Genomic DNA, 251,835 nt, shown 5'->3' with positions numbered 1-251,835 from the left:
ACAAAATATATGCCCATCTGGGCTGCTAAAATCATGTAAAGACCACATAATTGAACCCTTGATGTCTATCATAAATCAGTCACTAACTCAAGGCAGCTTCCCCTGGCCACTCAAAGAGGTGCTTATCTGCTTGCTACTTTAAAAAAAATCCCTGGACATTTCTACAGGACTGCCTGTCTTGCAATGCTCTGCCATGGTAGCTTCTCTCATCTGAACCAGGGCCTTCTGCAGATGCCACCCTGGAAATGGGCAAAGTTATCCATACAAGCACAGTCTCTGTTGTGGCCCCCACCTTATGAAATGGCATGCCTGAAAAGGTTAGGAAAGCTCCCACTCTCAATGTGAGTGAGTGAATGAATGAATGAAGGTTCTTTGTTGCTGAGTTTACTTGTATGTGTTGAAGAAGAGCCAAAGCAGGTTGATTTAATCGGGTTGTAAGCAATGGACCCATTTGCAAAGAAACAGCTTTGGAGAATGACTGGCCTGTTGGTATATGCAGATGGTGTACACCAGGGCTTTTTTTCAGAGGGAACACAGGGGAACGGAGTTCCGGCACCTCTTGAAAATACTCGGCAATAGTGCTTGAAAATAATATGATGTCAAAGAATCCCATGTGTTTCTTCCTCATTTTCCTCTTGAGAGTTCTGCCACCTCTTTTCCCAGAAAAAATCCCCTGGTGTACACCATGCGCCTACATTCCCAAGCAAGTACATTGTATATGTCTGAAACTATCTCAAGGGACTGGATAAAAGAGTCCTGTGAACATCTGCTCCTGCAAAGTGGACAGTCAAGAGTCACTACAACAGAGTCACTACAACAGAATAGATTGAACAAGAAAGCAGAAAGCATACTCTTGAGTACCTTCTGTTAATGAAAACATTTTAGAGGTGGAAAGCAGGGGTTCGTGTTGATGCTGCTGTTCTCTATTAAACCATTAGAGGTGAAGAATGCATGTCTGCAATTTTGATTCAGCCACAATTTTGTGAGCCTCTGTGGGTAACCTCCATGGATTTCTGCTTGCTTCCTGTACACATTGCTAATACAAAATGAAAGACTGGAAGCTAATTTTGGCTATTGTTAATAGAATAACTGTCATCTTTCATATATTTTAGACTCTTAAGATCTAAATTAGAGACTATATGAACAATAATTGCTTATATTAAATTCATAGCTAGTCAGCTTCCAGTTGTTATTTGTGAGATCTCAGATCTAGGGATGGTCTTAGCCATGGGCCACCTGGGTCAGATGCTGGGTTCCAGGCTAGCCAAAGCCTGGAAAAAAACCAATGAACAGGCCACTCGGCTGCTCGCGAACATGCCGTTCATGAGGTGCCATTCCAGCCGAACAGGTGGTTGTCGCAAGCCTTGTTTGTTGCACTCAGCCGCCGTTCAGGAAGCTAGACACTCAGGCACCTTCAATCAGTTGCCTCGGCAATGGAGGGAGGGACTGCCTGAACTCTGCCTGCACTTCCTCTATCGCCCCAGACACCCCAATCAAAGCCCAACTTAGCTTGATGGGCAGATCTTCCTTCCAAGCGTGGAGCTGTAAATTTGGTTACAATTGGTAACATGGGAGCAGACACCAGGGAGGAGGGGGGTGTTCTGTGGCCATGGGAACTCCAATGTCATCTCTGCAAACCCTCATCCCTGCAAACCCTGTTAGTCTGCCAACCACAGACCTCCTGCATTTCTCCATAAGACCTCTGCTTATAAAAGGGCACTGCACTCCCAGTTCTGGGTTTCACTTTCAGGAAGCAGTGGAGGGGGACAGAGCCGTTGATAGCCTTTTGGGAGAGAGACAGGGAGAGTGCATTGGAGCTAGGCTTTTTTCTGTGTGTGGTGGGTGGGATAGGAAACTATCCCCTCTGGTTCCAGGGATGCTGCCAGGCCCTGGGGCCAAGCCCAGTGGGCACCTCGGCTGAGGGCTCACATTATTATTAGTGCCTGATCTTGTCAGGTGTCTGGGAGTGCTGGGCTAGGGCTCTACCCCCTCCCTCTGGTTCCAGGGCTGCTGCTAGGCTCTGAGGCCAAGCTCTGTGGGCACCTCAGCTGAGGGTTCACACTGATTATTAGTAGTATCAATATCAGTGCCTGATCTGGTGGTCAGGCTGGTGGGTGTGCTGGGCTAGGGCTCTAGCCTCAGTCTCCAGTTCCAGGGCTGCTGCCAGGCCCTGGGGCCAAGCCCAGTGGGCACCTCGGCTGAGGGCTCACATTATTATTAGTGCCTGATCTTGTCAGGTGTCTGGGAGTGCTGGGCTAGGGCTCTACCCCCTCCCTCTGGTTCCAGGGCTGCAGCCAGGCCCTGAGGCCAAGCTCAGTGGGCACCTTGGCTGAGGGCTCACCCTGACTTACTATTATTGGTATCATTGCCTGATCTGGTCAGGCTTGTGGGTGTGCTAGGCTAGGGCTCTAGCCCCAGCCTCTGGTTCCAGGGCTGCTGCTAGGCTCTGAGGCCAAGTTCTGTGGGCACCTCGGCTGAGGGTTCACACTGATTATTAGTAGTATCAATATCAGTGCCTGATCTGGTGGTCAGGCTGGTGGGTGTGCTGGGCTAGGGCTCTAGTCTCAGTCTCCAGTTCCAGGGCTGCTGCCAGGCCCTGGGGCCAAGCTCAGTGGGCACCTTGGCTGAGGGCTCACAGTGTTCGCTCCTTTTCTGTCTCCTCCTTAATTCTAGTTTGGTGGCATAGTGAGTCTTCATGTTGTGGTGGCCACCATGGGTGGCCGTGGGGTGAAGTGCAAAGGCAGTCCTCCTGGTTTACTTGTGGAAAGCAGTACTGGGTGTGGCTTGGGGGCAGCAAAGAGTACTCCCACTCCTGCAGATTCACCTGTGGGGGCTGTGGAGGAGGCCAAAGAGGTCTTTCCACTGGGGGGAAAGGAACTCTCTCAACATTTTGAGGACGGGGTGGGTGATGGATCCCTGGAGGAATGGTTTGTGTTTTATGAAACATCCCTCCCGTCCCCATCCCAAACTCTCGGTGGTGTTCCCACCTGCAGTCCACCCCTCACTCTGTCGTCCATGGCCAGCTCCGCAGTGCAGCCTGAACCGTTCGTCCTCCTTCCCCTGGGACCGTTAGTGGCCCATGTTTCAATGCCTCTGTATGGAGGCACTTTCAGGCCCTTCCAAATGACCCCCATGTGGTGTGGTGCCGTGCCTGTGATGTCCTGGTGCCCAGGGGCAAAAACCCGAAGCACCTGTCGTCGATGGCCCTGACTCGCCACCTGAAGATGCACCATCCGAGCCTGTGGTCTCCATCCTTGCCCTGCGAAACATCTGTTGGGGGGAGAAAGGGGGCGACCAGCTCTTCTGAGCAGGGATCAGTGGGAGGGTCACCGGAATCCACCCCAAGCAAGAATCCTTGCCCTGAGGTTGACGTTGATGGGAGCGGAGCGCTCAGGCAGGCTGCAGTCATGTAGGTTGTCCCTTCGGGGTCTTAGACAGCGCCGCTTAGAATGGCGAGGTTGAGGGCTCAGGAGGTGGGCCTGCACGTCTTGGTGGAGACGATTGTCCTACATGGCTTGCCCATATCCATCGTGGAGTGTGTGGGCTACTAAAGCATCTTGCCCCTTGGTTCTCCATGCCGTCGCCACGCACCCTTTCCCATCAAGTCCTGTGAGTATCTCGAATGAGAGCTGGCATGTTTGGGTCAGGTTTATTTAGGCCCACTCCTACTGCTAACAGGCTTCTGAGGCCTTGCTTGGCCTTCGTGGCACAGCCAGATCATCATGACATCTCCTTTCTGCGAAGGCAGGAAAGTGGGTGATGCTGGCGGCAGCCTCCTTTGGGCACTTGTGCAACAGCTCAGGAGCTGTTGCACATGTAGTTGAGCCACACGGTGGCCCTATCCATTACAAACACTGTTCCCTTTCAGCAGGGGGGAATGATTCCCTCGACTCATGTCCTTTCCGCAAAGGCAGGAAGGTGGCTGATGTCAGCTGCTGCTGATGCCCCTTTCTCTCTCTCTCTCTCTGGAACCACTCTGATCCATACAAGCAACCTCTCCTGTCCCGTCCATTCCCTCCTTTCTGCCAGGGCAGGAAGGCGGTTGGTGTCTGGCGGTGCCGCCCAAACTGTTATGAGTAGTGCCCGTACTGCCTGCACAAGTGAGGTGTCTCGGAGCAGTGTGGAACTGCTCTGGCCTCCCTCATTTCTTGGGACTGCTGGTCCCTCTTTCTACCTCTCCCTCAGCGGAACCACTCCAACCCTTACGAACGACCTCTCCTGTCCTGCCCATCCCCTTCTTTCCATGAAGGCAGGACGGTGGGTCATGTCAGCACCGCTTCACGAGGGACTATCATGTTACTGCTCCCTTCTTGGTTACAAGGGACAGCTCGGCTGCGATTGCACAGCGGATTGTACCGTATAGGGATACAGCACAGTTGCACAGTACAGTGGCTCCCCTGTCAACGGGACTGACTGGACCCTTTTGAGCCAGGTGGGAATGTGTCCCACAGCTCCCGTCCTTTCTGCAAAGGCAGGAAGGTGGGCGATGTTAGCTGTTGCCACTGCCCTATTTCTTCCTCTCCCTCTCTGGGACCACTCCAACACCTCCCAGCTACCTCTCGCTTGGGAGCTTTCCAGTTCATGGTCCGTACCGCTCCCTCCCAGGTACTGCCATGAGTCCCTTCCCAACGGCTTGCACTGTCCTGTCCCCTCCTTTCCGTGACAGTGGGGAGGTGGTTAATGCCAGCAGCCACTGATGGATTGGGGTCTTCCAGGCCCTGTCACAGGATCTTCCAGGTGCGGCTCGTCACCACGCCCAGAAACCCTTGGTCCCCCTCTCCCACCCTGACTACTTTGTGTTCCCTCTTTCCTCCTCTCCCTCTCAGGTACTGCCACAAGTCCCTTCCCCACCACTTGCACTGCCCCATCCCCTCCTTTCCGTGATGGCAGAGAGGTGGTTGATGCCAGCAGCCGCTGATTCAGGGCCTTCCCGTCCCCCTCACAGGATTTTCAAGGTGCAGCTCGTCGCCGTGCCCAGAACCACTTGGTCTCCCTTTCCCTGACCACCCAGCGGCTGCAGTCACCAACCACCTTGCTGTGTAAATGGAGACTTTGTCCGCCTCTAACCAGGAGATCCGGCAGGCGGGCACATGGGGGGTGCTGCCAGCAAGCGGCCAGATTCCCTGCCCCTGAGAGGGGAGGCAGCCTGCCACCGTCTCCCCGAGCCCGCCAGGCCCAGCGGCCACAGTCATCAACCACCTTGCTGCATTAGCGGATAAGTGTCCACCTCCTACCCGGCGGCCTAGCAGGCGGGCAGATAGGGGCTGCCGCCTGTGAGCAGCCAGACCCCCCACCCCCAAGAGGTGAGGCAGCCCGCTTTCAGCACCACTGCATGGGGCCCAAGTCAACTGAGGAGGGTGGCTCCATTTGTATTGAATGGGAGTTTCCTGGGGGCGTCGAATTTGGGAATGTATAACTCTGAGATCCATATTGCAATCTTGACCGAACTTGGATGATGGCTGGAGAAGAGCCTGCTTCACATTCCCTGTGAATATGGGCTCTCTAAGTGCTAAGAGGGCTGCTCTGGCGCCGACGAACAGCGGACACCAAACACTTTCGTTAACGGGGCATCGTTGTTTCCGTTCATCTGTTCGTGTTCGTTGTCAGGAACACACAATGAACAGCCTGTTCAAGGTTTTTTTCCTGTTCGTGCCCATGTCTACCCATGACCCCATTCCCCAATGGAGGGTGAAAGAACATAAAACAGTCATCCACAGCCATACACACACCTGCCCCATTGGCAGCTGGCTTAAGGGCCATCTTTGCTTAGGGCCTTGAGCAGCCGTAGTAATGGGGAATGACAAAGGGTGGTGGTAGGTGGGCTGAGGTGGGGAAGCAATTATTCTGGGACCCCATTCTGGATCTTTGCCCAGGACCCCCAGAATCACTAAGACCACCCCTGCTAAGATCCAGGTGTTTTTAAGAAGGCCTTGGAGACTCATTTGTTTATAACAGTCTTTGAGTTGGATCCAGCACAGTGCTTCTGCAGGTGCAAAAACTTCCGCCTGTAGAATGCAACTTTCTTGACTCCCCCTCCCGCAGCAGCCTGGGGACCCCCAGGAACAGGATTTCAGGGCCATTTCAGGCTGCCCCATGAGTGGGCAGCCAAGAAAGTTGCACTCCACAGGAAGAAGTTCTTGCACCTGCATTTAAAATAGTTCTGGCCAGCTTCATTTTTGAATAATGCAGTAGACCACATTTATTGTTCACTGTTGACTTTTGAAGCTGCTGCTAATTGCTCTCTTACAGAGCCTATTCCATGACTAGCAGCACCAATCTGAGCAGAGTTATGCGTTTCTAATAATAATAACACTCAATTTATATACCCCCCTTCCGGACAACTTAACACCCACTCAGAGTGGATTTCAAAGTATGTCACTATTATCCCTGCAACAAAACACCCTGTAAGGTGAGCAGAACTGAGAGAACTCTGAGAAGCTGTGACTGACCCAAGGTCACCCAGCTGGCTTCAAGTGGAGGAGTGGGGAATCAAACCCGATTCTCCAGATTAGATTCCCACGCTCTTAACCACTACACCAAACTAAGCCCACTGACTTCAGTGGACTTAGATGAGTATTACTTTGTTTAGGATGGCACTGTAAAATGTTTATGGGATTGGCAGGTTATGGGTGTGATTCTGCTCCAAGCAGTGTTCCCTGTACTCTATCCACTCAGAAGGCGACTTCTGTGATAAGGCAGGAGTATCTTTAACCTGTTTAGATTATGTTAACAATGTAATTAGGTGCTGTATTATACATTTTAGCATGCCATGACAGGGCCTGATTTGAATAAGGATTCAGCCTTGGAAATCTGTTTTCACTGCTGGTGCTTAAACCTAGAACATGTGAACTAATAGGAGAGCTGTAGAAATTTAATCTCCAGAGTGTAAGTACAGCCAGATGCTGTACAGCTAGGATTTAAGGTACTTTATTCTAGGATCAGGAGGCATGACTAATTTTTGGAATTATTTGCTGTGTTTGGTGCTTAATTTATTAGAACACTTATTATTTGCCTTGCACAAAAGTTCGTTTTCGGTATTCTGTGCAGTCCCGGAAGAGATTTTCTAGCTCTAGGTCTATAGAGGATGCTCCGACTAGACAGTGCACATGCATGGTCCTTTCCCACCAGATTGCACAGTAGGTAGGAGCACCCCTTTTCCTCAGTTCTTCTTTCACCACCTTAGAAAGAGGTTCTTCTTCGCTCTATTCTACTCACTGCTACTTTTCTGAGTTCTCCTTTCTTTCTACCTTTACTATCGATCTACCGTGTCCCAAAAAGCATTATTGAAAAAGTGCTCAAAGTGCAACATGAAGATGCCGCACTCCAATGAGCATTCCCTGTGTCTTCTCTGCCTTGGTGAGTCCTACAAAATCTCGACTTGCAACAAATGCCGAAAGCTTACCACGAAGACCCGAAGCGATCATACAGCTTGCCTCGAGGCTGCTACGTGGGAAATGGTGCTTTCTGGGTCTGGTAAGCAAATATTCTGTTGAGCAAGATCCTATTCCTCAACCAAACCCTTCTGCAGCCTCGGGATTGAGCCATTCTAAACTGCTGAAACTGCAGCATTCAGTTCCAATCCCCTTCTCAGATCCGTGTCCAACTAAAATACTGGGGGCTTCTGAGTGGTTGAGGAAACTCTCCCCGGAACTGGGATGCTTTGAACGGGCCTTTTCAGAACCACCCACCAAGAAATCCAAATCTAAACCTAAGCACCTCAAGAGACCAGCTTCAACCCCACTCCATCAGAAGCATCTATGTGGCATCTATGCCATCTTTGATTGTGGAGGACGAGATTATTCCAGCAGTCACACCTTCGCCTCTCCCAACTCCTTCCCTGCGTCATGAGGACCAGGGAAGTCACCCCAGTAGGTGACTTTGTCCTGATTCAAGTTTTTGCAGGCTCTCTACTCTGAGACCCCTGAGACGGTGGCCTTTCCAGCAGTGGAGGGTCTCCTCGACATCACCCACAGTATCTGGGACAGGACAGCATCTATACCAGCAACCTCTAAGAAGGTTGAGCACTATTATAAGTTGAAGCAGCAGGATTGTGCCTTCTTTTTCACTCACCCTCACCCTTCATCTTGTGGCAGAGGCAGTCCAATCCAAAGACAAATATGGATCCCATTCCTCCCCTGTAGACTGTGAGGGCAAGAAGCTGGACAGCATCAGCAGGAAGGTGTATTCTTCAGCCTCCCTGAACTTTCAGATTGCCAACTTTGAAGCTATCACAGGCTCATACAACCTCTTCCTTTAGGAAAGATTGTATATATCTCTGATCTCCCTGAGAATAGAAAGTCACTAGTCAGGGTACTTCAGGGCAAAGCTAGCAAAGCAACAAATGTCTGCCAGTAAGCATGCCACTGACTGCTCCGCACATGCTATGGCTTCTGCAGTAGTGCTACACTGCCATGCCTGGCTTCAGTCAACAGCCCTACCTTTTGAAAAGAGAAGTAAGATAGAAGATTTACCCTTTGAGAGAGCTTCCTTGTTCTCGGAAAAGACTGATGAATGCCTCACTCAAATGAAGCAGAATCACCAAACTGCTCGCTCTTTGGAGGTAATCATCCCACAGCAGCAACAACAACAACTTTTCCAGCAGGGCTCCAGATACTGTTACCAGAGGTGTCAACAATACCAGCAATGATACAATAAGTACCCTTACCAGTCTTATCAACCGAAGAAGAGCTACAACCCTTACCAACGTTCTAGTGGGAGAGGCACTGCCAAACCCAGGAATAAACATCCCCAGCCACAGTTCCCTTAGGTCAAGAGGTTGCTAGATTTACCCATACCTTGACGATTGGCTCTTAGTGTCTCAATCGAGAGAACTCCTTTTTGACCACATTTATCTGATGTTGCAAACGTTATCTACCCTTGGCCTTTTAATCAACTAGAAAAAAACCTTACTTAACTACCTCTCAAGACATACAATTCATAGGGGCCAGACTTAATTATGTGTATGGGAAGGCTTACTTACCCCTAGAAAGAGAGGCCTCCTTACAGTCTCAAGTCATTTCCAATCAATCAGGTCTTTTCAGAGGCTGCTAGGACTGATGGCCTCTACAACTTGTGTGGTTCCCTTTGCGAGGCTCTTTATGAGACCGCAGCAAAATTGGTTCGTCCAACATTCCAACCCTTTGTTGGATTCCCCAGACAGGCACCTGTCCATCCCAAGGACCATTATTCACTCCCGACACTGGTGGTCCACCCAAGACAACCTTCTCAGAGGGATACCATTTGGCATTCAACACTCAGAAATCTCAGTCACTACTGACATTTCCCTGTTAGGATAGAGGGCCCATTGCTGAGAATTCACACAGCATACTTGGTCCCCTTCAGAAATGGGTCTATATATTAATGTTGGAATTGAGAGCAATCTGTTATTCCCTTACTTCTTTTGCAGGGTTGTTATGCAACCCTGCATAACAGGGTTCAGGTACATACTGACAACACTACAGCACTTTACTACCTGAACAAACAGGGAGGAACGGTGTCACTGACACTGTGTGCCAAGGCGGCAAGAATTTGGACGTGGGCAATAGAAAACAACATACATCCCCAGCCAATTCATATAGCTGGCACTACAAACAACAGGGTGGATTCACTCAACTGCTTATTCCTCCCCCATCACGAGTGGTTGATCAACAACAGATATATACAACCCATTTTTCATCAGTGGAGGTATCCAGAGGTCAACCTCTTTGCCAACTCCAGTAGCACAAAGGTCTTTTGCTCCCTAGCGGAGTGGGATCCCAACTCCTTGGGAGATGCGTTCCACGTCTCTTGGGATCAGGGACTGTACAATGCCTTCCCCCTGATCCTACTCCCACAGGTCATATGCAGGAAAAGGTTCTTCAGAGCACAGTGTATCCTCATTAACCATTCTGGCCCTGATGGGAATGGTTCCCCACTCTTTGGGAATTGGCAAGGGGATAGGTCATTCAATTGCCTCTAGTACCAGATCTGCTATGGAGAGGTCAGGTATTCCACCACAATGTAGCCACTCTCAGGCTATCAGCATGGCTCCTGTTTCAGGACATCCCTTCTTCTCCAGAGAAGTGACTCAGATCCTTCTGAATGCCCACAGACCTTCTATGAGGACCTCTTATAGGCTAAAATGATATAAATTTGTTAAATGGGTTGCCAGTGAAGGACATCCTCCCCGCTAGCCTCCTGTCTGGGATGGGTATTGTGACCCCCTCCAAGCTTTCCATCAGACTGGTTGCTCTCTCCACTTCCCACTCCTTGAATGTTAATGGGTCAGGGCATATTTTGGGGGCCACTATCTGAGTTTTATTGTTGTATGAATTGAGTTTTATCATTGTATGAACTGTTTTATGTACGCTTTAAGGTGTTTTAACCTGGTTGTTACTCTGCTCTGAGCCCCCCATTGCCTCCATACAATTTCTGAAGGGAGCAGTTAACACCTTTCCCCTTAGGACAGCACCAGTACCTCAGTGGAATCTATCGCTAGTCTTAGCTCAACTGGCAAAATGCCTCATTGCCCTATTGTCATGGAAGGTAGCCTTTCTGATAGCCATCACGTCCCTTAGGAGGGTAGATGAATTGGGTGCCCTGACGGTGGATCCTCCATTCTTCCAATTTTTCCCACAGAAGGATGGTTGTTGTGGGTTTTCCGGGCTGTATTGCCGTGGTCTTGGCATTGTAGTTCCTTACGTTTCGCCAGCAGCTGTGGCTGGCATCTTCAGAGGTGTAGCACCAAAAGACAGAGATCTCTCAGTGCCACAGAAGGTTATTCTACATCCTAGCCTTCAATTCCTTCCCAAAGTAGTGTCAACGTCTCACCTTCAACAAAAGGTGACGCTACCAGTATTCTTTCCTAACCCCACTTTGGAGTCTGAAGACATTAGGAGGGCTTTGCTGTACTACTTACAAAGAATGAGACCTTTCAAAAAAATCACAGGCTCTCTTTATTTGTTATGCACAAGGGCCTACCTGTCTCTAACCAGTCTCTCTCCAGGGGGATAGTTGCAACCATCAAGCGGTGTTATCAATCAGCAGGAACCTCCTGCCCAGTGACTGCCAGGGCTCATTCCACCAGGACCATCATCTGCCACCTTCCTGCAAGGGACTCTGCTTCAAGACATCTGTCAGACTGCCACCTGGGTAGCAGTGGACACATTTATATGACACTACTTGGTTGACACGAACTCTAGAGCAGATTCTGCTGTCGGCACCGCAGTGCTGCATTCTCTGTTTGCTTGAGGTTCTTCTCACACTCACCACCATTGGTGAGTAACTTGTCACTCTCCAATGTGGGACTGCACAGAAGACCGAAAACAAAAATAGTATTGCACTTACCTGTAAAAATTGTTTGTTGAGTATCTTCTACGCTGGCACACGTTCCCTCCCTCCTGCCCCACTGTGAGCGTGGATTGGTTTTGTGCCCTGTGGTGGCTCAGGAGAACTGAAGAAAAAGGTGATGCTTCGACTTACAGTGTGATCTGGCAGGAAAGGACTGCACATGCTAGAAAATCCTAGAGCTAGAAAATCTCTTGCAAGGCTGGCCTGCGCGCATGCACAGTCCCATGTGTGCCTGCACAGAAGACACTCAACAAACATCAGTTACAAATAAGTGCAACACTGTTTTTCACAGTGATATACATAAAATCATTAATACATAAAACCAATTTCCACAATAAAAAAACAAGCACCTAAAACCAGAAACTCCAATAAACCTTTAAGGAGCTACCTCAGCTACAGGAACCTTTCTTTTTGATGTACTTTTAATTGCATTCAGAGAGGGTATTTTTTCATATACATATTAGGGGAACCATCAAAAATATGTGGATTTTTTTGCTGACTGAAGTAAATTGGAATGAAATTAGCCCTTCAGATTCTGCATAAAGTATAGAGTAGCCCTAAGAACTCTGCTATCTTTGCAAAGTGTTAAACCTGTCACAGCTGGAATTACTAATTAAGTTCAGGATTTGTCATTTAGGATGCACCTAACTGAATGAGAAGGTGTTACAGAACTGAAAAAGGAAGAGAGGGAAGTTTAATTAAGTTAACAAACCAGAGCATTCTACAGTAGGAAGTTAGTTAACACTGGGTCAATATTTTACTTAGTATTTGTCAAAGGAAACTGCCTTGAATGGCTGTAAAACATATAAACATCGCCCAGAACTAGGTTCCCACCCACATGATTCCAATAGAGATGCAGGTAATTATGGTATGAGCACCCTTTGGTACACAATCTTCAGTTTGAGTTTCACGTCACCCACTGTGAAATAGGGCAGGGATATAATTTTCCCATGGGCAAAGTGCAGGCAATGCATTGAAGCATATCTTCAAAATCAATCATATGGTATGAACAGTTAGGGCAGAATTACCATGCCTGACCCTGTGTTTGCTTCTTAACACTAGTGTGTGGGAGGGGAATATGTATACAAGAAAAACAGGATGTGAGCTTACAACTTCCCTGCATGCCAGTTTCTTCCCTGAAAATGCCCTCTTTGAGCTGTTTTTTACTGCCACCCCCCCCATTCTGGGTTCCAAGTTAGAATATCAATATTCCTAATTATCAGTGGATTCCCATCTGTGGATACTTAAATCTGGAGATTGGAGCCACAAATGGACAAGATAGGTCTTTCTACAAACCTAAGAAAAGTCCCAGGTTTGCAGAAAAATCTGAATTATCTATCGATTGATTGATTGATTGATTGATTGAGGGGGGGTCTAAAAAACAAAAATAATAAAAGTAGCACCTGTACCTTTAAGAAAGGTGATCTCAGTGGCTGCCAGGCAACCACAATAATATTGCCAGCCTTCAAACCTTGATTTCTGTCAGTAAGCAGCAGGTGAGAGGGGGCAAGGGGCAAGGTCCTTTCTAGGGCTATTTTGGCCTACTAGTACCTCCCAGCTACTCTCTCTCCTGCCCTCAAGGGAGAACTCATTAGGGTTAGGGTGAGCAGCAACCATTGGGCAACTTGCTTCCATGTAATTTGTGCAACTCGCCCAAGTGTGATGATAGCTATGACTTGATGCTACACAACTTGCTTGGGTCTAACAGCAGTCTCCAAACAACTTGCACAACTTGGCTAGTCCCAGCAGTAGCCACCACACAACTCACCTAAGCAACTTGATAGCACATGGCTTTTGCAACTTGGCCAAGCTTTTCCTAGGGAGAGGCCAGGAGGAGGGAAAGCTGAAAGCCAGTGTGGTGTAGTGGACCGCTAGAGTGTCAGCCTGGGATCTGGGAGACCCAGGTTCATATTCCCACTCTGCAGTAAAAACTTGCTGGGTGATCTTGGGGCCAGTCACTCTCTCAGCCTAATTTTCTTCGTAGCGGTTGTGAGGATAAAACTGAGGAAAGGAGAATGTTGTAAGCTGCTTTGGATCCTTATTGGGGAGAAGGGTGTGGTATAAATGCAGTAAATAACTAATAAAGCTGAAGATAGGAGGAGAACAGGTGGTGAGTGGGAAAAAGAAAACAGAGAAAGGGGGAGGGGATATGGGAGCCACCAGGAGGAGAAAGAGATGAAATAGTGTGGTGAAGGAAACACATGGAAATGAAGTGACCCACATGTCGAAGGGGGTCCCCACTTGTCAGTATATCTAATTCTCAACATGGCCCCATCTGTGTATATTTAAATCCAGAGATTGGAACCATAAACAGACAAGCTAGATCATTCTACAAACCTGAGAAAAGCCCCAGGTGTGCAGAAAAATCTGAAAATAATATGGGGGCCAGGGTTAAAACCCTACAAAATATTTTGTTTTATTAGCTTCTGTTATTTGTAGCTTTAACAAACTAATGCCCTCTCGACCCGATGGTCATTGTTAGGTAACCACAACAGTATTCCAGCTTTAGTTTCTGTCAGTAAAAGGCTAGAGGAAGGGGCATGGCTCTTTCCAGGACTGATCTGGCCTTTGAGGAAGCTGGCTACTACACAGCTTGAGTTAACCAGGCCCAACTGCTTGCAACTGTTTGACAGCAGCCATTTTATGAAAGCCAGTATAGTGTAGTGATTGCAGTTTCAGGGAGATCCAGATTCAAATTGCCATTCTGCTGTCGAAGCTTGCTGGGTCACACACACTCAGCCTAATCTACTTCACAGGATTGTTGTGAGGATAAAATAGAGACGAGAATGATGTAAACTGTTTTGGTTCCCATTGTGGAGAAAGGTGCGGCATAAATGAAGTAAATAGGATGATAAATATAGCTGGAGATGGAGGAGCAGATAAAAGGTAGGTTGCTTGGTGGGAAGGTGAGAATAAAACTAGGAGTAGAGAAAGAAGAAATAGTGTGGTGAGGGGGATACAGGAGAAAGTGAGGGGGCGCCAGGAGCAGGTGCCAGCTGCCAGAGCGTGCAGGCGGCAGCATGGGCAGCCTCGCAGCCCCCTGTGCTGCCTTTCGCCTGCTCCACGGGACAGGAGGTGGCCGGCTTGCCGCGCATCCCCTGTCCTGCAGGGCAGGCAAAGGGCAGCGCAGCCGCCCACGCCAGTCGCCGGCCCCACAGGCTGCCCCCGTCCTGCGGGGCAGGCGCATGGCGCAGGTGGCCTCACAGCCCCCCCGCGCTGCCTTTTGCCTGCCCTGCAGGGCAGGGGGTGCGCAGCAAGCTGACTGCCCCCTATCCCGTGGAGCAGGCAAAAGGCAGTGCAGGGGGCTACGAGACCACCCGTGCCATTCGCCTGCGGGGAGGCGAATGGCGCGGGCGGCTTCCCAGCCCCGCATGCTGCCTCCACCGCCCTGTGTGATGACATCATCAAAATGATGTCATCACGCCACACCTGGAGCGCGCGTGAGGTCAGACTAGGGTTGCCCCGGGCGCCAGCAACCCTAGATCCAGCCCTGATTAGCTGTGATATTCTTGTGCAGTTTTCAGCTCTTTCTCTCAGATCTTCTGTGACTTGGACTCTGGTTGTGGATTAGATCAGGTAGTAGTTGTGTCTACTACATTATCTGGTCCATCTTACCAATAGTTTTGGTTTGGTTATGAAGGCCACCACTTGTAGTCTTGATCCTTGTCCATCCTAGCTGGTAAAATTTTACTAGGAGGCTATGAGAGCTGATGTGTATCATTAACACCCCGTTGGTACATGCCCCCTGCCGTGGTCTTACATTGTCTCTTGATAATGAAACCTTTGGATAAAAAAAGATGTGGCTAATTATATCCTTGTCCCAAATCCATCCTTTCTGGGTAAGATGATTGAAAGAGCGGTGACAGAGCAATTCCAGACTTTTCTGGATGCCTCATCGGCCCTTGACCCATTTTAAATCAAGTTCAGTCCTCGTTATGGGATGGAAATTGTTTTAACAGCCTTGGTGCATGATCTCCATTTGTACACGAATAAGGGATGTGCTACTTTCTGTTAGTAGCCATTGATAAGCTGATCACACAATATTGTTAAATTGTTTAAAGTTTGGAGAAAGGATTAGAGGAAATGTGTTGGAGTGGTTTAAATCTTTTTTACTGACCATTGTTCAGAAGGTTGGTTTTGGGGACTCTGGTCTGTCAGTATGGGGTTTGCCCTGTTGAGTTTCATAAAGGTCTATGTTATCCCCAATACTTTTACATCTATGTAAAACCTTTAGGGGAATTCATCTGTAGTTTGGAGGTTGGATGTCCCTAATATGCGGATGTCAGCCAGCTCTGCATCTTTGTTTAAGTTACCAGAGGCTGCTGTCTGTAGTATAAACATTGTAGTACGAACAAAACATTATCTGTTATAATAAATTGGGTCTGAGTTCCTTGGATTTGACTGGCTTTCTCTGCAGCCACACAGCATTGGCAGGGAATTACTTTATAAAGTGTCGCAGGGGCCAAATTTAGCTCAGGACTGCAGCATGGTGCGGATGGGGGGCTCCTGCCCTCCCTCCATGCCATTTTCCTGGGCCAAAACAGCCCTGAGGGGAGTGATTTGCCTCATTTTTGGACCTCAAGCAGCTGTGGTGAAATGGAATCCAGACAAGACTAAGGTGAGGCTGATCAGGAAGGCTATGAATGAGTATCCAAGAGGGAGTTGTGCTTTCCACATTTGACAAAGAACAGCTGTCTCTGGTTGACAAGTTAGGAGTCTGGGAGTGCGCCACAAGTCCAAAGCATGAGACAGTGCTACTCCAATGTATGTTGTAGTACATACACTGTCCCCAATACACTGGAATGGTTTGGTGGTCTTTGTTGAGCCAGGAAGCAAGGAGAAGCACAATACGAAAGAGGTAGGCAAGAACAGACTCTCTGCTACAGCCAGGCCCACATCCACCTTTCCTTGCTGTAGTGAATCCCCCTCTCTTGCTCCTCCTGAGTATCCTGCAAGGTAGCCACTCATACCTCCAAAGACTGGGATGTGGAAAAAAACTTCTTTACTCCTTTTTGAGTGCTGCAACAGCTGGTGAAGCTGTGGGGGGGGCATCATTTAGTCAATGTCACCTTCTCTGGTGGTCCTATGTGTAGTAGTTGCTCTTTCTGCCACACTCAGTCTCTCTTAGCTGTTCCATTGTGGGAGGGGGGGACTAAACAAGAAACACTATGCTGAGTAATCCACAGGCTCTGTGTGTGTGTGTCTTCCCCCTCAGAGCCTCTGCATTTGTCTCCTGCTGTGCACAGCTGCCATGTGAGAAGGCTATAGGGAGGAGGCAGATCTGTCCAGTACAAAAACCTCTGTGAAATAGGATTGGCCCCAAGCCCAGGTTTCTGCAAAGTTGCTAGAGGCCACCGTGACCTGATCTCTACAGGACTCTTAGAACACATAGGAGGAGATCAGACAGGCAGGGAGCTGTAAATCTTCTTAAAGGAAAGATGTCTGTCTTTGCTGCCTTGCCTTTTTCTCATAGCTAATGTAATATGTAGCTTGGTTAGCCAGTGAGGAAAGTTGGAATTTTCTTTTCTAAACTTTGAAAGAGTTGGTTAGTCAAAGGGGACAGTTACATTTTTGGAACATTGTTTCTTCCATTTTTGTCCTGTTCTTTCACTAAGGTTAGTATATATGGCCTCCCCCCCCCCGTCACTATTTCACAACAACCTTGTAAAGTAGCTTAGGCCAAAAGAGGACATAGATCTTAACCTGCCCCATGTTTCAGGAGCCATTTGGGGGGGGGGGGGCAAATGCTCAGAGAAGCTGACGGTTAGCACCTGGTGGCCACCACTTTTGTTGTTTATTGCAACTGTATGGCTTGGGCTGCCTCTGATTTTATTTATAGTGCAGCCCTGGTATGATAAGGGAAGGAGGAGGAGAGTTGAGAGGTGCAGACCTTTGAGATTAAAGGCCCTCTGGACTGAAATAGGGTAGCCAGGACTTCCAGGGGCCCGTGAAGGGGGCTGGGGGTGGGAGACAGCAAGGTACATACCTCCTGTGTACACAATATGTGCATGCTCCCGCGCTCTCCCTCCACAGAGGAATCCCGGTGCATGCTGGAAGCAGTTTTCACTTTCAGCCTACATGCACCATGGCTCCTTCTTTTGTCCTGAAAATGAGTGTGAGAGAGGAGGGAGGAGTCACTCTCCCTCATCTATAGCGCTCATTTTCCAGCAGGACAAAGGAAGGCACCGCTATGTGTGCATTGAAAGTGAAAACTGCCTCCAAAGAGTTGGTTTTCACTCAACATGCACCAGGATTCCTCTGCATTGGGAGAGTGTGTGCATGTACTTCTTGCTTCCCCTGTGCTCCCCCTGCAGACCCAGTGAGAGGGGCCGGGGGCAGCAGGTGGGGGCAGGGGAATCCCCCACCCCAGGCAGGTGGAGGGTAAGCCTAGTAGGGTTGCCAGGTCAAACCTGGCAACTGGCAGGAGAACTGGCTGTGGGGACAACAAGGGGACCTATGTGTGACATTATCAACATCACTATGTCACTTCTGGCTACAGCCCCAAAGTAACAAACAGTAGTTCTAGAAATGGTTGGAAACTATGGTTGTATCCAGAAGTGACATACTAATGTTGCTGTTTTTTACATTTTTCTCCCACCACTGTTCTGAGCGACAAAGAACAAGGCTTCTTAGCAGGAGGCCTCCTGCTATAAGGGAAGGCCTGGCAGTCCTGCTTCCCGACCTCTGGTGTAACCTGATTTACCAGGCCAATCAGATACTTTTTTAAAGTGGAAAATTGGCTCATAAATTATTAAATAAAAAAATACAGTACAGGGGTAGAAATACTTTTCCCTTACAAATGTAAGAAATGTACAAAGCAATATTTTCCGTTTTAAGAGATCAAGTATATCTTATGTTGCTGCTGTGTCAAGCCACATCCCTTCTATGTGTATTTCTACCCTTTTCTTATCTCGGAAATTACATGCTTCTGATCTAAGGCTAGCTAAATCTAACTGCTCAAGTTTTACAAGATGCAGGAAGGCTGAAGGCCCGAGTTCATGAGAGACAGAATCAAAGCACTGCTATTTGCATTCTTAAAAATAGGATGGATAAATTTCTGCCTGGATGCTTTGGAGACTAATTCGTTCTACCTAACTGAGTGTAGAGAGATGTTAGGTGACTTTTCAAACTTTAAAAACATCTCACTTTTAAAACTTGGCATTTCGTTGTGTTTTTATCTAACAACAGAGTAAAACCAGATTGGTCAGATTACGATGGACACAGTTTGCACCCTAAAGCATAGCTAGCAAACAAGGAAAGTAGCTGCACTGTACATGATGCAAAGCATGAGATAGCTCTCTTTTTTCCCCTAATATTAAAAAAGCATAGGAGAGGTGAAGAATACAGTCTGGGAGATAATGGGCCTGATCACTAAAGTCTTGATCTCTAGTGAGGTGAGTAAATCCCTCGAGCAGTTTTCCAGTCTTTTGGTACTGGGCAGCTTTCCAGAATCAATAAGGTGCTAGCCAGGGGAACAGGTTTATTTGGTTGGCTGATAAAGGCCTCGTAATCCTGTAAGGGGTATGCAACAATCTCATCTCTGTTCAAAAGCAAATACAGTGCGACTTCCCTGTTTGAGGATGGAATTGAAGGGAACATTTTGAGGAAGGAAGAACACAGAGGCTGGTGGCTGACCTTTCCAAATCTCCCCCCCCCCCCCCCCGCTGCCTCAAAGGGCCATTCAGCTAAGTACTCTTGAGCGCAGCTCCTTCCTCGCTGAGCAGAGATTTCCTGAAGTGCATCCTGCTGAGCTCTAGACAACAGGTGTTCAGTATTTTGTGAAAGGCTGTTGGAAAAATTAAAATGCTCCTTCGTGGTGTGGCTATCACTTGACCAGCACTAGGTGAGGTTAGGAACATACTTCCTGGTTTTTCACCTGTATTATCTGGAGCAGTGTGCCAAATACAGGCTGGCCCAAGGAAAAATGGACACTAAACAAGAGGTAAAACAAATGGTACGTGCACACTCATGACCTGGTCACACAAACAAACTGGTACCTCCAAGATGAAGATACTTCTTAACATAATGAATGTCTTGCTATCTATCTTGAGGTTACATTTCTCAATAAATTTGTGAATTGCACCTATCATCTTTGATATGGCTTATATATGACACTGAAATAAAGGAATCTCTGGTTCATGCTGGAGCCTGTTGACTTCAGCCTCTGAATCTTTGAACACTGCAAAAAAATTAATAACTATTATCCATTGTCTTCTTTCCAAGAATTTCCAGTCTCCCATTCACACCTTTCCCCATCCCACTCCAGGGTGATGCTCATGGGTTACAATAGCTCTTGCCCCATAAAGTCTTTCGCTTTTCCACTGTAGTCATGTAAGCTGGGTCTACTCAGGCAGCAGAGTGAAGGCATAGAATGCTGCAGTTATAGAATGGGCTGTGCCAATGGCTCTAAGTTGGATCCAACAACGTTCAGGGACCCCTCGGAACCTATGTCAAGGGCTCCTTCCTCAACTCTGGTGTGGATAGATTCCAATTCATATCCACATCTAAGGGGATCAGGATCTCTGGAGGTTAGAGGGCTAGGTTTCAGTTCTTTGGAGCTCCCAGCTAAGAAAGTGAGATCAAAATCAAAACACTCCATCAAATAAAGTCTCATCTGAAACTTGCAGAACCTGAGGCAGATGACTTGGGAATCATCAAGATCCTTCACACTTCATCAGCATGCTCCAAGTCGCCATCCCTTTATACCACCCTTCAGGACAACTTAACACCCACTCAGCGGTTTACAAAGTATGTTATTATTATCCCCACAACAATCACCCTGTGAGGTAGGTGGGGCTGAGAGAGCTCTGGAAGAGCTGTGACTGACCAAAGGTCACCCTGCTGGCTTCAAGTGGCATAGTGGGAAAGCAAACCAGGTTCCCCAGATTAAAGTCCTGATACTCTTAACCACTACACCAAACTATGGGGGATAGGGAGCCTGCCTTCCCAACAGACAACTTCAGGATATACACTGAGCAAATGCTGCAAATGGCGAAGTCACTAGATATTGATGTATCTTCATCTGAACCCAAACTCAAGGACAAGTTTCTTCAGCACTTGTATTCCAGGAACTGATCAATGATTGCATTCCTCGTGTTCAAGGGGTTTGTTGATGTCAAACCCCTGTGAGAAGCTCACCTTGATTCCTCAGACTTTGAGAAAGGCAGAAGGGTTTTACAAAACCAAGGACGGCAACTGTGCTTCTCTGTTTAAACATCCTCCCCTGTTGTCTCTGATGGTGGAGGAGATGTGATCCAGGCATTACCAAGGGAGGTACTCAACTACCATTGACAAAGAGGGCAAGAAGGGTGGACACTGTAGGCAAACAGATTTGTACCTCTTTGGCACTCAACATAAAAACTGCAAATTATATAGCTATAATAGGAGTATCTCAGATATTCCTGTGTAATAAGATGGCAACATACAATGAGTTCTTGCTGTAAGAACAGAGGACATTGGCCAGAGTCATACAGGAGGAGGCACTCTGTCCGTTTGAGCAACAGATTAGCACTGGATGTCACATTGCAAAATGAGGGCACTGTGTCTTCAGTGGTCCTTAGAAAATATCCAACCAAAAACAGCCTTGCAACTTCTTAAAGACTAAGAAGTTTATTGAAACATAATTTTATGTGAGTTAGAGCCACTCAATAAATCTATTTTTAAGGAGCCACAAGCCTCTTTTTGAGTATTTATTTATTTATGTCATTCATAGTCCACCTTTCTCACTGAGACTCAAGGCAGATTACATAATGTGAAATTAGTACAATTGGTATCAAGGACATTTCCATACAATATCAAAGACATTTCCATACAATATCAAGGACATTTCCATACAGTGGCATAGGATTTTACAAAAACACAGCATTAGTAAGGATCCAATACAGAGCTGAAGAATGGCTAAAACAGAACATAATTCTAGGACTGACATTCGATAACATGAAGCACAGGTAGTATATAGGAGTACTTATTCAAAGACATATGCAAGGCAACAGAATAGTGAAGTCTATGGTCCCTAACTCATTAGCGAAGCATCTGAGACCCCCCTCCCTACAATACTTCGCTCCTATCTGAGTAAAAAGCCTTTTTGAATAATTTGGTTTTGCATCGTTTGCAGAAAGCCAGAAGAGTGGGGGCCCTCCGCCCTGACCTCCTCAGGCAGGCCATTCCACAGGGTAGGGGCCACCACAGAGAAATCCCATGTGTGGGCAGCTGTTGATTTCTCCCATGTGCAAGCTGGCACCTGCAAGAGACCCTGTTCAGATGAGTGAAGCTGCTGTGGAGGGACATAGGGAGGGAGGCGGTCCCATAGGTATGCTGGGCCAAGGCTGTGAAGAGCTTTGTATGTAACCAGTACCTTGAGTCGAGCACGGTAACTGATAGGTAGCCAATGGAGTGACTGTAGGATGAGAGTAATATTCATATGCTCCTGCTCGCTCCTGCTAACAGGTGAGGTGCAGCAGTTTTTCAACAACAGCAGCCCCATGTGAACTTCTGATCCATTAAAATAGGGTTCCCAATCTCCAGGTGGGTACTACAATTGCTATTCTCCAGCTGGGCCTAGGAGTTCTCCTATAATGGTATCCATATTAAAGCGCTCAGTTTCCCTGGAGGAATTGTCAGCGTCAGAAGTGAACATTATGGCATCACATCCCTCCTGAGCTCCCTCTCCAGATTCTGCCTTCCCCAGGGTTCACCCCCAAATCTCCAGGAGTTTCCCAAGCTGGAGTTGGAAACACTTCACTGAAAGGATGTTTCTTTCTAAGCTAGACCAAATCGAGATGTCTCTTATTTTGCAGAATTGCAGAAGCAACACTCGGCACAAATGGCACTGCCCTCCAAAAGCTGTTAATAAAGCCACAGTCTAAATAAATGCTATGATTTGCTGTAAGGCACATGAAAAAAAGCTTGTATGTTTTATTCATTTGTTCTTATAAATCACCAAGACTACTTTATCAGTTTGGCTGTGATCCAGCAGCAGTTATCTGAATTACTAGGGAAAGTCCAGCTCAAGTTTTTTCCTTGAAATGAATGACAAAATTTGCATTGCTAGGGTTCCTCCTGAGGGTTTTCCAGTTATGCTGGCTCAGAACCATTACAGGGTTTGAAGAGCACAAGGCACAAAGCTTTTTATCTTCTTGTGCTGATAATTTCGTAAAGTAACTGCCTTACAGTACCATCTTCAGCAGTGTTTCGTCCTTCTAAGTCTGTTGTGTTGCTGTCCCTCCCTCTGAATATGTCTTCTCAACTCCTTCTCTACTACGTTGGCATTGTGGTTTTAACACACGTTTGTGTGCAGCATGAAGTTAGATCACCATTGCTGTTACTTTTTGAGTCAAACCAGGCAAGAAAATAGGAAGATCCACTAACAGGTCTCCCAGTTTTTAAAGGCATAAAAGCAGCTGCGAGGGCGGGGGGAGGACTATACAGGGTGGAGCTGTGGTGCTGAGAGAATGGGGGATTTAAGCCCCTCATGCTGTTTTCCTGAAGCAAATAATCCCCCCACCCTGATGTCATATCTCCCTAAGAGAATGCATACAGGTATCCTACAGAGCCTGCAAGTTATCCTCAAGTAGATAACAGCTCCAGGGTGTGTGTGAGAGTGTTAGGAAAATGGTTGTGGTGGTGAGTTTAAGAAAACCTCCCATGGTGGTACACAGCCATCAATTTAAGAAGGAGGGCTATGATTACTTTTAAACTTTAAAAATTCTGTGAGATTTTCCCCCACAGATATCTTCATGCCTAATCTTGCCCTTTCTTTCTTGGGCAGTAATAATAGCATAGAATTCAAAGCACTTCAGAGAGTGAGCAGACATTTTTCCATACCCTATAAGATAGGCCACTCAATGAGTTCATGGCCAAGATGAGATTTGAAGCATTAGTTGTCCAGCTTTCAAAATCAGCCACTACATTGCAGCAGCTTTTGGACACTTACAATTTTCTCCTTCCTTCCTTCCCTTGTGCCCTAAGAATTTGCCAAAATGGACAGATTAAGTATCTTTCAAAAATAAAAAAAATTATTAAAATATGATTGTTTAAACTGAAGCTTTTTCTCAAAAGAAGATTGAAATAAAAATGTTTTTGTGGAGATTTTGGATGAAGTGAATGGAAAAGCCTGTTTTCTTTCTTGAGATGTTTATTCTTAGATATTGTAATTAGAAATATGGATGAACTACTGAGTGAGCTATTTAAATAAATGCCACATGTGGATGACATGAAAATACCTGTAATGGATATTTGGCCAAGTGCAAGTAGGGTTTCCAGTTCCAGGCAGGTAAATTCCTAGAGATTTGGGGGTAGAGTATGGGGAGAACAGGGTTTAAGGAGGGGAGGAACCTCAGCAGGTTCTAATACCATAGAGCCCACTCTCCAAAGCAGCCATTTTCTGCAGGCAAACATATCTCTTTAGCCTGGAGATCAGTTGTAATTCTTGGAAATCTCTAGATCACACCTGGAGGTTGGCAACTCTAAATGCAAGTTAAGTTTCCATATCTGGGGATTTGGATCTGGCAGTCCTTTTCCAGAGAGTGATGTAACCTCATATGCCCAAGGCTCTAGTGATTCATAGCAATGATTCCTAAATGATAGGGTGGGACATACATAAATGGTTGCCATGTGGCTAGCTTTTAAAAAACAGACTTTTAAAAATGCTTCTTTATTTTTGTCTCTTAGTCATTTGTTTAGCTTCACCTCAGACCATGCAAATTATGAGTAGGTGTGTGTTTCCTTGTCCTCCACTGCCTTGTGAGTGTCTCTGCAGTTCTTTTAATGAGATGTTAAGGGCCATCACAGGCATTTCAGTTCTAGGACGGGCACAAAAAATAGGTTGATATAGTAACCATCCTTTCATTGGTCACCTGAGATCGGTGTTTTTCTTAATGTGCATTTTCAATTCATGTTTAGGCTGACAAGAAATATCATATCTGGAACCCCGTCCTTATAATGGAGTGGTGTTGTACTAAAAACATTTGCTGGCCATGATGTTGGCATGAGTGCCTATTATTAGCCTGATGTTAACCAATTCTGCTGCATTTGGGTTGTAAATGCTTCTGTTACATATGTGCATACCTTATCTGCCCTATCATAGCATGTATACAAAACGCTCACTATGTATATGTGCTTATATATACATAGTGTATGCAAAAATGAAGCCCATCATTCATAGCTGAGTGACATTATTTCCTATTAGAACATTGAGAGTCCTATAAGGACAGCAATAACAGGACTACTCAAGAAGTGGGGAGAGGTCTGAAGAGCATGTTCCACTACCATCTTTTTTAGCATGCCACCACCAAGGGACAACTGAGGAACTACACTCCATGCCTACCTTCTGAGACACTCTTTGAGCCATATTTCCAGAGAAGGGGGACAGTTCACCATAGGCAATGATACCTTGTTCTTGCATTGCTTGAACCTACTCTTGACTGTCCTCTAAACACCAACTGATTTTCAGGAAGATTGGACCCCAAGGTCCAATTCTATGGGCCCCTGAAGAAGGTGCCCCCAGCCACTCTCCATTGTTTCCTATGGGGGAAACATTTCCAAACAGGCTGTCAGGCAGAAACACACAAGGGCAAGGCTGCCAATGGCCAAAAGTACACTTACAAATAAAAGAGGAAGCCCAATAGAACCAAAGGGAATCAAGGGGACCAACATCAAACTAGAGAATCATGTCAAAACAAGAAAATTCCACCCAAACCAACCTGAAGCAAGGGATACGATTGCAACTTAGCCCAACTGAACCAGTGTCACTCACAGAAGGCAGGAAGACAAGGAGAGCTTCAGCATGGATTGGCCACTCACTTCCCCCTCCCCCTCCCCTCTTGGAAAAAAAGCAGGAGAAGACAAGGAAGGAGCCAGCCAGAGGCTGTAGCCACATTTCCTACATTTACCCTGATTTATCTGCAAGAAGGGCGGGGTGTCTGGATCTGGCATCCCAGATGCTATTTTCTGGCAGTTCTGGTACAGAAGGCAGTCTTCCACTCATCTGCTTCCCAAATCTGGACTAGGTAGTAAACTGCTCAGAGATCTTGTTTGGTAAACTGGGTGTCCCTCTGGAGATGGTCAAACAGTTCTGAAATCAGTGATAATCAGTACCAATTGCAGATCATGGTCTTATTCAAGGCTCGATAGTCCACAGACAGAGCTCTGCAGATTTCTTTTCATGAACAGGACTGGGGCTATCACTGGAGAGTAGCCCCAATGTAGATGACTGGGGAAGGCAATGGCAAACCACCCCATAAAAAAAAAGTCTGCCAAGAAAACATCATGATGCGATGTCTCCCTATGGGTCAGTAATGACTCGGTGCTTGCACGGGGGACTATCTTTACCTTCACCACTGGAGAGACTGGTTGTCGAATGAACCCCTGTGCCAGAGTTTTGTCTAAGAAGTCCCTCAAGGCCTCCAGTTCCAAGAGCAAGTATAGCTGACCAGCAGGGACGGGTACCCCTGGAACCAAGTTGATGGCACAATCATAGGGCTTGTGGGGAGGGGGTCAACTTCCTTGGGGCTGAAGAAATCCTCATAATCATGATAGGCCAGTGGCGGATCAGTCAACAAGTGTGTCTCCATGTTCGATGTCTGTGTTGAGGAAGCCAGCTGTGTAGAAGGAGCAGTACATTGGCGTTGACAGTATGGTGACAGAGACACCACCTGTCGTGGACTACAGGAGATCACAGGATCATGCAATGCAAGCCAAGGCACCCCCAACGCTACTGCTTTAAGCCTCAGCAAGAAAGGTAGGCTATCAATAAAGTAAGTAAATAAATATAGGACAAAGAAATAAATATAAGGCAAGTCAGAAAGGATGTATGGCATCATTCTTGATATTGGTTCATTATCACTATATGATTTTAAGAAAGTGACATGGTCCTTTCCCCCACCAGCCTTTTCTGTCCTTTTGGCCAGTATTTATGTAGCCAGCTGCTACTTCTAATCATCCATCGCTGTGGTAAGCTGTGTATTTAGACAATACAGAACTCCTAGCATTAAAGATTGAAAATAAGGCCTGAGTTTTAGAGGTTTGGTACCCTCAGTAAATCTGGGAGTTCCCTATCACAACAGTATTGCAAAACTGACTATATCTTTCAATACTGAACTTTGGGTGGCTAATAGACTTTCAAATCTATATATAGGCATCTCACTCAGTACCCTCATTCTTCATAGCCCCGGAAAACACCCACCAATTTCCATTGACTTGATTAATGGCTTCTAGGTTTTGCTTTTGATTGATGAGCCAGGACTTAAGTTATCAGGCACCCCTTGAGCATTGGAATATTTTAGCATCTGACTTGTCCTTTTTAGAAAAAAAAAGTTCAAGTAGGATATATTTCCTGTTTAGAGAAAAAGGGAAGATAAGCTGGAAAGTACAGAAGACTTGGCCAGATCTAGACAGCTTGGACAGCAAGATTCAGCTGCCAGCGTTCAGGGACTTTTTGTCATAGTTTATATATACACCATTCTTTTAAGACTTTGCAATGAAAAGCAATTTTGAGTAATCATAGTAGAAACAAATTGGGTATCGAGGGTGGATGCAAAATAGGATTGTATGCTTGTTCTCAAGCAGCTATATGAAGGTAGCTCAAGCAGCCATTGGTACATGAATATATTATATTATATTATATTATATTATATTATATTATATTATATTATATTATATTATATTATATTATATTATATTATATTATATTATATTATATTATATTATATTATATATAATGTGGTCCTGGCAACTTGCTCCTACCAGGAGTTGGGATCAAGTGTTCTATATCAGCTTCAACGTCAGTCCACAAATGGCAGAGTCTAGAGCGTAGACCACAATGCTAGAGGTTACGGAACAATCACGACTCATTTCTTGTTTGTTCTGACTGATCTATTTGGGTTTTTTCATTTTATGAGTTTCAGCCCTTGCACATGTATTGGCTGCGCATGTGGAAACACACGCACTTCTATTCAAGGGGATGAGGCTCTGGGACAACTGTTTTTGCAAGCAATGGCACCAAAATTGCACAGAAGACATAGTCGTCCCTCTAAACCATCAAACCACTGAGAGTGGGAGCACTCAACAATATATCAGCAATATATCACTGGAGCACTGGGCAGAGGCTTGCGTGCTTGTGAGGAGACATTGCTGAAGGGTCAGATGGATGCTTGCTTGTGAGGAGATCTTTCTGAGGGCTGGATGGATGCCTGCAGGACATTCCTTTGATCTGCAGCTGCAGACTATTTGGCTGCAGGCCCCAGCTCCACCTCGCTTTCTCCTCTCTTTACACAGGTACTGCAGGCTAGGCTGACTATATCACTGAGGCACTGGGCAGGGAGACTTGCTTGCTTGTGCAGAGATGTTGCTGAAGGGCCAGATGGATGCTTGCTTGCAAGGAGACCTTTCTGAGGGCTGGATGGCTGCAGGCCCCAGCTCCACCCTGCATTCTCATCTCTTCACACAAGTACTGCATGCTAGGCTGGCTATATTACTGGGGCACTGGGCAGGGAAGTGCAAGCTGAAGGGTGAGAGCACAAGGGCTCTTGGCCCGTGCCGCGCAACTGGGGAGCAGTCATTAGCTACATGAGTTGGAGGACACAAGAGGATAGGAAGAAACTGCTTCTGAGATGGTTGCAACAACTGATCAACACTGCTTACGTAAATATATGTGATTGTAGCCCTAGACTGTTGTCTGAGTTGAGACCACCAGTATGTTTGATATTCTAATATGTAGTTGTAGGGTGCAATCCTGAGCTTCTTACTACTTACTTGGTAGAAAATGTCTGGCAAATTTACTATTCAAGTGCAGTTGCGAGCTGGTAGATATGGGAGCGGGACTTACAAAAGGCGCCCAGCATCAAGCAGTAATGTTAGCTGCTTATCCAACCTCTCTAGTATTCTACCTGCTGACAATGGGGCCGCTTCCACCCCCACCACTACACTAATCCTATGCAATGCAAGATCTGCTAGGAACAAGGTTGCATGCATTGCTGGGATGTTGCAGGAAGAGAAAATCGATGTGGCTTGCCTAGCAGAGACATGGCTGCAGAAAAATGACAAAGTGTGTCTGTCCCCCGGGGCTTGCAGTCCTACACCAACTCCCCCTGGCTATGTGGTCCTACACCAACCTCGCTATAATAGCTGAGGAGGAGGGTTTGCTATTATTCTCCATTAGTCCTTCAACTTCTGTAGATCTCCAATATAAGCTATGGCTGGTATTGACTGCATGTACCTGTCTCTGGGAATTAAAGATAGATAGGGTATCTTTCTTGTATATAGACCACCCAGCTCCCCTATAAGCACCCTTTCTGAGTTGGCACAGCTGCTAGCAGACATGGTGTTAGAGACACCTAGACTTATAGTTCTGGAAGACTTCAGCATCCATGCTGAGTGTTCAAAGTCAGGCCCAGCTCAGGAATTTATAGCTTCCCTGACAACCCTGGGCCTCTCTCAAATTGTGACAAACCCTACACATGAAAGAGGCCACACCTTAGACTCAATATTTTGTACTGAGCCTTTAAGAGAAAGCCTTGTTTCAACATTGGAGGTTTGGCCTGAACCATTTTGCTGAAGGCAAAAGTGAATATAGCCCCAGTAGAAATCTTAGATCACTGCCTGACAGCTGTGGTGAGATGGCTGAAAAACAACAAATTGAAATTGAACTGAGACAAGACTGAAGTGATGCTTGTTGGGAAGGCAGAGATCTTGAAGGACGTTGTACTCCCCACTTTCGATGGAATTTGTCTTGATCCTTGCAGACTCAGTTAAAAGCCATGGGGTTATACTGGCACCCCTGGCTCCAGGGTTTCTGGCGCCTGTGGCCACCCTCCTGTGCGTGCGCGCATAGCGCGCATGCGTGCCCCAGACTGCGTGATAATGTCATCGGCAGCAAAGCTGGGTCCATTGGCCGGCGAGTGGCTGGAGTGGCGCGAGGAGGCTGCCTGTGCTCCGCACGCTGCCCCGGCCACCTGCCGTGCCTGGCCCACGGCTGCTGCACCCGGCCAGGGGCGTGTGGTGGTCACAGTGGCGGTGGCGGTGTGGGGCTGGCTGGCTGCAGCAGCAGCTGCGGGCCAGGCATTCCAGCTCCATGGCACGTGCCTCCGCCCCTGGCACCCCCTCTGGTGCCCCCTCCGGCCCCACGGTACCTACGGCACCCGCCTCACCGCCTCAATGGTGGCACCAGCCCTATATACTGGATGCAGTGTTATTACTAGAAAAACAAGGCAGCGGCAAAAAATGCTTTCTACAACCTCACCCTAGCCTGAAGATGGATTCTTATCTCTACACGGCCAACTTGGCCACTTGGATCCATGCTATGGTAACATTAAGGCTTGACTATTGTAACGCTCTATACATAGGTCTCCCATCTAAGTTAACTAGGAGGCTCCAATTAGTGCAAAATGCTGCAGCTCAACTGTTATCAGGAGCAAGCAGAGGCATGAACATCACTCTCATCCTAGAGTTGCTCCATTGGCTACCCATCAGTTACCGTGCTCAGTACAAGGTATTGGTTATTACATATAAAGTTCTTCAACGCTTTGATCCAGCATACCTACGGGACCGCCTCCCTTCCTATGTTCCTCCATGACAGCTTTGTTCATCTGAACAGGGTGTCCTGCAAGTGCCAGGCTCACATGGGTGAAATCAACAGCAGCCCATACACAGGCTTTCTCTGTGGTGGCCCCTATCCTGTGGAATGACCTGCCTGAGAAGGTCAAGAGAGCCCCCACTCTCCTGTCTTTCTGCAAATACAAAACCAAATTATTCAAAAAGGCTTTTTACTCAAATGGGAGGGCTGTATTGTAGGGATGGGGTCGCAGATGCTTTGCTAAAGAGTTAGGGACCGTAGGCTTCATCACTATATTGCCTTACATATTATCTGTTGCTTTAAATATGTACTCCTATGTACCACCTGTGCTCCATGTTGTCTAATGTCAGTCCTAGAATTGATTATGTTCTGTTTCAGTATTTTTTCTACTCTGTATTGGATTCTTGCGAATGCTATGTCTTTTAAACTTGTATCTATTTACCCTATGGCTGGGGTGGGCAAATTGTGGCCCGCGGGCCACATGCGGCCCGCTACAGAGTTTTTTGTGGCCCGCCAAGACAGTAGAAAAGTGTGATAGGGTACATCTGTCTCATTAAACTGATTCTAAAATTAAATGTGCTTGCAGCTATAGATGATATGAAATTAGCACAATAAATAAATTGAATAAAACTACCACTATTTTATTTAATTTATATTTATTGATTTTTATGATACAATTTATACCTTTTCTGAAATGCAAAGTTAACTAATGAATGCAATCATTTTAAAAGGTGCGGCCCTCCGCTAAGCTCCGCTCCCACAAAGTGGCCCCTGAGCCAAAACAATTGCCCACCCCTGCCCTATGGCATTGTTTATGGAAATGTCCTTGATACTCTATTGAAATGTACTTGATACTAATTGTACCAATATCATACTGTGTAATCTGCCTTCATAAGAATCATAGAATCATAGAGTTGGAAGGGGCCATACAGACCATCTAGTCCAACCCCCTGCCCAGTGCTGGATCAGCCTAAAGCATCTCTGATAAGTATTCATCCAGCCTCTTCTTGAAAACTGCCAGTGAAGGGGAGCTCACCACCTCCCTAGGCAGCTGGTTCCATCATGAGAACATGATGTCAAATTTTAGCCAACTCATGGCAACCTCCACCATGGGGAGTTCAGCTCAAGAGAGGATCAACAGTCCACATTTCCTGGAACTTGATCTTGGTAACTCACTGCCCCTGTTCCACCCACGGAGGAGATTTTGGGAGTGCCTTTTTAAATGTTACTAAGGTGAGTGTAAACATACTAGAGTTGTCTTTAGGGCTGACCTAAAATCTCATAAGAGCCAGTGTGGCAAGCAAATCTTGGTCCTGTTCCTATTAGACTGTTCTTTGGATAAAACCTCTGACTTATGGGAGATATTTCTCAGCCATCCAAGAGAGATGACTCTTTTTGGTATTCTTTAGTTTCCCCCATTTTTCCTGGTGTCTCTGCAGACAGCCTTGAATCTCAGTGAGAAAGGTGGGCTATAAATGACATAAATAAATAAATTAAAACAATGGGTTCTGCGTTTATTGACCCCAAGGAATGCTGGGGGAAAGCGTGTGCCGAGGTAAGTGTGGGCAGCTGGCACGCGTGAACACATGCTGTTCTTTTTACATCGTCCCAAAAGCTGTTGATTCAATGAGTTTCTCCTAAAGCACATGAAAACTAATGGACCCCCCCCCCAAAAAAAGATGAGTGTTGTTGGTGCCCGGGTGCATACAATGATGCAGTTCCAGTGTTGTTGGTGGCTGGGTGCACACAAGTTCTAGTGTTGTTGGTGGCCGGGTGCATACAATGATGCAGTTCCAGTGTTGTTGGTGGCTGGGTGCACACAAGTTCCAGTGTTGTTGGTGGCCGGGTGCACACAAGAAGCAGTTCCAGCACAGTGCACCAGCAGGAGAGCGTTCCATTGCCAACTGGTCCTGCACAGCACAGCAATTTAAAAAAAAATTCCTGCTTTAGTGACAAAACCAATAAATTTTACCTTTTAAGTCCTGCTGTTATCCCATGTTTCCCTGTGCCTTCCAGTTTCATTTCCACAATGAGGGAAATGAAACTCATGCTGCAATCAATCACTTATCCTGCTTCTTCTGTAAAATGGGGCACAGAACTCATGTGGCAAACAAATTATATAAATAGAAGACCCATTAGAAAATTCCAAAAGAAATGGGAAAAATACTTTGCCTATTACAAATAAAGATGAGAAATAAAAGATAGGAATAAATAATGTAAACAATGTAAATTTGGATAGGAACTTAGATTGACAGAGGTTATTGAAATATTGTTTATTTTAAGTCCTAAATTTTCCAAAATGGAAATGTATTATTTAATTTGATTAATTTAGTATAGTTAGCATAGTTTAGTGTATTGTAGTATAGTACTGTCAGAACTGAAATGTACAGATCATGGTGTGTTTTGTGCTATTGACATGGAAGTAGGAGGGGTACAGCGGTAAATATTGTTAAATACTTTATAATAATAATTTTGGTGTTTGGTTGAATAGCGAGACAGAGAGAGAGAGGAATGTCTCTGAGAATGGTTGTTGTAGGCCTGAACATGACATTCAAATGATGTATGGTGATTTTGCTCTAGATAATCTGTGTAAAGGGTATCTTAATTTTCACTTAGTGTAATGGGTATTTCTGTATTTCCTTTTTTATTCCTGTATCCCTTTTGTTGTTTAGAAAATGAAAAATATATTTTAAAAATTAAGTAATTAATTGTAGAATTCACTGCTGGTGCATGTATCGACCACAGCACAAGGGGATTCTATAGATACAAGGAGAAAGTTCCATCTCTGGCTATTAGCCATAAGGATTAAAGGGAACCTCCCCCAGCCAGAGGCAGTAAACCTTTGAATACCAGTGCTAGGAGGCAACTTCGGGGGAAGGCCTTGACCGCTATGCCAGTCTGTTGGTCCACCAGGGCAACTGGTTGGCTGATGTGTGAAATAAGTTGCTGGACTAGATGGGCCACTGGTCTGATCCAGCAGGACTCTTTTTGATGGTTTTATGCTTCCTTTATGAATTCAGCAGAGGCTGCTTTTTGCAGCTTGTCAAAACTCTGGTTCCACTGTAATCTGTCGTGTATTTAATCATAGCCGACCTGAATACATGATCTCTCTGGGTTGGAAAAGCTCGCTTGTCTCAGTCTACCAAAGGCTGAGAGAATAACATCGCAAACCTATGCAGTTACTCTAGTTCAGGCCCATTGATTTCAATGGGATTAGACTGGAGTTACTTTACATAGGATTTCACTGTAAATCACCTTACTGGTTTCTCCCCTCCCCGCATATAAAGTGGCTGGGTAGCAAAATTACTTGGTGTGGTTACACCCACAGAGGATATAGTCTGTATAACTCTACTTAGTGTAAGAGAGCAGGATTCTGGTCTGGTAGCACCTTAAAGACCAACTAGATTTCCAGTATGGAAAGGAGCTTTGACTCTTGAAAGCTCATACGTTGGAAATCTAGTTGGTCTTTAAGGTGCTACTGGACCAGAATCTTGCCCTTCCACTACAGACCGACATAGATTCCCACCTGAAACTATCTACTTAATGGGTATCACATGCAATAGGTACTTTCACATTTATATTATGGGTGTTCAGGTTACCTTGAAGGAGCTATTAGCTATCCAGTGAGGGCTATCCGCCTGAGATGCAAAAGGTGCTACTTTGCCATACAGTTTACTATGACAGTTGAACAGTCCAGCCAGTGAGCATGTTATTAATGGTATCTGAGAACAATTTACCACAAAGGGAGCTGTGATAGTAACTCTGATGAATTTGGTGATAGCCAGGCATGTTAAGCTTTAGATAACAGGGTAAATCTATGAAAGTATCTAATCAGTAAGAGCAGCAGACACAGCAGTTATCCTTCTACTTCCTTGGCTTTTCAGGCAATGCAAGTTAGCATTGTATTAATCTAACTACCAGAACAGTACTTTCCACATATGTCTGCAGGAACCGGAACAAGCATGACTTTTTTGCTGATTGCTAAGAACTGAAAGCAGCCTGAATAGCCTAGATTAGCCCAGAGCTTGGAGGCTAAGCAGGGTTGGCCATGGTTGGTACTTGGATAGGAACACCAAGGAAGACGAGGGTTGCTATTGCAGAGAAAGGCAATGGCAAATCACCTCTGCTCATCTCTTACCTTGAAACCCACTTGAGGGATCACTGTAAGTTGATTGTGATTCCATTGCACAATTATTTATGCCCCCTGACCTGGATGGTCCAGGATAGCCCGATTTTATCAGATCTTGGAAGCTAAGCATAATAGGCCCTAGTTAGTGCTTGGATGGGAGACCACCAAGAATGTCCAGAGGCAACCAATGGCAAACCACCTCTATTCATCTCTTGCTTTGAAAGCCCTATGAGGTTGCCATAATTCATCTGCAACTTGACTGCACTTCACACAAGAGAGCTGCTGTAGCACAGTGGTTAATTGGTTTGGCTGCGAATCAGCACTCTACTGGTTTGAATCCCACTACTGCTATGAGCCTTGGGTAAGCCACTCCTCTCAGCCCCAGCTCCCCAACTGTATTGTGGGGATAATAATAACACTAACTTGTTCACCACTCTGGGTAGGGCACAAATCTGTCTAGAAGAGTGGTATATAAGTGCAGTTGTTGTTGTTATTCTGAAAGTCAACAGTGGGATACAACAGATGACTGAAAATTGGGGCCCAGTGTGTTTATTAATAGATGGCAGAGTATTTGTGCTGGTTGAGCTGGGAAGTCAGTGGCTATGATCCACAGTATAGTGGCAGAAGGTTGCATACAGTTGATTTCAATGGGGCTTGCATGTAAGTAACAGTCTATTAGGTTGGGCCCAGTAGACCTAAAACCAATGCCTCAAATATCTGCTACACTACTGTACAGAAACAGAATGGCTGGTTTTAATGTGCAATAAGAACTTCACTCATTATGGATATTTTTGCACAGGCAGGCAAAGCTAAAATAGCCTCTGTGTTCTTTGTAGAACCATCTTGTAACTGGTTTAGTAACCAGTTAAAAGCCAGACAATTAATCACCAACACCCCTTTAAGGCATGCATTCCAAACATTCTGATTTCTCTTCTGCTGCTGACTCTTTCACCTTTGTAAGGATGACCTCCTGTTAGTCTGCTGCAGGTGGGCACTTTTAGATTTGGCTCAGTGAAAAAGATGTGCTTTGTCTGGAATGTGTGGCACAATGAAAGCAGCGAACATTAACATTTGTCCAGCTACTTTCCTCCAACACTGAATAAATGACGTTTCCTGGCTAGAAACCTTTCCACATGAGTTTTAAATGCTATCGTTTTCAGAAATGTAAATAGAATCCAGCTCTTTGTCCTTGCAGAGTGAGCTGGAAAAGCATGGAGCTTCCACAGGAAACAGCCATAGCATTCTCCACCCTTTAGTTGTCTCCAAGAGCCATGCCAATGGATTTGTTCCCACTGGTTCAAGTGACTCTAAGTGCAGGTGTTCCATGTGATGTTCCCTATGCAGCATGGGTTCTGGTCTGCAAGAAACAGCTGCCCCTACGTGGAAAACAAGGCATCTCTTGTGCAATAGCTCCAGAATCAAGAGAAAACAAGCAAGGGATGAAATGCTGATCATAGTAGATGGACCAGCAATATTTAATGTTCGAAGAGTCCGACTGCATCTGGGTTCCAGTGGTTAAAATACAGGCCTAGTCATGAGCTGCTATAAATTGGCTTTGCTCCACAGAACTGTGTGCTTGTCTAATTGGAGAACAGATGTTTTCATCCCCTCATTCAACATTTGCGCCTTTGTAAGCATTTGTGCAAACACCAATTTGGTCACACAGATGTTTGGAGAATGTCCACACTCATGTATGGATGCCACAAACTCATGTAGCATGAAAAGCAGAGGGCTCTAAATTGCCCAGTGTGAAATTAATTTATACGCAATATTGCAGGAGCTGAAACAAGCTGCCCATTTAACACACACAAATGCCACTTGGGTGTCAGGAGACACAGACCTCAAACCTGTGAGGTCTTTGCAGCAGTTGCCCAGCCTACCCAACATCAGGCACAGAGACTAAGGCTGAACAGAGCCCTCTTCAGGCTGCAATGAACAGGAGACAACCAACAAAGCCCCCCCCCCCCCCTGCACAAGGCTTCTTTGTGTTCCCAGAAGAGTGCTGGAAGCTGCTGAACTGGCTGTTCCCTTTCAGATCTTTGGTGTATCTAGTGTTAAGCTCCCTGAAGGCAAACTCTGTCTTGGCAGAACTTGACCAGTATTAACTGAGCCAAATCTATTGAGTTGCATCATAAGTGATCTCTGTTTTAGTCCTTCCCTACTGGGGTGGGAGTTAAGACTGCAAGTCTAGGCACATTTACTCATAAGCAAGTCCAATTGAAATTAGTGGGAGTTTTACTTCCAATCAAAGATGCATAGGCTTTCCTAGTTGCAAGGGATTTCTTTGTTCCTCTTTGCATTGATGCCACAAAGGATGCATGGGTGGCCTATAAAGAAGAACAATCTTATTACCATTTAATGGGAGTTTCTGCCCTTTAAAAGCCTTCCCTCCCCCTTAAACCTTTAAGGAAAAAACCCCACCTGAGTATGTGAATCTCTGTAGGAAGGGATTATCGGCAGAATTACACCAAAACACTTTCTGGACTACAAGTAAGAAAGTGGTAAGCACGGAGAGGGTGCCCTGTTCGCTCAATGGGCCAGCCTTTCCTTCGGGCGAATCCTGACCATGTATGCTATTGTACTCAATACAAGACTGAATAAACAATTTCTATCAGTAAACTCATTTTTAAGGACTTTTAAAAAAATGCTTTGAATATTAACATTCCAGTATAGAAAATGTAGGCAGCAAATTTCTGTTGAACATCTTGCCTTGTATCTGTTCCTTCTGATAATGAACAGACCAGTCTGTACTGTGAATAATGTTACAGCTGGAAAGTAAAAAATGAGTTTCCAGATCTTGTTGGTGATGATGATTAAAAAGAAAATTGTGTTAATAGTGATAACACAATGACACAGAATATAAACCCTCAAATAGGTTAAGGCCACACTAGGGCATCATTAACGAACAATATTTTGCAACAACAGATCAGTCTCGCCCAGGTACCTCTAGAACCTTCCCTAAAAATGTTTTAATATACTGTATGTGATTTTTCACATTTTATTTGAATTTGTTAATAACATTGTATGACTGACATCATCTTTTCATTTCATGTTGCAGCAAAAACAAACAGGAGCCTTGTGGCATCTACAGGGCAATCCTAAGAGTCACACCCTTCTAAGCTCATTGATTTCAGTGGGTTTACAAAGGTATAACTAGAATTGCACTGCTAAAGATGAACAGTTTTAAAAATTCTGGCATAATATTTTAAGGAATATAGTCCCATCAGGTGCATGTAGAAATTTATTTATTATTTACTGTTTATTTTTTGTAATAAGTTTATAAAACTGAAATATCGCAAGAGAAAAAAGGACAGCCTCTGCAAAAGCATGTTGTGAGAGTTTCAAGTCATGCCTTTAGGTTCTCTGAATTCTCTTTCTAGCAGCTGTTAGGCTCCATAGGCACTTTATTGGCAATCTAGCCTATTCACCAGCCTGCTTTGAAAAGATTTTACACCAGAAACAATATGTAACTAGTTAAGTTAGTTTTCAGTTTAGTTTGATGGTCTAGTTATTTAGCAGCAGAGACCAAAATGTTAGCTGTAGCCTTTAAGGGAAAGGGACTCAGGAGGGAGTAAAATTGCTTGTGGTGCAACTCATTTTTATCTTTCCCTTCCAACACCTGAGAATCCAAAGGAGACAGATTTTAGGGACAAGCAAGTAATAACTTATGGATTGCTGTTCAAACATCAGATGCTTTTGGAACTAATAATTAAACAAAAAAAGTGGAAGTCTTCATCAACTAGCTTCAGGTAAGATGCACACTGAGTAAGTTTAAACTTTTAATTTCTTTAGATATTTATATCTTGTCCTATTTTAATCCTGAGTCTTAAAACAATATAAAACTATAAATTAAACAATAAAAAGAACAATTACTTCTGATAAATAAAATAAAAACAAGAATAACAACACAATTCAGATAAACTGTTACCATCCACTTTGAAAGTTGATTTTTTAAAAAAATCTCCCTCTGTACTGTGCACGCTTGATTTTTCTTTACATGCATATTGAGTAATTTTCAAGTTAAATTCAATGCAGATGAATATACAGACGAACATGTGATTGAAACCACACACACATTTATCTAGGTACTAGTCCTTGATTTCATTTGGAAAGTGAACACACATTGTTGCTTTTTTACAAACAGATGTATACACACAGATGAAGGATGTACATGCATTAACTGTAACATGTAAACTGGGCTTCTGAATGCAGCCTACAGAAAATATCATGTCCCTTGCTTAATATAATAACAACAACAACAACAACATTCGATTTATATACCGCTCTTCAGGACAATTTAATGTCCACTCAGAGCGGTTTACAAAGTATGTCATTATTATCCCCACAACAAAACAGTGAGAAGGAATAATAGTGAGAAGGAATCATCAATAATTCCTATTGACAAGACCTCAATAATGAGGCTCATAAGAAGAAAGGCAACCCTTCAGGTATGTGAACCCTGCCTGTGAAAGGCTTTAAAGGTCAACACTCTAGAATCTTGATTTTAATCTGAAAGCAAATTGGAAGGCAGTGCAGTTGCTCTAATGTTAATTCAATATGACCTCAGCATTCCACTCCAGTAAGAAGCCAGGCAGCTATATTCCATTCTAGCTGAAGCATCTTCGGGGCAGTCCCAAATATAGTTCATTTCAGTAGTCAAGCTTGAAGGTTACCGATGCATAGATTAGCACAGTAAGATCAACCCTATCCAAGGAGGGAGAGTCTTCTCATGAGATTGAGAAATGCCAGCATTTTAAACCCAGAGCAAGCCTAGGTCTAAAATGACTCCAGATGTATACCATTAATTTAAAAGGTGTTCAACCATTTGAGAAAATGAACAAAAATCAAACGGCAAACTTTTCATCTAGTAGTGTTTCTTTTATGGAAAATTGAAAATCAGAGAAATATCTCAAACTGGCCCATGTCTATAGGCACAAAACAAATCTTCAAACAAAAGTGAAGCCGCATGATGGTCAAATTCAAAATGAAGGATAAACAGTTTTTGAGTCAAATGATGACACTGGAATGAAGAGAAGCTCCAAAGCAACTAGTGGACCAAACTCAGCCACTTGCCGTGTCTGTCTGCTCTGAAATGGAGGGCACCGGTGCAAGGTTAAGTGTCAGTAGTTAACATCTCTCCAAGATAGGAGCAGGCTGGCTTGTCTGTCATGATTTCCTTGTCTTCATGCTGATCACCCTGCGGTATACCAATGTGATTAAATTTTAAAAACAAAACGGACAGGGAAGAGGTAGTGTTATATTCATGACGGGAGTTCCAGGCATCAGGGACCGCAAGAAAGAAAATAATAAACATATATGCCACAGTAGTGTGCTTTGGAAGGTTCTGGGAAATGATACGTGGTTAACAGCCCAATCTTACCCATGTTTACTTAGAACACAATCTCATCATGCTGGATGGGATTTCTTCCAAAGGACTGCAGCCTTAGGCTCTTCCCTTAACAAGGTTCCTGTAGAAACACCCACCCCACCCTGAATCATGTTAAATGTTCAGCCAACTAGTTCAAATGTTTTCTGTTTGTGATCATTCCCTTTACAAAAGCATGTAGGGCCTTCACATAGCTCCATTCCAAGGCAAAATAGTATGCTGAATTTTTTTTTTACATTTATAAATTCAAATACACCAACAAAGTGGTCTCTTTAAGAAGCACTTTTCTTTCGCCACTTAGTTCTTGCAAAGCTAATTTTGTCATACTTATGAGTAACACTGTAGGATATCTTGATTTTTCTTCTATTGAGCCAATATGGGTTTTAGCTGGGGATACTGGGCTTTATTAGGCAAGCGATGCTTAGATTCTTATCTGCCCATATGTGCTATTACTTCTGTTGAACAAGATAAGGGTTGTAAAATATTTTGTACTGCAAAAGAGCTCTAATAATACAAAGGTGTAGACCAGGGAAGAAAACAGTGAATTGTTCTTGTTTTGTCTTGCTTTTAGTCTAATTCATAATTAATACAAACTGAAATCCAGTGTGGCGTAGTGCTTAGAGTGTCTGACTAGGAGCTGGGAGACCAAGGTTTGAATTTCTGGTCTGCCATGAAAGCTTGCTGGGCGACCTTGGGCCAGTCACATGCTCAGACTAACCTACCTCACAGGGTTGTTGGAGGAATAAAGTAGAAGAGAGGAGATTGATAGAAGGCACTTTGGGTCCCCATTAGGGAGGAGGGGCATAAGTATATAAATATTTTTGATGGAGAACTTATATTCCTAAAAATTTCTCGCCCTGCGGCTGGTATTGACACAGTCTCATATATTTATACTTTGCTTATTTTTGTCTTGTTGTGTACTATACAACCTGCGTCTGTCCATCTTTACAGTCTCAAGAACAGACAATTAGCTGAGATGCTTTTGCAAAGATTTTTTTGCCAATAAAATAGCACAGATACGCTCTGATCTGGATGACAGTTCCAATATAGGAGAGGTGAAGGAAATATTTAACACACTATCTGGTTCTCATATGGACCACTTTAAACCAGTTACAATGATGGATATTGACAGAATGCTGGTGCCTGTGAATGCACTGGATCCTTGCCCATCTTGACTGTCAAAATCATGTAAGGACCCACATAAATGAGCCCTTGAGGTTTATTATAAATCCATCACCAATTCAACGTACCTTTGCTCAGCCACTCAAGCAAATAAATTGAAACTGAACCCAGATAAGATTGAAGTGAAGCTGGTTAGGAAGGCAGAGATCTTGAAGGACACTGTACTCCTCACTTTCAATGGAATTCATCTGACTCTTGCAGAGTCAGTAAAGAATCTACGAGTTACCCTGGATCCAGAGCTACTGCTAGAAAAGCAAGTTAAATTAGCTGCAAAAATACTTTTCACAAACTCAGTATAGCCTGGAAGATGGCCCCCTACCTCGACACTGCCGATCTGGCCACCTCAGTCCATGCCATGGTAACATTGAGACTTGATTACTATAATTCATTGTATATAGGTCTCCCCTCTAAGTTAACTTGGAGACTCCAGTTGGTGCAGAATGCTGCAGCTCAGCTATTATTGGGAGTTAGAAGGAGCATAAATATTACTTCCATTCTGCAGTCACTCCATTGGGTACTTATCAGTTACTAAGCTCAATTCAAGATACTGGCTACCACATCCAAAGCTGTTCAAGGCCTTGTTCTATCATATCTACGGGACCACTTCTCTCCCTTTGTTCCACCATGGCAACTTTGTTCATCTGAACAGGGGCTTCTGCAGGTGCCACCTTAGGCAAAATCAATAGCTGCCGCTACAGATGCATTCTCTCTGGTGGCGCCACTATATGGAACGGCTTACCTGAAGAGGTTAGGAAAGCTCCCACTCTCCTGACTTTCCATAAACTATGCAAAACTGAATTATTCAAGAAGGCTTTTTTACTCAGGAGGGCTGTAATGCAAGGAAGCAGTGTCAGCGAGATGCATTAGTAAAGGGATAGGAAGTGACAATAGATTGTACTACTATTTGCTGTAAGTATGATCCTACTGGGTAGTTCCTGTTGTTTAATATGTCAGTTGTATAATTGCTTTTGCTTTGTTTCAGCATTTCTTTATTATTATTATTATTATTAATTGCATTTCTCGACTGCCCTCCCCGTCAGATGAGCTCAGGGCGGTGTAACAACATACAATTTATAACATACAGTTTAAAAACAATAAACATAAACATTAAAACGCTATTCCACATATAATAAAATTTCTTGATTGGCGGAACAGGCAATAAAATTTCTCAATTGGCAGAGTAAATATTAAAATACAGCATTTTAGGCACAGGGCTTGGCTCTTAGATCATGCTCTGCACCACACTTACGAGCTCCTGCATGGGTGGTGGACAGTCTTCAGTGGTATGGCTGGCGAGAGGACAGCCTAACCCCCACCAAATGCCTGGCGGAACATCTCCGTCTTGCAGGCCTGGCGGAAAGATAACAAATCCCGCCAGGCCCTAGTTTCCTCAGACAGAGAGTTCCACCAGGTTGGAGCCAGGACCGAAAAGGCCCTGGCTCTGGTAGAGGCCAGATGGACCTCCATCAGCAACTGCTGATCGAAGCGACCTCCAGGGAACATACGGGGAGAGGCGGTCTCGAAGGTATGCTGGGCCCAGTCCGTATAGGGCTTTGTAGGTCAACACCAGAACCTTGAACTGGACCCAGTACTCAACTGGTAACCAGTGCAGCTGACGGAGGATGGGTGCTATATGTGCCATGGTTGGAGCTCTGGCAACCACTTGTGCAGCTGTATTCTGAACCAGCTGCAGTTTCCAGATCAAGCCCAAGGGAAGCCCTGCGTAGAGCAAGTTACAGTAGTCTAATCTGGAGGTGACCGTTGCCTGGGTCACTGTCATAAAGTCATGGGTCAAGTTGTTGAGCCTGTCTTAGGCAGAAAAATGAGGATCAAACAACTGCTGCGACCTGTGCCTCCATAGACTGGGAAGCATCCAGGACCACCCCCAGGCTCCTCACTCTCGACACCGGCGTCGGTGGCACTCCATTGAGAACGGGGCGCTGGAGTCCCGCACTCATGGATCTTAGACCCACATGCAGGACCTCCGTCTTCAAGGGCTTCAGTTTCAGCCGACTCTGCTTCAACCATCCAGTCACAGCTTCGAAGACACGTTCCAGGACATCTGAGGCAGAGTCAGGCTGGCCGTCCATCATCAGATACAATTGGGTGGCATCTGCATACTGATGGCACCCAAGTCTGAAACTCCATACCAGCTGGGCAAGGGGGCGCATATATATGTTAAATAGCATAGATATTGGATATCTGCTGTTTTTAAATCTTTGCAAATTTGCATGTATATATCTTATTACATAGGCGCCCCGTGGCGCAGTGTGGTAAGCTGCAGTAGTGCAGCCCAAGCTCTGTTCACGACCTGAGTTCGATTTTGGTGGAAGCTGGGTTCAGGTAGCTGGCTCAAGGTTGACTCAGCCTTCCATCCTGCCGAGGCCGGTAAAATGAGTACCCAGTTTCCTGGGAGTAAAGTGTAGATGCCTGGGGAAGGCAATGGCAAACCACCCCTTAAAAAGTCTGCCAAGAAAACTTTGTGATGTAATGTCCCCCCATGGGTCAGTAATGACTCGGTGCTTGCACAGGGGACTACCTTTACCTAAATCTCCAGTGGAACCCTAAGGCTGCAACTAGAATTACATGTGTAGCTTGATTCTGTATGTGTTTATTCAGGAACTCAGTACTGTTAATTTCCGTGAGGCTTCCCTCCCAAGTCATTGACCCATTCTACATAGTTGTACCGTGGGAGTTAGAATGTTAAGAATAGGAATTGGCCAGGATCTGATTTCGAACGCCCACTCCCCCATCTAGCTCTTTAAAGAAAACAGGATAAAAATGTCTCACAGATAAAATATTGAAATGTACACCTAAAAACGTTAAGTGTGGCTGCTCCAGCTCCGTGTATCATATACTCCTGCTCCTCAGGGAGCTGTCCCTATTGACAGTCTATGCAAGGTAATCAGCTGTGTGGCTGCAGTGAACTGGCTAGATACATTGGGTCTTACTTCCCACCGAGCTTGCCTAGGGTCCTGCTACACCGCCTACTTTTGAGGTGGGGCTGTCCGCATCTTCCTAAGCGCCCTTCCCTCGAGGACAACCCTGCTCCCAACGAGGAGGCGCACCTGGGAGCTGGGCCGCATCCCCCTACGGGCCGCTTTCCGCCCACTTCTCCAGGTCGAGATCGTCGCGGCTTCAGCCCATATCAGCTTCACTCCTCCCAGCGCGGCAAGCGACGCATGCGCTTAGGAAGCTGGTGATTTAAAAAGCGGCAGAGCGAGAGACGCTGGCTGGACTGACGGTCCTCAGAAGCGCGGTGGCTGAAGGGGCAAGAAGCGCAGCGGCGTCGCCTGGGCAAGAGACATGCAGGCTGCTGCGCCCTCTTTTCCAGGTACCTGGCCAGGGCGCGCCCGGCGCTCTTGCTTTTGCGCGAGATCCGCTTGCCGTAGGCGGTCAGAGGTGATATGCCTCTTTCGTTGCAACCCTCCCGCGGAATGGAAGCGGCGGAGGTGATTGCCCAAAGGAGCCACGCCTCCTCGGCAGCGCTTAGCTGCGCCCCTGCGCTCCCCTGGACCCGCGGGCTGCCTACGGGGGAGAGGCACGGGGCAGACAGGCACCGCGCGCGCCTCCGTTCAACCGCCCGCGTTGCCTGCAGGGGACAGCCTTGGGAGGCGGCGGGGATGGAAGGGGGCTTCGCTTCTTCAGCATCGCTGCTGGCTCTCTTCTCCCTCTCCCCCCCGCCGCCCACCCCCGGCGCCTCGTTTGGAAACTGTGCTGTTTTCCTCCTCGGGGTTTCGCCTCCAGAAAAGGGGGGGGGGGATGAGTCACGCGGTTAATCACCGGTGTTTATTTTGGTGGACTCGCGGCGAGCTTCACCGCTGCCCAACCTCGGAAAGGTTCCGCGCTTTGCTGCTCCCAATTTCCTGGCTGCCCCAACTTGGGGCATGTTGTGCTTCAGGGCACTTCGTTACAGCCGAGCGATGTCGCGGGTGAATGACTGCCTTTACTGTTGGCTTCTTAATAAGCGCCAGTTGACTGGTTGGGCAAAGGAAATAGCCTTGCTAGGCAAGAACCGAGCGCGCGTTCCGCCGCCCTTCCCACAGCTCTCTGCCTTGTGCAGATGGGCTGCTATTAAGCCCACTCAGCTAAACGAGGCTTCCGCAATAATTAGGAGACGCGGCTCTGCTGAAGCAGGTCAGTTGTTCTAAGCACGGTGTAAACCACATATTTGATGGAGACCAGTTGCAGGCGCTCCTCTATAATCCCAACGAACTCCAGGGCTTACTCCCTTCCCCTTTGGTAAAGGACCTCTTTCCCCATATGATACAATAAGGCAGTGCTGCTCTTAAGGCTTAGGGCAATTTGCTGGTGGGCCACAGAACAATAAAATAGACCATTCAGCCTGCGTGACTGAAGTAGAGTTTGGTTTATTTGGCTAAATTTGTGTGGAATTGCATCTTTCCATGCGGTGATGTGTATTTGAGAAAGGTAGAAGGGTTGCTCAAAGAGATAAAGGGGAGTTACGTTCAGTGACCAACCTATTACACAGAGGTAGAAAAAGCATGCCCTGGTGGTGGGAAAGTCATGTGGCCCTCATTTATAAGTGCTCAGCGCTGCGTCTCCTTTAAATACAACACTCCAGGGAGAGTTTCATGGTGTCCATAAGTAAGCTGTTAGAAAGACTGGTCAACTTGCTGTTCTAATCGATTTCTTTATCTGCATTCTTTTTCCTTTTCTCTTCTCTTCTTGCATAGACAATGGTTGATTACAGACTGCAAGAAATAGTTTACTTTTTGTAGTAGATTATTTTGGTATATGCAGGCTTTTGAGTTTTGCAGGATTCTTGATCAGCTCTGCCTGCCTGGGTAAAGCAATAGATCCGAAATTCCCATACTGGCAGAAATCAGTCCAAAAGCTGTTGCCTTAATATTCCCTCCACAGCTGCTGGCTTCTAGTAGCACTAACTTCCTAAGATAAGGTAGGCTATAGCCCAGTCTTTTAGTTTGGTTTATCTGTAATAAGGAGCACTTTCTAAGCCAAGCATATAGCAGTGGCTTAGTACAATGATAACAGAAGGTGCAAATATTTGAGAAAGGAGTAAACTGAATGCTTTCAAATACATCCAGCTGTGTAGTCAGTGTGCTGATGTTGTATTCAAGCTCCTTCATAAAATTCCTTTTTCTGCAGTTCTTTGGCATGTGTGCTTCTTCTTATGTACTAATGCACACTAGTATTAAATTCTTGGAAACCTCAACAATTTGCGTGATGACCACTTCCTCCATTCCTAATGCATTTCAAGAGATAAACATGCCAATTGCTACAATGAAAGGAAATGCAGGGGTGCCACATCAACATCCTTTTAAGTGCCTTGGTGATCTACATGTGTGGTTCTCCAGCACCACCCAGAAGACTTTTGTTTAGATCCCATGATTATTTGTGGAGTAGTTCTCCTATTTAGGGGCTGTTTATATAGAATGTGTGTGTCAGATTCTTCTTACTGAACCAGAGGAGTTAGCTGTGTTAGTCTGTAGTAGCAAAATCAAAAAGAGTCCAGTAGCACCTTTAAGACTAACCAATTTTATTGTAGCATAAGCTTTCGAGAATCAAGTTCTCTTCGTCAGATGCATGATGTTCGGATCATGCATTTGACGAAGAGAACTTGATTCTCGAAAGCTTATGCTACAATAAAATTGGTTAGTCTTAAAGGTGCTACTGGACTCTTTTTGATTTTTCTTACTGAACGTTATCGGGATGAATGCCTAACAAAACTGGGATCAAAACTATTGGAAGTCAAAATAAATGATTATTGGAGAGAAGGTGGATGCTCACTGGGACAGTCTCTGTAACAGATTGGGAAAGGTGTCTGCAAAGAAGCCTGACATATTTTGCCTGTCAACATGGCTGTATCTTGTGTTAGTGGTGATTTACAGACTGGCTTTGGAACTCAACCCTTAAACTGAGCCCCTCACCAGGGCAACTCTGAGATAAGTTGGCCGCATGGGGGCCAGAAATGGGTGGTGTCAGGGGAGGGGCTTAATAGCCTCAGTTCCCATGATGCCTGTGGAGCCAGCACAATGTTGCCCTGGCGAAAAACCCTGTTATAAGTATTTCCTCTGAACTCAGTGGGAGCAAAAGAATCCTCCTGCCTGCCACCCACCATACCTATAGGGTCATAGTGCAGCTGAGGATTCTGGCTAAGAGTGCAGCCCCTCACTGGAAGGGCAAACAAGGTCAAGCATATATAAACCCCAATCAGACCGGGCATCTCAGGTCTGTTAAGCTTGTGCCGTTTCACAGCACAGTGCCATTCCCCGTAGTCTTCCTGCTGTATATATGGCTGGCTTCAGTATTGGGGCCCAATGAGGATTCTGTGGTGGGGCTCTCCAGCCTTTTTGGGTCTGTGGGCACCATGGGAATTTTGAGAGGGTGTGGCGAGCACGACCCCAAAATGGCTTATGCAGGAGATAGGGCCAAACACAATACCTCTCTCCTTGCTTTGCAAAAGAATCACAGAAAGGGAATAAAAAGAAATGAAGGATGGCCCAAAGTAAGGGGGAGGAAGGGAGAAAGAGGGGAAAAAAAGCCCAAAGGAGGCACAGAACCAAAAGCCCAGTTTCTTTCCAGTCCTCCTGATCCTCCAGCAACTGCTATTGCAGATATGGAAAGCCCTTTCATTTGAATGAGGGCAGCCAGTAACAAGCCCTGGCTTACAAAGACACTGCCCACTTTCTGAAAAGCAAATCTGGTGGGCGCCGTGTTGGGGAACCATGCCCTATGGGTTGCCCATTTGGCTGTATAGTTAGAGCAAGAGTTTCCAGCCTTCTTGAGCTGGTGGGCACTTCTGGAGTTTTGGAAACAAGAAGTGAGCACCACCAAGAAATGTCTGGCACAAAGGGCATGGCTAGCAGCTACAGGGTTGCTGTGGGCCTGGGGCAAATCACAAAACATTGGAAGATTCCACATTAACAAGCAGTTTCCAAATTGAGTTTAGCGTGAGATGCTAGTTCTAGACCTGCGTCATCCTTGTATACTACTGTTTATTGGCTTAATGGTTGGTTTGAATGTGAGTCTTGCCTTATTCCTAACTTGTTGGGATTCAAGTTCCTTCCCCTTTCTTACTCAAATGCTTTCCTCAGTGATTTATGTGTATGTGAGTAGGGATCCCATTCCCCAGGTGGGGGTGGGGGGTTCCCTGCTCCCACCTCCCCCCCCCGTCACTGCTTACCTGGCTGGTGGAGGGAAAGGAGGGGAAAAGGCCTCCCAGGCATCCTCCTGGAGGCTGGTGCGACAATGACACACCAGCCTCCAGTGGGCGGTTTGGGCTCCAAACAGGTTGAATCGGGCCCATTTGAGGCCCAAATCAGCCTGCAGTGAAGTGCGTGCATGTTCCTCAGCCTTGGGCAATGATGTCAGTTCCTGGAAGTGATGTCATTGCACTGGTGCAGGGCTCTGTGCATGGACGAAGGAGCATCCTAGAACAGCAGGATGGTAAGTGCTGGATTCCCGCTCCTGCTGGGAGAGTTAGGGGACCTGGCAACCCTATGTGTGAGGAACATGGCTATCTAATATGACAAGGAGCATCTTCATTAGATCCTTGAAGGCTTTCGCTTTCACTTAACAGCAAGTACGCAGAAGCATGAGCAGACAAAGGGTTCTTTAACTTACCAAACAAGGGGGCAGTCGCGGTGCTGCTTGCAGTGGCTTAAGTTGAGGACTCTGTTCCTCTGTATGCCTCACAGATATCATTTCCCTTGTACTAGTTACTCCTGCAACCATTCCACTGCCTCTCATGACCACAGTTCCCTACATAGCAGTTGTCTAATTATGCAAGATCCTAAGTCTTGTACTAGGGTTACCATCCTGCTAATGGGATCTGGAATTACAACTGATCTCCAGACTGCAGAGATCAGTGCCCCTGGAGAAAATGGCATGTTTGGAAGTTGAATTTTATGGCAGTGCATCTCTGCTGAACTCCCTTCCCTCCTCTAACTGCTCTCCCCAGGCATTGCAAGGAATTTCCCAAACCAGAGTTGGCAGTCCTTCCTTGCACCCTGAATAAAATTATGAAGTTTGTACGGCTAAGTCATTTGCCCAGTTGACTTTTATTATGCAACGTGAAGTTTTCTGGTTGCTGCATTAAAGCTTTTATTTGGCACCCTAGACCCCCTAATTACAAGTGTTTACACAAGGCCTGCTTCTCATGGTGTCTTGATGTGTTTTGACACGTGAGGCTTAACTTGGTCTACAGTGTACCTAAAACATTAGCTGGGATGTGTATTTGATTTCTGTTTGCAATCAAAACATTCACAGGGCATAAATAGCACACAAGAGGCTATTTCAGAGTCATAGGAGTGGCAGAAGCCTCCTCTAGCATGGTTTGTGCGTTACCAGAACCCCTATATAAGCAAATGAATGGAAGCTAGTCCTCTTTTTTTTTTTTGCCTGTTACAGTGATTATGTTCACACTTTTATACAATGCCTGCCTTTTGACCAATACTTTTAGCAAAAAGCAGACTTGGAATCCCCATTATAAACTGCTCTGCAAAATGAAGAGAGAGCTAAAATGATCAAAAGGCTCATTTTACCTTATTGGATGGAATCTTCTTTCAACACTGGTAAAACTTGCTGCACAGAATTCAGTATTCTTCAGAGGGTTGCTGTTCATTCTAGTTGAATCCTGTTGTTTAATGGTCTTATCCAAAGGTTAGTTCAAACCCTTAAAGGTGAGCTTGGAGAACAGTTCTATACTTGTGAAAGTTGGTTTTAAAATGTGTCTCCCTGTAGTGCCCCACCTTAACTGTGATTCATTCTGGATTTCTCTGCATAGCATTTTTAATGACAACTTTGCCCACAAGGTTTCTCTTGCTGGACTGGCATAACGACTGGGTTTAGATCTCATAGGGCAAAGTAAACATTAATTTGTGCCAACCTTTTTTACTGGGGTATTAATATCTCTTATGACTGTTTCTGAGCTGATCCAGAAGTAGAACAGAATATGCCCTGTAAAGTAGTAGTGTAGGCAGCACAAATGAGAACATCTCTGCATTTAAGGAAGTAGTTTTGTAACTGCTGGCATTTAAACTGGAATAAGCGAGATCAAAGTGGACTCACACTTTAGTAGATGTAACATATTCTGTACAGGTTACAGTTCAGTGGGGTGTGTTTCTATTATGAGCTGCAGCATTTCCAATTTGAGACTGTGCGGGATGCCTAAGCTTCAGGGGCTGTGAAGCCTTGACCAGCTTGGTAAACTAGAGTCCAGGCCTCTGTGGAACTACATAAGAAATCTTTCTATTTTCTCTTCTAGGAGGTCCTTCGAACTTGTGGCACTTTCCCTCCCTATCCAAATATGTCAATTCCTGTTTGAAGTCTGAAAATATTTATTTTAACATTTTGCCAGTTGAAATGTGAGAGGAGGTAGGCCCCGGGAAAATAAGAAATTGACGAGAGGAACACAGCTCAACATTTTTTTCCGTTTGGGTTGGGGAGGTGAAGGGGAGATTGAAATACATTCTGAAGCAAGCAGGTGCTTGATGTGGATAGTACAAATAAAAAATCTTAAAAGCCCATGTTGTGGGTTGCATCTACTCATAAAAGACACCCCCTCATGTGTCTATTAGTAGGATTATGTATTTCTGGGGGGGGGGTACAATGTTGACATCCATCCTCTCGGAGCGGGGCCTTTTCAGTCATCATCACCCCAGTACTGTGGCACACCCTCCCCATCATTTCCCCCGTCATTTGTTTCCCTTCAGTTTGTTCATCCATGCTTTTAAAAAGGAGCCTTTATTTATTGAAATTGGCTTGTTTTTGATTGCTCTTGCTACAGTTAATACATTTTTATTTTGTTCACAAATGCTGCAGGTAACTTTGTAAATGAAACAATGTACACGTAGTATAAAATGCTGGAATTAAATCTGAAGAAAAAAGCTAAAGGTTGAGAAGCTGATTCTTCAGTGAAACAGGGCATTGACCTTCCCTCTCTGGGGAAAAAAAACCCTGTTGCAGCTGTTTAGTCAGAATCACCTGCTCTGGGCCTGACTTAAATAAACCATAGGGTGAACTGAATCATGCTGGCTTACTGAACCACAAGAGCTGTGCCGATTTCCTTAGTATGATGTAGTGACATAAAAGCTTGCCAAAAAGTTCTTTTTAATCTGTTATATAGAATGTTTGTTTTATTCTAGTGTTTTAAAAATCATTGTAACCCGCCGTCACTTCTCTTTAGGAGACAGGCAGGCTAAAAATGTCTCAAATAAGTCCCAACTAACATTGAAATCCTCAGTGGGCTTAGACTTGAGTAACTCTGCTTAGGATTTCACTGCAAATTGAGCCTGTAGTGCAGAATGCCACAATGGTGCACTGAAATGTTAAGGGACCAAAAGTTCACTCTCCTTCTGCATCTGAAATGTCATCAGAATACTTGGGGCTCATATTCTCTGCTTCTGCACTGTGGCAAAATCTTGGTATCACTAGCTCGTTAATGCAGACCATTGAACTTGTACCCCTTGAGGTTTCAACATTTTTTTCTTTTAAAAATGTAATCTTTTGAGTTAAAAATCTTGAACTCCAAATGCTGACTTGATTAAAGATCAGTGGGGGCTCTGAGTGTTGTGATGCTGATAACACCATTTGGCATACTATGAGGACTAGATGTATCATGTAGCAGTGCCCTTGAGTCTGAATTCTACTTATGTGCAGTCTTTGGGAACCAACATTAGCAAGACGATTCCTTTTTGTGGAAAGCTGGTCTCTTTATTTGAGGTAAACATGAACTTCCTTTCTCGGACAGCAATGTTCTTTGCAATGGTTGTTGAGTCTTGCCTGAGATAGCATCAGAATTCATTTCCACAGTAGTGCTGTTATTTGTGTGTGTGCTGTGGCTCAGCTGTCCGTTTTCTGGCAGCCAAACGCTGGCTCGCCCACAAAGATGCCAACATATTGCCTCGGGGAGGCCTTGCCAGCTAATAGTGCAATGGGAGTCAGCTGTATTTTCAGTTTTGAAATTATCTCTCTAAGCGCTGCTGGGTGGAGGGGCGACGGCTGCACCTGGTATTCAGAGAACATACAGGACTTGAGTTGCAGCTAGAGATGACTAAGAGAGAGGAACTCCTTTCTCCTCTATCAAATATAGGAACTACGTGATGGAAGCACCATATTTGATGGGACGTGTGCATAATAGTAATCAAGGTTGCAATGAGCCCAACAAGACTGGACAAAGCAACATGGGCTAGTTGTGCCCTCTGAGGGCAAGATGCAGCAGGCCCTTTCCCCATCTTTTGATTTCCATGAACAATGTTACTGTCCCTCCCGCTCAAAAGCTATTCATCCTTGTCCCCCTACTCTTCTGACATTATGTTACTAAAGAGAATGGGCTAGTGTTTAATTCCTATGTCTTGCACCTCTCTGTTAATTGAGTAGCTCCGGTGCTGGTTCCCATATGAGTCCTGCTCCTAAGCCACTTTGAGGCTCCTTTGCACATGCACATCCATCACTTAATTTCTCAGTGCTGAGTCACTGATTATTGAAGACTTGATGACTTACAGCTAAATGTTGATGTTTAGATCCCGCTTTTCTCTCCCATAGGGACCTATTGATTCCTATTGATTCCTATTCAATATTCCTATTGATTCAATATTCCTATTGATTGTATTAACATGATGTGTAATCTGCTTTCTGTCTCAGTGAAAAAGGCAGACTAGAAATGTAATAATAAATAAAAACAGCTTACAACGTCATTCACAACAATTTTGTGAGGTTAGGATGAGAATCCAAGGTGACCTAGTGAGTTTGAAATCCATTTGAACTAGGAGGGGGTTTAAACCAAGGTCTCCTAGATCCTAGTTCGACATATAGAATATTTTTAAATTTTAAATATATTTTCTAACCTTTAGTACACAATTTGTTCCCCTCTCCTTATATCAACCTTTTTTTAAAGGCTACAGTTTTACAGATGTTTAGGTGTTCTGCACACTTGATACTCCTGTGGTGATGAAGAACTTGGATAAGTACCATTGTCTGATTCTGAATTCGCAGTAGCCAAAGAATCTCCATGTCAGCCATAAACATGAATTAGGAAAAAAACACACACATTTCTGTCTTGACTTAGAACATTTTTATTTTAATATATTTTTAGTGTATTTCTAAGCCCACCTTTCAGCCAAAATCAGTTTCCCATCATGGCTTAAAACTATCAAAATGTACCATGAAGATACAATACAAAATGTTAGGACTATTTGGTTGCAGATATTTCTCACGAATTACTATTGGGATTCCTCTGAGCTTCTACTGCTGTGTGACATGGGAACAGCTTTTTGAAAAACACAAAGTACATTTCCTTGAGTTTTGGCTGTATGTAAATTTTTAAAAAATGAATAGTAGTTTCAGTGCAAAGAAAAAACTACCCAAAATTCTAAGAGAGATGGGAAAAGGGTGTGGTTGTTCACCTTAAATTTTCTATGTATAAATTTCTCCTTATGTTTCTCTGTCTTGCCCAGGATGGCTTGACCTACCTGCATGGTGCTCCAACTGCCCCCCCCTTCTAAGAAGTGTTTGGTTTTAACCCCTCAGTCCTCACCCCAACAATGGGAAGGTGCATGTGTTACTGCATTTACTCACATTCTTCTCTTGTTTTTGTCTCAGCTTTCCCTTCCTTCTCTCTGTTAAAAGTTAGGGTCAGAAACCATGGCTGGATCTGACTTTTTTAAAAGTGAAGAACAGCTCTCTCTCTCTCTCTCTCTGTGTGTGTGTGTGTGTGGGGGGGTACTTCTGAGTCAGGTTCCCATGCCATTGTCCTAACAGAAAGTGGCTCTCTGAGCTACTGTTTGCCCCACTAGGGCAGGAGAAGAGAAGCAAAATATGGGTACCTGCCTCCCCTTCTTTCCTATTGGGTTTAATAGCAACTTGAGTGATTATTGGGGATTTCTACTGAGAAAGTGGCATGGTAGATGACTCTAAACCATTCAATACTGTAGTTCTTTGTTCATGTATATCCTCTCTTTCATCCTGAGGGGGACCCAAAGCAGGTTACATCATTCTCCTCTCCTCCACTTTATTTTCACAAAACTCAATTAGGAAGGTTAGGTTGAGAGCACGTGAATGGCCCAAGATAGGGGGCTGCTAGGTCTCCCGGCGGGAGGGGGCCCTGGCACTTACCCTGGTTGATATCCTTCTGGCAGGCTCAATGACATCACTTCCAAAAGTGTCATCACACCCATTGGCAGGCATGCTCCTGTGCTTCACAAGGGCCAATTTGGGCCTCTCTGAAGCATGAGAGTACAGGCGCAATGATGTGATGTTGTCGCGGCTGGCCAGGAGTGCACCTGCTGCATGCTGGCCCAGGAGGTTTTTGCCTCCTGGGCCTTTTCCCCTTGCCTGTCAGGTGAGTGGGGGCTAGGGTTGCCAGATCCCCTTACCCTCTTGGGGAGAGGTGGGAACCAGCACTTACCCGAATCTTCTTCTTGTGCACATATAAAGCTTGCACACTTTTGGCAAGGCACTACGATGTAACTCGCATCAGTGATTTCATCATGCAGGCCCAGAAGTACTCTTGGGCTTCGTGCCGGCCCAATTTGGGCCTCCAAATGTTGTCACATCATGCTGGAAGCTTGCCCCAGAAGGCCCGTTCTCACGCCTTCTCCCCCGTACTGGCCAGGTGAGTAGTGGCAGAGGGAGGAGGTTGGGAGTGGGGGTGGGGGATCCCCCACCTCCACCAGGGAAACAGCAACCCTAATGGCGGCGGTGGTGGTCAGAGACTGTAAGTTGGGGATTCCCCATCCTCACCCAGTTCGGCTCACTGCGGAGCACAGGTGAGCTCCCAGGGCCGGCACATGGCCTGCATGATGATGTCACTTCCTGGAAGATGTGAGTGCCAGTTCTCCAACCTCTGACTGGAAGGGTAAGGGGACCTGACAACCCTACTCCCAGATCCTTACCTGACACTCTGTACCATGTTGACTCCATGAAGCCCTTTTTCAAGTAGCCTTTTTTCCTCATCTACTTCCACACACACAAAAAATCCAGTTGTGGATCTTCCATGCAATGTGAAGTTCAGTCCTTTGGACTCTTAAGCTCATTGGGGCATAGACCTGTTTCGTTGAGTTTCTTTATAATACTTTGTGAATTGATAGCACTATTTCACTGCATACTTCACTTAGGGTTGCCAGATCCCCTTATCCTTCCGGTGGGAGGTTGGAGACCTGGCACATACCTTTGTGGTGGAGCGGTGCGCGCGCGCGCTCCAGGCGTGCATGATGACATCACTTCCGGGAAGTGACATCATCACGCAGACCACGTGCTGGCCCTGCTGAAATCGGAATATGACATTCAAATTATATTCTGTGCCCTAAATTCTTATGCATGCTTCTAGGTACTGATAATGCATGGGTAATGTAGTCTAAAGAATAGCCTCATGTAAAGTGAACTTCAATGAAAAACATTTGATGCTTTGTAAATAATAAAGCTTGGGTGTATTCTTTTTAAAATTACTTTTCAGGCAGGTGTATCCTAAAGGGTGCCAGCAAGCTGGTGTGTGTGTGGATAATCAGTTACCCAGTTACTTTTCCGCTTCACCTGTGTTCTCTATGAACTTTGATTTGGTAAACATAGCCAGAGGTAGGCAAACATCTGAAGAAATTAAATGTAAGCGGCTGGTGGAAAGATTGGGAGTGCCCTTCATCTGCCACAGTCGGCCTGAAAAAGTCTTTTCCTGATTCCCATCCTGTCCATGTGGCACAGCAGCGAGGGAGAGAATGCACGACTGCAAGCCGCTTTCATGCTTCTTATAACCTCTCTGCTGTTTGTTCTTGTTAGCCGTGCTTTGTATTAACACAGGCAAGCAAGATCAACCAGCACAAAGACCTCTTCAACTGTTAGACACATCTTGGAGACCCCTGAGGTCCCTCATCATGATGAGCTCTGATCATTTGGCTTGTGTTGGTAACCATCTTAACTCTATGATGGGACTGAGCTAGTAGCTGTTCTTGAAATTCATATAGGATCTAGAGAAAATAAATTCCTTGCCATGGTAGTCCATATGATTGCTCAAGATGATGGCTAGCTATTCTTGACTTGACTGCTGATTTTTGGGAGGTGTGAAACGATAAAACACAGCCATGTTTCCTATATTTCCAAACTTATTTCCAGTCCCATTAGTAAATATTGATTTTTTGGAGATGTCATTCAATCCTATGCAGCATTATTTAGTCTAAAACTGCTGGTTTCAATGGATTCAGACCGGGTGACTCTACATAGGAGTGCATGGGTAGGGTCTATAAGATATTGGCAGTGAGCTTTCAGTTTCAGATAAAATGTGACAAGAGCTCTTTCATGTGATGTGGTTTCAAGTAATCTACAATTTGTCTTGGGGGAGCATTGAAATTGTGATGGCCGAAATGGCATTTAACTCCCTTGAGGCAGCTTCTCCAAATCTATTTAATTTGCCCTTCTGCTGAAAAGGCAAATCTTGATCCTTGTGCAGTTAACCTTTCTTCTTCCTGTTCCTTTTAATGGGATCACACTGAAATTGAACAAGTGCCAATCTCAGGTTTTTCCTTGTTCCTCAAAGGTTCTCAGTTTCCAAGCCACGCTCTCTTTCTCCCCTCCCTGCCCAGACGGAATAAGGAACCTGCCAGCAAAGGTCAAAGTGTGCATAGAGAGAGATGTTGGCTTTAAACTTCTCTGGCAGGGATATAAATAGCTGGAATTGTAGACCAGAAAACTGCCAGGGGTGGGGGGGGGAGTATTAGCTACCATGTGATTACAAAAAAACCCATTAGTGATGTGTGCGTCTGGGATTCAAAGTGCATCCTCCACTTCAGAGCACAAGGTCGTGCTCTTAACTTCAATCAGAGAAGGGTCATAAAACTCCAAGCCCTCTGTCATAATTGCTTCAAAGCTGGCTCTGGCTGTTACTTTAATGGAATGGCTCTTCTCCCATCCTTGCTTTACTAGTGTTGAGGCATCTCTGTTGGTATCCAAACCCAAAGTGTTTCATCAAATTCCTTTTTGTGCAGTGAATGCTAGCACTGAATTGATCAAAGGGCTGGTTGTGGTTTTCTCAGTGATGATGTTCTGTCTAGGCAGCATTTTCAAAGGCCCGAGCCCATGCCTGACTGGTAGTATTCATGTAGGCAATTGGTTTGGTGTGCAATGAGAAGATGCAAACTCAGCTTCTTGATAAGTCACAAATGAGCATTCAGACATTCCTAGAAATCCATGGAAAACTAAACGGAGTATAGTTTCCTTCAGCATGCAATGTTCAGTCTTAGACAAATGCACATCCTGATCTACTGATTTTAAGATTGTCTCTGAAACTTATTTCTGCTCCCCCTACACCAGCTTACCTCTATAAAAGAACTCTTAACGGTATGAGTTATGGAGGAAGCGGCAAGATCAGCAACCATGAATACTGGCATTTTCTGTAATTTTCCCGTTCATTAGCAGCATCTAGACATAAGTAAGTAGAAGAAAGATATATTTTGTGGTCAATTTGTTTAATGAAGTATTCCTGCTTGCCAAATCCGGCAAGAGGGGCCTTTCATTTCAGAAGCCTTCCCTGGATTTTCAGCCAGACACGTTGATGCAGAATGTAGCAATTTCTCTATAGCGCTCTCTCATTACATGTCTGGCCCTGAGGCTTATGCACTGCATGTAGACAACAAAATGGAAAACATCAGTGATTGTCTTTGACAGCGTGACCAAGCTTGGACCTAAGAAGGGAAATAGTCTGTGATGGTGCTGTCTTCAGCGTGACCTTCTTAGAGCTTGTTGCATTTTTCAGATTCTTGACACCATGGAGTGATGTTAAGCTGACTAAGTATCAGTCTCTGTCTAGAGATGGGGAGGGGTGGGAGGCAGAGCCTCAAATACTTCAGCGCATGTGCCCTTCAGTTTCTGATGTTTCCAGTTGTGGAATCTGGCAGCAAAGCAGACCTCTTTATCTATGACCTTGAAGACTTAAAATCATACCCTCTAACTTTGTTGCAAATTGGAAGCTTGGGCAGGGGGGATGCAAACAGCAAGGCAAGAATTGAGGCTGTCAGATGGAAGGACCCAAAGTCTTCTGAGGTATAAAAGATGAATGTTAAATTTCAATGTTTGCACTGCTGGACCTTTGTGGATAGGCTGCCTGGCTGGAAGTTCTAGATTGCGTGGGATGGACTGGGCACAGTGCTGCTGCTGCTGGAGCTCTTATTCCACATCAAGGGTTGAGTCGTGCAGGGTGAGACATGCCCCCCCCTCCAAATATTGTTTGGGCAAATGTGTGATGTGATTATTATCCTTCTCCCCAGTTGTGTCCTATAGTTGGTGATACTGACCCAATATTCTGAAAAAGCCACGTTTGCAATGCAAAAAGCAGTTGTGAGCAAAAAGCCATTGTTTTGTGAGCAAGAAGAGAAGGATCTGTGTAGTAAAGCAGCGATGTGATGAGGGAGAAAAGGTCCCACTGCTTGGTGGGTTTCTTCTGGCAAAGTCAGGACAGTCACTGAAACACTTTGTTGCCAAATGGTGACTACGTTCATGTGCTGGCATAGCTACAGGGTGAGAATCCAGAGATAGGAGAGATGTGCTTAAAGAGGTCTGGCATGGTAGGCAGCAGCTCAAGGCCAATATTGGATTAAAATGGGGGGGGGATTACTCCGCAACAGCTTCCATCTGCAGTGTGAAACGTGTGTTGGTTGTTCTGTGGCATGTATGAAATGTGTCACTGACCAGTGCGCTTGCCAAGGCATTGGGTCAAAGGAAGGTTGTCCCCTCCCTTCTTTCAGAAGAAGTCTTCTGTAATATAAACTTATGACAATATAGTTTGAAGAGCTTTGATCTTGCAATTGGGTCCAGATTTTTTAAGGAGAGGAAAAACTCTCTTGACTTGAAAGTGAGCATGTTGACAGGAAGGCTGCTTTCCCCACCCAAGTCCCCACTGGAACGAAATCAGCCAGCAGTGCTTGACAGGTTGTACTTTAACTCTGTACCTCCAGGCTTATTTGTGTATTTATTTTTTTTTAATTATGCTTCCTTTCCACCCAAGCAGGGCCCCCAAGGTGGCAGACATTAAAACATTTGAAACAACATTTAAAATGAGTAGTGTATATATAAAATATTTAAACAATTTAATAAAAATGTACCAACATACAAAGGCATATAACAACAAAACCTGGGTGGAGAGCCAGTAAAAGTTACTGGGGGTACACCAAACAAAGCAGTCGGAAGACAACGACAGAGGGAGATAGACACATCTGCGTGGGATGGAATTCTGAAGCTTTGGTGCCGTGGCTGAAAAGTCCCATTCTTGGGTTGCCACCCAACTCGTCTCAGGTGGAGGTGGCACCTGAAGCAGGGCCTCCAGAGATGATGGCTAAATTCCTATGGGAGGAGGTGATCTTTCAAGTATGTTGGCCCAAGCTGTAGAGGGCTTTTCACCTTGTGATCTGGAAATGTTGGTGCACTTAAAAGCTGCTAATTTGCTGGAATTTAAAAACAAAAAAGTTACACAGACAGGATTTGCTTCCTTAATCCCAAAATAAATATCTTCCCAGATCTCATGGGAATTTTGTAAATGAAACTTTGCAAAACAAATGTCGTTTCATGGTGTGCTGGCTCTTGTCATTTTATACTGTGCAATTTAAAAAGCTCTGTGTGTTCAAGAATGCTTTCTAATGAGAAGTATTTGAACTAGGAGGGCGAGGGGGTGAAGATAAATTAAAAGACTCTTAAAATATTAGTTTGAATATTTAAAGGAGCATCACCAAAGATGGTGGTGGTGGGGGGTTCCTTTCCTTGAAGTATGAGCACTTCCTGATGGTCAAATGCAGTGCAACTAGTGCTGTTTCAATTTCTGAGAGATACAAAGGCCCCGAAATTGGCAGAGCTAGAAGGGGCACAAAATGCCTTGGGCATTGCTACATAATACAAAACCTACTTTCTCAAACTTCCCCTAGATGAGGAAGGGGTGGGGAGGGTCAGTATGCATTGTTAGCCCCTTTTCCGTGCTGTTGTTTCTGTTACTGGATACAGAAAAGAATAGAGGGAGGGGTGCTGGGCCACCTGTTGGATTTCAACATATAGGGGAGCTCACTGCCCTTTTGAACAGTGTCTGTCTGTCCTCTTTTTTTCTTGCTTGTCTCCACCCCCCCCCCCCCGCCACCCTTCTTTTCCCTTCCAGTCTCTCAGTATTCAGTTTACAACCATCCCATTGTGGCTGTTGGGCTGGAAGCAGCTGGGTGGACTGTTTCAGGCTCAAGTGTAATTTCAGCTTCTTCAAAAGCCTTTAGAGGCTTTCTTTTTTCCTCTGAAGAGGACAGCAATGCCAACAAGGGGATAATTTGATGGATTACTCTGCAGGGCTGAGAGGCTCTTGGCTAATCCCTTTTGTGTATCTGCTGGACAAGACGCTCAGCAGAAGCCTCCAGCCTCTGACGGAGAAAAGGCCGCTCAGCAGGGTGGGTTTTTACACATTGACATATAAATACAAGTGCTCTGGTCATGTGGGGTGGGGTTTAATCCCTGCCCACTACCATGGCCTGGAGGTTAAGGGGGGCACCTGTTTGGGGCTGCTCTGTTTTTCCCACTTGATTTGATTTACATTTTTATTCTTCTGCTAATAATAACTTGTAGCTGGGGTGGGTGGGTGGAAGCAGGCAAGGGGACTGGAAGAGGGTGCCGCAGACCAGATGCTGGATCTATCAGAACACAGGTCAAGTCTAAGCCCAAGCCTGTCTTAACGTTAGTATGTCTGGAAACACTGCTCTTCTGAACAGGCTTATTTGACATAACTGAAATTGGTAGCAATTATTGTTCTTTGCTGCAGAGCATTGGTGCCAACATATTGGCAAATGTGGCTTGCACCCCCCACCCCCAGTCACTATGCTTGGAACGGATCATTCATATTCATAGTACTTTTATCACTCCTTTCCTCCCAGGAGCTCAGGGTGGCATGACATAGTTCTTGCCTCCTCTCTTTTAACCGCACAACAACCTAATGAAGTAAATTAGACTCAAGGATTAGGCTCTGCAAAAGTCACGGACCCAAAGCTATACAAGAGTTTCATGGCTGAGTGGAATATTTGAACCGAAGTCTCCACAGAGCAAATCTGATGCTCTAAGTATCATACCTCAGTGCTGCCACTCTGGAATATGGCTAGCTTGCTGCATATGGCAAACAGGATATGTGTCAACAGAAACGAACAGCTCAACGATGGTGTGTGTGTGTGCGCGTGCTTTCACTGCAGTCCCATTTCCATGTACCATCCGTGTTCTGCAAAAAAAAAAAAAAGGTTTGTTTGATCATACTTGCATTTTCTTCCCTTTTCTCCATGGAACTCAGGGGTGGCAAAAGGGCCATCCCATTTTATCCCCACAGAGATTAAAGGATGAGCTTTATGGCAGCAAAGAAATTTGAACCCAGGTATCCTGCGAACACATATTCTACCCAGCACCCCACAGTGACTCTCCAGTGGCCATTTTTTCATTGTTGCCATAATTCTGCCCTGTATTAATACCTTTTAATGACAGGAGTTTTTAGGTAAGGGGCCTGACCCCTTTACTTTACTGTGTCCCCTTACTTTTACTGTAATTGAAAATTTAATTTTGCCTCTGTTGTGCTGGCAGACCTTGCCTGTGTCCATCACCATCACACTACCAGACATGCTGGCCAGATGTTTGGTCTGCTCTTGCTGCAGACACCATTTTCTATTTCAGATTATTTTTTCCCCTCTCCTTCTTTCTGGTTAACACTGGCTGCTGAAAACTAAAACTGAACCAAACACTACAAATGATACTGATTCCAGAAAGTCATATACTGTGTGTATCTACAATTGCCAGCCTCAGTTTGGGAAATTTTTGGAGATTTGATGGTGGTACCTGGGGAGGGTGGAGTTTGTGGAAGGGGGGAGCTAAATGGGGATGTGAGGCCATAGAGTCTAGCCCTCCGAAGCTGCCCTTTCTTACTTGGGAACTGATCTCTGTAGTCTGGAGACCAGTTGTAATTCCTGGAGAAATCCAGGCCCCACCTTGAGATTGGGAACCCTGTATCTATCTGTATGTCTGTCTTCAGTATGGACTAGATAAGATGCTAGAATTAGTTAAAATGGTCATTCAAAAATACACTGATCCACACAGCAACTCCATGCTGAATCATAAATCTTCAAGAAGGGAGTGTGTTGAATTTCAGATTGTGGCCTTGTTTTTCTGGTTATACTTAGCTTTCCTAGGTCAAGGCAACATTTCAGCCATTCTGTTTGAATAATTGGAGATTTCCAGAAGCATGTTTATTAGTTTCACTCTGTACTGAAGGGACAGTTGTATAATAGCACTCATCAGAACCTGAGCTAATTCAGTGAGATTTATTTCATTTCGGGCATTGCTTCCACCCCTGCCTTCCCTATTACCGACACATACTTTTGTGGGGTCAGAAGAGGTTAGGTGTGTTTTCTATTCTGTCTGAAGCAAGGTTGCTAGAGCTGTTCTCTGTGCTGTGTTTCATATTCAATTGAAGTCACTACCTTTTGACTTCAGGCCTTTCTGGACAGTAGCCTTAAGAACTACCCCCCCCCACAGAACTCCACATCTATATTTATTTATTAACCCACAAATGGGCTCAGGGTGGCTCACAACATCCATAAAATACAATAAATTAATCATAAAACTATAAAATCAGTAACAATCTTAAAACAGTAATTAAAATAGTCCAGGGCTGTTTCCACATGACTTACCAGCCTCTGGAACGTTGCGCAAAACACGTGGAAGATAGCGTGTTCTCCTGCAAAATCATGCCAGGAAGACACGATGTCACACAAAACTCCCAGATGGTAGTGCCTTCCTGGCACGATTTCGTGTGAGAAGACGCCATCTTCCGCGTGATTTGCACAACGTTCCAGAGGCCGGTAAGTCGTGTGGAAATGGCCCAGGTGCCTTATCCATAGGCTACCTAAATAGTCGGGAGTCTGTATATAGGCATACATATGGGCATAGCACATGGCTGAAGGCAGTCCCAGAAAAAGTGGTGGTCTTAGGTGGAAGAGGGGGGGGCCCTGCTGGTCCTTAGCCAAAGGCCTGGTGGAATATCTCCATTTTACAGGCCCTGCAGAACTGTAATAGATCCCACAGGGCCTGGATCTCCAGTGGGAGAGCGTTACACCAGGCTGGGACCAGGGCAGAGAAAGCCCTGGCCCTGATTGAGGCCAGACAGATGTCCTTCGGGCTGGGGACCACCAGGAGTGGCTTGTCTGCAGAGCATAATGCCCTGCAGACGACCTAATGGGAGAGGCAGTCCTGCAGGTATGCAGGTCCCAGACCGTGAAGGGCTTAAACGCCAAGGTTAACACCTTGAACCGGATCTGGAACTCCACTGGGAGCCAGCGCTCAGATTGGCATTCCAGTAAGGATGCATGCCACTGCATTCTGGACCACCTGTAACTTCTGTGTCAGGCCCAAGGGCAACCCAGCGTAGAGTGAGTTGCAGTAGTCTAGCATGGAGGTGACTGTTGCATGGATTACTGTAGCCAGCTCCTGGGGAGAAAGATAGGACGCCAGTTATCTGGCCTGATGAAGATGAAAAAAGGCAGACTTGGCAACGGTTGCAACCTGGGCCTTCATTGAAAGTGTGGCATCCAAGGTCACGTCCAGGCTCCTCACCGTCGATGAAGGTTTCAGTTGTACCCCGTCGAAGGATGGGAGCTGGGTCCCCAGCTCGATTGCCCCACGACCCAGACACAGAACCTACGTCTTCAGGGAATTCAATTTCAGGCAACTCTGATAAAACTGTGTCATCACAGCCTCAAGACCCTTGACCAAGGAATCCGGAGCGAGATCAGACTGGCTTTCCATCAACAGATAGAGCTGGGTGTCATAGGTTTTAACAGTATTCCATGTAGGTACCATCGTAGCAGAAGTATTCCTCTGTATGTATGTGAGAATTCTCCCAAGGATGTTCCTGTCACCCGTTGCAGTATTGTAAGTTCCTCTATGAATAATTTTTAGCGGATAATAATTTTAATTTTTAGTGGATGCTATAGACCAGGGGTGGGGAACCTTTTTCCTGCCAAGGGGCAACTTTATGTTGTCCGGCATGGGGAGGGCCCTTTCTCCTATGCGCGTGATGTCGCTCCCGGAAATGAAATCATCACGCAGCGTGCATGATGATGTCACTTCTGGGAGCGGCGTCACACATGTGGGAGAAAGGGCGCTTGTGTCCTCTTTCTCCCTGCCACCACTGCTGTGGCCCTCTTGTGGCGGCAGCGGTAGCAACAGCAGCTCTGTTGCCAGTGCCCTCTGCTGTTGCCACCGCTGCTGCTGCTTGCTCTCGCCTTGGCAACACAGGCCACTTTCACCAGTGCTGAGGGTTGTTCTTGGCGGCAGCGGGCGGCACTGGCAACAGCAGGCGGTGGCAGCAGCAAAAGCGGCCTGCTTTCACCGCCGCCTGCTCTTGCGGTGTGGGAGTGTGCCCCTCGGTGAGGGGGCCCCCAGAGAGTGCGCCCCCTGTCAAATGGGTAAGTGGGAGCAGGAGGGAAGGGTGGGATCGGGGGGGATTCGCCCACAGCTCCGCCGCTCTCTGCGGGCCAGTCCAAAGGACTTCGCAGGCTATATACAGCCCACGGGCTGGACGTTCCCCACCCCTGCTATAGACAGTTGGAGAGAGTGGAGCTTGGGTTTGTGTGTGCGTGAGGGGGGGAGTAATTGACAAGCTACTGCAGTTCTGATCCATACAAAGCTCTGGGGTGAGGGACCATGGGGTGGGATAGAGACAGAGGAGGAAGAAATATTCTGTGTTGGGAACTTTCCCCCTGTCTAATCTTCTTTGCCCCTCCATTTCAAGCCATCTCTTTGATTCCACACTACCTGTCATCCACACTCAGTGGCTTCATGCCCTTTCTTTTTACATGGGGAGAAGAGATCCAGATTTGGTATCTAATTTTTAATAGCCACTAATTATTTTCAATAAAAACTGAAAAGGTGCCAAGTCATACAATTCCATCTACTATGTTGCATAAAATTTGAAATTAAACTTGTGTTTTTCTCTGATTATTTACCTGGAAATAACTGCAAAATATGTTTAAAAACTGCATTTAGTGCTGCTGCCCTGATAGGATTGTTTGTGCTATGTGGTAGTATGTCAATTTAAAAATTTTTCACTGATGTTCTGCCTTTAGGACATAAACAGGAATATTTTAATTCCTTCACCTAAGCATTGACCATTAAGGGAAACATGCACTTGTATGCTGCTATTGATAACAGATGCGTGTATGAAGTACTGTAAATTGGTACAATGTCAATTATAGCTATTGCAATAATAGTTCTCTTTAAAATAGAAGCAAATCACCGGAACAGTTTCTCCTGCAAGGCATCTGATCCACTTTCATTACTATAGTATGATGGTGGTTGGTGGTGTGAGGTGAAGTCTTCAAAATCTGAAACTTTAAGGCAGAAGTTTTACATTGCTGGAGCAGCAAGAGACTGAAGGAACAAGTGGCCCCTGGGCACTTGGGGAGCTTCAAAATAGGGAGTTTGAATCTGTGAATGTGGTTTGCCCTAATCCTAGTATGACTCTCTGTCTTCTATGTCTCTGTCTTCTATGTCACATCAGTTCTCAATTTGCTGTGTATGTGTGTAGTGCTGTCAAATCACAGCCAATTCATGGTGACCCCTGCTGGGGTTTTCAAGGCAAGAGACTGACAGAAGTGGTTTGCCATTGCCTGTCTTTGCATAGTGAACCTGGACTTCCTTGGTGGTCTCCTGTCCAAGTAGAGATGGGCACGGTCCAGAAAACAGACCTAAATTTGACATGGTCCAGCCTGGTTCATGGTTCGCGAACACACGGTTCATGGGACTCACCTTTTTCATGAACTTTGGTCCGTTTGGGCTGGTCCATCAGTCCGTGGTCCATGAGTCCAGATATTCTAGCTCCGATCTATCAATTCCCTAGGCAGTGGAAGGGACGTCCGCAGACCTTCTGCAGCCCTTAAAAACTTGATAGGATGGTCTGCCAGAGAACTCCCATTCTGCTCTATGCGAGCAAGGAAGAAGAATTAATTCCCTAGGCAACAGAGGGACGTTCTGCAGCCATAGGAACACCAGTCTTAGCCCTCAAAACCTTGATAGGCAGCTCTGCCTGCCATCCAGACAGCTCCCATTCTGCCCTATGTAAGCAAGGAGCAAGAATTAATTCCCTAGGCAACGGCTGGGAAGGTGTCTGTGTGGTGAGTGAGGGGGCTCTTCCCCCACCCTTTTGTTTGATTTTGCCTCATTGCAACTTTTTGGTGCTGCAAGCCAATGCAAGTCAATTGGCATTTCTGACTCCTAGTTAGGGATGTGCGTTTCGGCATTCAGAATGCCGAAAGAATGCCGAAACAAAAGTGTTTCGGCTTCTTTCAGGGAATGCCGAAACGTTTCGGGGAATCCCGAAACGTTTCGGGTAGCCGAAAGAAAAAAGCCGAAACGTTTCGGGATTCTTTCGTCTTTCATTCGGCTTTTCAATGGGAAAATGCCTCCGTCTTCCCGGACGTCTGGGGGAGGCATCTTCCCACCGAATAAGCCCAAAATTGGTGGGGACCTTCCTCTAACCCTTCTCTAACAACCACCCAAGTTTCAGACAGATTGGACTTTGGGGGGCCATGTTATGGCCCCCCAAAGCAGGTCCCCCCATCCTCCCATAAAGGAGCATCTTCTTCATTATTTCCTATGGGGAAAAAATGAAGAAGCAGGCTTCCTTTGCCAGGGGTGGCATTTTGCATGCAAAATGCCCCCTTACCCTCAGGGGCCCTTCTCCCACCCCTCCTCCCACCCCCCACCAAGGCTCAGCCTGCTCCCACTTGGGGGGGGCATTTCATGGCCTCCCCAAGTAGGTGCTCTAATCTCTACCACTGACAGCTGGGGGAGGCTTGTGTTGCCAGGGGTGGCATTTTGCATGCAAAATGCCCCCCAACCCTCTGGGGCCCTTCTCCCACCCCTCCTCCCACCCCCCACCAAGGCTCAGCCTGCTCCCACTTGGGGGGGCCATTTCATGGCCTCCCCAAGTAGGTGCTCTAATCTCTACCACTGACAGCTGGGGGAGGCTTGTGTTGCCAGGGGTGGCATTTTGCATGCAAAATGCCCCCCAGCCCTCTGGGGCCCTTCTCCCACCCTTCCTCCCACCCCACACCAAGGCTCAGACTGCTCCCACTTGGGGGGGCCATTTCATGGCCTCCCCAAGTAGGTCCTCTCAGCCCCTAAAGTCCACCCCTTACAGCTCCACACAAACCCAATTCCCCCCAGCTGCCACACACAGACCCAAATCCCCACATTAGCCCCTCACAGACCCAAATCCACCCCCACCTGCCCCACACCCATAACCCCAGGAACAGGCTGGCAAAGGCCAGCCCTCTCCCTTTGTTCCCTATGCTGGGAACTTCTAAACTCTCTTTCCCTGGGCAATTCTGCACAGCCCAGGGGTGCCACAATGGTGGGCACACTTCTGAGTGCCAGCTGGTCCCTGTGAAAGAGCACCTGAACCACAGACACCCTCCCTCAAATTCCCCCACCACCTACAGAGATGGCTGGCCAGCCAGCCCCATTGTTCCCTATGATGGGAACCAACTGCACAACAAAGAATAAAACAAGAACAACACAAAATAAAGTTTTTTAAAAATTATTTTCTCCCTTCCAAAGTACAAGTAGGCAAAGCATTATGACACATAACACCAGCAGTCCCCCACACAGAAAAATAACACAACTCACTTAACATCAGAGAATCACAAAGCACGATTCCTGTCAAAAACACTTTATTTCTTGAACAGCTTTAGGCTACACAGCAGGGGGGGAACACCAAAGGGCATGGCAGCAGTATCTTACACAAAAATAACACAACTCACTTAACATCAGAGAATCACAAAAACACAATTCCTGGCAAAAACACTTTATTTCTTGAACAGCTTTAGGCTACACAGCAGGGGGGGAACACCAAAGGGCATGGAAGCAGTATCTTACTCAAAAATAACACAACTCACTTAACATCAGAGAATCACAAAAACACAATTCCTGGCAAAAACACTTTATTTCTTGAACAGCTTTAGGTTACACAGTAGGAGGGCACAAAAGGGCATGATAGCAATGTACTACAAAAAATAATACAACCCACTTCACCGTTTTTGACAGCAATTGTGTTTGTGTGATTCTCTGATGTGAAGTGAGTTGTGTTATTTTTGTGTAGTACACTGCTTTCCTGCTCTGTGGTGCCTTCCTACTGTGTAACCTAAAGCAGTTACAGAAATAAAGTGCTTTTGACAGCAATTTTTTGGGGTGATTCTTTAATGTGAAGTGAGTTGTGTTATTTTTGTGTAAGATACTGCTTCCATGCCCTTTGGTGTCCCCCCCCCTGCTGTGTAGCCTAAAGCTGTTCAAGAAATAAAGTGTTTTTGACAGGAATTGTGCTTTTGTGATTCTCTGATGTTAAGTGAGTTGTGTTATTTTTGTGTAAGATACTGCTGCCAAGCCCTTTGGTGTTCCCCCCTGCTGTGTAACCTAAAGCTGTTCAAGAAATAAAGTGTTTTTGACAGGAATCGTGCTTTGTGATTCTCTGATGTTAAGTGAGTTGTGTTATTTTTCTGTGTGGGGGACTGCTGGTGTAATGTGTCATAATGCTTTGCCTACTTGTACTTTGGAAGGGAGAAAATAATTTTTTAAAAACTTTATTTTGTGTTGTTCTTGTTTTATTCTTTGTTGTGCAGTTGGTTCCCATCATAGGGAACAATGGGGCTGGCTGGCCAGCTATCTCTGTAGGTGGTGGGGGAATTTGAGGGAGGGTGTCTGTGGTTCAGGTGTTCTTTCACAGGGACCAGCTGGCACTCAGAAGTGTGCCCACCATTGTGGCACCCCTGGGCTGTGCAGAATTGCCCAGGGAAAGAGAGTTTAGAAGTTCCCAGCATAGGGAACAAAGGGAGAGGGCTGGCCTTTGCCAGCCTGTTCCTGGGGTTATGGGTGTGGGGTAGGTGGGGGTGGATTTGGGTCTGTGAGGGGCTAATGTGGGGATTTGGGTCTGTGTGCGGCAGCTGGGGGGGAATTGGGTTTGTGTGGGGCTGTAAGGGGTGGACTTTAGGGGCTGAGAGGACCTACTTGGGGAGGCCATGAAATGGCCCCCCCAAGTGGGAGCAGTCTGAGCCTTGGTGTGGGGTGGGAGGAAGGGTGGGAGAAGGGCCCCAGAGGGCTGGGGGGCATTTTGCATGCAAAATGCCACCCCTGGCAACACAAGCCTCCCCCAGCTGTCAGTGGTAGAGATTAGAGCACCTACTTGGGGAGGCCATGAAATGGCCCCCCCAAGTGGGAGCAGGCTGAGCCTTGGTGGGGGGTGGGAGGAGGGGTGGGAGAAGGGCCCCAGAGGGTTGGGGGGCATTTTGCATGCAAAATGCCACCCCTGGCAACACAAGCCTCCCCCAGCTGTCAGTGGTAGAGATTAGAGCACCTACTTGGGGAGGCCATGAAATGGCCCCCCCAAGTGGGAGCAGGCTGAGCCTTGGTGGGGGGTGGGAGGAGGGGTGGGAGAAGGGCCCCTGAGGGTAAGGGGGCATTTTGCATGCAAAATGCCACCCCTGGCAAAGGAAGCCTGCTTCTTCATTTTTTCCCCATAGGAAATAATGAAGAAGATGCTCCTTTATGGGAGGATGGGGGGACCTGCTTTGGGGGGCCATAACATGGCCCCCCAAAGTCCAATCTGTCTGAAACTTGGGTGGTTGTTAGAGAAGGGTTAGAGGAAGGTCCCCACCAATTTTGGGCTTATTCGGTGGGAAAATGCCTCCTCCAGGCGTCCTGGAAGACGGAGGCATTTTCCCATAGAAAAAAGCCGAAAGAATGCCGAAATAATGCCGAAAGAATCCCGAATCCCGAATCCCGAAAGAGATTCTTGTTTCGGCTTTCAGCTTTAACGATAGAGAATTTTCTTTCGGCTTTCTACTTTCGGCTATAGCCGAAAATTTTTGGCTTGCACACCCCTACTCCTAGTATCTACTGGAAGTTTTCTGGGGGTGGCCGCTTTGGAGGTCTTTAACTCAGACCTCTGAAATGCAATCTTGGCCAAACTTGGAGGGTGGCTGGAGGAGAGCCTGCTGAAGCTAAAGTGACTGACCACGGACCGATGAACTGGTCTGTGAATGGGCCAGTCCGTGAAAAGTTTGTGCTTCGTGACCCATGAAAATTGATGGACCATGGGCTGGCGGTCTGTGGCATTTTCTTGGTCCGTGCCCACCTCTACATCCAAGTATTAACCATGGCCGACCCTGCATAGCTTCCAAGATTTGATGAGATTGGGCTAGCCTGGATTTATATTCCCATATAATGTAGATATTGTCTCTTGATTCTGCCCCTTGCCAGAGTAACTGTATTGTACCTTGGCAGACATGGGCAACAGTGGTTTGTTGGTCCAACTCCTGAACTGACCTAGACTCTTCAGTTGCAGTTTGCACATCTTCAGAGTACTCAGGGGTATGTGATTGGCTAATGAATACGTGAATGGAAGAAAAAAATAATCGGATACCATGCAATAGAGGAAACAGCAGGCCACAGGAACGAGTTCTCCAGCTGCTCTGCCCACATGGAACAGTTGCAGTGCCTGAATTGTTGTTTGCATGCAGGAGACACTACCCAATGACATCTCTCTATTCAGAAAAGCCTTGAGTGTGTTAGCATTTGCTGGGAATTGGAACTCATGATGGATGTTATTGTATGGCTGTACAGTAGCACAGATAAGATTAGAATACATGTTAGTAGACGGGAGGGAACTCTGTTGGAACTCTTTCTGGTTTTTCAGCAGTTTGCCTTCCCAAGGATTTTAAAAAAAATCTTTTTAATTAGTGAAGGCTGAAGTAGAAAATTATTTGAGGAAAGTGTTTAATTTTAAATGCCCCTTTTCCTAGTTTGGCATTTTTGCATCTTCTGTTCTGTTTGAATTTAGTTACCTTGTTCAAGTTCACAAGATCCCGAGTGATTGTTCTTTTTAGTTCCTGGGCAGGCAGAGTGGAATAGGAGGAGGAGAGTTGTACTGAAGCTGCAGGAATGTTAAACATCCAGGCTTATTTGGGGTCAGCCCTCATCAAAACTGCTTTAAACTTTCTCTTTGTTTGATTCTTTCCCTTTAAATCATGTTGAAGCCCTGCCCACTTACCTGGTTTCTAGGTAAGGAAGTTTTATGTTGTTCTGTTGTTTCTTAGAAAAGCTGCTCTTCTTGGTTTGGTTGGTAGGGCTGAATGCTAATTTTCAGTCTGTTCCCCATTGGTAGCGGTGGTGGTGGATTATAACAGAACTGGCTCTTGACCCTGTGCCAGATAATGTCAGGCTATAGTTATGATATTACATTCATGGTAGGCAACTGTGTATTTCATACCTTTAAATGCATACTTCATCAGGAAGAGTGCAAAGAACAGATGACTTACAATTTAGCCACTCTTTCTGTTGAGCTTTCAATTATATTTAAAATTGAATCAATACAACAGATCAATGTTTTTTCATAAAAATCTTTGGAGAGGATGGGTACTGCTGGGAGGTGGGGGTAGGGATTGTTCTCAACATTAAGTGCGCATTGGCCCTGTACAGAGCCTGGCTCACACATGCAAGAAAATTGAGTGGTATCATGGACTGTATCGTTTCAGATTACAACTGGACAATTATGGAGGTCCACATTTTGGAATGCTCTCCTGTGTTAAAAGCTCCTTGCAGCTAGAAAAACAATACTGCAAGAAAAGAGAATGGATAGAATATTTCTCCCTGTAGTGCTGGTTTTCTACTTTGCATGGATTTTGTTTTTTAATATAAAGGAAGCCTCAGAGTAAGAATTCACCGTCTGCAATCTCAGCTGGTTCAGTCTACTTTTGCCCCCTCTTGCTTTTCTAAAGTTCAAAACTGGTAAAATTTTCTGAACCACCATTTGTCAAGTGGCTACCAGCACACCATAGAATTTCATAAATGACTTGTCGGAGGGATAATCTTGAGTAGACATGGGCATGAACAGAAAAACAAATGAACAGGGTGTTCGTTGTTCGTTGCCATCCACTGACAAACATGATCCTGTCGCGTGGGGCCAGCAGGCTCTCCTCCAGCCATCATCCAAGTCAAGATCCCTACTGCACCACTCCCAGAAACCTACCTGAGCAGGTAGCAGGAAAGGTACCAATAATAAATAATAGCTTGGCCCCAGAGCCTGGCAGCAGCCCTGGGACCTGAAGGGGTAGATCCCTATCCCACCACACACAAAGAAAATTCAAGCTCCAATGCACTCACTCTGTCTCTCTAACAGCAGCTGTCTCTCCCTGAAAGCCAAAGCTGGGAGCCCCCCTCTCCCCTGGTCTTTTCCTCTTGTAACAAATTTGGAGCTCCAGTCCACACTTGGAAGGAAGACCTGCCTATCAAGCTAAATTGGGATTAGATTGGGGTTTCCAGGGCAACAGCAGGAGTTCAGACAGAGTTCAGACAATCCCTGCCTGAGTTGCCATGGGAATTGATTGCAGATGCCAGACTCTCTGGCTTGATGAACAGCAACGAAGGAGGCTTGCAGCAACCACCTGTTCGTTTAGAATGGGGCCTCACAAACAGCTTGTTTGCGAACAGCTGAACAGGCTGTTTGTGGGCTTTTTTGCGTTCGTAATGCTGTTCATGCCCATCTCTAGTCTTGAGTCAGTTACCTATTCTCAGCCTAATCTGTCCTATATCCTGACCTGGATAGCCCAGGCAAGCTGAATCTCATCAGATCTTGGAAGCTAAGCAGGGTCAGCCTTGGTTTGTAATTGGATGGGAGACCTCCAATGAAGACCAGAGTTGCAGAGGCAGGCAGTGGCAAACCACCTCTGTCAGTCTCTTGCCTTGAAAACCCCAGGAGGGGTCACTATAAGTCAGCTATTATTTTTCAGCACTTTCCACTACCACCAATCTTCCTCACATATAGTTAAAAAAAATGTGATAACTGCCATGTATGCCACCCAAGACCCACAGAGGAAGCATGGGAGACAGATGTCCAAATAGTGATCATAATTATGGGCTGGCTCCCATGAAAAAGATCCCATGCTCAGGGGAATGTGATTTTGGTTTTATCCCCCCCTCCACGGTGGCAGCCCTTCAGCTTTCCCCTCATGCTGCTCCCAGGGGTCCCTGTCCCCTAGAAAGAGTGTTTCAGTCTGCAATGGGAGTGGGGAGGTAGGAAGTTGCTCTTCCATGCATGGAATTTAGACAGTATCCCACCCAAAGTGTGGTGCTTTGAACACTTGAAATTCATTACAGGCACCTGTACTATATCTAGAAACCATGAAAAGGGGACATTTCTACTATATTTCTTCTCATGCTGCCACAACATTCCTGGTATCACTTTGCACATTCTGCAGTTGAGCAAAGAATATATATATAAGCATTCAGCTTAATTTTGACTGTAGAATTTGGCATTTCCTTCAGACTTTTAAAATCTTGAAGTGATATGTGTGTGCACAAAGTGTGAACCAGGGCTGACTTCTTGGAGTGTCATGACTGTTGTATTATTTTCAGTGTGCTGGGTTACAAGTACCCCTAACTGGGCTGGGCCTCTTCCTCTATGTGCCAGGTGGATTCATTCTGCCAACAAACTTGTTGTAGTTTATAATATAAGCCTGGTCTCAACAGAGATTACTGTGTGTAGTCAAACTGGCACCCACAAAATAGAGAACACTTTATTGTTTTAAAGATCAATGAGTTTTTCTCCTTTCTGCCTTGATCAATACTTCCTCCAGATGATTGAGAAGTAACTTGCAACAGCCTGCAGCTCACTCTTTTGAATGCAGGCAGTGTCCTGGTAACAGCTGTCTTCAGGCATTATGTCCATGCAAACTGGGAGTCCAGTTTGGGAGCATACTGTATTGGGAGCATGCTGTTCTTGCCATGCACCCAGTACACGCAGTTGCTATCTCATGTGAATTGGGCAATGCATGGATCATCCATGTACATATGTGCAGTTGGTGGGTTTCCAGTCTGCATGTATATAACATGTAGAGTTGGCTACTGTCTTGCCCTCTTGTGTTTACACCCAGATCATCTGAAACTGCTGCAGGAAGAACATGTCAGAAAGGACCCTATGTTCATATTTGCCCAGGAATAAAATTCCCTATTGTGGCATGTCATCTCAGTATCTTCCATTTGGTGGGAGAATCAAAGCCCTTCTTGGCCTTGTGTAGGCCAAAACATCTCCTGTCCTGAATTGGCAAGCCCCATATACTGACATAGCACTGGACAAGCCATTTGTGGAGTATGCAAGAGCTTCTCCCCAACCTCTTTCATTCTGTGTGATTTCTCTGTGACTGGTCTTGTAGTCCTTCCAAGAGGACCACTTTAGTATAAATTCTTCTGTTCTGGAAACAAAACTATTTTGATGAATACTAACTTGTGCGTATGTTTTCATGGTAGGGTTGCCTAGTTATTTATTTATGGGGGATCCAAAAAGGCTTAGAACATTCGCCTCTTCTCCATTTTATCCTCTCAGCTGACAGTGTGTGACTGGCCCAAGATCACTCAGGAATTTTCCATCACAGGGTGGGGATTTGAACCTGGGTCTCCCAGAGACAACTCTGACACTCTAACTGCTACACCACACTGGCTCTCAGACTATTGTGTGTCTTTGTTCCTGGGAGGGCTCCTGTGCCCTTAACAACTGTGACAGCTGAATTCAGCATGAGAACTTTTCCTTGACTTGAGGAGCTATACCTGTTGTATTTGCCATGCTGCCACCACAGGCTGAGAGGGTCTTCTAACGGGAGCCATCCATTCTGTTCTGTGGAGCGCTGATATTTCAGAAAAAGGAGCATATGGCACATTGCAATGAAAGCCCTGGTACTTCATTGAACTGTCTCTATAAAACATACCAGAGTTTTGGAGTGACTAGTTTTTTGCTACTGGCATTGTTAAAAAAAAAAAGAACAGTAGGGAGGGCTCCCAAACCTAATAGGATAGGTGTGATGCATGTAGGCTGACTTGGGCCCCGCCTTCTCCTCCTTGCAAACTAATACGCTCCCTCTTACAATGAGTGGTGCACTCCCTGTGTCTAGGTCAGGCTCACTTTGTTAACGAAGCTTTGTCCAGGGGATGAATCCAGCGCGCCTGGAGTTCACCTGCTAGCTTCTGATTGATCACTGCAAAGAATAAGGTGAGCTGGTTCCTGGTACTGGGTATGAGTGATAAACTTTTATAAAGTTTTTGGGAAGGCTGGAGCAGCATTATCTTGCCGTCCTGCTAAGCTGTGTGCTTCCTTCTGTTTCAATCACAGAAGAATTCTGCTGCTGTCAGGATGACAAATGTTCCTTCTTGAGGAAGATTGCAAATATTTTGAGAGAAATGTCATTTCAGTTGAAAACGGTGGTTGTTCTATGACTCATTGTTGATGGAAATAGTGCAGCTAGAAATCCACTTGGGAATAGGTTTTGTAAATTGCAATAGGGAAGAAAATTTGTATGGATCTGGGTTCCTTTTTGCAAACAGATCTCTGTTTTCAGAGTGTCAAGAAAACTCACCTACAGCATGCGAATTGGATTTGTGGTAAAAGCATACTGGGATCCCCAGTTTCAACGTGCCCTGTGACTAGTACTGCTGCACACACTATGGCAAGTTGTCTCTAACGTAATGTGAATCTCCTAAAGTAATAATAGTGTGATACCACTGAACTAGGTTCTTTCCAAAGTAATCTGTACTTTTCAAAATCTAAAAAGTGTCTTTCATCTAGCATGGTACTTCTGGAAGGGTTAAAGTGCTCTTTGAGTTTCATAGCTTCAGGGAAAGTATATATCCCAAAGAGAGTTTCACATTGATGAGTTTTAAAACTGCCTGTCTAGTTCTTCTACCAGCCTCATGGCTGATTCTCAGTTAGCTCATCTTCCAGCAGTCAAGCTGCAATTTTTAAATACTGCATACATTCTAATGGAATTAATATGTACAGAAGATTGCCTCCCCCACTTCCACACAGGGAAATGGCAATTCTAAATCCGGACTGCTCATCTGGCTTCCTCTGGGGTTCTACAGAAATGGATAAGAGAAATGAACAGAACTGGTGCTACACCAAATTATCTTCCTCCACATTATGTTTTTGGTCCTTGGGTGAATCGTGTATTATTGATTCACATGAAACACTGTGATAGCATTGTGTTCATCACTAATAATTACGGTTGTTGTAAATGGCCACTGTGCTTATCTTGTGTGTTGTTCAACCTCCCTTTTTGTAATTTCCCCCCTCTACTGTGTATATTTTGGTTTTGTTTTGTATATACCCACTTATGCTTCAATGTAGTACTCAGTATTTAAGATGGCACAAAACTTGTGTGTCTGTGTTTGCTGTGCAGATTAACATTTATTTTATTTATGTTATTTGAAGTCTGCCTTTCTCACTGGGCCTCAAGATGGATTACACAGAGTAAGTCAATACAATCAACAAGATGGGACATCAATAAACAATGCAGTAGAATTTGTGTTGTAGAAATTTGGGACCAACCAGAAATCTGAAAACAGAACTGAAGCAAAGCATAAATATTAACACCATGTTACACAGTGCAAAAATTACATAGGAAGAGGCTACTTACAGCAACAGGCAGCATGAGCTGTACGCAGTAGTATAGACTACAGTCCCTAAACTTTTACCCAAGTAGCTTTCTAAACCATTCTGTACGGTACAATTCCTGTGACTTGGGTAAAAGAGTCTTCTGGAATAATTCAGTTTTGCATTGTTCTCAGAAAGCCAGGAGAGTGGGAGTGTTCCTGAACTCATCAGGCAGGCCTCTCCGTAAGGCAGGGGCCGCAATAGAGAAAGCATGTGTACAAGTCAGCAGATCCTGATCCTACCTTGAACAGTTGGGATGCTAAAAACTAGCTGATGCAGTAGTAGCAGAGAAGTAACATTTCTTTGCCACTGTCACCACCAGAAAACAGATGTGAGAAGTGCATCTTAGACTATAAAATACTCTTGACTGTAAAGCTGGAAAACTTGTTCTCGTCTGTTTTGTGTGGTACTGTCTCAGTCCTTGCACAGGCCAGCCTCTCCCCCTTCTTCCAGTATTTAGTCAGTTAAAATCATAGAGCCCACGGAAGATAATTGACCAGATGGCAGTCTACTTGTGAAAGATGAAGCATTGTCAATTTGGCCCGTCACCGAAGTGGCGTGAATTAACTTTCTACCTGCCTTTCTTTGTGGCTTTTACTAAATATGCAGAAGTAAAATAATCTTGCTGCTTGGTAGACTGGCTAAAGCTATGAAGATGGGTGATGGGCAAATGAGTTGTTGGGGGAGGAAAAGGCATGAGGCATGAAAATGTCTGTCTCTATCAGTTAAGTGTAGAATGATGATGAAGGCCCCATGAACTTCTCAACTCTGAGCAAAGAAAGAGGCCTTAATGTCTGTATTTGCTTCACTGGGGAGAAGCCGCTGCACCTCGAGAAGGCACAAGAGGCCACAGAGATTTTAGGCAGAGTTCATGAGAAATGGTCTCTTCTGGGTTTTCCTCTGAATGTTCTCAGGATGTTAGAGAGGTGTGGGCTGGATGAATTATTTGGACAACCAGAACATCAGTCAAAAGTTTGGATTGGGTTCTTGGAAAACACAGTGATGATTCTGTCATCACCTTCTTGGCTGAGGTAGGGAAAAAAATCTTGATACGGTAATATATCAGAACCTTCTGCAGGAATAACTCCTTGTCAATGGAAGCTGCCAGCACTGTTGTGGGAAAAATGTACTGGTGTGAATATTTAACACTTGCAATCTGCAATAATTTTTTCCAGAATGTCTTCAATTAGTTGTTTCCAAAAAAGGTCTGTACTTTCCCCCCTTTCTCTTTTTAGAAACGTGCCTTTTGTTTGTTAGCAAAAAAAAATAACAGTGCTTTGATCTGGGGGAAAAGTAGGTTTGGGGATTTTGAAAATCCACGGCTACACTCCCCTGGAAAGTTCTCCTGTGTGAGACCTATTTAGGCACATGTGGGTCTCTTAGTACAACTGTGTTCCTTGAAGGGGAGTGTATTGTTCAGAAAATTTCAGTTAGGTAACCAAAATCACTATATGTTTTCTTTAGGTGAGGGGTGAATTAGTAAAATAAACAGGGTGGGCATTGGCTATAATTATCTATGTTTAAGGTGCTTGTTTCAAGATTCCTGTCCATCTTTATGCAGCCCAGAGAGCCCAGTAAGGAAGCCGAAGAACAAATCTTAAGCGTTGGCAGGCACCCTTTGTTCATGGGATACATTATTTGGCTCAGTAAATTGATTGCTGTTTTTATGCTGCGATTAATTTTTTTGTTGTATTTTAATCAATGTTGTACCTTGCTCTGAGCCGGCTTGCGGAGAGGGCGGGTTAAAAATATAATAAATAAATAAATATACTGGATTTAGACAACATGGTTGTAGTTGGAGTGCAACTATTTATGTAACAGAAATAACAATTGGTTTGCCTGTCCAAACCAAGTATCTAGCCCTCCATATTCTCTAGGATATATGAATTGTATCCCTTTCTAGATGGCTACAAAGCCCTTTTGTCCCAACTACAGTGGAGTTTGAAACAGGAGAATAACAACTCTAAACGTCAGCCATCTTCGTCTGATGGTTAAAGAGCTGCAGGACAACAGTGTCCCAGTTCAGAGAGGAAGGTGGCTTTTGATGCAGTGCACTGCAAAGTAGATTTTGGCCTGGAAAGATGCTGTTTTTCAAAGAGGTCTGAGTACGTTGGTAACAGAAAATTGATATTTTGCTAGTTCCCTTATTAAGAGAGTGCCTTGCATTCTTCAAATTATGGGCCCTTAGGTTATGCCATCAGAGCTGCAGCAAAGAAAAGCACAGTGGCTTAAAGATAAGCTGGTTATTAAAGTAATGAATTATGATGGAATAGACTTTCAGCACCATAGTAACAGGGAGGACGTGGTCCTGGAGACAACTGTGCCACCTGCTGGATACTGTTGTTGTCTCTTAACCTATGGCTAACTCAAGCTGCATTGTGTCTGAGCCCCTCTGTCAAAAGCCCAAACCAGCTTAGTTTAGTGTATGTTTGAAAACTTCACTCTTTAAATGTATTCAACTTCAAAAAAATTTAGGCCACTTTTCTTAAAGTGTGCGCTCAAAAACGTTGTTCTTATTTGCTCATTTTCTTTTTTAATACTTGTGGCAGAGCAGTATCTTAATCATGAAGGATACATTTGAGAGCAAGGAAGTGATTAACTTGGTGACAGGAATTTAATTAATCTAACCCAGGCCATTTTCACATGAATCTGCATAGCACTAAACTCATGGAACAAGAGCACCTTCATGGCACAATTTCTGACATCATCGCGCCACGAAAATGGACTCGTGGTGCAATGATGTCCGAAATCACAACATGAAGATGCCCTCATTCTGTGAGTGTCGCGCTATGCCGAGACGTGTGAAAACGGCCCCAGTTTCTAGCAAGTTTATAGCTGTACCCATACATTATTGGATACTGCACTACCATTGTGCTATCATAATCCTTCACTGTCTGGGTTGTGTTCACCACGCAGGGAAATCCAGTTGCAAATTACTGCTACAGTGAAATATCCAAATGTAACATGGGGATAGCCTAGCTGTCATAGCACCCAGTCACAAGGTCTTCTGAAAATTTTAGTTCTGTGAAGCTACTAGAACCAGAGATCTCTAACAGAACATTCTTGTGATCTCTAGCTCCAGGGGTCTTTGGGAGAAACCAGGACAGCTGAACTTGTTTAAAAGCCATTTCAATGCCTGCATAGATGTGGGCAGCAAGAGATACTACAGGAGAAAGTTAGGCCTGGGCAAGAGGAACTATTTAATCAGATTCAGTAAAATTGTTCTTGAGTGAACTATGGATGAGAAAGATTTGTACTGAGTTGGCTTTCTATGGATGAGAAAGATTTGTACTGAGTTGGCTTTCTACTTTTATAACAGTCTAAACGTGTAGACTTGAGAAAAATTGATGTGCCCATATGTGTTGTGTTTAATTTTCTTTTCCTTATGTAGAATGTGAAACACAAGAAAAGGTCTGGAACATTCTTCTTGCTATATCGGTTGGATCAGTGTAACAGCAGTGGTGCTTCTAAGCTGTGGCTAACAGCACAAGTTCACTACTGGCTTTAAAAATGGCCACCAAGCGCTTGCCATTGCCCCTCAGAAGAAGACACAGGACTATGATATTTCACTTTGGATCATCTTGAAGAACATGTTATTGGCCTGGCACAATTCTCTGATGCTGAGGTGCAAGGGCGGCATGGCTCAGAAAGCGTGGGTCAGCAAGCTGTTTCAGAATCGTAAAGCCCAGCTACTGTTGGTCAACTCACTGACTTTTGGCCTGGAAGTCTGTCTAGCTGCAGGTGTCACCTATGTGCCACCACTCTTGTTGGAAGTTGGGGTGGAGGAGAAGTTCATGACCATGGTTCTGGGTAAGTGACTTTTATGAGATGAGTGAGTGAATGAATGGAGTAAGCTGAGTGAGTAAGGTGAGTGAGTGAGATGGCTGTTCTCCATGTCTGTACTGCCTAAGTTGCATGGACCCCATGAAGGTGCAATGAGAAGTCTATCATCCCCTGCAAAAGGGGGCTTTATCTGTGACTAGACACAACACCCATTGTGTGAAAAAATACAACAGGCTCTAGAAAACTGATTCAGCAGCCCCCCTACCAGCGGCAAGCGGGCACTTTGCAGCGGTCTGAAGGCCAGAGCGGGAGGTGCAGGGAGGAGTGCTTAGCCCATAAAGTCAGCGGTCCCCCTCCCGGCAGCAAGTAGGCACTTTGCAGTGGCCTCAAGGCCAGAGTCATTGGCAATGTGCCTGCACGAGGGTAAAAAGTGAGTCATTGCCAATACGGCTTGCCTGTTATATAGTAGAATAAGTTAGACACGCTAGACATTTTTGTACCTGAGGCAGTTCACAAGAAAATGAAATGGCTCAATGAAACAACCTAATCTATTAGCCAAAACCTAAAATAGCATAAGAACCATATAAACCGTTGCTTAGAAATGGTTAATTCTTCCTTAGTGACACACCTGATGAAGGGTTGCCCGCTCCAGGTTGGTACATTCCTGGAGATTTGGGAGTGGAAGCTGGAGAGGGCAGAGTTTGGAGAGGGGAGGGACCTTAACAGAGTATAATGCTTTAGAGCCCACCCTCTAAAGCAGCCAATTTATCCAGGGGAAGTGATCTCTGGGCCTGGAGATCAACTGTAATTCCAGGAGATCTCCAGCCATCACCTGGAGGTTGAGAAAAACTACGGGCAACCCTGGAACAACAGATGCAGAGGAAAAACAAGTACCACTTATACAAATATTGTATATTCTGTATACCATATGAAAGTGCAAAAGTGTGATAGTGCAAAGTGTCCAATTATATAATTAATAAATTCACAATACAAAAATACACAGTATAATCATATCCAGTACACATATCATTAGAGAGTCTTTGTAGTCCGTACAGTTCATTCCATTCATTTAAAGAGCAAAGTGTCTATTTTAATAAAAAGCCGGAGGTGGAGAGTCATGGAGAGGTGTTGTATCATTCACAGTCCAATAGTTTAAATTAATTCAAAAAACGCCGACGGGGATGTGCAGGCAAATGTCATTAACCCGTTTCGTGAGTGGGAAACTCACTTCGGCTTCTTCATAAGCCGTAGGAGAGCGCATCCGGAGTTTGTAACACACTTGTGTCTAGTCCGAATTTTATCATGCCCAAGATGAAGTGAGTTTCCCACTCACGAAACGGGTTAATGACATTTGCCTGCACATCCCCGTCGGCGTTTTTTGAATTAATTTAAACTATTGGACTGTGAATGATACTACACCTCTCCACGACTCTCCACCTCCGGCTTTTTATTAAAATAGACACTTTGCACTTTAAATGAATGGAATGAACTGTACGGACTACAAAGACTCTCTAATGATATGTGTACTGGATATGATTATACTGTGTATTTTTGTATTGTGAATTTATTAATTATATAATTGGACACTTTGCACTATCGCACTTTTGCACTTTCATATGGTATACAGAATATACAATATTTGTATAAGTGGTCCCCTGGTGTACTTGTTTTTCCTCATCACCTGGAGGTTGACAACCCTAACCTGATGTGATTTTTTTTTTGAAGCCTATGGTTCGATGGTGTAGTACTAGAGGGTGAATTTGGGTGTGCTTGGTTGAATTTCTGAAGTGACAGCCACTGTCCTTGTCATATCCCTCCCAGTCAAATAATGTATTTTGTCCCCCTCTCAATTCTAGGGATTGGGCCTGTTCTAGGTCTACTGTTCGTCTCTCTCATTGGCTCTGCCAGCGACCACTGGCGCAGTAGCTATGGCCGCCGTCGGCCTTTCATCTGGGTCCTGTGTTTGGGAGTTTTGCTGAGCCTTCTGATCATCCCTCATGCTCGCCACCTGGCTAGCCTTATTGCTTTGAACACCCGCTCCCTGGAGATAGCCTTTCTTATCATGGGCGTTGGCCTGCTTGACTTCTGTGGCCAAGTCTGCTTCACTCCCCTGGAGGCTCTTCTCTCTGATCTCTTCCAGGAGCCGGACAACTGTCGGCAGGCCTTCTCCATGTATTCTTTCATGATCAGCCTGGGCGGTTGCATTGGATACCTGCTGCCAGCAATCAACTGGGACAGTAGCTTCCTGGCTCCTTACTTGGGGGGGCAGGAAGAATGCCTGTTCAGCCTTCTCACCATCATCTTTCTCAGCTGTGTCCTGGCCACTGCCTTTGTGACCGAGGAAGTGGTAGCCCTGACTGAAGTGCTGACAAGCCCTGCTATGAAGGATTCTTCCGTGCCCCCTCTCCTTAGCTGCTGCTCGTGCTGGGTTCCAAAGAGCTTCTTGAGGATCCAACATGTGGTCCAGGCATTTCGGAATCTCTGCGCCTTGGCTCCACGCCTGCACGGATTGTGCTGCCATATCCCCAAGGTGATCCGGCAGCTTTTTGTGGCTGAGCTGTGCAGTTGGATGGCCCTCATGACATTCATGCTGTTCTACACGGACTTTGTTGGGGAAGGGCTGTACCAGGGAGTTCCCAGAGCTGAGCCAGGCACAGAAGCCAGACGAAACTATGATGAAGGTAAACTATGGGGGAAAGAAGTTTGTTGCTTATGCCTCTGCAATTGATATCTGCACCCAAACCCTTCACTGAGCGACACTGATAAATGATGCAAGCAAAGCCGAATTGCATGAAGTTATATTTTATTTTTGTTACAAGTTCTTGGTTCTTTCTGACCTTGGAAGGAAGTGAAGGGAAGAAAGAATGGAAGAGGGGAAGAAACCAGTTAGTGTCTGTGTTCCTGTGATGGTATTGGTTCTAGTCTAGAACTGGGAAATGCAAGTTTAAAAACTTCTTCAGGAATATGCTTTCTGAATAACCTTGGACCTAATTTCTTCACATTCCTGCTAGTAAGGAATAATGTTTATTTAAATCTGGTAAGCATTCAAATAAAGGATTTCCCCCCAAAAGGGAAATTCTAATACCTACTAAGGTCAGCTTTCCTATTAATGTGTTTTGTAAAGCAAACATGAAAACATATAGCATGCTAGCCACATGCTACTTATGAAATGCCTACCTGCAGTCCACTTTCTCTTGTCAGGCCCCTGAGAATCTCCTGAAAGCTAGGGAATGTAGCTTATCGTTAAAGTTTACACAAAATATATGATCTGCTTCCTCCAAAGTAAGACCAAGCCAGCAGTCCACCACTTCTGCTGCCCGTGTCTGTTACTCTAGAATCTTAGCAATCTTTTCTCATCCTGCTTCCAAGACTGTTTTTGTGATTGGGGGTGGGACAGCTGAACATGGTGCCTCGTAAATGTATTTGACTAATTAATTATTATTTTCTAGCCCATAATTTCCTTGTGGTGTCCCTTTCTGCTAAATACATTGTCCTTTTATTCAGACAGTACCTTGTCCTGTTCCTTTGCACATGTTGTGTGCAAAATGTAGCCTTTGTGTACCCCTGCCTGATCCAACACACATATCCTTGAAAGATGTACAGACTGCATTTCATATGCGATGTTGTAAAGGAACTAAAAGTGATTTCTGATCGATTCACTGTTTCCTTAAGCAGTCAGTGCCTTGGATTCAATAATAAATCAGGGAAGATGCTGTCTGGTCTGTGAACAAAAATCCTGCCAAGAAATGAACGGATGGCTTGGTTACTGCAAGATTCTCCTGATGCATGTCCTGTAGCTGGCATGTGCCATCCCACAAGTATGGATTCTCCTCTTGTTGCAAAGGCTTTGAAGATTGGATCAAGATTTAATCTTTCCTTTCTTAGCTCAAAAATTAGCTTTAGTGGTAGGATTTCTGGAATGCCTCCAGCTAAAGCTCTTTGGTCTTTTGTCTGCTTTTTTGTTCCAGTATAATTCATCTTAAGGTCAGTGTGACCCAGCTTGAATATAATTAAAAACAAACATTTCCCCCCATGTGATGCCTATGAGCCCTACCCACATTGGAGGCTCCATTGGGTACCAACAATGGCATTCAATGACTGCAGCAACGTGAGGCCATGGCTTGCATATCATTTCATTGGGAGATGCGTGGAGAGCCTCTATGGATGTCTTGAAGAAAGTTATGGATGAGAAACTCTAGTGGTTGGCAGCAGTCTAAACACCCTTGCCAGTTTTAATGCTTCAGTGGCCAAGACTTGTGGGCCTAGAGCTCATAAATTAGGGTTGTTCACAGGTTCACCTCTTAGCCACAGCTGAGTTCTTGAGGGCATATTTTGATAACTCATGTACATGTTTAAAACTGAGGCTATTAAGGGATATTTTGTTGTATGTCGTCCATCTGTAGTTCTGCAGAGAGAAGTCAAAGAGGAAAACTTTAATGCTATATACTTACCTTTGGTACCTTCAAGTTACCCCCGATACACATTCATTCATACTTTTGGACTTCATATCTGTTATTAATTATAAAATGGGTTGTTGCAATCCTGGAACAATTACTTTTTCCCTCAGATGACTGCATTATTAATGGAGACAGTTATGAGTTAAAGGTCTTAAAGGTGAACTAGTGGGCAAACCTCTGAGATGAATTGGCTTGGATTTATTAAACCCGTCTGTCTTGACTAGGCTGCCTACTGTTTCTTCTCCATCTCACCCACTGTATATGCATCTCTTCTCAGGTATTCGGATGGGTAGTTTGGGCCTCTTTCTCCAGTGTGTCATCTCCATCTTCTTCTCAACAATCATGGACCGGATGGTGAAGCAGTTTGGGACGCGAATGGTCTACCTCGCCAGTGTGGCCTTTTTCCCACTGACTGCCTTCATCATGTGCTTTTCACAGAGTGTCGTCATTGTCACTGTTTCTGCTGCTCTGACAGGTTTCCCCTACTCAGTGCTACAGATCCTACCTTATACACTGGCATCCCTTTATCATCATGAAAAACAGGTGGGGTTAACGTGTGCGTGTGTAATGTTAGTAGAAGGCTTCTTAAGATGTGTGAGGAGAAAAGAGGCAGGCAATGTGGGCAAAGCAGAGCCCACTTTGTTTAAACCCTCTGAGCAAAAGGCAAATCTTTATTAAACTATTGACTGTTTTAGCTTATAAGGGCAATATAAGCTGTCCTATACCAAGTAGCATTAGCTTCTTTATTGGTCTCAATAAAGGAAGCCACAGCCTCCAGTTTTTAAGGCCTGAGCAGGGCCATCAATTGAGTGGAAGTTTTGGAGAGAGTTAATTCAGAGGGTCACCGTAAGTTGGAAGCTTCTTGATGGCACATAACACACACCTGGGCCTCTTAATGGTGTGTTACCTTAACTGCCTTTGGGCAGAGAGACAATGTAGAAATAAAATTGTGGAGGAAAGCTCACAGTATGACAAACCAGAGAACTTAAGTTATCATTGTTTAGTCATTTTGCATTTCTCGGACAGATTTGGGGGCTGCTTCCTGCTTTGTTGCCTTGATTTGTATTCTCAAGACAAGTCCAAGGACGCAACATAGGATGGTTGAAAGTCCTTCTTGGGACTGCTTTATGCCCATTGCAAGGTGTGGTGGGCACACTACAGATACTGTAGTGAGACTGTATGGAAATATCCTATAAATTACATAAATGATACTTGCTTTTCCCTTTCCTTTGGGATAAAGTAGCTGGAGTGGTAGCATTTCCAAGCAGGAAAGTGCACCAAGGATCAGAACTCACTTTCCTTCCCCTTGTCTGCTTCTTAGGGCCAAATTGCATATCTTTAATTCCAGCCATAGAACTTCACCACAGGGCTGGTTTGATGCCCAAGTAGTTGTTTGGGGTGCTACATTGGTGGCAGAGGCACCCCTCTCTCCTGCGCGCGCGCGCGCGCGCGCGCGCGCACGCACGCACGCACGCACAGAGCCTGTTCCTGCTGCCTGGTTCTAAGGCCATTGCTTCTGGAGTTTGCCTTGGACCTAGCCATGGTGGTACAGGAAGAGGTACTTGGGGTGGCACAATACCTTCAGCCTCACCTGCTTTGGTATAACATAGTCTGGCCCTAAGCCTTGGAGCAACCTCACATCTGGCTTTTCACTAGCCAAGTTGGAAGTGTGTGCAAGTGTTCCCAGTACAAAAACAGACATTACATAATTTAACAGGGATGTTTAATCTGCCACTATAATTCATGGCCTTGTCCCCTCTCCTCTTACCTTAGCTAAATATACATCTTCTTGTACCCATCTCCCTCTTGGGCGTTTTACTGTTTTTAAAACCTTTTTTCCTCTGCCTCTTGTCAATCCTTTTTGTGTCTGCTTCTTGTGTTTTGATTTGTTTGCTTCTCCTCTCTTCTGAACTGAATCAACAAACAGTTACTCCATAACAGCTGCCAGTCCAGTGTTGTGAGAGCCTGCAAGACTAACCCTGTCTGAAGCTTCACACTCGCCAGCCGCGTAAGTCGGTTGCATTTCACGCATGCCCTTGAATCGTGCTGTGATACGCGCATCTGAGCATGAAGACTTTCACCTTTGGATAGGTTCTTAGACAGTCCTGGGTTGCATAGGGAACAGGAGGAAATGGCTATTCTTTTGAGGGTGATATTGCATGAATTATAGGTACCCAAGATGATGAATGGAATCAAAATTCCTTCAGTTCTGTTGTTCCATGAACTGGAACATCAACTTGTGAATTGGCTTAGGTCCATTTATATCTTTTCCCAGAAAACCTCCCTCTGTATTTTAAATGCATCCAGCAGTGGGAGTGGAGGTGGGGGCATAGGAGATCTGTCATTTCTTGTAAATTCAACAGAGTTACAGTCATTTCCTTACTCAGACCTTCACAGTACTCTTTCAAAGTGTTTTCCACTTCTTATTTTTTGGTTCTCAGAACTGGTATAAGTAGCTTCCTTTCGGCATGTTACAAGGTCACATTGGTCACTGTGTTACCAAAGTCAGTGGCAAAAATGGAACTTGAACACAAACCCATCTCGGTCTCTGTATAATTGAAAAAGATACATAATAAATATGTCCACTAAATATACAAGGTCCAAGAGAAGACCGAAGTTTATGTGATGACAAAGGTCCATCACACAAAAAAGGAAATATTTATACATTTGGACAATAAATAGATGGAATTAAATCCACTAGGTCTTCAGCCTTGTTAAGTGAGGCTTACAGCATGTAACTGGAGCTCTCAGGAAACAATGCAAAATACTATTTTGACAGAACCTCGGTTTCCTTGTAGACCTTTGAGGGCCAAAATAGATACACTAGAGGCAGCCATGTTTGTTTTTCTTATGGGTCTGCTCCACTCAAATCAAAGTTGGGTGTAGGAGTCTAGTTTTCATTTTTAAAAAAGATATGCACAAGTGAGGGGAGCTGAGTGCCTTCCACTTTGTTCTTCACTTATAGTGCCTTTGTCTCCAGCCTGAGTGAGAGAGAAGTACTGGAAGTAACTGGAGGAAGGGAAGTAAGATGGAGAGGGTCTGGCTTGCCAATCCCTAAGATGATATTGCCAGTAGCTTGGATCCTGGGTAGAATCATCCTTCCCTTCCGCTTCTCTCAGCAGTGCTTCTGGTGCTAGGACTTCTGCTGGTTTAAGAGTAGTGCCTACCTGGCTCCCCCTCTGTACTGCAGCCCCCAGGCCATGTGGCTTTCTTTTATGCACCTGGGTCCTACAACCTCCAGCATAAACTGTTTGGAGGCCTACTGAGGGAAAGGAGAGAGTGGGGATGAAGAACTGCCTTGTCTGGTCCGTCACACTTGTGCTCCTTGCAAGCCAATCCAGTTTTCTTTGGGGGGCAGTTTGGAGCAGAACCCCCAGATGTTTCAAGCTCTTTTCATGGAGTGTTTGTGCTGTTGGCACCTGATGTCCTGCTCTTCAGCTACTGCGGGCCAGTCTCAGTGTGGCACAAGGGACTGTCATTAGGTCTCCCACGTTTTTTCTTTTCTTTTTACTTCAAAGCTGTTGGGGCTGCTGAGTCGATTGGGGAAACAGAGGGGAGAAGCGGAGGGATTTGGTTGGGAAAGAAGGGGGATTTGAGCTCCATAAGAGAAACAAATACAGTGAGGTGCCTTTATTTCCCCCTAGTGTTATGGGAGAACAGTTTTAAATTGGGGGGGGGAGGGTGTATGGAGGGGACGGAATGTTGCACAGATGGTTTGAGTGCAAGGTCAGTTCCTGTGATATTAGTAGCACATGGCATTTATCATTTTAGACTCTTAGTGTGATTTACATGATTTTTCAGTAATCCCTGCAACATCCTGGTAAAATAGGTTAGCGTTATTTCTGTGTTGCAGTTGGGATGAGGCTGAAAGAGTCTGAATTTCTTGTGGACTTTGTGAGTTCATAGCTGTGTAGAGACTTGATCTGAGAGGTAACGGGTCAGTTTTAACAGTTTGCAGTACTACCCTTCATCCATATGTGATCCATTCTGATTGTCTTCTGACATGCTGGCATCTAGAGAACTGGCAGGTGAATTGCTGGATCACTGACATGGCAGTCCTCGGTTTCTACAAAGTGGTAGCTTGAAACAGTGCTGCTGAGAAACCATCTTATCGAACTGCAATTATTGGGATGATTTTTATTTAACTTTAGGCTACAGTATTGCTTTCTGGAAGTGCTTCGTCTTCCTGTCTCTTTAAAAGAAGAGCAGGATGCTTTTGTGGAAAGAACTTAATGACATCCATCATGGAACTGCAGGCCTTAATAGATTCATGGGTCAGACCTCCTGTGATTTTGGAATATCAAACACAAGGATACAGTTACAACTAGTTGAGAAAGGAATAGCTGATCACCAGGACCACATAACTATCGGCAGCTAAGCCATCTCTGTTTTCAGGCTTCCTGTGCCAGAATTTCTGCCTTCTTCTTGCACCTTTTATCTCTGATGCTAGCCAAATCCTATCCCTCACCTTCAGCTGTGACCCTTGCAATTCCTCCTGTGTGAAGGGTACAAACAGGAATTTGCATAAGGTGTCCAAATTCTGTAATGTGATTCTGCTTGTAAAACTTGGCTTTGTGGGTTGTGGCAGTGGGAATGTACTGGGGCAAGGAGAGAAAATTCACAGTTTGTGTGATGAGAAGACCAAGTGTGATAAATCCGTGAAAGGGTTTCAGCTTGACAGAGTATGAGAATTTCACGGGCACATATCAGCTGGTGAAACTAACCGACAAAGGCCATGCAAAACTCCATTCAAGATATGATTGATAGGGACTGCATTGCTATAAAACGTGGTGAAGGCTTCCAGCCTCGATTGGCTTTTCTGTTTTTTGTATCTTAATATGTGGTATTAAAAGTGTGCCCAAGTTCCCTTCCTTGTAGATTAAAATGAAGATTGGTATGGATTTGAAAGGAAATTCAAGTATGATGGGTATATCGAGGTTGATTAGGTGTACCATGGAACCATTATGACTAGAGTCACTGAAGTGGGGTAACAGAGAAATGGTGTGTATCTGTGTGCACTCTCTTTTTCTTCCCTTCCACCAGCAACCATCCCAAAAGGAAGATATGATCCCTAGCAAGGGATGTAACTAGAATGAGGGTTCATTTTAAGGCCATATTGCTGGCAGGTTTGACCAATCAATAAGTGGCTCATATTGTGGACAACATACTTTTGCAGCTGATACACTCACACAAAATGGGAACAAATCACTCAGTTCCCAGAATGCTGTGTGTTAATGAGCTGGAATATAGAATGCAAAACTCCCTTCTGAACTCTGGCCTTGAAGTGCTGTGATTTGCACCTTGGCTAGTTCCAGTAGCCACTTTGGTAGAAAACTTTAGGGTACAAGTGCTCCTCCCCCATGATACTGGTTCTTCCAGGAGAGTGTGCTATGCTTGAGCAGCAGAAACACATGAAGTCAAAAGAGAGACAGCAAAGTGCATCCATTTACAAAGCATTGCTCTGGACAAGCACCTCAAGAGAAGGCTACGACTAGAAGGCTAGGGCTACGACTAACCCTGACTTCCTGGCTTTTATAGACTTGGAACTGAAGCCAAGTCCATATCCTTTGGTTGAAGCTGCTCCATTGGCCAACTTCTTTCATTCTTTCAAGCAATAATTTTTTAATGACTTCACTGTGTTCTGATGCAGCATCTTATCCTTTTCTTTCCTTTCAGATATTTTTACCTAAATATAAAAGTAAAGAAGATACAGCTCAACTGGACATGAAGCCTGGCTTCCTCAAAAGTCACCTTTCTGGCTCAAAACTGACCTACCAGAATGGACACGGTGGGAGCCTCTTCTCTCCTGTGGCAGGCTCTGCCCTTTGTGTTAGCTCACCTTGCGAAGTCTCGCTCAGGACGATGGTGGGAGAATCAGAAGCAGCAGCTACCAGCCGAGGCATCTGTTCCGACCTGGCCATCTTGGACAGTGCCTTCCTCCTCTCTCAGGTCATCCCATCCCTCCTCATGGGCTCAGTTGTTCAGTTCACACAGTCGGTCACTGCTTATATGGCATCTGCTGCTGGCTTTGGGCTAGTGGCCATTTACTTTGCAACCAAAGTTGTATTTGACAAGAGTGACATGGCCAAGTATTCAGTGTAGGAAGGGAAAGGGAAAGAGACTGTGGGAAAAGAATCATGCACAGTATAATGGATAATGTAGAAGATAAATGTAGAAGAGTCAACAAGGCACATACCGCTTTCTTTCTCTCTTCCCGGTTGTGTTGCAATGAGACACATGCAAAAACTCTGATGGAAAAAAGAATGCTGGGCAGATCTCAGGGTGTGGACTGAAAGGGAGCCTGATACTGTGTCCTCTGTTTCTCTCTGATGCCTACATCAAAGTGCCTCTGCTCAAATAACCTACCAAAGAGGTTTGCAAGAAAAAGGGCCTGTCTTTTGGCAATGGGCTATTCCTGTGTTAGCTTTGTCCAGGAGTGTGGGAGAAAAAGTGACACTCTGCAGAAGGCACAAAGGATGGGTCAGAGTAGTTACTCTCCCTCATTACTGGCCTTTCCATCTTACTGTTGGTCTGTCTTCATTTTGGGTCCGAGCTGCAACCCACGCATCACACCTTTTTCTGTCTTCACGTAAACTAGAAAATACATGGGAAGGGGGCTCTCGCCGAAGGAATGAGCCATGCCTTTTTATCCATTGCAAGAAGTAGTGCAGGTCAAGAACAAGGTGGTATGAATAAACTGGGTAGAGCTCTGCAGGTTGCTTGTTTAGCAGAGAGTGCTAAATCTTGGTCCTCATCTGATAGGCTTTCCCTACACCATGCCCTGAACAGAGCTTGCAGTTAGTGCAAACAGAGAGGCTTGTGTAAATACAAGCTGTAGAACATGCCCCTCTGGAGTCTTGGCTTTAAGTGACTAACTGGTACAAACAAATGACAGAACCTTTCACTGTACGGGACTGAAAAGAATCTTTAGTGAGCCAACAAACCTCCTTTCCTGCTAAGGAAGTGATGTGGCCAGTTTGTCTGTACTAAAAGGATCTAAAGAGGGGCGGGGGGGGAGGAACCCCCCGTATTTCAGCATACTGCAAGGGCCGCCTCCAAGCTGTGTTTTCCAGTGTGTGATCCAGCATTTCTGCCACCCAGATAGAGCAGAGCTGCTCCCCCTGCCAGGCAAATGTTGCAAAGCATATTGCTCTTTTTAAGTCTTTTTGCTACAAAGCAGTTTTTAATGAGGCATATTATAGCTAGCAGCTATTCACTCGGCACCATGTGGAGCAGCTATTTCTAAGGCAGAGTGTAGAAACTGCACACCCAATACGGAAAAAGTTCATGGTGATGTAGGAATTGTAGGACTGGATGGACACCAGCAAACTGAGTCCAGCCCTCTTTCCCCAAGGCAAGAATCCTTTATTTGACTCCACAAATTATATTGTTCTCTGGTTGTAACAATGCATTCCTTCATGCTTTGAGTCTTGGGGTCATTACGTAGATGATTCCTTAGAGCTGGAGGACTGGGAATGCCCATTCAATCCAGCCCCCTTTGCTAGTGTGAAATATACAGTGCCCTGCAATCCTGACAGCCTATCTTGGTGCTGTAATAAAACACAGGCAACCCACATAAAAGCCAAGGGAGATCATACTATAGGGGAAATACTGTTATTCAGAGGGAAGTATGTGAGCCAGAATAGCATGCTTGAGGGGAAAATCCCAAGATTCCTGTTAAAGGTTCTCAGTCAGTTGGAGCTACAAAGAACTCTCTTTCGGAGACCCTGGAGGATTATCACTAAAGCCTGCAAGGGAGGGGGGGCGGGATGTTCAACTAGGCTTTCCCACTAGACAATTTTGATAGCTTTCAACCACAGGTTTTTAACACTAGTGCAATCCACAGTCTCTGACTATGTCCCCTGTTGAGGTTTCAGAGGGAGAAAAATCCAGTTTCTGATATGGAAGGAGAATAGTCTTCATTCCTAGAAGCTACAACTAAACTCTTGGGTTAAAATATCTTACTATATCTTTCAACTCCTAGGATAAGCCAGGGCTGCTTGTCTAAGAATCAGAAGAAAGTAATAGCATTGGAATGAATACTTGGGTGCAGCTCTCAAAAGCCTTTATATAGCAGTCTCTCAGAAATCAATTGCACGCTTCTGTTGGTTCTCTTGGAAGTGCTGCCTTTAACAGGCCTAGACATCAGTCAAGGTGTAAATGGAACAACTCCACAAATCTTTCCCACAATTGTGAATAAATGTAACATGTGAGTTTCCAACAGGCTTAAGGCACTTCCAACGCCAAACCCCCAGCCTGTTGCTGTGTCATGGCTCCATTCAATTCCTGTAAGAGGTGTGAAACAAGTGCAGCTAGTTTCTTGCAGCTAGACATGACATCATGGGTGGTGGCTGTATTTTATATTTGGAGAGATCCAAGCCAGTTGAAAGCCTGGGGCACTAACCTGCTCCTTCTCCAATCATTTCTCAGCTCCATGTCGTATTTAAATGGAATCAAGCACGGCTTGGCTATGAATTGCTGTAGCATAGGATTTTCTCCACACTTTCTCGTGTGCTGCTTTGGAAACTCTCTGCTACTGCTTAGAAGCACTGAATGGGAGAGATTTACTGATAGTGACATATTCTTATGAAAAAGATTTTTTCTGCTGACCTCAGTCTCCTGTAAATAAGTAGACATGTAAAAAGGTGCTTGGTACTGTGCATCTAGTCATTCCTATTTTATTTTACTTCTTGTCAAGACTTCCTTTTAAAAGGGAAAGTTCTGATTTTTTTAGGCCATGGTTAGGACTCTTCTCCCCCCAACCCACCAATCCCAGGCCAGTCATCTGTTTGAGAGTTTGCGGATATTTGTATGCATCCCATGGCTACATATGGAAATCCACTGGTATCTTTAAAAAAATTTTTAAGCATAATGGTCACCCCTTCATTCTTGCTTGGTACAAAGAGCCAAGTGGATGCTTTTGGCATTGCTCTGTAAGATTAGAACTGATCAGCTCCTCCTTCCTCCTGCAGTTCGCAGCATCCTAACTTGTGGGCTTTGTGAGAAGCAATAGAACACCCTCCCCTGCTTGTCTTGCAACAGCAATGGAGCGCTCCCAGCACTTGTGTCTTACCCATCCCACAACTGTTATGTGACCCTTGACAGGGATCCTGCTATGCTACTTGAGAACCCATGGCTGGCGCTCCTGGAGGTATGTGTTACGAAGTAGCAGAAGTGCCGATCAGTCTCAAGTCATAGGGTTGTGCAAAACTCACTTTCTGTGGCTGCCACATCCTTTCTCTTTGAAGGGAAACACTTTCTTCTGTCTGGCAAATGAGAATGACAGCAGTGTTTGAAACCCGCCATACTTTTGGCAATTATGCATTACAGGTGCGATCCAATTATGCAAATATACAGGTTAGCTTGTAGAAAAGGTGAGATGCTAATGATACTTGAAGAAACTGTCTGAAAGGCTTGGATGCCGAGGCCAGGCATAGCAGCTGAGCAGAAAGTGCAGAGCTCATTATTCCAAAGCTTCTCATGCAGCCTGCAGCTGCAAAGACAATCCCTTGAAAGCACCTGAACAAGCACTCCAGGCACAGTGAAGGGCGGGGGGGGCTTGGAAATGTACAGCCAGTTCTAGGTTTGAGCCTCTGCCCTTCTCTGTTTCCTGTAAGGAATGAATTTGCATTGGTTGTATTGCTGGGAAAGAATTAGCTGAAGCCTAAATCTAACTGAGCCACTTCCAGTCTGATTTTTGTTAAATCTAAATTGAAGTACGAAAAAGAATGGCTATTTCAGTTGCTCTTTGTAACTCTGCCCACTGTTCAATGCCAGGTGTTCATCAGAAGCCACAAGGACTCTTTCCCCAGCAGGCAACCTGCTCTGCACCCATTTTTTTCTTGTACCACAAATGAGCCAGTAGAGATTCTGATACTGGACATAATTGATGGATATGGAGTCCAATTAGCTCTGTTACAATGGCTGCCATGTAGGCTCTCTTCACTTTTAATAAAAGTTTTATTAGCTAGTGTCTTTCATCCTCTTCTATTCCATCCGCCTTTTCCCACGCAGCTTTATTTAAAGGGAAGTTACTGAACTTAGGGCCAGTGATTGGATGATGCCTTTACTTCTCTGCGAGAGATTATTTTGAATAATTTGTTCTAAGGGAAAGAGATCTCTGTGCGGTTTTTATTCGTTAAAAGCAAAACACTGTCTACAGTTGTGTGTTTTTATTTATTTAGGGAAGTAAATATTTTGTACATTTTATTGTGCAAGGAATATTAAAAGTCTATTAAGGAATGAAAAAAATTGACATTTGTCTCTCTTTTTTAACAATACAGGGAGAACTGTGGGTTTGGAATTGGGTGTCAAGTTTGAATTTTTTTTTATCCTGAACTAGAAGGAATAATGCACAAAACCAGCTATCTAGTTTACAATACAGTATATGCATATACATGAATACTCGTTTACTCTTTGGTGCACTGTGATTTGCTTGATCAGCCTTTTCTCACTTTGGATTTGGAGGACATTCACTCAAAAATATTAAAAGACGCATTATTCAAGAAACAAGTATTAAAAATGTTAGAAAATTATTCAAAGTCTACATTGTTCCAGAAGCAGAGCAGTTGCCTTTTCAGGAAAAGGATTCTTCGGTATTAGAGTTGGATCCTGTGATCTGTGGATGCAAGGATCACAGATCTTTCCCATATCCCCACTCCCCACCCTGCACACATTTTCTCCTGACCCTGGGAAAGTTTATTCCCAGGAGGACAGACCTGAATGGATGAGTAGCCACATGTGTTTGAAGGCTGCTGAGGAGAAAATTGGCTCTAGTATTTTGCAAGCAAGCCTCTGCTTGCAAAAATCCAAAGAAGTACGAGGTGAATTGAAATTTGACTAGGATGGAATAATCTATTATTTTCTCACTCAAGAAGGGAGCGCAAATGAAATTTCTTCAAAACACTTCTCAGATCCGATGGCAATAATACTCGAAATACTGAAAATAGAGGGGGAAAGTTTATCATCTGAGGTAAGCATATAACCATAGAGATAATAACATTAACATTTGATTTATATACTGCCCTTAAGGACAGCTTAACACCCACTCAGAGCTGTTTACAAAGTGTGGTGTTGTTGTTATCCACATGACAATTACCCGTGAGACGGATAGAGCTGAGAGAGCTCTGAGAAGCTGTGACTGACCCAAGGTCACCTAGCTGGCTTCAAGCGGAAGAGTGGGGAATCAAGCCCAATTTTCCAAATTAGAGTCCTGCTACTCTTAACCACTACACTAAACTGGATATTCATATTCAATAGCCCTGTTTTTTGAGATGTTGGAATTAACAAAAACGTTTTAGGTATAGTGCCACTTTTGACAGTACAGGGTTGGACCCAACCCTTTGAAGGCATTCTGCCTGCCCCTTCTCATTATAGTGTCCTGCAGTTGTTGAAGTGTGGGAGATAGTGGAGGAGGGGTTACACTGAGGAGGACAAGGAAATGGCAGAAATTCCTCACACACACATTTTCATCCATTTGCAGAGCTTGCTGTGCCTCACAAGAGTTTGGGGATGAATTCTGCTATTGCTTCATTCCCGTGTGTGCAACCCAAGTTCTTCAGGGTCCCTCAACGCACAGGAGCAGCTTTTGGGGTAGGAGTTGTGTAATTCCTGGAGGTTTAGGGATGGAGGCTGAGGAGACTGAGGTCTGGGGAGGGATGTCAGCAGGACACAGTGCCTTAGAGTTCACTCCACAGCAGCCATTTTCTCCAGGGAAATGGATCTCTGTAGTCTGGAAGTCTTCAGTCCTGTCTGGAGGCTGGCAACCCTATTTTGAGGAGAGGAGGGATCACAGGTAGCTTGGAAGGAACGAGAAATTTGCCAACTTATCTGTAATTCTTAAAAATAAATCTTTTATTGCAAACCTTGGTCTGCCATAAATTCCTTTAACTGTTGGGAAGGTGAGCAGGGGTCCTATTCTTCCCTCAGTGAACCAAAGCGAATGGAGAAAATACAGCCCTTCAGATAGGAGCACTCTCTAGTCCTTTACTGGTGTGGCTTCCTTGCTTTTCTTTTTAAGTGGCACTTCAAAGATTTTATATTCATTTGTTTATTTATTTATAGTCCTTTCTCACTAACCCTCAAGGTATATTACATAATATAAATCAAAGCAATCAACAGGATAATATCTAAGTAGAAACACAATGCATTTTTCTTGATCAGTGTGCTATGATGCAAGCCAGTTTCCTTTAACAAGTTTTTATATTCTTTAAGGTGCCACAAAAGATTCCTATTAGCTACAACAGTTTAAAGTGGCTTCCCTTCTTAAACTGCTGCTTTAAAAAAAATCGTCCATTATAGTTGTTTAAACCTTTTCCATCCAGTAGGTGGTGTTATTAGTTCTAGATTTAAGGAACACTGCTGTGTTAACTACTCGGTGCTTGGGATTGTACATGCACATATAGCTTAGATGTACTGTAGCTGGACGTTTGGGCATGAATCCCAGTCTAGTAGTCCCACAATTCTCTCTCTGGAACAAGCCTCTGGTAGGTTTTTTCACCCCTTTACTTTATTAACTGCAGTGCCCCTTAACCACAACAAGAGGAAGGGGGCCATGAAAGTCCTTGTAGCTGACCGCAACTCGGCCAGCTCCGACCACTGGAACCCAACGACCCTGGAGATCTGTCAGGCGTAGACTGCTGGGCTTGAGCGGCTGGTTCTTGCCCTTGGAGCACAAGCGGTTGTAGGTGTCCCTGGAGACAATTGAGAGCACTGACCCAGAGTCAACCTCCATGACGCACAGTGTTCCCTCAATACAAACCATGGTGTAGATCTTGTCTTTGTTGCCTGCTTGTGTGTGCATGATGACGGTTGTGGTGTGGCATTCATTCGGCTGGTGCTCTCTCCCTCCTGGCCTTTGGCGGCGCGGAGTGAGGCGAGGAGACTGCTGCGGAGAGCCTCCCTTCCTGACAGTTATGCAGGCCTGAGCGATGTGGCCCTTCTTTCTGCATGCCCGGCAGTTGGCATCTCAGAACCGGCATCTCCTTCTTTTGTGGTCTCCCCTACAACTAGAACAAGGGGAACCGTAGTATGGCTGCCTCTCAGAGTGCTGGGCTTGCGCTGCATGGAATCTGTGCACACCGTCTTCTTCCTCAGAGCCACTGTCAAAATCCCCATAGTGGACTGGCTCCTCGTTCAGGGGCAGCTCTGGACTCTGCCAACGTCGCACCTCCTGGGTGGACTGGTCTGCTGCTTCAGCTGCTAGTGCTTCTTTGAATGCTGTTTGGAAGTCGAGGCTCTTCTGTGTGAAGAGCCAGTGCTGTAGCTTCTCATCACGAAGGCCACACACCAGGCGATCACGTAGTGCCATCTCAAGGTCAGGGAAGTTGCATTGTCTGGCTGCCTGTCGGAGGGCTGTGACAAATGCCGCTATTGATTCACCTTGTGCCTGGTCTCGGCTGTAGAACGCGTGTCTGCAGGCTATCTCAGATGGCTGTGGTGAGAAATGCTCCTTGAGTCTGTCTTTTATTGTGTCAAATGCTGTAGCTTGAAGCAGGGCGCCACTAGTGCCCACACTATATTAAATGTGTAACGCCCACACACGCTGAAGAATGTCGCTCTTGCAAGATTTTTGTCCTCAATCTTGTTTGCTTTGAGGTAAAATTCAAACCGGGTAATGTATGATTCCCAGTCCTCGGCTGTTGAGTCAAACAGCTCCAAGTAGCCCTTAGTGGCCATGTCTGCCCTCTGGACGAAGCGAGCGTATGCCGGATGGGTGAGGTGACAATTCCTCACTGGCAAGTGATTTGCTCTGTTTCTCAGGGCTGCCTACCCAAGCTTAATATTTCAGCTCAGGTCTTGGGGCTGCATACCCAAGCACCCTGTTAGTGATTTTGCTCTGATATTGGGGCTGCATACCCAATCAGAGATCCCATCCTTGTCGCCAGTGTTAAATAGTGGGTTCAGACATGAGGTAATTCAACAGCTCTTTATTTAGCAGGAACACAACACACATTGACAGACTGAACAGAAGCCCTCAATATATATACAGCAGCTCCACCCCCAGAATAACTGATAGCCAATGAGAATACATACTTTACAATACCATCATTTGCATAAACTATATACAATGTTTGAAGTAGGCAGGCCACTGATTGGTCTTTATTATAGAGGACCGATTGGCTGCTGCCTTGAGAAAGTAACCTATGATATTGCAGGGATTAAGGACCAATGAGAATGCAGGCATTGGGAGCCTTGACTGAACCTTAAGCTCAACACAGTATAGTACATTGCAATCAATACAGTAAATACTTTAGAGGCCTTGCTCGGCCCAGTACACAACATTAACCAAGCTGGTCTTTACCCCTTGAGCATTTATGTAATATGATGTATGAGAACAGCTAAAGCTTCAATCACTTGAGGCACAAGACCCCATCTCGTAATGATTCTGGTTGGGCCAAGGCATCCCGCAGATTGTCTCTCTGTATGAAAAGAGTGTAAGACAGAATGAACTCGGCAAATTCTTAAACCTTTAAGTCTTAAACCTTTTATTGCAAAGATATGGAAAGAATCTTTGAGAAAGGTTGGGCCCTGTAAATGGCAGTGCTTCTGAGCTCATGTTAACTCCAAGACTACACGACTTCTATTAGGAAGATGTCTTAATTGCTGTAGAATACGGAGACATTCAACAGGTGTAGTTCGACACTGGAATCAGATACACCCCTGGGAATTTTTCCTATCATCCAAGCTGGTAGAGACCTAGGAGCTGTGCCCAGAATAAGAGATGGAAATGTCGCTCCTCAGAGTCCTGATACTTTAATCCCACCTCAGCTTCAATGCAGAGTGCAAGAAAGATCTTACCTTTTGGTGTAAAGACAAGTCCTTGCAACAATAGGCCTCAGGAATTCTTCTGACCCTCTATTCTTTTCCTAGCTTTTTGCTTGGAGTTCTTCAGGTATGGAGTTGATAGAAACCTACATGTTACCACAGAAGATGGAACTCAGACCAAGATGTGGACGGTGCAGATGAGAATGCCCACTCTGCCATGAAGTTCACTGCGTAACCATAGGCTTCTTTCTCAGCCTAAGATGATTCACAGGATTATTGTAAGGAGAAATGGGGTTAGGGGCATGTAGGCCATCATAAGCTCCTTGCTGGAAGGGTGGGATAAAAATGTACATTCTGAAATTGTCAAACTGCCCTATTTCCTTCTTTCAGTTAATCAAATTCCTATTTGCTGCATCTCCATTTTCCCTTAAAGTTACTGCTGTCCCATGTCAACTTAATGCAGTGATTTGAATGAACCTCGCCTGCTGCATTCTGCCATTTACTTTGGGTTACCAACTGCATGGCATGATCAACAGCTTTTGCTGTGTAGTTCAAGTTGCTGTTAAAAGTGCAGGCTCGGAGGCGATAAAATGAAATGGGCAACTCTGCATTTGCTACATCAAGATGACCCATTGAAAAAAGAGTTCTGATATGATGCAAACACAATACCCTACATGATTAAGTAATATTAAAGAGGGAGGATACCGTTAATATTCACAACTCAAAAAGCAAAGCAGGAGAAAAGTGTTAAATGGAAAATTGCCTATTCCCAACATTTTTCAAGATCTTTCTTAGGAAAATTTATTAAACCAGCTGGACACCTTACATCTTCTTGTGGTGAGAGAGACATACAAACTTTGTCTCTAACCACAGTCACGTCTGGAGAACTTCACCAACTTTGCATTTGCTTTGCTGTGTTGGATCACATGGTTAGTATAGAAAAGTTCGCTCACGTAAGGCAATGACATAAAAATGGAAGTAAAATAAGAATCTGGTCCAGGTTCTTTGCTCACATTAATGCACAGTAAAAAACCCCATTGATTTCAAGTAACAACCAAAGGGGCCCTGCCTGAAAGTAGAGCATCAGCATCAGAGCAGAAGAGTGCTCACACTTAAACCAGTTTAGTTCCATGGAAGTCAACAATGCAACTTTTCTGTCTCTCATGATTACTTGGAAAACAGATCAAAAGTTTCAGGCCATCACAGCTTATTGCTGTGCTCTATCTTCAGGGCACTGTCTGTTAAAACATGCAGTTTAACTGTGGCAGAAAAACTGGGCAATTCCCCAGGTAAATGAAAGAAAGAACAGGAATGCTGGCAGTGAGTGAAGATACCTTCTTCTTACCATTCCTAGTATGCTAATTAACCTGGCTACAAGTTAACACAGGTACCACAAGCCTCATGGGAGAAAACAGCAACAGTTACTGTCAGGCAGGATCATTCTCCCAAGAAATGGGAGGGCACAGCTGGCACAGCACAGGAATTTGGGGACTTGATGGGAGTGGCACCGGACACCAGGTAACAAAACAGTGCAAAGGTTTGGTATGCCTAGGCAAAGGGTTTCCAAGGGTAGTAATAACAATGCCCAAGGTATAAATACACTTTTTTGAGTGTTCAAAACAGATTAATGCACATTATCTTAATAATGCATACATGATGGTGGCAGTGTGCCCTCAAGTCATAGCTGACTTAGGGTGGCCTCTGATGGGATTTTCATAACAGAGCGGGGTGATCACCACCTCTGTTAGCACCACTAACAGAGGTGCTTTGCCATTGCCTGCCTCTGCAACCACGGTCTTCACTGGAGGTCTCCCATCCAATTATTATGCAGGGCTGACCCTGTTTAACTTCCTAGATTTGATGAGATTGGGCTCACCTGTTCTATCCAGGGCAGAGCACCTGTCTATGGTAGATTGGTATTATTATTCTCATATTGCAGGAGGGGGGCTAAGGCAGAAAGAAGAGGAGCTTGGCTGAGGCTGCCTATTGAGTTTATTTACTCAACTTATACCCTGTCATTTTCCCCAGTGTGGACCCAAGACACCTTACATTTTCTCCAGGCTTCCATTGTATCCTCACAACTACCCTGTAAGGCAGTTAAGACTGAGTGTGTGTGACTGGCCTGAGGTCACCTAGCAAGCTTCCAAGGCAGATTGGGGATTTATACATGGGTATCCCAGATCTTAGTCCAACACTCTAACCACTATACAACACTGTTCATTAGGAAGGACCTTTTGAACCAGGGACTTTTCACCTGTGTAGATTTTTTAAAAACCTCTTGTGTCTGTAGAGTCTAAGGCAAGTTGACTGTAATGCAACCTGGTTGTGCTTCATGTCTATAATAATTGCTGCCTGGAAATGGTTACTCTGAACATTCAAAAATGCTGCTATACTCATCTCCTTTGACTAGGAAGTCAAAGGATGGGAAGGGATGAGAGAGAAAACATTTACGATGTTATACCATGGGGAGAAAATGAAACTTTCTATGTGTTCAAGACCACTCTTTGTTAGATCACACATTCCAGACATAAACTCCAGTGAAGCTCATATAAAACGAAGTCCTCCTGTCCCCCATTTCCTCTCATCAAGAAACTCTGGGAAATGTAGACCCGAGACTTTCTGAACCCTTACTAACAGCTCATTGTTAGAACTGGCTTTCTTAGGTGTGTAGTGTAAAGTGATGGAAGAGAATGTAACAACAAATCATTTTCAAATTTAATCTGAGTTTGCTGGTCAAATAGTATAAAATTGATTTTGTGATTCAATTTAAAATCTGGTTTCCTATGCCAGCAAATCTGATGACCAGCATGTATACTGTGTACACATATATGGCTGGTTGACCTAATGCAATTTATGTATAATATATACATTTTTTATCCTGAGTATCAGTTCCTGCTGTGAACAAGCTCAGACAAATTCATGTGAAATGTGCAGAAGGCTTCGCACAATTCTGTAAGCACGGATTCCTCTGAACTCACACCCAAAGTATCAAAAGACGCTGACCCAAAGGCCTCTCCACAGGCTGCAAAATTAGTGCACATGCTTTCATGTACCATGAAGGAGAGTGCTACATATTGTTTTGAACTGTGTGAAGAAGAGACAGAGGGAAAGGAGCCGGTGATGATGGAGACAATATGTTGTAATGGTTTCGGTGCCTAACGGGGGAGGGGGCGCGCGTGCTGGGTCTAATTCCATACTGGGGCATGAAAAGTATTATGTGATGCAGACCAGCCATTCACTCAGACAATCTGTCTCAATCTGAACAATAGCAGCTGGTGTCGTGTAGTGGTCACAGTGTCACACGAGGATCCGGGAGAACCAGGTTCACGTCCCCGCTCTGCTATGCAACTTACTGGGTAACCTTGGATCAGTCACTCTTTCAGCCTGAACTATCGCACAGGGTTGTTGTGAGGATATATTGGATGAGGGGAGCTGCTTGGAGGAAGGGTAGGACAAAAGTTTGCCAATTAAATGCATGTACACTCCACTGTGCTCATAGAGGAAGAGTGAGATAAAAATGTGACTGTTCTCTATCTCTGTAACTAGGGTTGCCAACCTCCAAGTGGGGCATGGAGATATCCTGGAGAAAGGCAATATATACAGGTCATTTCCCTTGGAGAAAAGAGCTGCTAAGGAGGGTGGACTCTATGGCCTTGTACCCCGCTGAGGTCCCTCCAGAAGCTCCACTCCCAAATTTCCAGAACTTCTCAACCCAGAGTTGACAACTCTATCTGTAACCCCATTTCTTCCTTATAGTATATTATGCTCCAGAGGGTTTTTGTTGCTTTAGACAATTTTTTGTTTGCACTGTTCTCCGGTTCTGTAATCCTAGTCCTACTGCATTGTTCAGGAGGGGGGGGGGTCTTTGTTATCTGTTTGAATTGTTTTTCATATTTTGTATGAAATATACAGTCTCAGTGCAGAAGGCAGGCTAGGAATGAAGTTAGTAGTAGTAGTAGTAGTAGTAGTAGTAGTAGTAGTAGTAGTAGTAGTATAATTCTACATGCTCTCACAAGCTCTCTGCTGTTTTTTATTAAAAATAATATTCTGGGTTAATCCTGAGAGTAAAAGTATGTTCCAGGGCTATATCTTGGTTTAATTTAAGCCCTGGAAAAGCTGATAGTGACTTATTGAAGGACACTTAGAAAAAGCTTGGCACAGCAGGGAGTCAAACAGAGGGATTCTCCAGGGAAAGATAATCGCTTTCCATGCTAAACCTAAAATATGTAATTAACTATTATTTTTGCTGCTGTATTTGCTGCTTATAAATCAATAGCTGTTTGTGTAACTCAAATTAATAATTAAGATAATCATATCTTAAGTATTATCCTTAACGGCCAAGTTATAACATTGTCTTCTTTTCATCCTACCACTCTTGAAGAGCTTTGGCTGCTATCCTAAAAATACTTACCTAGAAACATTCCAGAAGCAGCAGACATCCTTTTATTAGGACCAGCCAACCAAACTATCGAAACCGTGAGTAAACTTTCAAGTTACCCGAACTCTTCAGGTGCGCTGCGATAATCGCCCAACTGGGGGGGGGGGATTTTTCAAGGCAGGATGAAGAAGCCCCTCCTGGCCTGCAGCTGGCTGGGTCTTCGCACGGAGGCCGGGATGTGTTGCAGATTTACAGGGATATCCTAAGAGCTCTCCGCGGGAGTTCCAGCCAGGGAAGCTGCCTAGGCCCGCGGCTTGAATTAACTTTGGTGGGGTTTACCTTGAACTAAGTCCCACTGCTTTTAACGGGGCTGACTTCTGGGGATCTCTCCCGTGCCTGCCAGTCCGTCTCCTCGGGTACAACCCAGGCGAAGGCCATGCCGCGCTGCGAGCCGAGCCAAGAGAAGGACCGGCCGAGCCCCTGGGAGCAGCTGTCCAATGGGACGGCCGGAAAGGGGCCGAGCCTCCGAGTGGGCGGAGCCTGGCTCGGCACCGTCTCCCCGGTCATGTGAGCAGAACGAGGGCGATCGAGGAAGACCGGGAAGGGCGCGCGTCTTTGGCTGCTGGGCGCTGGTAAGGGTGACCGGGGCAGCCCATCCGGGGTGGGCGCCAGTCGGACCCGGGGCGGACAAGGCTTGTGCGCGGAGGGGGCCGGGTCTCTGGGTGGCAAGAATCGGATCTTAGCAGGGAAGGTTGGAGTCTTGCCGTGCCCAAGTCGGAGAGGATCTCCCTGGGTGGGCGAGAGGTTCTCACGCCTGTCTAGAATGAGGGCGTCGCCAGGAGGGGGAACCGTGACCCAGGAGGCCTTAACCGTGAGCCATCCTTTTAACTCTGTTTCGCCCCGTGGAAAAGTCCTCTCCGTCGCGGCGCGCGGAGTTGGCGAAGTGACAGCGAAGCTCGCCTGACCGCCTAGCCGATGCGCGTGATCCGCGTTCTGACGGAGATCCGCGCGTTGCCAAAAGGCTCTTACATTCAGCAAGAGCCCCGCCTGCAGCCCGGGCTAGCCGAGCTGCGGTCCTGCGCACGCTGACTTGGGGGCGCGTCCAGACTCGGAACTCAGTGGGACTTGCTTCTGCCTGAGAAAGCGCGCGTCGGGCTGGGCTCCGTCCCCGCCTTTCGGAGGGCGCGTGGAGCAACTCAGCGCGCTCCTACCCTCAGTTCGCTAACGTCCTGCATCGACCTTCGGAGCAGCGGCGGGACGCTCGCCGTGTCTCAGGGGCCAACAGCGGCTGTTCAGCTGAGCGCCGCGATTCCTCCTTCGCATTGACAAGAGCGATCGAGGATCACGCGTTGGAATCCGGCCGAGCGGGCTCGGCGTCCAGGGCAGCGGCTTTGCAGTCGCGCGGAGTAGGAGCTGTTTCGTCCCGAGGCCCCGAACAACTCGAGCCGCTAGCCCCAACGCTGCCACACGGAGCTCCCTGGAGCGGCTGGAGATCAGGCCCGGCAGCGATCAGGCGGCGGGCGAGTGCGCCTGGGAGAGTCGCCCCAGACCGGGCGCAGGCCTGCCTGCCTGCCTGCCTGCCTTCCAGACGGGCGCCTCGACTTCTGCTAGTCGCCTTTCACGGCTTTCAGCCCCTGGCAGAGGGGACTCGGTGGTCTTCTGTCGCGCTGATGCTGCTTGGCCCTGGCCCTCCAATACTGGCGCAGGCTTTGCCCCGCCTCGCCAACGCAACGCTTTCCCGAAACCAAATGGAACCTACTCCGGCCACCTGCCTTCGTCCAATGTGCGCCTTCCCATGGTTTCATTTCCGGGCAGGCTCCCACTCCTCCTTTCGGCAGAGCGCACGGCCCTCTTCGGTGTCGACTCGAGCTCCCTGTGCAGCTCCCGGTAATTTGCCTCAGGTCTGTCTTAGGAGAAAAGTGGGCGAGAAGCGTCTTAAGTAAAGCCCCTGTAGTGGGCCGAGAGCCTCTTCCTGCTCTCCAGCCGCTCAATCTGTTCTGCCTGCTTCCATTCCTTAAGCAACCCGCGGTTCTCCTATAGCCTGGCCTTCCTCATATCTCTTGCCTCCCCTCTGATACTGCTGTCTATTATTATCTTCCCATCTGTCCATCACCTTGAGCTCCCAGCTGTCTAGCTTGGCCTTATCTGCAGACAGAAAGCAGCATACCAACTTCTCCTGGCCAGTGACTATTTCAACCTACGCTCTTCATACTCTTCTTGGCTAGGAAAAAAACCCACTTCTTCATGCCACCTTTTCTCATTTGCTCTGAGAAACCAAATGGAAATTGCATACAAATGTCAGTCCTTGCACTCTCTTTTTGTTGTTACTGGCCAAGGACACAGGGAGGAATGGAAGAACTCATTTAACCTTGGCACCAACTCTTAAAATGCTAAAATCCAAGATGTGGAGTGGCACTTTCTAGTTTGATGGCGTTTTGGAAGATTGCCAATACAATGCAACATTAGTATTAGGTAGACAGCCAAAATTGTTACCATTTCTTTGGAGAAAAGGCTACTATAAAATCATCTAAATAATGTAAATGCACCCAGGGTTGTGTGAGATGCTGTAGCAGAGTCAAAGCACTTCTGACACTTTGTGTTCTCAGCAGATTACAATTAGGCTGTGAAACACCCTTATATGTTTATATTGCTCAATCAGCACCTTCAGAACCTTTACCATAATTCAATTATTCTCTCTAAATTAGGGCAGATTTCATATACTCTTTGACAGACATGGGAACTGAAGCACAGAAAGGCTGAATGGCAGAAGTTGGGCCCAGGATCCTCAAAAGCCGAGGTGCTCAAGGGCAAAAGAAAACAAATAGACATAATTTTATACCTGAATCTGTGTTTTGTGTCTGTGTGTGCATCTGCAAGTATTAAAGCAGATATTGATCTTAAATGATGGTGTTCTTCTCATCTGTGGTTTCTTTTGGAACTGGTAGACAATCGCCCTTTTCACGTGGTCAGACAATGTACAATAAATGCATGCCAAGGGAAGTCAGGATTACAGCATATATAGCACCAACATTCATGTAAACTGGAATCACTGTTCATACCCTTGTATGGAACTATGCTCATCCACACAAGCACTGCTAGGCAGGTCCAAAGTGCTTTTAGTACAGTGTGTGAAAATACTGTTACTCACATTCATAGTTTGCAGGTTGGTTCAAATGTACCTGCTCATTGTGATTTCCCAATACTTGATGAGTGTCAGGTTTCAGTGAACGCTTGTTTCTGAGGTGATGTTTCTTTTGATGGTGATGTGTGAGCCTCTCTCTGTGCTACATGTGAAGGCACTTGTCTCTGATATTCTTCATGGTTTCTGCAAGAGGTCTATAGACATACCTAAAAATCATTAAGTATGGGGTCCTGTTAACACCCATAGGTGATTAAATGGTTTCAAAGCATGCAATTTTTTTAACTGCCTGCAGGAGTCCAAAAGTATCTGTGTAAGTTGTCTGTAGGAAAATGGAGCATGGGTCTATGCCACAGAGGTCTTGATTTTAGCTCTGTTATTTTGCTTCCTGTAGTGGAGGTAGTAGTTGCTAGTGAAGGTGGGCAGGGTTACACTCAGACAATGCATTACTGAGAATTGTTTCTGCGTGCACTTCATACTAGGCACCAGTTATCATTTATTTTGGGAGAATTCATATTCACATGCGTAATCGATGGGCAAGTGTGTATCAACTACGAAGGATGCAAGCACACATGGATTAGTTCTCGTGCTTTAATTTAAATTGTACATAAGAGGTTGCATTTGAACCTGAGAAAAGAAATCATGCATGGACCCTTCATATTTGCCTTGCTAAAAAACAAGTCAGTGTTGGTCTAACAGTGTTCATAATTTCTTTTTACTTGATAGAAAATATCTGTGCTCACAGCCCATCCATTTTCTAAATCTGAAGAAAAGGTTGGGATCATAAGAAACACAAGTGTGCGTGTGTAAGGCATAGGATTCAAAACTGTTTTAGTAATGAAAAACATTGTCTGAAAATTGTGAATAGTAAAAAAAATCTAATGAAATGAATCATAAGGTTTCTAACTCTGTGTCCCCTCCAGAATAGACTAGAGCGATGTATCCACAAACCAGAAGGAATATGGAATTCTCCATCATCAACATATCCTGTCCTTTATGTCAGCAGCCGTTGCCAAGAGGGGGGAGAAACAAGAATGAGATTGGCTCAGTGAAATCTCACCTCTTGCCTTACATATTCCCAGAGCAGATATTAAAGCAAGACATACAGTCCAAATGTTGTGAATGGCGTGACAATGTGCATTACGCAATGCCAGGCCTTTGCCCTGTGTTTTTCCATGGGCAGGTCATGAAATAACTTGAATGCTACCCTTTTATATGGTCTAGGTGTGTTACTCAGAAACATTTCTTTAGTTTGGCTTTCAGTAAATCTGCATAGGTTTGTACTGTTCATGTATCTGGTATGTTGCATCCATTCGAGATGAAAGCCACATTGTAGAAGTTGAAGCTTGAAACCTCACATGTCTAATGCTAAAATTTTACTTAATTTCAGATTTGTTCAAAATTTCATTTCTGCAACAGACAGGCGCACTGGATGCTCCAGATTCCCTGTATCTTATCTACTAATAGCCAAGTGGCCCTGATTTGTGGCTACTTAAATCTGGGGACTGGAGCCATGAATGGACAAGACACATCTTATACACCTGAAAAATGCTCCAGGTTTGCAGAAAAATCTGAAATCTTAAAATTGTTTTTTTTAACCCAAAAATGGGGGGGGGGGAACCCACCTGTAGCTTTAACCAGATACCCTAAATGGCTGTTGCTAGGCAACCAGTTTACTAACAATTTAGTTAGTATTCCAGGCTTAGTTACTGTCAGTAAAAAGCAGGGGAAAGGGGCAGGGCTCTTTCCAGAGCTGTTTTGGCCTTTGAGGGAGGACTTAATGGGCCAGCCACTTGCTTGATTCACCCAGGTATGGCTGCTTGTTACTGCAACAGCAGCCCCGCCCCTCACAAAAGCTAGTGTAGTGTAGTGGTTAGAATTTCAGAGTAGCATCTGGGAGACCCAGGTTTGAATCCTCACTCTGCTGTGGAAGCTCATTGGGAAACTTTGATCCAGTCACACACTCTCAGCCTAGCCTACCTCTCAGGGTTGTTGTGAGGATAATTGGAGGCAAGGAGAATGATGTAAGGTCCTTTGGCTCTCCATTGTGGAGAAAGGCAGTATGCATGAAGTAAATGAATAAATAAATAAATAAAAATAATAAGAACAACAACATTCGATTTATATTCTGCCCTTCAGGACAACTTAATGCCCACTCAGAGTAGTTTACAAAGTATGTCATTATTATCCCCACAACAAAACACCCTGTGAGGTGGGTGGGGCTGAGAGAGCTCTGGAGAGCTGTGACTGACCCAAGGTCACCCAGTTGGCTTCAAGTGGAAGAGTAGGGAATCAAACCCGGCTCTCCAGATTAGAGTCCCGCGCTCTTAACCACTATACCAAACTGGATGAAGATGGGGATTCAGATAAAAGGTAAGTTGTTTAGTGGGTTTGAAGAACAGAAGGAAATAGGGAGAGGAGGCTGCCTGGAGGAGATAATGAGGAAAATTGTGTGGGGAAGGGGGATACAGGGAAAAGTGAAGTGCCCCCTGCAACTCCTTGCAGGTCCCCCATTATGCAACTGGGCCTGGCTCAGCTGACACCACACAACTGGGTCTTAGGGGAGAGGCTGCCATGGAGGAGGGAGAAAGCAGAAGATGGGGCAGGCAAAGGTGGTGGGAAGGAGAGAAGGAAGCAGGAAAAGGAGGAGAGGCTATGGGGGTAGGGAAGAGAAAGAGGACATGATGTGGGGGGGAATGAGTTGCCCCCTGCAAGTTTACCACTTGTCAATGTATCTAATTCTCAACATAGTAAGGTCTGTGGATAATTAAATACCGAGACTGGAACCATGAACAGGCAAGACAGCATTGCCAGCCTTGAGGCCTTTTTCAAATGTTTTCTGTCAAAAATAAAAGGCTGGGGCGGGAAAGAGTGCCTTTTCCAGGGCTATTCTGGCCTTTGTGGGAGGACTCATCAGGGTTAGATACGGTTTCCAGGTCCCTATTCCCTTCCAGCAAGAGGGGGAGGGCCCAGCACATACCTTGGAGTCTTTCAGGAGTCTTTTCTGCACAAGTGCATACTCCTGGTGCTTGCACAATGATGTCACTTCTGGGAAGTGATGTCATCACGCTGGCCATGGGCGTGGTCCAACACTTTGTGCTGGGCAAATTCATCTCATTGGGGGCCAAAGTTGGCCCCAGTGAAGCATGGGAACATGTCCACAGCTGGCATGATGTCACTTCTGGAAGTGATGTTGTCATACCCTGCTGGGAGTGTGCCAAATATGCACTTTCCTGAGTTGTCTGCCCGTGGTGGGCAATTGCTGGAAGGTTTGCAACCTCTCACCAATCGCCAGCAATCAGCAGGCAATGGGGCAAACCCCCTGGAGATTGCCTGCCACTGGTGGGCAACTGGGAATCCTAGGGTCAGGTGCTGCTGCTTCATAAGTTGCGTGAATTATTCAGGCCTGACTACTTTCGACTTTTCAACAGCAGACATAGCACAAAAGCAAGTGTGTATAGTGGTTAGAGTTTCAGATTAGGTTCTGGGAGATCCATGTCCGAATTGCCACTCTGCAATGGAAGTTTGCTTGGTAACTTTAAGACAATCACACCCTCTCATCCTAACCTACTTCACAAGGTTGTTTTGAAGATAAAATAGAGGGGAGGAAAATGGTATGAGCTACCTTGGGTGCCCATTGGGGAGACCCAAATGAAGTTAATAAATAATAAGCCAGTTTGGTGTAGTGGTTAAGAGCAGCGGGAATCTATAATCTGGAGAACCGGGTTTGATTCCCCACTCCTCCACTTGAAGCCAGCTGGGTGACCTTGGGTCAGTCACAGCTCTCCAGAGCTCTCTCAGCCCCACCCACCTCACAGGGTGATTGTCGTGAGGATAATAATCACACACTTTGTAAACCACCCTTAGTGAGTGTTCAGTTGTCCTGAAGGGTGGTATATAAATTGAATGTTATTATATAAATATTGTATTCTACCAGCAGGTGAAGACTTTTTTGTTTCATTTAAAATGTTTTAATATTTGCCACCTTGAGGACCCTGAGTATGTATGTATGTATGAATAGATGGATTCATTTACTTATTTTGTTTTTACCACCACCCCCTTTCCTCCCAGTGAGGGCCCAAAGCAGCTTACTGTGTTCTCCATTTATTCATTTTACGCTCACAACCACCAAGTGAGGTACATTAGGCTGAGTGTGTATAACTGGCCCAAGATTAGCCAACAAACTTCCGTGGTAGAGTGGGGATTTGAACCTGGATCTCAGATCATCATCCTATGCTGTTATCACTACACCACATTGGCTCTGTGCCATTTTCCACTATAAAAATACGTTTCAATGCTAAATGTGGCTTAAAACCCCACCAATTCCTGGTTCATCTTTTGTTAGAATAGAGACCCTTGGTAGATATTCTTTGTTCCATGTGTTGATTTTTCTTAAATTAAGAATCTTCATTGTTGTTTTCTTGCAGGTGGATCTATAGCTTTCTAGGCTTTGAGATTTTCAGCCACTGACACATCTATTTATGTGTAAGAAGATCAACTAATGGTGTCAGTACATCACAGCAAACTGGTGTCTTCTTCAGGGCCATTCATTACCTCAGCTTCTGTTCGATTAGATAGCCCTGCAGATGCACTCGAGCCTGATATGCCACCATTAAACCTGCTGGAGGATTGTAATGGAGAACAAGCATCAGATCCAGCAATTCTTTCCAACCTTCCCTGCCCATTGGAGATGGATGTTGCACAATCTAAGGTAAAGAAGGAAGTGGAAAAACCCGAGAGCACCATCTATGAGGCCCATCTCAAGCTACCTGATTTTTACACAGAACTCTCGAGAGATTTCATCCCAACCCTGGAGGAGATTGAGGAGTTCCTGAATGAGAAGACAGCCCCTCTTAAGGATGAGCTGAATGACAAGCAGCAAGCAGGAGGACAGCTTGAGATAAAATCGGAGATCAATTTGAGCAGCCCTGAGAATCAGTATACCTCTAGAAGTCCTCTAGATGAAGACCTTTCAAGCTGTGCTGCAGCTGGTGTGGAAGCTGAGGGTACAAGCATTCCTGAAACAATGGGAAATATTCCTGTTGTTCTTCAGATCCAGCCATTTCATGCAAGTGAAAGTAGTTCATCAATTCAGGGCCCTACTGGGGATATCAAAGTGGCTCAACTGGTCATCAAAATGCAAGGCCAGAGTGTGACCATTCTTCCTCAGGTTATCCAGAGACCTAGGATAGGAAGAGACCAGAAGTATGTACGAATAGCCCCTTTGCCTGTGGCACTGAGGCCGGGGGTCATTGGAAGCACAAGGAACATGGAAGCCAAGATCCCCAAAACCTCTTCTTCAGTCATCCGAGTCCACAAGTGCACACATCCTGGCTGCACCAAGATGTACACCAAAAGCTCTCATCTGAAGGCGCACTTCCGACGCCACACTGGAGAAAAGCCATATACCTGTACGTGGCCTGACTGTGGCTGGCGGTAAGTGTGTGAAAATGAAAACAATCTTATTCCTAGGGTTATCTAGCAGTTTGATTATTTTAGCAGTTTTGTTTATAATGTTCCTTTTTCCTCAGTGGAGTTTCTGAATTGTTCAGTACCGTAATGTAGACAAATCATGTATTGTTTGACATACAATTTTTAACGTATTGCATCAAATATGTATACCAACTGGGTGCAATTCATCCAGAATTTCTTTGTAAGTCCCATTGAAATGGATTGGAATTCTGTGTCAGAGCATGGGTGAACAGCATCTTAATGTACCATTTTTCCTGTTTTCAAGAGATGACTCCAATTTTTGAAATATACATATTTAATCAGCAATTAATTACTCGGATAATGTCATTTAACTGGCAATCAAAGTAATTATTTCATTTCTGGTTAGAGACTGAGTGAATCTCTTTTATGGCAGGCTTTCAGTGATTTTAATGATTGCATGAGATCTTACAGTTGACAGTTTTCTTAGCAGTAATGGGAAAACTTGAACTGATAAGGATCAAGGTCATAGTAGCAAAGGGGACTAATTTCAGAAACTTTCCATCTGCATACATACCCAGTGAATGTTTTCTCCTAAATATGATTGATTGCCCTTGCTGGAGGAGGAGAAAATCACTCGATGGGGTTGAGCCTCTACTCGTCAGAAGCAGTGGTTCTCAAACTATTTGAACTGGGACCCATTTCTAGGCTTACTGGATTTTTTGTAAAGTAACTCCATGCTGTTTTCCCTCTCCCCTATGAAAACACAGGAAACTCACATCATTTAATGCTTTATTTTTCATGTGCATATATATTAAAAAATAGGAAGCATTATTGACCACAGGCTATATTGCATGGCCGTTTTAACCACTATGTAAGAGCCAATCTCAAATTTGTCATTGAGTCTCTTAGAGCTGCCTCATCACGCTAGCCTCCTCATCTCTCCTGGCCTTGCAAACCACCTTGCACAAGAGCCATGAGCCACTTTGGAGTCCCAACCCGCTGTAAGAGAACCACTGACTTCTAAGGTCCTTCTAAAGAAAGGATGTTAAACTAGTGGAACTGTGCATTCACCCGCCATCTTTGAAGGTACCATGAGAGTCACAGGTACCTCCAGAGCACAACCTATCCATTTGGCCAGTAGATAAATTTTCTAAAAGACTCATCAGCTACACTGGCTTGAAACTTTGTTAACTATCTTAATAAGTTAATAATAATAATAGTACTGTAATAAGCATTGATTTAAATACTACTCTCCTTTCCCCCCACTTATGGATACCAAAGAAGAATGTCTAAATATAAAGTGAGAGGGTACTAAAAAGGGGAAAGGCAGGTTAAGAGAGAATGTGTACCAATAGTATAGATATGCAGGAGTTGCAGAAGAATAATGGGGATTCAAAACAACACAGATGAGATTTGCACATGCGAGCTAATGTTAAGTCACCTAGAATCCAATGCAGGGCAGTGCACAGATAATAAGCTTTGCTAACTGGACCAGGAGAGCAATCATCAAGAGACAAAGTGAGGCTGAAGGAATCGTGGAGGGAGTGAGGAGAAACTGTTTTAAGAGTGATCTGTGTGACTCACTATTTCTCAACCCCAGTTCCTTATCCTCAATGCTGGGAGGACTCTGCTTGCCTGGATGGGGGGGAGGGGAGGAATCTTTTTCTAAGCTCTGGCTTCCCTCCACAATCAGTTGATTGTGAGGAAAGAGCCACATGCACACAAAGAAATAAAAAGAAGAATCCTTTCTGCTCTTGCAATTTATTGCAAGTTCCCAGTTTATGCTACAATATCAGCTTCCACAGAGCATAAGATATCCTGTGAACTACTGAGTCCTCAACAGAAATTGATGGACAGTAGATGTGAGGTCAACAACAACAACTGCTCTTATATACTGCTCTTCTAGACAGATTAGTGCCCCACTCAGAGTGGTGAACACAGTCAGTGTTGTTATTATCCCTACAATACGGCTGGGGAGCTGAGGCTGAGAAGAGTGGCTTACCCAAGGCCACATGCAGAGCTCATGGCAGTAGTGGGATTCCAGCCAGCAGAGTGCTGATGAGCAGGCCAACCACTTAACTACTGTGGTACAGCAGAAAGAAGTTGTTCTTCACACAGCACAGAATTAACGGAATTCATTGCTGCAAGATGCAGGAATGTCTCAGAGATTAGACAAATACATGGAGGATCAATCTGTCAATGGTTATTATTAACCGTGATACCCTGCTGGTGGGCTTCCCAGAGGAAACGAGTGGCCTAGATGGGCCATTGCTCTAATCCAGCAGATTTCTTCTTGTAACAGCAAAGAGGAAACAAAAGGCTCTTCTCTTTCTTTTCTTGAGAAGGAGGGGCTAGGATTTCAAAAGCTGGAAAATTTGGTGAATGGGGATGAACAAATGCAGCAAGAAACTGTCCACCTGTCTCCTGTACCACATGCTGCTTTGCAACCCCTTTCCCTCCACAGGACATCCAAAGTCACGCTCTGGAGTGAACCCTTCTTGGCTGATCTGCTTCCTTCCAGCTTCTTTGCTATGGTGACTTCATGGTTTGGAATGTACTTTTTTTTTGGAATCTGGTAAATATATTAGGTATTCTATTTGATCTCTGCAGAGTTCCCTTAGAAGCAGACTCCTCTGCTATATTAGACAGAAGCTGGAAATGTCATTGAGGGGGATGTGGTGGGGTCAGTGGTGGACACAGCAAGCTTTTGATGTCACATTTTTGTTGTACCTAGTGGATAAGCTCTTAAAATAGTGCTATCATATATTTCAGTTACTGAGAATGCACTGCTCAGTTTGAAGCTTAGGTCAGACTAGTTAATTATTTCTTTTTTTTAAGCTCTAAAACGTTGAGGTGCAGGAGTGGCATGTGCTTTGGGTCCATACAGTGGTATTGAGGATGGTGTGTTAACCTTTTTCCTCATGCTGTTTTCTTTATATAATTAGTAGTCTCCATGAAGCTGTAGAGAGAAGGTAACCAAAATGGTGCCAGGCCAAGACAGGAATATTTGTTTGGCTTAAGCCACATGCATATGGTGCTGGCTCCAAAAGGTGTCCAGGTAAAGCATTTGTTGAGGCCTACACTCTAGCTAAGGGCCAGCCATTCCATTCTCACATTTTAGTGCTCACACAGGAAGATTAGATGTACTGTGACAGAAGTGACAGTGCCGTGCTCCTAAGCCATCAAAATCCCAGAGCTGGCACTGCACCTATTTACATGTGGATCTTGGATTGCATAGTCTAAAAAATTGTCACATGTTCTAAATGGTCACACTGTTTATCTTATACACATTTGAGCTTTCTGTTTCATAGACCTTCGACATCGCTGTTTCCTTGTGTGGGGGGGGGCAGGGGCGGGAGGAGAAGAGTGCTGAGGACATGAAAGCTTATGCCACAATAAAAATCTTTAAAGTGCTGCAAGACTTTGTTAAAATTAACCAGATAGTTTGTACTGAAGATGGGGCACCTGCAAACAAAGGTCAGGCTTGTCAACTTCATTTCTTATAGGCATAGATTACACAGGTTATTTTATACTACCTGAAGAGGCAACTCCCAGCTGGTGCGAAGTTTTGGACTTGGGTGTCATCAATATGCTGATGATACCCAACTATATCTGATGATGGACGGACGGCCCGACTGTGCCCCAGATGTCTTGGAGCGTGCCTTTGAAGCTGTCATTGGGAGATTGAAACAGAGTTGGTTGAAATTAAATTCCACAAAGATGGAAGTCCTGCATGTGGGTCTTGGGGCTCCCCACTCTTGATGGAGCGCTACTTGCGCCGGTTTCGAGAGTTAGGAGCCTGGAGGTGATCCTGGATGCCTCCCTGACTATGGAGTCAGAGGTTGCAGTGGTTGTCCAGTTTTCATTTTTCTATCTAAGACAGGCCCAGCAGCTTGTCCCCTACCTGTCGACCCATGACTTAACTGCAGTGATCCAAACAATGGTTGCCTCTAGACTAGACTACTGCAACTTGGTGTATGCAGGGCTTCCCCTGGGCCTGATATGGAGGCTACAGCTGGTCCAAAATGCAGCTGCGTGAGTAATTGCAAGGGTCCCAACTAGGGAACATATAACACCTATACTACACCAGGTGCATTGGTTGCCAGTTGAGTACTGGGTCCGGTTCAAGGTTTTGGTGTTGACCTATAAAGCCCTATGCGGACTGGGCCCTGCATATCTGCAGGACCGCCTCTCCCCATATGTACCCCAGAGGATCCTTCGTTCAACAAATAAACAACTGTTGGTGGTCCCTGGCCCAAGGGAGGCCCGCCTGGCCTCGACCAGCACCAGGGCCTTTTCGGTCCTGGCATCGACCTGATGGAACTCTCTTTCTGAGAAAACCAGGGGCTGGTGGGATTTGTTATCTTTCCACCGGGCCTGTAAGACAGAGATATTCCACCAGGCATATGGTGGAGGCTAGGTTGGGCCCCCACTGGCCACACTAAAGATCTGTCAAGCACCCTATATATGAGCCTATATATGAGCCAGGCCCTGAAATGCAGTATTTTATCTGAAGAGAAGCGATTATATTTATTGTATAAGCTGAAAAGGTGTTTGTCATCTTATAGTTCATTATAAGATTGTCAAGAGAGACAAAATAATTTCCTTATGTTGTCCCACTTACAGATTATGGTTGGGCTCAACAAGGCCCATTTGGTTCAGAAAGGAAAATATCTGATTGGGGCTGTTTCTGCTATGACTGCTTTGGAAGTGAGATCATGTCTAATCCATTCCTGATCAGTTATGAACAAGTTCTGTATCTGTGTTTCTATTCTCTAAAAAGAGAGAGTATTTCACAACAGCCCGATTACTTTGTTAATATTTGTCAATTCTTTTGATGGAAGATATTATGGTAAAGATTATTGTCATCATGCTTTCTCCCCTACATGTGGATGCTTTGGTTCATAAATGACTCTTGACACACGTGTGCACACATAATAGCTTGAGACTCCTTCATGGGTTCTGCCACCTGCAGAGCTTACAAATTGTGTGAATTGGCCCTTAGGGCTGTATTTCCCAATTCCCACATTGCAGAGACTCATGCTTACAGATCTTTTTCTGCAGTATGTGGTTTCAAAATATGTGAGAGAGGAAATGTAATTTTGGAAATGGAAAAATCCTTGACTCTTGAGAATCAGACTAGAGCACCATGGGTTAGCTCATCATTTGTCTTACATCCCAGAATTCTCTTCTGCATATTGTGGTTTGGCTATGATGACATCAAGAATGAAAACAGGCTCCTTGGTAAACATCTTTCTTTCTGCAGGTTTTCTCGTTCGGATGAACTCTCTCGCCACAAGCGTTCCCATTCTGGACTGAAGCCTTACCAGTGCCAAGTTTGTGAGAAGAAATTTGCCCGCAGTGACCACTTATCCAAACATATGAAGATCCACAAAGCGTCATTTAGTTCAGGAAGCCAGACAGGTCAGGGTTATGGTAACAGTTAAGCCTGCCTTCATTACCTTGCTAATGGGAAAATTCCAGGCAAGATAAATGGGAGTATAAAAGACAGTATTTCTTCGGAAAAGGAGGAAATATGACACTGATGGTGGAAAATCTATGGAAAGCCCAAAGCCTACCTCTAACAAGAACGTGACTTACTATCAGGGCTTGCCTCCAAATAAAGTCTCCAGTTCTGGTGAACACTTGTAAAATTTGTAATTACGTTTGAAGGACATATTTGACAATTAAGCATGCTGATGTAGGGTGGATGAGAGACTGTTTTGAATTTTGGAATGTTGATTTTGGAAGCATTTCTAATGCTCCTGCCATAGTGGACAACAGGGGTACTTTCATGGATGGGAAATGTATTTTATAGCATTTCTTTCACAACAAACATACATTTGGGCGTTGAATCTAGTACTGAAATAAGCATGACAAAATCAGAAGACCATCAAGCAAATGTTTGCTAAAAATTGACACATGCAGGACTCAAAATCTTACCACCAGAAAGAATTTTCATAGAATTCAGTGCCATTTGCTCTGACTTTAATAGTTTGTATTTGCGGAAACAGTTGACTTTGGATAACTGTGAATTTCATTTTGGCTCCTACTGCCAACATTTAAATGCTTATTCTCTGGTTCATGAACTAAAGGCTGCTGTGTCTCAGAATGGTAGCCATGATGAAACTCAGGTTTCTGTTTTTGGATGGAGCAAAGTGTAAACTCTTTAGAAAATTGTACAATAAGGCAAGGGTGTCTTCAGCCTGCTTCATTTTATAAAGGTTGGAATGGCACAGCCCTTAGGATTCTGAACACTGCCTCAAGCGGTCACAGCTCTGAGCCAATTTCTGTTTTTCTTTTCTAGGCTATAAATAATGAAGAGATACAATTGTTATTGATTATAAAAGTAGGAAGCAGGTCTTTTAAAAAAGAATTCCTTTTAGAAATAACTGGTCAGCTTTGGTAAACTATTCTTTATGGTCTCAGCATACCCCTACGTTTGGTTTCTGCCCGCGTAGAAGTAGCACTTTCTAGAAGGGTCTAGCCCAGGAAAAAATGCTTAGATCCCCCCCCCCTCTCCAAGTGTTGCCTCCCTGCATGTGTTCACAGGTGTAGGGGCAAGTGCCCTCTCTCACTATTTTCTGACTGCTGTTTTAGCTCAGAATATCCTCTCCTCATGGATTATTTTCCTCATGCTTCAGCACCTCCCTCTTCTCACCTTTTAGCCAGTTCTCAAATTTTTGTTTATAGCAAGTAAGTTTGGTCATTGTTTACTCAATTGTTCCTTATTCCTCCTCTTTTTAAAGGAAAGCTCATTTTGATCATTGCTATCCTGCTGTTATTTTTTTCTGTAGCTTTCATAGGAGATCTGTGGGCTTATTTTGTTTCTCCTCTCATTTTTATCCTCATAATAAATTTTCAAGTGACCTTAGGCAGAGGTGATGATTGACAAAAGGCTAACCAGTGAGCTTCACAGCTGAGTAAGGATTTGAACCCAGCCTGCCATGGTCCAAGTTTACCACTATTCTGTTCATTAGACCACACGAGCTTGCTATACCTTCAACTTGACATGTTTCTTTTGCTAGGAATTCAGTGTGAATGATCCGGTAGTGCTGCTGTAAAAGAAAGCAATCATAATCTGGTCAAAGGGGAACGTATCGTTTTACAGAAACCTGCTTCACAGCTATGAGGAAAGGAGTGCTGGGAAGCAAGCAAACATCTTTGTGTAATTTCATGTGTGTCTCCACCCTACCCTGGTGTTTGGATCCAGTTCTTACCAGAAAAGAATAATAGTTTACTTAGTGTAAGCCTAATCTTGTGTATGTTTACTTGGAATTCTGCAATTCTGAGATATGTATGTGAGCATGTGTCTTGTTTTTGCCTGCCTTGGGTGTTCAAACCTCCTTCCCCCACGGGCACCTTTCTTCTTTAGGATGTGCCAGCATGAATGACTCATACTACCTCCCTCTTGTGTGCTCCAAGATCCTGCCCATAACAATTCTATTTTTTCTCCAACCCCCCCCCCAATATTGCAGAGTTTCTTAACTAGGGTGTTGATTGACATTATAAAGAACTACTATCATTACTTCTCTATCCTGAAAGTGTTTCTGCCTATGTAAGCAACAAAAATGAATGATAAAAAACGCCTCATTTGAAAAATTATACTATGGCAATTTAGCTATTTAAAACACAAAAATAACATGCTCACAGGTGCAGCATTCCAGAATTCATGCCCAGTCAGGCATAAATGCCCAGCCAGACATTTATATATGGATAAAAAACAAACTGAATCAACCATCAAAGCTTGCAGAGCTACAAGCCAACTTCAGGATTCTTTTAAAAGGAAAATGTGTTTTTAGGTTTTTTATTTTTGCAATTCATGTGATTTTTAACTCCTTTATTTTTAACTTTCTGTGAACTAGATGGGGGTGGGTGGGAGCCACGGCTCAATGGTACAGTGCCTGCTTTGTGTGCACAAGGCCTTGGGTTCAATCCCTGGAATTTCCCATTAAAAGGATCTGGTAGTAGGTGGTGTGGAGAGACTTCTATCCAAGATTTGGATAGTCACTGGTAGGCAGAGTAGATCAATAATACTGAATATGGTGCAGACAACTAAGATGGACGTATGTAGTCACTGCAAGTTTCTTGCTACTAAGGGTGAAGCTTGTTACGAGGAAAAAAACTGCAAACAAATGGGATTGTTAAAAAAAAGTAGTAGGACACTGTCTGATCAGCCTCATGTTGTATTTTCTGAAATTCAAGTTTAGAAAAATAATGGCTTAAAACAAAGAACAATGGTAAATAAATCTAATTTTAAAAGATTAATTCTATTTACTCAGACATATATACAATTAAATCCAGTGAGATTATTTACAACTATGTGTTATGTGCTATCAAGTTGCTTCCCAGTTATGGTGACCCTGTGAATTATTGACAACCAAGGCATCCTGTCACTGACAGCCTTGATCAGGTCTTGAAAACTGAAGGCTGTGGCTTCTTTATAGTCAATCCATTTCATGTTGGATCATCTTCTTTTCCTACTGCCTTCCATTTTTCCTAGCATTGTTGTCTTTTCCAGTGAGTCTTGTCTTCTCATGAAGTGTCTGAAGTTTGGTAGCCTCAGTTTAGTTATTTTAGCTTCTATGAAAAATTAAGGTTTGATTTCATCTAGAAATCACTTATTTCTCTTTCTGGCTGTCCATGGTTTCCATAAAACTCACCTCCAACACCACATTTCAAATGAATCAATTTTCTTCCAGTCAGCTTTCTTCACTGTCCAACTTTCACATCCTTAGATGGTAATGGGGAATACCATAGTATGAATGACCTTGTTCTCCATTATCTTGATCTCTTATATATTTAGGACTATAGCCATTAAAAACAAACAAGAAGGGTAGGTAAAAGGAGACTGGTTTTGAATAATACAATTGACAATACTAATAAGCAGATCTCCCACTCTCAAGTTCTAAACCAGTTCTGCTGCATGCAGTTCAGGCCATTATTTTATAAAGCCCACTGCATAGCTGGAAAAAGTACAGAACACAACCACCAAAATGATTAAGATGCTGGAGCACCTTTCCTATGAGGAAAGTCTGAAGAGAATGAGACTTTTCAGTTTAGAAAACAGACAACTAAGAGACAGGGATCATGATAGAGGTTCATAAAATTGTGCATGGGGTAGAAAGAGTGGGTAGAAAGTTTTTCTCCTTTGTGCCAAATCCTAAAACTCAGGGACACCCAATGAAGTCAATGGACAATAGATTCAGGATGAATAAAATGAAATACTAGTTTAATCAATGACTGATTAAAATGTGGAATTTGTTGCAGAGGATGTAGTGATAGCCACAGGCATAGATGGATTTAAAAGGGAATTAGGGAATTAGATATATTTATCAGTGGCTACTAGCTGTAACAACTATTCAAAGGCAGGAAACCTCTAATAACCAGTGCCAGCAGGCAACACTGGGGGAAGGCCTTGGCCTTTTTTGCCCTGTTGTTGGCCCTCCAGAGAAACTCTTCAGCCACTGTGTGACAGGATGCTGGGATGGACCACCAGTCTGATTGAGCAGAATTTTTATGTTCTTATCACTTCACCTTTTGTTTCTTGCTCTACTCCATGGAATACTCTTCTACAGATTAACCACCTGAAATCTAAATTCCAAAGACAGAAAACTGAAGAATTTGAAGAAGAGCTCATACAATCTTGCAATGAGATTTGCCACACACCAAATATATAGCTTATACATTTGTTTTAATTATATAGGTTATACTGCATCAGGCATAAAAATAGTTGGATAGAATTGTGGTTGTGGTGATAATGATGATCGATCAAGAACCTGACCACTTTTGAGTCTCTCTACACAATACTTTTGACACATGTTCTCATGGGTTGAGAGAGATAATGTTAGCCGGGAAGTGTAGTTTTAAATGACAGAGCCAATGGAGATTTGTCTGGAGGGGACAGATTATTTCACAGCCCTCTGCCACTTCTGGTGTCTCCCCTTCTGGAGTCTTTGCCCTGCCAAGACTCAGTTTATTCAGTTTTAAGTAGGGTACTTTACTTCACAGGACAGGAAGGTCAAAATTCCAATGTCTGCCTGAGTTCTGCAATTAAGTAAAATCGAGGCACTTTATGCTGCAACTGTTTTGTAGTCTGTACACTGGTGTTTCCAGAGAAAAACACTAAAGCTCAAAGCAGAGAAAAGACAACACATTTATAAATGCACAAATGGGCATGTGGCAGAAATCAAGATTCCAAAGCATGTGTATTTGCAAACACTGCAGTTTGTTTCCTCAGGTTTTATGATGTTTACTGTGTTCAGAAAAGTGCTAGTATCTAAAATGAGAATCAGTTTTGACTTGCTTCATCTGGACAGTATCCAACAGTTAAACCTACCATACAATTTACAACAGAAAACAAAGATTAAAAGTAACCTTTTCCTGGCAGCATCTTTTCTTCCTCATCTTGTCCTGCTGATGCAAATACCGCATCAGGTCCCCAAAGAACCATGAGGCAAGCTAACTTTTTGCTTTCTTGACCATAGTATTTTTTTCCTTCACAAGTTTGTTTCCAAAAATTTCACTGTTCCATTACAGCCTTCCCGATGATATAAGAAATTTGAGAACTCTTGCAATATTTATTAACTTTTCTTCTCCCTCAAGCTATTATTTCGCTAAAGGGCAGCTTTTACTGGGGAAGGACATTTGTTCAGAAGATACATTTTACTTCTTTGGGATCAAGCTCTCGCTCCTTAGTTTCCATTGTCCAATATCCGTCCTCCTTTTCTGAAATAAGATACTTTCTCTGAGAATATTAAGGCCTCGTAAAGAAATTCATCAAGGGAGCAATCGACTTCCTAAGCAGTTAACTTCATTATATCCTTCCTCAAGCAGATTAATTTTTTTCCTTACGGGCTGCAGAAGACGTCAGTGGAGGAAAATTAACTAGGCAGATTAAATTAAAAACAAACCAGGAGGCTCAAATCATGCGCCGCAATAAAATGGGCGGACCTCAAGAGAGCCTCAATGACTTGCCCGAAGCCAATGCTATAAACCGACTACCAAACGCATCCTGCACAGCCACATGCTTTGTCTGTCTCTGGCCTGCAGAGGCAGCCAGCTCCCATTTCCTGAAAACTTCAATCTCCAGAGTGCCCTGCGGGCGAGAGGCGGGACGTAGCTTCTTATTGGACCATTTTCTTGACAAGCGTCACGATTGGTTGGTTCTTCCAGTTTCTACCCCCTTCTCTTTCCCCCCGGGGGGGAAGGGGCGGAAGTGTGTGGTACGGCAGCCGCAATGGGACGGGGGAGTCGCTCTGTTACGGAGTAAGTCGCGTCCTGGCAGGCGCTTCCCCGTTTCGCTTTTGGCCGCGAAGGGATGGGGGCCCGATCGTCGCGGCTCCGCGGGGGCTCCGGGTCATGAAAGGCAGACCCCCGGCAGGGAGCTCCGCACCTGCCGCTGCACAGGGACTGCTCGGAGCGGCGAGGCTCCGCTTAGGTGAGTGCGGGGCCGGCTCGAGAGCAGAGGGACCCCTCGCCTCTCCTTGCCACGCCCTCGAGTCTCGCCGGAATCCCCCCGAAAGGCTCGCGCTTGGTGGGCTGGCGCGGAGGGGCAGGCGCGTATTCTGCGCGTGCTCGTGGGGAGGGGGGGTGCTTGCTGGTCCCGTATAAAAGCTCTGGGCTTTCTGAAAAGTTTCTGGTTCTGAGACCGCCTCGCATTCCGCCCAGACTTCGTGTGGGATGCTCGCGCTTCTTCCCTGGTATCAATCTGAGGACCCTCTCTGCGTTTCCCTAAGACTTCCTTCCTTCCCTTTTTCCCCGTCCAAACTTATTTCGCCAGTAATCTTAACGAATGATCCGCCTGTAACTTTCGCTCCTGAGTGTCATGGCTCATTCTTCACATCATATCTGCTGCTGTCAGAAGCCAGAAAAGGGTTGTGATTTTGTGGCTGAGGGAAGATTTGGAATCCAGACTTTTTGATTTAGCAAGGAGATCAAATCTCTGTGTGCTGGGTTGGCACTTGGCAGTTAGGTTAATTCTTTTCGAGATCGGATGGTCACCAATCCTCTTCAGCTTCTTGGGTGGAGGCAGAGAGTAAATCCAAACCAGAGGAATTTAGTATCAAGGTGCCCTTTTGCTGTGTATTGAAGTTTTTCGAAGTTACTGCAGAGGCCTACCACTATCTTCCCAGTTCCCCAGAATTTCCCAATGTAATTCTTCAGTGGTCCAGGATCCTACCCTATTCACATGCTAAATCTTGTGACAGTTCCTCAGTACCTGAGGCTGTACTTGCATGCATTTTTAAGCAATCAGCGTTAGCAGGATTTATTAGGGAGCAACACCCAAAGTCTGCCCAGTTCATTTGTTATAAGTACCGGAATATACAGCACTGTTTTTTCCTATGAGAATTCTGTTCAGTATCCTGTGGGGCTATTTCTGCATACTTTTTTGTTCTTTGTCTGTGGTGGGTGTATGCCTTGAGAATAGGATTGCCAATGGGCTTGGAGAAAAAAATGTCCTGTCCTTTCAACAAAGGCTTAATGTGTGGAAAGGGGCAACTGTAGCTTTGGAATAGAGGTAACTAACCTCACCTGCTGAATAACATCCTATTAAGCATCTATTAAAAAGACAGGATATTCTTCTCAGGCCAGTTGATAACCTTACCTGAGAAAGAGAGAAACAGGCTCTGTTCTATGAACAACAATGCAGGAATTAAATTGTTGTCCTCTTTTTAGAGAAGAGCCCAGACTTGAGTTTAACCCCATTTGAACTCTCCTGTGCAAATAATATTTGAGTGAAGAGCCTTGTTAAACCAAAGTTCCTTCAGGGAGTGTGGCCTGTGTCTATACAAGATCACACTTGTTATTCCTTATTGCTTAATCCTGACTTTGGGATGCCACTCATTAGCATGGACCAGAATTCCCATTTTACCCATACACATGTTCCTACCAGTTCTCCTCTTGGTATCCTCCACAGTGTTGGGACACAGTTTTCTATGGCCTTTCCTTCCTGCTGTTTCAGCTACAGATGTTGATAAGTCTTCTCAGTCCATAAATCACTACCTTTTCGGGGACCCTCCCCCCCCATGCCTGCTTAGATCCATTTCATGTAGGTTCTTAATAACTCACTTTGGCTTCTGAAGGCAAATGGATTTTTTAAAGGTTCCCACACACTTTAATGATAAATTGCAATTAAAAGAATAAAGCACAACCAAAATCAGCAACAACAGAACAGGTTTTGGAAACGTTAAATTCAGGCTTAATTAATTGGGAGGATGCCATTTTACCTTTAAAGTATATAAAACCTTTTAAAAAAAATCTATGGCCTTCAAAAGCCATAGTGGGTTAAAGCATTTGTATGAAAAGGGCTTTGTTCTTTCCCGAATAAAACTCTTCAGAGTTTGTTAGTCTTTCCGCTTATTCCCATCATACACCTAGCCTTTTTTGCTCTCTCCCCATTTCCGGTTCCTTTGTATGTTGTATATAACAGCATCTGATCTTCATTAGTGCTTGTTTTTGGCTTTCCTTGATTATCCCCATTTTATCTCAGCATATTCCTATTGCTTCCTTATATCAGCTGCTTCAGCTCTCTACTTATTTATTATCATCACATTAAGATACCCAATTTATCTCCTTTGCTTATTGTGTACCCATCTCCCTAGCTTTATATTGTCATCTGCTGGCTACTGCCCTGAGTGAGAGATGGGAGAGCAGCAATGAATGGCAGACATAAGCAGGATGTTTTTGTGGTTGGTAGGAACTGATGGGGAAAAAACAAATGTGTATTTTTGAAAGTCCCAGACTGGCACAGCAGTGCATGCCTGCCAGTTGCTAGCATGTGGGGCTAGTTCATTATTGGGGGTCTTTTCAGCGGAGAAGGCACCTCTTGAAAAAGTTACAAGCATTTTAGTACTCTTTCCAAGCACAGCTGGCTTGGTATCTGCTCTTAAAAGGCTTTTGCAGGTGTGCTTTGGAAAGCTTAGTTCTAAAGTAGTTACGTGAGGTGTGACGTTATGTCAGTGCTGGAGGTATTTGTATGAAAACACTGGGGCTTCATTTTGTGGCTTGAAGTGGGTGGGGAGATGGAAGTGTGCCTGCATGCCAGTAGCTTGGAAAATGAAAGCAACTGCTGAAAGCATTGAAGTCTTGTGGTTCCCATCAGGACTTTGATCTCTGGAAAGTTGTCGGAGTCCTTTGTAATCAGCTCTACGCATGAGTGTGTGTGTCCTCTCTCCCATGCCTTCTCTGGAAACGCTTATAAGATCACAGCATATGCTCAGTTGCCAAAGTTACAACAAAGATGCATGTCTAAATACTTACTTTCTGATTTTGTGTTTGTACCCAGATATTAAGGGCAGAAGTTCAAATGTACTGAAATACAACTTCGGCCATTATGGGCTAGGGGTTCTGATTTTGTTTATTTCTAAATAAACCATCTAAAGGTAGTTGATTACAATGAAGAATTAAAATGTAGCAGTGGATGTACACATGCATCAGATCAAAACACCACCAGTTTAGAACAGCAACTGCGAAAGAAGATCTGTTTTCAGCAGTAACTATATATGCTTACTGTTGAAGCTGTTTTTTTAAAGCTGCTATTCTAAACTACCATGTTTTGAAAATGCTTGTGTGTGTGAGCACTCTGCTGTGTTCTATGGAGGGGTTTAGGGTTGGAGTCTGTCCTGTGCTCTGCAGGCTCGCTAGGCTCTGCTGGCTTGGCAGGCTAGACTTGGGAGAGTAAACTGGAGCCAAAAGCAGGGAACCTGGAGCTAAAGGTAGAGGCTGGAGCTGAAGCACAGGGCTTGCACTTAGTGAACCAGTTGGTCCAGCAATGCAGCCTTTTCAAGCCTCAGCCTAAATAGACTGAGAAGTAATCTGGCACAGCTGCATTTGCGGGCAGGGGTTGAGGCTCCTGAGACTGAGCTGTGCCTTGGCCAGGATCCTGTGAAGCAGCACTCCTCTGAGAGCCCTGTTCTGGATCCAGGCTGAGATTGCATGCAGCCAGTCTGGCACTTCTCCTTCATGCCACCTTGCTTGGGCCTTCTGCTGCCACTATTCCTGCAGATTGAGAGAGGGTCCTAAGGGGCTACAGGCCTGTGCTCGTGTCCTGTCTGGTGAAGGCCTGCTGGCTATCATTCTGTTAGGTACTGGAGCTGGTCCCTAGGCCAGCAAGAGACCAGGATGTAAGTAACCTCATACTCTTCTTCCCCTTTACCTGGCTAGGGATACAGGATTTCAATGGGCCAGGGGGATCTAGAATCAGTAGGGAGCAGTGAAACACTGAATGGGCCTATATTAACAGGGTAGTTGCAGCTGATACACCATTGGGCTGACCATGAACTGTGGGGAAGGTTCCCAGGTACCTGGTAGTCCTGGAGGGAGGATTAGTCCTGAAATATCTGGTAGACAACCAAACTTGGTACTCCATACTTAGGGGCTTACCATTTTGCTGTTTCCGATCTGCTTGGTCCTTGTAAGCCTGGCTGGCCAGGTTCAGTTGTTGCAGTTTGATGTGCACCACCGTTAGTTCTTTTACTCTCTGGTTGGCTGCAGGTACGGGTGATGGTTCTATCAGAGCTGGGAAGAAGTGTGGATGGAACTCATGTTGCAAAGAAGGGAGAGTGCTTGGTGGACATATGTGGCACATTGTAGGCAGATTCAGCTAGCAAGAGGCACTCTGCCCATTCATCCTGCTGGAAGTTAATGAAACACAATAGGTACTGCTACAGAATGGTGTTGATCTGCTCCAGTTGCCCATCAGTTTGCAGGTAATGGGCAGTGGCTAAGTGAAGGTGAACACCCAGTAATGTGAATAGGGCTTTCCAGAACCGAGAGGTGAATTGCGGCCTTTGATCCAAAGTCATATGTTCAAGGAGCCCATCTAGGCAGAAGACTTGTTGGAGGATAAGTTCTGCTGTGGTGCATGCTGTGGCAGGGCATGAAGTGGGCCATCTTGGTAAAGGTTGCCACCACAACTGTAATTATGGTGCATCCTCTGGAGGGGGAAACTGCATTATAGAGTCAATTGAGAAGGTGTGCTAGAGCCTTGGTTGGGGTGGGCAATGGTTGCAGTAGTCTTTCAGGCTTTCTTGGCTGATCCTTGGCTATGTGGCAGGTTGCACAGATCACCACATACTGATGTGCATCAGCACAGACCCTGGGCTACCAGAACTCTTGGGCCATGAGGTGTAGAGTCGTGAATATGCTGAAGTGCTCAGCCAGCTTGGTATCATGGCACAGGTGAAGTATCTCTGTGAAGCTTCCTGGAGTGATGTAGAGCTTGTTATGGAACCTTACCAGGCCCTGCTCCTCAGAAAAGCCCTTAGGCGTTGGTGGGAGAGTAGCTTGTAAGGCCTGAAACTATGTCTGTACCTGGGAGTGGGGGTGGTCTTCTTGCTGTAGATCTTGCATCCTCTCAGCTCTGATCTCCTCCTAGGTGGTGGTAAAATTTTCCCTCTGGAGCACCAAGGGCTTTGTTTCTTTGGGAGCATGTTCAAGATGCTCCCAAAGATTCTTGTCCCCCTTGGACAAGAAACTCCTAGCCCATTTCTTGTCCAAGAAAGCCAGTTTGGGTTCTGAAAGGGAATACAGATGGTCAGCTGGAATAGGCACCCCTGGAACCAGGTCGATGGTACAATTGTACTGCTAGTGTGGAGAAAGCATGATGGCCTCCTTGGCCCTGATGTTGTATGCATAGTCCTGATACGCCAGCAGCACGTCAGCTAGTTCTGGTGCCTTTAAGCCTAGTGTCTGTGCAGAGGATGCCAGGGCAGTGGCTGGAACAGCCCAATGGGCTCGACAGGCCTTCCCTGATCCTGCTGGAATTTTCTAGGTGACCTTGGGCCAGTCACACACTCTGTCTAACCCGCTTCACATGGTGGTTGTGAGAATAAAATAGAGGAATGATGTAAGCCACTTTGGATCAATATTGTGGACAAAGGCAGGGTATAAATGAAGTAAACAAGTAAATGTATGTGAGCCTTTTGGATCAGAAAGCATTCAGAGCACATTGGGGCTGGGATCTCCAGAATTTTGTAACTAGTTCTGGGTGCCCAAGGAGGTATGCTTTGGACCTGTATTGCTTAAACAGCAAACCTTCCCCAAATGATGGATGACAAACTGCTTTTGAAACTGAGCATAGTTTGAAAAGCCCTGTGTTATGATATGGCAACCCAACCTCTTCAAAGAGAAAGAAGGGGAATTGCATTGGCATGCTTGAAGTAGCCTTTGGATCTGCACTTTGATGTAATATAGTTTACCATATGCACATGTATTAATTGTGTAGATTTAGTTATCACTTAAATGGATTCATTCCTAGACTTTAAAAAAATTTCCACACTTGTGTATATAGAAAATTCTATTTGGAGATCAAGAGTAATCTGAAGAAGTGAGCTGTGGCTCATGAAAGCTCATGCCCTACCACTAGTTTTGTTAGTCTCATAAGTGCTATTGGACTCTTGCTCTTTTCCAAGAGTAATATGGCCACTTATGGGGGGAGGGGCTGTATCCTTAGCTAAAAACATGTTGTAAAGCTTCTGTTGCAACCGCTTAGTGGCAAAGTCAGCTTTGAAAAGAAAAGCTGCTTGACCACTCATCCATGCACCTAACTCATAACCTAACTATCTGGAGGTTAAGGACATATATACATATACACATAAATAATATATATAAAATATATTTTTTGGGAAAAGTACTAAAGTGCTTAAACAAATATAAAGGTATATAGAAGTATACAAAATCCAAATAGGCACTATCCACTATAGTCACAGTTTATTATCAATAAATATAGTCACAGTTTATCATCAATAAATACTATTCAAACAATAAATATGTCAATAAATATCACAATCCATACAATAAATAATCAGCAACAATTATATAGAAATTGAACAGTCCAACTGATGAAGAACAATCCCATAAACAAAGGGCGGATTTGACCGTCTTAGCCATACCAACTGGGTGACATGATTGTTCTTATCTCTGAATTCACAAATTTATGAGCCTTTGAAAAAGTTTATTGCGAAACCGGATTTTTTCAAATATGCTGGCAAAACCCATTAGGCTCTTGGATTACATCTTGATGTGGTGTTCTGTCTGTTGCTGTTTCTTCAGAGAGTCTTCTCATATTAGGAGGAACTGCACCTGAAAATAAAGAAAAGACGACATTTTTTATAAACATGCTTACCAGCATTGGAAAAGGACCTCTACTCCACGGAGGTCCTTTGTTTAGGGGATTGTTCTTTACCAGTTCACTATTCTATTTCTGTATTATTGTTGCTGGTTATTTATTGTATTGATTGTGATATTTATTGACGTAGTTATTGTATGAATAGCATTTATTGATATGAAATAACCTGTAAATATAGTGGATAGTGGATATTTGGATTTTGTATACTTCTGTATATCTTTACTAGCTTGATACCCATGCTTCACTATGGTATTTAATGACTTTAAATCCAGTTATAATACTTATGGGTATGTAACATTTTGCGGGGGGGGGGGGGGTTGAGTTGGCAACACTAGTGAACTTTTAGGGGAAGACTGGGAGGTGCATTTTACCTCAGGACACATTAGCAACTGCAGATTGTTTAGAACAGCAATCCCCAACTTTTTTGGCACCAGGGACTGGTTTCGTGGAAGACAATTTTTCCATGGACCGGAGGGGGGTGGGTGGGTTCAGGATGATACAATTGTGCACTTTATTTCTATTATTACATTATATAAGGAAATAATAATAATAATAATTTATTATATTTATATTCCGCCCTCCCTGCAAGCAGGCTCAGGGTGAGTTACAACAGAAGATAAAATATACAAGATAAAATCACAATAAATTAACACAGCTTTCTAATAAAACACCTGCTCACCGTATAAAAACCATATAACATCTGACGGAGGTGGAGGTGTGGCTTAACCATGCGTAGTTGCTCTTATACGGGGGGTAGATGGTCAATACCCCCTATAGACCTAGAGGAGACTGGGAGAGAGGCTCATTTGGTGGAAACCCTGATGGCCTCAACCATACACCTGGCGGAACATCTCCGTCTTACAGGCCTGCCTGAAGGAGACAAGATCTTGGAGGGCCTGAGTGCCCTCAGACAGAGAGTTCCACCAGGTCGGGGCCAGGACTGAAAAGGCCCTGGCCCTGGTTGAGGCCAATCGAGCCTCCCTGGGGCCAGGGACCACCAATAGGTGCTTACCAGCTGATCTCAGCACCCTCCGGGGAGTATATGAGAAGAGACGGTCCCTCAGGTATGCTGGTCCCAGTCCATTTAGGGCTTTATAGGTTAATACCAAAACCTTGAACCTGATCCGGAACTCCACAGGAAGCCAGTGTAGCTGCTGCAGAACTGGAGTTACATCTGTCCAGAAAGGCACAGCCATCAAGACATGGGCAGCAGCATTCTGGACCCGCTGTAATTTCCGGGTCAGACTCAAGGGAAGCCCTGTGTAGAGCGAGTTACAGTAATCCAATCTGGAGATGACTGTTTCATGGATCACTGTTTCCAGGTCACGGGTCGAGGGATAGGGAGCAAGCTGCCTGGCCTGCTGAAGCCTGCAACTGCCGCGACGTGGTCTTCCATTGATAAAGAGGAGTCCAGCATCACACCAAGACTTCTGACCGGCGAAACAGGCACAAGTGGTGCGCCATCGAAGGCCGGAAGCTGGATCCCCCCTCCAACGTCCCATGACCTAAGTACAGGACCTCCGTCTTCGTGGGATTTAACTTCAGTCTGCTCTGCTTCACCCAACCAGACACAGCATCCAAAGCTCTAATCAGGGCTTCTGGAGCCAAGCCAGGCTGGCCGTCCAACAACAGATACTACTAGGTGTTATCAGCGTACTGGTGGCAACCCAGTCCAAAACTTCATGCCAGCTGGGCGAGGGGGCACATATACAGATTGAACAACAATGGGGAGAGAATCGCCCTGTGGGGGAAGCCATATACCAATGGTTGGCATGCAGACACCCTCTCCCCTAGCGCCACCCTCTGTCCCCGACCGTGGAGAAAAGAGACAAGCCACTTTAAGGTAGTCCCTCGTACCCCCACATCGGCAAGGTGGTGGGTCAACAATTCATAGTCAGCCATGTCGAATGTTGCCAAAAGATCCAATAACACCAGCAGCGCCGACCTGCCTTGATCCAGATGTCTACAGAGATCATCTGCGAGGGCGACCAACACTATCACAGTCCCATCGCCCGGGCAGAAGCCAGACTGGGATGGGTCCAGGACTGATGCGTCTTCCAAGAAAGCCTTCTTCCAAGAAATTATACAACTTACCACAGTGCAGAATCAGTGGGAGCCCTGAGCTTGTTTTCCTGCAACTAGACAGTCCCATCTGGGGGTGATAGGAGGTGGTGGGTGGTGGCAGACACAGTATAAGGCCAGTACTCATGGACTGGTCATCAGACAGGGCAGCAGCAACAGCCAGCAGGCAGCTGTAGCACACAGAACCGCCCAGCAGCCGCACCGCCACGAGGTCTATATTTTTTAGTGCAACTGTGTGGGCAGGAGGCCAGTGGCGCTTCTCCACTCTCCAGCAGCAGCCATGCCACCGAAGGAGAGGAAGAGGCAGGCAGAGGCAGACTGGGACAGATGGCAGGCAATGCCCAGGGCAGCTGGCTACCCAGTGAGCCTGGTGGTGATTGGAGGAGGCAGAGGCAGACTGGGGCAGGCAGCAGGCAGTGCTCAGGGCAACTGGTTGCCCGGTGGGCCCAGCAGTGACCTGGCACACAAAGGCGTGACGGCAGGGCAGCAGCAGCAGCTCCAGCAAGCGCAGCCATCCCGACCACAGCACGAGGCAGCAACTGCACTGGGAGTGGGAGGAGAGACCCAGAGGCATGATGGGAGTCAGCCAGCCAGATGAGATGATATTTCTAATGAAAAGTGCAGGGCCAGCCAGGCGAGGTGCAGGTGAGGTGTGGCCACTCCTCCCAAGACGGCAACCGCCTACTTCACCTGCTCCCTGCAGCCAGCTCTGTGCTCACCCGCCACTCACCTCCTGTGTGGCCCAGTTGATAACAGGCCACGGACCGGTACCAGTGTGTGGCCCGGGGGTTGGGGCCTCTGGTTTAGAATGTGGTGGGTGAGGACCAATCAGGCCGTATACACAAATGACCTCTGTGCCAACTATCTCTGGGGTGGGGGTTGAGGTGTGGAATGTTGTGAGCCCCAATCAGCCAGCATATGCAAATGACCTTGAAAGGCTGGCCCAATCAGGGGAGAGTGGCTGAGCTGGCAGTGGGTGGGGGTGCAAGCAGGCAGCAGCCTGCTAGCCACACAGGGAAGCTTTGGGAAAACATTTTACCCCCTTAGGGGGTGAATTTCTTAAAATCCCCTCTTAGTGGGTGTTTACATCATAAAAGGAATGTTCTCCCCAAATTTCATGTTTCTAGGTCTAGGGGTGTTTGGGCTGGGCATTGATGAGTCAGTCAGGACACTCTTGTTAGGTTGTGAGTTGGGAGTATTTTCGGCACCTGGAGGAGCCCTTCTATAGCGTCTGCGTGCATTCCACTCACCCATGAAAGCAACTGCAGTAGAAACTTTGGCGATGTCTCCAGAGGCAGGAACAGTTCTTATCCTGAATGTAGCGTTTCAAATGGCTGCTTCCGGACAGTGGCTTGAAGGGTAATGTAAAAATTATCTTTTAGGCATCCAGACTTTTCAGTGGCTGCAGCTTGCTTACCTAGTAGATCACTGCACAGATTATACTTGTTCTGAATTGGTGATAGTCCTGACTTAGTTCTTTCTCTTTCTGTGTGTGTCATCAAATTGTGTGTCTTCCAGGTTTTTGGAAAACTAATAGTACTCCTCTTGCCATATGAAATCTAGGGTGTATAGGATTCGGTTTCGTTTTCCCGGCCATGTCGCAGGTCCAGGAGGAACCGTCTGAGCAGCCTGACCGGGCGGTTGACCCGCGAGGGTTAACCCCAGGACTCCCGGTGAGGGAGCCAGGGTCCAGGGCGCCGTGGGAAGAACCCCCTGGAAGCAATGCAGGGGGTAAATTGCCCGTTTGCTCCAACGGAGGCCAGCAGACTTGCGCAGCACTCCGTGTGCTGCCGGGCCATGGAGAACGGCAATAAGCAGATTTAAGGTGAAAACCTGTAAGTAAGCGAATCCCTTCTGATCTTCAAGCGTATGCGAAGGATTGGTGGGAGTTGAAGCTAAAAAGGCGCGGATTTCTTCCCCTGCACCGAGTTTCAGAACTTAGTTGGCGCCGCCCCCCTAAGATGGCGACGAGAAAGCAGAGCCCAGCAATGAGTAAATCGGTGATGGCGACGTTACAGGGGAAGGGGGAAACTTTGGAAGAGATGGTGAGACGAGCAGTCTTTGATGCTGTGCAGCCCTTTGTTGCGAAACTGAATGAAATGGGGCAAAAGGTTGATTCAGTGGAGAGCGAAGTGAAAGCCATTAAAGAAACAGCGACCGGAGCAGAGCAGTCTGCACACGAGAACGCAGTACTCATGAAAGCAACAAGTAAGGAAGTGAAGCTTTTGGAGAATCAAATAATAGGATTACAAGTGGACCGTGCCCAAACGGTACTGCGTCTTCAAAATGTAAAAGAAGAGTAAAGTGAAAGTTTAAAAGATTTGGTGTCTGGACTTTTGGCGCCATTCACAAAGGCAACTAAAGAAGAGCTAAAAAGCGATATTTTGGAAGTCCGGCGGACATCTTCAAAGTATGTAATGAAGCGTCAGCTGCCTTGCGAGAATATTATTGACTTTTCATCTAAGAAGATTCGGGACACCATTTTATATAATTCGTACAATGTGGACTTGGATTATTTGGGCAATAAGGTTAAAATATTGAAGGATGTTCCATTTTTGGCTCGTAAAAGAAGATTCAAGTATAAAGGACTTGCGGCTTTCTTGAGGAAATGTGATGTAAAATATAAATGGCTGTTTCCAGAAGGCGTCTGGTTCAGATATAAGGATCAAACCTACAAGATTACATCGGACGCGCAGCTGACAGACTTTTTGTTCAACCATCAGGAGTTTCAGCAAGAAGAAAGTTCGAAGTCTGAAGGGGAAAGTGGGGGGGGGGAGGAAAGAACGGGCGCAGCTGCTCCAGCTGCGCAGAGAGAACTGAGACCGAGACGCAAGGGGGGGGGGGGGGAGAAGTCCTGATCCTGAATATAGTCTGTATTGTATAAGATCTACCAACCTGATAGCATATTAGAAAGTTAACTTTTAAGAAAAATTGCAGCAAGCAAGGGAATACAAGACATGTAGTGTAGCGTTTGTTGTTTGTATGTTGCTTTTCCCTTTTCCCAGTCCTCCCCTCTCTTTTTTTCCCCTCCCCCTTATACTTCTGTAGTCTTTTGTAGTTTTTTATGTTAGATATTAAAAATAATAATAATAATTAAAAAAATGAAATCTAGGGTGTATATATAGTATTTAGCCCTACCTCATCTTAAATGAGGACTTGTTATAAAACTTGAGTTGGTTAGAAACCATTGTATTCTACAGCATTTAGAAAAGGCCCTTCACACCCCTTGGTCCCTCACAACTATGGGACCACCTCTCTCCCTATGTTCCACCATGGCACCTTTACTCACCTCCACTGGGTCTTCTGCAGGTACCACCCCGCAGTTGGACAAAATGAACAGCTGCCCATAGAACTGTATTCTCTGTGGAATGTTGTGAGCCCCAATCAGCCAGCATATGTAATACTCCCACCTTATGGAATGGCCTGCCTGAAGCTCCCACTCTCCTTGCTTTCTGCAAATGATGCAAAACTGATTTATTCAGGAGGGTATTTTTACACATGTGATTGTGCTGTAAGGAAATGGTTCATAGAGATACGTTGGTTAAGGGCTAGGGACTGTAAACTTTACTACTCTGTACTGATGTTCCTACTGGGTAGTTTCTTCATCATTTAATATGTAATGTTTAATTATGCTGTGTTTCGGCATTGTTTCAGCTCTGTATTGGAAGTAGAATACAGGGAGATACATAACTGTAACTCTTGCAAAGTGACCTGATTTAGCTAAATGAGGCTAAATATAGTCCATGTGAAAAAGCAAAGACTTCTGCAGTTGCTTCTTAGCTAGTGGCAGTAGTGACTGGGAATGCACTTTGTCTGCTGCCCACCTTGAAGGAAGAGAGATGTGCATGTGTCCTCTGCCCCCCTACCCCCATGCTTACTCATCATGGCCACTGTGACAATTTTCTCTGTTCTGTTCTGAATTTCAGCTCAGTGCTATGGACAGTGCAATCACATTGTGGCAGTTCCTTTTGCAACTCCTCCAAGAGCCTCGGAACAAGGAAATCATCTGTTGGACCTCCAATGACGGAGAATTCAAACTTCTGCAGGCAGAAGAGGTAGCCCGCCTCTGGGGGATCCGCAAGAACAAGCCCAGCATGAACTACGACAAACTCAGTCGGGCACTTAGATACTATTATGTGAAGGTAAAGCTGCCTTTAACTCTCAAACCCTTAACCCTGTTGTTCACTGGCCTTTGTCTAATGAGCTTTGCTGCTTTTCCTGTTTACAGTGGTGTAGGTGTTAGTTCTATCTGGATAGCACATGCAAATAAATTTTGTGCACATGCAAATGAATGTTTAGGTGTGTCAAGTGAGTGTCATTGTCTTCCTTGCTACATTTAGCATTTATGGTAAGTATTTCTGCCTTAATACACAGGATAAAACTTTTAGGGAATTTGGCAGTGTCATCCTAAGCGGAGTTACACTTTCTGAGTCCATTGAAATCGGTGGGCTTAGGATGGCACTATGTACATCTCACTTGTTCCTCATGTCCTCCCTCCTGTCAGAGAACTCACTTTCCATGGCTGCTTGTGAAGGCTTAAATATCCTTTCACTGATTTTTGAAATTAGAATGCTTAATTATTATCTACAACATGTAGTTAGAGGCTTTTGATGAAAGGCACCCGCCAGGTCACCAAGACAGATACACATCTGGAATAGATGGAACAATTGAAAATAATGTCATGGATGGCAACTAGCTGGGTTGTGAATTTGACTTTCTTTACTAAAAAAAAAAAAGCACCTGCCCTTCTTTTGACGCTTCATAGCCCACTGTTGTTCTCTTCCACCCTTTATTCCAAATATGTTCATTTTGCTCTTCCAGAATGATGACTACAGCTCTCACATTTTTTTTATCCTCCTCTTCTTCTAAGCTGGTTACAAGCGATTCTTCCTTTCCTTCATTTTATCATCAACATCCTTAATCCATCAACATCCCAGTGAGATGGCTTAGGCTCGTGTGTGTGACTGGCCTAAGGTCCCCTAGTAAGCGTCATTGCTGAAAGACTTTTGAAGCTGGGTGTTTCCACGTCTCGTCTGACACTCTTAACGGTTACACCACAATGACCTGGGTTATTTAGCAAAGCTTTTTTTAGACACTGTTCTCCCCCCTCTCCTTTTTTTTTTTTTTTTGTAAATCCGTGTCATACCAGAAACAGCTTGTTCAGTGCCCTCCAGGAACAGTGATATGCTTGACCTCTTAAGAATGGCTTGTTTTGCAAAAGTCAAAGAATGGGTGTATGAGAAAATAACTGATCTGGAAGTAATGTAGGTTTTGAGTGGCAAGCTGATTGAAACTTCTGTTGGCCTAACACTTTATCTGGCTTGGTTACTGAGAATTATATAACTGTACAATATACACACTTTAGATCAAACACTTCTGCAAGTACAGAAGAAAGCAAGCACCACCAAATATTGCTTGCAGGCATTGAAATGGCTGCAGTCATGTTGTTCTGCAATGCATTGCAGCAGCCTGCTTGTTTCTTCTACATTGATGTTACATAAACGTTCTCTCACTTGAATGCTTAGCCTTGCTGCAGTAACACTGTGTGCACATTCATGTGAGTGTCATGCCTGTTTTGTGGAATTTTAGGCTTAAGCATTCCCTTCTGCATCAAGGTCTCAAATGTGGAGGTAGTAGACTATTTATTTGTTTTTTTTAAAAAATTGTTTTATTTATGCCCCACTTTTCTCCTCAATAGGGACCCAAAGTGGCTTACATCATTCTCCTCTCATCTTTTTTTCCTCACAACAACTATGATACATTAGTCTGACAGTATATGTGACCTGAACTAAGATCACCCAGCAATCTTCCATGGCAGAGCAGGGAATTGAACATGTGTTGCCCAGATTCTAGTCTGTCACTCCAACTGCTATACCACCCTGGCTCTAACAGTTACATGGAGTTATTCCAGTCTCAGACCATTATAATAAAGGTTATTTATTGAAATTGATGTGTAGCTTTTAGGGCCATTGTTACCTGTTTTGGCTGTGGATGTGCTTTTTTGGCATGGCTAAACTTGAGAGAAATGGTAAAGCTTTCTTTAACTGAATGAGTGATGGAGGATCAGGTGGTTTTTGTTCATGTGATGCAGTGATACTGCAAACCTCCACATGTGCCACATTAAACTTCCTGAAGGATATATATAGCAAATATACTTCCAGATTACTTGCCTCATTTTGTAAGTAATATTTCCTTATGGAAGTGCATGGGTGTAGCAAAGTGGGAAGGTTAGCTGATCTCTCTCTCTCTCTCTCTCTCCCCCCCTCTTCCCCCTTGGATTTTTGTTTCCACAGAACATCATCAAAAAAGTTAATGGTCAGAAGTTTGTTTATAAATTTGTGTCTTATCCAGAGATTCTGAATATGGATCCATTAGCAGTTGGCAGGATTGAGGGTGATGTCGAATTGCAGGTTGGCTTTGTAGATGCCAGTAACTCTACAAAGGACTCGGAGAACTGTGGGAAGGAGAAGTCTCAGTCCTGTGCCAAGTCCTCCTCCAGCCGCAACGATTACATTCACTCAGGCCTATATTCATCATTTACTTTGAACTCCCTGAATTCCTCCTCTTGCGTAAAACTCTTTAAGCCAATCAAGATGGAGAACCCAACAGAGAAACTGGCAGAGAAAAAAACTCCTCAGGATCCAACACCTTCAGTCATAAAATTTGTGACCATGTCCTCCAAAAAGCCTTCAGTCTCTCCCCTTGTTTCTGCTACTCAACTGGCTTCTACCACAATGGCAGCTTCTCCCCTTCCTTCAAGTTCAGATGAAACTCTCCAAGCCTTGGAGTCTCTAGTGACACCAAAAGTAACTCCAGTTGAAACTTCAGCACCCTTGCCAAGCTTAACTGCCAACTTCACGCCTCCGTTGCTTACGTCCTCCGCTTCTCCAGCTCTGCAGGCTCCCACAAAGTCACCTTTGCCATCTTTAAGTTCCCATTCTGATCTGGTTATAGACACAGAGATAGAGTCAGTGGCTTGCCAGGGCCCGGAACATTCTCAAGTTCAAGCTCCGGAGTCTAAAGAGCAGAGTTCATCAGCGCTAGAGAAGGAGTTTCGTCATACACGAACTAGGAAGCCTAAAGGACTGGAAATAGCTCCCACTCTGGTCATTACTGGCAGTGACCCAAGTCCCCTGGGGATACTGAGCCCTTCTCTCCCAACTGCTTCTCTTACACCAGCACTTTTTTCACAGGTGAAACTACCTTCTATCATTTTTTATCAATACTCTGTGTTTGCACTGGAAACTACGTAGTAAAATGAATGATTTAGTTGCCTCTTGAAAAGAGGTTGTTCTAATTATTTTTGAAGGTCAAAAATAAGTGTGAAAATTTAACAAGCCTGAAAGAAATCCAACCTGAATTCTGTGTCATCGGTTACACTGTAAACAGCACAATACTAATTCTCTTAAAATTACCATCTATATGGAATATTGGCAAGGGATGAGATCAGTCTAGAATTCCTGGAGATGCTGTATCCTGTTTTGGGAAGAGAATTCTTTGAGATATTCAGATTTCCTAGGTTGAGTTTTTAAGATGTGTTGCCAGTAATGGTGACTGCAGGTGCTCTTGATTGCTTAACCGTGATCATGTAATTGGGTGCAGATTTGGGGGTTGCATCCCCCCTCAAGTCCCTTCCTTCTAGGGTGCAGAATAGTTTTCACCGCCATACCTGACTTTCATTAATCATTATGTCCATCGAATTTGTTATGTATGCTAAAGCCTGAAGGAAGTTCCTTTTCAGTTCTTGAACGAATGTTAAATTGAGATTTCATAACTGGCCTAGCAGGATCCCAGTTAAGTCCAGCTACAGTTGATTGTTGACATAATGCTTAATTGGGAATATTATGTCTGTATTGACCTTAAGGATGCTAGTAACTGTTTTAGAAAAGTTACATAAAGCATAAGGTCAGAATGGCTGTGCACATGTTTGTTTCATTCCTGGTCTATCGGGGAGTCTGTTGCATGTGTAGGAAGTAAATGAGAAACGTGCATTATCTACTTGTTTATATACATTGGGTATTTTTTCCAATACAGATTTTTTTGTACTTGTGTTGGAAGAAGTCAGACGACAGTTGTCACATCCCATTGCAGTTTATGTTCATCTCTTTCAGAGACACCATTTTTCTTCGTTACAGAGTGATTTACTTGGCTATTGCATAGGGCTGTGTGATTTGGGTTTCAAATTTGAGTAAGGTACCCGCATCAAACCCGATTTGCAATGATTTGGAATTTCTGAATTGGGCCCAGCATGCTGGACTCAGTTCAGAAACCCTGAATCAAAGCTTCCAGAAGCGATTCATATCGCTTCGGGAAGCTTTAGGTCAAGGGGTTTAAATGCCCTTTTCCATGCCACTGCAAAGCAGCACAGAAAGGGGAATTTAAACCTGCAGATCAGCTGTTTGGCGGTGAGATTCCCGCCAAGTAGCTGATCCAGCCGGCAGGGGTTTAAATGCCCCTTTCTGTGCTGCTGCGAAGCATAAGTTTTTGTAGGTAGGGGAATGTGAGACTGGAATAGAGGTACTCTTCTTACAGACCCTGGGGAAAAAATAGATAATTGTTGAGCATCTATTCCCAGGATTTTGAAGTATGCCTGAGGTTAATAGTCAGAGCGTATAGCTCATCTTATCATTCTTTGTAGTACTTCTGTGCGGGTTAAGACTAGCATATAAGTATGCTTATATGCATGCAGCATGAATGGAGTGTGGACATTGGGACAATTCAATTCATCTTGGGTTTCATTTATACCACTCAACCACCATTTTCCTCTAGGACACTTTAACTGAACACTGTGCCATTCTAAGCAATGGCTTTGTAAATCTGGCAACCTGGTCCCATCTGCCATTTCTGGAATTGATGTTCTGAGTCAGCAGTGTTGACCTGTGTTGAATTTAATGGGAGGTGCAGGTACTTCGCTGCACACTCAAAGCTGGTTTTGAGAGCCAGTTTGGTGTAGTGGATAAGAGCGTGGGACTCTAATCTGGAGAACCGGGTTTGATTCCCCACTCCTCCACTTGAAGCCAGCTGAGTGACCTTGGGCCAGTCACAGCTCTCTGGCGCTCTCTCAGCCCCTCCCACCTCACAGGGTGATTATTGTTGTGTGGATAATAATGACAGACTTTGTAAACCCCTCTGATTGGGCATTAAGTTGTCCTGAAGGGTGGTATATAAATCAAATGTTGTTGTTATTATTATTTGTGATATTGTTCTGTATGTCTTGTAGACGCCTATTTTGCTGACTCCAAGTCCTTTGCTGTCCAGCATCCATTTCTGGAGCACACTCAGCCCAGTTGCTCCTCTCAGTCCAGCAAGATTGCAAGGTGCTAACACCCTTTTCCAGGTAAGTTCCTGAAAAGAACAGGAGGAATTCCATGGGTGGCTATGCAGCAGGATGTTGTGAAAACAGAAATTTCTAATGTTTCACTTCAATGTGAAGAGTTTATTCATTTAAGTTATAAATTATTATTTCGAATGGAACCTAAAAGCCCACTTGGAAGACAAGAGGTGGAGACCTGGGTGCTCCAGTGAGACAAGAAATTCTATTCAGAACACTCCACAGAGCTTCTTCTTCCCTCTGTTCCCTACACCTTTTCTCCCAGGCAGTACATTATGTACACTGAGAGGTGCTGAAGTTCAACACAGCCTGGCAATCAAAGTTCTGACATGTTTGTCCCACCTCTAGTGAATGGCTGCAGTTAAGAAGGTAAGGAAAATGTGCTTGTGGGGAGGAGGAGAAGAATCTAAGTGCTTGCTCTGTTCAGCAATTCAAAGGCTGGTTGCCAAGATAAAACCATGACAACTGGGCACCTGGATTTTCACACCCCTGTCAGTCACAAGCACAATTTAGTCTTTCTCATTAATAAAGTAAGTCTTTAAGGATAAGTATAAAGTTCCTTGTTTAATACTGAGTTCAAACACTCAGCCAAGGAACTATTGGTACCAACTAGGGGTGTGCAAAGGCACCCTGGTTCGTATTTCCCAAATCTGGCAAACCCGAATCGAGAAGCCGATTCGGGTATAGCAGAAACCCGAATCACCCAGCCGATTCGGGTATGCCGATTCGGGTTGATTCGGGTTAGCTTTTTCAAAGGGAAAAAGCCTCCCCAGGCTTCTCTGAATCCTGGGGGAGGCATTTTCCCACCGAATCAACCCAAAATTGGTGGGGTCCTTCCTCTAACTCCCCTCTAATAACCCCCCAAGTTTCAGACAGATTGGACTTTGGGGGGCCATGTTATGGCCCCCCCCAAACCAGGTCCCCCTATCCTCGCCTAAAAAAAAGGGGCATAGCTTTAGGTTGCTGCTGCTGATCTTCATTCATTTTTTTATGGGGAAAAAATGAAGAGGCAGGCTTCCTTTGCCAGGGGTGGCATTTCGCATGCAAAATGCCCTCCAACCCTCAGGGGCCCTTCTCCCACCTTTCCTCCCACCTCCCACCAAGGCTCAGCCTGCTCCCACTTGGGGGGGCATTTCATGGCCTCCCCAAGTAGGTGCTCTTTTCTCTACTACTTACAGCTGGGGAAGGCTTGTCTTGCCAGGAGTGGCATTTTGCATGCAAAATGCCCCCCTACTCTCAGGGGCCCTTCTCCCACCTCTACTCCCACCCCCCACCAAGGCTCCCACTTGGGGGGCGGCATTTCATGGCCTCCCCAATTAGGTGCTCTCAGCCCCCAAAGTCCACCCCCTACAGCCCCACACAAACCCAATTCCCCCCCAGCTGCCACACACAGACCCAAATCCCCACATTAGCCCCTCACAGACCCAAATCCACCCCCAGCAGCCCCACACCCATAACCCCAGGAACAGGCTGGCAAAGGCCAGCCCTCTCCCTTTGTTCCCTATGCTGGGAACTTCTAAACTCTCTTTCCCTGGGCAATTCCGCACAGCCCAGGGGTGCCACAATGGTGGGCACACTTCTGAGTGCCAGCTGGTCCCTGTGAAAGAGCACCTGAACTATAGACACCCTCCCTCAAATTCCCCCACCACCTACAGAGATGGCTGACCAGCCAGCCCCATTGTTCCCTATGATGGGAACCAACTGCACAACAAGGAATAAAACACGAACAACACAAAATAAAGTTTTAAAAAAATTATTTTCTCCCTTTCAAAGTACAAGTAGGCAAAACATTATGACACATTACACCAGCAGTCCCCCACGCAGAAAAATAACACAACTCACTTAACATCAGAGAATCACAAAAGCACAATTCCTGTCAAAAACACTTTATTTCTTGAACAGCTTTAGGTTACACAGCAGGGGGGCACACCAAGGGCATTCCAGCATTCTACCTCACAAAAATAACACAACTCACTTAACATCAGAGAATCACAAAAACACAATTCCTGTCAAAAACACTTTATTTCTTGAACAGCTTTAGGTTACACAGTAGGAGGGCACAACAGGGCATGATAGCAGTGTACTACACAAAATAATACAACCCACTTCACCGTTTTTGACAGCAATTGTGTTTGGGTGATTCTCTGATGTGAAGTGAGTTGTGTTATTTTTGTGTAGTACACTGCTTTCATGCCCTGTTGTGCCTTCCTACTGTGTAACCTAAAGCAGTTAAAGAAATAAAGTGCTTTTGACAGCAATTTTTTTGGGGTGATTCTTTAATGTGATTCTCTGATGTTAAGTGAGTTGTGTTATTTTTCTGTGTGGGGGACTGCTGGTGTAATGTGTCATAATGCTTTGCCTACTTGTACTTTGAAAGGGAGAAAATAATTTCTCCCTGGCAAAGGAAGCCTGCCTCTTCATTTTCCCCCCGTAGGAAATAATGAAGAAGATTAGCAGCAGCAAGCTAAAAAGACACTCACTTTTCCCTTTCTTAGGCGAGGATGGGGGGACCTGGTTTGGGGGGGCATAACATGGCCCCCCAAAGTCCAATCGGTCTGAAGCTTGGGAGGTTGTTAGAGAGGAGTTAGAGGAAGGTCCCCACCAATTTTGGCTTGATTCGGTGGGAAATTGCCTCCCCCAGGCATCCAGGAAGACGGAGGCATTTTCCCATTGAAAAACCCGAATCAACCCAAATCAACCCGAATCGATTCGGGTTTCCCCGAATCAACCCGAATCGGGGTGATTCGGGTTTTTTTTTCGGGTTTCCAAAACCCGAACTGCACACCCCTAGTACCAACCCTTTTTTGCTTGTAAAGCGCTGATACACAAGAGATTTAATACACAAGACATTTAATTAAAAGTATTCAGTAGTTCGTTGCTCTGTTATAGTTTTGGGACTTGATTGTGGAGAGTTTACCTTAGTGCCTCTTCCCTAAACTTCCAAGCTGTAGTGTGACTTTGTATCAGATATCCCAAGCTTTTAAAACTTTGGGATTACTAAGAGAGCAAAACTTGTCTTTGACTGTATAGTTGTGGGAAGTTCTCATTTTCTGTTGTTGGAGGGGTAAGGTAGCCTTGTGGGGTGTAGCCCTCCCTCCCTGCTCTGCAGGCAGGGTGCTGCTAAGGATCTGGCAGCACCCTTCCATTTCAGGCATGATACATATCCCTAGTACACGCCCTGTGCTCTTCTGCAGGACTCCTTGGAAACTTCCTACCTCGTGCACAAGGGACTGGAAAATTTATTTTATTTATTTATGTTATTTATAGTCCACCGTTCTTACTGAGACTCAAGGCGGATTACATAATGTGAGTTAGGACAGGCAGTTTCAAGGACATTTTAATAAACAATGTAATAGGGTACATGAGTACAAATTGGCAAAGATTTAAAACTAGCAGAAATCCAATAGTTGAACAAATGCTAAAACAGAGCATAAGCAAGTCTAAGACTGACATTAAATAAAATAGAACTATCTAGTAGGATCATACTTAAAGCAGCATCAGAATCACAGACTTAACTACTATCTTTTTATTGAAACATCTCTTTGAGACCACTTCCTTACAGTACAGTCCTCCTATCTGAATAAAATGCCCTCTTGAAGAACTCAGTTGCACATAATTTATGGAAAGCCAGGAGAGTGGAAGCTTTACTGACCTCTTCAGATAGGCTGCTCCATAAGGTAGGGGCCGCCACAAAGAATGCATGCGTGTCGGCAGCTGTTGTTTTTGCTCATGTGCAAGGTGGCACCCACAGAAGGCCCTGTTCAGATGAGCAAAGCTGCTGTGGTAGAACATAGGAAGAAAGGTGGCCCCATAGATATGCCAGACCAAGGCAGAGAGGAGCTTTATAGCCAATACCTTGAATTGAGCCTGGTAACTGATAGGTATCCATTGGAGTGACTGCAGTGTGGGAGTAATATTCATTCTTCTCCTAGTTCTTGATGATAGCCTAGATGCTGCGTTCTCCACCAGCTGGAGTCTCCGAGTTAACTCAGAGGGGAGACCTATGTACAATACATTACAGTAGTCAAGTCTTGATGTTACGATGACAAGGATCCAGGTGGCCAGATCAGCCATGTCAAGGATGGGGGCCACCTTCAATGCTAAATTGTAGAAAGAATTTTTGGTACTGTCTTGCTTTTTAGCAATATAACCACTAGGCTCTTAACTGAGTATGCAAGGGTCAGACAAACTCAATCAAAAGTGGGAAGTACAGTGTCTTTCAAGATCTCTTGTCTCCCAACAAGCATCACTTCTGTCTTGTCTGGTGTCAGTTTCAATTTGTTTGCTTTCAACCATTTGACCACAGCTGTCAGGCAGTAACCTGAGATTTCTACTGCATCCTACAGTGATTTGGACAGTGAGATACAGAGTTGGGTGTCATCTGTGTATTGATGGCATCCAGTTCCATAGCTACGAATGAGTTCTCTTGAGTGGCTTTACAAAGAAGTTGAATAACATGGGGGTAAGATTACACCCTGTGGAATCCTGCAAGATAATTCCCACACAGGAGCTAGCTGGTCTCCGACAGTGACCCTTTGAGTGCATTCTATGAGAAATTATTTAAACCAGTCCAAGAAATATTTGATATCCACTTTTGCCTCCAGACAGCTCAGCAAGATGGCATGGTTTATTGTATCAAAGGATGCAGATAGATCCAGGAGGAGCAATAATGAAGCATAGCTTTTGTCTGTATTCAAATGGAGATCATCTGCTAAAGCTACTAGAGTAATCTCTGTCCCATAGTCTTACTTGAATCCAGACTGAAAAGGGGCCAAAGCACTAGAGTTATCCAAGAAGACATAGAGATGGTCAGCTACTGCTCTCTTAATCACTTTGCGAGGAAAGAACAGATTAGAGACTGGGTGATAATCAGCCATGTCATTTTTGTTTGGGGAGAGTTTTTTTACTTAGTGGGCCTGTTTAGGTGGCCAAGGGAAGATGCCCTGATTTATGGTAGACCTTGAGGGCTAATTTTTGTGGTCCTTAATGATTTTTTTCCAGCCAAGATGGGCAAGGATCCAGCACAAAAGTAGCAGCTTTCAGAGATGCCAGGATCCTGTCCTCATTGTAACTGGTTCAAAGTAGTTAGTAATGAACCAGATGATATATTAAGCATTTCTTCCACCTCATCTATATTCAGAACAGAGCATATTCAAGCTATTTTATTGGCAGCAAATGTTGCATGACTTTGTCTATTAATGTCCTTAATGAAAATCAGTACAGTGGATCTTCTGTATTAATGTAGCCTAGTCAGTATGATAATTTGGGATAAGCCCAGCCATTTTGTTCTGGTGAGATAGGCACGCAATTGTTCACTTTGACGTAATACTGTCACTCCCATTCCAAAAGGAAAGAGATTAGTTTAGAGATAGAACAAGAATACGATCAAACTCAACTTACATTTTGAAACACTTCATCTGGATTCACTGTGTATTCCCCAAGTAGTTCCCAGTGAATATTAATCTATAAACCAATCACTTTACTAAATGAAAAGGCATTTTGCTGTCAACTCATGTCTTGCAGTCATTTTGTTGTCAACTAATTTCTTGCAGATAAGTGAGATCATAGAGTATATATCCTTAATTTGTGCATTGGATGATGCCCCCCCCCCAAGTAGATTACTCGTTTTCTTGAAAAGATGCTGCTTAGACATGGGCACAAACAGCATTATGAATGGAAAAAACCAACGAACAGGCCTCTCGGCTGCTCGCAAACAGGCCGTTCATGAGGCATCATTCTAGCCGAACAGGTGGTCGTAACAAACCTTGTTCATTGCGTTTGGCTGCCGTTCGGGGCGGGGTGTGTGTTCTGTGGCCATGGGAACTCCAATCTCATCCCTTGCAAACCCTGTTAGGCAGTTCTGACTGCCAACCACAGACCTCCTGCGTTTCTCAATGACACCTCTGCTTATAAAAGGGCACTGCGCTCCCAGTTCTGGCTTTCATTTTCAGCAAGCACTGGAGTGGGAGAGAGCTCTTGATAGCCTTTTGGGAGAGAGACAGGGAGAGTGCATTGGAGCTGGGCTTTTTTCTGTGTGTGGTGGGTGGGATAGGGAGCTATCACCTCTGGTTCCAGGGCTGCTGCCAGGCCCTGGGTCCAAGCTCAGTGGGCACCTTGGCTGAGGGCTCACCCTGACTATTACTATTATTGGTATCAGTGCCTGATCTGTTGGTCAGGCTTCTGGGCGTGCTGGGTTAGGGCTCTAGCCCCAGCCCCTCTGGTTCAAGGGCTGCTGCCAGGCTCTGAGGCCAAGCTCTGTGGGCACCTCAGCTGAGGGTTCACACTGATTATTATTAGTATCAATATCAGTGCCTGATCTGGTGGTCAGGCTTCTGGGTGTGCTGGGCTAGAGCTCTAGCCTCAGCCTACAGTTCCAGGGCTGCTGCCAGGCTCTGAGGCCAAGCTCTGTGGGCACCTCGGCTGAGGGTTCACACCGATTATTAGTAGTTTCAATATCAGTGCCTGATCTGGTGGTCAGGCTTCTGGGTGTGTTGGGCTAGGGCTCTAGCTTCAGCCTCCAGTTCCAGGGCTGCTGCCAGGCTCTGGAGCCAAGCTCAGTGGGCACCTTGGGTGAGGGTTCACAGTGTTCTCTTCTGTCCTCCTTAATTCTAGTTTGGTGGCACAATGAGTGGCCGCCACAGGTGGTTGTGGGGTGAAGTGCAAAGGCAGTCCTCCTGGTTTACTTGTGGAAAGCAATACCGAGTGTGGCTTGGGGGCAGCAGAGAGTCCTCCTGCTGCCCCCAATTCACCTGTGGGGGCTTTGGAGGAGGCCAAAGAGGTCTTTCCATTGGGGGGGAGGATCTCTCTCAACATTTTGAGGAGAGAGTGAGTGATGGATCCCTGGAGGAATGATTTGTGTTTTATGAAACATCCCTGCCATCCCCATCCCAAACTCTCGGTGGTGTCCCCGCCTGCAGTCCACCCGTCACTCCATCGTCCGTGGCCAGCTCCGCAGCGCAGCCTGTAACCGTTCATCCTCCTTCCCCTGGGACAGTTAGGGGTCCATGTTTCTGCGCCTCCGTATGGAGACACGTTCAGGGCCTTCCTAATGACCCCCGTGTGGTGTGGTGCCGTGCCGTGCCTGTGATGTCCTGGTGCGCAGGGGCAAAAACCCGAAGCACCTGCCATCAACGGCTCTAACTCGGCACCTGAAGACGCACCACCCAAGCCTGTGGTCTCTGTCCTTGCCCAGTGAAACATCCGTTGGGGGGAGAAAGGGGGCGACGAGCTCTTCTGAGCAGGGATCAGTGAGAGGGTCACCGGAATCCACCCCAAGCAAGAATCCTTGCCCTGAGGGTGACGCTGCTGGGAGCGGAGCGCTCAGGCAGGCCGCACTCGTGGAGGTTGTCCCCTCGGGATCTTGGACAACACTGCTTAGACTGGCGAGGTTGAGGGCTCAGGAGGTGGGCTTTCGTGTCTTGGCAGAGATGATTGCCCTACATGGCTTGCCCATATCCATCGTGGAGTGCGTGGGGTTCCGCAGGCTACTAAAGCATCTTGCCCCTTGGTTCTCTATGCCGTCGCCGCGCACCCTTGCCCATCGAGTCCTGCGGGTATCTCAAATGAGGGCTGGCACGTTTGGGTCAGGTTTATCCAGGCCCACTCCCACTGCTAACAGGCTTCTGAAGCCTTGCTAGGCCTTCCTGGCACAGCCAGATCATCATGACATCTCCTTTCTGTGAAGGCAGGAAAGTGGGTGATGCTGGCGGCAGCCTCCTTTGGGCACTTGTGCAACAGCTCAGGAGCTGTTGCACATGTAGTTGAGCCGCATGGTGGCCCTATCCATTGCAACCGCTCTGCCCTCTGAGAAGGGGGGAATGGGTCCCTCGACTCATGTCCTTTCCACAAAGGCAGGAAGGTGGCCGATGTCAGCTGCTGCTGCTCCCCCATTTCTTTCTTTCCCTGTCTGGAACCACTCTGACCCGTCCAAGCAACCTCTCCTGTCCTGTCCATCCCCTCCTTTCCGCGAAGGCAGGAAGACGGTTGGTGTCTGGTGGTGCTGCCCAAATTGTTATGAGTAGTGCCCATACTACCTGCACAGATGAGGTGTCTTGGAGCGGTGTAGAACTGCTCTCTCCCCCCTCATTTCTCAGGGTTGTTGGTCCCTCTTTCTACCTCTCCCTCTGTGGAACCGCTCTGACCCTTACGAACGACCTCTCCTGTCCTGCCCATCCCCTTCTTTCCGCGAAGGCAGGATGGTGGGTCATGTCAGCCGCCGCTTCACAAGGAACTATCATGTTACTGCTCCCTCCTTGGTCACAAGGGACAGCTCGGCTGCGATTGCACAGCTGATTGTACCGTATAGGGATACAGCACGGTTGCACAGCATGGTGGCTCCCCTGTCAATGGGACTGACTGGACCACTTTGAGCCAGGTGGGAATGTGTCCCGTGACTCTCGTCCTTTCCGCAAAGGCAGGAAGATGGGCGATGGCAGCTGCTGCTGCTGCCCTATTTCTTCTCCATCTCTGGGACCCCTCCCAACTACCTCACACTTGGGAGCTTTCCAGTTCCCGGTCCATACCTCTCCCTCCCAGGTACTGCCACGAGTCCCTTCCCAACGACTTGCACCGCCCCGTCCCCTCCTTTCTGTGATGGCAGGGAGGTGGTTGATGCCAGCAGCTGCTGATTCGGGGTCTTCCAGTCCCCCTTGCAGGATCTTCCAGGTGCGGCTTGACACCGAGCCCAACCCCCTTGGTACCCCTCTCCCACCCTGACCACTTTGTGTCCCCCCTTGGTCTCCCTCTCCCTGACCACCCGGCGGCCGCAGTCATCAACCACCTTGCTGCGTAAGCAGAGACTTTGTCCACCTCCGACCCAGAGGACCGGCAGGAGGGCACATGGGGTGTGCCGCCAGCGAGTGGCCAGACCACCTGCTCCTGAGAGGAGAGGTGGCCTGCCTTCAGGACCACCACAGGGGGCCAAAGTGAACTGGGGAAGGTGGCTCCATTTGTGTTGAATGGGAGTTTCTTGGGGGTGTTGAATTTGGGAATGTATAACTCTGAGATCCATATAGCAATTTTGACCAAACTTGGGTGATGGCTGGAGAAGAGCCTACTGCACATTCCCTGTGAATATGAGCTCTCTAAGTGCTAAGGGGGCTGCTCTGTCGCCAATGAACACTGGACACGTTCAGTAACGGGACATGTTTGGTTCCGTTCGGCTGTTCGTGTTCGTCGTCAGGAACGAACAACGAACAGCCTGCTCGGGTTTTTTTTCCTGTTCGTGCCCATGTCTAAAGCTGACATGTAAAAGCTAAAGGTACCAAATGCGTTTTTATTTTAGGACATATTTGATAGCCTCATATGTAGCAATCTCTGATGCTTAAAGGTACTGAGAAATATACAACTTGTACTTTGATAAGTGATGTATAAGGGCTTTTTTGTTGGCAGAACCCAAAGGCAGATTTCCAGAGTTTTCCTAGATCCTTCAATTGAGTTTCTAGGGAACAGAATAAATGGAAATGTTGTATGGCTGTTGTCAGGGCCTTTTTTCTGGGAAAAGAGGTGGTGGAACTCAGAGGTGGAATAGTGATGTCACTTTGGGTCAGCAGGAACGGGGGGGAGTTTTTTAGAGTTTAAATCACCCTCAACGTGGATGGCAATCTAAATTCCCCTCTGTTTGGAGATCGGGGGCGGGGCCACTGGCCATGTGACCATTTTCAAGAGGTGCCAGAACTCCGTTTCACCACGTTCCAGCTGAAAAAAAGCCCTGGCTGTTGTTAAAACAGATGAGTCATTCTGGAGTAGCCTTTATTCTTAGTAACCATATGGTTAAAAACAGCCCTGTGAACATGTAGGCATGTGGTAAAATAATAATAATTTTTTCAGGACGGTGTCTTTTGAGGTTTTGGAACATTGAGCCGAAACAGACGAGACGAGTTCCCTCAATTCAACCTGGGTTGAATTGCCTCAAGGTTTGACGAGAAATGTAGGCATTTCTCCTTCCCGTCGCTCAGAGGAGGAGGGGGGAGGAGGAGGGCTCCTCTCGCCCAGCCGCCGCCGTCCCCAAGTGCGAGGGACTCGAGGAGCCTGGAAAGTGGCGGGGGGATGCTCTTAGGCTTGGGCGCAGCGGCGCTCTTGCTGCTGCTGCTCGCCACCGCCGCCTCTCTCGCCGCTGGAGAAGGAAGCCGAGAGGAAGAGGCTGGGGCGGGGGGGGGGGGCTGCAGCAAGAGCGCCGCCTCCACCGCGCCCCAGCCTAAGAGCATCCCCCTGCCACTTTCCAGGCTCCTCGAGTCCCTCGCGCTTGGGATCGGCAGCGGCCGGGCGAGAGGAGCCCTCCTCCTCCCCCCCTCCTCCTCTGAGAGACGGGAAGGAGAAATGCCTACATTTCCCGTCAAACCTTGAGGCAATTCAACCCAGGTTGAATTGAGGGAACTCGTTTCGGCTCATTGTGCCACTTTAATAAGATATGCTCAACTGAAATGCAAACCCCATTCTCAGAAATAGTACTGTGAAATTGGTCCTTATTCTCCTCACTAGAAGCTCAAATGAAAAACTCAGAAGTTTGAAAAGTGTTTGCTAGCTTCATTGATACAAAGGCCTTGGCATATCAGCCATCAGTGACAAGGATAAATACCAAAGCAAATAAATCCTTTTACAGGACTACAATCTTAATATCTCTTTCTGTTTTGCAGTTTCCATCGGTGCTGAACACTCACGGACCATTTACTGTGTCAGGAATGGATGGGCCATCTACTCCTGGGCCTTTCTCCCCGGACTTACAGAAGACATAGTATGGGCTTATGGGAAAATGACAGATTGGGAAACAAGAGGGTGAGAGTTCATCAAAGTGATGCAATCATTTTTAACAAGTGTGTTCAGTTCCACAGAGACTGAGCTGAGTCGATTTTTGCCATTCCCAGTTCAAATGCCTTTGTGAAAATTTCCTTCAAGATGTGAGGGAATTTGTGTGGAAACGCCTTAATTGGAGTCTCGCCTCCATGTTTTCTCTTCTCTGATTATTTTGGTTTATCACAGAAGCGCACAACTGAAGTAGTTACATGGCCCTTAATGGATCTTGACTGGAAGTGGGCCACCCTATCACTTCACCTGGCTTCATTATGGCCCATAACTGTTTGTCTTGAGGGGGGCGTGTTTCAAACCAGTGGGGAAATTGAAGGAGGAGGGCAGAATGCCAGCTGTTTGCCCAGAAAACAGCTGACCCCCCTCACCTCAGGAGAGCGGAAATTTTTTACTGTATCACATGGTAACAACACAGTGAGAAGCTTCTAGGAGTGTGTATGTTAACACCTCCAGCCTCATGGGAAGGAGCTATAGGATGCACAGCATGACCCCTCTAGGCTGTTCATTGTGCACCTGTGGTTTAATGAGACTTCTTTTGGTAAAGGGGATCTTCTCTTTGGATTCAGTGGTTGAATCTATAGTGCCTGCAGCAGACAAAGCCTTCCCTTTTGACTGGTAACTGACTGTGCTTGGTTTGATAATCTTAACCATTATTGGAAGCTGGCATTCCCAGAAATTCTTGGGAAAAGGGGGTTTTCTGGCCTTGCTTTTAGGGTTGACGACTTCTGTAAGAATGCTACAGGAATCTGCAAGAATCTGTTATTTCCTTGCACAGAGACATTTATGGTGGTATAGGAGAGTATCAGACAATCTTTTCAGGGTGTTGTCTATAAAGAATATGTAGCTTGGTGTGCTATAGCAAAAGATTTAGTCATTTTCCAAGAAGAACACATGATTCTGTGAGCTGAAACAGTAAAACTTTGCATAGATTATAGAACGAATTTCTTGAGTATTCTAAAGATATTTGAGTATTGTAAGTCAAAATAGTTCTTGTTAGGCAATAAATCTCCTCTCTGATATCTAGCATAGAAACTGACTCTTTAGCAAATCATACCAGCTGAAAATCCCTGTAATGGGTGCTTTGTGGCCATTTAGGATGGATCACATATGTGTCAGGCTTTGTGTATAGTTTTCTTGCCTTTTTAGAATGTTATATGCAGACTTGACACTGGGGAAACAAGCACTTATGTTTTGTGCCCCTCTTTCCCGCCAACACTAGGGAGACTTCTGTTCTTTTGGCTCCTGCTGGAATGGGTTGTGCAATGTTCTCTTTAAATCAGAGAAATAACTGGGCTGAAGTTTTGGGCATATAGATGCTCCTAAAACTAAAAATAACTTGAAGTTATTGGAAGAGTTTCTTGTTACATGAGAAGGGGTGTGGGTGGGAAGGTTGACATGAGCGCTTTATAGTCTGCAGTAGCTTAAAGTGGCTTTCAGACTGCACTTAACTTTGTGGCATGGTAACGGTTAACCCCTCCTGAGCTGTGGGGGCAATTCAAACTCTCTTCTAATTGGTCTAGGGCTTGCTAATGGGCAAGTTTTGTTTCCTTATCTAGAGGTGGAAAACACATTTGCAAATTGTGTGCGTAGGCTCCCAAGGTATCTTATAGATACTCTGAGTACCACAGAAGTTCTACACACATACCATGTTTGGATCCAGGGAACAGCTGCCAGTGCTATCTGTAATTTTTGAAAGCACCTTAAGACCTGCAACGTCAAATAGACACTTGTTAGAAAGTTAAGATAAATACCAGAAAATTGGTCTGATAGTTTTGCTTTGCTTTTTGGCTTTGGAAGGGTAACACGTGTCCATTAGAACTATAACTATGACAGTCCCTTTTAGGAGCAATTTCTGCAGAGGATATCCTCAAGACTCACTGTACAAGAGGAAAAAGCACTTGATTTTTGTTTTATTTTGATCCCTATAGAATCGTGACATGTCATCTCAAGAACTGTGCAAAAGTTAAACTGTTGGCCTCTTCTTCCAAAAATGCCTCTCTTCAAAAGTATGGTAGGAGGAAAAGAATTTGTACCTATGGATGGACGCCCAAGGCAAACATGGCGTGCACAGTCTGTTGTCAGGGGCACATTACTGATTTCTTTTCCAGACATCCTTTGATAATGGTTTAAAAGGCCCTTTCTGGTTATGCCTAAATTGAATGTGCAATATTTTATAGGCTTTTTAATAGAGCTGTGCAGAAAAATAGCTTCAAGTAGTAAACGAGAGGAGACATTTTGCATTCTTCTGTTTGCACAGCAGCTCATGTGCTGCCTCCGGGTCAAATGTAATACCAGCATCTTTTAACAGCTGTCATTCTAGCCTGTCTGCTTTTGGCATGTGTGTCAGGTCAAAGAGATCTTGAATTCTCTGCTTTAAAAACTCTCTCACTTTAAAATTCCTTCTTGAGATGGGCAGCAATTAAATTTTCTTTCCAGTTCCTGCTTCACTTTTCCTCCACCAGTGGGGAAAAAAACCAAATTATCTTTTTTCAGATATAGTTCTTATGCAGTAGCGTGAAACATCTGCGCAGTATTTTTAGATGCACAAATGATGCAAAACTTAGATCATCTTGGTAGTAGTTTTGTAAAATGAACTGCTGTAAGCGATAATGGGCAGAAACGGAATGACGCCACCTCAATTTCTGGTGATTTGGTGGAGCTTTGTAGCTTCATTTTATTCATCCATTGCATTTCTGTGTGATCATGAACCTTCCTTTAGTAGTATTTAGATCTTAGAAGAAAAGAGAAACTTTGATCAAGGAGTTCCTACAAATGGACCCTTTAATTCAGGTGATGGTATGGCATTAATCTGGCAACCAGAAAAATATTGTAAGATCTAGGAATAATTAAAAAATTTTAAATATGCAGAGAGGGTTACTGGGGCATCTAGTTCCCCCCCCCCCCAATAGGAAAGAGAACACACCATTTTAGCATGTGGACATGTACTTCTAAAACCAAGCTCCAGTAATTGCTTTTTAACCTGTGCTAGAGCTTCTTTACCATTCTCTATCGATAGTAAGAGGGCAGAAGTAAAGCCTGTTTCAGTCTTTGAACAGCCCATTTTAGTGAGGCTCTCTCTTTTTCGCTGCCCAGGAAAGAAAGGATGTGTACAGCTCTGGTAGCCTAGGTGAGGGGACCTGTGTCCTTTTCCTTCTACTGTGGTGTAGAGTGGAGGGCGATGGAACATGATCCTCTCACTGAAAGAGTGGAGGCTGTATTGCATCGTGAATTCCTCCTCAGGCTGTCAGATGCACCCTTTATCTGCCGTCCATCAAGGCATCCTTGAACAAGAATGACATTTTCCTCAAGGGTAAACTCATTAACTGTGCATGTTGCTTTTGGGGGTTCAAGGGCTACCTTAATTGCACCAAGACTATGGGAAACAGACATGGGGTTTGTGTTGGGGAAAGAGGGTGAAGGGAACAGCAGCCTTGTTGAAGCAATAAGTGGCTGGGTCAGTTCAGCTGTGAAAGGCATCTAGTGCAGACTGGTTGAGCTGTGTGGTCCTAGTGTGCCTTTGTGTCCAGCCCCCTTTGTTTTCCTTAATGTAGATGTCTGTAAAATGAAAATGAACCCAGTGATTTGCTGCTTTGGAATTCCTGCTTAGCTGTAAGCTGTTTTCTTCTAGGAAAGGTCTTCTGTGGCAAGGCACACAAGAGGCAGAGCATCAGGGAGCAAAAGTTACAGACTAAAGCCCTTAGTACTCTGGGGTTCTGCACATCTTGAGCAAGGCAGGGGGCAAAAAGAGCTGTCTATAGGTCCAGTGTACTCTCTTGAAGTAATTTGGATACGTTAACTCTTGTCTGTCTGCTCTCCCTAGGAAATGGTTGGATTCCTGATCTTGTTTTTAAATTCTGAGTTTCAGTATTGCCCAGAGGCTAATGTGAATACAGGTTTTGTGTCTGTATTTCTGTCAGATCCAGAGATGAACAGATCTCATTCATTTGTATAAATACTCTTGTCAGTATGTTAATTTTTGCAAACAATCACTCTTCTGCTTGAACAATATTTCTGAAGAGTTTGGCTCCCTGTGTTCAAAGCTAACCTTATAGTCTAACTTAAAGGTCCAATGCTATGCTTTTATTTATGCACTGCAGATAATAGTTGTGTGTGTGTGTGTGTGTGTGTATATATATGTGTACACACACACACACACACACACACACACACACACACACGTTATGTGTATATATATTACTTCATTTATACCCTACTCTTCCCCCCAGTGGTGACCCAAAGTGGTTTAAATTGTCTCCCATTGTCCATTTTGTTCTCACAACAACCCTGTATGGTAGGCTAGGCTGAGAGTATGTGACTGGTCCAAGGTCATTAAGATCACTAAGCAAGCTTTGATTGCTGAGTGAGGATTTGAACCTGGCAATGAAGCTGGCAAAATAAGGCTGTTTGCTCTTCATAGTTACATGAATAGTAATTTAGGCAAAGATTTACTTCTTAAATCTCAGTGAGATGGATTTGGAATAATCAGCTCAGAGTAAATTTCTTCGTAATGGGTGAATTCCAAAGTGCCGCAGCAAGATGTTTAATGCCAGATGTGTTAACAAAGAGGCATGAGCTATTAGGAAATTGTCCTACCGGGCTTTTCACAGGTGATTCTTGAACAGTACTTTAAAAGAGCACTATATTTATAACTGGAAGCATTTATCTTCAGGCTGTCCTCGCCCATGGGAGGTTTCAGAATGTCAGTCTCTTTGTTTACTTTGTGTAATTAGTAAGGGAGGGGCTTGAATATGCAAGTTTGTTAGCAGGTCTCTTGAGCTGTGAGCTTTTTAAAAAATTGCTTGTATGTTTTGAAACTGTGCTTTAAAGTTGTTGACTTTCAGTCTTGCTGTTCAGTTGCACAGAATTTTATATATTAGATAGATTTAAAAATAAATACTTTGTAAACCTTGTATGGAAAGTCTTGTTTTTAAAGAAATTTTAAAATATAGTTTGTATTTTTACTGCAGTGTTACCAGATGGCCTTATGTACGTCACAGTGCTTGTGATGGGTACAGTAGCATACTTAATGCTTTTGTTTGCTATATTGTATTTACATTTAGTATTCCTGCATCTTTTAAGCAAGGAAAGTCTGGGGATTGGGTGGGGGGATGGGACCAGAACCTACATTGCTTGATCTGTATATTGCAATGCAGGAAAATGCTCATAAAATGAAAGCCACTAGCTAAACTATGGCTAAGGAACAAGTGAGTTGACTTTCATTGCTCTAAAATACTGGTAAGTTCCTGCCAGAATGGTGATAAACTCTTCTTTGTTAGCTTATACAGGCACGGTTTAGTTGCAGTCCCTTGGAAGGTGGGGAGCTTGGATGTTCCCATTGAATGGGCAGGCTGTGCACAGTACACCTACTTAACATAACAGGATCTCAGTGGACTGAGCTCTTCGGTCGTTCAGAAATGACACATCCTGCTGAATTCTTCTACTCAGTAGAATTTGCTTGTTCTGGCATTGGACTGGTGTAGCAGAGGGCAAGACATGAATTTGTAATTGTCACGTTGATGTTAAACAAGTGCTGTCATCATCGGTTCCCTTTTTCTTGATTAATTTTCCAGAAGCTTTTTTACTTAGTATGGCTCTGACTTGACTGTCCACCTGCTGGCTAACTGGAGATGGACCAGGCTGGCTGATGCAGGAAACAGCAATGGGACTGGCATTTGCAGGGTCCTCTGTTTCTACTCCAAAGAGCCACCTATCGGACTGGCGGAAGGGAAAGAGAAGCCTCCTGCTGTAATGTCCAGTCCATTTCCCAGGGCCCTTTCACTGATCGCTGTAAAGGAAATAAAATTGTGTCAAGCTCCTTCTACCCTACTGCTTGCAGCTGGGCCGGGGGGGGGGGGTAAGTTGTTAGCCTAGTCCATAAGGGAAGGAGGTGTTTCGGTCTGCAGCATCTGTGTAGCCTGGAATATCAAAGGGAAAGTTTAGTTCATCAAGAAATGGAAAATGCACGCAATTCACGTGCCTCCATATATACTTGCCAATATGGTATGTGCTCTTTTTGAGGATTTGGCAGTCTGTCTAATTGGGTTTTCTCAATGTTTGGCAGGTATTTAGCCTACAGATACAACAGTTGTGAAGTTAGCTGGGGAGAAAAGTAGCTTTTTGGCGTCTTGCTCCCTTAAAAAAATGAAATTCTGTATCTTTTCTATATCCAGTTTGCTGATGCCATTGTGTAAAAATTATGCCAGTAGTCCTGTTCTCATTATAGTGAGTGCATGTACATGTTTTAAGGAAGAGCTAACAAGCATTCACTTTATAAATGAAGCGAGGGACCAGGACCTGGATACAAGTGGGGTTTAAATCACATGTTCAGCTATACCTGTGTTGATTGTAACATGAGAATTAATCAGTGCATGTATAAAGAAAAAATCAAGTGTATGCTGTACATGCACTCAGTGTAAGTTGTGAACAGGTCTAGTATGTAATACAGTTGTATAAGTAGCCAAAGTTTTAAGAAAAGTCAGTGTTATTAATTTTGTTGGACTGTAAGCATCTCTGGGTAACATATTAGGGAGACCTTCATAATGTTGTGATGCTGGTTAGAAGGTGAAATGTGCTTCTGTGGAAAGTGTTTTATTTGGGGGAGCATGTCAGATTTGACCAAGAATTGTCCAGAGTTAGTCTTAAAGTAGTCATGGGTTGCATGGTAATTTCATTTGCTGGACTGATAATGCTTTCAAAGGATAGTGTATCCGCTGTTTGTTTTTACATCTAAACATAATGAAGGTCTTTCCTGAGAAATCAGGTGACTTTTTCTATTGGTTAGATTTTCTGTGCAGAAAAAAAAAGTTATGGCATTTTTTAAAGAGTTTTTTGTGGGAGAGGAGTGTTAAAAGAACAGACAGAGGGATTTGCTTTGTATAATAATGCAAGTTGAATTTAAACCTTGTAGCAAATTATGTTAAGTATGTGCAACCAAACTTGCAAAACAATTGTATTTTTTTAAATAAATATTTTTAACAAAACTCCTTGTCTTGAATATATCTTCGCTTCTGCATTAGAAGAAGTTGCCATATGGTACAGTATAAGTGCTTAGTTCAAATTTTCTTGAAATAGATACAACAGTGTTCTCATCAGGTGTCTCAGATGCCTAGTATTGTCCGTATCCTTATGTTCAGTGTCTCCTTCTGTGTATATTCAGTGACGGAACTGTAGTTGAAGACTGGAAAGTCTTAAAGTGATGCATATTCATTCCTCAGCACTATTCTTGCTGTATCCAAGTCCCATCTGAGACCCTTGCCAACTGAAAAGAGAAATACTCTCGTGGCCTCCTGCTTCAGTTCCAGAACATGGGTTTGGAAAGAGTTGAACCTTCTGCCTCAGCCTCACTTACAGATTTCCTAAGCCTTTTTTGCTTTTACATTGTTCTAAGAATCTGTAACTGTTAACTGGTGTATGGATGGACGAATCATGAATTATTAAGAGTAATCAGTCAGGAGAAATTAGTGTGAAAGACTAATGTGCAGGGATCCGGTAGGGGTAAACTGCATGGGGAAATCTGCTTTTCACAGGTTAGATCCTGCATAAAAGGGTGTAGTGCAGGCATACAGTACTGTGAATAGTTCCCTTTGTGGGAGTGGGACCATGTACAAGGTGGTGAACAGAAGGCCATCTCTGTCAGCTTTGACAGTATTAACCACAATGTGTTTGCGGAGATTGAACCAATTCTCCTGTCCCACTACAGGGGATCAAAGCTACCCAAAGTGGCAGTGCCAATATCTGGGTGTGCATGCACCAGTGCATTGCTTTAGGTAGCTGTGTCAGATTAAAGAGACACTACGTCTGCCCAGCATTTAAAAAAAAAATGGCGATAGAAACCACACGGGTGTGTGTGTGTCCCATTATTATTACTTTTTAGCTCGAAAAAGGCAGGCAGTGTGTGTGTGTGGGTTCAATTTTAGCAAAATAACTTGAGAGGGAAAAAGTTGAACCTGCTTCCATCATCATCATTGTCGTCATGATCATCATGATCATCATCAATACTAATTCCCAAGTACCTCTCCCATGTAGAAACCTTAACCTACACGTTAGAGGGTACCAAGAGAGATGTTTCTGCAACCTTGGCGGGGGGGGGGGACCTCAGAAAAACTAAACCGAGAAAACAAAACTGGGAGTTAACCCTTTCCCCACGAAGAAGTCCTTACCTGAGTTCTGCGCATTCAGAGACTTCAGTGAGCGACTGGACAAGCCCCACAGGAACTGCCTGGCAGCTGGGCACTCCAAACAACTCGGCTATGTTTGGCATGCCACCACTGCCAGAGGAGAGGGCCCAGCCCACCTGCTAGCTGGTGCTCCATCCTCCTGCAGGCCTTCCTGGGAGGCAGCAGCTAAGGGGCGGGGGGGGGGGGGCGGGGGAGGCATGGAAAAGTGGCTGAGGAGGGAACAAAGGTAGAGGGGAATGGGATTCCTCCTTCCTGCAACTTTCCTGCCGCCCCCATCTCATCATCTCTGCCCCCTCCATGACCACCATAGCTCTCAGTGTTGGCAGACCCAGCAAAACTCTGCCTGCTCCCACAGGGAACCCCGGGAGATTCCAGTCACAGAACTTGTAGCATCTCTCCCTCCTCACTCTGCCCTAGCTATTGTTATATTGCTTTTTTCATTTCCTGTAACACACTCAAAATGAATGATTGCAGCCAAGGTAATAAAGCATCAAATTTATTGTGAGATGTCTTTTCTGAAGGCATCAGTAAGTGCATCAGTTGGTTGCATTCCACTGTCAAGGTGCAGTACCTCAGTTTTGGATGTTGCTATGGCTATATATAGAAAGATATTCAAAGGTATTCAAAGCAGGAGATGTTCAGAAGTGATTTGCTATTGCCTGCCTCTGCACAGTGTCCCTGTCCCAGTCTTCCATTCAGATACTGACCAGGCCAACCCTGCTTAACTGAGAGCCAGTTTGGTGTCATGGTAAGAGCGGTGGGACTCTAATCTGGAGAACCGGGTTGGATTCCTCACTCCACTGACCCAAGGTCACCCAACTGGCTTCGTCACAGCTTCTCAGAGCTCTCTCAGCCCCACCCACTTCACAGGGTGATAAAATAACATACTTTGTAAACTGCTCTGAGTGGGCATGAAGTTGTCCTGAAGGGTGGTATATAAATCGGTTGTTGTTGTTACTAACTTCTGATATTTTGATGAGATGAGGCTACTTTTCACCATCTTGGTCAGAGCATGTTTTTGTATCTCTTTCAGATAGCTTTTTGCAAGTGAACTGATTTGGCTGCTTGGCAACCACATTTCATGTAAAAATTGTAGTCTATGGAGAGTTTAAACACACCCAAGTAAGTTGAATGCAGCTGTCACAGAGTCAGCAATAGTCAACTCATAAGCTGTTAAGAATATGTAACCTACTTAACAGCAGGTGCCTTGTTGCTTTCAGCAAAGATCTTCCTATGCCTGTATTTTTTGAAAGAACCCCATAAAACAGCAGATCTGTGGATAAAATAGGCAGTTACCTACTTGGGAGCTGTCTGCCTTCCCACTTATATAATTGTGTGTGTATGTATATATATAAGACATGAACACATACACTCTGTATTCAAGGAGGTTGTATTTCAAGGTTTGGGCCACACAGAAATCAAAGATGAGGGTGCATACCCATGCAACATAGCATTCTGTAAGTCAAATGGCAACAAAGGTTTGGTATCATGTACACTTTTGAAATGAGCAGGGTGACCAGCCTGTAGGGCACTTTTTCTGCTTTCGTGAAGTTGCTGGGTCCCATCTTAAGTCACTCCACAAAAGTTCATGCAACAAGAGCAATCACATTAATTAACATTCCCTGTATATACATATGTATATTAGGGGGCAGCATTTGCAACAAAGTCAGCTCCATTCTGCTCAAGTTCCGTCTTCAAGCTATCTCACCGCCACCTCTTCATAGCAGTCGTTAAAATTACTACTATTGTTTGACTACCTTCACTCTCGGCTGTTCAGTACCTTTCAAGTTCTGCTTCTGGAAGGCACCTCTTGTTATATTGCACATAATGGAAGAGACTTGATGTTTGGCTTCATGTACATCAGAACTTTCACCCAGTCCCAGTTGGGAAATTCTGGCAACCAAAGAAGGCTACAGCTATTGGGCTAATTTTAAGAGCGCAACCTATTTTGGTCCAACTGCTATACTTAAACCACTCTCCCACCTTGGGGGCCCTTCAGCCATGCTAAGGTAACAAAATCCCATACGGGGTTGTACAAAAGTTGCATATCACAATAGTGATATAGCAGCAGGGTTAGAGGATTTTGTAAAAAATTACTCTGCAGTAAACAGCTTGCAGGCTACCAAATTAGGACGGTTATAGAGAGAGAGACCTCCTAGTGAGAGTGTATATAAGGAGGGTGCCCCACAGCATGTAAAAAAGTGACAGCAGTACACTTGTTCACCACCTGCCTCTACACGTTTCTCTACCAAAGAAATTAGATTTCCATATCAAAATTTCAGCCCTTCTAGGATTCTGCAGCTTCAGTCCCTTGGTTTATGCTGCAAGGAGCCTTCCATGGTAATCATGAATGCTTCTTTGCTAGGAACAAGTTGGAAACAAAGAGTCTCATTGTAAAAAAAAAAAAAAAATTCAGGTAGTTTAACCAGGTGGTGAAAGCAAATCTTTCGTTCGTAGTGACACTGTGCTTGATCCAATTACAAATGTGATGCTTCCTTTAGCTCTGATAAAGTTCAGGCTCCCCTATGGGTGGTGGCGGCTTGTCAGGTGACAGATCCATATCTGCAAAAGAAAACTTCCCATAAAACCCATGAAAACCTCACTGGCGCTGATTATGGCGAAGGACATTAGAATACTTAATGCCTTCTACCTTATAAGTGATACATTGTGGGAAACCCTGAAATATACAAGGGACCATGAAACAATTTCATCACAGGCATAACAAAGCAATGCTGGAGATAGATTTGTCTGAAAGAAAGTGGATGTGATACTGCCTTCAGAACAAGAGTGATGCTTATCGTTTTTAAGAATAGATCAGCTGTTGACAGAAAAAGGTGTTAATTCTGGAACAGGAACAAAACTCCCAGTTTGCCTTCTAATTGAAAATATAGATAGCTAATATCCTGCTAATTTGAAAGTGTTCTTTCCCACACCTACTTTCCATTTCTATGATGTGTTTCATTTACAGTTGGAGGAGGAGGCCACAGAAAAGAAAGTAAACTCGTGTGTTCCTGCAAGAGAGTTGTGGGCCAGTCCAAGCAGGAAGACGGGACAGGAAGCAGCTGTAAAATAAACGCTTCCTTGTATTTTCATGGGGAGGTCTACCCACTTGCTCTGAGCTAACATATGCCCCACTCTTCCTTTCTTTCTGAAGTGCAAGGGTACAGGCTGGCTGTTCTTACCTGATTGGGGGTGAGGGTGCATCCTGTGGAAAAATAGAAGGAAGACGTAGAAAGTGAAGGCCAAGGCTCCAAAGATGGTTCCACAGACCAGGAAACTGTAACTGCCCTGATCGTGAATGATCTGTCACAAAGGAAAACATTGACTTTAGGTTGTTTAGAGACAGGTCCTGCATAACACCAACTAATAAGAGAGGTTCAGAGCCAGAGGAATAACAGTGCTTGACTGGAGTAGCCTTTGCCCCGGCAAGTGGTTGAGCCTGAGTGTCTAAACTCTACAGAAAACAGCAAACATAATCTGTTTCCCCAGGGATTTGGCCTTAACTGGAGGGAGTGAAACTCTGCTGGGGTGGTGGGGAGTTGGTGGTCGCTAGTTCAAGAAGGGAACTGTTCAGGTTCTGCTTGCAAGTGTGTCTAAATCATCTGATAAACGTGATTAAATGAAAGCTTCGCTTCACTTCCATTGAAAAGAAGCAAGATAGTGAAAACTAGACAATGGCATTCTCCAAAACAGAAAAACTTAAAATGCTACCCAATGGCCTGGGCTGACTCCATGACAGCTGCAGGTTTACAAATTCTACAATCGGAGGCTAGTAGGTTATGATATATTTGTCATAACAAATCCAATTACTGGTTGTCATTCATCTCGATCCATCTTCAAACCTAGCTCTCTAGAGTCTCCATAAGCAATGAGAAATATTTCCACAATTTACACATCTAGGGGAAATGTTCAGCATCCCTTTTGTAAGATGGTTGTGAAAATTAGTCTTGAGTGGCAGCACAAAGAGTGGAGGTGAGGAACACAAAACACTGGAGAGGACTTACCGATCCTACCAGCAACTGCAAAACCATCTCTCCAAGTCCTGCTCCCGTCACCAACACAGTGGTGGCACAGCCTAAAATGGAAAGGGTTACAAGCAAATAAAATGAAGACTAGGTAGCTATTGTAGAATGGGTGTATGTTCAGTTTCTCTGGCAAGCCGATCTTTAAAAACCTGTGTGGCTTCCTTCCCATTAGACTAAGTTTCTCCTGTCCAGGCTGTTGCTGGAGATGTGATGATAGCAACAGAACAGAGGACGACATTTAACAAGGAATGGTAGAAGCACAGGCTTCCATGTGCTAAGGATAAGATGTTTGCTCTTCTTTAGAGGTATTTCACACACTATCTGGTAGCGAATCTGGGCTTACTACTAAGTTTACTATAAATAGGAGTCCACAGCCAGTTGCTGCTCCCTGACAAATGTACCTTTCTATTGCATTCACAGATCTAGGTGTGCAGGTACATAATCTTTTTTGTGTACACCTTAAACACTTAAATATGTGAAATATTCTTCAGAGTCCTGTTTGTAAAGTACAAAAGAAACGTCACCTACCAAGGCTGCCAATTATGCTTTATAAGGAAGGCCGTTGCTTGGCCAGAGCTCAAGGAATAAGGCAGGCTGTCTGCCTAAAATCAGTCTCAAAACAAAATGAGTCAGTTCCTCTCGCTGGGCACTGGCAAGCCTTTCCTCTGCCTCAATTGTGGCTGTCAGTGCTATTCCAGATGGAAGAAAGCAGGCTTAGAAAGTTGGCTTACCTCTGTACTGAAGGATGTCTTCAGTGTAGGCCAGCACGCTGGGGAAAGTGCTGCTGAGGAACAAGCCCAGAGATGCTGTCCCCACAAACAAGAAAACCACACTGGAGGAAAAGATCAGGAGCAGGAAGAATGTGACAAGCACTCCAACCTGTGATAACAGACCGGGACAGGAGTGAGGGATCAACATGGAGTCAAGAAGTTGGGGACTTGACTCAAAAAGATGAACAGCAATTTTTAAAAAAGATAGACCCAGAAGATGGCTGAGGTGGGCCTTGCCTCTCAGCAACCCACTGCCCAGTGACTTGTAACTGAACAAAGTAAATGACTTCAGAGTATCCAGACTGCCCCACAAGAAGCATTGCGTATGAGATAAGAAAGCCTTCTTGGTGGGTGATCAGAAATTAATTTTAACTCTAATCATTTGATAACAGTAGCACATATGAATGCTCTTTGATTTACAGGCATGAAATCCAGATGGTACGTTAGATGCTCTGCTGGAGTATAAAAATTCCTCATGCCATTTCCCTGCATTCCAACGGAACATCTTGTTTTAAGTAAAGGCAAAGAGAGACAAACACCAAGAAGCAGCTCACAGTGCAGTAAATGCTCTTTGACCTCTCCAACACAGACATGTCTATAGCATCTCTGCACCAAAGGCCAGATAAACTAAAGCCACTCTGGTCTTCGGCAGCAGCACCAACAGAGCAGCTACGCAAAAGCACTCTGCTGCCTGGCTCACCTGCTCCAGCAATCTCCTCCCATCTCTCACAAGCAGCTGCAAGGCATTTTGTTCACATAGACACTTTCCTCCCTTTTCCTGTTGGGAACAAAGTGCCCTGCAGCTGTGTTTAGATAGGAGATGGTTGCACCTGGCGGTGGGCCAAAGATTATTTCTACCCATGAGTATTTTTTTTTCATCACTGGATACAACTGCACATCCCCACAACAGCACAGGGTGTGACTTTTAAACTGCCTTTAAAGGCAGGGATCCAGCATAAGTAGGACACTGGTGTTCCAGACCTGATGCATGAGAAGTCAAAATTGGCACTGATACTGTCAACGACTGTCCATGGCTGGCCACTGCTGGCAAGGAATGGCTGCAAACTGGATGCACCACACCCTTCAAAAAGGCCACATGGATTTTTCTCAAAACCTCAGTGTGCATTTCATTCAGGGAGAACTCTACTGCCTGATAAAATAGTACATGTTGGTTGGGCTCACTTCAAATGGTTTTATCTCTCAACTTGTCCCATACCTACCATTCACATGCACACACCTACAGGAGAGAAACGAGAGCAAGAAACAGAGCCAATAACATCTCATTCTCAAAAGTTGAGCAAAACTTTGACCGAGAGAAAAGTGACTGAAGAAATCTTATCTACATCTTGTTTTAAGCATGTGCAGAAAAGCACTTGCACATTAAACACAGGCCGTAAAAACAAAGTAACACTATGTGCATCATGGCAGAGTCTCACCCTACCATCTTAATAACGGCATAAATAAGAACCACTTCTCTGATGCTGGTCTGACTCCAGACAGGGCAGCAGCCAAAATGGAGGCCAGAGGCCAGTTTTAACATTCATTCCTGAGGGGGGAGAAAATAAGTGCCACAGCCTCACTGCCAGAAGAAGGGACCAGGTTCCTCTCCTGACAAGCAGAACAGGAAGGGGCAGGAATTTAGAATAAGTTCTGCTGGATCAGACCAAAGGTCCATCTAGTCCAGTATCCTATATCCCACAGCAGCCACGTAGCTGTCACAAGAACTGGTTCTGGAACTCATTTCTCTGCCACAAGGAGACACAATTGTTGAGATGTTTGCTCAGCCACTTCCTGCTATCTTGGCTTCTTGCAGTAATTGCAACAAGATGGTGGCAGCAGCTCCAGAGGATTCATTTGATGGGTTCTCTCATTAAGATGGATGCATGTGAGACAGCATTTAAATACCAGTAGTAAGCAGAGGTGTTGAAATACATGAACACTGCTGGGAACAGGCTCTCACTGACTAAGTGGGAGGACAGGGAACTGAAATTTATCCATGCTACAAACCCACACAGATTTTAAATATGGCCAGCTGTCAGAAAAAACCCTAAGGAACCATGAAAATGAAAAAGATTGAGGATGCCAAGACTATTTCATTAAGAGATCTTCACACCAAACTACAATTCTCAAGGTTCCTTGAAGGAAAGCTATGTCACAGTTTAAGCAATTTGTTTACACTACAAACATGTCCTCTGTCTTATTGCTAGGGCTTGTAGTGTGGTCTTGCTTCCAAAATCAGGAAGCCAATCACTGGTTGGCTCAATGCTGCTAGCTAGCCTGTGAGTGCAGCAGCCAATCAGCCTTCTTTGCAAAGTTCCTTATCTCAGCTGCCTTGGAAATACAGGAATAAGATTTGGCCGTACCACATTGATGAAAACCATAGTTGCTGGCTTCATTCTGTATGACACAGGGATGGAGATGAGCCTGCCCATTGTGATGAACCCCCAGAAGAGGCTGGGCAGATATCCAGCCATCTTATGTCCCACTGAGAGTGGTTCCTCCACAGCGTAGCTGTACACGAAACCTGAATACTCGCCCTGCAAGAGAGACAGACAATACTCAGCATTTTCACCACACGGACTGCTGTCTTTTACACTGTTAAGGATGGCCCCTTCCTCATGTTGTGTATGGCATCCTCCACAAAGCCCATGAGAACCTTACTGGATAAAGGTTTAGAGGGAGCTGTGGCGATCCTTAACTCAAGGGTCTTGGCCTCAGCATAATGTAAGGAAACACCGAAAATAAAGGCCACAAGGGCAATTGCACTTCCAGTTTTGGATTATCAGCCTAATAAGTAGGTGCAAATGTTAGTGCTTTGGGCTAGAAGGAGCTGACATGCAAAGGGAAGCGTAAAATATGGAAACAATGAACAGTCTGCACAATCTTGGCATGAATTCCATGAACATTTAGCATGAGGGATGTTACCAGTAAATACCTGTCAACTATTACTTGCTGGAAAAAGCAGGCAGCAAGTCTGTGGCTGAAATCTCCTCATTTGTTTTTTTGATTCATGAGTACTGTCGCTCAGGTGCATAGTTCAAGCACATCCAGCCCATTCTGTGGAGTTTACAGCAATGCAGCTGTCAGCCTGACACCAGTTCTCTGCCACTTATCCTTACCATAATCCCATCAGTCATGAAGAGGAGAAGGGCTCCAGTCACATGGACTGCAAAGTAAGAGCAAGGAACTCCTCTGAAGTTCTTGCTTTGGCAGCATCCAAAGAGGTCACCATGCCCTGAATAAAGAAAACAATACTATGCAAGTAAGCCTTGTCAAACTTCCTTGACTAGCCAGGATCACACATGCAAGAGTAATTTCTTTTAGAATAGGTTGTGGGGCATAGCAATATTATCTGTGCCTTTGAAGACATTCTGCAGGTCTTGTCTGGTGAGAAAAGGAAAGGTTGTTCACTGCTGCATTAAAATGAAGGCTGGAAAACCCAGCTACTGTCAAAGAGAGGACTCAGAACCTGCCATCAACTTCAACTCTACCACCAGACTGCATTATGACATCAGATTCTGGAGAAGAGAGAGACTTGACCAATGTTATATAAGAACACCAGTAAGCGAGTACAATGAAGTGAAAGGATCTGTGCTTCAGGAAGCTCAGGTGAGATCTGGAGCTTCAACTCCTTATTTCTCCACCCCGTGTGTGTATGAGATCACACACTTGTTTCCCTAGCTCCTAAGGCCAAACTAGACACGTAGGTTTTTAAGGAGTTGTGCTCCCCATAGTCATACAGCAACTGCAGGGAATGGCTGAGCACTTGCACACCTAACAGTGGACCTGAGCACTTGGAACAGGACCTGCCATTCCCCCAATTTCTGGTTCAGAAAGTTCACACAAATTTAGTCCAGGTATCAGGAGAGGAAGGGTGTTGCCTTATCGCTCTGCTTGTGGGCTTCTTGGTACTATTTAGATATATAGAAGAGCAACCAAAAAAGAACTCTACAAAAAAACTTCTGACAACCAACATGCCCATTTGCTTTCAGATAAGGGAATAGTAAGAGAGAGTCCAAAAACTCTGAGCACAAATTGTCTCAACACCTCCCCCTCCACCCCCAGTGGCTAGTATCGGCCATGGTAAACCTACACAGGTAAAATAACGCAGCTGTGTTTATAGATCAAGATTTAAATCAAGTTTAGGACTGGATTAACCAGACTATATTCCATGGAAAGTTTTTGTACAGAAGGGCTCTTGGGGGGGGCGGGGTTACAACACAGCATGGGATTTACAGGTCCTTCCACCATGTGGGATTTGCCAGCCATGCTGATGCCGTAATTTTCCTGGCTTGACACAAAGACCCCAGGAAAGCTGGCCTAGTTGCTGTATGAAGGGGAGGGGACTGAAACAGAGCTAAATGTGCCATAAACATATCTGACAGTGTGTGCCATACATATGTACTGTCTACCATTCTGAAAGCTGGTAAATGCTACAGCAAAACCATCAGATAAACAGAGATTTAAACACACACACAAGATTATTCTTTCAAGGTTCTGGTAACAACGCTCTTGGAACACACTAATAGGTTCTCATCTTCAAACCATTTCCATGGAAGATGATAATTAGGCTCCTTTTTCTCAAGGAAATTATTGCAACACAGGAAAACAGACTCATTAGGACTAGACATAGGCATGAACCAGAAAAAAACCAAACCATGGGGTTCGGGCCAGTTCGGGCCAGTTTGTGGTTCGTGGAAATCCCACGAACCACGAACTGGCACGGAACTGGCCCAGTTACGAACCAGTTCGTAGCTCGTGGGGTTTAAATGCTCCTTTCCGGCAGGGAAAGGGGCATGTAATCATTTAAAGGGCCCTTTCCTGCCACGTGCAAGGGGCAAGACCCTTTAAACTATCAGCTGGCAGGCAGGGGAATCCGCCCCGCCGCCTGCCAGTTGATAGTTTAAAGGGACCTGCTGCTTGCAAGTGGCAGGAAAAGTTTAAATGGCCATTTCCCCAGGGAAATGGCCATTTAAACTGGCCCTTTAATACGAACCAAACAAACCACTAGTCCAGTTCATGGAAGTTCATGGAAACCGAGCTGTTTTGTGGGTTTTTTTGGTTCATACTTAGGTTCATGCCCATCTCTAATTAGGACACCCAGTTTTCACTTTCTTGTCACTGATACAAACCATCTATGAAATGTCATTCTAAACTGGCAAAGGGTTCTATATGGATGGGCATGAAAAGCAATGCTGAATACAGTATAGCAGAGAAATTCACATAATACCTAAGTCCTGCTATGCTGCAAAATCATTGAAAACCAGCAAAGGAAGTGCCTACCAGATCAACCTACTTGGAATATTTGGGTTTCTTTACCCAAAGGAGGAGGGTTTTGGTAGGGCTGGATCTATAATGAGACAATCTGAGGTGGTCATCTTAGACAGTAGATTGGAGTGGGTGGCAAACCTCATCTCGCTGCCCTCCTTCAGGAAGTGCACATAACAGTTCCTGAACTCTCACAAAATTTTGTCTTCTTGCAAGACTTTGGCCACCATTTCTGTTTGCCATTTACCAAGGTGTCCAAAATAGTGGCTGATCTGTAGAGAGAGGAAGTAATCTTGTGACCGTTTGGGAAGTCCTATCAGGCATGCATAGCTTGCTGAACTGTGGGCAGTGACAAGGTAAAGAGAGTTATCTGCTGGAGGAAGGCTACTATCACCATAGTTACCCAAACATCAAACCATCAGTATGTTCTGGGAATAGATTTATAGCCACCAAGAGGAATGATACAGCTATTAGAGTTTTTGCATGATACTCAGGAAGCCTGTATTCAGTTCCTTGTTCTGCCACTGCTTTCCTGTGTGGCCTTGGACAACTTGTTTATCCATGTCTAGATTAAGGAACATTCTAGCATTCAGGGGTTCAAATCATACGACTCAACTCTTTTTTACAAACAAAATGAACTTGTGAGTCCAGTTGTAGTCCATTATAAAAACACAGCACCCTTTCTGGTTTTACTCCCATCTATACAGTTAAGTGAGTATGGCAGCTCTTACCTATTTCTGGCTGAATTTTGGGTGAGGAAGTAGAAGAATCATCTTTGTCAATGGCCCGTGTTTCCATTGCCAATTCATCGGCTGGCAGCAGAGGGGGGCTGCTCCTCTGACAGCAAGGCACCAGCCTCTCCTTGTAGAGCAGAAGGAACACCGCAAAGGGGACAGGGAGCTAAAAAACAAGCAGAAAAGGCAGGTCAGCCATGCGCCCGTTATGTTTGATGCCGGTCAGGTGGAGCTATCCTGTTAGCCTAAGAAAACTTTCATGAACAGCTGCCTCTTTGGCATGCTCTTTGTGATGTTTTCTGAAGCGTTTCTGTCACCCTAGTATAGTTTATTTACGTTCCTCACTTGTTTATGGTTTCAGTGGATTAAATGGGGGGTGCATACACCAGCAGTAGGTAAGATAGCATTTTTTCCCGCTCCGCCAGCAGGTGGCAGTTTAACACCACCAGTGATTTGCAGCATTGGCATCCGACTAAAAATGGCTTGTAGGCAGAATGCTATTGGCGGGGTACAAATTAAATGATAGCAATTGGTTCATGGGCCCACATCTGGACAGGAACTGCCTGCAATAAGACAGAACCCTTGAACCTTAAATGGAAGAGTGCCCGCCTCTAGATGGAGTCAGGAGAGCTCCTGGAATTACACGTGACTGCCAGATGACAAAGATCGTGGAAAAAATAGCTGCTTTGGAGGTTGGACATGGCATTGTATCCCACCTAGGTCCATCTCCAGGCTTCATTCCCAAAATTCCAGGAATTTCCCAACCCAGAGCTCACCCAAAACCCATCCCCAAAAGGCTGCTCACAACTGTGAGAAACAGCACCCTCTAGTGTTCTGCCATGGCTCCAGCCAATTTAGTCACTTAAAACTTGTCTCTTAAACGTAAGGTTCCTTTTTAAAAGTCCACTGGGATGACTCTTTTTGTAGTAGAAGTATATGAAAAGAATTCAATAATGTTAATTGAGGCTGTCTCCCTCCTCTCCTTCCTCCCCCCTTGGCTGCAAAAGCCAAGACATCCATAATTAACGCTGGTGGCTTCGTGTTTGTTTTCCCTCAGGTCTGAGTTAGCAGGAGTCGTAACTCCACATTTCCTGGCTTTTGTTGGCTCAAAGTATTCTTTCAACCTATGGAGCATTCTGTCCCTCTCCCCAACCCCTCCAGCTGAATTCATTTAAGAGGACTCCATTGTTCCCAGAACAATAGGGACAAGAACAGCCAGTTCGGACCCATGGCTTTTTTGCTAATAGAATCCTTCCGGAGGTCAGAAACACTTTGAGTGAATGACAAGTTTACCACAAAAAGAGAGCAGAACAACAGATTCATATTTCCCAGTCAGTACTGACGGTACAGAACTAAAATGGCTGGCACCTATACTTGCCCCATTTTCCTGTCAGTAAAAGGGGATAGTGACCTACCTTGGAGACTGAAAAATGATGGATGGTAAAGCATTATAAAACCACTGAAGTGCCATACAGAATATTAAGAATATGGGGATAATAATCTCTGAGCTAGAAATAAGGAAGATACCTGAATTACAGGAAACGTCAGTAAATAAGAATTCATTCATGTGGGAAGAGGGCATAGCTCAAGGTGGAGCTTCTGCTTTGCATGGTCCCAGTTTCAATACACAGCATCTCTGGTTAAAAAGACCAGGCAGTAGGTGATGTGAATGATTTCTGCCAGACAGCCTGGAGAGCTATTACCAGGTAGAGCAGATAATACTGACCTTGATAGACCCCTGGCCTGACATGGCATAAGGCAGCTCCATGTGACAGAATCCAAATTTATTGCTGTCTTTGAGCTCTCATCCTCCAAATGTGACTGTTAACAGTGCAAAACTTGTCTGACAAATGCAAGCTTCCTCCCCCTTCCCACCTTCCCTTTGGCCAAGCATAAACAAGAATGAATTAACGGACCAAAGGGGAACGGTGTGTCAGCTGACCCATAAACATTACTTTCATTTTCAAAGGCTGGCAATTTATTCTGGAATGACTGCAGTGTTTAGCTGAAATGGGTCAAAATGTTAGTTCAAAAGCTGGAAGTAGGCAGAGGTAGAGAGCAAGTTTGCTGAGGTTTTTGTTCAGTGATCTCCACTAAAAATAACCCCAAACCCATTGCAAAGGGATCCAGTACTGTGTCTTCAGATGTTACAGCACCTGCAGACACCAGCACACCCAAGATATGCTGCCACCATAATGTCCAAACAGAAAACTTGTGCAAGAAATATTTGCACACTTTGGATGCTGTTCCCAAGTTTGCCAATCTTTTCTGTACAATCTCCTCTTTGGCCAATGGAGCATCAATATATCTGAGGTCATGAGGTGTTTGGATATCCAGCTGGCTGTGCGCACTGCGCTCTCTGAAAGTGCTCTCAGTCAGAAAGTGACCCAAACATAACCTTCACAACTACTGAATGCTGAGTCTGCATGCTTCATTTTACCAATGGTGTTTTGAATACAATTAGCCTGCCGAATCCACTTTCTGAGCAGTGAACCTATGACTTTCAGAAGGCAGCTTGGGAATGAACAGTTTGCAATTTCCCTTTAAAGGTTCCAGTACTAGCCAATGGTCAGCAACAGGAAATCCAACTCAGAGCACTGTCCTGATCCACTTTGATCGTAAACTTACCTAAATAAGTCAGTTAACATAGTTTAGAAGTATAAACAATGCCCCAAATGCACTTACCTGACTAAGGATATATACAGTATGTCCGGGCCTAGACGTTGGCCACTGAGAGTACTTTTCCATAAAGACCTAATCAACCCCGTTGACTTATCCTATGTGTTATGTCTATCTCACACCCACACCCACATGTATAGATTTGCCAATAGTGTTTTTGTAGCCAGCACTGTTTTCTTTGTTCTTTTCTTCTGTTTTGAGTTTTTATTTTTTCTGTTTCACACTAATAAAATATTTTCAATTTTTTAAAAAAGAATCCTGGACCAATGGAATTCAGGGAAGCAAGGACAGAAAGACAAAGAAAGTAATGTAATAAGGTGCCCCAAGAGGTAGAAAACATTATGTGAAAGATTGAGCTCTTACTGTTAAGAATTTGAGAATAAAACTGAGGTCATCATGAAAATGAAAGAGATTAAAAAGCCTGTCTGCCAGGATTTCCATATTCTTCTGCACCAGAGGCTCTGGTGCCTTTAACAGCTATATGTTTGCTCACTGTTCTATTCTACTGTTTCCCCATGAAACTATGCACAAAGTGTTGGACAATACAGGAAGAAATGGGATAAAATACAGCAAGAAAAACTCATTATGTGGAGGGTGCCCTGTTGTCGCTGCTCCAGGCACTTTGCTTTCTAAGAGAAATGTTTCCTAGCATTGCTTGTTAATTTTTGCAGGTGATCTGTTAGAGAAGAAACTACTGTAGCACAATACTTTTTAAATTTGACCAACTAAAACAACGCAACATAGCAAGCAGATGTTCATGATCACCAGAATGTAAGGGATGGGGGGAGAAGGAAAAAGGTGTTGCTGGGTTGAACACTCCCCCGTTCAATTTGCAATATCTTAAAATGGAACAGAGGAGGTATCGCTTGGAATAAATTTAGACCATGCTTGGTGCAAAAAAAAAAAAAAAGATTCCTCCAAAAGCTACTGGGATAAAGGAGCAATGGGTGTTCTCCCTTTGAAAACATTAAAGCCAGAAGTTGCTTTGATCCATCTCTAGCACCGATAGCAAGGCAGGATTCCCATTATCTTTTAGCTGGTCTTAATAAAAGGCTACTATTGATTTAAGATTTGTTAAAATTATAGGCTCAGCGCAGTTCATTTTTTTTTATCAGCTTAGTAGGGGGAAAGAGCTTATGACTTAAGCCAACTTCCCTTAACTTATTTATTTAGCATATTTTTATCATGCTCTTGCTTAAGGTAGTGTACATTGTGGTATATTTTATTGTATATCTCTATGTATGTAATGGAACAGTCTGTTCCTCCCCTAATATCTGTGTGATTTAGTTTAGTCCTATTGGGTAGAGCTTTCAGTTTCCAGTTTTGTATGTTAGCTGAAGTTGTTGGTTGCTGGAGTTGTCTCCTTGCAGATAAATGGCGGATGTTTTGAGCCAGCTTGTCTCTGCTGACTGGACCTGAGCATGGGTGCCTGAGTGAGTACTCTAGCCAGGGAACCCACAACAAAAGGGGGACATCACATGGTGTCAGAAGTTGGTCTGTATCTCCTTGGGGTTTCCAGTGCTGAATAGGAAGGTTCCCGATTGCATCCTTTGTACAGCAATGGAGCATTTCAAGCCTCCATTCAGACTTACCCTTTGTGAGGAATTTAGGGGAGAACTGGGGGAGATGGGGACAGCAGTTGAAACTGTACCTTGAAATCACCAAGGCTGATAAAGAATCTGAGGATTATAAGATTGCAGTCTTACTTCACTGCATAGGAGACAAAGCCCTTGAAGTTTACAATAATTTGCAAGATGTGTTATCACATCCTGACGAGACCCTGGCAGAGGTTTTAATAGCTTTCCAAACCTACTGTGAACCCAGAAAGAACCCTGTGTTGGAGATATACCAGTTCTGGCAATTACAATATAATGAGGCTGCTGGAAGAGATAATTTTGTCACTGAGCTTAGACAAAAAGCACAGCATTATGACTTTGGTCTTTCTCAGGATCTCGTGTTAAGGGATAAGATTGTATTTAGTGTAACTGATAGCAAACTCCTGGAGAAACTCCTTGAAAACCCTGATCTCACCCTCCAGCAGGCAACTGATATGTGCAGAACAAAAGCTCTTACAAGTGCCCAGGCCAGAGCTATGTCTGCAGATACAACATTGCATGCTGCGGAGCAAAAGCAAAACTGTTCCAGTTCCTTGAAACACGCATGCAAGCCTCCAGCCTTCCAACACAAATTCCTGCCCCAGCTAAACTGCAGAAGATTCACAACAAATGTGGGAACACACACAAGCCTAGACAGCGTCTAGCCTTTGGAGTTACTTGTTACAAACGCTCATGGCACAGTACTGTAACAATAGCAGGTCTCCCAGTCTCTTTTAAACTGGACAGTGGAGCTGAAGTGAACACCATCCCTGCTACAGTGGCTAAAGCTTTGATGGGAAAAGTGCATCTTATGCAAACCCCAGTCACGCTTGTTGCTTTTGGAGGTGCCCACATAAAACCATTAGAGGCGATTGTGGCTCATTGCAGAGCAGGTCCCAGTAAAGCCCAGCTGACCTTATATGTGATTGATAATGAGGATCCTCCGATTTGGTTTCGTTTTCCCGGCCATGTCGGACGCTCCTCTCCGCAGGTCCGGGAGGAAGCGCCCGAGCAGCCTGACCGGGTGGTTGGCCCACGAGGGTTAACCCCCAGGACTCCCAGTGAGGGGGTCAGGGTCCAGAGTGCCGCGGGAAGAGCCCCCTGAAGTCGATGCAGGGGGTAAATTGCCCGTTTGCTCCTACGGAGGCTGGTAGACTTGCGCAGCACATCGCGTGCTGCCGGGCCATGGAGAACGGCAACAAGCAGATTTAAGGTGAAAACCTGGAAGTAAGCAAATCCCTTCTGTTATTCTAAGCGTATGCAAAGGATTGGTGGGAGTTGAAGCTAAGAAGGTTCGGATATCTTCCCCTTCATTGAGTTTTGGAACTTAGTTGGCGGACTCCCCCGCCCCCCCCCTAAGATGGCGACGAAAAAGCAGAGCCCTGCTCTGGGCAAATCTGTTTCGGCTGCTTTGCAGGGGAAAGGAGAGTCTCTTGAAGAGGTGGTTAAGCGGTCGGTCGTTGAAGCTATGAAGCCCTTTGCTGATAAGCTAAATGAAATCGGTCAAAGGGTTGGTTCAGTTGAAAACGAGGTGAAAACCATTAAAGACGTAGTGTCTGGGGCAGAGCAGTCTGCGCGGGAAAACGCAGTACTCATGAAAGCAACAAACAAAGAAGTAAAGCTTTTGGAGAATCAATTGATAGGGTTACAAGTGGATCGTGCTCAGACGGTATTGCGTCTTCAGAATGTGAAGGAGGAGGAGAGTGAAAACTTAAAGGATTTGGTGTCGGAACTTTTGGCGTCATTTGCAAAGGCAACTAAAGAAGAATTAAAAAGCGATATTCTGGAAGTCCGCCGGACATCTTCAAAATATGCAACGAAGCGTCAGCTGCCTCGCGAGATTATTATTGACTTTTCATCTAAGAAGACTCGGGACACCATCTTATATAATTCGTACAATGTGGACTTGGACTTTCTGGGTAACAAGGTTAAGATATTGAAGGACGTTCCAATTTTGGCTCGGAAAAGAAGATTCAAATATAAAAGGTTTGCAGCTCTTCTGAGGAAGCGTGAAATAAAATACAAATGGTTATTTCCGGAAGGCATCTGGTTCAGTTATAAAGACCAAGCCTACAAGATAATATCGGAAGCACAGCTGAGGGACTTTGTGTTTAATCATCAAGAGTTTCAGCAAGGAGAAGATTTAGGATCTGAAGGGGGAAATGGGGAGGAGGGAGTGAGCGCTGCTACTGTAGCTGTTCAGAGAGAGCTGCGACCGAGATGCAGGGGGGGGGGGGAAGAAGACCTGATCCTGACTGTAGTTTGTACTTTATAAGATCTACCAATCTAATAGCATATTAGAAAGTTTAACTTTAAATAATTGTATTATGAAGGGAATGCAATACTTGTAGATGTAGTGTGTGTTTTTTATATGTTGTTTCTTCCCTTTCCCCCTGTTCCCTTTTTCCCTTCTTTGTAGTTTTTGTGGCTAGTAATTAAAAATAAAAATTTAGATAATGAGGATCCTCCCTTGCTTGGAAGAGATGCCTGCATCCATCTGGATCTTCTCTGGCAAGTCCACTTGTTAACCCATATAGTACCTGATCCGAGAGATGACCTCCTTAGACACTCCTTGGATCAATTTCCTGGCACTCACCACATCTTTCTAGACTCAACAATCCCTCCAGTTGTCCATGGGTGTGGAAAGATCCCCTACTCCACTGAACAAGTTGAAGGACACAATTCACCAACTGGAAGCATAAGGTGTCATCACAAAAATTACAAAGACCTCCACTCCTTGGGTCAGTAGCCTAGTGATCACACAAAAAGAGTAATGGTTCTCTACGGATTTGTCTTGATCTGCGTGATCTTAACAAGACAATGTTGAGGCAACATTTCTCTATTCCCACTGTTGAAGATGTCAAGAAAAACTTGGCTAGGAAGAAGCTGTTTACCATCCTAGATGAAAAGAATGGCTATTGGCAGGTAAGACTGGACAAAGAATCAGCCGAAGTGTGTACCTTTAACACCCCAAGGGGAAGATGCCACTTTAAGAGACTCCCTTTGGGTATATGGTCAGCAAATGAGGTATTTCAGCAGAAAAATTATGAATGTTTTGTGACATCCCAAGTGTTCATATTATTGCAGATGACATGATCATCGCAGCAGTAGACAAAGAGGAACACAACACCATTTTAAAGCATGTTCTCCAGAGAGCATGACAAAAGGATGTAAAGTTCAACAAGGATAAGATACAGTTCCTGGTAGAAGAGGTCAAGTATATGGCCTACGTGTTTTCCAAAGATGGCATGCAACCAGATGACAACAAAGTGGAAGCTATCATCAAAATGCCCACATCTGTGGACAAGGAAGGTCTTCAGAGATTTTTAGGTATTATACAATACCTGGCCCAATATATATCAAATGAATCAGGTTTGACTGCATCTCTGCGAGCCCTGTTGAGAAACGATGCACTTTGGCAATGGGGGCCTGAACAGCAGGAAGCCTTAAACAGTCTCAAACAACCTACCATGACTGCTCCAGTACTCTGATACTTTGATCCAGGAGAACAATTAGAGATACAAGCAGATACGTCTAAAGGTAGTTTGAGAGCATCTTTGTTCCAACAGAAGCAACCTATTGCTTACATTTCAAGAGCACTGACACAGGTCGAGTGAAACTATGCACAAATCGAAAAGGCACTTCTAGCAATTCTCTTTGCTAGAATGACTAAATTCCACCAATACGTGTTTGGTATCCAAGTGATAGTCCAGTCAGACCCTAAACCCCTGGAAGCAATTTTTGCCAAGCCTATTGGGAAGGCTCCAGCACAAAGGATGCTGTTACAACGCCAAAAATATGACATCTGGATTGCTTACACTAAGGCCAAAGATATGCTGGTGGCAGACACTCTTTCCAGAGCTACCCCCACTCCCTCTGCCCTCTACGCCTGATCCCATTTATGAGGACAAAGTAATTTATACTTTGGTGGATACTGAACCACTTAGTGATTCCTTGTTAAAGCAGCTGCAAGACCACACAAGGACAGACCATGAATTACAGGCTCTCAGAACCCTGCATCTTCAAGGATAGCCACATCAAAAGCAAGCCAAACTAGATCTTATTGGCCTCTTAGGGATCAAATCAGGATTGAAAATGACTTACTCATGTTTGGCCCTAAAATATTGATTCTCCAAGTAGCATGGTCTCACATGCTGGCCCTGTTTCACTCTCCCCATCAAAGTATGCAGAGGTTGAAAGCACGGGTTCGTCAAATCATGTACTGGCCTAACATGAATGCTCACATAGAGCAACGGGCTGAACATTGTGCACCATATCAGGAATATTAGCCTAGCAATTGCAAGGAGCCAATGATCTCCCATGAGATCCTAGAATTGCCCGGGTTCAAGTTGGCAACTGACATTTTTGACCTCAATGGCCAGTTCTACCTTATAGTTGTTGACTATTATTCCAAATAGCCTGAGGTTCTGCTACTACCTGAGAAGATAGCTGACATGGTTATGGCCAAGATGAAATCATTATTCACTCACCATGGTGTTCCGAAAGAGCTCATTTGTGACCATGTCCCATTTGCAAGTTCAGCGATGAAACATTTTGCATCTGAATGGGGTATCTCCATTACTCTCTCCAGTCCTGGCTATCCCCAGTTCAATGGTCAGGCTAAATGCATGGATCAAACCATCCAACACATGTTCAAAAAAGCTTTATTAGATGAGTCCTTCATTTGACCTTACTCAACTTAAGGAACACGCCTGTTTCAGGTCTAGCGCATGCTCCCACACAGCTCCTTATGGGGCTTTTACACATCGGCAGCTTAAACACCCAGACTGCCGTCAGCAGTTCCACAGAAGTTGAAGGCCCTTCAGTGTCAACAAAGGGCCTGCTATGACAAACAGACCATATCCCTTTTACCCTTGCAGGAGGGGGAGTATGTGTGGATGCAGATATGTAAGGAATGGGCACCAGCATTGGTCACAGGAAAGAGGACTGAACCACATTCTTATACTGTTGAAACACCAAATGGAAACATGTATAGGAGGAATAGGAGACATGTAAGAAAAGATTGTTCCTCTTCACCTCCAGAATCTGCTGCTGTGCCTGATGATACCATCACAGAACAAATCTCGGCTGATGTTCTAGACCTGCCTGGAGAAGAGAATCATAGCCCTCCAGATGAGCTCCCAGTGCCTGTTGACTTCCCCCCAGCTGAAGGTGTACAAACAAAAAGCGGGTGGGTGGTCAGGTTGCCTGCTAGATTTAAAGACTATGTGGTGGGTTAGTGGTAAAGGCACACCTCAACGGTGAGTCAAGTGCTAGCGATCTCTGACTCCATGTTTTTGTAGTATTTGGGTTGTACCAACCACACCAAAGTAAAGAAGGGGGATGTGGTATATTTCTTGTATAAATATATGTATGTAATGGAACAGTCTGCTCCTCCCCTAATATCTGTGTGAATTAGTTTGGTCCTATTGGGTGGAGCTCTCAGGTTCCTGTTTTGTATGTTAGCTGAAGTTGTTGGTTGCTGGAGTTGTCTCCTTGCAGATAAATGGCTGATGTTTTGAGCCAGCTTGTCTCTGCTGAGTGGACCTGAGAATGGGTGCCTGAGTGAGTACTCTAGCCAGGGAACCCACAACAAAAGGGGGACATCACATACATTGTCCTGCATCCTTCCATTTTGTCCTCACATAACAACCATGTGAGTTCAGTTAGGCTGAGAACGCACAACTGGCCCAGGTTCACCTCCCAAGTTTCCATGGCACAGTGCGGATTTTAACTGGGGTCTCCCAGAACCTAGTCTGAAACGTTAATCACTACATCACACTGGCTCTCTCAAGGTTATTTTATTTTGGTTTTAACTGTAGAAGTTTTCAATCTACTATTGTAAGCTGCCTTGAATTAGGAGGAAAGGCAGGCTAAAACGTTTAAATGAATAGACAGACAGAGAGATGGCACAGGTGATAGACCATCCCTGATCAGAGGTGCAGCGGCAGAGGCAGCTGATATTCTGACCAGCAGGGGGCCTGCTGCAAGTCAGGAGAACAGAGGACAAAGCGGCAGTGCAGAACTAACACAGATGACTGCACTAGCACTGCAAAGGTATGGGCCATCGTCACATGGCCATAAATTTAGCGCCAAACTAGCGCCATCTCCCGCTGAATGCTCACCTTATTCCGGCTCTCTTGCGGTTTCGTCATTCTCCCCAATTCACGCTTTGTGACTCTTTATGTCGTCCTTATCCACTTCCATGTGAATGCCCTGGATCGACTATGAACGCTTTTCAACACCAAAATGCTCACTCTCCCCGATCATCTGTCTCACCTAACACTGATTCTCCTGCCCTACACTCCCACAAGCCGCAGCACAACCCACAATTAAGCCTCAAAGTAATTTTTTTTTAAATGCCAGCCTTATAGCGCTATAGTGCTATAGCACTCTTCTGCCATGGGCGGGAAACCTCTGCTACCTATCACAGTTGACTTTTGGGTTGGCCCAGCACAACTTTGGTATAATAGAAGAGTGATATAGCGCAAATATGCGAAAAAAATAAAAAAAGGGCGGGATTTTTAGGGCCTCGTTTCCAGAGGCACTTTGACTGACCGTCAAATTGCGCTTTTCCCTTTTAATGTGACTGATTGGAAGTGCAAGCAGTCATCAAAAGATGGGAGAATCCGTTCTAATAACGATAACAGAAGAAACGATTTCTAGTGCAAAACTGACGAAATAAGGGCCCGTGTGACGACAGCCATGGTCTGGATGGTGCTGAATGCAAAAATGCATTAGACTGCCATGGTAAGGAAAAACTGCTGCAGGTACTCAAGTTCATCCTCACAACCTGTTTCAGGCATCAAGACTCAGGGCTGGTGCGTGGTACTTGAGAGTTCTAAGCAACAAACGTGACTGAGCACATATGGACTGTGTTCCCTTTCTTGCTGCAGATGCGCATCTGGGACTAGAGAATGAGGCTTCCACTCAGAGGAGTGGAAAGATAAACCTCACTTTGCAGAAGCTGAACAATTAATGAACTAGTCCCTTCCATGGTCTTTCCTCCCATCCCCTCCGAGTGTTCTTTTATAGACCCAACTGCACAAGTCTCATTTTCCTGTGACTTTCCCCTTTTGTTTTACCTTTTCAAACAAAAAGAAAGAAGCTGAACAGTACTGATGAGCCTATTTGGCTTCTGTGGCTTGATTCGTCTGCCAAGATACACAGAGGTAGGGCCAAGGGGTTTTATTACAGGATCTTACTACTTGGCATGCTTTGCTTTAGGGTTAACCTACTGGTATTCTGTTTAATGAGAGGCCCTGGCACAGGGCTTGCCGGCATAAGCAAGCCTAAACAAACAGCAAAATCAAAATTGTTTCATGGCTACATGCCCTGCCCGCAGTCGTAAGCAGAGGCTAGCTTTTGCATTGACGTAGCACTTGTTGAAAGCTAACTGTACAAGGTAGGCAGGTCTTGTCCAACACTACAGCGTTTTCACACTTGGATATTCCTCCTTTGTGCTCAATGAGGGGGTTCCTCAGACAACTTTTCACATGGAAACATAAGCCCTCTTCAGAGGCTAGATTTGGAGATATCCAACTGCACATATTGGTATTGTATCCAATCTGTCACCCTCCCAATATGCATGCTCACGGTTGCTTCTGAATGGGACACTACACACATTTTCTGCTTTGGTGTAGCATGTACTGAATATGCACAGTGCCCCACTCTTGATGAAATGGTGACTCTGCATATTGGAAAGAAAGTGGGTGGCGTGCACTTCCAGTCTGAAAAGAGTTATTGACTTTCCCCTTTCACTTCTGGCACACTTTCACACTGAGGCTTATTCCCATATCCAGTACTGGATGTAATTTTAAACCACCAGTCATGTCAGACCAGGCATATGGGACATGATCAATCAATGGATGCAGGATGCTAAACACACTCCCAGTTTAAGGGTGAGCCCTGGCTGCATTCCTTTTTCAGGCCATCTGCTTCTGATCTTCAGAAGGAGAAATAGTACTGCATATGCTCTGTGATTTGTCAGTTTTTGTTCTCATTCAGTGTTCCATCTTTGAACACAGAACAATGTTGGTGGATTGAGAGGGAATGGAATCAAGTTTGTGAGCCCTGCCTGGATTTGCCTCCCACCTGTGTGTGTTTGTCACAACACAGCAGCACCTACATACTGAGCCTGTGTGCATACAATCTGCTTGCATGTAGGTGCTGCTGTGCCTCCAATTGGGGTGGGGGGGCATGCATTCAATCCTGTTCTTGTGTGGCTCGTAGAAGGCTACAGTGTCCAAGAGAACACTCATACCTTGTTAAAATAGGTGCAAATCATTTTTTTCATTTGGCTGTCCACAAGTCTTGCACAGCCCTTCCTCCTACCCCCACCATTACTGTAATCAATCCTTACCATCTCTTAAATGCCATCCTCTCATCTCAAAGTCTCCCCACCAAGATTTTGGGTACATTCTTCTGCAGACTGCACACAATTTGTCAGGTTTGCATGGCTATTATTATTGCATCCAGGTTATTTTAGCAAAATGCAATTCTTATCTTTTGGACGGGGAGGGACAGGGGAAGAAACACATACAGTTTAGGACCAGGAAAGCTTTAAAGAAAAGTGAAGCGGAGCCAAACCAATCAAAACACAAGACAAAGACAAAGGTATCAGAAACTCTACTGGTTTTTCAAGCTACACTTTCTACTTGAGTGGAATATACATCTTGTGTCAATTGAGAAGGGCAGTCAGTTGCATAAAGCAGTGCTGTACTGCACACGGAAACAGCAACCAAAGGAACAGGCCCCGATACCTGTAAAATGCTGCAATCAATCAAGAAGATTCAGAGGGTCTTCTTACATAATTATGGAATAACATTATTCACAATGAACAAAGAAAAGATCATAAGGCCCAACAGGACCTTTGTAACAGTTTTTCTAGACAGCTTTTACCCTGAGCCCTTTTACCCAGAGGCCCTCGGCAACTGATGTAGCAGCATTCAGCTGATTTTACACTGTACTCAAGTACAAGAAGTTGCATGAAGGGATTCATTCTTTGTATTTCCTTGTGCAGGCTACATTTTTATAAGACACGCCTGACTCCATTAATCTATGGGAGCAAATGTGTTGGAGTCATCTCCTCACAGAATTCGTCTACCCTAAGGGTCAGACATTTTGGTGCTTTATTACAGTAAACATCTAATTAAGCAGGAAGCACAGATAGTAAATGAAGCAATTTACAGAAAAAGGAAATCTAGCAGGATTTCACTACAGAAAACAGTGCTAGCTAGAGTTAACGTACATTCTGTTGGACATCCCCAGCAGCTCCTTGATTGAGGGATGGGTCAGTCTTTGCCCCCCACTGAGTAAGCTTAACCTCATTCCCCTGAGATTCCCAGGAGTTGACTAAACTGATGAAGACTAAGCCAAGGGGACACAGCTGCACGCTCCTATAGTTTGAATTGCAGACTGGGAGCCTTCCTTTGTTTGCACCAATGGCATTGGGGAGGGCACTCTGCAGTTTCCCACCACAAATCAATTCACCAATAATATTTCCAGTTATGGATCAGAAGCTTTCTCTCCACACCCCTCAACGTGGTGTTTGGGCAATTTGGTTCTTGGTGCCAGAGACCAATGCAGGGTCTTTCAGCAGTGGAATGGTGAGAACAAGTGGATGTTTCAGTGCCCCTGCCTTAGGTTCTCCCTAGTCATGCATCACACTGTAAGTGCCACATCTTCCCCTGGAGTGCAGCTGGGGATCTGATTAACCTTACTAACAAGTCAACTTATACGTTAGAATGAGCACCATTCATAACAGTCCAGTGTACAGTTCTAATAAGCATGTGAAGCCTTGCCTGGTTAAGCAGGCTTGGGTCTAGCCAGTGCCTAAATAAGAGACCTCACAGGAAACTTCTGTATTCCCCTTCAATTCCTATAAAAGGGGCAACATAAATGCAATCAATACTAATCTCCTAGCATCACAGGTACTTTGCTCTTAGGAGAAAAGCCCAGATAACACGCTCCACTGGGTCTTGTTCATTTCACATCTAACAGATTTAGAACTAAACAGCCATATTTCTAAAGCCTGAAAATTTTCAAAATGGCCCTTGTTGTCTACTACATCACAATAATCACAACTTAAAACTAGAACATTTGAGATCAAAGCTGGCTTTTAGCCTCCTTTTGAAAACTGCTCTCAAAAGTTTTCCTTGACTTGCAAGTATGTCCTCTCCACTACCCCTTACCCAACTCTCAGTCATGTTGGAGCTGACATTATTTATCCATGTAATGCAGGGAGGGGTGTGTTTGTGTGTGTGTACCCTTTTAGTTCTGCAGATCATGATATATGCTTCTTCCCAAATTTTCCTCCACTTTTGAAGTCCTTTGTCACAACAGGTAAGAACTACATTACCTGGATTGTGTGCCCTTAACTGGAGGCAGCGTTACAGCAATTGCTCAAGACAGCGATCCTGTTGCCATTATCAAAACGTGACTATGGAAGCACACCACGGTTATTAAAAACTATTGTCTTTGACTTCCTGATTTACCAGCTCATTGAATCTGGAAGTGAATTGCCTGGAGGATGACAGCAACTGGGTTAATCTTGAAGAATCTCACAAAGTCCTGTTTCTGCTGGCCACATTTACAATTCCAGGAAAACCTTTAGGAGCAAGTCTCCAAAATGAAGCTGAAGGATTTGTCTCGAATGCTTTTTTGTATGGTTGTGGATGTTTGAGAGGTACCTCTGCTGAAATTTCAGCTATTCAGATAGACTGCTGCAGCTGTCACACAAGCAACCTGCTATCCAATGAAACACATCTCTGATGTTCTCCTTCCCCATTAGCAGCATTAGTCACTGAATGTGCTTTATTGTTTTTGGCCCTTTGCCAGCAGCCTAGGAGAAGCTGCAACAGATCCAGTCTGCCTGATCCACTTTGCTTTCTAAGCTGCTTTCTGACTTTTCATTTACCATTTTGAAAACATGCTTAATTAAAGCACATTATCATTGTCAACATATTTTCTTTTGATCCTATTTTTGGATCAAGTTGAGCCCTGGGGAGAGACCCTGATTGCCACATCCTAGTTCTACCACTATAGGTGTAGACAAATGGACATAGCTTGAGCAATCAGTGTAGAACTGGGAAGGCCCATGCTGCTCCCACTCATTCTGCCTTGGCTTCCAAACTGGAGAGCTTTTTTGGGGGGGGGGAGCTTCCACACAAGGCTGTTGTAATAGTTCTGTTTCTGTGTTTTCTCTGCCCTCAATATGCTTTCTCAAACCTACTTTACTGTGAACTTACTGCAAAGCACACAGTCTACATGCTTTTGCATGCCACCTGGAAGGAATGGTGCACATGTTCCTACCCTGTAAAAGTTCCGCCCAAATCAATGCCATTTTCCTGCCATCAGTCTCTAGCAGGTGCCACTTTCCTATATTGGCACTGGAGGCCTTTAAAAAAACTACAGTAATCATATCACTATCATATCTAATTCTGAACACGGCCAAAAATGCAAATTGAAAAATGCACAAAATAAGGCTATGTACAGATGGGGATATTTTTCTACAGACTTGGGAGCAGCCAGGCTCATAGAAAATACAAAAAGTTTTAAAAGAACAAGAGCAGTGTTAAAATTTCCCAAAACGAGTTTCACAGTTCGCTACCCTGTAATGATCTTCTGCCCTTTCTCTATTTCAAATCTTAAAAGGACCTTTATAGGCCTTGCATGAAGAAAAGAACAAAACAGGGAGACGGCCGGTCGCCTAGGAACCGTCAGGACCAAACCTCCAAGAGCCAATGCAGAGCTGCTGTGTTACAGGCGTGGAAGGGAAAAGTCAGAACAAAGACAAGAGAAAAGTGCACAGAAAACACACACGTGTGGAAGATCTGTCATTGACATGCATGCTTTTGCATTTGCAGCAGCAATAAAAACAACATGAAGAATTTTTGCTGTGTGGGAAAAGTCCTCGATTCAAACCCCTGCTCATCTATGAAGCTTGCTGGGTGTCCCTGGGCCAGTCACTCACTTAGCCCAGCCCACTTCACAGGGTTGTTTTGAAGACAAAAATGGAGGAGAAAATAACTATGCTGCCTTGAGCTCAAAGGGCAGGATAAAAATTAGAGTCATAGACAGAGAACTGGATATAGATCTGCACATTCTCTCTTTGGACAAATTTACACAATTCCAACCTGAATTCAGCCCAAGAACATTTCAGTTCTTCTTGCTTCTAGGAGCAGTCAGTCTTGCAGAGGGCTCATTGGCTGGCCTCTGTGTCAATCAACATCCCCTGGCTCTCCAGTGTCTCATCTAGCTGTGCGGGGTACTGATTAGCTGGCCCCTGCCATTCTCTTCATTGACCACAACAATGTTTCAAGTTTAATTTTTTATGCCACCATTGCATTCTTGTTATTTAAAAGTGCTAAATAAATATTCAAACACATAAGCACAACATATGCCCAAACCCTGTTTGGAGCAAACTGGGAGGGACAAAAACCCAGACTGGAACCAGGTGGTGGTGGAGAATGCCCTCAAGTCAGAGTGGACTTATGGCAACCCCTGGTGGGGTTTTCATGGCAAAGGACTAACAGAGGTGGTTTGCCATTGCCTGCCTCTGCAACCTAGTCTTCATTGGAGGTCTCCCATCCAAGGCTGACCCTGCTTAGCTTCTGAGTTCTGATGAGATCTGGCTTATCTGGGGTATCCAGGTCAGGGTACTGGAACCAGAACCAGATTCATTAACCAATACAGGCATGAGATCGGGGTGATGCAGAGCTTATCCCACAGCAGCAGCAGCAGCAGCAGCAACAAAAGCACCTCCAAGAGGAGCATCTGTTTTCAGTCTGCTTTAGAGAATTGCTACTCATATCGTTACTCTCTATCACCAGACTCATTAGTTACAAAAGAAGGTTCTTCCTTTCTTTCAGCAAAGTACATGCATTTCTCCTGTTCCCACCAATGCCATATGTTTTGCTTGACTACATCAGAACTGGTAAGTCAGTAAGCTGTTCTAATATTTCCAAAGCACAGTTGAAAACAGAAGTTCCAACACCCACCCAAGGGCTAGAATGCCTTGCAGAGGCTGGAGTGTGCTAAAAATTGTGCGAGTAATTTTGCAGGAGAGATCTTTAAAAGGAGGAGGTTAATGAGGTCAGAGGAGAGCATCCAAATGAATCCTCCTTGAAATTAAACTTTGCCCAAAATCTCCCAGGAGAAGCTATGGCACTTTCACAGTTGTTGTTGGCTGTAATTCGGTGACACTAACCTACCCCAAGTGCCCACTTTATAAAACAGAGAAACAGATATCTTCATCTGTAATATTATTTATAATTATTGGTTACCTTGTCTCTGATACTCTCAATGAGGCTTATATAGGATTCCCAAGCAGGCCCCATCAAGGCACCTTTCAGGGCCAGAGTAGGTTTACCATTTGACCTCCTATAGCAGGCAAGCTATACTGGAATGTACTTCTTTTAACAAGCTCTGTGTGGTCCAACATAAGTTGTGAGAAATGGCCCAAATGGATTCAAAATTATGCAAAGTTGGGAGCTCCTGCCTCCCCCCCCAAGCCGTCTTCCTGTACAAAAATAGAGTTCATGGGGGGGGAGGGGGGTTACTTTGCTGACTTTACTGCTCCACATGTAGAATCTGTGCACAGTGGCACAGGCTGCTTCCTGCCAAAACCAACTGCCTCATTTCACTCCATTGTACAGCCAGCCATGAAAGTCGCAAAGGCAGAAACCTATGAAGGAAAACTCAGCAGGGCAACTAGTTCAAGCTTTCACTCATGAAATAAAAGCTTAAATGTCCCCATGAAGAGAAGCGGGATCAGTTCACTCAACATCCTTGGTTACAGCAAACAATTCAATATTCTTGACAAAAACAAAAGCCACATATATGATGCCTCACAGTCCTCAGAGATGAGTGAAGTACCCGCATATAAAATTTCCTAGTCAATACAAATTTCCAAAGAGCTGGCCCTGGGTTTTCTCCAAGAGATATTTAAATGCCTGTTTACTTTAAAAGCACTTTGATAGGCTTCTTCATAGATAATGGAATCCCTACCAAAAGGGTCACCTGTAAAAAGCTGATTATGTTTTTCTGTACAGATTCACAGACAAGACTGCAGTGATCTTTGGTGCTCATTTTTAGCCAACACTACTGCTTACCAGGACAGCAATGGAAATATGAATATCCCTCCACATAACTTGGACAGCTAGCTGTCTTGGCTATTTTTTAAAAAATGGTGTTTAGGACAATCCTGTTGTCCTTACTCCTGAATAGACACTGACATTATTCTCACCTATTCTCTATCATTCCTTGGAGTTAAATCTGAGCTTTTATGAAACATATTCAAGGTAGTGACATAATAAAATTCTTAAATAACAGTTTTCTCCCCATCCCCGCCTCTTGCTTAAGCTTCATGTTCACAGTACAACTGGAAGTTTGAGTCTGGAAACAATTCCTTCTATTCTGTTTCAAAGGGATCTTTTCATGGATAACTTTAACTCAACATCATCAGTAACTGGTTTGACATACCAGTTTTAATGAACGCATGCTGCTGTCAGTCTCTGCCCACTGAGAGACAGTCTTGACTTTGTTCTCCAAGAATGAGCTAAGTAATTCAGGGATTCTTTGTAGCTCAGAAAGCTATTTTATGTTTCTTTTTAGCATGCTTGTGAAAATATGTTTTGTTTTCTGGAATAAAGTTTTCGTTAGCTTCTTAAGTTATTCAAAGGTCTAGCCAAACCACAAAGCCAGATTATTGAACTGTATTAACACCTGATATAATTTATAGGACAGGTAGGTTGGAAACCCACCTGGTTTAAATAAAAAAGATGTGCAAAAAGCTCTGTTAGCTTAATTCATAACTGGCTGCAAACCTACAGAAACCTCTACCCAGCCTGGGTATGAAGAAAGAGTAGTGATGGCTAACAGTTATGCTCCAGACGCAAACCCTGTTATCTTAGATTTATTTGCTAGTATTAGACATTAATCTGGAGTGATCTTTTAGAAATACAAGCACAGACATTCATCAGGAGCAGTATCTAAATGCTAAAACCAATCTCTACTAACAACAGGCACTGGAGTAAGTACATCTGGTAAGTATATACTGTGTAATAGTTAAGACTAGCAAGAGCTTTAATCCACAATTTTTTAAAAAATCACTTGCGATGTTATGGAAAACAAGCACTGTACTGGTGGTGAGCCACACAGATCAATCCCTGTTTCTAATGACTCTTAGGATTAAGTTAGCCAGGTCCCCAACACCCCAAATATTGAGACTCATTTTTAGTTGTTTAGTACATTTGTATCTTGCCATTTTTCCAAAGAGCTCAGGGTGATGTACCTCATTCTCCCTGCCTCCATTTTATCTTCACAACAACACTGCAAAGTAGGCTAGACAGAAAGAGAGTGATGGCCCAAAGCCACCTGGCAAGTTTCATGCCAGAATGGGGATTGGACCCTCGGTCTCTCAGATCCTAGTTTGACACCCTGGTGATGCTGGGAGTGGAGGCGGGGAATGAGGAAGATCCTACTGGGCTACTGACAGCAAACTAGAAGCCAGCTGAAGTCCATCTACGCTTTCTTCTCCTCTTTCTGCAGGGATTTCTCCTGGGTGGGACCAGAGTCACAAACCTTTGGGTGCAAAGCAAAGGGCTCTTTATTCATGGTTTGCCACCTGGGACCAGCAGTAATCAGCTTAGTGGATCCAGTCCAGCTCAGATTTATTTGTGTTTTCTTTGCTTATTTTTTTGTCATTTGGAACATCTTTAGGACCCTCTTAGGACCTTCCAGGCAGAAAAGTGGCCTAAAAATAAGTTACCACAAGTAGGCATGCATGGAATGTCATAAAAGAGAATGTGAGTGTTAACCGATCTCCCCAAGGTTTCAATCTGCTGTCCCAAGGTCATGAGCTTCAACATTTGAGTTGCCAGACCAAATCCTGAGACCTGACCAGCCTACTTAGGATGCTGGATGGGGGACCAACTCATAATGCCTGGGCACTGGCACAGAGACACCAATACTACAGTCTGTGCTAGCAATAAAAGGTAGTCAGGAAGGAACAAATGCCAAGTTCCAGAACAATAATTTGACAACATTCACAGTTCATCTAAACTTTTGGTTTAATGGCTGAGATGAAACTGGCAAGAACTCATACGTTACTTTTATCATTGAGTAAGCTCGGTTGACTCTTTACTACTTTGATTTTGCTAATTCAGTTCAGAAACATGAATTGTTTGCACATAGGCTAAACTGGAGGGCCAGTTCATCATCAAATGGCAAAGCTTTACCAGAACAGTAGTACCTGATACTGTTGAGTCAGGAGGCTGGATGCTAAGCATCTTCACCTCTACCATCTCCACAGATTAAACACACACACACACAGGCTGTAGAAAACTGACATGTCCGCAAGGTATGTTCAGCCCTGCCTTCTCCCTGACTTGCTAGTCCTGCCCTCTCCCTGGCTTGCTAGCTTGCTAGCTTTCTGTGAGGCAGGTTTTGTTGTCTATTCAGACCTGAAGTGGTACAGTCCAGGAAAGTCTTCAGTTTCTGCTGATTTTGCAAGCTGATCTGTTACATTCTGAATCATTTGAAGGACAGACAGACATACACATACCCCTTTCAACAACAACACAGCACCATTACAGCTCCTGCTTTTTGGTAACATGGAATTGCATTAATGAGGGATCAATTTTTGAGAGAGTTCAGAAAGCTATGATGTAGGCCAGATACCACCTGACTGTCCCAGGTGAAAAATATGACTCAGATAAGAGCATCACAGTTGCCCAGCAAAGATCCATCCTTCTTTATGAGAACCTAGAGACCTGTTAAAACTACCTCTCATTTCAAGTAATACTCTGCAGGAAAATGCTCAAGTCGGTGTAACCACTGATTGTTAAATGGCAGAGAGAAACCTTGTTTGGTTAATATTTATACAGGTATTAACACAAAATGAAAACACCCAGAAGGGCTCTTATGCAGCCAGTTATGGCTTAATTGCAAGGTGGACATAAAGACTAATAACTGCACCAGAGAACGAGGAGGCAGAGACAGAATGCACTCAAGACTGAGAGGAGAGGATTTTATGTTCTACTTGTGTCCAGAAGGTTTTGCAGGGCAGGCAAACTGCAGTTTTGTTCATGACCAACAATTCCAGTAACCTTTCAGTCTCCTGGCAAAAAAGACAAGTGATAATCCTGGCAGAAATAACAGTCATTTTTTTAAAAATTAACTTTTAAATTTTTAAAATGTCATTTATACCCCTCCTTTCTCCCCAAGGGAGACCCAAAGCAGTTTACATTATGCTCCTCTCCTCCATTTTTCCTTACAACAAACCCTGTGAGGTAGGTTAGGCTGAGCGGTTTTCTGACTGGCCCAAGGCTGTCCAGAGAACTTCCACTGCAGAGCAGGGAACTGAACCTGGGTCACCCAGATCCTAGTCCATCATGCTAGGCACTGCACTGCACTGCACTGGCGGTCAATGGGGCTGCCCTTCTGATCTCTGGACCTGATGGGGGCCATCTGACCACCATGCAGTCAGTTTCACAACTATTTAGGATTTTTAAACAAATAAATTGACTAAACACGAGTGGGGTAGGAGTAATTTGGTGTCACACCAACAAATAATTTTAAAAATACAAATTGGATTTAAGGTCTTATTCCTGGAACAACATATTTGTAGAAATGTCTGTAATGAGGGGCTCCGAGCATGAAAACTTCCAGTGCTTCTCTTCAAGGACATTCACCTGTAAGGGTTTATTAGTCATTCAGATCACGTTACTTACATTGATCAAAGCCATAATCCAGAAGGCATAAGACACTCGTGTCACCACCAGTCCTTTTGTGGGCAGGTCATAGTGTGACAGGTTTCCAGGATGATGCGGGACCAGTGACTTTCGGATATGAGGGAGATTGCTGCTGCTGTTGACTGTGCCATTTGTCAAGATGCAGTTGGTGTCCGACAGAAAAGGGTCAGCTATCAGAGGGCTTAGCAGGGCACCAAAGCCCACAAAGAAATGGAGGGCCTGCACAAAAGAACGAGCAAACAGATTTTTACTCCTAACAACACCAAGCCTCTAGCATTTCTGATGACGAAGGCTGGCCAGATTAAGGTTTATCTGAACAAATAAGATGCATAGAGCAATGGTTAGAACTCTTGCGGGTATCTTGGAAGACCCAAGTTCTGTTCAAACATCCTTCCAGAATCAAGTCTTTTCCTATCACTGCTACACCATATTAGGGGAAACTGAACTGCTCCCTACACAAAACTTAATGGTACAGGAGTCCCCTATGGCTGAGGAAGTGGTTATGTGGTGAACTCTGCAAAAGTTTTTATGTATGAACTTGGAGAGGCCTTTTTGATACAGAGTTCCTGCGGCTTTGATTCCAGTGACTGGTGCAGGATGCTCAAGGTTCACCTGAAGGGGTACTGGCCCCTGGGTTGCCTGATGGCAGCAGAGGGCTTCTTTCCCAAATCTGCCTCCTGAGGTGACCTGTCTCCGGCAGCCTCTTTATAGAGCTGCCCTTGGATTTCCTGGTTTGAAAGACACTACACCATTAGGGAGCTTTAACCAATTGCTGGAATTGTTAGAATTCAGACATCATAACAAACTGCAGTTTCTTTTTTAATCAGGAAGCTTCCAATCTTTGTTCTGCATTCAAAGGATATTGGGAGGGAGCACGCAAGCCCAAAGCTACACCAGGCTCATTCTTCTCACTCAAGAAAACAGTTTGCTTGCAATGTCTGAAAGCAGCCTTTGACCAATCCATTCTAGGAGCTTATTTTTATTGCAAGTGCCATTCAGCATCTTACAAGAGGCACTTCCTTTTCTCCTTCCCTCTCCCACCCACATGAAAAACCTAAGATGGTGCCTGCTGTGAAAGTGTGCATCATCTACAAGCAAGGAACACAAGCATTGTTTTAATCATATGCACATTTCTATTGATCAATGAATGACAAAAGATTTCTTTAATTGGCTGACAGGCCTGCTATTTGTTCTAATGAACCCTTCAAAGAGAACAAGGTAGCTGCCTGAACCTACATATTAAAGATTAAAGTTTTGGGGTTACAACACTACCTTCCTGAAGTGATGTAAAGTATTGGCATTTGTGAATATCTTTATGCGCTGGGTTGAACCCAGCCTAGACCTTTCCACAGACACACAGGCATGGAGTGTGATCTTCCTGCTTCCCTCATCACAGCAGCCTAAAATGCCACTTGACATCCTGCTTCTGGGGGAGCAGGAACCCCCCCAGGATCAAGATTTCAGAGGCCACTTGGGCTGCGACGAGAGGGGAAGGTGGGAAAAATCACACTCTGTGGGCAGAAATACTTCCTCCTGCAGAAATGTTAGTCTGAATCCAAACCATAGTCAAGAGCTGGCTACTTTGGACTGAAAGAAGACTTCCATTCAGCTTACACATTCTTCTACCAATGGAATTTGTTCTGATGAAACATCACTGTACCAAATGTTGTGTCTCTTCGGCCAGGCATTATGGTGTACCTGCATGGGACTTTGTATGTATCGGGAGCGGATGTGTTTACAGGGTTCATCTGGCCTGGTCTCAGCCCTCTTACATTAAACACATGGTCCTGTTGCTTGCCTGAATGGAAGACTGGGCTGAACATGGGGTCCACATACCCTTCCCTAAACAAATAACTGAAACACAATGTGGTGTAAGATTCTCTAGAGCTACATTGCACATTCTTTCTCTGGGCAACAAATCCTGCACTTCCAGTTCATCACTCCAGTGTTAAATTGGGATTAGGAATGGTTCTTGAACAGACATATTCCAGACTTCTTTGGGACTCAACTTCTTTGGTTATAAAATAACAGGATAGTGAAAATATGTAAGTCAAACTATAGAGGGAAGGGAGAATTTAGGTCTGAAGCAAACATGGTATGCAATATGGGGGAAAGTCAATAGAATTTCTAAATAAAGTAGGGAAAGCGCCTTAGCTAGTTATTTGCCTCACCTGCAGGAAGACAGCAGAGTCCTTCTGATAGATCTTCACCAGCTGCAAATTGGAGAGGGTGTCGATACATCCCATCGCCAGCCCAGCCATGGCCATGACCACTGCAAGTACCACCACATTATGGCAGAAAGGGATGATGGCAAAAACCACAGAGATTGCAAGCGATGATGCAAAGAGGGCAAGCAAAGACTGAGCCAACCTGGACCAAACAAAAGAGGTAGAGGTCATCTCTGTTGTAGTCTCTTTCATTCTTAGTCCTGTCCTTCTTCCAAAGGGCTCAGGACTCCAAATTGGATTCTCTCCTTCCTGTTTTGTTCTCCCAATATCTCTGGTTGGGAGGTTAGCAGGTTAAGCTAAGAGCACATAACTGGTTCAAGGTCTCCACAGTGAGCAAAGTGGAAATTTGAACTTTGGACTCCCAGTCCTCTCTAACCATTATAGTAGACGGCCTATCATTCTTTCCTTCTCTTTTCAGAGTTCACTTAGGTGTGTGTAGCAGCTTCAGCCCATGAAAAGCTCTTAAATATCAATGCAAGCACACTTTGCAAACAATTACATCTAGGATATAGGTTTAAGTGTGGTTAGCTCTGTATTGGATTGTGGCCATTGTATGACTCATCTCACTGGGGCAAACCCAATCATCACACTTAAGACAAATTTAACTGCCCTTGAAACCACTTAACACTTTGAGATTGCTGTTTATTATCATTTATATGGTCAGAGCCACATATTCTCTTTGATGGAAAGAAAATCAACCATCTAAAATCTGCACTGAGATAGCCCAGATGCTGTCTTGGATCCATCAGAAGATTTCTACATGCTCTAGAGTCCTTGTTCTAGCAGAAGTGGTAAAAAAACCTCTCTTACCCTAGTCCCTCACACTAAGGGAAACATCTCACCTCCTGAAATAGTTTCACACTAGTGCAAAATGTTGTGTCTGAAATTTCTGAGCACTAGAAGATATAAGGAGGAAAGCATTAGGAACCGCTCAAGATCTTGCACAAGCAGAACTAATGCAGATGCTGGATCGGAGGGCCTCACCAAGTACAGACCAAAGGGGAAAAACAGTGGTGCAGAGGAAAACTTGTTTTATTCAAATATACTACCCCTATGGTTTTGCTCACTCTCAGAGAAACGGTTGCTGTGGCAAGCACCTAATATTACTATACAGACCTCCATGAAGAAGCACAGAGAGAGAAACAGGTAGAGGCAGTATATTTGAATAAAACAGCTTATCCACTGCAGCACTGTTTTTGTTAGTTTGTTTGTTTATGTTTCTGCTTGTACATAGCGGGGTCCAAGTCTCTGCCCCAAGAACAGCTGAATTGTAAGTTTCACTATACAGGTTCCAAAAAATTATCTTTCTTTTTTTCTGATTTAGCTAATCAGATCAAAAAGGCCAAGTATTGACACTCTTGCATGCTAGATGGACATGAAAGCTGGCCAATCAGTCAGGCTGTACACAATACTGACTGGCTGGTCTTTGTGTCAACCACAAAAATACTTCCCCTTCACATACTGTAGCAGATTTCAAAGTTTAAACAAACAACAAACGAGAGCTTAAGTGCAGAAAAATGTCAAAGTGGATAAATACTTGGAATAAAATAAAACCAAAATAAAATAAAATGGATAGATTGTTTGAAACATGAAAAGCGAGAGCACTTTCAGTCTAGAGGTTGTAATGAGGCATTTAAGCAGAACTTTCCCCACACCTGAAAGAGATGAAACTCTGTACGCCTAAGATTCTCCAGATAGTACAAATGCAGCATTCACAGACCTGTATGTAACTTGCTTTTATCTGCACAATTCCTATATGTGGTAGATTTTTATTGCTCTTATCGAATAGATTGGGAATTCAAAGCTGAGTGAATGGCATTCCAAAGATTGTTAGTAGGGGAGAGTCCCCCCCCCGCCCGCAAATTCAGTAAATCCAATTTTTTAACCAAATCTGAGGGAAAAAAATCAGAATTCCCTGAATTTCAAATTGATTTTCTAATTCTGTTTGGCCATTTCTGAAAAATTCAGCCATTGTTTTCAATGGGAAAATCACTCTATTTGCTTCTGTTGAGCTAAGTTGCAACAGTGTCTCTTGCTTCAGTTTGGTTTGGGTGGAATAGATGTGATGCTTTGATGTGATCATGATCCACGTGCTTCACTTTGGTTGTGGGGAGATTCCACTCCTCTGCTTGTTTGGTTCTGTTGGGCTTTCTCTGGGATGAGCTCAGCTTGCATTTGGGTCTAGTGTGCGTTAACCATGGCAGCATTGCCCCAGTGTGTTTCTGCAATGGGAGTCAGCTTTGATTTTTCCCCCATAGGAAAATGAAATAGCTGGAGGCACCTTGTTCAGGACCCACAGAATTGGACCCTGCAGTCCAATCTTCCTGAAACTTGGCAGGTCTTTAGAAGACAGTCATGAGTAGATCCCCTAAAATTTTGGTGGATTTGTCTTGACAAATGTTTCCCCAGCCCCTCAGATATTTTCCCCAGAGGGAATAATGGAGAGAAGGTGCGGGCATCTTCTTTGGGGGCCCATAACATTGTCTCCAGGGTCCAATCTTCATGAACCTTGGGGAGTTTTTAGAGGACAGTCAGGAGTAGGTTCCCTCAAAATTTGGTGAAGTTTGGTTGAAAAATGACCCCTCCTAGCTCACCGGATAGCCCCCAGATTGATAGAAAACAATGACTCCGAGTGCTTCTAGTATGTCAGATTAATCTCTTTATGGTGCCTAACCATCTTCCACTGACCACGCATGCCAAAAATAAATCATGTATTTTACTTTATTGTTATACTTGTAATGATTGACTGAATGTTTCTTCTTTACTTGAGAACTCCCTTTGGGGCACAAATATCTTTCTATGCCTCCTAGTAAATGTATACGTAGTTTTCTAGAAGCTACACTACTTAACTATGTTTGTACTCATAAGCATTTATATAAAATTGGGATCCTTTGTCCTATTTCTATGAATGCTGGCAGGGACTAAACCTTGGGACATGCCCTGAGAATTTCATTCAATTGGGGATAAACTTTGCGTGCCACCTCCCAACATAGAGGGTTTGTGTAATTCAGTGACCTCATTTACAGAGAATAAATTCTAAAATTAATAAAAGTTTTGGTTTGAATGAAGAATAATGGTGTCAGTGCTGTAACTCTTTTCTTAAATTCAAGGGTAACACATTAAAGTATACTTTCAGTACTGAACAGAAAGAACATGCTTTTGAAATGTGAGTGTGTCAAGGAAGAAAAACCTCATTTGCTGCACAACTGAATCTTTCAAACAAAATTAACAACGCTTTCTGATGTTTATTGTTGCAAAGGGAATCCAACATAGACATTCAAAGAACAAGGAATTGGAAATTGTAAACCATTAAATTGTCACATTTGTCAAACTTTCATTTTTAAAATTAATTACTCCTACTGTAAAAGAACATGCAGGATTTGGAAGAGATGTTGCAGCCACCAGTAACAGCAGTTCAATAATGGAACCAATTAAGGGGGGTGGGGGTGGGGTGGGCTCTCTCTCACTAGGTATCTTCAGGCAGAGGCTGAACAGCCATCTGTTGGGGGTGCTCGCTCAGGCTTTGTCTTTCCTGCATTGTCTAGAAAGCCTATAAGACACCGTCCAATTTTGCAGATTCTTCGAGGAAAAAAGCCTGAAGCTGACAAGGGGGGCTAAATCCTAGTTTGTGTTGATTCTTATCAGGTTTGCAATGGAAAGTTTTTCCACAAAGGCTAAAATTTCTCTGTTCCGCTCTGGCTTGGTTTCCAGTATGAATGCCAATCAACTAGTAGAGGTATTTGTAGAGAGTTGAGCTTGCATGGGTGTCTCTGGACTGGTTTCCCTAATAGATGTTGACGGGGCTTGGGGAGTAGTGAAGGCTTCTTCCTGCAGGCTACGTCCATCTCTTTCATGGTTGTTCATGTTTTGTCATGGGAAATTTAAGCCACTTTGATACAGGTTATTATCATCTCCCTTAAAGAGGGCATTTTCCTAAAGCCTTCGGAGGAAGGTATTATCCTATCTTTATTAAGGGGGGGGGGGGATCCTCACCGTCTGTGGATGATCCTGCGAATGAGCTATATTAAAGCTTCCTTTTCTTGTCAAGGTGATTGAACAGACAGTGGGAAAGCAACTTTTGGTACTCGTGGATGGCACATTTCAATCTAGCTTCAGTCTGGGCTATTGGATTTTACCCTGTATGGTTATGAAAGCCAGTGTGGTGTAGTGGTTAGAATGTCAGACTAGGAGCTGCAAGACTCAGGTTTGAATCCCTGCTCTGCCATGGAAGCTTGGTGGGTGACCTTGGCCAGGCACTCTCTCAGCCTAACTGACCTCATAAGGTTGTTGTGAGGACAAAATGGAGGAGGGAGAATGATGTAAGCTGTTTGGGTCCTGTTGGGGAGAAAGGCAGGGTAAAAATGAAGTAAATAAAATAAATAAATATGGGACTTAGCATAGGCTTCTCTGGTGGATGAACTCCACTGGATAGAGGAAATCTCTCTCTATTGCTCCTGCTGGATTTCTTAGCAGCATTTGGTACTATCAGTCATAACATCTTGGTGTTCCACTTTGAATATTAGGTGGGGATACAAAGAATGGCTTCATGGTACCCCAAGAACATGTTCCTTCCCCCATGTTATTTAATACTTATGTGAGACCTTTACAGCTCTTGGGTTTGGCATAATCCTTATATTGATGATACTCAGTTATATCCCTATAACCCCTTGATACTGGTGTCTCAGCCCTTGCTCAACGCCTGAATACTGTGGGGTCAAGTGGCCAACAGATGAACAAGTTAAAGCTGATGCCAGACAAGATAGAGTTGAATGTTGATCAGGAACATAGGAAGGAGATTTTATTTCCCTTTCTGGATGAAGTGCCTTTGGCCTTAGTAGGTTAAGAGACTGGGCATATTCCTAGACCTGGCCTTGCAGATGGGGAAGCAAATCAGTGCTAGGAGTGCTCAAAAGCTGCACCACTTGTTAAACTCAGCCAAGCCAGCCACTTTGATCCATACAGCTGTAACCTCAAGATTGCTGTGCAGGTGACTCTGGAAATTCAGCTGGTGCAGATTGTAGCAGCTCGTTTGTTGACAGGAATCAGTCAGACCAGCCATATTATCTGTAACATTAGATCAGCTGCACTGGCTACCATTTTGTTTCTGGAGTTAGTTCAAGGCACTGAGGTGTGTGTTTTTTTTACCTTTACCTGAATAGACTTTATGGGTCCTCTCATCACAACTATAGAGGAGCACTCTCCACCAATAAGTGATCTCCCCTCACTGCCCCACTGCTCTTCTTGGCATGCATGCAAAGCCACGCAGGGGCCATGGCACCCTTGCTCTCTAAGAAAGGCAGCAAGGAAAATGCCAGCTCTATAGGGGCTCATGACCCAGTAGAGGGCTCCATGACCCACTGGAGTGTTCTGACCCATGGGCCGAAGACAAGTGAGTTAGAAGAACTAGATTTCTGGCATATAATTGAGCCACTTCCTATATAGCCTTCGTGGAAGACTGACCAAAGACATTTTGATGCCTGAGGGGGGAGGCCCACATATCACTTTCCCCACACTAGCCATCTCTTATCAGCTAACTTTGACAGAAGGCAGGACCCTGCTCCCAGGTACCTCAAGCCCCAGCAAGTTTACCACATGCCCAAATGCCAAGACCTCTTGTTTCCATAATGGGCAGACAAACCATGCCCTCAATACACATGCAGCCATTAGCACTTTCTGACAAAGCTGGCACAGCAGTTTTCTCCTTTTGGCATTTCTGTGTAACTGGCTGACAGGACTGGGAGGTCCTTCTTACTCAGCCAGATATTTGGGCCTGCAAGTTAGGAGAGCATAAAATGAAAAGAAATCAACCCTGCAAGTGCTAACTGATCCTACTTGTTTCTGGGGCTACCATGAGCCAAACAGCTCTGATTATGGTCAAGGAGCTGGTCAGGCCACTGTACTAGAGCAGAACTCAAACAGGCACAGCAAAGCCTGGAAGCTGTTCAAGAATGAAAGCAGGCAGGAAGGAAGGAAAACAGGCCAGACAGTAAAGCATGGAAAAGACCGGTACAAGTAATATCTTGGTCTGCTGGGTAGAATCAAAGAAGAGAATAAGCAACACACAAGCACTCCTTCAGCAAACGAGGGATGAATTCATTCTCACTGACTGTGCAATCTTAAAAACATTTTTCTGAGAGAAAGCCCCATCAAATAAAATGGCACATTTTTGCAGAGATCTGTTTAAGATTAACCCCGTGACACTGGGAATAATCAGGCAAATTGTTCTGCATCTGCTAGCCATGGGGAAGAGCTACCGTCACCACCTCTCATTTGGGAAATTCCTGGAGATGTGGGGGTGGAGCCTGGGGAGGGCAAAGCATCCACTTTCTGAAGTTGCCATTTTCTCCAGGGGAACCAGTCCCTGTAGTTCGGAGATCGGTACTAATTCCAGAACTCCAGGCTCCACCTGGACATGTCCGTGAATTACGACCCTGTGGAGCGGTAGGAGAGTATGCCTCTGTGCTTGTAACATACTTATGATCAGTCCGAATTGCTTCACGCCCAGGAGGAAGTGAGTCGTGTTACTCACGAAACGGGTTAATGATATTTGCCTGCAAACCCCCATCAGCGTTCGTCTAACTACATCCAACTTTATGGACTGTGAATAAATAGTACTGTGCACAACTCCCTACCTACCGGCTCTGTGGAGAATATTGGCAACTGGCACTTTAAAATTTTTTTGATTATTCCGGACAGCAAAAATATTGTGATATATTTGTAAATGTTTGGACTCTGTATTGTTGCACTTCTAGACGATTTTGTATAACGTGTTCTGTATTTATGTCTATATTTATAGCACCTTTGCACTTTATAATACAGAAAATTAGATTACATTTTGGCTTATAATACTGTGGAGTCCCGGTTTGTTGTTCTGCTCCCACCTGGAGGTTGGCAACCCTAAGATGGGTTGGTAGAACTAGTTCGCATTTGCTACTCTTGCCTGTTTGGGGCGCTGCATGTGCCAGTGATCATAAAGAGAAGCAGCAATGCAAACTGGGCTGTATGTAGATACAGAGAGCAGCGACTTCAAGTGCACTTTTCACAAATGCTGCAAATTGGCTGGGCACGCATTCAGCTCTCTCCCACAGAAATCAATGGAATTGTAAAATGCTTTGCTTGGACTGGATCATACCAATCACTAATCTGTTGAAAGTCATCTTTTATTATATTCTTAGTGGATGACTGATACAAGGGGGGATCTCCTCACTCTTTCAAACTGCCCACTAATTTAAGACCAAGTCAGAGAATTCCTATACAGAAAGTGCTTCTAGTACTTGCAGCTGCAGGTGTGTCTATAATCACCATGTGTAGCAATGTATCTATGTCACATTGTATTTCTTACATAGGAGAAAGGATTTTGTCAAGTTGTATCTGGCCTTAAACTGGTGTTTGAAGTTGAAAAGCGTAACCACCAAAAAAAGAAAAGGGCCCTGAATGAAAAACACCCGCCAAGGTTAATCATGTGCCAGCAATAAACCACAACCTCTGGGGGAAAAAAGACATCAGGGGATAAAGCGACAGATGCTAGCAACGGATACAGAGGCAGTGGGAGCTGTGCCAAGGCTGGAGCTCTATGCGCATTCTGTAGCATTAACAACCCTTCTAGACATGTTTGATACGAGAACCCACTGAGGAATTAAACATTAATCATGATTTCTGAGCTCTTCAAAACAACATAAACATCAGTACTACTTAAAAGAGTATGACTGGTGGGTGGGGTAGAAGAGTGAGGTCTCTTCTCTAATCTACATCGGAGATTATGAAAGTGCTTCATTATGCAATGCCAGCAACCAACACAATAACAGGTTTGATGCACAACTGCATTAATCCCCAGGGACTGGTCATGAGCAAGATAGAGGAATTACTTGCTTCCTATGATTGCATCCAGAATTCAGTTGTCCATTATGTCCCAAGAGCACAGCTTCGGGGTGTCCACTGACTGGACTCCCCGTTTAGTGTCAGCATGGGGCATCAGGAACATTAACCAGCCGAGTCTATAGCACTACACCTATTTGCATGCTGCAAAGAAGAAAAGGCAGTAGTGCTGCAGGACAGTGACAGGTCATACCCTTCAGGTTTGGGACATGCTTTATCATGCTAGTGAATGGAATCACAACCAAGGAAGCTCACTATAGCCCAAACCAAAGTGACAGCATGGCTGCCAGAAAGATGCCACTGCCATTTTGAAGCCATTTAAAACAGCTGCTACGGCCTGATCCTAACCTAATCCACACTGCAGTGTTCCTGTTCCCCCTCCATGCCTTTTCAAGTTCCCAAACAGCCATGGGGGGGCCCTTTTAGCACTTGATAAGGCATGGGGAGGGGAAACAAGAGCATACCAGCCCACTGCACGATCGTTTTAAAATGATTTTTACAATGGCAGAAGCATCCTCATGGTGAGCACAAGGAATCCATCACATCTAGTTTTGCCCTTACGTACCAAGAGTTTGGGCAGCTGTTTAGCAGTGATGGGCAAGAGTTACAGCTTGCCCATCTTTACACGCTGCCACACTGTAAACTGCATCAAAAGGGGTGCTGCTTTCCCCTTATGTATTTCCTACTGTGAGTTGAGAGGGGAAACTGCTGCAGTTGCAGACAAAGCCTCCAGTGTGCTTTTTGCATTGCCTGTAATTGTGATGGAAATATAAAACCTACATTACCTACAATGTCCATTTGCTCATTATAAAAACAGCTTCCTTTCTGCTTTAACATGCACACAACTAGCTCAAGGGGCATATTAGTATCATGAGTGAAAACTTTTAAGAGCACAGCTAGCGCAAGATTCTTCCTAACAGTATACGATCAAAGCAGGTACAGCTTCCCAAATGAAGATTTCACATCAATAAACATAGCAGCTCACCAGAGCCTCCATGTTCAGAGGCAGTGTGGCTTTGGCACCAGATACAGGGGACAAGTAAATGTTGCATCCACACCCTGTTAGGATACTTCCCAGAAGCATCCAGCTGGCCACTCTTGGAAACTGAACACTGTACTTAGATGGATCTTTTATTTGACCCAAAAAAGTTCTCCCTGCATTCCTATGTTTAGAAATGCCCATACATTCTTGATAAACCCTTTTAGAAAGCTGAATTTTCCACATTTCAGAAATGGATCAAACATTAAAAATTTAGAAAAACTTCACAGAACTAGCTTTGGAATTCAGAAAGAACAAGTGGGGGACCTGCAAGGACTTGGGGAAGGATCTCATTTTCCCCTCCCCCACCATGTCCTCTTTCCCTTCCCTACCCCCCCCCCCACAGCTTCTCTCTTTTTCCTGCTTCCTTCCCTCCTTCCCACCCACCTTTGTCTGTCCTTCTGCCTTCACCTTTCTCCCTCCATCCTGTGGCCTAGTTGTGGGGTGCTAGCTGAGCTGGGCCCAGTTGCATGGTAGAGAATCTGCATCAGATAGGACTTCTCATGATAAGCCATTAAAAGGTCTACAAATATAATTCAGTGATAGGAACCACAGTTCAATCACAATTTAATAGACCTCAGTCCCCTACTGGTGGCTCCTATCACTGAATTATACTTGTACAATTCCCGTTCCTTTTATGGCTCATCCTATCTGATGAGGAAGTCCAATCTGAAACAAGAAAAAACATCTAGAGAACTCCTTATGTTTATGCTTTGGGACTCTGTGTGTAACTTTAGAAAATTGTTGTTTATATTAATGGATTAATTAAATGTATTATTGTTTGCTGTTCTTATTGACTTTGGCTGTTAACAGATTACAGCATCATTGTTGTGGTTTTATAATCTGTGTTGTGAACATGTTGCAAAACAAGCATTATAGGGCTTTATTGATGTACACATGTAAATATGAACCTTCATTGAATTTGTACACAGTGGCCCTTTAGTGTCTTTATTATCGTTTCAATTTGTAACTGTGTTCCTAACTGTAGTAATTTGTTGAGCAGTAGCAAGCAGCCAGGCCTTCAACTGTCAGGCCCTCTTACCCGCCCAATGGGAGGGGAGCACCTGGCACTCACAGCGGAGGTCTTCTCGCTTGTGTGCTCTCTGGGAAGGGGCGCAATAACGGCACTCCCAGAAGTGACATCATTGCGGTCGGCAGGAGCGTGCCCAGTGGGTGCTGGCCCAGGAGGTATTGGCCACTGGCCAGGTGAGTAGGGGAGGCAAAGGCTGGGAGCAGGGAATCCCCTGCCCACACTGGGGGACTGGCAGCCCTAGCCAGGTCTGGGGGGGTGGGGGTCATGCAAGTCATGGGCTATCAAGTTGTCCAATGGTTGCTCCCAGGCCTGGCCCCTATGAGTCCTTCCTCAAAGACTAGATAGGACCCTGCCTCCCTCCCTCTGCCTTTTACTGACAGAAACCAAGGCTAGAATACTGACCTTAGCAACAGCCACTGAAACCATCTGGTTAAAGCTACAGGTACTCCTTTTATCACTTTGGGCTTTTTAAAAAACCCAAATCCATATATATATATATATATATATTTCAGAATTTTTTTTTTTGCAAACCTGGGCCATTTTTCAGGTGTATAGGAAGATCTGTCTTGTCCATTCATGGCTCCAGTCTCCGAATTTAAGTGTCTTCAAATCAGGGCCACTTATAAAACTAAACCAAACAAGCCCTAACAGACAGTGAAAAAAAGCAACTATACAGCTAAATTCAAAACACATACCCTTACCCTAGGGGTAACAGTGATGGGGCTATCTGCGGGCGGGAGAAAGAATTAATCAAGTCTTCAGCCTAATGTGAGGAAAGGCCCCCAACTCAGAGGTAGAGAGAGTAAGCATTGCACGCCAAAGATCCCAGGTTCACTGTCTAGATAAAAAGGACCAGGCAGCAGTGATATAAAAGACCCCTACCTTGAATCCAAGGAGAGCTGCTGCCAGTCAGAGTAAGCAATATTGACCTTGCTAGACCAATGGTCAAACTCAGCAAAAGGCAGCTTCATGTTACAGATTCAAAAGGAAGGTGCCATCACTCAGTGGTAGAATATCTACTTCACATTAGAATACCCCAGGTTCAGACCCCAACGTCTCCAATTATTATTATTTTTTTAAAAGGATTCAAGTGGTAGGTGCTGTGAAAGACACTCTGGAGAGATCCTGCCCAATGGAGTAGACAGTATGGACTTTGGTAGAGCAATGGTCTGATGCCGCTTCTCGTTGTATACTTTCAAGTATGAACTGAGAGAGGTCAGAGGCAAGCAAAAATAGAAAAACCAGGTAGGATGGAAGGCCGAAAGGGAGGAGCAGAGAGGCCACAAACACCTTGTGCAAATTTACTTTTTAAAGGGCTCTGGAAAAGCCCCAAAAGCAACGGTGGGCCCCTTTGTGCTTGGGAAGCCAAAGGAATGAAAGCTGCAGATACAAAGGAGGGTTGCCAAGCAGAGACGTACTGCCTCACTTGCAGCATCACAGGCAGGACACATCCGAAGGCACTCTCTGCCCAGCAGGCTGAGCTCCCTTGGAAACCTGGCCCAGGAAATACAGCAAAACCAAAGTCTTTAATGTCTCTCCAACCCACAGTAAACCACAGGGTCACTTACAAGCAGCAGCCCTGGGATGAAAAGACAGATAAGCCAGCTCTTTTCCTGCAGGATTACAAAACAAAAAGCAAAAATCACACTGTCACATGCTCTCCTGAGCATCCCAACTGACAAGGAAGCAGGGAATATCCTCAACACATGCTTACATCTGGGAAGAAGCATTTTACACAGCTATTTGGCTATGAAAAAAAGCCCAGCATTATGAGGCAACACAAATCCATAGCTGCTCTCAGTCATAAAATGTGGCGGTTCAGTCTTGGGACTGGGGTGGGCTTGAGGCATTAGCGGCAGACAGTTCCTTCCACTCTGAGACGTGATGCAATGCTTTTAGCAGCGTACTGCTGAGTGGGTCAAAGAGAGGGGCATGGAGAAAGATAGACAAAGAATATTGCCAAGCCTTGTGATAGTGTGTGGTGCATGTTTGGCTTCACACACACATGCACCCTTCCCCAACCCAGAGTCACAGGATACAGAGGAGACTTTTTCGTCCTTGGAAAAATGTTTTGACTCTGTGTCTTCCAAGAAAAGTTCGACTACTTAACCTTTGATGGGTCAAAAACAAAGAAGCCAATTTTTAAAAAAAGAATAGAATCTTTATGATTATCTAAACGGCGCATGAATCACAAGCTGATTCTATGGTCTGGGGAGGACAGAGTCATGGGTACTTGTGGGTACTTGTGGTTTGCAGCTGTTCATTTTGACACAGTTGGACACAGCATGTCTTTGGAGCAAGAGGCCATATGACAGGACATAAGCATTTTGAGATGCAGCAGCTCGGGGTGTGCGGCTTTGTGTTTCTGGTTCCAGAAGCAAATTCATCTGACAAGCTAGGGGACAAAGAGCCATGACAGCCCTCATCTGTGGTCATAGATTATGCAAGAGGCTCTACTAAAAAGAATTATTGCTGTAGGATCTAAAAGGTCCAATATGATGACACAAGGATTGTCCACATCAGTGTGAAGGAGTGACAATATTAACATTGGTTAGTTGTGTTATCACCACCCTGGGCTGCAAAGGTCAGGCACAAAGCTAAACCATGATTCCCTACTACGTGATTATGCCTTGGGCTTGTATTTTCCCGCTTAACCATCATGTACTATGATTCTCTTCCCCATCTTGCAGCAAGTCACATGTTACCACACTAGGTATACTATGGTATCCACAAACCATAGGCAGAACATTTCCACGGGTAGAAGGATTTTTGCCTGTGAAGCATAATTTCCTCACCTCTTCCCATCTGCTGCTGCCCAAATGCTCCATGATGCTGCTCCTGGGGAACAGGAGACCCCTTCCTCCTGGGCAGCATTTCAGGGGGCTGCACTGGGACAGCAAAGGTGAGAAAGTCAGTCTATGAGCGGAACTACAAGTGACAAAAGGCACAGATTGGACACTTGTCAGCTTCCCTCAAGTTTTGATGGGAAATGTAGGCAGCTTGGCGGAATGTTGGACAAGTGACAGTTGAAAAGTCCGTTGGACAGCAGTCAGAGAGCCAAGCTGCAAGACTAGGATGCCTACATTTCTCATCAAAACTTGAGGGAAGCTGACAAGTGTCCAACCTGTGCCTTTTGTCACTTGTAGTTCCGCTCTTAGACTCCAGAAATATTTCCACTCATGGAAATGTTCCACTGGATCCAAGATGTAATTTGTCTGGAAATCAGAATGCAACTACAATCAAATTGTGTTTTCCCGTTCTGGGTTCCAGGGAAATTATAGCATAAACTATTCATAGCATGTCCAGTTTAGATGTACCAACCACCCATCATTTGCTGGAAAACAGGGAGGGAACCACAGCACACAAGAGAAGATGGTGGGTGTGAACCCAAGGCTTGCTCACACAGACCAAACAAGAGTCAGCCATTAATTGGTATATCAATTAATAAATAAGCTCTGACTACCCCCCTCCCCCTGCTAGCTAGCCATATCTTCTAAGATGGCAGATAATTGTCTTCTGTCTTTTTATCTTCTGATAAATGGATAAGTTTGACAATTGTCCATACCCAGTCAGTCTCTGTGGTGGGTCCCATCTGGTGGAACAGCCTGCCTGAAGAGGTCAGGAAGGTTTCCACATTATCACTCCACTGAATGGAGTGTATAAAAGGAATAGGATTCTAGTTTAATGGCTGTGGAAATTTTAGGCAATTTTCATTGTACCACTTGTTGTATTATACTGAATTACATTGCTCTCAAAACTTTTAGTTCTCTAACTTGGTAATCCAGTTTTTATGTGTTATATGGGGTTTTGTTGCATTGTTTAATTCTGTGATCCACCTAGCCCTGGCTAGGTATCTTTTTTTTTTTAATTTTTTATTTTTCAGTATACTACACAACACTACAATAACACTACACAAGACTATCACAAGGAAAGGGAAAGGATGAAGAGAAAGGGAAGGGGCGGGGAAAAGGGGACATAAAGGGAAGGATAAACTACATTCAACACTACACTTCAATGTTTTCCCTTCGTACTGCCATAATAGAAAAAAAATAGCTCAATAAAATGATGATGGGGTGGTTAATCATACAGATTACACATTTCAAATTCTAATTAAACTTTCCTCCCCCTTCTGGGTCCCGGGCGCAATTCTCTCTGTGCAACCGCAGCTGCGGTGCTCTCCTCCTCCCCCCCCCCTCAGGCTTCTCCTTTTCTTCGTTCTTGGTACACTGGAATTCCGGGTTTTTCTCCTCAAAATCCTTTAGTTGATCTTCTGATAGTATCTTATAGGCTTGATCTTTATGTCTAAACCATATTCCTTCCGGAAGTAACCATTTATACTTTATTCCATGGTCCCTCAGAAGAGCTGCAAACTTTTTATACTTAAAACGTCTTTTCCGGACTAGAAATGGAACGTCCTTTAAAATCTTGACTTTAAGACCCATAAAGTCCAAATCCGCATTGTATGAGTTATATAGGATAGTGTCCCGAATCTTTTTAAATGAAAAGTCAATAATGATCTTGCGAGGCAGCTGTCACTTTGTTGCATATTTTGAAGAAACCCGACGGACCTCCAAAATGGCGCTTTTAACCTCTTCTTTAGTTGTCCTCGCGGGTGTTGCCAGTAGTTCCGAGACCAAATCCCACAGATCCTCATTTTCCTCCTCTTTCACATTTTGGAGACGCAAAATTGTCTGCGTTCGTTCCACCTGTAGCCCGATCAGCTGGTTCTCCACCAACTTCAGCTCTTTTTTCGTAGCCTTCACAAGTGACGCACTTTCCAGAGCAGACTTCTCTGCCCCCCCCCCGCTACTTCCTTAATGGTTTTCACTTCGCTTTCAATTGAGCCCACCCTTTGATCAGTTTCGTTCAGCTTGTCAACAAAGGGTTTTATGGCTTCCACCACCGCCCTGCGCACCAACTCTTCGAGCGACTCTCCCTTCTGCAAGGTAGCCGAGATTGACTTACCGAGAGCGGGACTTTGCTTCTTTGCTGCCATTTGGGGGGGGGGGGGGGCGCCAGCCAAATCCTGGAACTCACCGAAGGGGAAGAGCGAGTCTTCTTCAGATCAACCTCTCCTTCACAAACGCTTGTAGAACAGAAGGGATTCGCTTGTTTACAGGCTTCCGCCTGTTTCTTTTATTTGCCGTTTCTTGTTGCCCGGCGGCACTCAAGGCGCCGCGCACGTCTGCCGGCCTCCATAGGGACAAACGGGCAATTCCCCCCCCGCATTGATTTCGGGAGGTTCTTCCCGCAGCGTCCCGGACCCTGCCTCCCTGACTGGGAGTCCTGGGGGCTAATCCTTGCAGATCAGCCGCCCGGTCAGGGTGCCCGGTCGCTTCCTCCCGGACCTGCCGAGAGGAGCATCCGGCATGGCTGAGAAAGCGAAACCGAATCTAGCCCTGGCTAGGTATCATATGCATGCAGTGCTCCAAGTGGAAGAAAAAAGAAGTGAGATGATTTAGTTTAAAACCTGACCAAATTCTGCCTGTGGTCCATTCACTGCCTTCAGATATGTAAGTGGTGTGCATGTAGGGTTGCCAGGTCCAAGTTGGGAAATTCCTGGAGATTTGGGGGATGGAGCATGGAGGGGGCAGGATTTGTGGAGAGGAGAGGCCTAAGTGGAGTATAATACCATAGAGTCCACCCTCCAAATCAGCCATTTTCTCCAGGGGAATGAATCTCTGTCACCTGGAGATCAGTTCTAATTCTGGGAGATCTCCAGCCACAAACTGGAGGCTGGCAACCCTATGTGCATGCTATTTGCTAAAAAGTTTGAATCAGGCATTCATACACTGAGATTAGACATGGGCACGAACAGCATCACGAATGGAAAAAACCCATGAACAGCCCGTTCGTCTGTTCGCGAACAAGCCGTTCGTGAGGCTCCATTCTAAACGAACAAGTGGTCGTTGCAAGCCTCGTTCGTTGCCTTCGGCAGCCATTGGTCAAGCCAGACAGTCTGGGGCCTTTCAATCAATTCCCCTGGCAACGGCAGGGACTGAACTCTGTCTGAACACCTTCTGGCTTTCCTTCTGGCTTTAACTCTTCAAAGTACTTCCAGCAGAGAGTCCCATTTTTGCCACTGTGAAGAGAAAATGACAACAAAGGGAGGGGGACACATGGATCATGCCTTTCCCATGGTGCAATCTCTCTGAAACTTGGTCTTCAGAGGACAGTGAGGACTATGTCCCCTGCAAATTTGGTGGGTATTGGACACTGGGAAGGTCAGTTTATAACCCCTCAAAGTAGCTGCCTTCCAACAGGCAGTTCCGTTTTTGCCACTGTACACAGAAAATGACAACAAAGGGAATGACCCATGGATCATGCCTTTCCTGGGGTGCAATCTCTCTGAAACTTGGGGGATCTTTGGAGGACAGTGAGGACTATGCCCCCTGCAAATTTGGTGAGCATTGGACATTGGGAAGGTCAGTTTGTGGGGTGTTTAAAGGGCCCTGCCCCCTGCACGTGTCAGGAAAGGGCCCTTTAAACTATCAGCTGGCAGGCGGCAGGGGGGAATTCCCCCTGCAACCTGCCAGCTGATAGTTTAAAGGGATCTGTTCATTGTTCGTGGATGGCAATGAACAACGAACAGTTTGTTCATTTTTTTCCCCATTCGTGCCCATGTCTAGCTGAGATCACCTGAGTCAGTCAGCAATAATTATCAAGCAGACTAACCTATATCCCATTTTCTTGCCTTGCCCATACTAGAGACATTTGTGGAGCTGGGAAAGACAGCTTTTGGGAGCTTCTGTTGTTGGAAGAAGAGGAAGCCATTGCTCATCTCAAACACCCCCTCTCTGCAGCGCCTCTCTCACACAGGTCCAGCCCTTTAAACATTTCTGGCCTCAACAAGCCAGAATGGAACATGGCCCAGAATATTTTAGCTTGCTTCTCCCAGAGACAGCTTTATTTTCTTCCAACTGAAACCTTACATTCAGCAGATCCCATTTCAGCTAGCCTTGTGCAAACAGGTGATATGACTGGAAACGTTTTCTTAGAGACTTTCCCCAATACTGGTGTGACTAGCCTGCTTCATCCCCAGCTGGTTTATACCTAACTGAAAAATGAAAGATGACTTTGTCTTCCTGAAAAGTGAAATGACTTTCCACCCCACGAAGTACTGTGCATGTACAGGAACTGATCTGAATCAGTACTGGCATCTATCATGTGGAATATATGTGCTAATTTGCTCTACTGTGAAGTCAGGCCAGAGATACTCATTCAAAATCCTGGAAGTACATTACAGAAAAGGAAATGGCGGCTATAGCCAATGGATTAAACATAAAGAGACAATCTCTTAATCTGTGTCAGAGCTTTAAAATATCAGGCAGCTACATCCCCTCTCTCTTTAGCAATTGCTGTAGGAGAATAATCAGGTTTGCTGGTACTACAAATCCCATTCATTAAAATAAAAGAGTGCATGGAAATTGTAAATTGAGGCTTCTTCATTAACTTGCATGCTATGTTAGCTGCAAACTGTAGTTGTAATAATCTATGGACAAAGTCCCATGAAATTTCTTAAGTGTCTCTACAACACTGTTCAATACAAATTAATAGATGTGGACTGTTTTCTTATGACCTTCTTCTGAGAAACATGCAACACTGACCAGTTACTAATGGCCTCCTGGATCTGAGAATATGCGTGTCAATGTCAGCAAGGTCTTTTCCAACTAAACTGCTACCCAACTAAAAGAAACACTTTGCCCAAGCAATTATTTTTAGGAGCCATCCAGCCTTTTCTTGAAAACTGCCAGTGAAGGAGAGCTCATCACCTCCCTAGGCAGCTGATTCCACCTTTGAACTACTCTGACCATGAAAACGTTTTTCCTAATATCCAGCCAGTACCTTTCTGCATGTAATTTAAGCCTGTTGCTTCAAGTTCTATCCTCTGCTGCCAACTGGAACAGCTCCTTGCCCTCCTCCAAATGACAGCCTTTCAAATATTTAAAGAGAGCAATCACATCCCCACTCAATCTCCTCTTCTTCAAATTAAACATTCCCAAGTAGGGTTACCACTCCCCCGCTGGGGGCAGGGGATCCCCTGCTACCACCCTTCCACACACACCCCACTTACTTGGGTGGCAGGGGGCGCACTCCCCCGGGGCGCGCCCCCCGAGCCGAGCAGCGCCGTGCGCCCCAAGCCAAGCCACAGCACATTGTGCACCTGAGCTGAGCCAAGCCACACAGCACGGCTCCGGGTGCCCGGTGCGGCATGGTGCACTCTGGACACGTGGCTTGAGGCGTGGCAGGAAAGCAGGGGGTGTACTCCCATGCCGCAACAGTGGGCTGCGGCAACAACAGGCCGCTCTTGTTGCCACCACTGCTGTTGGTGCCAGCTCTCGCCTCTTGCTGCCATGGCCCGAGAGCAAGTGAGTGAGCAGCGGCAACAGTGGTGAGTGGGTGGCGGTAGCAGTGGTGAGCAGCCACAGGGAGAGCTGGTGGCAGCAACAAGGGCCCCCTTTGACCCAGGGTGCCCTTTGACCCCACGTGATGACATCACTCACAGAAGTGATGTCATCATGTGAGCTGGGAGTGCGCGTGCGCAGAGAGAGGAAGCCAGGGTATGTGCCGGTTCCCAATCCCCTGCCGGGAGACTACAGGGACCTGGGGATCCCCTGTTTAGGGACTCCAGGTCCCTGGCAACCCTATTCCAAAGGCCCTCAGCCTTTCCTCATAGGGCTCAGTCTCCAGACCCCTGATCATCCTCGTCGCTCTCCTCTGCACCCTCTCAATTTTGTCCACATCCTTTTTGCAGTGGGGCCTCCAGAACTGCACACAATACTCCAGGTGTGGCCTGACCAAGGCAGTATAGAGAGGGATTATGACCTCCTGCGATTTCAATGCAATGGCCCTTTTGATACAACCCAATACCGAGTTTGCCTTTTTTGCCACCGCATCACACTGACTGCTCATATTTAGTTTACAGTCCACTCTTACCCCAAGATATCTTTCGCATACACTACTACCCAGAAGTGTATCCCCCATTTGTGCTTCACATTTTTGTGGCCCAGATGTAATACTGTGCACTTATCTATGTTGAATTGCATCCTGTTCACAACCTCCCACTTCTCCAGAGTATTCAGGTCTTGTTGAATTTTAACTCTATCTTCTTGGGTCTTTGCCACTCCTCCCAATTTGGTATCATCAGCAAATTTAATTAGTAGCCCGTTTACCCCTTCATCCAGATCATTGATAAAAATATTGAAAATACCAGACCTTAAACCGAGCCCTGCAGCACCTCACTGGACACTTCCCTCCAATCTGATGAAACACCATTGATCACCACTCTTTGAGTGCAGTCCTCCAACCTGTTCCCTATCCACCGAACTGTCCTATAGTTCAGTCCACAGTCTTCCAGTTTACCCATTAGAATGTCATGGGGGACCTTATCAAAAGCTTTACTGAAATCCAGGTAAATCACGTCGACAGAGTTCCCACGATCCAGTAAGCTCGTCACTTGATCAAAGAAGGAAACTAGGTTGGTCTGACAAGATCTGTTGGGGACAAAACCATGTTGACTTCCCCGGATCACTAAGTGGTCCTTCAGCTGCTTACAGATCGATCCCTTTAAAATCTGCTCTAATATCTTCCCAGCAGCAGAAGTCAGACTGACCGACCTGTAGTTTCCCAGGTCATCCTTCTTCCCTTTCTTAAAGATTGGGATAACATTCGCTCTTCTCCAATCTTGCCTCTCCAGGAGGCCTTGAAGATGACGGACAGAGGCTCTGCAAGTTCTCTAGAAAGTTCTTTCAGCACTCTTGGGTGCACCCCATCCGGCCCAGGGGATTTGTATTCATCCAGTGCAGCCAGATGCCTCTCCACTACCTCTCTGTCAGCCTCCCAGATGTCCTGTCATGTCTACTATTATCTCTAGATGGGCTCAAGTTCTTCAGGGAGAAAACAGAGGCAAAAAAGTCATTAAGCCTGTCTGCTTTTTCTCTGTCCTGCATCAGAGTTTCTCCTTCTACTTCCAACAGCAGTCCAATTGCCTCTTTTACCTTATGTTTGCTTCTCACATATCTGTAGAAGTTTTTCTTATTGTAGCGAGCTCCCCTGGCCAGACCCAGCTCATACTGAGCTTTGGCTTCTCTGATGGCTGATCTGCAGTACCTAGTAACCCTCATATATTCCTCTTTAGAGGTCTATCCTTCTCTCCATTTCCTGAACATTTCCTTTTTCTCTATTAGCTTATTCTGGAGCTCTCTGTTCATCCACATCAGTTTCTTGGAGCCCTTACCATGTTTCTGTCTTGCTGGAGTAGTGAGGGCTTGAGCTTGCAAAAGTTCATGTTTGAGAAGAGCTCACCCTTCACTCGCTCCTTTCCCTTCCAGCACACTCCCCCATGGATTGACTCTCATCAAGCCTCTGAGTTCATTGAAGTTGGCCCTACGAAAATCTAACCTATGAGTCTGGCTATGAACTTTCTTGGCCCCCCACAGCAACTGGAATTCAAGGAGGACATGGTCACTTCCCCTAAGGTCCCCACCACCTTTACTCCATCTACCAATTCATCCCTGTTGGTTAATATTAAGTCTAGTATGGCTGAGCCCTTTGTAGCTTCCTCCACCATTTGAAAAAGGAAGCTATTGGGCAGGCAGGGCAGGAAGTTGTGTGAGTCTTGTCACTTTGCTGAGCTTGTCTCCCAGTACACATCGGGGAAGTTGAAGTCACCCATAATGATAAGGTTCTGACGTCTGGATACTCTACCAATCTGTTCAAGGAGGGCAGCATCCATATCCTCTCCCTGGTCAGGCAGTCTATAGCAGACTCCAACAACAATACCCTTTGTCCTTCCTCCCCTTATTTCCACCCATATACTTTCCACTGGGCTGTCCGCCCCATTCTCCATAACTTCTTGACAATCAATCCCTCTCCTCACATATAATGCCACTCCGCTCCCTCTTCTACCCTTCCAGTTTTACTTGAACAACTCATGCCCATCCACTACCACATTCCAGTCATGGGAATCATCCCACCAAGTCTCAGTAATTCCTACTATATTGTAGCCCTCTGTTTGCAAGAGAAGCTCAAGCTCTTCCCTTCTTATTATCCATACTTCGGGCATTGGTATATAGGCACTTGTAGCCTTGTACCTTTGTAGATCTGCCCTACCCAGGTAGGCCCCCACTGTTATCACTTCTTCATTGAAATCTCCATATTGATCATCCCCTTCCCCTTGCGGCATCAGTTTAAAGCTCTCCTGATGAAGCTCTCCAGGTTCTTTCCAAACATTTCCTTCCCTGACTTTGAGAGGTGAAGCCCATCATATGCCAGAAGGCCTTCTCTGAGAAAACTTATCCCATGGTCCCAGAACCCAAAGCACTCCTGCCGGCACCACCATCTCAGCCAACGATTCACCTCGAGTATGGACCGCTCCCTTTGCATTCCTCTTCCTTCGACAGGAAGGATAGAAGAGAATACCACCTGTGGCCCCATTGTCTTCAACTGCTTTCCAGGAGCTTCATAATCCTCTTTAATTCTTGTGATGTATTCGCGGCCGTGTCATTCGTTCCCACGTGAACCAGCACAAATGGATACTGATCAGTCAGTCTGATCAGTTTCAGCAGTCAGTCTGTAATATCCTGAATTCTGGCTCCTGGCTAGCAACACATCTCTCGGAGTAGGGGATCTGGCCTGGACACATGACGTTCCATACTCCTGAGCAGAGTCCCCAGTGACCATCACCTTCCATTTTCTTCCACTTCCGTGTGGCCCCATACCCTCTTCACTCCCTCCTCCAGGTTTTTGTGGTTTTCCTTCCACTCTCGTCTCCGTCACCATCTCAAGTGCCTCAAAACGATTCTTGACCTCCAGTGGACCACAGTACATCTTCTGGTTTGTACTGCAGAACTGAGAGGAGGCTCAGACGGGAAATCAACTTTTCCTTCTTCTCTTGGACTTATTTCTTCAGGCTTGTGCAGAGCCCCCAGGCTCTTCTCAATAAAATCCTCCCCTCCCTTGATTTCCTGAAGGGTGGTGATCCTCTCCTTCAAGCTCTGAATCTTCTCCTCCAAAAGCCTGACCAGCTTACACTTCTGACAAGTGAAGTCCGCTTTCTCTTCTGGGAGGAAAACAAACATGGCACACTCCATGCAGGTGACCTGAAAAGGGATCCTTAGCAAAAACCTAGTAAAACCCTAGAACTAGAGAGAGGTCATGCAAGGAGATAACATGTCCAATGGTACCCTCCTGGTATTCTCCATTAAACTATCAGTAAGCTGTCTTTGACTTCCTCAGTGAAAACCTAAGAACACTTTCCTGGGAGTAGCCCCATGGAATACACCTGAGTAGGATTCTGACTCTATCTGCTTACGATGGCAAAATGGATTCAATGCTGTGGAGAGTTGTGAAAGTGATTCTACTGGACACAAGCAGGGCAAAGTTACTGGATCTTTCCAACACATACAACCTCCTGGTAAAGGGTGGCAAAGCAAGGTGCACACTCCATATTCCTCGTCAGACAGCCATCACTGGAATGGTCCTTGCACAGGATCTGCTCTGTTGCTGGCAAATATCACTAGAGGACGAAATGGTATCATTACAGCACAATCTCTTTTCTAGGAACATCCTATATTAAAAAAAAAAACTTTGGCCAGAACACATTATTAAATATGGCCAGGACAAACCACTGAGCATCTATTAGGTTATTATACAGGAGTAAGAGCCATACAGAGACAGGTAGGACTTGCAAGGATGATGTACTAACAATTTTGCCTACTGTAGGAACCATGGAAAATTAAGAGGGATAGCCAGATTCCAATAGCCAGGTGACAGTGCAGCCTATAATTGTAGTGCTGAAAACATTAATCAGTGTCATTCATTTTAATCAGTGATGCCCTGTGAAATGACACCCTATGCTTCTATGAGCTTGTCTTGAGCTGAGCAGTATGCTTACAGATCATTTTTTCCAAAGCACAGGGAAGAGACAGTTCATCAAATATTATCTAAATAGCCTGTGAAATTAGATAACTAATATTTAATACAAGTAATTAAACAAGTAGAAAACCCCTAGCAGTTAGCCGGCCCAAGTCAATTACACCTCCAGCCATGAACACACACACACCCCTGTCAAAAGCAATCTGTTTGCACATCAGCTTGTGCCTGATTATACAATAGCTTAATGCCCCAAAATCAGAGCACCTAAAACAAACAGGATACAAATGAGTGCTCAACAGCAGCCAAAGACCTATTTGGGGAAAAAAGAAGTTACCACGTAGAATGTGTTTGTTTTAAAGTGATCCATTCTCTGCACAAGAGGCCCGCTACGAGTTTTCATTAATGAGATCAGAAAGCACAGCAGATTTGTAAAAGATATCTCTATCCTTCCAAGAACTCAGTGTGAAAATGGAATATTTACTGTGCCTGTTTGACCCCACATCAGCTTTAAAGTGCTTATTGTTTGAAGTTGCATGTTGCTTGCCAACTTTCTGGAGACCAAGAGGACAGCTTGAGTTTTGACACTGGGGTTATTAAAGCAGATCCTTTACAAGAGAACCCTGGGGGTTATAAAAACACATTGAGAAAGCCACAGCATGATGCCTGAAGCCTGAGGGCTTTGTGTTGATGCAGTATGTATTCTATTTACAGCAGTCCTGCTGTAAGTCTTTCCAGGATCCTGCTGCATGCCCCAGTTTCAGCAACTAACTCCATGTGGGGAAAGGCTTCAGATTACCAGGATGACATCAAGTTCACAGTGACCACATCCAAGAATCTGGCTGTGTGGGCTCTAGAACAGAGCCAGGGTCCCACAGAGCGAAAAACCTGCAGCCTTTTACCCTTCCAGGCAATCCCACTGATTTCAATGGAGTCACTCAAGTGACTAAGAGCTCTGTAAGTTATATAAGGCTTGCATCATCTCTGTGTTAAAACTGTCCAAATCATTTTTGGGGCAATCAAGTAGCACCTAGGGTCCTTTGATCTTATTCAGATGAGCCCTTTAAATGCTTTGAAGAGATGCCCTTCAATAATTCAAGAGGAGAAATAAATACAGGCAAAGTCAGAAAGGAAGAAGGCAGTGGGAATGGTGGGAGAGAGATTTTTCAGACGCAAGTGGAACAAAGTCAATGCTGATGGGGTTTAGCCAATCAGAAAAGGAAAAGAAGATATAAAGGGAGCAGTAGCAATAGAAGAGACAAATGTGAAATAGGGATAAACCAGGGCAAAGGGGTAAAACAATAATGGTGAGACTGTAAGAATGAAACAGACTGCCAGAATTTTAACCTCAGTAATATCATAAATAGACAGTTTCAGGTGAGCAGCCATGTTGGCCTGCAGTTGAAGAGTAAGATCCAATAGCACCTTAAAGACCAACTAGATTTCCAGGGTATGAGCTTTTGTGAGTCAGACCTCCCTGTTCTCATACCCTGGAAATCTAGTTGGTCTTTAAGATGCTACTGGACCTGAATCTTGCTCTTCTATTACAGAACAACCCACTTACCAACCTGAAATTAGATTTCCAAGGTATAAGAATCAAAGAATCCCTTTGTCAGAGCTTTGCCACTCAAAAGCTTATACCTTGAAAATCTAGTTGGTCTTTAAGGTGCTATTGGTTAAGTAAACACAGGAGCAGAACGGATTAAAAAAAGAGACACAAACAATTGGTAAGTCTATCGTTAACTACCTGGTGTACAGAACTTTTGGTTCTGTTGAAGTGCACATCCACATTTGTATATTGGGCACAGAAGACAATAGGCTGCCAAAACTCAAGTATCAGCTCTTCTAATACCCTCCTAAAAGGGATTCTTTGGTTATACAAAGACTTACTTTTGTTCAGTCATTGTTTCTCCCATTACTATGTTTGAGATGATGATTTATAGTAGTGAAAACTTCGCTTTTAAAAATTTGCATTTGTTCAAGTAGAGATGTAAAAATCATCATAACTGAAAGCTTATTTGATTATGAGAAAGCCATCAGTGCTTGCTAAATATCCATTTTGTAGAACTTTGACCCTCATAGGATATCAGCAGGTGCTTACTATAGCTTCGGATGGTAGATACAGAAAAAAACCCTTACAATCTGAGGACTTAACTAGATGTTACAATGAGAGATCCATCAACAAATCTCTCCCTGCTTTCCAAAATGCAAACAGCACCCTTAGCCTTACCCAATTCAGATTGGCCCATGGTGCAGGCTGCTTTTAAACCAGTGCCTGTATATTTTCTCCTCTTAGGCAAGAAGTGGTGCTGAGACCCACCAAAAAGCACAGGATGAAACAATTAATTCCCTCCCACTTGCACCACGGCTCTAATCCCAATCAGAGATTCCCACAACCATACTTTTTAGAAGAAGCTCTGCGATACTATATCTGTGGGGAAGGGATTGTTTATGACCGGATGCAGTGCTTATTTCCATGCCCAATGTAGGAAGAATTAAGATCCAAATAGCTGGACTAACCAACAAAAATGAGCGGCCAGCAGGCAAGAGAAATGCAGTGGCAGAAGCTGGCTCTTTTTTATTCACCACTGTGGATTTATGAAAGAATTGGGGGGGGGGGGATAACAGACTTTAAACTTCTCCTGTGATGTTATGTTCCAGTCTTGTGAAAACACAATTTCAACAAATGATGTGTTGATGATACAATCACGTTCTGATTCAAAGGTTGATTTTGAGAGTATCAGGCTGCACACGAGCAGGGCCAGTAAAAAAGGTGCCAAACTGACCAGAAAAGGGGGCTAAAGAAATTGTGGCATTGAATTATCTTTCCTCTGTATTGGTATTATGGCACTTGGGCCCACTTAGCTCATGGCTCTCCTCCAGTCTTACAGTCTCCCACAGTCCCTTAAAATCAACCAAGAGAGCCCTCTTGATTGTACCATCTGCACACCACTGCTGAGAAGTACCTAGAGCAGCAACCCGAACAGCTGTCCAAGCCTGTTTTCAAGCTACACAGTAAATCCATTTCTTGCCTTGGCTGCCACAACTGTTCCGCAATTTTAATATATTTACATGGGTTATTTTAGCACATCAGTTTCACAGCCTGCTTGTGGGCATGCTCAGAAGTTACCCTGAATTCAGTACCACTTGGCTGCAAGTATGCAAAGGCCTGCAACCTGTAATATTCATGTTTTATTACAGTTCCAGGGCACCAGAATCTGGAGCAGGTGATCCTGTATCAGTGGTTCTGAATCTTTTTTTGGGGGGGGGTCACAGACACTTTGGAGAATCTGATGAAAGCTGTGATGAAAGCTCCCCTGAAAAACATTGTAACATAGTGATGACGATTATACATTACCTGACCATATACAGTAGCATCTCATGCCACTCTACATTTGTTGGGAGTGAAACAAATCCTTAATAAGCATTTCCTTCATCAGATAGCAGAAGGGAGCTTTAACTCTCAAAAGCTTATATCCTGAACATCTTGCTCGTCTTTAAGGTGCTCCTAGACTTGAATCTTGCTGTTCTACTGCAAACATGGTTACCCACCTGACAGTATCTTAATAATATAATTTGACATTAAAATGATTTCCCCCAAAAATATTTTCAAAGCAACAACATCAATGGACCAACTCTGGGCCACAGGTTAATAACCCCTGTCCTATACAGAGCAAGGCAATTGATTACAATGTAGTTATATGCCCCTTGCTCTGGATTGGACCAGGGATGTTAAGGGATTTAAACAAAAACAACAACACAGAAGTGTTGTACCTATTAACAGCCTCAAGTTAGAAACTGGAGCAAATTAATCTGTGCCCTTTTCTGAGGATGGCACCAGGTGCAAAGATCCTGCAGGTATGGGGCGAAAAGGCAGAAACCAGGTGCTTATTTGTAGATGCGAGCCTGGCAGCTGCCTCACTTGGCAGGATACGGGCAAAGCGGCCAGCAAGAATTTCTTTAGCATTGGCTACTCTAAGAGGGAGTCGGGTGGGCAAAGGAGGTGGCGCAGAGCGGGCTGCCGAAGGGCTGCCGAGGCAGGCGATGCCCCCAAAGCCCCCAGCGGGGGAAGGAGGTGGCCTTACGTTCTCTTGAAGACGCCTCCCAGGCAGCTGCCCACCAGCAGGCAGAACTGTTGCGAGAAGAAGACCCAGGTGATCTGCGAGAGGGAGCTCTGCGTCTGGCAGCGCAGGTCCAGCAGGGTGGGCCCCAGGAAGGCGATGCACAGACCGAAGCTGAAGAAGACGCTCCAGTAGGTCAGCGTGGGCTGGAGGTTCCTCTTGAAGAGCGTCGTCACCCGCGCATCCCACCACCACATCCTCGGCCCGGACTCCCGCCAGGAAGGGCTCCTCCTCGGCCAGTCCCGGTGGCGCGGGGCAGCAACAGCCAGGGGCGCCCCCTAGCACGCGGGGGCCCGACTTGCCCCGAGCAGCCGCCGCAGCTGGGATATCCCCGAGCCCCGGAGCCGCCCCGAAGACACCTGCAGCCCCTCCCGCCCGGCCCCGCGTCCGCCACCGCCGCCCTGCCCGCGCCCCTGCGGCCCCTGCGCCTCGCTTCTCCGCGGGCGCCCGAGCCCTGCCCAGCCTTCGCTGCCGCCCGCTCTTCGCCTTGCAGCAGGATGTGAGTCGCGCACGGGGAGCTGCGCTGGGCTGGGGCTGGCTCCGCCCCTCCAGCCCGGCCAGCCGCGCACCAGCGGCGGCGGCAGCCGAGGAGGAGCGAGCCTTTCCCCAAAGACTGGCAGAGCCCTGGCCGGGCTCGCCCTTGCACACAGGCGCGGAGGAGGGAGCAGCGCCGCGCCACCCCCGGGCGCTACATCTGCGCGGCCGGCCCGGAACGAAGCCGGAGTGCAACCCCTTTCCCCCTTGCTAATGGGCAGCCGCGAGCCCAGCCGCAAGAGCTCTCAGCCGGATGCTCGGGACGGGCTGGTGAGAGAACGCCCGTGGGCTGGGGCTTCAAGCGTTGCAGGAGGCCGCTCTGCGCAGAGAAATGCCTGAAGCCGGGCGGCCAACAAAATGATACAGACGTCTTGTTTCACTGCATGTGGGCACTAGTGAGCTCCGCTGCCTGCTTTCCAGGGCAGTTACTTGGCGCCCATTTAAAAAGATTGGCGTTTGCAGCCACCACACGTGACACTTTCAGGTATTTCCCTGTAAGAAAGTACTTTCCACATAAGAAAATGGCAAAATCTAAAAGTGCTTTTTAAAAAAAATCGAACTGGGTTCTTCACTCCCTCCCCAACACATCTATATTTGCAATCAGACCTGCAAAACATGCCGAGGTTGCTGAGCATTGCTAAAGTCAAAGCTGCCAACAGGTTGTTTACAATTTACATTAAAGATACAAGATTTGGAAATTAATCCATTGGCTTTGACTCAAGCTAAGCACACGAATAAGGATCTCTGTAAGGCCCCAAACCCATCTTCCTCTGGGCTCACTCCACATTTTATGGGCCATGAGATACTGGCCGTCCTAGACCTTTTTATTGTATTGTTGATTTATCATGGATGACCTTTGCAGACTTGCACGTTGGTTCCGGGGGCTCATCATAGCACTGTGTATCGTTCAGCAAATTGTCAAGAAAATGACATTGACTAAGGGGCCATGCCTAGTGTGAATCCTGTCTGAGCGGAATTTCATGCCAAAATGAAAAGGGATATTAATAGTAAAGAGAAAGTATTTCTAAGCATGTGTGGAGTAGTGATAGCTTACTACAGTGTGCCTGAGCACATGGTCAGAAAACAGCAGCAGAGAAGTGTGAATTAGTACTCTTGGGATCAGTGTGTGAAAAAGGTTTGAATTACTCGTTCATGCAATATCTGGAGTTGAACAAAGAGGATACCTGGTATCCTGGTAATAGAATGTATGGCCAAGTCAAAGCCACTTTATGGCAGCCTCAGAGGGTTCTCAAGGTGGCAAGAGATGTTTAGAGGTAGTTGGCCATTGCCTATCTCTGCATGGAGACCCTGCACTTCCTTGGTAATCTCCCATCCAAGCCCTAACCAGGGCCAACTTTGCTTAGCTTCAGAGATCTGACAAGACTAGGCGACTGTCATATCCTAGCAACATACAAAAAGGCTCTCAGTAACCGGATTGGCCCCAGATATTTTGGTATCTTCAATGGCAAAGCCAAATGGTCCCTCCCTAAATTAAATAAATTACAACAGTGGACAATTTGACCCATTTTACTTGTGAAGCTAAGCAGAGTGAGCCTTGGTTAGTAATTGGATGGGAGACCTCCAACGAAGACCAGGGTTGCAGAGACAGGCAATAGAAAACCACCTCTGTTAGTCTCTTGCCATGAAACCCCACCAGGGAGGGGGGGGGTCGCCATAAGTCAACTATGACTTGAGGTCAGGATTTCATTTTACAGTTGTGCCCCAAGATCTCCCACAGGCAGCCATGAGTCTCTGCTTAAGGGTAAGACCAGCCCTACTCAGAAGCCAGCTGCTAACAGCTCACATGCATTCTGTTTAGAATCACGGCTTGTGTGTCTAACAATAAGCATTGCAAAAAGGTCTGGGCTTCACTCTTTCCCATAAAATAAAGTTCATCTTAACTAGGGGCTGTGATTCAGTGGGAGGGCATCTGCTTGATAGGCATGAAAGTCTCAGGTTCAGGCCCCTGTATCCTCTGCTGAAACCATCAACATTGTAATAATTGAAGCATGCTAAATATAGAAATTTAATTTTTTTCTAGTTTCTTCATGGCTCCTTTAAAGGAATACACTTTGTTGGTTAAAGGAGAAGAGGGCTGGAGTGGTTGAGGCTATGCTTACGCAGAAAACTCCCTCTGGAGGAGGATGAGTTTATAAATATTTCACCTGCTGCATTTGAGACGCTAACTGGCAATTTTTAGAATGCTCTTGCTTGTTTCCTCTCTCTCTTTTTCTAGGCAAAGCAATCCACAGGGCTGATTCAAGCTAATGATTGGATGTCTTTTTTCTTTCTTTCTTCACTTGAGTGCTCCTGGGATACATACACTTTTATTGCCTGCCTCTGGAATGTTTGTACAGAGAGGCCGGAGGTGCCAGTTTGCACAACAGAATCATTATTTGGAAGTTTGGCTTATTTAAACAGCACCTGATATCTTATTCTGCTTCAATTTATCCCCATGTCTTAGGCAACCCCTTGGAGAGGCAGTTCTGCCACCTAAAGGAAGAAGCATTCTTAACAATTACACCTCTTCATCTCAGAATACGTATCTATTAACCTGGAATGAACATCAGTTTCATTCTTACCATTGTTATCACGCCTAAGTATAAGCACTCCACTGTGTGGGAGTATTTTGCTGGCCAAGGCCCTTTAAAGCAAATTGGCCCATTTTTCTTATGTTAAGGTCTTGTGTTCACACAGCTGGGCTGAAGAAATCACATTACTAAAACAGCAGATGTTTGGGTGCCTGTACTAAGCATCAGTTCTAAAAGATGAATTCCCAATAGCTTCAGCCAAAAAAGAATTGTGCAGGAGGTGATGTGAAAGGCCTCTACCTGAGCTTCTGGAAAGCCACTGCTCCTCAGAGTAGATGTTACTGTCATTGATATATCAAGCATCTGGCTCAGTACAAAGCAGCTCCATATGTTGTTATCGGTGCATATAAAGAAGTGTGCTTTAGTATACAAAAGCTTGAGCTGGGATAAAATTTAATGAAATGAAAGACTAATCAGGTACCATAAGTCTCTGGGTTATTTTTACAGTCTTGGTTGCCCTAAAACCATCCTGGGAGATAAATCACAGTGTCTTCTTTAGTGCTTCAAACTACAGAAAAAAAGCTAATGCTGGCAATATCCTTTGTCCCACAGCTATTCACCACCAGCAAAACTAGCCTAAACATCTTCATTTGTGAGACTAAAGATACTGCAACTGATAGCTAGTATTAGTATAGCATTAAGTGAAGCTTTTTGAGAAACCTAAAGAAAACAGCCCCCTTCATCTATAGGCCACAATGGGTGAAATTATGTGATTATTTTCCAAAATTTCTCCTCAACTAAAATCACCTGTAAGAGGCTAGAAAATTATCCCCTCCCCCCTGCTTCCCCACATTCATTAGGTTGCCCTCTGGCCAAGAGAAAAGAGTCCTGTCTCTTTAATAGAGGGTTAATATGTAGAAATGGGCAGTTGAAGCTTTTGTGGCATGGAGGTAAATAATATCGCCAGGTATTTGCTACAGATCAAACAGAGTTTAAAGGGATGCAAGAAAGACCAGTTTAAAAGCTGGAAATCCTAGGCACACAGGGGGAAAGAACTATCTGCTCAAACATGTACAGCCAAAAGTTCGCTGTGGGGCTAATTGGCTTTGGATCAAAATTGTAACCTTGGTCAATTGGGGTAAGAAATCTAGAAGAACAACATTGAGCAAGGCAGGTAGGCAATTTGTGTGGGAAAACTGATAGAAATCTCTGACCTACGGAGAAAAAAGTGTACATATTTCAATTTATCTTGGAATATTTATTATGTTTGAATCCTAATCTTTGGCCATTGTGTGGAACAAATAGTGCAATAGTGTATGTGGGAATTCCCTGACCTTTATTCTCACCACAGTTCTATGAGGTAGGCTATGCTGAGATCTAGTGAGTGGGTCCCAAGTGACATTGTGGGTAGGTTTCACAGCTGAGCAAAAACTGGAAATCCAGTCACCCTAGAATTCAAAACTCCCATCACAGCATCACCCTGGCTATTCAATATTCCTCTCTCCTTTCCAAATAATCCAGGGTGATTTTTACTTATTTAATAGCCATATTATTCTATGATGAGCAAAAAAGAAAAGAAAACCTTTGATGCTACAGTTGCTTGTTTTACTATTGCAAAGGTGTTCTTTCCAAAGGTGGTTTTATGAATGTAATGGAAAGGAAAGGAATGGAAATAAAAAAAGTTTAACAACGAAGGGAGATAATATTAAGCTGAATTAAATATCTCTTTGACTCTTTCTGGCTATGTAATATGTCAGTTTGCTAGGTGAGCCTTGTGTACATTAGTGCTAATTAAGAGGAATTGCAACAAGAATGAAATGTCATTGCATCTGGGCCAATATGGTAACAGGGTGAGAAGTGGGTAGTTTGGGTGAGCACACCAGAACACATGTGCTACACAATAGTGCCATGTCCCCAATATCCTTTCCAACTCTTGGAGCATGCTGGAAGTTCTGCAAGCTCTTCATCCTCTTGAAAATGTAGATGAGGTCTAATCAGGTGTAAGATATGCAAGACTTCACAGTATTAATCATAATCAGTAAGAGCTATGGAGGAAGTATAGCAGGCCATGGTGATACGTGTCTTTGAACTTACCTAGTAGAGTTGATGAACATGAAGTAATTGAGAAAACGTCTCAACCCCACTGGGACATAGGTCAAGTGTTCAGTGGAACAGGAGGGTGGAAGGACTCACATTAATCAATAACCCAGAAGTGCAGCCTTCTTTGGGTGTTTGCCCGTGACATTAATCTCTTCCAAATGCCTCAAGGGCATCATTGTACAGAATCAGAGAAGAGCTGAAGTTGGAGACAAAGTGAAAGATGGCCACATAGCTTCCAGTTACATAATGAGGTAGCTTTAGCTATTCGATGCTCCCATGGTTATTAAATATTTCTAGATTTAAAAAATAACTTTATCCCAGAACAGGATTAAATACCAACACTCCATTTTCTGTTGTCTGTGGCTCATGTGGGCCATTGTCCAGCTCCGTTCATACTAGTCACTATAATACTTCCCCACACAGAACAGATCACTGCAGCAGAACTAGCACAAGCATGGAAATGTGCTTTGTCACATACCATCTGGCCTAATTAAAAGCAAGCTGCCCACAAAGAATACATCCACAGCATTCTGTCTTCCCAGCAGCATCTCATTTCCAGGTAACAAAACAGTCTCTGGGCTGCCTTGTGCAATGGGGGATGAACATTCAGGGTCCTGTCTTTGGGGGTCGTGTAGCAGGAAGGGCTGCTGGAGTGCCCCAAATGCAGGCAGAGGTCAGGGGACATCCTGCATAAGGTGAGTGGAGTTCAGATTTGGACTAGATTTTATTTAATATGTCACCATCAATCAGTCACCAGTTCTAATCAACTCTATTAACTTGCTTTTACTGCATTATTTTTTACTTTGAAATTCCATCTTTTTGTATTGTTTTAGGTGGGTATCCATGTTAGATTGCAGTAGTAGACCAAATTCTAGTCTAGTAGCACCTTAAAGTAGAACACAATTTTCCAGGATATAAGCTTTCTTAAGTCAAAGCTAACTTACTCTGACAAAGCAAGCTTTAACTCAGAAAACTTATACTACAGGACTCATTTTTGCATTTCTTATGACGAGTCTATTGCTTTTTTTGACATTGTTTCTAATTTTTGTGAATCTAGTTCTAGTGTATTATTTGTTGGATGTCTCATACCATTTAACAGAATTGTCCTATGCTGTGTGATCTACCTTGAGTCTCAGAGGGAATAGCAGGCTATAAAGTATATATCTATATCTTACAATCCAATGATCCTCAGAATAATCTTGTTAGGTTTGTTGGGATGAGCAGAGGAAAGGTAACTAATCCAGGACCATGCTGTGTGTGGGATTTGAACTCAGATCTCCTTGTTCCCAGTCCAGCGCTCCAACAACTACACCACACTAGTTCCCAAATAAAGAATGTTGCTAATTCAAGCAGTTTTTGGCAATTTGAAATCTGAAAGGTTACAAACTATTCCAGTAACTTGTTTGTATTGCATGTCATTCATTATGGACCTCTTTTGAGAACAAAACTTGCTTTATGGCTACTGTGTCTCATTGCTTGTATGTGCTGGGTTTCCAATGAGAACAGTGTTATTAGTGTGCTACACACATTTGATCACTTTTTAAAACCAAAGGCCTGAGTGAAATGAATGTGTAATCCACCTCACAAATATGTTCAGTGGCTGTAAAAGTGTCCACAGCAATTTGCTGGGGCGGGGGTGATCTTAGCAAAAGTGGGCAAAAATGTTCATCTATAAAGTTTCCTCAGAGTGAGGGCAAACTGCTGGTCCAAATGGGTGGATCACCCACGTGAGCAGTTCAAGAAGCCTTGTCCCCATTCTCAGGCAGTTCAGTTTCCCTGAAGTGATATCACTCAGAACCATGACATTGTCATGTTCATTATGTGATCCCTACTTGATTAGAATTGTGTGGCAACTGAAAAAGAAACTCTCTCCAAGCAAGAAAAATAGTGCTGAAGTTGTAGATTGGGTTATGAATATACATGAAAAACATGAACTTTGGAGAGACAGAGGGCTTGGGAGAAAAAGTCTAAGTTCCCTGGAAGCACCTTTCACAATGTCTTTGGGCAAACATTTAAAAAATGTCTTTTTGTACAAACCTGATTTGACAGTGCAATTCTACACCATTACAACTTTCTAAGTTCATTTGGAGCTTCAAAGGGTATAACTGTTTAGGATTACTCTGCAAAAGTACTTAAAGGTTGTAATTGAAAATCATAATATGCTACACTCTTATCTTAATAGGCTTGGTGAGGCTAAGTTCTTGGGAATCTAAACTAGTATAAAGTTCCAAGTGATGTGTTGCTAATGTTATATTTCACTTTTGAACATTTTAGACACTGATACCACAGGCCTCTTTCAAATTTTGATTTTGAGTGACTGGAAACTTTCCTAAGATCTTATCCATTTACTCCTGGTTACTGAACCAGAAGAACTGCTTCTAAGTTCGGTACTCTTAATCACTACCACATAATAAACATCTATCTAAAGAGTGACAAAAGTAGCACTGAAAATACCTGACTCTGCCTTCCAGAATTCTCCTTTATTTTTAATACAATGTTGACCAACTAGTGGTATGTTACTGGAACTATTTCTCAGCCTGTAAAATTGAGACAATATTTTCTTATTTTTCTCTGAATGTTTTTGAACAACACTGGTACAGAATAGTGCAGTATGATTTATAGGTACAATTTTAGTTGGAGCTGCAAGAACAAGAACATAGCCTGGTACAAGTCTATTATGCTTTTCCTTAAAAAATGGCCATCAGGGCTTTGACTATCTTTGCCTGCTGAAGTTTCTGTTCATCTAACCACAGTGAACAGCAAGGAGCAAATAGCATTGATATTATGTTGGAAGTTAAGACACTGGATAGGTTCAGCTACCGATACAGATATGTAGGAAAGGTAGAAGGATTTGGGATTTTGCACAGAGCTGGAGAGAAATCAAGGTCCATTACTGTAAAGGAACAGCCCAGCAGTAGCCAATGACTTGCTAGTGGTTAAACTCTGTTGAAGGATCCTTCTGAAATAATATATTCAAACATGAGGTTTCAAGATAGAATGTCAAGGAAGCCTGCACGGGGAACAGAGGATCTACTAGAATGTTACTAAAGGTTGAATGTAGGTGTTTTTTTCCCTAGATTGTGATTTTCCTGCTTGGCCATTGTTTTCCTCCTTGGCCATTATGCTCCTGTTCAAAATGCATACTGAGAACACTTTTTATTGATGTGAAAATCAATCACAGTGTTGTCCAACCAACCATTCTGACTTCCCGTTACTTCAAAATGTGTTGAGATGTATGCAAGCATATGCTGGATTTGTGTTTTGGGGTGCTTTTGCTTTGCCCACAGTTTGAATAGCTTGGGTTGTGAATTGTGATCCAATGTCAAAAAAGGGACCATGTGTGCACAACAGACTGAGCAAAGACTGAAGTAATTGAATGTCATTCCCGGCTCTGCTTTCGGCATGTCTGCCACATGCTGAAATAGTCAAAAGATCAGCAAAGACCAAATTTGATGTGGTGATGGTGAATGACAGCCCCATTTGGCCTGTATTTGCCCCTATAAAGTGAATTGCCATGAAGTGCTCTGAGAGTTTACGAGGTGTGACTGTGATTTGAGGCCTAATATGGACGGTCAGGAGGGGAGTACTGAGCCCTTCACTCATGTTCCCTGACCAGGAATCAATTTTTAAATAGCAGTTTGCCAGCTGGTAGGATCCAAGGAACCTAGCTGGGTGAAAGTGGTTTAGGCAGGAAAAGTGCAGCCTGGGAAGGGTTTGGCTTCCCCTTCTGGGTGCCCTTGATGAATTTTAAATCACCCTGCCTTTCACTTTACAGAAAATCAAGGCTTGTTCGTGGGCCAAGCGGTCTAAAAAACTGTTGGTGTGATACAGTGAGGAGGGCACTGATATGCTTCAGTGGTTTGGCTTGCTCTCAGCCCCCCTCCAAGTGGCTTGGGAAGAAACCAGCACCAGCTCCTGAGGACCCCTGAGCCTCTGTTACTACGTAGCCTCAGAGGCTCAGCTTGGTCCTGACCAGGGGTGGACCCCTGGACCCAGGGATCAATGGGTGCACCTTGCTTAGCTCTACAAAAGACCGTGGCCCAGCCCTACCACAAAGATTAGGGTTCTGCCACCTTCCTGTCTAGTTACACCCTCAGAGATATCCAGGTGGGGAGTGATGCTGAACCTTCTCCTCCCCGCAAATGGCTGTTTTTCTGTTCAGAAAAAAAGAGAAGTATGAAAACGCTCTTTTCATCACATCATGTTGCATCCAGACAAGTTAGTCCCTTTTTTAAACCGATGAGAACAACTGCTTGTTTAATGTAATGGGACATGACTTACAATGACTGGATTTTAATAGTGTTCTCTGCAGGAACCCAGATGCCCTCATTCAACATAACAAGATTATGGCAGTGCTTCTTTTCTTGCCAGACCCTTTTCTAAAGGAGAAGGGAAATTGCAGCACAAAGACAAAGGAATTATCTTCCACTTTAGAGGAAACGCCACCTTGGAAGGCATGAGGGCCAGTGGTGAAAAATACAGATGTGTCTGTTTGTATTCTGAGCCCAGACCCGCTTTCCATCAGTGCCAAGATGAAATAAAATGACTGTTTGCTGAAAACTCAGAGAATTTTGCCAAATGGAGACTAGTTTGGGGTGTGGCATTCCCTTCCGACATTTGACAGGTGAAAAAAGGTGCTTGTTGTGTTGTATTAAATAAGCAGATGGTTCACACTATAGTAGTGTTTGGTCTCTTATTTTTATCCCTCCCTCTTCTTACTTTATGAGAAAAGATGATAACCTGTTCTCTATTTATTTGCCTTCTCTGAACCCTGCTTGATTTTATATATAACTTTGTTATATTACTCTGTGATGTGTTTCTTCTTTGGTTGGTAAGATAAATGGATAATATTTCATAGCCCTGAACATTTCTGTTTGTCCTTTCTCTACTTTTTCCAGTTTTACTATGTATTTTCAAAGCAGGGTGACCAGAGTTGTACTGAAAATATGGTGCATCACTGATCATATAAGTAATACTTTCATCCCAACCTTAATAGTTCTTAAGATTTCTTCTTATCATTGTAAAGGTTCATAGAGTTTGGAAGAACAAGTCTTCCAGCAAATTATCTTCTTCAAAATCTCCTCCTTTATAGTAGCTATTGTTAAAAAAAATTCTACAGAATAATCTGCATTATCTGAATTTAGTTATCACAGATTCCTTCTTTTCTGAATTTGTAATGTGTTCTCCTGGAGCAGGATATCTCTTTAACCTACATAAAGAGAGTGTTTGCCCCATTTTACAAAAAGGAGGCTTAAGGCATGGAAAGACTAATGGGTCAAAGAAATCCATGCCTCAGCAGTGAATTCACAACTCTTTCAAGGCCAGCCATTTCACCATCATATATCCGAATAAATGTTGGGGGGAAATGGCATCTGAGGCTTCCAGTCACAGAAGCTTATGCTGAAAAAACATCTGCTGGTCTTTAAGGTGACACTGGGTTCATGTTCATTTTTGCTGCTGCAGACTAACATGCCTACTCTGTTGGGATAATTTCATCATCCATCTTCTTCATCTTTTTTATTTCTTCTTTAGGGCATATCTGTATGTGAATATCTCCCTCACCATTTCTCATTCTGTGATTTAAACCCATACTGAGAAGTAAACTTGGAATTACACAGATTGCACATCCTACTATGGTTCTATGAATTGTGCAGTTGGCCCATATAGTTTTAGTTTAGAGCTTGGGGCTTGCAGCTAATCAGGATGAATGCGTCCTTAAAAAATCCTTGTTCAAATCAGTTTGGAATTTCCCATATCTGGAATTAAGGCCTATAACAGCTGGATAGGGTGAATACTCAGTTTAAAACTGGCTCTTCTTCTGGTTTACCCCACAATGTCAAAATATATGTTCAAATAGGCAAGATTCAAGGGTATTTTTAGTCTCATTTGTGAAAACATTGTGTGTGATGAGTTCGACTAGTACTGGTCATGGTTGCTAATGTAATTACTAGTTTATGCTGCAAAAGAACATTTTTGGAGAGAATCAGCACATCAATGAACTCTGCAAGCAGTTATATCACTTGCAGTCCAATCCTAACCAGAGTGATACCTTTTTAAGCCCATTGACTTTACTTAGGATTGCGCTGCTAGACAATGACGGTTAGCTCTCCCACCCTTCAGTTCTGCCTAATGGACTATTAATTGCTCTGAAATGCTTTGAAATCATTGAATTTATGGCAAAATTTTAATGGCCACTGAGGAGGTCATTTAGATAGTCTTCCTACAACCATTACTTTAAATTATCACGAATGATGGAAAAATCATCCTGGCTTTCCCTGACTGCTTCTTGCAGTCTTGAATGCTTCTTGCAGTCTCAAATGTTGTTTATAAGATATTGATTAGTCTATATTACAAAGGGAGTGGGCATGGTTACCCTTCACCCAATCTTGGCAGTTCCCCCCCTTCTATTAAAAAGTTGAACTCCAGTTTCTTTGAATGTCTATTTGGAGTTGAGATTCTGTTGGTATGGGATATATTTTGGTTCCTGGCTTTTCTCAAAATCTCAGGTGTATGCTTGCAGTCAAAGGATGCTGGTCATCTGAAGGCTCGTAGTTCCAGAAAGCTGGGGGTAGAGTTAGGCCTCCGCTCTGAACTGCAGTTTTAATTTGAAAAGTAAGTCTCTATTTCCAACTGCCTTTCAAAGGGTGGAAGAGGGGAAGCTGCAAAATAGCCCTAGACCCAATTTCTGCCATGAGTAACTGAATGGCCTGTTGACCAAGCTCATTTTTACATGCCTTGCTCCATCATCTTCTCTCCCTTACCTCTTTCCTTCTTTTAACTTTGTTTCCTTATGCTGTTGGTGTCAGCAATGAAAAGAGGAGATTATGGGGCAGACAATATGATCAAAATATATACCACTTTGGGATTGTTCCCTCTGTCTGCACTGGCATTTGCTTCAGGAATATGTTGAGCTGGGGAGAAAAGAAGAGAAAACTGAGTGTCCAATGTCACTTAACCCTACGTGGAAGAGGAGACGCGAGGGTGTGTGTGTGTGGGGGGGGGGTCAGTTACAGTTGGTCCAGCTAGAAGCTTTGGGCAGCACCGTATATTGGGTTACCAGCACTCAGGGCAACTCCTGTCAGGTGGCACCCCTGTCACCACACGCGGCCGGCCTCCCAGCCCTCCTGCATAACCGCTTGTGTTGCTGCCGCCAGCTCCACATGCTCCAGGCCAGCAGCCGTGCCCAGTGCCCTCTCTTTGGCGGCACCTGGGGCAAGTGACCCCCTCTGCCCCCCTAAATACAGCCCTGGCTTTGTGCCCTGGCAGGTGCTCTACCTCATGCTATGCTGATGTCAGATGGTTTTATTGCTGAGCTGTGTTGTTTTTATTGAATGCTGGAAAGTTGGAATTTTTAATTGTTATTCTAAGGTTAGCTGCCTTGAGCAGGTCTTGAGCGAAGTGGCACATACATTCACTAAATGCATTTTTAAAATGTTGCTGGTACACAGATATTTTGCTTCAACAGGAGAAATTGAGGCATCTCCAAGTGTTTAAAGAGCAAAAAACTAAATTAATAACACTCATTTGGAGCAGTAGCGAGTGATTACTAGTGCTTTTGTGATTTAAAAAAAGGTTAATAAAAAAAGGGCTGAATGTGCAAGGAAAGAAAGTGGGTAAAACCCTGCTTTGCCCTGGATTTTCTGTACCCTTATTGTTGTTATTCTGGTGCTTCAGTGGAACAGACAATGATTACATTGCATGTTCATATCACATCAGGAAATGAGAACACATCAAAGATAGGAAGATTTCATGTTCCATCTTCTCCTGTGCAGCCCCATATATATACCAATGAGACAGCAGTTTCATGTGCAGACACACAATGAAGCTGCAGGAAGCCTGAGTGTCTTCTTTCCCTACTGTTGGGTGGGAACTTCAAATCAAAGACTTTCAACAGCTGTGGTTGAGAAAAGACTTGCTGAACAAGTCTGAGTGGATATGGAAACTCCCTGTTCAAGAAGACACTTACAAAGACTGCTTTGTATGTGAAGTTACATACTAGGATCTCCCAGATGATGGGTTGAATCCAGCTAGCTTTTCTACTGGTAAAAAAGGAGAGAGGTGTCCTCTTTACACTGGGGATCATTGGGACATGCATGTACAAAAACCAGATGGAATGAGGGCTGTAACAAGGAGGGGAACCAAGGGAGTGACTGAAAAAGGTGGCTGTATCCAACCCATCATATTAATGATATCTGCTGGATCCTGGAGCACGTGTTGAAAGGCTGAGTGGGTTGCCATTTAAAAAAAAATAAAGGAATTTGTAGTCTCCTCCTTGTCCCTAACTCTTTCAAATATGGTCAACTTTTAGGGTCAACTTTTAGAGAGAATTGGTTGAGGTACCACCTGAAGGTCTATATGCCTCAGACAGCTTGAGAGTTTTGTTGGCCTGAGTGTTCAGTGTCAGCTGATGAGGGCTGGATTCAGGTTTCTGTTTTCCTCAGGCATCTTGTGCAACTGTGATCAAGACTGTCTTCTCCATGAGTCACTGCAGCGTATTCATATGGCAGAGTCCCAGGATGAGAAGTGTTCAGCTTTCTACATGCATGTAGTTCAGCAATCCCCAGCATGGCACCTGCTGGTTTGTTTCATGGTGCTCATTTGCTTATTGAGTCTTGGGAATAAACTTTAAAGGATCTTCAATAGAACAGGGCAGGGAACAAGGAGCTACAGGTTATTTACTTCCAGCTAAGAGAAAGCTAAGTTCATCACAGCTGTGCATCCACGGCTTGGCTGGCTTTGGGCTTTGTCACATCTCCCTGAGGCAGTGCAGGGAGTAAATTCTCTCTTTTAAACTGAAACAAAACAGGATCTCATCCTCAATTTGACGACCTCAAAGCACAGAATTGATCATGCCTCCCCCATGGCAGCCATTTTGTGATTGGCCCCACACCCCATTTTGTGGTGATTCCCCCTACCCTTTCTCAAAGTTCCAAAAGTGCTCACAGGCTCAAAAATGGGACCCCATGTAGATTTTGATGCAGGTGCCATGTTTAACAAACTAAATACCACCTACATTTTGAAGTAGGACAGGCTATCCATGAAGATGAGTACTGTATGCTACTATACCTGACAAGAGAAGCATCACTTAATGGTAGCAAAGGGGAGCGGGCATTCCTCCATCCTCCAAAAATACCTCTTATTATCACTTCCACAGACTGCCAACATTTGTTTTCCTTATTCCATAAAGAATATCTGACAAAATATCTTCTTCAGTAATTTTTGCTCCACTGACTAAATTATTCTAGAATTTCCTCTTCAGTGGCAGATAGTTAAGTAGACAATTTCTGGGAGTTCCTATGGAGTAAATAGGGAGGTATTAGATAACTACTTCACATAAACAAGGTTTAGCAGCTCTCTGAAGCATTTCCTTCTATGTATACACTGTGGATAATTAATAAGCATATTCTAGGTTACACTGAGTAAGTGTGTGTGTGGGTGAGTGTATGTGGTAAAAAGCTGTGACACACTAGAGCTGCTGTTCCTACTTTTCTGTGCCTGAAGCAAAGAGAAGGAATGGTTTGGTAAGAGAATGAAGCAGTAACAGGGATGAAAAATAGAAATTTTTTTTTAGTATATCAGATGGTATTCCGTAGTTGGAAATATGGCAGGCGCAGTGACGAGGTTGTTATAGAGGTGATCACACAGCCAGAGGAGCTAAAAGTTGTGTGTCCTCAAGCCATTCATATGCTTCACCCTCTCAGAGTTGCTTCAAATGTTATAAGAGGGAGCACGTTGTACATCCTCTCAGGGTCTGTATCACTTCAGAATGCACATGATGACTGGCTAGCTTTGAGAGCTACCCCCCTTCAAAATCTTACTGAATAGAATCACTGAACACATTGGGATAGGAAGGTGTGTACATTTTGCTAAATCCATTGAAGTCAGTGGGCTTAGAAGAGTATAACTTTGTTAGACTGGAAACAGCTGTATTTTCATTGTTCACTGTTGGCATCCAGCAGTCCTTTGGATCATAAGCTCTAGGTGGGTCTCCAAAAGAATTATCTGGAATAGAGACTATTATGGAATTAAACAAATTCCAAAGGGACTGAGATGTTGTTTACATTGACATCTATCATATTCTTAAAAATAACAATTTTTTAAAAATCTGCCATTGTGTATTATTTGCTGTTGTTGAGTTTTAGCTGTTTGAACGCTGCAAATGGACTTGGCCTAAATGGAACAAGCTTGATGAGAACCAAGGCTGGCCTATGACTAAAGTAAAATAGGGCTTCATTTACCTGTAACTGTTGTTCCTCGAGTGGTCTTCTATGCAGGCACACATGAGACAGCACATGCACAGACCAGTTGCTAAGATGAAGATTCTCTAGCACTTTCCAAGACATGCAGAGTGCTCTTCTTCCCCTTGGCATGAGGTGGCATTAGCCTGCCCAAACCAGCTCATGACTAAGAAGGAGGTGTGCGTGTGCTTCTCTCTCAGTCCTCTCTTTGCTGCCATGGAAAATGGAGGCATGCCGTGAGCAGCCCACAGCAGGGAAAGACAGGAGGGGTGTGTGCCTGCACAGAAGACCACTTGATGAACAACAATTACAAGTAAGTCCAACCTTGTTTTCATCTTTGTGACTTCTGTGGGAAAGTGGAAAGCTCACTTCAGGAGGAGGGTGTGGTCTTATCAGCAGAATAATGATTGTAACACTGCTTTTCCCATGGCTACCTTACTCCGAGAGTCTACATCGATGGAGTAGTGCCTTGTGAAGGTGCTAGGTGAGGACCAAGTCACAGCCCTACAGATGTCCTGGATGGAGACCTTCCCTGAAGAGCTGCAGATGAGGCTTGAGCTCTTGTGGAATGCACCCTAACCAGAGACCTGAGAAGCATCATAAGTCCCATCATAAGTCAGTCTGATGGCAGAGATCACCCATCTTGAAATATTCTGTGAAGAGACTGCTCATATCTTACTGGGACCTGAAAAGTATATAAATAGGCCCTGTTCCTTAAGTTCATCTCTAACTCATTGCAAATAAAATAGCAGAGCCCTTCATATATCTAGTGTGTGTAGTGTGTATTCTTGTGCAGATGTGTGGTTGGGGAAAAACAACAGGAGGAAAATATCCTGTAAAAGGTGAAATATGGAAACAGCCTTGGGTGCAAAAACTAAGCTCAGCCTAAGCATCACTTTGTCCCCATTGAATTTCATGAATTGTGGCTCACATGGAAGGGTCCACCATTTTCCCACTCATCTTGCAGATGTGTCCCCTAGAAAAGTCACATGTAGCAATTGGTTCAAAATTTTTATACATCAAAGCTGATAACACCAACGTTAAGCTCCATTGCAGAATAGGTGGGAACATAGGAGAATACAAATGAAACAAACCCTTCGGGAGAAATCAGTGTAGCTATGAAATTGGGTGTCATCAATAAGCAGATGACACCCAGCTGTATATCACTGTATCCAAATTTTCCGGTGATGCAGTAGAGGCCCTCAGTTGCTGCTTGACAGCTGTGGTCAATTGGCTGAAGCAAACAAATTGAAACTGAACCCAGACTGGGTGGGAAGGAAAAGATATTGAAGGGCATTGTGCTCCCCTTTTTTTGAATTCAGCTGACCTTGGCTGTCTCAGTTAAGAGCCTAGGGGTTACACTAGATCCAGCACTGCTGCTTGAAAAGCTGGTGAAAAAATACCTTCTTCCAACTCAGCCTAGCCCAGAAGATGGTTTCCTACCTTGACACAGCCGTTCTTACCACCTGGATCCAAGGCATGGTAACATTGAGACTTAAGTACTGCAATGAGCTCTACACAGATACAACAATGAACTCTCCTCAAAGTCAACTCTGAGACTCCAGTTGGTGTAGAATACTGCAGCTCAGTTATTATAAGGAACTAGATGGAGCATGCATATTATCCCTATTCTGCAATCACTTCATTGGCTTCCCATCAATTATAGAGCTCAGTTCAAGATTTTGGCTATCAAAGTCCTTCATGGCCTTTGTCCTCATATCTACAGGATCGCCTCTCTCCCTCTGCTTCACCATGGCAGTGTTTCTCATCTGAACAGGGCCTTATGCAGGCACCATCCTACAGTTAGGCAAAATCAACTGCTGCCCATTCTCTGTAGTGCTCTCTCTTATGGAATGATATGCCTGAAGAGATCAGGAAAAAATGCACCCTCTGTAAAACTGAATTATTTAGGAGGGTCTTCATACAAAAGTAACAGGGCTGTGTCAATTAAACGGTTCAGAGAGATGTAGTATACCACTGTCTAATGCCTGCTGCTGAAAATATGCTCCTACTGGATGATTTCTATGCTGTTGATATGTCATATCAATTTGTTTCAGCATTGTTTCAGCTCTGTATCAGATTTCTGCCTGTTTCCAAATTTCTGCTATCCTCACCTTGTTATATTGTTTATTGAGAATGTCACAGGCAATGATCATATTGAGTTACACTGTGTAATCCACTTGGCATCTCAGTGAGAAAAGTAGACTATAAATAATGTAAATAAAGTGAATAAAATAAAATAAATAGGACTAAGCCTTGTGCTGAGGTCAACCCTTCTTTTCACTTTGTCTTTGAGAACCAAGGAGAAGGAGGCTGCACCTCTACTAAATCATCGTCTGAGCACAACTCACTCTCTGCAGCCCTTGAAAACTGAGAGGAAGTGTGAGATGCATACTGGAGTGCTCTTAGAGTTGTGCCTTGGAGAACATGCCTGGGTGAGTCCTTAGAGATGTGTTTGGTTTTTTTTCTTGGCCTTTTCCAGCTGTGATCCCAGTATATTCCTCAGAACTGAAGCTAATCTTTGTAACGGTTGAGGCATTGGGTCCCATGGTGGATGTGAGGGTACTGAAACTGTCGACGATGCACAGGCCCTTTTTCTGGGTCTATAGATCACTTTGTGGGCTGGGTCTCTGAATCCACAAAAGCCTCTTCACAGAGAATAGCCCCCAATCTGGCCATTCTCTCATGACATGAACTAGCAGCATATGACAGGAACTGACAGTACATGTTACCGGCTGCCCATTATGGCCCTCTCTAAGCATATAAGGCACAAATTATGGTTGTCTCATTGTGCCATGTTTGTACTGCATTCAGTACACTTCTTGAACAGAACCATGAAGACTGAATAGAGAAGAAAATTTTGACAAGAAAAAAAATTATTCACGGAGGTAAAAAATTTTAATGGCAAGCACCAACAGAGACCCGACCTCCACAGTGGTGAAGGAAGGACTAAGGGAGGAGCACTTTTCTCTCCTTGGTCATGTGCCGGTCTGGGCAGGAAAATGCTGGCTTGTGCTGAGGGGGAAGTGAGCGCTGTGCATGCCTTGGAAATCATTAGAATACTAGAGAATCTTAAACTCTGTGGCTGTCCTGTGCAATCCCATGTGGGACTGCACAGAAGCCTTGAAAATAAAGTTAACGTTCCCCAATCAGTGCTAACTGGAAGTATGTCTTTGAATACTGCACTATTGTAAAAAAATTCTGCTGTTGTTATTCCTATCTTGGTAGGAGATGGGTACTTAAACCTGATTATTGTCAAGTACCCACCAGAGCTTAGGAGAGGTGACCTCTGCCCGCTGAAGGTTGGGGCCAACGATGTTTGCATATTTATGACAAAACAGCAAATTTGAGTTTGGAAGAGACAGAGATAAGCAGACAAACGGCTGAGAATTCTTTGAAGCACCTTGCAGTGGAAGAGCTCTCTTCCAGGGGACCTGTGATAGGTTAGTGAATCTTCTGCCTTAGGGGAGTGTAAATCTTCTCCCACCTATACTCTACCTGTATACTTTTTAAATAAATCAAATGTTATAAATATGACACAAGACTTCAGTACTACCCTTTGCTAGCTCAGAGAGTGTTGTCTTCTAAGGCTGAAATTTGAGTTGACTAAGAGCAGCAGGAATTCTGTGCAGGCGAAGTGTTTCCGAATGACCAAAATTCTACTTTATCTTTAAAGCAAGCAATAAATTGTGAATGGGAAGCCTTCTAACCACTGAAGGAATGAAAGAGGGCTTGGGCTTGGAAGTTCATCAGGAGCAATCCCTCCTGGGATTCTTTTAGTGGCAAGGGAAGTCCTCTGAACTCTCTCTTAAGCCCCCTTAATCCTCAGAATTGTTCTCTGTATTGCTCATCACTGAAAAGCTCTGGAGGGGGATTGTTCTCAATAGATTGTTCTGTGTTGTGTGCTGGGCTTATATCTTGGAAAGAGAGAATATGTGTTATACACAGAAGGTCCAATCCCTGGCATCGCTAAACAGGATCTCTGGTAGCAGGACCATGAAAGTCCTCCTGAGACCTAAATAATACCTGAGACTTTGGAGAATCCCCACCTGCCTGAGTAGACAATACTGTGCTAGATCAACCAATAGCTTGATGGTAGAAGGTAGCTTCATAAGTCCCTATGGAATACTCCTCCTGGCTTCACATAGATTTTGCCCATCTCTGGGCCCATGCCATCTCTGCTCCTTTTTGTTCCCAGAGTGTTCTAGATGACATCAAGTACCAAGTCTAAAGCCAGATAAGAGGAAGAGGAAACTGGAGAAACTTGTTTGGCAGGATACTCATATCTATTATTCACACCAGGCTGTATGGAAGATGTTTAAGGCCATCCTTTGTTTGTTAAACCACAGACTCCAGCACTCACTAAATCTTCTAATCTTTGCTACAGTCTCTAAGTAGAAACTTGACAAGTCAGAACTCAGAATCTTAGTTCTCCTTGAGACAGAGTGTGAGGTACTTAGATGAGAAGAACGAGGGAGGGGGGGACAGGATATGCAGTGGAAAATGCAAAGTAAGGTTGAAGTCAACTAGACTAGTAAACAAGGGGGTGTAGTAGAAATTCCTTCTCTGCATATACAGTTTTGAATGTCAGTTGCATAAAAACAAACCTCAAGAGAAACACTCAGCATCCCGAAAGTGAGAACTGTGTTCTGTTGCTGGCCTGGGGACTATTTTATCTGTATCATTTTCTGCTGCTTATTGTGTATGTCACACTGTTTTTATGCCTTGGCTTGTTTTAATGGCTCAGCTTGCATCTAATGGCTTTGTGTTGTTTTATCGTTTTAATTGTAAGCTGCCTCAAGCACGTCTCTGGAGAGGTGGCATATACATTTTCTAAATGTATTATGTTAACAATAGCATAACTACTTTAAAGAGTAAAACACTTTTGTGACATCAGTGAAATGATTTGCTTGCTAAAGCCAGTTTATGCTACTGGCCAAAGAGGTCAATAGCATAAAGCTATTGGCTTTTGAGTTCTTGCATCAGGTCACATAAACTGTTTCCATTACCAACAAGTGGCTGAGGCCCTTTGCGGCTACAGTGTTTTTTGCTCTGCAGGATTGCAGCCAAGTCTTCCTTTCCCCCTAGATGGGGTTGTGGCTGCCACGCTTCCAGGTGGGTCATCGAATAAATAAATAGGGGAAAAAGCAACACTTTGCCCACGATCAGAAGAAAGGGTCTATCACCTTGATGCCAAACCCCAGGATCACGGAACTGGTAACATTACATTACAAATGCGCAAGTTGAATAAGGAGTTCGAAAGTGTTTACCTACTTACAACAAACACTTTTCTTAAACAAACAGTTGAGCTAAACTAATTACAAATGCCATGACGTACATGGATGGGTATTTTTTTCTCTAAAGAATTATGGCTGTGAACAATATGCATTCACACTTGGTGATCCACAACCACTTTTGAGAGACTCTGAAAAGAAATTTGCCATTTAGTTGCTGTGTGTTTGGTAGAGTGCTTAAAGGGCAGAGGAGAGCAGTTTTGATGGCTAATTGGTGGTCTGCCGGACTAGCCTCCTGTAGGTGTGTGTCAGGAGTGCTGCCATTAGCCCAGCCAGCACAGCCCTCTGGCTCCTTCCTCAATGCCCCTCCTCATTACTGCTTCTCCTAGAGCCAAGCTACAAGTGACGCCTGACACAGGTTGGACACTTGTCAACTTCCCTCAAGTTTTGATGGGAAATGTAGGTGTCCTGGTCTTACAGCTTGGGTCTCCATTTAATTGACGTTTACAGAAACCCACACACACCCTGCAGAGGGGAAGGGGGGCACACGGCGAGAGCCCGATGCCTGCAATCCCCTCCCAACCGCATGTTCTCCCTTCCATAGACTGCCGCTCTGTAAACTTCAATTAAATGGAGAGCCAAGCTGCAAGACCAGGACACCTACATTTCCCATCAAAACTTGAGGGAAGCTGACAAGTGTCCAACCTGTGTCAGAAGTCACTTGTAGCTTAGCTCCTAGTCTCTCTTTCCAGCACCTCCTCCCTGTAGTGCAGTATGAGGAAGCCCGACAGGCCCCTTGGGTGTTCAGTTGCTTTGTACGAGGCATGCACTGAGTGAAAAGTAGCAGCATTAAGTGGAGCATTGCTGTTGACCCCAGTGAGGGCTCTGACAAAAATGTCTAGAGCATTCATGTGGGGTTCTTCTCACTCAGTCAGAAACAGTGCTTTGAGTGTTGCTTTTCTCTGTGTGTGTGTTAGGGTTACCAACTTCCAGGTAAGGCCTGGTTATCAGTCATCTCCAGAGGTGAAAGAGATCAGTTCTTTCTCAGAGTTGACAGGCAGCCCTAGCGAGAGTGTAGCAGAAGCTGTGCTGGATCAGGGTGGTTGGTTGAGGGCCACTCCCTGGGGCAGGAGATGGGCCTGCACACTCCCTTCACTCCTACTTACCCAGGACAGCTCAGGTATGGTATGGCATAGTAAACACTGACATTACCCAGGAGTTATTCACCTGGGAGGGGGGGCTGGGGCAACCCTGTGCCCCTTGGCTCCAATGGCAGCACCTCAGGCTTTGTTGCCTGAATGAGGAAGCAAGTCTGAAGTATTAAACCCCCTGGCACAGTTTTAAAAGTTTTAAAAATTAAATGTGTACAGAAGATGTGAAGCAAAGAGCAAAGAGATGGAGCAAAGAGATGGAGCAGAGGCAGAGCAGTGCTTGGCTTGCACCAGGAGGACTTGGGTTCAGCAGTTGCTGGACTGGAATTTAAACCATGCATGCACTTAGAACAGGTAAAAAGTGAGGAGGCTTGACCACCAGTAACACACTCAGCAAACAGTTGAAAATGACAGAAATTCTCTAATACAAGTGACCGAGTTTATTACCATGCACCTCAGTCCTCCCTTAGATCCATCAGGCATGGCTTGTCTGGTCTTGTATGAGGGCACACATCCTGTCCTCAGCAGCCACTGCTACTGAACTACTCCAAGGCTTGCACATCCTGGCTTCTTGGGTGGAGAGTTTTATAGATTTTAGATGGTGATCAGAGTCTCTTTTCTTCCTGAAGGCTGGCAAAGGACCAGTCATGGAACTTGGATTTTACCTGGGCTGGCTTTGGAACGTAGTCTGAATGAATTCCTCTTCTTAGACAAAAATTCTCTATTAGCCACATGGCTTCTTGGCTCTTAGTCAAATGCCATATAAGTTTCCCCAAGTCTCTGGGGTGTTGGGCTCAAAGACTGAAAAGTCATTGGAAATGAGAAAACTCAGTAAAAACTAGGATAATGGCTCCATGAGATTCATTACAGTGAGGCACTTCTCCTCATGCAAGCATTCTTTACAAAATGACACCCAAAAGGCCTCAGACTGTGAGAGCCCTGTCACCTCTGGAACCTATTTCCGTTGCACCATGAAGAAGTGGGCTGAGAGGTATGTGAGGGATGCAGCTGGGGTCCTCTCTGGTTAACAAGCATAGCAATAGTGGTGACATGGCTGGAAGTGTCTACCTCCAAATGGTATGGTGTGGAAGGATTTGGCCAACTCGATGCAGTTGTTAGTCACTTCTGGATTGCTGCCCCTCAAAACCTTCAAGAACCCTTTCAGGAGCAGCCTGGTACTGTAGCCCTCTGAAGCAAGAGCTGCTGTAGCATAGTGGTTAAGTGGTTGAATTGTGAATCAGTACTCTGCTGGTTTGAATCCCACACAATGAGCTCAGTATGTGGCCTCTCAACCCCAGCTGTATTGTGGATAATAATAATGACTTTGTTCACTGCTCTGAGTGGGGCCCTAATCTGTCTAGGAGTGCAGCATGTAAGCCTTTTAAAAAAGCATTATGAAGCAATGCACTTTTAAAGTTTTTATATGTTGATATCGCTTCTTAGCACATTTCCAGATGCCTGTTCAGTTATATATTCATTGATGCACTACTGTTCATGATGATGATGATGATGATAAAATATGCCTTGGAGAGATTCACCCTGCCTCCTTATTGTGCGTAGTTTGATAATCTCCCAATGTGTGTCTGCACAGAAGAATGACGATGAAAAAGGGGTTGTACTTATCTGTAACCATTGTTCTTCTGTGCAGGCACCTTCTCCCTCCTGCCGCACTGTGAACTCTCTGGCAAGATCCATTATGAGGTTGCAGCAACTCAGGAGAACTGAGGGGAAGGAGTTGCTCCTCCTGGGTAGTCACATACTTGTTTGGGCAGTGGGAAAACGAGCAGGAACATGAGCTCAATCTTTTTGGATGTAGCTGGGAGCTCTGTAGGTTTCCTCCATATATTAGTTACCACCTTCTCTAAACCTTCAAGAATAGGGAAGGCTATGACAGAAGCTGAGTCTGTGTAGAGGCAGTTGAAGAGCTTATCCTTTGTCTTGGGATCAGATGAAGAGACATTCAATTCCAGTGCTTTTGCCATCCTGGACATCTGCTTGGAAAAGATGTGAAGGCCTTCATACAGAGAATTGGAACTCTGGCCCGCACATTCGTCAGGCAATGGATTCGAAGCTGTCTCGGATCTGACCTCGGAGGCAGCTGCCACAAGTTTGTCCTCCTCTGATATTAGGCTTGTAATTGAGAAGGGTAGGGCAGGAGAAGCCATCTCCAACCCAATGAAGTAGACAGTCTTGAGTCCGAAGAAGCATGCCCACCTGGCCCCTCTGGCTATTGGCAATGGTATGGTGGAATGCAGCATGTGTGGTGGGCATATGATAGCAGTGTTGGATCCGACAGAGGACGCAGCTCTGATGGGTGGTGACCATGATCCCTTGGAGCTGATGGTGAGTAGGCTCGAGGGGTCTCCATTCAAATCCTAGAGGATCTTGGATCTGGGTTTGGATCCCTGTGTCCAGCCCTCTTCCTCAGTTTGCTCTGAATGAGGGATCCCCAAGTCACAGAGCTTGGTCTCCTCAACAGAACAAGACCTTTTGGGGGAATTAAGATGAGGCAAGAGGGGTCCTTGGTGTGATTGGAACAACTTCCTCAACCTCAGTCTTGGTAGTGGAAGATTATCTCCAATGAGCCCTAGACTTGGAGTGAGAACTTTGTTTTCTTCAGTCTCTTGGGTAGTGGCTCTGACGAGTGCTTCGGATCTGAGGGAGAGGGATTTTCTGCCTGTCAGATCTTACCTTGACCTTGAGGAGAACACTGATTTAGCCCTAGATGGGCACTCCTTTGCGGCAGATGACTTAGCTGCTGGAGGATTGGAGCCAGATAACACTTTCTCCCAAAGTGCGGCCTTTAAATGGAGAGCCCTCTTGTTTCTGGCCTTAGGGATAAACTGCTGGCAAACTTTACAAGCCACGACATTATGGCCTTTTCCCAAACAAAGATCATGCTCATCAGTGTGGGTCATCTTAGTACCACATCTAGTGCACTTCTTGAAAAGTGACTTCTAAAACATTTGAAGAATTGCAATAGGTTCAGAAGACGAAGTCAAACAAGCCAGGTCAAAACTGTCTGAAAAGCCCAGGAGCTGAATCACAAACTGCAAAGGGGAATCAAAGACAATCTGAGGTCATCAGCAAGCAGAAACAGTATATGAGAGTTATGAACAATGGAGCTTGCAAGTTAAGTTCTTCTCCTCACGGTGGCTAAGAGAGAACTGAGGGGAAGGGAGATATGATGACTGAGGGAAGTGGCCCCCTAATGGAGCTCTATGGAAGCGACAGTAACTTCTCCGGTCATGCGTGCCTGCACAGAAAAACAAGGATAAATACTAGTTTCTCTGAACTCCCAGCTTTCACTAAAAAAAAGCAAATATCTAGCTCTTTTTATTGCAGCACTAAGAGGAAACTAGAAGATCATGTCACTATAGTTATATCATTACAGCACAATAGCAATTACCAATTTTTAAAAGTCTTTAAAATGTCCTCTACTGGCATGGTAGGGGAAATGTAAGGGAAATGGTGGCCAATGGAGGTAAGTGAGGACCAACCTCCTGGGTGGATGTTCTGTTATCAGTATGAATGCCTCTTCATTTGCAGGGGTGATGACAAAGAATTAGAGAATCCTCCTCACTGTGTGGAAGTAGCCTGTGTGTGTGTTTGGTCTGCTCATGAACCCACTAATCTTGTGATCACTCCTTGAATAGATACTGCTCACTGTACGAGTGCAAAAAGCAAGCAATGCATTCTATCAGATGCTGGATATTTCAAGGATGCAACCAACAGTGTAGGAGCAAAAAAGGGGATGAACAGCAAGCCATTCCAGGCTTTATAAAAATTGGTGGATTTACAATGTAATCTTGAACAGAGTTACACCCTTCTCAGCCCGCTGAGTCTGATGGATTTAGAAGGGTCTAATTCTGTTAGGATTGCATGGTTAGTGACATGAATGATTCCATCTCTTCATTGGTCAATAAGATGATTTAATTCTTGCCTTGTGCCAAAGCCAACAGCAAGCTGCTCAGCATGGGATTGTGCTCAAGACAGATCTTGCTAGTGAACATGGAGGCAAACTGATCAGGAGTTCACCTTGCAGTTGCATGTACCTGCAAGGGGTGAAATAAGTGGTTCTTGTCTGGCGAGCATGGCTGAAGCAAAGTCCTCACCACTCTGGAAAAATTGAGAGTGGCTAGATTTGCTTCTGGGCAAAATTAAAATTTGAAATAGTTTCAGTTGGACCCAATGCTACTTGCTTTTATACACGCCTGTCTGGTCACAAAGAACCAGATCTTTTTAGGAGGCCCTAATCTACATCAAGGACAGATCCCCATGCCCCAAACTTAATTTAAAGCTTTAGACACCAAGTGAAAATTCTTCTTTTCACCCAGGCTTTTTACTTTCCCCCCCTTTCTCCCTTCCTTGGTTGAAATGGTTAATAGCTTTGTATTAGTTTTTATATCAGTTCCTACGCGCTTTTAAAGAAATGTCTGACGCTGTTCCATTTGCTTTTATGTTATTGCTGGCTCATTGTTTATGTCTGGTACTTTTTGCAGGTGATTGTCATTTGGGGGGGATTATTTTATTGTTTTAATATTGGAAGCTGTCTCACATGTATTTATACTGAGAGATAGTTCATCAGTATCTTACGTTTTGGTGACCCTCCCTCAGCTATTGTGCAATCCATAGCATTATATCACTTACCTGTCTCCCATAGTGCTCTACTGAGCTTCAATAAATCTACCAGGCAGAACTCCCTGTTCCAGGAGATGACTGTGATGGATTCGTTGCATTGTAGTGAAAGGTACTGAAATGGAAAACTATGTGGTTCGGTAGGAAATATCCAGTTTCCATTGCAGGATAATAGGCATGTTGACACTCACTGACAATGGAGTTATGTTTAGTTTATGAAAAGGAATTTGGAGTTGATATAAAATGGTGTTTATAGAGCTGTACCTGTCAGCAGGGCGGGCACCATAGGCAGGGAAATGACAGCTTCCTCCCCCCCCCCCATAAGACATGGTAAAAAGCCGCTTCTCTTCCTAGGGGTGGGGAGGCAATAGGGCTGATTGGTGCCCCTCCAGCACTATAGGTGATCACCTAGGTGGGCCTGGTAGACAGGCTGCCCACTTTCAAAGTTTTGAGTTAGTTCTGTTTCCCTAACACTCACTTTACCCATCTTTCTCATCTAGCTAAGCAATTATTTGGAGAGAAGAGACAGAGTCAAGGGGCTGGAAGTACATGAAATCCTTCTCCCAGGGATTCAGACAAACAGGCTTTGGGGATTACAGATCTGACCCACCGACCCACCCCAAAGTTGCAAAAGTAAGCTTGCATAAAAATACTCTGCAAGTCACAAGAATGGTCACTTCAGAAAGTACTTCTGGCCTTTTGAACAGAAACAAGAAATGCTAAATTAAAGCTGCTGTAAAAGATAAGATATATTGTAAAACATACATATCTAAGTGCAACTTTCTTCCAGATGAAAGACAACGGCTGTAAGCGTATGTTTAAAATTTGGATTCCAAATTTTTAAAATGTTACACAAAAGAATATGCCGCAGTTTATATATGGAGAAATGCTCTAGCGTAAAAAGAATAAATGAAAAAGCTTTTTTCATTTCTACTCAGTCATTGTAGTTGAGAGGACCAAGAACCAGCCAGAATACAGAGTAGACTGGCCCTGCACCTTTCAAACTGACATCTCTGCCCAGAACCATCTGGTACGCAGCAATGTTTATTTTCAGCATTCACAGCATTTGATACATTTGAATTACAAACCTCAGTGAGGAAAATGGTCAGCACTGACATCTGGAAAATACCACCTTCCCTTCTTTATAAAATGTGTCAATGAATACAATATTTAAAATGGCAACCTTTCAATTTATTCCAAACCTTTCCATTAAAAATATTACTAGTTTGCATGGAATAATTCATCACTCTTTTTAATATATCTTTTTTTTGTACAATACTAGTACATTTAAATATATTATCAGTATTTTCAATATGATCACACCACTGAGAATGCTCACAATAGGGTGTTGCAGATTCTCTTCCTCCTCCAAAATCCAGTAGATGTGAAGGGTAAGGAAGAACCTCAATATTACATTTGTGCTTCTTGCTATATGGTATCATTTAGCAGGACACAAGGAAGAGACTTCAGGGCACATGCCACACAGTATTCCATAACACAGCAACAAAGACACCGATACAAGAGAATTGCCAGGCAATGGTTTGTGCCTTTCGGCCTGCAAAACCCTGTCCAGTTTCACATGCTGTTCTCCTCAAGAACAGCTCACCCATGAAGCACATTGATTTTGGCCTCATGTGACAAGGACCTAAAGCGAGAATGTAGTAGAAATCCACTAAGAAAATCCACGTATGTTGCCAAAACATGCCTAGAAAGGAACCCTAAGTAGTCCAAGGGTAGTTCTATTGTAATAGCTGGTGTTAGATACAGCCCATGATGGTGTCAATAGCCTTATTCTAGAAAATGAGAGCATGTTGGAACAGGACATGGAAAACTCAACACACCCCATGACTTTGTAGGGACCTCTGCTCTGAACCTGGCATCAGCTGATCATAGTTAACCTGCCAGAAACACATGAGGCAGGCACGGCTGCTTGTGTTGACCTCACTTTGGTGGTAGCATTAAATAAGCAAGCAAGTGTAAAATTACATCTCAAGGTCAAGTTCTAACAAAGGTCTGTTTTTTTAAAGTGAGAGCAAGTCAAGAGAAACCTACCAAGGAAATGTATGTGTATGAAAAATACATGACGTTTCCCACCATAGGTTAAGAGGAGACACTCTAGAAGGCTTTCTAGGAAAATGTACATAGTATAGTTTTGCAAATTTTATTATATTTTTAACTCACCATTCTTATGCAGTATAGACAGCATGCATACTTGGTTGTCCACCCAAGAACTGGGAATAAATTAGAAAAAGACAACTGTGCTTGAAAATATTGTTTCTTGGCAACCTATGCATTATTATTATTACTGAACTTGATAGAGCCAGTAAAAGAATCCAGCTCTTGAGTCTAGTGTGGTATGGACTGTAGTTTTGAACATGCTACTTATGGTAGCAAATTTTGAAATGATATACAATTCTTTAGGCAGTTTAAAATGATGAAAAAACAGAACAAGATCTAAATGGTTGGGGGAAGGTCTCTCATCAAAATAGTATTTTGCTTTCACTGGAAGATTAAGGTTGCAAATCATTGCGAGTTTAAAGTGTCAGCTCATTAGAGGGAATAGGGCTAGAGTCACACTTCTGAACATGCAACCTGTAGCAAAATTAGAGGGCCCCGTGAGGATTCAAACACAGGTGTACACAATAACAGATTTCTAGCCCACTCGGCATTTGGCCCATGGGACACAACAGAGGAAACAGTGTGTCGGACTTGGTCGTGTTCTGAGGTGACAGACTGGGCTGTACCACTTTTGACCACAGATGGACAAAATAACATTTTAAAAGCTTTTGTACACGTAAGTACTCTCTGCAAGCAGGTAAGGAGAACAACAGAGACTGAGCTAGA

General features: G+C 44.6%; 4 protein-coding genes across 7 annotated transcripts; 3 read left to right on the top strand and 1 right to left on the bottom strand.

Moving 5' to 3' along the window:
* Positions 1-43,820: 43,820 nt before the first annotated feature.
* SLC45A3 (solute carrier family 45 member 3) lies at positions 43,821-94,575 on the top strand. The gene is made up of 5 exons (XM_054980960.1): positions 43,821-43,927; positions 79,482-79,900; positions 81,730-82,554; positions 84,608-84,873; positions 90,007-94,575. The coding sequence occupies exons 2-5, from the start codon at positions 79,681-79,683 to the stop codon at positions 90,430-90,432; spliced, it is 1,737 nt and encodes a 578-aa protein (XP_054836935.1). The 5' UTR covers positions 43,821-43,927; positions 79,482-79,680; the 3' UTR covers positions 90,433-94,575.
* A 9,479-nt stretch (positions 94,576-104,054) lies between these two features.
* LOC129331089 (Krueppel-like factor 15) lies at positions 104,055-118,920 on the top strand. Of its 3 annotated transcripts, none has more exons than XM_054981426.1 (4): positions 104,055-104,106; positions 108,004-108,170; positions 111,041-112,049; positions 117,313-118,920. In XM_054981426.1, the coding sequence occupies exons 3-4, from the start codon at positions 111,115-111,117 to the stop codon at positions 117,491-117,493; spliced, it is 1,116 nt and encodes a 371-aa protein (XP_054837401.1). In that variant the 5' UTR covers positions 104,055-104,106; positions 108,004-108,170; positions 111,041-111,114; the 3' UTR covers positions 117,494-118,920. The 3 variants fall into 3 exon arrangements, with proteins under 3 accessions (XP_054837401.1, XP_054837403.1, XP_054837402.1); XM_054981427.1 differs by lacking the exon at positions 104,055-104,106 and adding an exon at positions 104,133-105,375; XM_054981428.1 differs by lacking the exon at positions 108,004-108,170 and having other exon boundaries at positions 104,073-104,106.
* A 4,345-nt stretch (positions 118,921-123,265) lies between these two features.
* ELK4 (ETS transcription factor ELK4) lies at positions 123,266-159,372 on the top strand. 2 transcript variants are annotated; one of them, XM_054980115.1, is made up of 5 exons: positions 123,266-123,314; positions 136,185-136,400; positions 138,552-139,451; positions 141,479-141,595; positions 152,224-159,372. In XM_054980115.1, exons 2-5 carry the CDS (start codon positions 136,194-136,196, stop codon positions 152,320-152,322), a joined length of 1,323 nt encoding a protein of 440 aa, XP_054836090.1. In that variant the 5' UTR covers positions 123,266-123,314; positions 136,185-136,193; the 3' UTR covers positions 152,323-159,372. The 2 variants fall into 2 exon arrangements, with proteins under 2 accessions (XP_054836090.1, XP_054836089.1); XM_054980114.1 differs by having other exon boundaries at positions 123,281-123,486.
* A 1,677-nt stretch (positions 159,373-161,049) lies between these two features.
* Positions 161,050-222,890, bottom strand: MFSD4A (major facilitator superfamily domain containing 4A). Its single transcript, XM_054979143.1, has 10 exons — positions 222,530-222,890; positions 195,568-195,766; positions 193,376-193,615; positions 171,364-171,532; positions 168,484-168,599; positions 167,728-167,901; positions 165,326-165,473; positions 164,574-164,644; positions 163,752-163,872; positions 161,050-163,131 (listed from the first exon to the last, which is right to left on the bottom strand). Exons 1-10 carry the CDS (start codon positions 222,760-222,762, stop codon positions 163,067-163,069), a joined length of 1,536 nt encoding a protein of 511 aa, XP_054835118.1. The 5' UTR covers positions 222,763-222,890; the 3' UTR covers positions 161,050-163,066.
* Between the last annotated feature and the right edge of the window lie 28,945 nt (positions 222,891-251,835).

Source organism: Eublepharis macularius, chromosome 5 (genome assembly GCF_028583425.1).
Source record: "Eublepharis macularius isolate TG4126 chromosome 5, MPM_Emac_v1.0, whole genome shotgun sequence".
Taxonomy (NCBI): Eukaryota; Metazoa; Chordata; class Lepidosauria; order Squamata; family Eublepharidae; genus Eublepharis; species Eublepharis macularius.
This window is presented reverse-complemented; position numbering and strand designations above follow the sequence as displayed.

Coding starts and splice junctions, on each gene's coding strand:
- SLC45A3 (XM_054980960.1), top strand. CDS start 79,681: ATGTTATTGGCCTGGCACAATTCTCTGATGCTGAGGTGCAAGGGCGGC. Junction 79,901..81,729: donor GTTCATGACCATGGTTCTGG/GTAAGTGACTTT, acceptor TCTCAATTCTAG/GGATTGGGCCTGTTCTAGGT. Junction 84,874..90,006: donor TTTATCATCATGAAAAACAG/GTGGGGTTAACG, acceptor CTTTCCTTTCAG/ATATTTTTACCTAAATATAA.
- LOC129331089 (XM_054981426.1), top strand. CDS start 111,115: ATGGTGTCAGTACATCACAGCAAACTGGTGTCTTCTTCAGGGCCATTC. Junction 112,050..117,312: donor TGGCCTGACTGTGGCTGGCG/GTAAGTGTGTGA, acceptor TTCTTTCTGCAG/GTTTTCTCGTTCGGATGAAC.
- ELK4 (XM_054980115.1), top strand. CDS start 136,194: ATGGACAGTGCAATCACATTGTGGCAGTTCCTTTTGCAACTCCTCCAA. Junction 136,401..138,551: donor TTAGATACTATTATGTGAAG/GTAAAGCTGCCT, acceptor TTGTTTCCACAG/AACATCATCAAAAAAGTTAA. Junction 141,596..152,223: donor GTGCTAACACCCTTTTCCAG/GTAAGTTCCTGA, acceptor TCTGTTTTGCAG/TTTCCATCGGTGCTGAACAC.
- MFSD4A (XM_054979143.1), bottom strand. CDS start 222,762: ATGTGGTGGTGGGATGCGCGGGTGACGACGCTCTTCAAGAGGAACCTC. Junction 168,600..171,363: donor CAAAATTCAGCCAGAAATAG/GTAAGAGCTGCC, acceptor TTCTTTATTCAG/GGCATGGTGACCTCTTTGGA. Junction 165,474..167,727: donor CTATGGTTTTCATCAATGTG/GTACGGCCAAAT, acceptor CTGTTATCACAG/GTTGGAGTGCTTGTCACATT.